This window comes from Xyrauchen texanus, chromosome 13 (genome assembly GCF_025860055.1).
Source record: "Xyrauchen texanus isolate HMW12.3.18 chromosome 13, RBS_HiC_50CHRs, whole genome shotgun sequence".
In the NCBI taxonomy this organism is placed as follows: domain Eukaryota; kingdom Metazoa; phylum Chordata; class Actinopteri; order Cypriniformes; family Catostomidae; genus Xyrauchen; species Xyrauchen texanus.
Genome location: NC_068288.1, coordinates 24,178,008 through 24,466,365, shown reverse-complemented (window position 1 = coordinate 24,466,365; position 288,358 = coordinate 24,178,008). Strand labels below are relative to the sequence as shown.

The following is a 288,358-nucleotide window of genomic DNA, read 5'->3' as shown; positions in this document are numbered from 1 at the left end:
AAACATGGTGGGAAAAATGATGTTACTCAGCACATTAAATCACAACAGCACAATTTGTATGTATTTGTATTTAGCCTGCCTCTGCCAGCCAGAGCGTTTGTAAAATCGCTCGTAGAAAACACTCTTAACCGCTAATATCAATCGTTATTGGGAAACGAGGCCCAGGTTTTTAGACTAATTGAAAATGGATGGGGACTAGAGTGTGTCAAGCTCCAAAAAGGATAAATAAGCACCATCAAACTAGTCCAAAAATTCAGCTTGGACATTTTGCTGGATATCTACTTTTGTGTTATTGTGAGTAGACGATGACACAATTTTCTTTTTTCATGCCTATCCCTTTAATTTGTCCTCATTGAGAGAACATGATCTAACTCATGAATGTTTCCTGGCTCTCTCGGCCACTATGTGGCAGTAGCTGTTCTGTATAAGGAGCTGGCTGGAGGAGAAGACTGGCCTGTGGATGCTGTTTTAGTTTATTAGGTCCCTAACGAGATGGTACACAAACAACCACATATCATTTAAAAGTTTTTATAGCTTAAAAAAACAACAAATCAAACTTGCTCTCCCAAGGTCTCTTTCAAATTTCAGAGAATAGTAAATAAACTATCAACAAAATTATCCCAACATGATCCCAGAATCCCAACATGATCCACATTTTCTTTGGTAGTTTCACCAGGGAATTCAAGGTCAAGCCAGTTACAAGTCAGTACAATTCTCTGAATCGGTCACAACTGAGTAACTCTAAACATCAGTCTGGGCACTCCTCTGTCACATGACTGCCTCCTCCCAGCTGTTTCTGTGTCTCAAAATCAAAGGCCTCAGGATTTTATGGGAGGTCTGTTGGGCTTAGGGCTACTGTCAAGTAGATACCTAGAGGTTACCCTCCTTTCCCTGATTATTTTGATAATCGATTAATCTAACTATTTTTAGAACAATTAGTCGACTATTCTGCAATTATTGCAACGATTAATAATTAGCTCTTAACTGATTATTCAGCTTGTGCCCCGACATAAAAGGTTGTATTAAACGTGCTTACTAACAATAAAGAGGACAAAATCATTTTTTTTAAATACCTCTAAATGACATTCACTGAATTAAAGGAAAAAAAAAAAAATATATATATATATATATATATATATATATATATATATATATATATATATATATATATATTATGTTTATTCAGTAAAAAAAATCACTGTCTTGTTTTCCATTTAAAATGGTCTAAAAATCCTTAAAACAAGATACATTTACTTGAGACTCAACACATAAGATATTTAGACTTGCTTTAAGAGAATAATATAATTAAATATAGTACGTGTATTTTGTATATTAGTGTATTTTTTCTCTTGGTTATACTTCTGTGAGTGCAGTAATGACAAAATATACTTATATACAAGATCTATTCTCTAAAAGCAGGTATAAATATCTTACATGCTGTTTCTCAGGTGAATGCATCTTTATTTGAAGGATTTTTAAATATTTTTAAATATTTAAAACATTCTCTGATAATTCTGCAGTATAGCTGCTAAAGAAAATGTTGTACTAAAGTTTTAGATATGTATATTGGAAAAAAGCCAAAACAAAAACAAATCAAAAACATATTTTGTTGCAGTGTATAATGCAGTGGTTCTCAACCTTTTTGACTACAAGGCCCCTCATTGTCCAAGACAATATTCAATATTCAATTTTGTATTTTTGCATAACAATTCCCTCATACTTTGCAATCTACATAACCTGAGGCTCTTTGGAAAGTTTATAGTGCATCTGAACAGTGAGCTGTGTAATTCTTCCTCTCATCAGTCAGGCGTGATCTGCAGTGCTGCTCTCGCGCACCATGATTAGAGTTTAATGTGATCACGTTACATTAAATGAGATCAAACGACTATTCTACAACAAAAACTTATGTCGTCAATTTTTTATCGTCGCCTTTGTCGATAACGTTGACTAATCATCTCAGCCCTACACCAGACAGGATAGTTTGTAAAAGTGTGAATGTGTTGCATAATCCAAAATGACTCTAAATCCAATTTTAATCACACAGACCATAATCTCAATATCTGTGTAGTTAGATAACAAAACTCAGTGGGGCAACTGTGTTGTTAGTTCATTAGTAATACTCAGTATTTACTTGTGTAAATAAACAGTTACATAAAGACAAAAGAATGATTAACTAATTTAAAATTTTCAAGAACAATTGAAGTGCATATTCCAAGCATATAGATAGGCATGGCCTTGTTCTACAAATAAACCCACTTTCTCTGTTTGTCCAGTACCTAGGACATGCCAAACTAAACAATCTATTCCAGCTGATACCATGACCTCATGGTTTCAAATGAAGGCATCACATGCAAAACACTGGCACCACCCACACACAGGGCCACATCTTAACAAGTTCTATTTCCTCATTAGCCAAAACCCACATTTAGGCCTTACACAGACACAGAATCTCTACCAAATCTCTTTTGTGTGAGGTTATGTAAAGCGATATTATTTGTATAGCGATGTTCACATCACACATAGTTTCAAAGCTTTACAGTAAATCATGCATTTACAGAAAGTCAAACTGTAATATTTATAAAGCCTTAAGAGTCATCATTGTGTAGTTTGATAAAATATGATTGTACATTTTGTATAAAAAGAAATAATTAAATAACAATTGTATTTAGAACCCCAGTGAGCAAGCCGAAGGCGACTGGCAAGGAACACAAAACTCCATAAGATGTTGATTAATGGAGAAAAATAACCTTGGGAGAAACCAGACTCACTGTGGGGGCCAGTTCCCCTCTGGCTAAACAGCATGAATATAACGACAGCATGAATATAACGACAGCATTAGTTATTTATGTGCAGTGCAAGTCATGGTTTAAAATATGTAAACTAATTAAGCGTTAAGGGCCAGTATTTAAACAAAGCTTTTGTATGAACTGTAAGATTAATGACTAATGTCTTTGAAGATTATTCTGGATTAACTGCAGTAGTTATTTTAGATGCATTGGTCACTATGCATTGGTTAAAGGCCACTCATCACTCTTTGCTCTAAAATATTGGCTAAGATCGAGGCAAATAGTATGCGCTGAAGCATACAGCCAGTGTTGTTGCTGTTACACAACCCATCTGCATTTGGCTGAGCAATGGCCACATTGCCATTTTACTCATTTGACAAATATGTGTTGCAATTATAAAGGATTATGACAATGACACCTGCCTCGACAGGTTTTTAAGGCAACATGAGGGTGCGGGTGGAGTGATGTACCAATGTGTTATTTGTAAACTAATATATTTTAATGCAGGTTAAACAGGAGCGTAAAGGAATAGTTCACCCAAAAATCTTACAACGCCTTTGACTGAGGGCTAATATGTGAGGGGGAGTCTTACAACAAATTTGAAAACTTTTTATCTACTGAGGGAGTTTGGTAATGTTATACTGTGCAAAGTGTACTTCCCTCCCAGTGGTAACACACCCAGAGCCGCTACGTGCATATCAGACTGTATTCAAAATCAGCTGCAATGTTCACCTAAAGCTCCGGTTCTTATCTTGGGTGATTTTAACCATTGTAAACAGGAGCCGTTTCTAACAGTCAAGTGTGTGACAAGGAACAACAATATCCTGGACAAATGCTTTAGTAACATTAGGAATGCTTATAATGCTAAACCCAAACCTCCTTTAGTGACCGCGGACCATAACATAGTACATTTGATAACGACATATAGGACTGTGTTAAAAATCAACAAGCCACTGGTGAAGACAGTAACGGTGTGGGATGAAGAATGTATAGATGTTTTGAAATTATGTTTTTGGAGCACAGATTGGACGAGTTAAGAGTTGTCCAAAAAGAACTGAATAAATTGCTACTGGAGGCTAGAAGACGGAAAAGGGATATTCTTGAACACAATTTCCCACTATGAATATTAAAAAAACTATGGTAATCTTTGAAAACTATTTCTAATATTGATTTCAGAAGACAGTGCCTCATTACTACTGATGATTTTAGGAAGGCATATTAACTAAATTAGTTTTAGATATGGTTTGATACTAATGATTTTACTAAGGAACGTGAGGTTGTTTTACAAACTCTTTCATGTGATTTGGAGGCCAGATTAATTGTGCACCCACAGGAAGTTACTTCACTTTTTCGACAAGTTTGTACTAAGAAGTCTACCGGTCCCAGTGGTATTTCAGCTTATCTGTTGTGGATTTGTGCAGAGGAGTTAACAACAGCGTGGTGCCCAATCTTCCAGCAATCATTGGACTCTCACATGTTCCCTTCACAATGGAAACAGACATTACACCTGTCACCAAAAAACCTTGTTCTATTGACAACAATGATTTTAGACCAGTAGCTCTTCTTCTATTGTTATGAAGTGTTTGGAGAAATATGTTGTGTCCAGACTGAAATGCAACATACATTTACTGTTAAATCCATTTCAGTTTGCGTACAGGGAGGGAAGAGGGACTGCTGATGCTGTTAATACTGTTACCCATCTGACTCTTCAACATTTAGAGAATTCTAATGCTATGCAAGTCTACTCTTTGTTGATTTTTGTTCAGCTTTTAATACACTTCAGCCACATTTATTACTTGAAAAACTTAAAAAGATGAATGTAAAATGTTTATTATCAAATGTTTTTATTTTCTTTTTAACTAACCATACACAATATGTGAAAATAAATAACACCCTTTTTAACCCAAAATCTATCAGTACTGGTGCTCCCCAGGGCTGTGTAAGTTCTCCTGTTCTCGTTACTATATATATAAATGATTGTATCTGTAGAAATAAGATTATATCATTAAGTACTCTGATGAAACTGCAATATTACGTTTGTTAAACAGAAACCAGGATACATCTGACTAATTGACTCCTGAAATTGGGAATTTTGTGCAGTGGTGTGATGTAAATGTAAGGAAAACAGAGGAAATGATATCTGACCCGAAAGGAATAGGAAATATAGTACAGTGGGTCCTAATAAGTACTTGGGAGTGGTCATTGACTGTGCATTCACTTGGAAAGCTCATACTGGAAATCCTTGTTCTAAATTTCAGAAATGGTTGTATTTTTTAAGAAGGCTTAGGTTATTTGGCGTGAATAAGAAGATTCTCCCACATCTAAAATAAAGACTAATTGAAAAAAAAGAAATGAGAATAAGAAAAAAGGAATTAGAACCCAGGCCAATGTTCAATTATGACAAAATTATAGGCTAATTGTCAAGTATTATTCTTGATATTGTAAGAATGATTACTCATTTCACTAAATAGAATTTGCATTAAAATTCTCTGCTTTAATCTGAATAGAGCTTTAAATTGATAACTTTACTCAATTTCCATGTGTTCCAAGGTACTGCCAATACTTCAATAATGTTGTGGGTTACAATCCGAGTCAACTTCTATGCCGCACATAGCCGCAGTAATGGCTTTATGAAATGCATAAACAGAGGCAGTTTTTCTCCCTTGACGACATAGTTTGTTTAAGAGTTATGCTGTAATGCGACCAAACACACTTAGTGCTCCCCAGACAAGCCAAGCTAAGACAAAGGGGACAGTGTTTGGCACACAAAGAAGTGGACTGACCAGCCTGTTCCTCTTCAAATGCAATGGGCCAATGTGATGCTCGTTAAACAGAAAAATATTATGCCTTCACATTCAGAATGTATCTGTGTGTATAGATGAGCATGGGTAGTGAAAAAAGAAGGCCTGGTCTCTCTAATTTTGACGTCATGGAAAAAAAAGGATGCAACACTGTGATGCCAGTTTCAGCTTTTCTTGTATATCTTTCTTGTTGAGAGCTCCTTTGGATGTAAGTGTTGCTGTAAACATTTGCATACATTGCTTTCAAGGTGAGAAAGTCTCTCAACTTTGTGTTCGCCTCTCAGTGAAGTTGAAAACAAGACCAAGAAGTCATGTGAAAAGCTGATAACAATCAGCCAACGTGAATCAGGACAAAATCACTTCATTTGCATCACAGAGTCGACACACGCTCTCTACCCGCAGCGTCCACTGGCTGAGCATATAACTTCCAGCCAGCATGCAAATCTACTGTACCAGATAGAAACTTCAGAGGTGGCTGTTGGTGAAAACACAGTGGCTGTTTGCTTTAATGTCAGCCTGTAACTACAGTACATGCAGAATGCCGGAGGGTAGACAAATACACAAATAACACTACGTGGCATGCCTTATGTTCATTGACCTACAGAATCACTTTCCACGGACAGTACTATGTTCTTTAAGATCTCTTGAAATCAAATGTAGTGTCCTGTGGCTTCAGAACTCAAAATCAGACAACGCAAGAAAATTGCATGAAACTTGAAATCATCAGGTTATTCTCTGCTTTTGCCATCAAAACGTGAGCAGTCATGCACACAACACTTGCACTCAATGGGTAAGCCAATAAAAACATTGGTAAAGGTGTTAACATGCAACGCAGAATTGGGATAATGGGCAAAAATCATTCGATTAGCATTTAAACCATTCATGACCTTACCCCCCATGACTTTTACCCCAATAAAGAAAACCATTAAAGGCATTTACATGACCCTACATGTTGTCAGCTTATTAAGCATAATCGGTGTAAGATTGTTCATAAAAATGCAGTCATGATACCATTGGATTCTACTGTATAGATTCTAGAGTAGTAACACCTACTAGCACCTATAACATTTGCGATTTAAATTCTTGTGTAAACACCTCTTTAGTGCCACTTTTACCTTACTGGATTAGTATAAAAATGTTCATGAGAAAATTGCAGATATTTGCATATTTGTATCATACTTGCAAATCCTCTCTTTGCTAATTCCTTCCTACCAGAATTCTCTGCCAAGAAATTGTTTGCCATGAGAATTAATTTAAATATGTATTTAACGTATTTTGTTCCATTCTATAGATGCGTAAATTGGAATGACAAATACAATTGGAAGTTAATCTGTTTCATTTTAGCTTTCAATTCCTCTACCTGGCTATGCTGAGAAGTGCTATAACATCAGGAACCGATCTGGCAGAACTGGACTGTCAAGCATTCAACGGCCCCCACAGCATCAACTGAGCCAGTGATGCAATCAACACCAATCCCCAACGGCTGTAGCCACTCTCCACCCAAAAAACTGAACACATTTAAGCACTGATGTTTCTACACAACAGAGCAATACAATATTGATGGGTACATAAAAATTTATTTCTTTACAAATGAAGCAACGGTTCTTTTTCCAACCCCATTCCTTATTTTGTTACTCTGAGAATGTTGCGCACGGAAATGGGATAGCTTACCAATAAGACACACAGATGTCTAAGGTCCAAAAAGGGTGTGAGTTTGTTTGTGTGTTTGTGGATAAATTACCTTTTTACCACTAGGCTGAGAGTCTTGTGGGAACCCTTCACTAGGCAGATGGCCTCTTGTCGGTAGCCAGTGAGAGAAATGTTGTTGATGTTGAGGAGTTCATCTCCAGCCTGCAGTCTAGCAACCGCAGCCTTACTGCCCTCTTCCACCTGTGGAACAGACACAATACACTCTGGCTCAATCAACATGCCCTCTGTTTCACACAACCATACAGCTACAGACTAGGGATGTGCACATCAAAAAAATTTCAAAATGGACTAGGCGGTGGGTTGCCTGAACTACTCGACTTATTGGTTTTATAAAAATAGTTCACCAAAAAAGTTTTATTCTGTCATAATTTCCTCAACCGTTACAAACCCGTTATACTTTTTTCTTGTGCGGAACACAAAATATATTTCAAAGAATATTGCAGACTGTCTTGTCAATAAATTGACTGCAGATAGTGCCTCACCTTAAAACTTACAAAAGGACCCAAAAGTATCATAAATGTAGTCCATACAGTAAATGTGTCATATTTCAAGTCTTCTGAAGGCATATTATACAATAAGGTTTGGTGAGAATAAATTTCCGCCTGCATGTTTAAATGGAAACTTGCCTGACGGTAAATGGAAAGGTGTATATATATATATATATATATATATATATATATATATATATATATACACACACTCACCTAAAGGATTATTAGGAACACCTGTTCAATTTCTCATTAACGTAATTATCTAATCAACCAATCACATGGCAGTTGCTTCAATGCATTTAGGGGTGTGGTCCTGGTCAAGACAATCTCCTGAACTCCAAACTGAATGTCAGAATGGGAAAGAAAGGTGATTTAAGCAATTTTGAGCGTGGCATGGTTGTTGGTGCCAGACGGGCCGGTCTGAATATTTCACAATCTGCTCAGTTACTGGGATTTTCACGCACAACCATTTCTAGGGTTTACAAAGAATGGTGTGAAAAGGGAAAAACATCCAGTATGCGGCAGTCCTGTGGGCGAAAATGCCTTGTTGATGCTAGAGGTCAGAGGAGAATGGGCCGACTAATTCAAGCTGACAGAAGAGCAACTTTGCCTGAAATAACCACTCGTTACAACCGAGGTATGCAGCAAAGCATTTGTGAAGCCACAACATGCACAACCTTGAGGCGGATGGGCTACAACAGCAGAAGACCCCACCGGGTACCACTCATCTCCACTACAAATAGGAAAAAGAGGCTACAATTTGCAAGAGCTCACCAAAATTGGACAGTTGAAGACTGGAAAAATGTTGCCTGGTCTGATGAGTCTCGATTTCTGTTGAGACATTCAGATGGTAGAGTCAGAATTTGGCGTAAACAGAATGAGAACATGGATCCGTCATGCCCTGTTACCACTGTGCAGGCTGGTGGTGGTGGTGTAATGGTGTGGGGGATGTTTTCTTGACACACTTTAGGCCCCTTAGTGCCAATTGGGCATCGTATAAATGCCACGGCCTACCTGAGCACTGTTTCTGACCATGTCCATCCCTTTATGGCCACCATGTACCCATCCTCTGATGGCTACTTCCAGCAGGATAATGCACCATGTCACAAAGCTCGAATCATTTCAAATTGGTTTCTTGAACATGACAATGAGTTCACTGTACTAAAATGGCCCCCACAGTCACCAGATCTCAACCCAATAGAGCATCTTTGGGATGTGGTGGAACAGGAGCTTCGTGCCCTGGATGTGCATCCCACAAATCTCCATCAACTGCAAGATGCTATCCTATCAATATGGGCCAACATTTCTAAAGAATGCTTTCAGCACCTTGTTGAATCAATGCCACGTAGAATTAAGGCAGTTCTGAAGGCTAAAGGGGTCAAACACAGTATTAGTATGGTGTTCCTAATAATCCTTTAGGTGAGTGTATATATATATATATATATATATATATATATATATATATATATATATATATATATATATATATATATAAATAAATTATTTTATCACTTTATTGTTTATTTGATTTTCGTTTCGTTTGGAGTGCAATTTTAATTTAGAAATGTATTTGATTTAAGTTTTTCGCTTTTTAAATGAATTAATTACATTTTCAATGCAAAATCACTAGAGCAAGAATAATCACCGATCCCTCAGCCCTCAATATCCGATGTAATAGGATATTGAGATATATATATATATATATATATATATATATATATATATATATATATATATATATATATATATATAACTTGAAGGAGGAACAAAACAAATGTATTCACACACATGATGTATTTTCCCAGACAACGAAATACCCTTCCAGTAGAGAATGCACAGATGAAGTAGCTTCTTTGCCAGAGAAATGTTGACAACTGTTGTAAAACCATCTTTCAAATAGTTGAACAACACACATTTTAAATGAACCTTTTTTCCAGTTTCATTTGAACTTTTAGTTAAAATAAAAAATAAAGTTCAAAAGTTTGAAATCAAGGTGTCATGCTTCATTGTGTAGGCTTAACCCTAACCCTGCTTAATAAAAAATTACCCCATAGTACCATCTAGCATCCAACCAGCGGTAATACAAAAATGTTTGTCGTTTTTTTTTTCCTGCGACCAACCGACCAATCAAAACTTGGTCGACCAAGACTCTTCTCATTGACTAACTAGATGTGATGGACAAAAACATCCATCTGAATATAGCTGCTGCGCTTTAAAGGGGATTAATTTAAAGATAAAACAATTTCAATCGTGCAAACTGGTTTTATCGTGCTGGTTTTATCTTGCAAACTGCTAAAGCACAAAATACTGATAGCATGCTAATATATACAAAACAAACAAACAAACAATAAATAGATAAACAAGCCGACAAATAGATCTGGATCTCTAAATCTCTTTTAAAAAAAATTATGTTCTCTCCCCTTTTCTCCCCAATTTGGAATGCCAAATGAGCTCTAAGTCCTCGTGGTGGCGTAGTGGCTAGCCTCAAACCAGGTGGCGGAGGACGAATCTCAGTTTACTCAGCGGATGAGACAGTCAATCCACGCATCTTATCACGTGGCTTGTTGAGCGAGTTACTGTGGAAACATAGCGCGTGTGGAGGCTTCACACTATTCTTCGCGGCATTCACCACGCACCCGTGAAAGCTAACCACATTATTGCGACCACGAGGAGGTTAACCCATGAGACTTTACCCTCCCTAGCAACCAGGCCAATTTGGTTGCTTAGGAGACCTAGCTGAAGTCACTCAGCACGCCCTGCATACAAACTTCTGACTCCATGACCAAATGAGAAAAGCTTGTTCACCTTTCTAAATAAGCACTCAGGGGGGCAAGTCTTAAGCTTCCCACATCAGCACATTCACCTCCAGAGCCAAGCTAGAACCAAGTTAATCATACATATTCGGTCATAAAGAGCACATTTCAGGGAGCCTGTGGCCAAATAGGCGGTTTGGTGTACAGTAAAGTAAATTCCTGACATGAAATGTAATGCTGTCATATCTTCAAGTAAGCCAGTAATCTGCTTTTGAGCCTTTGGCCAGAGGTTGTTCATTATTTACTTTGCAGGTATGCCTGTAACTCATCTTAACATGATCCTCGGACACTATATTTATAGATGAGGCACTATCAGAAACTTAAAGGGATAGTTCAAATTAAAACATTTTAATTTTGTCATCATTCATTAAACCTCATATTGTTCCAAATCCATATGACATTTTCTTCCATGATACACACAAATATGTAAGGCAAAAAGAAATTGCAATGAAAGTAAAACTTTGCTGAGGCTAGTATTCTGCTTAACATCTCCTTTTGTGCTTTTTAGGAGATAAAGTTTAAGCTCAAAGGACAATAGACCTTGAGGGATTACACTAACATTCTTCTTTGCAAGCTTTATCACCACCTGTGGCTAGATCCAAAAGCTGATCGATCAACCCCATAATAAACAATCTCACTGTGCATTCTTGCTCAGTAAAGAATGCACAAATGTGGCTATTTTAGCTATTAACGATGTATGCGGTCTTCCCTGAGTTTATTATTTTTAAAACCAGCAGGACTCTGTGACATCTGGACTCAAGAGCCCCCCTTAGAGTTTATAAAACAAGGAATACTTTCAGAATGCCAGACTAAGAAGTACTTAGAATAATCTCAAATGTTAATGTAAAACAGACACACCACTAGATGCCCCCCTCTGGCATTCCACACCATCATTCCACACCATACTGAGAGAATAAATGACTTAGAACAAAGAAAATGTTCACTGGAGAGGCTTCAGGCCTGCCTACGCATAGCAAACACTGCCAGAGCATCAAGAATGGAGGTGGCAGCGTTATTTAAGGTGAGTTAAAGGTAAAGGTGAGAGAGAAAATGTCAAGAGTGATCTTTTCTTTTAAGCGTCATCAACATTAATGAAAAAATACAAAATAAATCAAAGAGTACTATAATTTTACAAAAATTTTCAGACATGTACCATGGTATTCTTTGAAGTTAATTTGTTTACTATGTAAATAACTGGTATATGGTAATTACTCATGGTATAACTCATGGTACTCTGATATTACCGTACCATGGTTCCATTACAGTGTGCTTTTTGTAAGGGTATTGTTTCCATTATACTTTTTCCATTTATTTTTTCATTTTTGGGTATTTTGCTTTAGTAAAGAGAGACAGGAGAGGGGGGGTCAGAACACGTTGCCAGTGACATTATAGGGGGATGCGAGGGATTACTCATAGATATATGAATGGGGCAAATCGTAATACTAAATATGGACATCTGATTTCTCGCCTTACAGTTATTAGAGCCAATCCCTTTTTAGGATTGGGAATCAAGAACTGTTTCTTATTTGGAACTAGGTAAAAAATAATAACAGAGTAAGTGAATAATGAGAGAATTTGTATTTTTGGGTGAACTATTCCTTTAAGATTGCCATCCCTACTCTTTTTAGATACAGGCGTTGCAATTCTCAATATAGTGGCTGTAGGAATGGAAGTACCACTGTTAAAACACCTGTTTGCTTCTTTAAAACATGCATGCACATTAGAGCTAGACCAGATTTTTTTCTTTGCATGATTTAGACTATTAATGATACCATTACAATCAGACTTTTTACCTGATTTGAAATATGTTATTATAGCAGAATCTTGACCCACAGTTTCACAGATTTCAATCTTTCCCCATTCAGGAACTGGATTGAAGCTGTACGGAAATAGCTGCCCAGAAAAGCTACCAATATGGCTGCAGAGACTTATTTTAAAGTGACTTTGACGTAATAGGGCGAACTCAAATGTGTGCTCACCCATGTGCCACAGCTTATTGAATTTTGCTAGAAATTTTCAAGAGCCTGAAATGAAGTGTACACTACAGGACCTGCATTCGGCACTCTACGACTCACAGTCTTGTTTTCTGTCATGCTGGTGCGCGCAATACAGGACTATAGTGTTTCAACTACACAACCATTCATCACCGACTGAGGCTATGTGTACACTGGTATTAAGATGTGTTTACAAGAAAGGTGCAGCTGAACAGCTGAAAATAATGAAATTATTTTCTAATTATTTTTGTCTTCTGCTTCCTAATACTTTGCCCTTCTCTTGCAATCTCTCTATATTTCATTGGTATTGGCTCATAATGGTCTCTCACTTGTTGGGATAGTGTGCACACCTGATGACAAGACGTTTAGATTTCAAGCGGTTTTGAACACTGTTGTAGCGTCTGGGACTAGTCTCAGCATGATGCAGGAGTGCGCGCACAATAAGACTGTTCGTTGTGAGATCTAAGACTTCTCGTCGCCGACTCAAAACATCAAAGGAGACGAGTTTGAGTCGTGTAGTGTCCACTAGGCATGAGAGACAGTCTTCTACCTCTCCATGACCTTGCAGTTCTGAGAGTCTCAGCATGTGGAAGGGTGGGGGAAGGATGTGAAACAAAGGAATGTGTGAGTTCTGCTAACTGGTGTCCTCTGCTCTACACTGACAGTGCAACAAGCTTTATGGGTATTGCATATCTGCATGGCTACGCACACTGGGGTGCTTGTCATAAATTTACTTGAGCACCCAAAGCACAAGTGTTTTGCTTATCTTCAAATGGGCCATTGTCAAATCTTCACAAAAAGAGTATGTACAATATACACTCACTGTGCTATAACAGGACTAGGCCATGCAGTACAGCACAATATTATGACTAAGGTTTTTTATTTTAAGTTAAACTTGATCGTACTCCAAAGAACGTGAGTCAACTCGAGCCACACAACAGAGTTTGACTGTGTAGATTAAAGAGATAGTTCACCCAAAAATGAAAAGTCTCTTGTTATTTACTCACCTTTATGATATCCCAGGTGTGTATCACTTTTTTTTCTTAACCAGAACACATTTGAAGAAAGTTTTAAAAATATCTCTGCTCAGTAGGTTTTTAAAATGCAAGTGGATGACGATTTCTCTTTTGAAGCTCCAAAAATCACAGACAGTCACCATAAACGTCATCCATGCGATACGATAAATATTTAAGTACTTTTTTCAACTCTAAATCATGCTTCCGGTCAGGAGCAGTATGCGCATGTGACATAATCACAAATAAATTTGAAACATGCAAGAACCGACGCACTTGCATCACAGCCGGAAGAGCGGGGCTGTTTACAAGTGAGAAGGAACGCTGTACACTTAGCTTGGTTGGTTTTGGTTTAGATCTGTATTTAACTGTATCTTTACTCACAATGGTACATTTGTGTGCTTATTCTGAATGTCTCAACTGAGTGGAGAATGTGAGATTACGTCTATATCATGGCAATGGAATACGTCACACAAGAGACCGCATGATCTCCACCCTCTCATGAAGATTACCGGAAGCTAGGGCTGCTCTATTATGGCAAAAATCATTGAACTTGAAAAGTAAACTGCACTGGGTAGGGGAGGAGACTATTGCAATATGATATTTATGTTACAAATGGCAGTCAAATAAAGGAAAGTCTCCATCGCCATCATTTCCACAAGGGCGCTCACACTTCTATGGAATAAGATCTACTATTTCAACATGTTATTGCAGCAACATCTACCATGTACAATAAAGGCTATACATTATCACAATACCAAAATTTCAGTAGTCGTTGAAATTTGACGATTATCATTACCAGCTTCAAAACCACAACAAATAATAACACTAACTAATATGTTAATTATTGAAATAAAATAGTTTCAAGTAATTATTCAAGACTAGTTAACAGTCAGTAATAACATAACAATAAAAAAACAGCAATGAATAGAAATAGATTAAAAAAAAACATTTTAATATAAATATTAGAGCATTTTCGGAACACGCACATGTTCAGCACACATACGCCTCCTGTCAATCACAAAGGACACAGCTGTTACTAGATCACTAGCGAATTATAAAATGACATGCCCTGGATTACTTTTAACAGCAGAATAAGAATATATACTTTATAAAAAGTGGCACAGGCCAAGGCTATCACAAATATAGCTGGTTATTTTTTCATTATTGATGTTTTAATCAGTCTTTTTGTCCGGTCAGGCAAGTAAAATTCTCTTTCACTTGCCCCTTCAAATATCCACTCTGAAAACAATCTCCATTATATATATATATATATATATATATATATATATATATATATATATATAGTAAATGTATGTTGTTTTAAAAAGAGTTTTAGATATTTTGGAAAACAAGCCAAAAAGAAAATATATAAAATAATCAAAAACATATTTTGTTCTAGTGTATAATGGGCTATGGTTTAGGATTCACTTTGTTCTATTTTTAACTCACAAAAAAAAATACGTAATAAACTCTTCTTAATAGAGCTGCGTATCACTAATTTACATTATGATGAGATACACACTGTGAATGTGACATATTATGAATTAGTACGTCGAGATCCATCATGTTATAATCTAGCTGCAGCAAACGTGCATGAGTGATAAGCATCCCCACTACAGAGTGTGCACAGCCCGGAGAAAGTTCAATCTTTTCCCCGGACACTACATGCAACTAATAGACGTGCCGCTGACCAAACAGAGAAATGCCAGTTTCGGAGTATAACCTGCATAACCCGCTTCCTTATTATTTTAACTTTAATAAAGGATGCTTTAAAGATATAAAGCGGGGGATGTTTCATTGTGAAATGGAATTCGGCACAATAATGGTTTTATCTCGATTATCTTGTTTTCATAATCGTTGGAAGCCAAAATCGTAATTGAAAATCAAATTTGCTTAATCGCCGAGCCCTATCAGAAGCGTTGGGTTATAGTTTAAAAGTACATCATATTTATATTTTTTAGCACCAGTGATCGTATCGCTTAAAGAAAATTTATTTTTAGTTTTAGTTTAACTGCTGTAGTCAGTATGGATGGCATTTATGCTGACTGTCTTTGATTTTTGGAGCTTCAAAAGAGAAATCGCCATTGACTTGCATTTTAAGGACCTAATGAGCCAAGATATTTTTCTTCAAATGTGTTCTGGTGAGAAAGAAAGGCATACACACCTTGGATATCATGAGGTTGAGTAAACAATGAGAGAATTTTCCTTTTTGGGTGAACTATCCCTTTAAGTTTTCATGAATGACCATTGTATCTGTGGCTTATCATCAGGAATGCATCTAAATTACTGCTCCTCCAGGCAATAAAATAAAGACTGAAGACAGAATCCAAAAAAAGTTGCTGCTATGGAATGTGCTATATACATGGTTCGTATGTATGAAGAATGGAAGCCGGTGGAGTTTCTGGTGCCCCTCTAGGTTAAAATGGTGCCCTCGTAGGGAGTATGTGCACTATGCAGACTGCATAATATGCACATTAGGAGCAGCGGCACTGGTGAGTAATACTACATTGAAGATGAATAATATCAAGAAATGTTCAAATAGTCCCTTACCACATCCTTCACAGTTCTAGCAATAAATGCTTTTTGAGGTATTAATAATAAAAAGTGTATATCCTTTCTTATATGCAGAGAAATTTCCTGTCCCATGACTTATATATATAATTATTTTATTTCTTCAATTATTTATCTTATTTATGTATACATCTGTGATGGTTTATACGTATTTAAAAAAAAAATAATTATTTCATTTTCATATTTTTTTTCCTTCACCTGTACTTTTTGTCTTTATGATTGTGGCAGAGGGGGCGTGGTCAAGCGCCCGTCTGGGAGAGAAAGCGGTAAGGACGCTTGCACCTGAGCTAAATTATGTTTAACACCTGTCTCTAATTTCAGTGAGCACGGGGAGAGTGGTTTAAAAGCGGCCACAGAGCCTCCAGGAGTGAGAGAGACTGGCGCAAGAGAACTCAGTGTTCCAGAAAAGTGCTGAACATTTTATATGTGGAAGTTTTGTGGAAAGAAACCTAATATTCATTAAAGCCTTACCTATGGGTTTTTTGAAAGCTCCATTTCCTGTGTCCTCCTTCTGAGAAACATTTCACAATGATCAGTAATAGTATTCATATTTGGTTGGATCTATTTAAGTTCGTACATCTTATTGAACATTTATATTGAACCTTCTGTTTTTCAATAAACAAATTCAGCAAAATAAGTGGACTTTTAGATGACCCCTTACACACCTTATGAAAAATGTCCAACTTATATAAATATTAATTTAAAGATCTGGAACGATTCCACAGTGACACCATCTGACCAGCTTACAGGACAAATCACATCCCGTATTGAGTCAATACAGGACACATCATTTCATATTTAAATATGGGACGATGCTGTATTTTACAGGACGGTTGACAACCCTTTCTGGAGGTCTAATACATTCTCATGAGCAAAGTGTGGATGCGGAAAACCATGAGTTTATCGGGAGAAATTGTAAATCGGGAGGAGGGTGGAAAAACGGGAGAAACCCGGTAAAATCGGGAGTGTTGGCAGGTATAATTCTCAGGATTGATAGTGTTATGATAGTGTTAAAGGGAAAGTTATCTAACCCTCATGACGTAGAAAAAAAAAGTGAATAGTGACTGAGGCTTGCATTCCATCTAACATCTCATTTTGTGTTCCATGGAACAAAGAAAAGTAATATTGTTTTTAAACAACAAGGTGATTAAATCAATGACAGAATGTCCATTTTTGGGTGAACTATCCCTTTAATAGATCACTTTTGGGGAACGGACAGATCCTAGTATGTTCAAAGCATCCATAGAAGCATGTAGAATTATTAAAGAGGTAATAGACCATTATTTGTTTGACATTTCATAATATCCTCCAAACCACAAATGGGATGACTCCACAAAGGGCAGCCTACACAAAGCTGACTGTTTCTTTAAACAAACACCATTATGTTCACACCAGCATTTGGCAGTTTGGAGGAGCCTAAACAATAGATGTGTGCAAATGTGTATGTAGATACATCGAGCACACACTCAGAAAAGATGAGCACAAATCTCTTGAAATGCATTAAAAATAAAGTTCAAACATATTAAAGTGATAATTCATTGCCTATCATTTCTTTTTTCTTCTTCCATGCAACACAAAAGGTGATGTTAGGCAAAATGACCAAATGAGTCATCATTCAGTTTCACTGCTTATTTTTCCATAAAATTAAATGCTGACTTGAGACAAACATTTGATCTAACACCTTTCTCATTTGAAACACACACTAATGAATGCTGGTCTGTAGTCTACTTGTTGCCTCCCATACTTGCCACTCCCCAAAAAAAGACTATCATTAACAGACTTTGATACTGATGCCTTTTAGTATGTAGGTGAAGAGCTCCTCACTGTCAGTTTGCTAAAAACGGGTTGGAGCATGACATGCCAACTGATGAATGCGGTTGTCTGCAAATAGGTTTACCAGTGCTCATTAAATGGCTGCCCTTTTAGGCTCTGTGTGCCATGAGAGAACACTCAAATGAAAAACAAACACACAGAGCTTGTGAAAGGCTACACAGAGAATGCACATGGTGTAAAACAGGATTATTTGGGTTTATTGAAACAGAGGATTTAAAATAAATGCTATGAAGACCTTTGGCAAATGAACGGTATGAGAGGAATGAGGGGAATTTTAATAAGTTCAATTTTTCGGTATAAATACTAGATTTAAATAAAGCTGCTTCCTGCACCCCTTTTTCACAGAATACAAGATGTAATTTACAAATTAAAATCAAAAGCAAATAAACTTTTTTATTTCATGGAAACTTTATAAAAGTTTTAATTAATTTATAGCCATTTACCATCAAATACAAGGAACAAACAGAGACAAAGAGAGTATGAACTCAGCATTAGACACGTTCCACCCACACATTTACCACATACTAATAAAATCTACTTTATTTAAATCCCAACACCTTGTTGCCTTAAGCAATGTGTTAAGGACGCACAAATACAACTCTAATAAAATAATGGATTATAAAGAATACATTGTGAAAAGCTCAGTGAAAACTGATTTTCAAGATGGTAGATGAAGTAAGAGAATTGTAGATCCCCCAAAATGTCACTCTTTTGCCACTGGAGTCAAGTATTCTGTACCAGTTTGTGTGAGTGCATGATGGCCATGTAAAGGATCCAAATGGGTCATTTATGAGCGGGCCCATTTTGTGACGACTTTTTTGGAATTCTGAAGAATGGATTTAAACATGGTAAAAAAATACTAAATTGGTTTCCATGTACTATAGTTTTAATGGCTGCTGTGAGAATTATACATTTTAAACCTAAGGTATGCACTTTCTGCACAAGTAGTACCACCAACCGGAATTTCAAAAACAATAATTGTTCCAAATACACCGCCGACTTCTGTTGATCGAACAAACAGATAGCCCCACCCCCAACTCATGCCATTGGTTGAGTCAAATGTTGTCTAGAAGAGTACAGTATTTGCAGTTTTCATGTAAATCAACCTACAAATGGCTTACTTATAGTTTTCACTCAATATCAAAGGAAAAGTTCACCCAAAACATGGAACACAAACTAAGGTATTTTAATGGATATATGATGTCCATACAATGCAAGTGAATAGTGTCTAATCTTTAAGCTAAAAAAAGGACACAAAAAGAGCATAAAGATAATCCATCCAGCGGTTAAATCCATGTCTTCTGAAGCGATCCATGCACAGTGCGCTAAATGGCACTAGGAAAAGGAATCGAGCTTGGAAACATGATCTCCAAAATAGTGCTGATGTCAAAGTGAATAATGGAAAAGGAGTTATATTTTGGTCTGTTCTCCTCCAAAATAGACTTACTGACACCACAAAGGCAAAAACATTTGTATATACTTTTTGTCTGTGATCCGCTTTAGAAGATAGATGCCTTTGTAGGCAGTAGAAAGCAAGGCAGCTCACTAGTTTTTGGAACATAACAATATAAAGATGTAGTTCAATTAATTTTTTTTTAAATTAAATTAAATGGATCTGACAGGCCATATTTCTTCCAAGAAAATTAAGCACAAAAGGTAAATGCAACAGGTTTTAACACTGGAAGTTTGGTCCGAAGTGTTAATATGAAAGCTGTCTTGCAGACTGAGGAGTGGACCGTGGTCTGACCTGAGACTACCTGTAGGAGGTTAAATTAAATTAAACTGTGGCATGGTTTGCATGTGTGAGAAATCAACCTATACTCAGGTCCTTGCTTCTTCATGAAGCCAAAAAACTTGCTCATGCATTTTTGCTGATTTAAGAATGATGATAAATAATCAGTTGCACGCGCACGCACACACACACACACACACACACAGCAGGGGAACATAAGTAAAGCTGCAACTTTCCCCGTGACCAGCTATCTTCTAAAAAAACTGTTTGCAAGTATAAGATAGTCGCCTTGGTCAGAACATGCATATCTGCTGAATTATGGCATCCGATGATGCACAGAGACACAAGTGTCATTCACTGCGGTGCGCATAATGACACCAAATTAATAAAAAACACACAAATATAGCGACCTGCATTGTGTTTTCCATCATGTGCACGTTTGTGATGACGCAAGTTGATGAAGAAAAACATCGGAATTCAACAGAATCTGAAAGAGTCTGAACCCAGACCAATGCTGCGGGGGACGCCGGAAACAAATGCACTCGAATTTGGACCACAGCAATAGTGCCCAGTATAAAAACCACAGTATACAGATAGTTTGTAGCCAAAAGTGTATCAACAACCTCACTTTGTTCCCAGAAATTATTTAAAGAAATATGTGAGACTACAGAATGTTCTCATCCTTCACTTGAGCGAGTCAAAGGCAAAGAATGAAAGTTTAAAACTTGCACAGGTTCATCTAATCCAATCCAAATGTATCCCAGATGCTGAATCACGCAAGTCCAATGGGCTTTAGGCTGTCAAAGATAATTCACTAGATTTGGATAATCAAACAAATCTCCAACGTTCCAGTGCTGTTCCTGGCACTGCCAGTTTGCCTCAGGAATCTCAGAGAATGTAGTGAGATAATCCACTGAAACACTCAGAGAGCAAAAAATAAATACCATACAATGAAATGTTAAACAATTAATTTAATCAACTGCACCCTGCAATCAGTCTATGACTAAATACATGTATTCTAACCTTTCACTTCTGTAGCAGTGGTTAAGTAAAGTTAAGTTTGCTGCATAGTCTAAACCTTCAATTGCACTCCCTTGTGTACATCACACTTTTGTGTAGCATTCTTCAGTTGAATATATTCTTGCTTTTGTCCGTAAATCTATGTAACATTCTAAATGGGCTTAATATAAACTTCAAGTAATGAACAGTTTATAAGCTAGACCTTTTGAAGCTCTTGTTTAACACTTGTCAACATATAATTGTCACATCATTAACAGATCTCTGTCACTTGTTACATGCCTAGAGGTTTGGATGAAATCCAGCCCATGAGCATGAAATGTGTACTTTCACCAAGACCAGTACAACATCTCTGTAAGCAATGGAACAATTGTTGAACAATTTTAACAAATCTCCAAAATCATCCGATCACAGAAGCTATCCGATTCACTAGCGCTGTGACCCAGTTCTCATACTATCCATTCGAAATGCAAGATAACAATTAGCACATCAAGAAATAGTAGAGAAAGCCAAATGTGTCCAGATTACATACTTTTACAAAAGGATTTTTGTGCATCTGTGCATGTTTTTGGGCTAATGCTGAAAACCTCTTGCACAACAGGAGTTCATAACAGTTCACTTTTGATTTATTAAGTAGAAGAAAAGTGTTGTGGAATGTAAGTTAAAGCCATTTTTAAATGTATGAACCTAAAGGTTAAGAATAAAAAAATATTTTAGTATAATTCATTTGTAACACTTCACAATAAGGTTCTATTTGTTAACATTAGCAAATGCATTGTATCATGAACTAACAACTAACATTATATTTTATAGCATTGTGCATCGTTTGCTCATGTTAGTTCATAATGCATTGCATGGTTAGTTCACCCAAAAATCTATATTCTCTCATGATTTCCTTACCTTTAAGCCATCCCAGATAAGTATGATTTTCCTTCTTCAATAGAACCAAAATTAAGAACTTTTTCAGCCCATTTCAACTCTGTTTGTCCATACAATGCAAATAAATGGGTGCCATCAGGCTGCTGGCTGTATGACAGTCCAAAAGGCATATTTAGGCAGTATAAAAGTAATGCACATGACTCCAGTCGATCAATTAATGTCTTCGGAACAGAATCAATACGTTTGCGTAAATAAATAAATAAAATAAAACTTTATTAACTTCCATTTATAAACCGTTTCCTGGCAGCAGTCGATCCATCACGTTACCATTGCCTGACGTAAGCACAATGTCGCGTTCATGCGAGAAGTTGGAAGCATGCTTTGCTTACAAGAAATTGAATGTCATGTAGGTATGCAGTATAATGAGGTCACATATGGCAAGAGCTCTAAATGGGTAATGAAAAAACAACAAATTTGCTTCTTTTCTAATTTGCAGATTTGCTCTTGCAATGCCACAGCAAATTACAGGGATTCAAACTCTTGAGGGGCCAAAAAGGTAAGACAATCACTGGTCCACAAAACAAATTCTGGGGATATATTTTTATAAAGAATTAGCTAAAAGAACCAACTCCAGCTATTTTAATTATTCAAGTATGGCAAATTACAATTGTGCAGAATTAGCTGCAAAAATAAAGGGTATTTTGGCGAGGCTTGCTTCTGTGTCACAAATTTGTTTAAATTTATTAACTGATTAGTTCAGTGACCCCTTCTGGAAATGTCACTAAGTAGTGACAAATGAGCTTCTTATGTGCAACGAGTGAGTCATTGAATCATTTCGAGACATTCACGACCGAAATCTGCCAACAGACTCTATAGTTTTTAAGCATTATAAGAACAAAGCAGGTGTACTGTATGCTTTTCCAACAGTATTTAAACTGCTGAGCATGACTTTTATATGAAAATACAACAATACTAGTCAAGCAATAATTTTGAGTTTCAATCATGTTCTTTCATCATTGTAAAACACATTATGAGTTGAGCCAGTGGCAAGCGCTGCATTGCTCCACATGAAAATCGTTGCAGAAAGTGTCATGGAGGAGAGATTTTACGAGTTTGCCACACAAGAAAGCGGGAGATGTGCACAATATTTCACCAAAACGTGAGGAGTTTACATCCCTGTATATTATTTTATTTATTTTTATTTATGCATTTATTTATTTTGTGGAATTTTATAATTTTTCACAGCACACCTTTTCATGGCACACTAGTCTGACACGGCACAGTGTTTGGGAAACACTGCATTAACTGATCGACTGGAGTCATGTGGATTACATTTATACTGCCTAAATATGTCTTTTGGACCGTCAAACAGCCAGCAGCCTGATGGCACCCATCTACTTGCTTTGTATGGACAAACAAAGCTGAAATAGGCTTATACATTTCTTCATTTTGGTTCTGCTGAAGAAGGAAAATCATACACATCTGGGATGGCTTAAAGGTAACTAAATCATGAGAGAATTTTCATTTTTGGGTGAGCTAACCCTTTAATTTATGATAACATATATATATACAGCTTTTTGTAGCACATAGAGTAGTATGTGTTTAAATTAATATTAACCAAGATTAATAAGTGCTGTAGAAGTATTGTTCATTGTTAGTTCATGTTAACTAATGTCAATAAATACAACTTTATTGTTAAGAGTTACTAATTAATTTAGCTGGAATGGGACAGAAGGTCTGTGGTATCAAGACCATTTTAAATACCTTGCTACTCACTCAAAAGTATGTACTTTCCTATCACCAGTTGTACATACCTTCAGTTCATTGTATGAGTATCCAAAGAGGAACAGAGCCCATGTTTATAACTGGCCTTTATGTGTGGAGTTTTATAAATGCATGCTGACCATGTTTAGAGTAATGAATATCTGGAAAAAGTATTTTACTTCACTTTTAAAGAAAAAGTCTCCCAAGTCACTCAAGAATTAATTAATAGAATGAAAATATATTAAATATTTAGGAAAGAACAGCAGGTGAGTGCTCCAAACTCTATTGACCTGTACTTGGAAAAGATTTAGGTCATACTTGGTAAAGGTCATTAGTTTGTTTTGTGTGTGGCACATCTAATAGACCAGCAAGTTTGGGACAAAAACACCAAAATACCACAGTCACTGTACACGTGATGTGGTAACTGTTTACCAACACAAAACGTGATGCAGGTCAGTGGCAGAGCAAGCCATGTATAAAGTTCTGGGTTCATTTCCCAACATGTTCATATGTGAGGTCTACTTCATCAGCAAAAAATGTAAAAAGTAAATAATGGATATTTGTGATAGGAAGTGCACTACACCTCTAAAAATTTGGAATTATTGTTAAGACTTGTGGTTAAGGCTTGGAATGGTAATGCAGGTTCAAGCCCAAGTAGCCGAGACTTTAGCCAAAACAAAGTTCCTGAGAAAGTCATACCACCAAAGCACCCTTGAACAAGGAAATTTAGCTGAATTTACTCCAGGGTTATTGGCTTCTATAATAAATTTCCCCATGAGGATCAATAAAGTGCATCTATCTGTTTATACAGTCAGTCGAAGATTAAACAGTATGTTACTGAGGCTTTCTGCAAGGGAATGCAGTACAGTACCTATAAAATATCAAACTTATTAACAAATGTACAAGAGGTTCTAGAAAATGAAAAAGATGACTGTACTGTATATGATGGCCAGGGAAATCAGGCTTAAATGGCTCATGGATATTTTATATTAACCTTGAAAATTCTATAGATATTGTACTTAATTTGTACTCTACTCCTTGTGCTGCACCCCCACAAAATGCCACCCTGGGCGACTGCCCATGTCGCCCATGCCTAAATCCGCCATTGAACAACGGAGATAACCATCACAATAAATGCAGAATGGCAGTGACCTCTCTGAAAATGTTTGTGTGCCACTGACACGCTCGCCTTGTAAACTATTTGCAAACAAAGTAGGAACATGACCATTGGAAAAATCAGATGCAAAAACTTTCTACATGGTGAGGTTTGTGTTCTAGAGGGGTTCCTGTTTCAGTGAGATAAAAGAAGTTAACTTTGTTTTACGGTTCAGTGAAGGCCATTATTGTAAGCAAACTTGGCAAAAAGATTCAACACCAGGGACTAAAAATAAATTATTATTAATTTAATTTCGTTCTGAGCAGACATTTTATATTTCGTTGAGGTTTCTGCATTTTGCAGCCTTTTCAAATAGTAACTGGTTAGACTAGGGATGTAAATTAATAATCTAGAAGAGACCATTCGTCTGTAATAGTTTGATATATTAAGCTTATCAATTGTTGATTAATGTGTACAAATACATTTAGTAATCTTCAGCAGATAGAGAAAAGTCTGTCTATTCAGTCATCCGTGGCTAGAGGCACACTTTGTCACGTCTTATCAGCAACACAGAATAAGAAGCATAGCTGGTAAAGATGAAGCAGGGGTCAATTTTATCATTGTGCATTTCTTTATAGATGAAAAGTAAATATTCTGCACAAAGCATACTGAAAACAACTAAAAATATATTCATAGGAAAATAATAATACTCACATTTCTTAAGTGTATTTATTAAAAATGATTAGGCTACATGCACATTCTTCAGAGGCTGTTTCATTTTTTTCACGTTTCCAACTAAAATAAGAATTGTAGTACTGTTTTTCCATTGTTGATGTTTTTATTTAAAAAAAATGTGTATAGTATTTTTCAATCTCAAGCTGTTCACCACTTACAGTTAATTACTGTTAAATATTAATTGAATTTCTTTCATTAATGATAATGATTGTCGATTAGAAGAATTTCTTGCAATTTGCAAAGAAAATTTCTCTTTTAATATCGCTTTTTAGAAGGAAATAAAAGAATGGTTCAATGGTTCTTTTTAAAATGAAAGTACTCTGTGCTTAGAAGAAAGTGCTGTGCAAGAGAAACAAGTGACCAGGGCCTTGTTTCCCAATAACCATTATCTTAGCATTAAAGAGCATCTTCTACATGTGATTTTACAAACATTTGTTATTTTTTTACATGTGTTTCCTAAAACTGCACTTAACATGAATGTATGAGGGTGCACTTTAAGTGCTAATTAAGAGTGTTGCTATCCATATACGTGAATAGTCATTGTACTGTAACTTCATTATATTTGTGTATAGCTTTATAAACATTTGTAATTTACCTTGCTACAAATATTTAAAGATATTTTTGTAAAAGTACAACCTAATTTACGACAATCGTATTTTGTTTTGCAATAATTTTTGCAGAACGTTCTATTTCATTTACATTCATGCATTTGGCAGACGCTTTTATCCAAAGCGACTTACAGTGCACTTACTACAGGGACAATCCCCCCGGAGCAACCTGGAGTTAAGTGCCTTGCTCAAGGGCCCAACAGTGGCATCTTGGTGGTGCTGGGGCTTGAACCCCTGACCTTCTGGTCAGTAACCCTGAGCCTCAACCACTGAGCCACCACTGCCCACCAATTTTACACAATAATATTTTTTCACAAATGGCTCTGTGGGTCGAAATGAGAGTTTCCAGGATCAATGAAGACAGCAGACGCCCAGTGTATGATCTTACAAATAACTAACATTAATTTAATATAACGTTCAATTACTGCAGGGGGCAAAATAAGGAGATATGTAGAAGATGTGCTTTAGGGTTATTCACCAATCAAAGGAAGGTCTAATCTTTACAAAGGAAGGTCTACCCTTTACTCCCAAATGTGATAATGGTAAGAGCAATGCCGCAAAAGATCTACACAACCTGTGGTGTGGGCGAGAGCACCCTTGGGTGTCAGAGAGGAAGAGGAGATGAGGATAATGAATCAATATAAAGAACATTTTTAAAGAAAGTCATTGACTTTTTTCCTTCTCTCTCAAATTTTTATTTATACAGTTCTCTGCAACAACAATGCCACCATTTTGTTATTACGAACTAACGCACAAATAACTTAACCGTTTTCCAATTAATTTCTCTTCATCCAATTTTGACTAACCATTTAATGCATTTATTATTATTATTATTACCCTTATCAGTTAAAATAAAAATGAATAATACACATATATCCTGATATTTAAGTCCCAATATAAAGTAAAGTATTTATTTGTATAAGGTGTAATTTGGCAATTGTCCTGCAGGTGTCTGCATAAGTCTATGTCCTTACAATGATCTTTGCTCTGTAGGATTACTCCAGGGCACACATAAATCTAGGAGCATCTTCAAGTTCTACTTAAAGGGATAGTTCGCTCAAAAATGTAAATTCTCTCATCAATTTACTCACCCTCCTGCCATCTTAGATGTGCATGACTTTTGGTCTTCAGCAGAACACAAATTATGATTTTTAGAAGGCATCATAAAAGTAATCCATACGAAGTGATATTATAGGCGTGGGTGAGAAACAGATCAATATAATTATTTGCTAGAAATTCTTCTCCCTGCCCAGTAGTGGGCGTATGCATAAAGAATGTGAATCAGCAAAGAAGAAGAATGTGAAAATGAAAGTTAATGTGGAGGTTGACTGAGCAAGGAGGAGAATGTATAGTAAAAGTACTTAAATATTATATTATGTTTCCCACTCACACCTATTGTATCGCTACTTCTTCATTGATTTAACCACTGGAGTCATATGGATTACTTTTATTTTGACTTGTGTGATTTTTGGAGCTTCAGACTTTTGGCAGCCGTTCACTTGCATTGTATGGACCAAAACAGCTGAGAAAATCTTCTAAAAAAATTGTAATTTGAATTCAATAGATGAAAGAAAGGGTGAATAAATGATGAGAGAAATTTCTCTCATCATTGGGTGAACTATACCTTTAAGATACAATGGCTTTGGGAAACGAGCCACAAAACTAAGATGAATCGTAAAATGTATTCTACAATCTACTTATAGGCTTACAATGCTTTTGGGAAGCGAGGCCATTGTCTGGAAAAACAAGCTCAAAACAACATCAGCCACATTATGCCCACTAATTGACAAACACCATCTCCATAGCAGACATGTTTGCATCGATTCCTGTGTTTTAAGCCTTCCCCTGTGGCGTGACCGGATGTGTGTCATGTTAGCAGAGTGGGAGACCTGTGTTCGTATACTGCGTTGAAACTAGGTAGTAAATGCGTTTGCATAATAAGTGACAAGCACAATTCCGAGGTTCCATTTTTACCTCTAACATTGCACTTTTACTCTGATGGTTAGGTTTAGGTTGGTGATTTGGATTATGGGGTACAGTTTATAAAACATGCATTCCTCTTCCCTATGTTACTGCCTGTATTAGAGGCATTTCAACCAAATTAACCAGTTATTAACCTGTTACTACTATTAACGTGAACATTCATTCTGTTTTCGATTACATTCTACATAAAAAAACACACTTTGACATTACTTTGGCCAGGCACTAATTAAAGAAACCTTGATGAAAACTAAATCGACTATGCCTAATCTTTTAAATCTGGTGCAAAGGTTAATTTATGGCAAGATTTGCCATTATAAGATCCATCAGGAACAACAAGTGATTTTAAGAGCATCAATGAGGGGGTAAAAGCTTCTGTACATTATTAACCACTCTCACCAGTTCTTGAAGTGTGACAGCATCTGCAGGGCACACCAATATGTTTCCTGATGAATAAACTTCCAAAGACCGGAAAAAACACAGACCCACTCAGCTTTGCCATCTCCAAACAATCCTGCATGCTAACAAGTCAAAGTTTACCACGAAATGAACCAACTTTTAAGCTCTTTAAAGACCACAGCGATGGCAGGAATGTCACATCTGAAATACAGAGTATGTAGGGGTGGTCACCAGAGTTTTAGGCACAGTAAAGTTCTGCCCCATTAATCATGCTGAATAGCTAGACTCTGAGCAAAGTATGGCTAAGAATCATGCAATTCATGGACAAAAATCAGGCAAATTCCACACTGCAAGTAAGAGCAACTCGTTTTCTTTCCAAATTTATCTGCAAGGTCCTTCAGGGTTGATTATTAACAAGAACAACACACAAAAAGTTTCGGTCACCCAATTACTTTCTGAAGAAAAGTACAGTGCAAGAGCCCAAACTGCCATTTCCCCAAAATAAAGAGACCACACTGCCCATAATGGAAGTTTACAACTAAATTTTTTATGTTTATAACTTGTCATAATAGGTCTACATTGGGACTTCATTCTCAATAAATTACATCTGTTCTGAAGGAGATATTGGTGGTATTGTTGAAATCTGTTTTGTTTTTTTCAAAATAGGAATGAGGTAATAAACACAAATCCTCAGTTAATCATCTGCTTATTTTGAAATGTTCCGTGCTTTGGATAAAGGATAATGTGTGCACCAGATTTAAAACTGAGGCCAAATTCTTTGTGTTTGTGTGTGTGTGTGTGTGTGTGTGTACACATCTGGGCGATAACAATGTGATATCTGATGGTATCAGATGGTAATACCATGGCACTTTAAGATACAATATCCATATTTATGTACTATTCTGTATTTACATGGTGCTTTAAAGTATTTCAAAGAATACCATGATACTCTAATGGTAATTTGATATATGATAACCATATATACACAATCAGCCACAATATTGTGTAGGTCCCCCTCGTGCTGCCAAAACAGCATCAAACAGCATCTAAGTAAAGCTCAAACCAACCCATCTGGCACCAACAACCATCCAAGCGATTATCTAATCAGCCAATCATGTGGCAGCAGTGCAGTACATAAAATCATGCAGATATGGGTCAGGAGCTTCAGTTAATGTTCACATCAACCATCAGAATGGGGAACAAGATTTGATATCAGTGATTGGGACCGTGGCATGATTGTTGGTGCCAGATGGGCTGGTTTCAATATTTCCATCACTGCTGGCCAGATTGGTTTGAACAGACAAGTCCACTGTAACTCAGATAACTGCTCTGTACAATTGTGGTGAGAAGAATAGCATTTCAGAATGCTATTCTGAGATGCGGGTTGGCGCTGTTATGGCAGCTCGAGGTGGACCTACACAATACAAGGCAGGTGGTTTTAATGTTGTGGTACAGTACAATTGAATTTAATGGTGCTCCAAGGTAGTTCAAAGAATACCATAGGACTACTATGGTACATTACAAGCCTATATGATTAACTTGTTCATATACCCTTGTCTTAACATGGTGCCCCCAGTTAATGGTACATGTCTAAAAAACATTGTAATGCCATGGTACTTTTTATGTGTTTTCGTGTAGCTACTAAATACAAAAATGTTTCCATATTTCAAAATATTCTGTGAGCATTTTGGCAAGGGAGAGCACACAACAAATGATTCAGCAGCATGTGCGTGAACTTACTGAGTCATTCAGATCGAATCGCAAACCGATTCAGACCAAGTGTGCCGCAAAAGCCCTCAAAAGTGAAGCCAAAACGTCTCGATCGCCCCCGGTGACTGGTCCTAATATAGGTCATAAACCCCGCCTCCCCATGTTATTCAACGGGATGTGAGACCAACTAAATAATTACATTACACTTCACATATCTTTTTTCCAAAGATAGAAACTACAGTAAATGACAGAAACTATCACGTTGATGTAATTTCAAGTGTTTGTCTTCAAAATAAGTTTGTTTTTAGTTAGTTATTTGATGCTATAAAAACGGTGCTGTGACATCATGATTGACAGCTGTGATTGACAGGTTCTCTGAGCGAAGTAATCACTGAAGCACCAACAGACTTTTTTCGGGATCTTCGGAGGACTGAGGAGATTGGAGCTTTAAATTTAATATCTAAATTTCTATAATTTATTATTTCACACCGTCATAAGTCAAAAGTCAAAAGTGCAGAGGCGTGTCCTTGCAATTGATTCAGCGAGAGTGAGGGCGGGGCCTTGATTTTGCGGCTTTACTTCCTGCTCACTACTGTGCAGGTCTGGTCCCGAAATCGCAACTGCGCAGACTCAAGTCCCAAGATGTCAGCGCCATATCGGAACACTGGCGGCTTCAGTTCTCACCAATAGAAAAGAGAAAAGGTACGTCGTCCATCTTTTTTTACAGTCTATGATTCAGACTGCTTTGCTGTCAAGTGTGACCAATTCATTTTAAAGAACCGATTCAGATGAGCAATTCATTTGTGAGTCTTACATTTTTAGTTCCGATACAAAACTGGCATTAGTAAACAGCGGGTACACGTCATGATGTAGCAGTGTAGCTTTTGTCAAAGCTACGCTGCTACCTAATCAAAAATATAGCTAAGCTACAGAAAAGCTACTTGATTAAATAACTAGCATAGCTACAACCTCGCTACTCAGAAATGTAGTTAAGTTAATAGCTTTGCTATTTATAGCGAAGCTACTGCTGATGTAACACCAGTGGTATGTAGATCAACCACATGACTCATTGAACATAAGACAAAAAATATAAATTGCCATTTCTTTATTTTCCCATTAACTTTACATGTTTTATCTAATTACAATTATAATTGCGATTCTAATAATTAGACTCGGATCCATAGCAAACATTCTTGGTGCAAGGTAAAAAAATAAGCTATACTTATGAGCTCATCCTATTCTATTACACTTTGGCTCCACATTACAATCTTAATAAACACATTACAAATCCATACTAGCACAACTAGTCATGAAAGTTTTCTTTGGGGGTACATGGATGGTCTGATTAAATCAGTTGGTCCTTGGTCTGAAAATGTTTTGAACCACTGGATTAAACCACTTCAGAATATATATGCTTTAAATAATAGCAAATCAGAAGAGACCTGCGTAACTCAAGCATTCCCTCCATTTGCATAGTTTCTGTCACAGTGTTCAATGTGCTGCATCATATTTCTAATTTAAAATTTTTACAAAAAAGTGTATATCTTTATTTTAGAGCATTCTTTCTTTTTGGGGGTACAAAACTTAAGGAGCACAGGAGAGCTGATGAGCAGATTTAAATACCCTAAATAACTTTATACTCTAAATAACATATTTTCCTGTTAAGGCCATACTAAACAGCTGAATTGTTAGAAGAAAGGGAGAAAATTCAACATTTTCAAATGGTATTTTATAAACCTAGTTTGAGGCAGTTACCGGTCGCAGCTGCAATCATTAAGAGAAAGTCCATTCTTTATGACACATGAGAAACCAGTAGATGCCTACATTTAATTTGTCCATTACTGATATTCCAACTCACCCCATTAGCCATCTGATAGTTGTTATAAACAATGGACAATAGTGTTTTATTATTGGAATGGGTTTGCAGTTCAATGCTGCCATTTGCATATGCTGACTTGCAGGATTGAAAGATTACATTTGAAAGTCTCAGAAAGCAGACTATGGGCTTCTGAAACGAGTTCCTCCTAAACAGTGTTCAAGCTATCTATATACAAAATGAGAATTAATTAATCTCAGGACAGGAAGTAAGCTCAGACATTTTGAATAAAAAATACATATTTGCGTTGGCCGGGAATCGAACCCGGGTCAACTGCTTGGAAGGCAGCTATGCTCACCACTATACCACCAACGCTCCACGAACACCGAAACATGACATTCAGCTCTAACGGTATCCTACAGCTTTTTAACTTACACCGGTTATGTGCCAACTAAATACATGTATAAGTTCTTTCTATGGCTTTGAATGAATAAAAAATAATTATTATTTACTTGAGCAAATAGTCTACTTTTTTTTTTAAGGATAATTGTTATTATTTATAGAAATTAAATATAGAAACAGGTCAACTCTGGGCATTAGTCGGACTCAAAACTTGAGTTAGTTCAATAGTAAGAGCTTACTTTTCCCACACGTAGAATAAGGCTGATTATTCACCTTGGTTATGACAAGAGGTCCTCCATGCTCCAGTCCACCTCTGAGGGTAAAACCCCATGGTGCTCCCCCGGAGAGGGTCACGTCCACCTGTGTCCATCCCTCACCGCTACCATGATGTTCCTCAAAGCTCACAGATCTGTCTGAACTGTAAATGATCCTGTGATCTCGTTCAGCAAACGCAGAGTCTAAAGGATATTGGTTGACAGTGTCCATTTCAAAAACAGTCAGTTTCAAATAGCAGAATATGTCCGGATTTCTGTTTTATTGTAATAAAAACGGGGGCAGTTTCCTAGTCAAAATCCTACATAGTCCAAAAAGTATGACTTTGTTCATGTTATTCCATGAGATAATTAAATGCAACAAGTAATGGGTTCACAGCTCATCATCTCCTCTGTTTGATGTGTCCAGGACGAGGCTTTGCCCATCATGTGAAAAAAGTATTAAATAAACCTCAAATGAAATTTCCAAAACAAACTTCCAAACTTATATAGTTAGGTTCCCACTGTTGAAAAACACCCCACGATGAATAGAGATGTTAAACTTGCTTCTGTTTACGGTTGTATTATCTAACCCCTTCCATTATGTTAGCATTAGCTAAAGGATTCAGTTCAAAATTCTCTCGCCACCGAAAACAAGTAATTCCTAAAATAATTTAAAAGCATTATTGCGATATCTGAAGAGCTCGCAACCACCCGGATTCAATACGTAAGCGCCATTAATAGAGGATCCATACAGGTTGCGCTGTGTTCATGCTCGTCCAATCCTGATCTAAGTGTATGTATGTGTACCGGTGGAGCTAGTCAGCTAACCGCAAATCAACAAGTGGATCAACACCGCACTTTGTATCTTTTCCCGAGCCACATTAAAAGTTTTCCAACTGCTGTACGAACTGACACTACGAATTTTCCCTCTTAGATTTCATCCTAACGCAGAAAGAACTCTGTGATGAGGCACTAAAGCTGAAATGCTGGATGGCATAAGGCTGATCTGTTGGGTCGTTAGTGGATTACGCACATAGGATGGGGGGAGACTCTTCTACCTGTGCGCTGCTGATAATCGAATCGCATATTAGCAGCAGCAGCGGCCTCTGCTGTTCACTATGTGTAGCCACACTTATTTAAACTGCACAACTATTCATGTGTCGAACTTCAAGGAATATTCCGGGTTCAATTCAAATTAAGCTCAATCGACATCATTTGTGGGATAACATTGATAACCATAAAAAAATATTTCGACTCGTCCCTCCTTTTCCTTAAAACTAAAATACAAAAATCAAGGTAACAGTTAGGATCTTACAGTGGAAGTGAACGGGACCCAATTTTGTAGGGTTTAAAGGCAGAAATGTTAAGCTTATAATTTAATAAAAGCACTTACATTAATTCTCTGTTAAAACTCGTGCATTCTTTAAAATATACATTTTAAATATTTTTTGCTGCAGATGTAAATTAATTTACAGGGATAAAGGTTATGTATGTAAACTTTGTTCCCTGATATGAAAGGAACTAGACATTGCATCACTAAGCTGAAGTTATGGGAAGTGTTCTACCAAACAACCAAGTTGAAACCTTTCTACACTAACGGCAGACTTGACTAAGGTGTTTAAGCCCCGCCCTTTTAGATGTGAAGCTGCCAGTGTGGCAGACATCTGCCTTTCTTAAGGAGGAAGCAGGAGCCGGATGAACAATCCACATTTAAATAAAGACATTTCATGGACACTTTACAGTGTAATAAAAATTTTCTTTTCAGCAACACATTAAAACATGCACTGCTTCTCAGCCAGCTAAAACGTAAAGACACTTAGTTTCTGACTAAGGTACAAAGAGTGTATCGCTCGCACCTCAACTATGGCTATTGACTGCGACTTCATCTCAGGGAACCAAGGTTACATACGCAACCGAGACTTTCCCTCACAATTCAGTACACTTGACATTGTGTCACTATGCTGATGCTATGGGGAACAGATTCCCATCACACCACACTACACAACATAAACTTCCCAGAGAGGAAACATGATGCCGCAGTCCCACAGCACGGTGACTGACATGAGTATGCCGCATGTGAATGACCCTCATGGTGAGCCTGGAGGGAAAACTCAGAATATATACATATATGAACTATGGTAGAATAGTATGAATGAACACCTTCATGATCTCAGTCAGGAAGGAAGTTTCATTTATAATGAAAGTGCTTGTGACTTTGGGAGATACAACAACCTGAATGCAGGTGGTTGTGTAAACTGACATGGAGTCCATACTTGAGAAGGGGACCATAAATGTATGTTTGGCAAACTAAATAGCAAGTGCATTAGACAGAGAGGACTTGCGATGACAGACATGTCACATCCAGCCTGTTAAATCTAGCAAATGTGTTTTGAGAAGACCATCCTGCTGCAAAACATATGTCTTGTAAGTACACACTGTTCGTCCATGCCCATAAAGGGGGCATAACTCTAGTTGAGTGTGCTTTAACACCGATTGGGCAATTTGCACCCTGCGACTCATAAGCCAGGGTGATGGCACAAACTGTCCAGTGAGCAAGTCTTTGCTTGGAGACAGACATTCCTTTCATGCATCCTCCATAGCACACAAAGAGCTGGTCAGACAGTCTGAACTGGCGAGTGTCCTAAACATATGTGTGTAGCGCTCGCACAGGGCATAACAATTGCAAGACGGGGCAAAGCTAGATCCCAATTTGGAACTGTAGCCAGGCGAAGTGGATTCAGCCGCTAAGCCACTAAGTGTGTAGAGGCGTCTTGTAGATGGCGCTGTAGCCTGTGAATTGTAGCCTGTGAGTTGTGTTCATAACTGGCTGAGTCAGTTCTGTTACATTTAGTGCGCCCCGTTCAGGGTCCACACATGCAGGTACCACAACTGGGGCTGGGAATGCCAGATTGTGCCCTGCACTTGAGAGAGGAGATCCCTCCACAGCAGTATTTCCCATGGAAATAAAATGTAATTTCTGGAAACCAGCAGTGGTTGGGCCACTTTGGTGCAACCAATAGATTCGTTTCCTTGTCCTCTTGGACTTTGCATATGACAGAGTGAAGGAGGCACATTGAGGGAAACTCGTATTTGCGTTTCACAGGCTATTTGTGGGCCATTGGTGGGGGGGTCATGTGTCTGTCTGTGGTAAGGAGAGCGGTAAGGCTTGTCACCTGGGTTATGATTACTCTAACACCTGTCTCTCATTATTGTGATGGCAGAGGGAGACATGATAAGGCACACAAGAGTGTCAGTGTGGGAGAGATAGTGACACAAGAGTGTAGTGTGAACTAATGTACCTGAGAAGTCAACATTGTTAAAGACTCTAAAGAGTTTGTTTACATTGGATTGGAGTGTCCTAAGACTAAGAGTGTGCACCAGGACTAAAAATAAACACTGGCCTTGAACCTGTTTCGTTGTCTCCTGACTCCTCCAGTGCCCCAAAGTGTGGAGTTTTGCTCTAAGGTCAAGAACGTATTGAATTAGTTTTTTACTATTCGAAGGTCCTTCCTCCCATGCTTCCCATATGACATCGAGCACGCCACGCGGCCGACACCCATACTTGTGGGAACTCACATACTGAAAACAACAGGGGTTCAAGCCACTTATCCCAATTTTTTGCATCATCGTGTACAAACTTATGAATCATGTTCAAGGTTAGTGTTTATTTTTGGTCCCGTTATAGATTCTTAGGACACTCCACTCAAATGTAAACAAACATAAATTCTCAGACACTCTTTAGATTCTTTAACAATGTCGACTTCTCAGGTACATACACTCACCTAAAGGATTATTAGGAACACCTGTTCAATTTCTCATTAATGCAATTATCTAATCAACCAATCACATGGCAGTTACTTCAATGCATTTAGGGGTGTGGTCCTGGTCAAGACAATCTCCTAAACTCCAAACTGAATGTCAGAATGGGAAAGAAAGGTGATTTAAGCAATTTTGAGCATGGCATGGTTGTTGGTGCCAGACGGGCCGGTCTGAGTATTTCACAATCTGCTCAGTTACTGGGATTTTCACGCACAACCATTTCTAGGGTTTACAAAGAATGGTGTGAAAAGGGAAAAACATCCAGTATGCGGCAGTTCTGTGGGCGAAAATGCCTTGTTGATGCTAGAGGTCAGAGGAGAATGGGCTGACTGATTCAAGCTGATAGAAGAGCAACTTTGCCTGAAATAACCACTCATTACAACCGAGGTATGCAGTAAAGCATTTGTGAAGCCACAACTCGCACAACCTTGAGGCGGATGGGCTACAACAGCAGAAGACCCCACCGGGTACCACTCATCTCCACTACAAATAGGAAAAAGAGGCTACAATTTGCAAGAGCTCACCAAAATTGGACAGTTGAAGACTGGAAAAATGTTGCCTGGTCTGATGAGTCTCGATTTCTGTTGAGACATTCAGATGGTAGAGTCAGAATTTGGCGTAAACAGAATGAGAACATGGATCCATCATGCCTTGTTACCACTGTGCAGGCTGGTGGTGGTGGTGTAATGGTGTTGGGGATGTTTTCTTGGCACACTTTAGGCCCCTTAGTGCCAATTGGGCATCGTTTAAATGCCACGGCCTACCTGAGCATTGTTTCTGACCACGTCCATCCCTTTATGGCCACCATGTACCCATCCTCTGATGGCTACTTCCAGCAGGATAATGCACCATGTCACAAAGCTCGAATCATTTCAAATTGGTTTCTTGAACATGACAATGAGTTCACTGTACTAAAATGGCCCCCACAGTCACCAGATCTCAACCCAATAGAGCATATTTGGGATGTGGTGGAACGGGAGCTTCGTGCCCTGGATGTGCATCCCACAAATCTCCATCAACTGCAAGATGCTATCCTATCAATATGGGCCAACATTTCTAAAGAATGCTTTCAGCACCTTGTTGAATCAATGCCACGTAGAATTAAGGCAGTTCTGAAGGCGAAAGGGGGTCAAACACAGTATTAGTATGGTGTTCCTAATAATCCTTTAGGTGAGTGTAAGTTCACACTACACTACACTCTTATCAGGTCTCCCTCCACCATCACTATAATGAGAGACAGGTGTTAGAATAATCACAACCCATGTGACAAGCCTTACCGCTCTCCCTCTCACGCAGACAGACACATGACCATGCAACCCCCCATGCCACAGAGTACCAGAGGGGACAGTGGGTGTTCTCCAGAAGCAAACAGATCATCTCCACTTTGCCGAATATTTCCCAAATCCTCAGGACAGTCTAATTATGAAGTCTCCATTCGCCCGGCATCACCCCGTAGTATGACAATAGGTCCGACACCATAATTCTGATGGCCTGTAACATTTGTCGCTCGTAGGAAGATGAGATGGCACTCGCTCCACAGGAGGAGGTGATGCGTCACTCTCATCATTGGTAGGGAACAAATTCCACCTTGGCAGTTTATGTACGCCACCACTTTTGTGTTGTCCGAGCGAACATGATAATTCACTATTTTGGACTGAAAAGCCTTCAAGGCTAGGAAAACAGCCAGCATCTCCTGGCAATTGATGTGCCACGCCCTCTGCGCACCTGTTCAGGTTCTGAAAGCCAGGTGTCCATCACACCTTTTTTCAGATCAAGAATATAGTGTTTGTAAAACAACCTCTATCGCGTTATTTTCAAAAAAGTTGTGTATTTCGGCTTGTAACATCAGCGTGTCTTCAGGCGGGACTACGCCAACAGAACACAGTTGAAATGGCACGGCCGATGTGCAAATTAGATCGTATAACCATGTTCTATAATTTGTAGCACCCCGTCGGAAATGCCCGCAAGGGCTTGCCACGCGTCCACGTAATGGGACATAGGGTAATTTGGTTTATTCGATGCGCCGCGCACCGCATAATGTGTGGGCTCTGAAGTGGAAAAGAGCTTTTATTGAAAAAGTGTGAGCGTCTCATGCATGTGCAACGAGCGCTGTACTCTTTTTTGCATTCTTTATTGCATGCGACTAAATATGAAACACATAAACAACATTTTGAACAACATTTTGAACAACAATATTCTTTTCATTACAAACAGCTGTGGGGAAAAGAGGAACAGTATTGTGTGTCTTCAATCGCGCCTTCTTCAGGACGGGTCCAGAAGGAACCGTAAGCTCTGAATTCCACTTCATTGGGCTGTGCCCCTTTGTGCAGCTTTACCGCCGGCTCAGCGGAGGCTTTTGGCAGCGCTGAGGCAGCAGGAGTGGGGCTTTTATCCGGGCACTGGCCCGAGACAGAGCGGGAATGAGCCGGATGTGATGAAGTATTGCTCTGTTTTGGTATAAAATGTCTCATGGCCTGTGAGTTTGTTATCGAGTCGTGACATGGTGCTCAGAAAATCCATCTACAGAGCTGCCAAAAAGGCTGGCTGGAGACACCAGAACATCAAATAGAGCGTCTTTTTCTGCATCATGCATTTCGAGCCAGATGTGATGATCCAAAACTACCAGGTTGCCCCTTAATTTGCCAATGGCCTGTGCAGTGACTTTCATGGTTGCAGCGCTAAGTCCGGAGCTCTTTGTATGTCTCTGGATCATAGACTTGCTTGTCCATTTGCTTGAGGATCTTCGCTTGGAAAACTTGATGCGCCGCCATCGGGTGGAGTGCTGAACCTGCTTGGCCCTCCACTGAGTATGCTTTTCCAGCCAGTGCGGACATCAGTCGACATGGCTTGGAAGGATAAACTGTGTGTGATTTCCGCACCTGCTACTCACCGGAAAGAGAAGAGACTGCATCTTCCACAGGGGGTAGTTGGGCATAACATTTGTCTTCCCCGTGTCCACTTTAGTGAGGAGAGTGGAACCGCTATGCGAGCGAGCTGAATAGGGGACACTCCAGGATTTTGTTAGTTCGTTATGAACTTCCGGGAAGAATGGGGCAGATCTGCGGAAGTCTGTCTCTTGATAGCATCCGGACTACAAGAACCATTCATCAAAGCGAGATGTTTCAGGTTCCTCTGGAGGAGACCATTTGAGACCATGCTCTTCAAATGCCCTTGAAAGGATGCAAAGCATATTCTTGTCAGTAGTGCGTGCATGCTCCTCACCCTCGCCTGAGGAAGGGGTGGCAATGTCCTCCATTGACCACTTGCCAGATACAGTGAGAGACATAACATTATCATCCCCATTATCAGAACTGCCAAATGTGATGAGGTCGTGCACTCTTGCAGGGGGCCGAATCGTCAAGCCCATACTGTATTGTCATGGGCGCAGTATATGGAGACTGAGGGGCTCGCGGAGGATGTTCCAACACAAGGTCCACCTCAAATTAATTTTGCTTGACCTCGCGGCCCCGCCGTGGCTCCTTATGTGATCCCTCCAGAGTCACAGAAGTTGTGGGTGGGAGGGTGTGGGAGGTCGAATCGTTCCTCAGATGGCAATTCGCGAGTGAATCGTCTTGAGACTTATGCCCTCGCAGTGAAAGCAGTCTGCTTCTAAGAGAGCTATCACTGCATGGTTGCGGCACAGACAGCGAATGCAGCTCTCATGCTGATCTGATGGCAGGATGTGTCCCTCGCATAAGGAACACTTATGGAACGACATCTTAAATATATGTGAAATATGTGAACAAGTTAGCAGCTCTTTTAGTTATATCAACACAATATCAACAATAGCTTATATGATCCAAAACTCCTGATGAAGTGCTGCAGGGAATAAGGATGCTGAAGTGTTTCATTCACCAAAGAAATGCCAGAACACTGCAGGGAAGCGGAGAGTCTTCTCATTGCCGTGAATATCCCGCCTGCTGACTCGTGTATGTCAACGACGAACTAGTAGAAGGCTTGTTGACAAGAGATGAATCGCTGTCTTGAAGGACGAAAATTCTGAAGAAAGGTGTTTGCACACCCTCTTTTATACCAGACAGCTTTGTGCCTAAAAGTGCGGGACTTAAACATCATAGCCAATCCTTGCATTATTGTAAAAGGTTTCAACTAGGTTGTGTAGAAGGACACTCCCCATAGCGTCAGCTTAATGACGCAATGTCAAGCGTACTGAATCATAAGTAAACAGGGTTTTTGATGTTACGTTGTCATAGCAGCAAACATATAAAATTGGATAACTTTACACAAAAAAAGTTTTAAGTGATTTTATCACACTAAAATCATGTTAGCACGCATATTGCTTACGTATTATTGCTATACTTTTGAAACAGTAAGGAATTTAATGTTAATGGATTGGCCCTATTCACTTAAAGGGCCACACTGTTATCCAGATTTTTTTCTTTTTAAATAAAAGGATGGATAAGTCAAAATTCATTTTTGTGTTAATCAAAATTATGCCACAAATGCTGTCAATTGATCTTACAGTAAATTTTATACATTTTAGTTTAAAATCTTTAAAATCAAGTGTAAAATATGGTGTGTCTTAGAGATGTAAAAATCAGGACATTGAGGGACAATCCATAAACGATCTCTCTCTCTCTGTCACACCACCATCAGCAGTCGGCCTTTATCCCCCTCATTAGCCATAATGGACCAGGTGTACAGAATCACCACCCGGCCCCGCCCTCTCACACATATCTTCCGTGCCAGTTTTCCTCAAATGAGATTCAGTTTTCCCAAAGCAATACTGTGAACACAGATGCATGGAGATTACAAAATTATTATGTTACAAATTTTGAAATGTTTAAAGGATGTTCTAAAAAGGTTTTAATTAGATTTAACAACAAGAGTTTTTTATTTTGTCTAATTGTATAGTTTTGTACAATTGAGTTTGCAGTTTTGATTTGTGTTTAGCTTGAGAGAGATGCTGTTGGTTTCCTAAATTGCATCTTATCATTTGGGAACAATTTTAAAGTCCACTTGAATAGTTACTGTTTCAGCAATATAAGTATTTTTGCAGTTTGAAAAATAAAATGTGGAACTTCTGACAGTGACTGACAACATGTTGAGATGCTGAAGCAGGGCTGTGTTCAGACATGGGAGAGCTTATGAATGGGCTAACACAAAACATGTTTCTGAGCTTGTGATGTCTGGGCAGCCTTGAGGACTTAGAGTTAGTTCACCCAAAAATGAAAAATCACCATCATTTACTCACCCTCATGCCATCCCAGATGTGTATGACTTCCTTTCTTAAGCAGAATGCAAACAAAGATTTTTAGAAGAATATCTCAGTTCTGTAGGTCCATACAATGCAAGTGGATGGTGACCAGCACTTTAAAGCTCCAAAAAGCACAGACAGTTGAAGTAAAAGTAATCAATATGACTCCTGTTGTGACCCCATTAATATGTTCCAATAAACAGATTTTTAAGTCCTGTTCAATATAATTGTTCATTTCCAGTGTGCATCCATGAGTGGAATCACGTTGCCTCTTGTAAGTCCGTTGGCATGTTCACGCAAGAACTGACGTGATACAACCCTGGACGTGAATTGGAGAGCAACTGGAAGAAAAAAATAATAGTGAAAAGGACATTCATTATTTATTTATTTATCAAATATTTATCTGCCTCTCACCTAAAGCATTCCTATCACGTTAGAAGACATTCAGTTAAGCACTGGAGTTGAATGGATTCCTTTTACTACGATTGTCTGTGTTTTTTGGAGCTTTACATTTCTGATCACCATCCACTTGCATTGTATGGGCCTACAGAGCTGAGATATTCTTCTAGAAATCTTCATTTGTGTTCTGCTGAAGAAATTCTTAGACATCTGGGATGGCATGAGGGTGAGTAAATGATGAGAGAATTTTTAGGTGAACTATCCTTTTAATGAGGCTCAGCACAGACAATTTATTCTTCTGGACAAACAAATGTAACTTTAATGTCTCAGATTTAAACTTTTTTGCTTTCATATGAAGATCTTTTTACCATGCCATCATAGTAAATGCAACTTTATTTAAATATTGCCAAAGAACGTATTCTCACAGACGTTAAGTGGATTTCTCATGATAACAAACCCAGTGGTGGTTCTGGCTTACTTGGTGCCCTAGTCGAAATCGGACAAATTATTGCAAGACCACTACGAAGATCCTGTTTCATGGTGTAGCCTACTGTTTATCATGGTTATCTTGCATGTTTCCTCACCCTGTAGACATACAGGTCTTGGAGGGAGGGCAGGTGGGCACCAATAATCCTCTCAGCAGTCCTGACTGTACGTTGTAGTTTCCTTCTCTCTGAATTGGTGACTGAACCAAACCAGACACTTACAGATGTAAACAGGACAGACTCAATGACGGCTGAGTAGAACTAAGTCAGCAGCTCCAGTATACAATATAATAATGCATAATGAACATCCATAATCCGAATCATTTAGAGCCTTTAAGGCTGAGTAGCCTGTTGGGGCACCTTTCTCCCATCGCAATCTTGCAAGCTCTGTGCAGGGCCGGCTGGGCTGGTAGGCTACCCTATCGTGCCACACCAGAGAGCGTTGCCGCCCAAGGCACCTGTCTATATCTGTCACGAATGACGGAGAAGGGAGAGTCGGGATGAGGATCTAACTGCAGCAGGTTTTATTAACAATAACGGAAACACAAAAGAACACCAACAAAAGAAACATCCATGATGGGAAAAGGTAAATAAACACGGAAGGCAAACAAAGGGTTAACTTAACACGGAAGGTAAACACGGGGATGGCTGGAGTGAAAACGACGAAGGAAGCATGGGAACAGGCATCTACATACAACAAAGACCGACAAGGGAAAGGAGAAACAGACACGGTTAAATACACAAACACAATGAAGACTCAACGAGATACAGGTGAAAACACTGATGAGTGCAGGCAGTGACGGGGGCCGGGAATTGTGGGAAATGTATTTTAGACGCTCGGACAGTGAGACTACGGGCGGACAACAGGGAAAACGTGACATGGAATAGGAGCGGTGACGGGTGAAACGGAAAACACGGAGCAGACCAGGAAACATGACATAAAAGTGATGGGTGAAAACAGAGGACATAGGACAGACAACACCGGAACGTTACAATATCGCCTATGCCAGGATCTGCTACAAAACCACAAGACATTCAGTCAAAAAGTTTCAGCAGCATGTAACATGACATCTCTTCAGAGAGGGCATTCATGAGGAACTTTCCTTTAATTCCTCAGTCATGTTCTTTGTTTCAAGTTCCTTGAGAACAAGGTCCTGGTGGACTTAACAAGCCAGACCATTAGCTTCACCCCAGCTAACAAAAAAACGTCCCCAGAACGTCCCCTGAACGTCCACTGCGAACGTCCCCTGAACGTCCACTGCGAACGTCCCCCTGAACGTCTTCGTGTAGGGTTCTTTAAACGTTCGCAGGACGTCGTGGGGGACGTTCGCGGGACGTTCGCAGGATGTTGCTGTAATGTTTGTTCATCGGCTATTTCATACTTTACATGTAATAACTGGAACGGACGCGGACCGTTAGAACTGTGTGCTTATTTATTCTCCTTCTAGCATTCAACCCCCCGTAGTCTCGCGAGCATCGCGAGACTTGCCACAGGGCTACGGTGTCCCTTTTAGGACATACAGTCAGGATGTTACATCTCCCTTCTTAAGAATAAATGGCATTACCTAATACACACAACATTAATTCTGTGAACATAACAATTGTGCTTAATGCATATATAAGCATTCTGAAAAGTACAGTCTGTGGTCATCATTAGTGTTATTGCCGTAATGTAAACAAGTACGGGCAGCATTTAAATGACATAAGATGTGGATGTAGATAAGTCATTAGCTTTATAATCAGAAACAATGTTTTAATTTTTGTATGATTCAAGCAACTTGAAGGTGAACTAGTTGTGAAAAAAAAAGGAAGACAGAACAGGCAGTCAAACTGATTTCACAGTGTTTCAGAAGTATCAGGTAAGTAACAGGTTTGTAAACACATTTTCTTTTCCACATTTAGTAAACATTTGTAGAGCGTTGTAGAGTTTGTCCATCTTCTGTCTGGATGTGGTAGCTCCTATGTGTGTGTGCATGTTGTGTTACCGTTGCAGGTCTCCGGGAACCATCCTCTTGACGGAAACGAATAGGTGTGCCAGCAGGAAGGAGAGGCAATGGCTTGGTGCCTCTGTTGAAGTATGCTTGTTGGCGGTGTTGGCACGCCTTCCGTCTGTCTTGGATAGCTTTCTGAGGTGTTACCTTTGGCTGCAGATGCCTACTGGTCGCTGGGAGTATGGAACGTAGTCGTCGGCTCATCAGAAGCTGGGCCGGTGACTGGAGGTTGTCCACTGGGGTGTTCCTGTACTCCAGCAGAGCGAGGTAGGGGTCTGTGTTTCCAGCTTTTGCCTTGTCCAGGATGCGCTTTGTTGTCTGGACAGTCTTTTCAGCTAGGCCGTTGCTCTGTGGGTAGCGTGGACTTGTGGTGGTGTGGGTGAAATTCCACGCGTTTGCGAAATAGCGGAACTCCTCAGAGCTGTAGCATGGTCCGTTGTCACTGATGACTATCTCTGCGATGCCGTGACGGGCGAACGCAGACTTAAGTTTGGCGATTACTGCAAGTGAGGTGCAGCTCGTGAGTTGCTCCATTTCAAAAATCTACTGTAGTAGTCTACAATGATGATGAAGTTTTTGGTGTTCCATGTGAAGAGGTCTGTGCCTACCACTTGCCATGGTCTCTCGGGTATGTCATGTGACCATAGGGGTTCTTTTTGGTTAGCATCACGTCGTTCCTGGCATATATAACACTGTTCTACTATGGCTTCTATTTGTTTTCCCATTCCAGGCCAGACAAGGAGGTCTCGTGCTCTATGCTTGCTTTTCTCCACACCCATGTGTCCTGCGTGTATGCGCTGAAGCAGGTCTCCCCTGAGGCTCTGGGGAACTATGATTTTCTCACCTTTGAAGAGTATTCCATCCATTTCAGAAATTTAATCTCGGTGGTTCCAATATTCCTGGATTCGAGCGGGCATTTCCTCCTTTCGTCAGGCCATCCGTTCTGTGTGATTTTTCTGAGTGTAGCGAGCTGTGCATCTTGTGCCGTTGCATCCTTAATCTCCAGTAGCTTGCTGTCACTCACTGGAACAGTACTTATGAATGTATGTACCTGTGCTTCCATGCTTTCCATAAGGCTGCTGTCTTGGTGCTCGATGGATTTCCGGGACAGGGTGTCGGCCACTGGGATGTCCTTTCCGGGCCGGTGGATGATGTGAATGTTATATTTCTGAAGCTGTAGTATCATCCTCTGTAGCCGCGGTGGTGCTGCGGCCAGCGGTTTTCGGAGGATTGCTTCCAGGGGTTTGTGGTCAGATTCTACAATCACGCTCCGGCCATACATGTATTCGTGGAAACGCTTACAGCCGAATAAAACTGCATACAGTTCCTTTTCTATTTGGGCGTAGTTCGCTTTGGTGCTGTTGAGTGACTTGGAAGCATAGGCGATGGGTTTTCCGTCCTGGAGCATGACAGCGCCTAGGCCGCATTTTGAGGCATCTACCTGGAGTCTGAGTTCTTTTCGTGGGTCAAAGTATGCGAGCACAGGGTGATCTGTTATCAGTTTTTTAGTCTGCGTGAATGCTTTGTCGTGGTTTTTGTCCCATAAAAATTCACTGTCCTGCTTTAGCAGTTGCCGTAGTGGTGCGTTTATCTCGGAGAGGCGTGGTGCGAATCTGGCCAAGTAGTTAAACATCCCAAGGATGGTTTCCAGCTCCCCTCTGCTTGTGGGTGGCTGCATTTCTCGTATCGCTTTCACCTTCGCCGGGTCTGGCTTGACGCCTTCTCGCGAGAGCGTGTGACCGAAGTAGCTGACCTCTGATACGCATATTTGGCATTTGTCAGGATTTAGCTTTACCCCTCTTTCTCTTGTGCGCTTCAGCATGGCCCTGAGGTTGTTATCGTGTTCAAGCTTTGTCTTACCGAAAACGAGTATGTCGTCGACGATGGCAGCTACACCTGTGAGGCCTTCATATGTCTCATCAACGCGCCTTTGGAATTCGTCTTGGGCTGAGTTAATTCCGAATGGCAGCCTCAGGAACCTGTATCTGCCAAAAGGGGTATTAAATGTTGTTAACAGGGAGGACGTTGTACACAGCTTTATGGCCCAATAGCCTGATCTGGCGTCGAGGACGCTGAAGTACTAGCGCTCGGCGAGCTTTATGGTGACGTCTTCTAGAGTCGGCAAGGGGTAGTGGGGCCTTTTTATTGCCTTGTTGAGGTCTCTGGGGTCCAGGCAGACTCTCAGCTTGCCAGTCTGGGGTTTTTCGACGACTACGAGGGCGTTAACCCATTCTGTGGGCTCTGTCACTTTGCAAATTACATTGTTCTCTTCCATCTTGTCGAGCTCTTTTTTCAGTCTGTTTTGCAGAGCGATCGGTACTCTTCGTGGTGGGTATACTACTGGTGTGGCGAGTGGGTCGATATGGAGGTTGCACTCCCCTGGAAACTCTCCTATGCCCTGGAAGACGTCTGCGTATTCTTTAAGGAGGCTGTCTGTGTCTGTACATGGTTTCGCTTCTTCCTCAGCCACAGCCAGTATCAGTTTGATTAACTTGAGGTCTAGGCTAGCTCTCATCCCTAGGATGGGAGGTGCTTTGGTGTCTACTATGTAGAATTCGAGCACGATGGAGGTGTTTTTGTACTTGCACGTTAGACGACAGGTGCCCTTCACTTTCAGGAAATCACCACCATAACCGGAGATCTTTTGGGTGGTTGGTTTTATGGCGGTATCCCTAAACAGTCTTTCAAATGTGTGTACGGGAATCGCATTGGTCTGTGCACCAGTGTCAATTTTGAATTTAACTTTCTGGGTCCCGATTTCAATGTCAGCATATGCTTGTTCGTTACGTTTTCCTGTGTTTTCACTTGTAAGTCCGTCAATAAAAAGTTCTACCTGCTCATCTTCGGTGTCTTCATCCATGGTGTGAATCACTTTCCTTGTGTGTGTGCTTGTGTGCAGTTTTGACTTACAGACTTTTGCAAAGTGATTGAATTTTCTGCACTTCATGCATTGCTTTCCTTTTGCTGGACAGGCACCTTCTTTGGTGGTATGCAGGCCGCCGCATCTATCACATTCTCTTTGAGCTGTGGCGGGCACTCTCGGCCTGGCTTTGTAACTCGTGCGCGTTTGTCTGTGTTCCGGTCTTCGGGCTATGGTGTGTACCGCGTCGTTGTTGGGGTATTTATTTCCCACCATCTCTTTGAGTTGGACTTGTGCTAGCTCATGTGATCGTGCGATGTCGATGGCTTGATCTAGCGTTAGCTCCACGCCGTGGCTGAGCAGTTTCTCCCGCACTCGCGGTGAATTTGTAGCGAAAACAATGCGGTCTCGCACCATCTCGTCACTATTGGGGTATCCACAGTCCTTTACTAACAGCTTCAATTCCGTGACAAATTGTTCGAAAGTTTCCCCATCACTTTGCATTTTCTCATGGAAACGATATCTTGCATATATCGGGTTAGACTTTGGTGTGAGATACGCGGTGTACTTATCGTAGTATATTTGTAGTTTCGTCGCGTCTTCGTCTGTTAGCGTCCATGTGTTGAAAATGTCGCGCCCTTTTTCCCCGATCCATAAGAGGAGATTTGGTCCTGCATTTCTCCTGTTCGTGTTTTTCTCGTAGGGGTCCAGAGAATATTAGCTCTGCGTGCTGCCTGAAACGTCGCCACGCTTCTGGTAAGTTAGCTGACTCCCAATCCATCTTGGGTGCTGGGACGCCGAAACTATCCATGTTTCTGTCGGACGTGGGTGCTAGCCTCTACTCTGACACCATGTAATGTTTGTTCATCGGCTATTTCATACTTTACATGTAATAACTGGAACGGACGCAGACCGTTAGAACTGTGTGCTTATTTATTCTCCTTCTAGCATTCAACCCCCGTAGTCTCGCGAGCATCGCGAGACTTGCCACAGGGCTACGGTGTCCCTTTTAGGACATACAGTCAGGATGTTACAGTTGCGGGGGACGTTAGCGGGACGTCCCGCGGGACCTTCACGGGACGTTTAGAAAACTTTCGGGGACCATTACGGAACGTTCACTAGAAGTCCTTTTAACATCTTAACACCCTTTTGTGTAGCATTAGTCTGATAACACAAAATTGAACAACCAAGGAACAAACACACAACAAGGAAAAACACACAAATTCCGAATATCAGGACACAAAAATACTTTTATTTTCATAAACAAAAAAGAGCGTGTGTGTGTGTTTGCGTGTCCAGTTGGCAAGTTTCCATGTTGAAACGCGTTACTCCTCCACATCTGATTCCACCCGTAAGCTTGGAACCTAAAACAAAGTAACAAAATTTAAACCTTTAGGTTTTATCTTAAATACAGCTAGTTTTCTATAATTTAAATATTTTTAAATGGGCTACAGAGGATCATTGTGCCCTAGGCTAGAAGTGATTTTATTCAAGAACACATTGTGCGGTTATACTTTGTTTTACGGTGTCATTGACAGTGTAATTATATATTTAAGTAATATTATACATGTAGGCTACTTACTATAGAGTTAGGGTAGGATTAGGGTTTGGTTGAGGGTTAGTTGCATGTAATTATGCATAATTATGCTATTGTAAGTAGGCTACATGTAACAAGGACACTGGAAAATAAAGTGTTACCGCATCGTACCCACTGTCTGTTTGCATACACACACGACACAAGCACAGCATCATAGAGATGTATGAATTCGGGAAGTCTCCTGGTACTGAGTACAAATTCATGCCTTCATTCTGCGTGCTCTTTATACACATAAATGACCTTTTACTTGCCGATACACACCTTTTTAGTATAAAGCCTATACGCGCTTTTTTAGACTATGATAGGCTACACACTCAAAAATAAGTCATCTTCAAAAATGCTTAAAGATCATACAATGTTAACTTATTTTTTCATATATCATATTAACAATGACAACAGGTCTATATTTGTCAAGTAGCAAGACATGCTTAAATATGCAAACATTATATTTGATTAGACACATGGCAATTCACCGAATCATCTTGCTCAAACACTTTTGGAGCACCCATGCAGGTGAAAAAGACGTAGACATATACTAAATGTATTAAAAATGTACTTGAGTATGTTTTTAGTAAAATACACTTTTTGCCAGGGTTGATATTGTCCCCACCTCCTTTTAAAACATCTCGCGGCACGGATTGTAGGCTACCAATAAAAATAAATAATTGTATGTACTGCAGCCTACTGTACTGTACCATGTACGGGAGTGGGGGGATTTGGTGGTGTAAATATATTTATTCTGAAGCAATATTTTCAGATTTGACACGCTTAAATCTTCATATTTGTGATATTTACCCAAGTGTGTTATTTATTTTTATTAAGACAACTTTACGTTATTAAATGTATGTATCATCTTTCATGTCAAATTGTTACATTTGATCAATAAATTCAGTTATAATAATAAGAGGGCTGTTACCCATTACATTAAATAATTCGCACTGCAAAATTACAACTGCAATAAATAATGTTATGAGATTGATGTTTTAAATAAATGTTTGAATATACAAATAAAAAAATGCAATGCTTGAACATGAAACTAAACCGCCAATAGGTGGCGGCAAGTGACCGTCTTAATTAGTGAGTCATAATTGAGTCATTCATACAAAAGATTCCTTCAAAACGCTGAATCGTTCAGTAACTGCGCTGCTGTTGGAACTATTTTCGTCGGCAAAATAGAACAAAAACAGTTGATATTGTTTGTGTCTAAAATGTAAATAGCTTAATAATACATATTAACTACGCTACTTGATTAATGAACTATAAATTCAATGTAACATTGTCAATCGTGATATTAATATTTAGCAAAAAAGCTCCCTTTGTTGTTTTATTTATAACATATGATTGTTTAACATAACACCACTAACGTTTGATTTTTTACCTCAGTGCATTTCTTCTGTGAGTTTTGTGTGCTGTTTCACTCATTTGTTTTTATTTCTCCACGAATGTATCTCTAAGCCTCAACGCGACATTGTTACCAGAAATACACCCATTATCAACCGCTGTTTAACGTTACATTGAATGTAATAAAATCACAATCATTCTTACGTTTCGGTGCTTCCCTGGTTATTGTTTTTTTTTGTCACTAAAATTAAGTTACTCGTCCGGTAGGGCAAGTACAATAAAAGTACTTCGACCCCCCCTCCCCCCTCCCCATCGCGAGCTGCTGCGCCACCCCATAATCCCGCTGACAAGAGTGGAAGACTGCAGGCTGCACCGTCTCTGCTAATTGGTAAGTGCGTTATTCAAGTATCATTTATGAAGTACATTATAAAAGTAAACTGGTGTTGATGTCATGTTAGTCTGTTACATAATTATATAGGCTGAATCGGTGATATTTGCTTATTATTCACCAAAATATCTGAATTAAATTCACCAAAAAAAACCCTCCCCCCTGCTATTTACCTGACATCTTTGAAAGACAGATGCAATGATTAATGCATCCATGGCCAGGATATAATTATAAAATATGACATGATTTTAAAAGTTATTATTTTAAGCCTATTTGGAGAGAGAGATGTTTATAATGTGACAATATGTCAGTCATTGTGTGATAACGAAAATATAACTAGGCCTACTACTACTTGTTCTAAGCAGGTGTTGTCAGTGAACAGGCTGTAAAACTGTTGTCTAAGTTACAGACACTCATGAAAAACTGATGCTAATTATCTGGGAAACATTGTCTAACATCAGTCAAGTTGTCATTTTTGTGTCAAACAAGTTGTTTTTATAACATTAAAACAGGCGATCATGATTTATCTTGAATCTTACCCAGATACAATAGTGCTATTTTCTGATTGACTATTGTAGGGTAGAGTGAGTACAGTTGAGACACTTTTTTCGTTTTGATTTTTCACACAAAAATAGATACTGAAAAGAAGTGAATTTCCACATGACATGCCACATGACATTTCATTAGCTTGTAGACTAAGATATTATCAATCAATAATACCCATGAGTAGTTTATATTTTCCACAATTAGCTCATAAAAATAAGGTGCTTTTTGTCTCAACTTTGTCTCAACTGTACCCATATGTGGTACAGTTGAGACACCCATTTTTAATGATGTAAAGGTAAACTAATCATTCATTGCAAATATAATAAATAAAGTGAACGTTATGAACCGGACCAAATGCGGACCTAAGTAGACGTTCACAACGTCCGGGGGACGTCCCCTGTTTGCTGGGACTTTTCTTTTTTGCCAGATGGTTCTTGTTCAAATTTGTGTTATGTTTGAAAGCATTGTGCTGAAGAGAGAAGTACACATTGTTATGCCCAACACATTGTAATCCTGGTAGAATTATATGCCTAAAAACAATGCTGAAACTATTCACATACTTGGTTAAATAAACTTTATTTTGCTAAGGGACTAAATTTATATTGAAAGAGAGAAAGAAAATCTGTGGCCGCAATGAATAAAGAGCTGTTATCCTGTTATTTAGAGGACTGAGCTAATTTTCCAAATCCATTAACAGAAATAACATAAAACCAAAACATTATCCAAATAGTATCGCCTGTTTCATATACTGTATGTGTATGAGGGGTGAGCAGAGTTGTGTGATTTCAACAGGAGACACGATTTGAGTTCCATTTCAAGGCGGTCATTTCATGCTGCGTCATAATGACGCTATGGGGGTTATCTCTGTAGGTATAAAATATCTCTGAAATTCATGCCAATCACAAGAATTTTAATTGGCAGATATCGCTTTGTACTCCGCCCCTTTATTCTTCGTCATTGGGCGTATATACGGCAGGGCAGAACTAGGGGTTTGGCAGCAAAGCCATTATCTGTATCTGTATTTGTTCATATGACAAAATTATATGTATCTATTCAGATAGAAATGGGTGTGGGCGGGGCTTAAACTGGAAGTGCATTGAAACTAAATTCAACTTTTTAATTTTTAAATGTTCCTCTTACGTTTATATTTTGTATTAATAAAATATGCCTTCTGTATGCCTTTTCACAATAACAGCCTAATAATAATAATAATAATAATAATACTGATGATGATGATGATGATGATGATGATAATAGAATAATAATCATAATGACAATTGTTATTATTATTATACAATTATTACTGAATGAAATTATAATTCTTTCTTCTTACCAGATGAAGCAAAATTTGTTGGCCACATTAACTGTCGAACATTTAGTTAAATTTAGTTTCTCCTGGTATTTTTGATATTAATATCTGCAATATTAATATCGTTTGTCTGTTCATGTATAACAACATTATTCTAGAGGCAGGAGGTGTCAAGCTAAATGTGAAATGTCAAGCACACATTTTTGCAGTGAATAATAAACACAAATTCAAGCATTCAATTAAATGTAATAAATCAATATAGCCTACAAACAGGTGAAAGTCCCATATGTCTAATAGGATGTTTTTACAATAGGACACCATTATATAGTTAAATAATATTAATAATAATAATAATACAAATAATGCTACATTTTAGTGATGTGCGGATCGATACTAAAGTATCGATATTTACGATCCCAACGTCTCCTGCTCTAGTAAAAGATCGATATTTAAACTCAGTAATTTGGAGTGAGTGTTTATGTTATCATAAGTAACTTGCTGTCAGCAGAAAAGTCTAATTATATCCGGTTAGGGGAAGGAACTACTTCTCCTTCCGCCGGTCGGTCAGTTGTGTGTGCACTGCGGCTCTGTGACGGAGCCGGCCGCTGCAGCTTTAATTTCCCGCTACGAAGACTGTGTGTGCAGACTGCAAACAGAGTGACTATGGCTGACCGCAAAAGGAGTCATGTCTGGCTGTATTTTAGCTGTACAGACAGCAGTGACGCTATGTGTGATGTGTGTGGAAAGACAGTGAAATACAGTGGTAACACTACAAACCTCGCTAAACATTTGAGGTTAAATCATAAGAGTGAATATGATGATATAATGAAGCAGCGGTCTGAGGAGGAGGTCCAGGGTGAGAAGACGCAAGGTGCTAGGGCAAGACAGACTTCAATCAGTGAGTCATTTGGCGCAGCGCAGAAGTTATCCAGGTACAGAGAGATAGCGTGATAGTCACATTATCACTGACTGTGGGAAAGTTATTCACGTCTGTTAAGGCTTTAGTTTTTTAATGTTAAAGAGTTCCCTGAATCCCAGCATTTTTACAACAAGCTAACAGAAAGCAGTTTGTTCAAATAGAAAATACTAGTGAAACATGAAGTAAGCTATCCTAATGAAATAAATGCAACAATGAGTAGCTTTCCGAGATCAGTGCTAAGAGTGTATTGAGAGAGGCTGCATATAGCCCATATTTAAAACTAATAGAATTTTTAGAGGGATCTCTTTCATCCCCCTGGCCAGCATACTGTACAACAACTCATGGCAGGGAGGACAATAGACAAAATAACAATTTCTACCTCCTTCTGTACTCTTTACTTCCATCTACACTCCATTTGCACTGCTTACTGTGACTAAACCTATATTAAAAATCAAATTAACTTATAACATAGTAATGTATGTATGTTTCATATGTTACTGGATACTTAGATAGATCTATCTATCTATCTATCTTTAGCATACAGTGCAGTGCAGTGCAGTGTGGCTCCATCAGTCAGTTTGCCCTGTGTATCTGTGTTGTTTGTAGATGATTCTCCAAGAGCAGCAGCACTCACAAGGAGCCTGGGAGAGATGATTGTGAGGGACCTCCAGCCTATGTCTGTAGTAGAAGATGAGGGATTCCAGGCATTTGTAAAAGCTCTTGACCCAAGATACAAACTCCCTAGCAGAAAGAAAATGACTGAAACATATCTTGTTAATATGTTTGATGAGTGCAAAGACAAAGTAAGAGCAACTTTGCAAAATGCTCCAAGTGTTGTACTTACCACTGATATGTGGACTTCAGTGTCCACAGAGGCGTACTTGACTGTCACATGTCATGTAATTGAGAATTGGCAAACTAAAGATTTTGTTTTGGAAATGGCGATTTTCCATGGACAGCATACTGCTGATAATATCAGCTCAGAACTTAAACGAATAACAGATGAATGGGGCCTAACTGATAAGGTGATGGCAGTTGTGACAGACAACGGGGCAAATATGGTGGCTGCAGTACACAAGGCTGGGTGGAGGCATTATCCTTGTTTTGCCCACACTCTGAATTTAGTTGTAAAGGACAGTCTAAAAGCTGTCCCTGAAGTGGTGCCGATCCTGGGAAAATGCAGCGCAATTGTGTCATTTTTTCACCATAGCACTAAGGCCACAGAGAAGCTTAGGGCTGTTCAACAGCAGATGCAAATAGCAGAACATAAGTTGATCCAGTCTGTACAAACCCGCTGGAATTCAGTTTTCTACATGCTGGACAGGCTGCATGAACAACATGAAGCTGTGACCACAGTCCTCTGTCTTCTAGGCAGGAGTGAATTGTGCATTAATGTGGGAGAATTATCACTCATCACTCAAACTGTTGATGCACTGAGGCCCTTTGAGGAAATGACAAGGGAGGTATCATCAGAAAAATATGTTTCAGTCTCCAAAGTGATTCCACTCGTGTCTCTTCTCCAAAGAGCCTGTAAGCATCAGGGCAGCTCCGTTGCCACACAGCTGGCACAGCAATGCCAGCGTAGATTTGCAGGCATTGAGACCAATCACTCTCTAGCTGCTAGTACATTTCTGGATGCTAGGTTTAAACACCTTGGATTTCAGGACAAAAACAATGCTGAGGGAATGAAAAACGACTTTCCTCTGAGCTGAAGGAAGTCTACCAGACAGTAGAGTCCACTCCCACTCCAACTCCAAGCTCTGCATTGGCACCTACTTCTAGCCCTGCCTCAGTGCCTAGCTCCCAGAGTCCTGAACTTGCCTCAGACTCAGCTGCAACAAAAGTAGGGTTATGGGCAGATTTTGACACGCAAGTTGCGTCTTCCCAACATCACCGGTCAGCTACCACAGACGTAATAATTGAAATGCGTCATTACTCAGAGGAAAAACTGATTCCCAGAGACAAGGAGGATCCACTTGTTTGGTGGCAAGAGCATCATCAAACTTTCCCAGGCTTAAGCAAACTTGCTGTAAAGTACTTGGGAATTGTTGCTACTTCTGTACCTGCAGAGCAGATGTTTTCAAAGGCAGGGGAGGTAGTGAGCAAAAAACGGAACAGACTCAAGGGGAAAACTGTAAACATGCTCTTATTCCTAAACAAAAACCTGTGAATAAGGACAGTTTTCAGAACAGGCTCAGGTTTAACATTTTCAGGGGAGCCTAATTTACTTTTTTGTAAACATTGTTTTGTAAAAAAAAAATTGAGGTAGGCTACTGATTTTCAAGGGTGCCTGATTTACATGTGTTGTAAAGAACAGCATTTATTTTGTGACAAGGTTAAGAGACACATTTTTTTTTAGTTGTGTGTAATTTTCAACCTGTTTCAAGTCTCTGAGATTTTCTTTATAATTAAATAATATGAGAGCAGTTTATTGTCTTGTCATTATGCAGCTATAATTTGGAATTGGTAAGCCTACAGCCTACTTTTTTACTTTACTTAAAACTAGTTGTCACATCACACTACAAATAAAATACGTTAAAAAGTATTGGTATTGGTATCGGTATCGGCAATACCAGCCTTGGTATTACTTGGTATCGGATCGAATAGGAATTAAGTGGTATCGCACATCACTACTACATTTACACAGTGCTTTTTCAAAGTTCAAGAACACTTAACATTCTCAAATTTAGCAAGAACAAGACGAAAAAAGACAGAGCAAGTTTCAGGTTCTTTATTTTACATAAGCAGGAATATTCAGAATAGATGAATAATATATGAATCATTTAAACCTTTATGGAGCATTTAAACTTTTTTTTGAATAAAGTCTTAACCAGATAATTACCTTAATCGCTGATGTGAATATAAATGTGGTCAAATTTATGAGATGGCTAGACAAGCTCCAACATGAAATCATCACTTCAGGTTAGAAATTTAACATTGTGTTCATGTTTATGCTATAAATAAATACATGGAAATCACACGTGAATCGTGTTTTACATTAACATAGAGCTTTCCAGATGTGGAAAGTTTAAATTATGTCATATTTTAGTTAATAATACACTTGACAAGCTCCAGATGGGCACGATATACAGGGACCGCAAGTCAGTCGCGTAGTCGGGGCCATACGCACGTATGCTTACTTTTTTCCCAGGGCTGTTTGCGTATAACGACTTCTAAGGATCAGTACTTGACTTGCTACTTCAGAAGTCCATATTGGGTGCTGTTTTGTGAAACTGGAGATTCTTTGTTTTAATTGGCGCATTATCTCTTGAATTATACCATTCTCCGCCCCTGACAACCACTGTCACCGCTGTCATCGACTGAGGGAATTCATGCCAGTGAATGGAGTGAGAGAGCCACCTCACGCTGAGTATCAGGTAAAAATGAATGAACAAAATATGCCAAACGTCCTGTAATTGTATGAAATCCATATGCGATTCCGTTTGTACCATATTTTAGCGTAACACACCCAAACTGCTGAGAATGTTTCACCAATCGGACCCGAAAAGAGAAATGGGCCTGAAACATGCGCACAACTTTTGAGTGAGTTGTCGGATGTTGCTTTACATGGACACTACACTTGACAGAAACGGCTGGAGGAAAGATCAGTGACAATCAGTGGACAGCTGTTGTGTTTTCTGTCAGAAGTAAGGACATTTTGTCAAAATAATATAGCATTCAAATACATGTTAATTGTTTCCCACCATTGGGATTTTAAAACACCAGTAAACGCACCAATTCATGACATGCTGTTACATTTTATTGCATATGTCAAAGCTTATTCTGGAAGCGAGAGAGAGAGAGAGTTAAGAAAAAAATGCATTACTCTTCCCTTGTGATAAACACTATTTACTGCCAAAACAACGACACTAATCCAATGAGAATTACATTTTCATTCTAAGCCTTTTCTCTCCCTTTCTCTCTTCTTCCTGGTCATATTAAAGCATTTTTCATTTTAAGGGTGCTTTCACACTAGCACTTTTGGTGCTTACCCGGGGTCAAATGACATCAAATTACGGTTCGTTTGGATAATGTGAACACTGTTTTCAAAATCGGGGGCGCAACCACGAACCACATCCGGGTCCACTTGAAAAGGTGGTCTGGGGTACAGTTCATGTGAACTCCAGTACGGTTCGCTGCTAATATGAACGCAATTGTACCAAATCGTGGAAGTGAATTCATATTGATGACGTATAATTTGTGTCTTTGCAGGCTTCTGATCGCAATTATTATGGTTGAATTTATTTCTCATTCCAGCTTGTGTCCAAGTAAATCACTTTCAGAGAGCAGCACACATTCTTCACTCTTGCAACGCATCTGCCAGCTCACGGCAGACAAATGCTAATATTCTTCACATCATAGCACATTCAATGCATCTGTGGCAGACAAACATAATTGTCATTTTGTGCATGTAAAATGTTGATGGTAAATCCAAAGAGATAAATACTTCAATAACACAGCAAAGTTGGGGGCCTGGGTAGCTTAGCGAGTATTTATCCTGACTACCACCCCTGGAGTCGCAAATTCGAATCCAGGGTGTGCTGAGGGACTCCAGCCAGGTCTCCTAAGCAGCCAAATTGGCCCAGTTGCTAGGGAGTGTAGAATCACATGGGGTAACCTCCACGTAGTCGCAATGAGTGGTTCTCGCTCTCAATGGGGCGTGTGGTAAGTTGTGCTTGGATCGCGGAGAATAGCATGAGCCTCCCATGCTGTGAGTCTCCACGGTGTCATGAACAATGAGCCACGTGATAAGATGAGCAGATTTACTGTCTCAGAAGTTGAGGCAACTGAGACTTGACCTCCGCCACCCAGATTGAGGTGCGCCACCATGAGGACCTGCAAAATAGTGGGAATTGGGCATTCCAAATTGGGGGAAAAAGGAGCTAAAATTAAAAAATAACACAGCTAAGCTGATGTCTTCTTTAGTTGTTGCCTTGTTACAGTAGTAAACAGCTGCTGCTTGTACTCACGTTGATGACGTAATCGGACTGTGGTTCGGACCCAAAAAATATGATATGAGCAGAGACCAGCGGGGGTAGGGGGAGGAAACAAAAGTGGGTTCTCTCCAAGCAATCTATGTATGACTTATACAATCTTTAATATGTCCCTGTTATGATGAAACATGAAGAAACTTGTAAAAGTATGTTTTATTTTTAAAAAGTTTCAAGGCTGGAATGTCACAGAATTGTACGAATGAACCATTTACGAAATGTACAGAGTTGCAGTTCCGCAGACCTCTGTACGCAGATTATACAGTCTACAGTAACAGTAAAGTACAGTCTATTGTAACAGGCAACAGACCACAGTCATTTGATCTGAAATCACACAGTGCACATTTTCATTCATAAGGACTTTAAGCACTTTAGAAAAATTGGCTTCACAGATTCATAAATTCATTGTAATTTAGAATATGTTCATTTTTCAATGTCGCTTTATGCTTGTGTTTCTTGGATTATAAATCAAACAAATATTTTTTATATTATTTGGATGAACCCATTATTCCTTTTGAAGTCATTATTCGTGCCTTTCCGAATAGGGTATTCAACTTCAAGCACATCCCTAGGCAGAACACTATCTGATCAGAATTTTCAACTTCAGGCTAGCGATATTTCTGTTCATAATCTGCATGCCAACTGAAGTTTTCTATTGGATTCACTGTCAAGATTTGCACATCCACACACTGGCTGGACTTGTTTTTAGTCTACTCCCTGTGGTGCTCAAGCTTTCACCATTTATCAATGCTTCCCGTTGTGATGACAGTGCGTGCATTTTATTCTCCTCCTGTGTGTTAATGAACGGATAATCCCTCTACCCCATTTCACAGCTTCACCTCAAAGCCATCCCTTTCTGCTCTCGCCATACTCCTTCTGTGGCTTCTAAGGGAGGCGCATGAGGGCGGGGTAAAGAGCATGGAGAGTTTGAGGATGATTTGGTGCTGGCTCGGGCCTTGTATTTCTCCTCTCCTCCATGTAAAACGGCTTTGACTGTCTAGTACAGTCGTCATAAGCTGCATGCGATGCGCATGATACAATCATGTTCGGCATAGATGATAAATAGGCTATTATATCACATACGTTTATTCCTATCAGGCACACAGCGCTCATTGACACTGATTGTCTTCATTCCGAGTGTATGAGACACCGGTCCCCTCTCCTCCCTTTATCTAGTGTGGAGGGCATACCAAGCATGGAGAATTTGAGGGTGGTTGGGAGCCGGAAATGGAGTGCATAATTTACTCCAATGTGACAGTGTGGGGCGTGTCTATTCTCTATGCTCAGAGTGGTTGCTCAGAGCGGGTTTTACAACCACTTCTTTCTTTTCTGATGCCAAGTCATCAGATCTCATTTCTAGGAGTGAATCTTCACTATGCTGGTGTGCCTGACAGAAGAATGCATTCAATCCATTCTCCGATGCTTGAACACTTTCAAACTGGGGAAAGTCTTGTCAACAATATCTGGGCCTCATGGCCTCCTCAGTATTGGTCAACCTGCTGGGACTATTGCAGATGAGAATGCTTCAATACTGGCTCAGATCAAAGGTGCCTCATCATTCATTTTGTTTTGTGGCATCACACTGCTGTCTAGCCATGCTAACCAATTGAAAGATGCCCACGTTTTATCAGATGGGCATGGCACTCAGCCAAGTGACCAGACACAAAGGTGTCATGACAGATGCCTTAAACAAGGGGTGGAAAGCCCTGTGCGACAGATGTCTGGCTTTTGTCCCATTGACAGGAGCAGAACTGATTTGGCCATAAATTGTCTAGAACTATTTGCTGTGTTTCTAGCCTTGATAGCCTTCTGGTCACTCGTCCAGGGTATTCAAGTACTAATATGAACGGACAACATAGCGGTCATGGCATACATAAGTCGCCAAGGGGGAGTTCAATCGCATACAGGGATAGACCTGGCGCATCTGTTCCTGCTCTGTTAACAGAATATTCTCCTGGGCATACATGCAACACATATTCCAGGTCACCTGAACCGCGGTGCAGATATATTGTCGCGACATGGCGTTGTGCAAGGAGAATGGAGACTTTGTCCTCAAATGCTTCAGAAGATATGAGATCTGTTCAGGGAAGCTGAAATAGATCTGTTTTGATCCCCAGAGTCCCCTGTGGTACTCCCTGACTCAAGCTCCGCTGGGCCTAGATACTCTAGCTAACAAATTGCCAGCTGGATTCAAGTATGTGCACCCTCTCGTTCACTTGCGTCACTAAATATAGTGTCAAAAAAATTGATAACGGGGAAACTGTACCACCGGTTGCCGGAATGGCCAAGCTGTCTCTTCATATAACTCGACCTGCGTGGGATTTAGCACTTGTGCTAAAAGCACTCATGGGTAGTCTAATTGAAGACTGCACTGCTTCTTGCTTTGGCTTAAGTAAAATGTGTCGGAGACCTTCAAGCATTGAAGGTTGAAGACTCTTGGTTAGAGATCAGACCGGACTTGTGGAGAGCCATTCTCAAACACAGAAAAGGCTATGTGCCCAAGATTTGACAGCTTCCTTCAACTCTCAGGTTATTAACATCTGTCTAGAGGCAGGTTGGGATTCCCCTAGCATTTTTGCAAGGTTTTATAATCTGGATGTCAACTTTCACCTTCCCAAGGGGTTACTGTGAAGGAGAGTTAGTCTGGGTGTTTTGGTGTTATACTACCAGCTTGTTTATACATGGATTTTATGCCAAGTTTCACCACCCTTCTGGCTAGTGGCTTTATATTCATGTTCACACATAATTAGTATTGAATATCATAAAATGTTCTGCCACAGGGAAAGAACTGAGAGTACCAGTGTTGGACTATGGAGCCCGGCCGCCCCCATTAAGAGGCTTTATGGATGACCTCACCATGATAACTTCATCCCATGTACAGGCAAAATCGGTCCTACAGACACTAAGCGTCTTGGCTGTGTGGGCGAGAATAATATTTAAGACAAAAAAGTCAAGAAGCATGGTGATCAGGAACAGAAAAGTAACCAACAAGATCAGGCTCCAGGTCCAGGGGGAAGTCATCTTATTTATAGAGAAGAATCCCATCAAATGCCTCAGGAAATGGTACAACAACACCATGGGTGACAAAAACAATGTCTCCAGCACTGAGAAGCAGGCAGAGGAGTGGCTGAGGAAGATTGAAAGATCAGGATTACAGGCAAAATTTAAATCATGGCTCTCCAACATGGCAGAGGGGTTACCAGGATATCATGTTTGGGGGGGCGTTTGGCTTGTTTGGGGGGAGCAACATAAACAATTGAAAAAATCGGCGCAAAATTAAGCTATACTACACACAATCTGTTTTAGTGCATATCTTTTTCTAAGCCAGGAACCCAGAGATAGGCACAGGGCCCCTATTAGACTATAGGGCTTAAACTGGATTTTTGTTGTGTCAGACCTCACTCATCTGCTAGCGATGGAAAAATATGCACAAAACAATCCACTTTAAATTGTAATTTATCATCAGATGCAGAGGCGTTTCCAGCATTGAAGGACATCCGGGCTTAGCCCAGACAATTTTATTTTCACACTAGCAACCACTTCCCTGTAGTCCAAAGTTGGTGAGAGGGTATTCTTTGAGTTTTGCTCTGGCTGGGCCTGTTTCTACAGTTCCTAAATCTTCCACTCTAGTACTATCCTCAACATCCTCTCTCCTCCCTGAATCATCTGTGATGCAAAAGAACAGATACAGCACATAACTTATTGCAAATCAGCTTCAAACAACTAATTCATCAAGTGCTACATATGTCAAATTGTAGACCAATACCATTGAAGAAAATGTATTGGGAAGAGCAGATCAGTGGGATTGCCCTAATATCTATCCTGATTCTTGAATTTTCATGTACATTAACATAAAGTCATCACAAAAGAGTTATATTATAGTGAGTAAAGTGAGGTAAAAAAAATATTGAATATAAATAATTTATATTTTTTGACATAAATAGTCAAAATGATGTATAAGATCCTAAGTTAAAGCAATACATGAATGACTTTATTCTAAGTTCATTGACACACTATGGCATCGAACTGTATATAATTCTCATCATCTCTATGAGAATAATTCATCTGTCAAAATCCTTTCATTAGGATCATTGAGATAAACAATGTTTCACTTTTAACTTTCTCTAAAGTAAAGTGACTTATTAATTGTTACCAGTTTCCATGCCTGATTCTGGCACAGCTGCTGCTGCTGCTCCTCAGTCTGTTGCTCATCTTTGCTACACTCTACAAAACCATTTAATCAAATCAAAGTGTATATTTCCTACAAACTAATATCACAAAACAAGTCACACATACATTTTATGTTAATGCTTATTGGTTATCCTTAGCGAAAACAACACCTGATAAACAAGAAAAGTACGCTCCAAACGGGGCTCGAACCGCGGTCTCCGGCGTGATAGGCGACTGCGTTAACTCGGAGCTACCAAGCTGCGTCAATCTAAATAAGGAGGTTAGCGGCTACAACTCTTGTGGTTTAGCCTACTGTGGGTGAAAGCCAGCTAGATGATGATCTTAAGACTTTAAGGACAAAAACAAATGTGAATTCATACCCACTGACTTCTTTCGGAAAAATCCCCAAAGCCTCATTTGCTTAATTTTTGCTGTCTTTCCTGCTAATTGCCGTTAACTCGCCACTAAGTTAGTTGATGTCTGTGCAAGCTCCTCCTCTACCTGCTGCATATTCAACAGAGAGGAAGAAATGGAGTCGCCCATAGGCTACCGACAGCAAAGGAACTTATTCTATAGGCTAGATTATGACTATGTCTATTTTTACAGGCTGTATGCAGTATGTGCAAAGCCAAAGCACAATGAAATAAGGCAACTTATGATTTCGGGGGTTTACATAGGCTTTTGTCCGGTTTCATATTTGTCAGTCAACTATTCAAAATACATTCGGGGCTACACTCAAAACAACAGATGGACAGATTATTTCTCAAATTCTCAGGGGAGGCAGAGCTTATCCTAGGGGAGGCACTGCCTCCCCCAGCCTCCCCCTAGACACGACCCTGCAGCATGGTCTGCTACCGAGACTGATCAGAGTGCCTCCTAGTTTCATATAAGTAGGACTTTACATTAGTTCAGGTCAGCTCTAGCTTCCTTTCTCCTCTGTGGTGGAAGAGTTCAAGCTGGCAAAAGGCAGAGTGTCAATGATGTATCCAGCGATGAACACGTCAGAAAGGCAGGTGTCACGACCAGATCTGGGCGCAAGTGGGCAGCTGACATGCCTGTGGCACAAGCTGAAAGCTCACTGACATTGAAGGACACATTGTAAACCCTTGCACAGGAAGACAAGGCCTTGGAATCATACCCTTCCAGTAATGGAGAAAAGCAGATCCAGAAGAGAAAAGGCTGATGATCCAGGAGGTACGACATCTGGAAGAGGAAAGCCGGAGAGTGAATGCAGTGAAATTGGCATCTCAAGGAGCCTGGATGTTGAACTTTGGAAGCTAGAACCCTTCTGAATTTTATTTCTGCTCCAATCAGTGTATGACACCCTCCCATCAAACACAAATCTGCATTGATGGGGGCTGAGAGAAGACCCACTGTGTAAATTATGTGGAAGGAAAGGCACCATGGACCACATTTTGTCAAGCTGTAACATCGCACTCAGCCAAAGACGATATAGGTGGCAGCATGACACGGTGCTCCAAACACTAGCTTACATCATGAAGCAGCAGCGATGCAGGAAATATAGGACCCATGGGACACAGACACCATCCATCCAGTTTATCAGGGAGGGTGAAAAGTCAACTGCAATCAAAATTACCAAAAGCAACATCCTCCAAAAAGCACAGTGGTGGGGGAAGAGGGTGGACCTAGGGCGGAAATTTCCCCCCAGTGGTTCAAACATCCCTGAGGCCGGACGTGGTCATTTGGTCTGAGGAGACAAAGACGATAATCCTGATTGAACTTAAAGTCCCATGGGAGGAAGGGTACGATGAGGCTCATGAAAGGAAAGTCACTAAGTACCAGGTACTATCTTAAGACTGTAGGGAGAAAGTATGACAGGCCTGGCTATTCCCTGTTGAAGTCGGATACAGAGGTTTACCGGCACAGTCTGTATGGAAAATGCTGACAGCCCTGTGAATAGCAGGAAAAGACAGCTCACAGGCTGGGAGAAGTAGCAGAACAAGCCTCTTGTTGGCTCTGGAATAGGAGAGATGAGGTGAGCTTGAGGCCAGGAGTAGATGGGCACTGACTTGATAACCACTGCTACACCCACCAACTGAAGGGCATTACAGTTAAGGATCGAAACGCCAAAGAAGGTTGGATACCATCTGGTGACATCACCTCCTGGCCAAAGGCAACTGTAACTCATAGAGTGGCTGAAGTTAAGGCATCACAAGATATATGCTAGTATGCTATTTGAATCAGTTAACATCATCATCATGCATATCCATCCATTCATCATTTTGCTCATCCCTCCTGTAAAGTTAGAAGGAGGAGACTCTATCTGTGCTTTTAACTACCCTATTAGCAAGTGTGCATCGTTTACACATTCAAATCAGTTGCACACCGTGATGGTATACATTCCCCATAGTGTCAGTATGATGCAGTGTGAAATGATTGACTTGAAAGGTAATGATAAGGTTGAAAGGAGGGAATGGATGGAACCCTGGTAGGAATGGGTGGATCAATCCTAAAGTATCGATACTTCCCATACAGCGGTTGTATCAAAAATACCAAAACCATTATACCATGGTTTTACTACAGTAATATTGTAGTAGTAACCATAGTTAATTGTGTGGTAGCCATGGTTTAACTAAATTCCATGGTTAAACTATAGTTACCGTAATGAAACTATGGTTAATTTGTGTAGGGGTAAACAAAACTGAAGTCTAATAATTTGATGTTTAGGCTCACAAATGTGAAGAAAAAAAAAATGTAATGACTTGAAATATGACTAAAAATTATATTTTAAATTACCCATTTTATCCCAAGAAATTGGACTTGTTGCCTTGCTGTTTTCATATGCGTGTTGATTATGGAAAATAACTCAAACTCATCTAAATATTTATGTTGCCTGTTATCCAAGCCACCTTGGCAATTCAACAGTTACATACACTACTGGTCAAAACTTTTGAAACACTTGACTGAAATGTTTCACATGATCTTACATTTTTTTTTAACTAAAGGCGTATGGTTAAATGTTTGAAATTATTTTTGTAGACAAAAATATAATTGTGCCACCATATTAATTTATTTAATTATAAAAATAAAATGTAATAAAAAAAAAATGTTTTTGAAATTGATGACTTGGACCAAATAATAAAGAAAAGCAGCCAATAAGTGCCCAACATGGATGGGAAGTCATTCAATACTGTTTAAAAAGTATCCCAGGGTGATACCTCAAGAAGTTGGTCGAGAAAATGTCAAGAGTACATGTCTGCAAATTCTAGGCAAAGGGTGACTACTTTGAAGATGCTAAAATATAACACAGTTTTTATTTAATTTTTTTGGATTTTGTTTAGTCACAACATAATTCCCATAGTTCCATTTATGCTATTCCATAGTTTTGATGACTTTACTATTTTTCTACAATGTGAAAATAATATATATATATATATATATATATATATATATATATATATATATATATATATATATATATATATATATATATATTTTTTTTTTAGATTTAGGTATATATATATATATATATATATATATATATATATATATATATATATATATATATATATATATATAATAAAGAATGAGTAAGTTTTTCAAAACTTTTGACCGGTAGTGTATATATATACTGGATATATTTCAACATAGGAGCTTTAAAGGGGCCATGACATATCCTATTTATTAAATATTTTTAGCACAAATTTTTTGTAATATATGTCTATTTTCCACCCTGTCTCTGGCCCTCTGTCTGAAATGCTCAGTTTTGGCCCAAGCACCTCCTTAAAACGTCAACGTAAATGCCCACTGTTATGACTGGCTAAAATCGTGCCACCCCTAAAATACAGCCATGTTTGAAACTCAATCAGAAGAGAATGAACAAGCTCCTCAACACTATCAATCTATATTTTAGGATTTACACATAATGAACACCCAACACATTTCATCCAAATGTATTAACCTGTTCATCTGTTCATTAAACTGTTCAACTCAAGCACAACTGTTAACATTCAGCACTATAAACCATCAAACATTAATGAAACACATGTTGAAACACTGGCAGATTTGAGAGGACAGAGTGGAGAGTGCTGTCCTTGGTGTACTGCCATGGAAACACCACAACCTGATTTTTGTTGGTGATTTATTCAACCATTTTTGAAACAATGTATTCAAAGTGTCTTAAAAGAAAGTTTTTTGACATTTATCAATGACCCTGAATAAAGTAAATAACATATGTTTGATTAATGTTTACCTCACATCAGTCACATGCATAACTAAGAGGTTTTTTTTAGAGCAACCTGATTTATTAAGAAAACAAATACATTTACATGGCATCTTGGCAAACACATTATTAGAAAAGGAGTCTAAGAACTGTATATGTCATATTACTTGCATTCTTCAAAGTTCAAACTTAATAACATAGGTCATTGCCTACTAAATATAAAATTCAAGATGGTTTAAAGTCAAGGGCAAATTACAGAATTGTTTTTGCTGGAGTTTTCAGATTCATGCCTTCTGTACTGCACTTCTCAGAGATCAGACTGTTGCTAAGCAACTGTAAAATAAAGCAGAATCCTCTTAAGTCAGATAACCTCCTAACAATTGCTGTACAGTACATACTCTTCAAATCAATGTTCTATGTGTATTTCTCACATATGGTGACCTGTTACTGTAAAACCGAAAACGTATATGTAAACGTGGCTGAATCAACAGTAATTCAAACTGCAATACAGAATTCAAACTCTCAACTCTGATAACACAGTTTGTCATCAGAAATGTGGATAAACTCCAACAATGGCGCAACATTTTCTATTTGGTTCTGAGATGTAAAAACTGGCAACTTCAAAATTAGTTCTGTGGTTCATTATTTGGATGTTGTCCTCATTACATAACTCTGGTGTGCAGTGCTATGATTGTGCTATAGCTTTAGTAGGCAACTGTATCATTAAATACAAGTGGAATATATCTGAGGCAAGTGCAATGGATGAATGCTGGGTTGTGACAGCACTTTTATTAAATTCATGATAAAAGAAGAGAACGACACATTGCAAAACATGCACCTATCCCACTACATAAGTTAGGTAACTTTTTGATCACTTAGATCAGGGGTTCTCAACAGGTTCTCTTTGCATTAATCGTTTATCTAGACTTGGAGTATACCAGTTAGAGTTAGGCTTAGGTTTAGGGGTTCTCAATTATACAGGTTGGTACGTATTTGTACCATGGTTTATGTAATTTTGAAGTCTAGTATCTGAAGTATCTGAAGTATCTGGTTTAGCAGCGTCAAATACATGGTCAGAGACACAACCTTGGCTTATGCACCTATGGTAGATGGATTCAGCTCAATGGACCGAGCAGTGCAAACGCAAAGCTCAAAAAGCTTGAGCTCTTAAACTCACAGCTTTGCAAGAATCAGTGAGAAGCAAGGCGTGAGAAGTGGAAATCATTTATATTCGCCACAGAATTCTACATCATCACCCTTGAATTTACTATAGTAATGCTAACTGTACTTTAGGCAGAAATAGATTGATAATAAATATTATCATATCACTACTTCAGCTCTATTAAATTTGTCAGATAGGCTACATTAGGGGAGTGAGGGAATATATTAAATTTTTGATACAACTTATAAATATTTATATTTAGTTTTTATTGTTTTTACATGTGTTTAGAGTAGGTCTACTGTTTATAATTACAAAAATGCCATAGTTTGTTTTATAGAAATCATGTTACATCTAACCTTTGTAGTGATGAAGATCCATACTTCCATGTGTTTACTATGGTCTTGTTACAAACCACTGTTAAAACCATAAAAAAATTAATTCAATAAACGCAAGGTTTGGTCTCAAATTCATGACATGTAAGCCTGCTGAATTTATTAACAAAATGACCACTGACATAGATCTTTGTCAGGCCTAGTTTCTATGTCTTTTTTTATTTATTTTTTTGGACCATGCAACTGCCCTAATTTTTTTGGAAGTGCGCACACAACTTCCATAGGCCCTATCACTTTAATCAAATGCATGCTGTTTATGACATGCAATGTCTATTAAAAAGTTATACATTTTCCTAAGGTATAATAAAGACATTGTAAGAGGCCACTTCATTTAAAAAGAGTTATTTGTGTATCCCATGCACAATCATTTTAATGAATATAAAGCATAATAGCTCAGTCTAATCTGTGACTCATATAATATATAGAACGCTACTCACAGTATAGTCTTTTCATACTGTACATTTTTAATGGAAAACACATACAAAATTACTGTTGTTCAATGAAAGAGATTTAAAGTGAATTTAGCTCAAGCTCACTGATGTATTTTGTGCATGATCTATAGTTGCCATGGCAATGATGGCGAGTACAGTATTATGAATATCATGAGTGCTATGCAGGGTTCTCACACCACAACATTTGAGACACGCAATGGTCTAACCAACCAAAGACAAACATAATATTAAGGGAGAATTTATAGAAATGTCTGACTAAGACAGAACAAATGCTCAGAAGAGATGAATATGTTACTATATATAAACATATTTAATGGTTAGAAAGACTGTCTTGGAAAAAGCAAGCTCTGCATTGAGGACAGGGAAGCTGGCAAAGTAGGCTGCACACAATGTACAAAAGATATATAGTGCAATAGGGATGTAGTTCTTTGTCCTTAAACAGAGAAAGAGGAGGGTTGATTAAGTGTTGAATTCTATCTTAAGACTCTGACCTAAAATCGAGCATTGAATACTACCTTAATTAACCATCTACCACCATCTCCTTCAGCGTGAAGAATGTTTTAAATAGAACATCTAAAAAACATATATAATATGTTCTATATTTGGCCTATAGGTTTATCTCTAGCTTCTGCAGAAATCATCGCGTACGACTCACATCATCACTAAAATCCATGTTGTAAATGTGCGCAAGTCACTTCAAAAGATGTGCTCGCGATTAACTCACGTGGCCTGTAAACACATGCGCGAGCAGGAGGTGCTATGGCATGATATTGTGGCGGAGAGCATAATTTATGATTAAAGACATAATGCAACTTCATAACCAATCCTCGCCGGTGAACTTGTTTGAGTGACGTTGTGTGAGTCCGTCCGCAGACCACCGTATGCACGCGCACAGCCAGTGCACTGAACCGCTCCGGTGATGCAGAGGAGATGGATACGGTCTACGAGGCACGATGGTTAATAACATAGACAGTGGTGTCGCTTTTTACTAAAAACGTGATCCGCTGTTATTTCCACTGGATTTAGGAAGGAAGAAAGGAAGGAAGGAAGACGAAATCCGTTTTTGGAAAAACATCCTTTTCAAACCTCGTTCATTCGGTTCCAACATGAGCAAACTGATCGACGCGGTATGTACGAATTGAGTGCATGTTTTACACGTGTCTTTTGCTTTTTTATGAACGTATTTAAAAGTACCAGCATTTCCATGTCATGTTCATGCATCTGCACCGAGTCACAGCTGGATGAAATAAAAGTACGCCTACTCAAACTCAGTAGGCTATAGCAGAGCTTTGCGCATGTTGCGGGTATCATTGTCTAAAATGTTCAGATCCTTTTCTGACTGAGTATCGACCCTTATGTCCCCATGGAGTTTCGTGCTTAAAGATCTCTTGCTAAGGAGTCAAAATGGTTCTTCGCAATCCCACCTGTAATTTCTAACATTAAATCATGATGGATTCAAGGCATATTGACACTGGTACTCAGAAAGCTTAGTCGAAATAGTTTTTTACTCCTTAAAATATGCATGCTTGGATAATATGTGTAATATATTTGTTTTTGTGCTTTTAAATGTATATTCTGGGTTTATAACTTAATACAAAAATCTGTATTACAGTGAGGCATTACAAAGGAAGTGAATGGGGCCAATATACACATGAAAATACTTACTGTTTTTAAATGTTTGTTAACATGATTTTGTGATTAAATCACATTTCAGTGTAAAACCCCCAAAACAACTTTAAAATGAAGATTTAAACAACTTTACAGCTCAAATAATACATACGTTTCATTTATATTATATTATATTATATTATAGGGTTCACATTTGTGACTTTAAACCCTACCAAAATTGGCTCTATTCATTTCCATCGTACAGTAAGTGCTTCACTGTAATCTTGATTTTTCTTTTTTTTCTTCTCTTGTTTTAAGAAAAGATGTGATAAGGCAAAATTAATTTTGTAGAAATCAATCAACAACATGCCACAAATGCTGTTGAGCTTAACTTGTATCGAACCCAGAATATTCCTTAAAGACAGTGGTTCTCAAACCTTTTGGACACAAGGACTCTTTTTGATGGGTTTTTCTGCTAAAAATATGAACAATTATGTTGTTTGTGACTGAATTTACAGACAGACTGTGTCCAAAAAGTCTGTCAACAGTGGGAACATTTCTGTGATTCCAGACTGAAGTCTCATTCTCCACAATGTGGTATTATCTTATAAATGCTCTGATTTTGTCACTTACTTCAAGCACTGAAGCATATCAGTTCACGCCATTCAGAAAACCAAATATATCTGCTAAATATGCAAGTTTAGCCAGCTATTCCTCATCTGAAAAATGCACTGCCTGCTCAGGCCTGGCCTCGTCACATATACAGCTCTGGAAAAAATCAAGAGACCGCTGCAAAATTATCAGTTTCTCTGGATATACTATTTATAGGCATGTGTTTGAGTAAAATGAACATTTTTGTTTTATTATGTAAAGTACTGTCAACATTTCTCCCAAATTCCAAATAAAAATATTAATTTATCATTAGAGCATTTATTTGCAGAAAATGACAACTGGTCAAAATAACAAAAAAGATGCAGTGTTTCAGACCTCGAGTAATGCAAAGAAAAGAAGCTCATATTCATTTATAAACAACACAATACAAATGTTTTAACTTAGGAAGAGTTCAGAAATCAATATTTGGTGGAATAACCCTGATTTTCAATCACAGCTTTCATGCATCTTGGCATGCTCTCTACCAGTCTTTCACATTGCTGTTGGGTGATTATGCCACTCCTGGCACAAAAATTCAAGCAGCTTGGCTTTGTTTGATGGCTTGTGGACATCCATCTTCCCCTTGATCACATTCCAGAGGTTTTCAATGGGGTTCATGTCTGGAGATTGGGCTGGCAATGACAGGGTCTTGATCCGGTGGTCCTCCATCCACACCTTGATTGACCTGGCTGTGTGGCATGGAGCATTGTCCTGCTGGAAAAAACAATCCTCAGAGCACCCCCAGATCATCACCGATCCTCCACCTGGTCATCTAATGGTTAGACGGAGACCTGGAGAGGCCTTCAAGCCACAGTGTCTCACACCCACTGTGAAATTTGGTGGTCTATTGGTTAGACGGAGACCTGGAGAGGCCTTCAGGCCACAGTGTCTCGCACCCACTGTGAAATTTGGTGGAGGGTCGGTGATGACCTTGTACAGCTATATTATCTGGGTCTCTCATGTTAAAAAGAGCAGAAGAAAAACTATGGACAATAACAGCCTAGGCTAGTTTTTGCCTCACTGTTCTAAAATCATGAAATCTTTATCTTGTTGGAATAAATTGAAAGCCAGGTTGAATCAAAATGGCTCTAATTATTTATTTTGATGCACAGTCTCAGATTCTGGTATAATGGTTTCATCTGAGGAATAATGATACATAAACAGACCAGGTTTGAAGGAAACTACAGAGCAGGAACTGGATTGCCTTGATAAAGCCAATCAGATTAAAGTAGGTCTTCTGTCAACTAGGACACCCCGACCTACATACACTTGTCCCTTAGAAAATACCCAGCTTTTTAAATCACATTAATGTAGCTATAGAGGAGTTTGTTAAATTCACAATGCAAACATATCAAATAATTTAAGTGGTGTGGATTATCAGTTAATCATATCTATGCATCTTTAATCAACATATGGTGTGGGGAAATTGTGGTGGAGCCATTATGATAAATAGGGTTTTAGAAAAGATAATCCATGGCTTTGATTAGTTTTAGATGCTGTTTTACTACTGAAATATAGTCTGGATTTCTTAGTACGATGCCGAGTGCTGAGACATTGTGGTATGTCTAAACTCTGTTTGGTGATAATAAACAAATGCCATTTTTATGTTTGTTCATTACCAAATGATTTGTTGCATCAAATCATTGCATTTGTAACATTAAGTTGTTACTGGAGCTTTGGAGCTTTCACTCCCAGTTCTTAACTATGCTTTTCTGTTTACTTAGCTAACTAACTCTTCTAGCATATTGAAAAAAAAAAAGCCCAAGGTCAAATATTGCAATGCTTTTATCAAGCAACAACTCTTTTGATTCAATCTTTAGTAGTTTCTACTGAAGTTGCATGATTACATCATGCAATGCGTTGCTCTATACCCCTAAAAGAAAACTTTGCAATTTTAAGATTATTTAATGTATACCTAGTTTTTGTAATCAATGACATCTCTGAATGCACCCAAAGGGAAGATTTGTCAGATTTAGCTCACTTCTGGAGACAAATTTGTCTCAAAGTATAGCTAAGTTAACCTACATTCTCATACACACATTCTCTCACTCTCTAGTGGTGTGGAGAATGGAGGCAGCCAGAGCTGGCACTTTAATTCCATGGTGCTTTTTCCTGTTCATATCTGTCAGCGGGTTGCTGCATAATTAGCTGCAGATATCTGCAAAGGTTTCCATGGTGCAGCATCATATCTGTGTGAAAGGCCTGCCTACACACAAACACACTCTCAAACAGACACGTACACAGCAGAAAGCTGGAGGATTAGCACTTTATTATAATTATCACCTATTATTGCAGATCTGGAACACCCTTACTATGTGTCTTCACAACTAGGAGCAAAGCAATTCATCTGCTCTCTTCTCGATGGACATAACAGTTCTTTGCTGAAGTGTTTTTGATGTGTTACTTTCCCATCTGTTGTGTATTGGATCTATGGTGTTCTGTGCTTTGCCAGTCACGAAAAGGCACAGAATACCTAACCACCCACAGCTTTTCACCTCTTGAGTCATTACTCTAGGTAAGGTTGTCTGTACTGCATAATTTTCCAAATAATTGCTTTTGCTCGATGACTGGTACCCTACTTAGATTTGCCTTAAAATTATGATAGGGTTTCTGTATGAATAAGGAATATATAGCCTTTCTTTTTCTATCTCTATCACTGATTCTCTTTTTCATTCGCTCTGTGTCTGTCTCTCCATGATTCTCTGGAAAAAACACAGTTTTGCAACATTTCAGCTTTTCAGCCTACAGACAAGGTTTAATTTCAATGCTGTGTGGGAGTCTTCAGTGTAAGAGCTTACTCTGTGGAGAGAGAGAGAGAGAGAGAGAGAGAGAGAGAGAGAGAGATAGAGTGGGGGCCTCCAGCTGTGCTGTACTGCTATGGCAGGCTGAGAGCGGCCCCTACTGTGTGTGAGGAAGATGAGTGATGGCAGATGGAGATTTCTGAACTGCTGAGTAAAAGTTATTCAGCATGCTTATCCACTCAATCAGTCGCTCACTTTTCCACCTGCAGCAAAGGCATTAGCTGCATAGCTGTGTGGTACTGGACATTATTTTGTGTCAGGGTTGCAGTGTACTCTCTAATGGAGGGAATTAGCAAATATTCCATAAAATATGTACATGTAACTTTATACTTTTGAAAGGGACCCCTATATGCAATATGTTTTCATGTATAAAGACCCATTTATTCAAGTGTGATAAAAACAATATTCATCTTAAATGGATAGTATACCTTTTGCAGGGATAGTTCACCCAAAATGTCATTCCTAGATTATGTAATTTTTTCTTCTGTGGCTGATCACACTGCGAATTCGGCAATAGACATTAGAGAGTTCTGATGCTGTATCAGTCTGTGCTTACTGAAATTTAAACCTTAGCCCTCAGTGGCCAAAGCTGGAAGTATTGTGCAGGTGATTTGTCCACAGGGTTTTGCAGAAAGTGAGTTGCAAATTTTAGTTGTAAATGATGCAATGCAGTCAAAAGCAATGTATATTTGATTAACCCTACTCCCTTTCCCAAACACCAATCCTAAACTGAGACTTATTACAAGACTTATTACAACATTGCTACTTGATTTTAACTGGTGTTGTAACATTCACTTTTGCACATTCTCTGACAATTTGCTGTTTTCATTGGTTGTTTTGCAGTAAATAAACATTTACACATAGTTTACTCAGGTTTTTGACATTAAATTTCAGGCATTGTTAGCAGTGTCCTGCGGTGTGACATACTTTCTTCATCTGTTTTGAACAATACCTTGTATAGTTACAATTATTATACTTTACACTACTATACTATATTAAATATAACTATACTGTACATTTCCATGAACTCATATAAACTGAGATATTAGTTTATTTGCTCTTCTGGAAAAAAGTTGAAAGGGGATTAAATCTTGAAAATTGTCAAAAAATGCAGACTTGTCACTGCACCTTAAATACACACGTTCTCTAATCACGTTAATTTCTCACTCACTTTCATCTGAACCACTGTCAAAAGAGACCCAGTGTTTGCGCAACAGAGACTGAAGGACCTGGCCGTTCAGCAAGCTGCAGCCAGGTGTACTTGTAAATACTTGTCAACATTCTCTTGGCAATAAAGTTTGAAATTAATTGAATCTGATGACTAACCAATTTCTTTCAGTAATTTCCGTAAAAAAAAAACCCACTCATCACTTTTGCACTGGTTCTATAGTTGTTATAAAGTTATGCCAATTTTCACACTGGTGGGGTTGTCATGATTTTGCCTAGGGCCCTGCAAACCCATGGGCCCAAAAGCAAATCATGAGCGTGACTCACAAGATAGCTGCCTTTGATCTCATATAGGGATGGCCCGATACCGATACTGGCATCGGGGATCGGGCCGATACTGTCCTCATGTACTCGTACTCATAAAAATTTGCTGATACCACGCACCGATACCACGTACATTTTGCGACACGAGTGCTTTGTCGAGGTGAACTGAGGCATAGGAAAGTATAATGTCAGCGGTTTGGGCTCATTTCAAGATAAGGGATAATGACAACAGCAAGGCAGACTGTAAGTTATGTTCAGCTAAGGTGTCGAGAGGAGGGAAAGAAAGTACATCGTTTAACACCAGCAATCTAATTAAACATCTGAAGACGCATCATAGCGCTGAATACACACAGTTTACAAAAGCTAAAGCAACTCAGCAGCCAACATTAACACAGGTTTTACAGAAGCGCGAGAAGATGTCCAGAAATAATCCACGGGCACTAAAAATAACAGAGGGAATTGCATACTTTATTGCACTTGATGACCAGCCATTGTCGGCTGTTGAAAATATAGGATTTCGACATCTTCTTGGCATACTGGAGCTGCGATATGAAATTCCCAGTCGCCATTACATTACAGACGCTATGCTACCGAAAGTGTTTCATGAGGTAAAAAAGCACGTCAGTGGCCTGTTGCGTGACGTTTCGGCCTTCAGTTTTACAACTGATATTTGGTCAAGCAGTGTCTGCCCAATGTCTCTGCTCAGTTTAACTGTGCAGTGGATTGATGATGACTTTACTCTTCGCCAAGCCACCTCACAAGCAAAGCCGTTCCGGGGCTCGCACACCAGCCGAGCCATAGCAGGTGCGTTCGATGGGATGCTTCAGACCTGGTGCATTCCGAAAACCTCTGTCCACGTTGTGCTACGAGACAATGCTAAAAATATGATTAAGGGCATGAATGATGCTGGGCTCCCCAGCCTACCTTGTGCCGCTCACACTCTCCAGCTGGTGGTCCACGAGGGCATTTTATCACAGAGAAGTGTTGCTGATGCATTGGCTATCGGACGCAAAATCGTTGGCCATTTCAAACATTCTCCTCTAGCTTACTCCTGCCTCGAAGACATTCAGTTAGAGATCGGTCAGCCTGCAAAACGACTACAGCAGGACATACAGACCCGCTGGAATGGTACATTTTACATGATCCAGTCCCAGATTGAGCAGAAACGGGCTCTCGGAATTTTTGTGTCCAAATATGAACTCCCTGATAATCACACGGCTCACCAGTGGGCACTGCTGGAGAAGATTGTGACTGCTCTGGGTCCGTTTGAGGAGTTAACACGAAAAGTTAGCTCTTCTGATGCTAGTGCAGCAGATGTGATTCTTGCTGTCACTGTACTGCAGAGATTTCTGTCTAGAGAGACCGACGATGACCATGACATCAAAACTATGAAAGGGACCTTAGCTGCAGCTGTCAGGAGGCGATTTTCTGATGTGGAAGAACAACCCCTCTACTCTACTCGACCCCAGGTAGGTCTGTGTGTGTGTGTGTGTGTGTGTGTGTGTGTGTGTGTGTGTGTGTGTGTGTGTTTCTGTGTGTGTGTATCAGTGTGTGAGTGTGAGTGTGTGTGTCTGTGTCTGTCTGTGTGTGTGTGTGTGAGTGTCTGTGTGTGTGTGTGTGTGTGTGTGTGTGCGTGTGTGTGTGTGTGTGTGTGTTTGCGTTAGTTAGCGAGTTGAAAACTAAAAGTTGCCTATGTCTTGCTGAAAAGTACATTTAAATTTTTCATTTAATAAATTATTTGATTAGGCTATGTTATTTTAATAGCCAAAGTGGTATCATATATTCAGGCAAACATACCTATTGTCAGATAGCCTAATTTTTTTCTACCTCTGTTATAGGTATAAAAATCGTTTTTTCTCTAACACCAACACTTCTGCAAATGCCAAGGAGATGCTGATGCGTGAGCTGTTAAGGTCATCTGGAGAAGAGAAGGATCATGACCTGCACAGACCTCCTGCCAGAAAATCATGCAGGGACCAGGCAAGCAGCAGCCTGGACAGTTTATTTGATGAAATAGCAGATGAGCAAGCACCAGTCTTGCTAAACAGAGCTCAAGTAGGTTCTACTGCACAATTAGAGACATACCTAGGGGAGCCCACAATTTCTCGAGAAGACAAACCACTACAATACTGGGCAGTTAACGAAGTGCGGTTCCCTACTCTGGCCAAAATGGCATCCAGATACCTCTCAGCACCATGCAGTAGTGTTGACAGTGAAAGGCTGTTCAGCTCAGTGTCACATATTGTGAATGAAAGCAGAAACAGAATCACAGCTGATCATGCAGAGATGATTTTGTTCATCAAAAAGAACCTGCCTTTCATTCTCCCAAAAAGTACCTAAGCTAGTTCAGATCACATTGCTGACTGAAATGTTTGTTTAATTGAAACATGGGAACTGTCACTGTGCCAAATAGTTTAATTGTTGTTTAATTGAAATATGCAGTAGTTTAATTGAGACTATGCAATAGTTACATTGATCTTTTGTTTAATTGAAATATGTAAATGTTTAATTGAGACTACGCAACAGTTACATTGAAATTTTGTTAAATTGAAAGCTGGAGACAGTGTCAAATAGTTTCATTGATATATTGTTGAGTTGACGGTGTTGACTGTACAATACGTTTTATTGATATTTTGTCAGTTGTGAAGACAGTGCCAGTGTTGAGGCTTTTTGTTTACACAGAAATATATATAATTGATTTTTGATATGAAATAAATTGCCTACATTTATTATTTTACTCATTATTATTTATTTTTAGACTTGTTAAAACAAGCAGAGAAAAAAATAAAAACAGTCTTCTAACCTGTGTTCTAAAATAGTCTTCTGTCTTCTTTTCTGGGAGCCTATAGTTACTTTTGCGGTAGAAATATCAGTATCGGTACTCGGTATCGGCAAGTACACAAATGTAAATACTCGTACTCGTATCGGTTTGAAAAAAATGGTATCGGGCCATCCCTAATCTCATAGGTGGCTGATCTACTACGAGAAGTGAGAACTGTCCGACTTGACAGTGCTTATTTTACTGCTCCCCTGACTGCAGCCACCTACTCTCGTCTACTCTCAAGGTGAGGCTTTGGCATCTCAAACAAGCCTATAACGAGACAGTGATGACAGGATGATGCCCTTATAGTGTGTCAAAAAGTGTGTCTGTAACGTTGACTCAATCTCATTGGTTCTTGTGTGTCTCGTATGAAACCTTGTGATGTCATGTCGTTTAAAAACCCCTTGCATAGATAAATTAGGTATGTAGGTTTCACCTTGATTAAGAGTAATAGGGTAGACTATAGTGTTGAGCTCTCTTTTGAGGGGAAATTCTGTCCTAGGTAGATTTTATACCATTTGGCAGTGATATATTCTCAATTTAAATGCATTTTGTATGCAGCATGATTGAAGAGTACGTTATTCATATTAAAGAAGAACTTCCTCTTAGTGGTGGTCTCTCTAAAATTTATCTTATAGGTGTGGATTTGCATCAAGCTTTTGACCCAGGGGTGGAAAGAGTACTGAAAAATAATACTCAATAGAAGTACTGTTACTTCCCCAAAAATGTAGTGTGAGTAAAGTAAAAGTAGCTGTTCTAAAAAAAAACTACTAAAGTAAGAGTAAAAGAGTAGCTCATTTAAAAGTACTCATGAGTAGTGAGGATTGAGTACAGAGTTGCAAAACCTATGCCCCATTATAATGAACACTGTATGCCAACTTTAAAATACATCACTTATCTATGATAAACATTACATGAATCTGATTCCAAAAAATAAAAGGGAGACATGATAACAGAAGTTAAAAGATTAAAAAGTTATTTTGTGCCTCCAGTGGTTTAATCCATGTCTTCAGAAGCAATATGATAGATGTGTGAGAAACAGATCAATATTTAATTAATTTAATTTAAAATTAATTTAATTAATTTTTACTATCAATTCTCCTCCCTGCTCAGTCAATCTCCACTTTAACTTTCACATTCTTCTTGTGTTGTTGGTGATTCACATTATTCATGCATATCGCTATCTACTGGGAAGTAGATGGCGATATATGACATCACCCACACCTGTCATATGAATTCTGAAGTTATGGATTAAACCACTGGAGTTGTATGTATTACTTTTATGCTGCTTTTATTAGCTTTTTGGAGCATAACATTTTTGACACCCCTTCACTTACATTGAATGGACCTACAGAGCTGAAATATTCTTCTAAAAATCTTAATTTGAGTTCTGAAGAAAGAAAGTCATAGACAGATGGCATGAGGGTGAGTAAATGATAAGAGAATTTTCATTTTTGTGTGAAGTATTTCAGGGGGGGCCACATTGTCCTCCTTTTGAGATACAATGTTCAATATTGATTTAGTTCTTGTATCTTTTAAGACAAGAAATAGTTGTATTCTAATGCATGATGCACAATTTTCTGAAGTTTGTGACATTCTGCTGAAGTATTGCTCTGAAAATGTTGATACTTTTCTATCTCTTTAAAGGCTAAACATTATTATAAATTATTTTATCATCTCTACTTTCCTGGTAATTTATTATACAATTAACACACTCTACATCAGGGGTCAGTATTACAAAAAAAATATTGTTACTAAAAATATCACTGTTTTATTCTATTACATTAATACTTCTAAAGCTACTCAAGTTATTCAGCCAAAAGTAGTGAGTGGTTTTCTCGTTTTCTTGTTATTTTTGTTTGATTAATATCCTTAATATGACATAGCCTGTTGGACAGTGCTCAATTTGGTTACATGTACACATCAAGTCCAACCTTTTGACGCAAATATGCTTTTTGTCCCACTGTTTAAATTCACTTTAGACATAAATTACTGCATTTACATTAATGCCTCACCAAGATGGCATTGGCAGAATTATAAAGTGTTTTTGATAATTTAGTCGTGAACCTATATTAGTGCTCAAACATTAGCCACCTGTCAATCAAACAGTGCACAGCTACAGACATCAGGAAATACAAAGGCAATCTTTTATATTTCATCAAGATCAACCAACCAGTGGTGCTCTTGCTATCATGACTGATGTAATGAACACCCCTGTTCTAGGTGTAGAACATAGGCTAAATATAGAAAACTACTCAAAAGTTTGATCGAGGACATCTCTCTTTTTTCCGATAAACATCCAGATCATTTTATTGCCCAGCCCTATTGATAACATTTAATTAATCTCTCACAGCAGCCCAATAATCTCAGTGATAGAGAGTTAAATTACAGGCTATGTTGTAGACTCACAGAATCTAGTAAGCAGAAATATGAAATTTACCTCGATATGTTTCGTCAAATTAGAGGCAGGATTAATGCTGATATCTGGCTTGAGCAATTTAAACTCACATGACACGATCAAGCAATTGGCCTTTTTCACTGCGAAAAGCCCTTTTTGGTGCTGCCTTGTTGTTCAGGTGTTGAACTGTGCTTGAGGCATTCTCCACAGTTGGCGCCTGATCTACAGCTTCTGTTCAAGTTTTTTACGTGTGATTTGACGGGAGTCACGAGACTCTCCCTAGCCAATCATGTTGATAGATAAAGATAAAATCAGGACAGGGAAGTAGCGAACACAGACGGTGGGAAAATAGCGCAGTAAAAGTGTTATTACAGCACTTAAAATGTACTCAAGTAAAAATCTCAAATTTTTAAACTACTTAAAAATTACAATTCCTGTGGAAAATTAGTTAATTACAGTAATGTGAGTATTTGTATTTCGTTACTTTACACCAGTGAGTAGACCGCACCAGGGCAACCCACCATCTTCTAATTCACAGCTCTTTATTAAACCACCCTGGAGCCAGGCTGACCGTGGGAGGAGAGAAGAGATGTAGGGGGTACATATGACTAGAATACATACAGAAGTGGTTCCTGATATTTCGCTGTAGCTTTGTCTTTTTCATTTGTATTCAGACTTTGAATTCAGACTCACACACAATTGCTGACACAACATGACCTGTGAAGATTCACACATCCGCAAGACAGATAACTTGTTACTCAATATTCATAGATCTTTCAAGAATTCACTAGCTCTTTGCATATCCTCGGAAACTTCTAACAGGCATTGACTGTGCAGTTTAACTACAATATTAAAACAGATATGTTAACAAATAAGTCCTCATTTTGTGTAATGATAGGGACATTTTTTTAGGACTGAACAAAGAGAAAAATGTATGCAATTGAATGCATGTACTGTGTATTAATAGAGTTCTAAACTAAAGATCTTGCTCATGGAGGAGCTTGTTCATCTAATGCTGTTACGCAACACAAGGACATATAAGCAGCTCTTTACCCAGAATAAGCAGGTAGAAGGAAACAGGCTTAGTCGCCTGTTACCATTTCAAAAACCCTTAAGAAAACCCTAATTCGCCATTCACTTACAATTATAACTGCATGGTTTTCTTAAGTGGGTTCTTACAACTAAGACCCCAGATAGCACATGCGCATCTCTGAGATGTCTGTTTTAAATCTTTTCATCTGTAAATCATCATAATCTAATTACTATCTGCTAAACATCTTCAAAAGATAATATTTACATACATTCTAAATCATAAAAGTCTCAAAGACATCTGGAGAATGTTTATTGACATCCAAGACATACTTACAGACATACGTCTTATGTATTGGAAATTAGCAAATTTAATTACAGATTATAATTGATACTCTCCAAATAGTGAGCCAATTTATACTCATGTTATAAAAGCTTAATAAAGGTATTTATTAATACTTATTTTGATCAAAATCATGAAATGTAATAATTCATCATTTATGTCATGACGCAGCAAAAATAGATGATTATAAAGAGAATAAAAAGTGTTGTGTTTGAATTCATTACTCTAATGTCTTGACTCATGTCACTTTGCGTGTTGACAAAAGAATGCCACTGAGTGGTAACCTACGTATCAAAGTTGGAATGTCTCCATTCAGGTCTTCATGCTCATCCACAGGAATAATATACCTGTTACCTAGATTTCTCTCACTTATCAAAAGTATATTTATATTATTTATGTCCATTCATTTGATTGATCATTGATGAAATAAGTAACTATATATGTAGCTTGTAATACAAGTTTTAATGTAATTAAACAATTGTTTCAATTGTTAGATGCTAATAAATTTTTTTTGTTATGATTATTCCAGCCGCACATCCAGAACTCAGTGTTAATCTCATCAACAAAATTACACAAAAAAATGGTTGAGTTGTTATTTGATTCCGTTTACAAAAATGGGATTATGAGGATAATTTTAACAATTTTAATTCAAATATTGTTGACAAAAATATGACGAAAAATAAACAACACTGCAAGATATCACTAATGCACTAACAATGTTTTAGAAGAAGAAAAATCTTGTTGAATAAAACCTTGTTTATTCAAATGATCCAGTATGGTGAGGATTTTTTCGTCTAAGCTGTGTGTCGAGAGATGAAAGCGCAAATCCCCAGTGAAGCACTTTTTTAATAACCTAGTTTCAAATGCATCATATATTTATATATATACACACAGTGCGTTCAGAAAGTATTCAGTTCAGTTTTATTTATGTTGCAGCCTTATGCTAAAATACTTTAAATTTATATTTTTTTCACATCAATCTACACTCCATATCTCATGATGACAAGGCAAAAAAATTATTTTTTATAACTTTGCAAATGTATTAAAAAGAAAAAACTGAAATATCACACTGTAAAGCAGTTCAACCGGCCTGGCGATATAAACAATATTTTAATGATTAACTTAAACAAAAGACAAACACACACACATGTCCGTAAACGATCTCTCTCTCGTCGCACCACCATCCTCAATCGGCCTTTATCCCTCTCTGAGGCTTAATTAGCCTGATAAGGGACCAGGTGTGTATAATCACGACCCGGCCCCACCCTCCGCCCTGTCACACACACTGACATAAGTATTCAGACCCTTAACTCAGTACTTTGTTGAAGCACCTTTGGCAGCATTTACAGCCTCAAATATGTTTGGTATGATGCGACAATCTTTGCACACCTGGATTTGGGGATTTTCTGCCATTCTTCTCTTCAGATCCTCTCAAGTTCTGTCAGGTTGGATGGGGAGCGTTGGTGCACAGCCATTTTACAGGTCTTTCCAGAAATGTTCGATTGGGTTTAAGTCTGGGCTCTGGCTGGGCCACTCAAGGACATTCACAGAGTTGTCCTGTAGCCACTCCTTTGTTATTTTGGCTGTGTGCTTAGGGTCGTTGTCCTGTTGGAAGATGAACCTTCGCCTCAGTCTGAGGTCCAGAGTGCTCTGGAGCAGGTTTTCATCAAGGATGTCTCTGTACATTGCTGCATTCATCTTTGCCTCAATCCTGACTAGTCTCCCAGTTCCTGCCGCTGAAAAACATCCCCACAGCATGATGCTGCCACCACCGTGCTTCACTGTAGGGATGGTATTGGCCAGGTGATGAGTGGTGCCTGGCTTCCTCCAGACATGACACTTGCCATTCAGGTCAAAGAGTTCAATCATTCATCAGACCAGAGAAGTTTGTTTCTCATGGTCTGAGAGTCCTTCTGGTGCCTTTTGGCAAACACCAGGCAGTCTGTCATGTGCCTTTTACTGAGGAGTGGCTTAATTCTGGCCACTCTACCATACAGGCCTGGTTGTTCTTCTGGAAGGTCCACCTGTCTCCACAGAGAAATGCTGGAGCTCTGTCAAAGTGACCATCGGGTTCTTGGTCACCTCCCTGACTGAGGCCCTTCTCCCCCGATCACTCAGTTTGGCCGGGCGGCCAGCTCTAGGAAGAAGTCCTGGTGGTTCCAAACTTCTTTACACTGTGGAAAAGGCCACTGTGCTCTTTCCCCAGATCTGTGCCTCGATACAATCCTGTCTCGGAGGTCTACAGACAATTCCTTGGACTTCATGGCTTGGTTTGTACTCTGACATGCACTGTTAACTGTGGGACCTTATATAGACAGGTGTGTGCCTTTTCAAATCATGTACATGTGATTTTTTTATTTTTTTATTTTTGAATAAATTTGCAAAGATTTCAAACAAACTCCTTTCACGTTGTCATTATGGGGTATTGATTGTAGAATTTTGAGGAAAATAATGAATTTAATCAATTTTGGAATAAGGCCGTAACATAACAAAATGTGGAAAAAGTGAAACGCTGTGAATACTTTCCGGATGCACTGTATACTGTGTATACATATATACACACAAACACAACCGGTCAAAAGTTTTAAAACACTTGTCAATAGTATGAAGCAGTAAGTAATAAACACACAAGATTATTTAGAATAAGCTCATTTTCATTTGCTTGAATCGTATTTTAACATTTTAGGTGCAGCAGAAATTCTTTATTTCAAGAGGAACAATCAAAATCTATAAACATAATTTGAAGATCCTCCTACAATTGCCCTGAATGGTTCAATGTTTGAAATTAGTTTTGTAGACAAAAATATAATTAATATAAATAAAATTACTGGCGACCTGTCCAGGGTGTCCCCCGCCTTTCGCCCAATGTTAGCTGGGATAGGCTCCAGCCCCCTGCGACCCTGTACACAGGATAAGCGGTTGACGATGGATGGATGGATGGATGGATAAATAAAATTATATTAATTTTGTAAATTACAAAACTAAAATTTAATAAAAAAACAAAAAAAATTGTTGTTGATGAATTGGACCAAATAATAAAGAAAAGAAACCAATAAGTGCCCAGTATGGGAACTCCTTCAATACTGTTTAAAAAGCATCCCAGGGGGACTACTTTGAAGATGCTATAATATACAGATTTGATTTATTTTGGAACATAATTCCCATAGTTCCATTTATGTTATTCTAGGGCTGGGCGATAAAACGATATCGATATATATCACGACAAAGAAAATCCATGATAAGATTTTGAGTAATTTTCTATATTTCCTGCGTATCGCTAAAACACAAGCAGTTCGGCTTTCTCAGGCTGCATTTCCACTGGGGCGGACGAAATCCGCTCAAAGGTGCTCACAGCACTAGGAGAGAGCTTGCTCCGCACTGCTGCCTATGATCCACCTTGCGAGCATGACGCTCGGCTTTCATAGGAGTTAATTGAAAACACTCTCAGCTTCGCTCACAACGCGCCAGTGGTAACATAGGGTCAGACTGGATGAACTTGCTAATGCTAGCTGCCTTGCTAACAATTAGGTTATGTCGGACTGATTGATTCCATCCGCACCGCAAGACTTCATGACAACGGTTGCGCCTTCTAATCATCTGTAGTGAAGAGCGCGACTGAACAACAGTGATGTGGACAACAGCTCTGATCTTTCTGCGCTGTAATCTTGAATATTGTTCTCTAGCACCAAACATGCATCATTTTTGCCCTGTCCCACTCTGCACGCATTGCCTCTTTTTCCTGCATGTGTAGACATGAAGCTCCGCATGAGTTAACATGGTTTCAAAGCACCTTTTAGACCATAAAGTTTTTCCCTTCTAAATGTATCTTTATTAATCAGCATGTTACGAGCCTTTAATAATAAACAAATCTATTTCTGTTCTAATATTGTGAAAATTAATTTGATGTCTGGAATGGATAAGGAAAGACTAAAATTACTAGTTGGTAGACTAGTCTCTCTTTAATGAAAATATACAAATGTTTTTTAAATAAAAATAAAAAAACGTCTTCTACATTTTCTCTCGGGACACCCCTGAACCCACATTCAGCATCATTCCACAGTCACAAGGGTGGAATGCCCCATACTTGGGTATCTGAATATAAAGAAATATACAAAATATTTAATTTTAATGTCAATCAAATACTGGACTGATGTCAATATGCTTCAGAACAAACAGATGATCTTTTAACAGTCATTTTCAATTGATAAACGGTAAAAGATGGTAAAACTGGTAAAAGATCCCGCAGACCCCACTGCTGTGGCCCTGGACCCCCGGTGCAGTTTTGTAGAGACTATTTTGACTGTTTAGAAGAAATGTTTTCTTCTTTTCTTCTGTCAACTTTGAAATAAAAAAAGAAAGTGCAATGTGTTAATGTATATCATGATAAATATCGATATCGAACAATATGAAAAAGATTATCGTGATAACAATTTTGGCCATATCGCCCAGCCCTATGTTATTCCATAGTTTTGATGACATTACAATTATTATAAAATGTGAAAAAAATCAAATAAAATTATAATAAAGAATGAGTTAGTGTTTCAAAATTTTTACAGGTAATAAATATATATATACTTTTGATAAGTGAGAGAAATCATAGTAACAGGTGCATTATTGCTATCAATGAGGATAAAGACCTGAAAGGTGTTTGGCTGTGACATTCCAAATTTGATTTAGAATCCTATTTTGATTAAAAGAAGTATTAATAAGTGCATTTATTAAGCATTTAAAACATGTTTTAAAATGGATGTCTATTTGGCACGTATTGCACGAAACACCATTTTTATTCACATTGTTATAACTGCATATAAATGATCTATACTGCTTTTTCAGATGAGTTATTAGTCATAAATTAACCCCTTTATAAACCCTTTAGAAAAGGAACATGTATCTGAGTTGCTTTCTTCATCAAGTGAATGTACGCAACATTTGACGGTCCAAAATGCATATTTAGGGTGCATCAAAATAATACACACAAACCCAAATGATTGACTATTTTTAGAAACAATACTTATATCATTTTTAACTACAAATGTTCGCTTCCGTACATCTCTGTGACATGCACTCATGAGAGGGATGACGTAAGCTCGTTGGTAAGGTCACGTGTCACGTGGTGGAGGCAGGAAGCGCGTCATTGGCTGTGTCTTGTTTGGAAGGCTGCGTCCTCCATAGGTCACATTTCTCGGCCGCATACGTCATCGAGGCTGTCTCGTTTCAGAAAAGCGATTAGGACACTTTGAAGGCAGCCTTCGAATGCAACCTTCTTTCAGTAAAATAAAGTATTAGACTAAATCTACACCTGTAAAATATATTTTCTTTTCTCTTTACATCTTTATAACTCTCCTAAAATGTGCTTCATACATTCCCTCCCAGAGGAACTTTGTTCCCTTCTCACTCAAAGCACTCCCACTTGTTAAAGAGTTGCATGCTGTCATAGCAACCATGTTACGTTACATTTCCATTTGTCCTACGAAGGCCATCTCGTTTAAACAAGACTTGTTTAAAGGAGGACACTTGGTATACTGCAGCCTTCAAAGGATGCGTCCTACCTAGCACGCAGCCTTCCAAAAAAGACACAGCAATTGTTTACAATAGAAACTTGCACAGAGCACAGACCAAGCGCCGTTCACAAACCAAAACAGTCCAAAACTATCTCAAAACAATATAAAATTTTTTTTTTTTTAAAAATTCAAATAATAATAATAAAAAAAAACATTTACAATGTAAACAGTGACGTGACGCGTTACCTTACCAACGAATGTACAGATGTGAACATTAGTAGTAAAAAATTAAATTTGTATTATATATTATATTATATATTGTTTCTAAAAATAATCAATCGTTTGCATTCAGAAGAATTGTATTTGTCGACTGGAGTCGTGAGAATTATTTTGATACAAACTAAATATGCATTTTGGACCGTCAAAAAATGGAGTACACTCACTTGTATTGTTAAAGGAGGAGGCCTGAAATGAAATACTAAAAATCTTAAATTCTGTTTTGATGAAGATGTGGCCTAAGGGTGAGTAAATTATCAGCAAATTTACATTTTTGGGTGAACTATTCATTTAACAATAAATCTACTCTTTTAACTCTTCACTTTCAATGACTCACTTTTTTCAATGAGCACCCGTACAGAATCAAAAAATGACAAATGTGACCCCTATGGTCTTGGGGTCACCAACTCCAGAAAATGAAGACCATAACATTGCAAGTCCACATCAAGGTCATCATTTGATCACTCCTGTCATAGGAAAGTTTGTAATAAATAATAAAATTGCATTTGCTCTACCAATGACGCATATTAAAATTATGCAAAGCCAATGAAATATTTCCAAGATAAAAGCACCTTTTCAAAACTACATGCAGTAGCTAGCACATATAGGAGCTTCTCTTAAGGATGTACAGCTTCATGTGCATTTTGTGTTCTGTTAGATAACTGCAACTACTAACTAAAACTAGATTAGCTTGACTTACAGTGTAAAGCATACAATGCATTGTGAGAATGTTTCATTTTATAGTGTAGTATATTTGAGGGGAAACTGGGAGTCCTTCCATTTTGGACAGCAACAAAATCTGTTTATTTTATTTTATGTTTATATTATCATCACTCTCAAGGATTATACTAAAGGATAGTTCCCCCAAAAATGATATTTCTCTCATTATTTACTCACACTCATGCCATCCCAGATGTGTATGACTTTCTTGCTCCTGCTGAACACAAACAAAGATTTTTAGAAGAATATCTCAGCTCTATAGGTCCATACAATGTAGGTGAATGGTGTCCAGAACTTTGAAGGTCCAAAAATCACATAAAGGCAGCATAAAAGTAATACAATTGACGTCCACTGTTCCATGCTGCTTTTATGCACTTTTTGGAGCTTCAAAGTTCTGGACACAATTCACTTGCACTGAATGGACCTATACAGCTAATATATTCTTTTCAAAATCTTATTTTGTGTTCAGCAGAAGATAAAGTCATACACATGTGGGATGGCATGAGGGTGAATAAATTATGAGAAAATTGTCATTTTTGGATGAAAAATTCCTTTAACATGAACTTGTAAAATAAATATCTATGTATCAGTTCTTAAATTGTAAAGTGAAGATATTTTAGTATGCAAATTGTCAAAAGCTGAGATATTTGAAAATCTTCTGTAAATGTAACTGAAACTATTCAGGCTATGATGTGTTTTACCTGAAAGTTTTAGGTAAATTATAAAAATTGTAAATTATTTTGTAGTGATTCCATGTTTGACTGTCAGTATGTTAGGAATATTGTAATACCAAAATATATATTAGACCGTTTTTGTGACTATTGAAATTAGATTGATCTGACACATTCATCCTGTGTTGTCTCAGATCGCAACGCCCATGAAAAATATTGGCCTCAGTGTCATTTTAGCCTAGTGGTCAGGCAGTGTCAGAAGCTGACAGTGTTCAGGCCTGGCACATGTGGCAAAATATGTAAGCCTTTCCAGTGAACTGTTCAAACACCTTATCTTCACATTTTCAAGACCATCAAATAGCTCTTTTTTTAATTGGTAGAAATAGTTCTTTCTTTGTGTGTTTAGGGAGATACATTTGTGTTTATTTCCCTTCTCATTAAGTCCTTACTACAAAATGTTCGACCAGCAAATACCATCTGGTAATATTAATATTCACAGAGCTTAATGTCTACTGGATTACAGATGATAATGGGCTCACTTAAACGACGAGTACTGGGAATTTGCACAGAGTGAGGACTGAGGCCTGTGAATGAATATTACAGTATCCTGCCCTTGGGTGAGCATGTTCAATAGCATGTCTGTGTACTTCATGTCCTTGTGTTGTTATGAATTTTCTTTTTTCTGTTGTTTTGTCCCTGATTGCCCTGTGAAGGTTGATTGAAGTCTGGAATAGTACAGGCTGCATGAAAGCATCCATGCAGTCAGTGTTGGGAGGGTTATTTTTTAAATGTATTCCACTACAGATTACAGAATATATGCTGTAAAATGTAATTTGTAACATATTCCGTTAGACTACTCAAGATCAGTAACGTATTCTAAATACTTTGGATTACTTCTTCAGCACTGGTAGATTTTTTCACTTTCAGTAAGACAAAATACACATGTTAAAAATACATTCTCTGAAAAAATGAAATATCTTATGCAGTGATGTTTCTAAAACAAGACTAATCAAATTTATCTTGTTTTAAGGATTTTTAGATATTTTTACAGGAAAAAAAATACAACAATTATTATCAAGAATATGATTTTTGCCCTAATATCAAAGGTCTTAATAGAAAAAAAGAAATTATGATCTAACGTGAATTTTCTTGATAAAAAATATAATCGTGCCTGGTAATGTGCATGTAAAATGGCTAGAAATAGCATTTTAGCTTAGCATAAAGCTGCCAATTTACAAGTAAGGTATATTTGTATTTCTTCTGCTCCAAACTTACTTCAAACTTACTTCTCTGTCTGCTCGTATGAATGTAACACTTCATAAGAACATGTATTCTGTTACTCCCCAACCCTGCATGCAGTTGTACACCTTTGATACACATTTTGAGGGTTTGGGATCCAGTTGGTTTGGTAGAATTGCCTCTTGTATGCAAAATGCCTGCACAAATAGTTGGCAAGATAGCAAAAAAAGTATATAATTATATAGAAAGCAAGACATGTAAGAGCTGTTACTGATGGAGTTTATTATTTTCTTGTGATTTTCAGGGCAGTTGTAGGAGGATCTTCAAATTATGTTTATAGCTTTTGATTGTCCCTCATGAAATATAGAATTTCTGCTGCACCTAAAATGTTAAAATATGATTCAAGCAAATGAGAATATGCTTATTCTGAATGTTCTTGTGTGTTTATTACTTATTGCTTCATACTATTGATAATATTGTCCTGTATCAACTCACACAATGAGCAGCAGATACTTTGTATTTAATCATAAATCACCGAATTACATGCCAGGAAAGCTATTTTGCTTTGGGATAAGATTGGTAATAAGATATCCTGTTCCAAAATATAAATGTACCAGAATAATATATAGTAAATGTATATAAATGTATCATTATCCAATGGTACTTTGATATTTACCATGATACTGAATGATATTCATATACAATGGTATTTACATGTTACTTTGTTTTACTTTATTTACCATGGTATTACCATAGAAAGGCCTATATGTCCAAAAACTTAGTATTACTGTGGAACTAAGTCCAAAAAATATTGTAATGCCATGATATATTTTTAATTGAGATTAAGGGAGAAAAAGAAAGAGCAAAAATGTATGATTTTCTAATTTATCCATATATATTTACTCCATTGGCATTGATATTCATTTCGCTAATCATTAATCTCTATACTTTTAATTGGGAGACAGAGGCTGACCTGAATAAATTGAACAAATGAATCCAGTATGCCATTTTGATTAATAAAGATATTTTCAATCTCCATTCTAAATGAAAGCTCTGAGCTTTGAAGGCTGCATTAAATGAGCTTGGTGTACCCACCCAAGAATTTACCACATTACTTGAATCATTAGCCAATGAAACACTAATGTTTTCTTAGTTGCATTGTTCTGCTTGGTCTATTAGATTAGATTCTGACAAACAGAATGAGTGAGAGAGGACTGCAGTCACGAGGTGCCTCCTCACTCAGTCTGTCTCTGTGCAGTAGATGGAGCCATGGTTACATTTCGAAGTGTTTCAATCACTTAGACATATAGACATATGATATTGCTATTTAGAGACACTTTATATAATGTAGCGTAGTGTTTATGAGACTGGGCAGAGAGATGTCCATTTACCAGCATGCTTAGCATTGGTCTGGAGGGGAAAAGTTCATTTAGACATTTAAGTGTTATTAAATGTGTTTTTAAACAATGTGAGTGAGGGGAAATATGTGTATTGTTTATGTGTAAATATGGTGGTATGATGGGTTTTAGAACGGTTCTATTGGGTTTGGTTTCCACTGTGTTAAACAGTGCTGATTCTGCTTGGTTTGGGAATGAGCTAATGGTTGGTAAAATATTTCTGTATGTGGCTTTGCTTAGTAAAAGAGCAATTCCTCAAACTCTTTCAGTCTAACAAGGAATTTTCTCTTTGTGCCAGCCACCAACACCCTACGCTGCAATAATTGAAATTAAAGGACTGAAAATGTCTCACTTAAACAAATACATCCATCTTATAGACTATTAGAGGAGTTTATGAGCAATGAATTAATAAAAGTGTTTTAAATAAATAATTTTAATTTTCTGTTTTGTAGGCCAGTGCTTATTTCATCATTTTTGAGCATAGAAATAGAAAATGATTCATTGTTCAAAGTCAAAAGTAATCCACATTAAAGATGTGCTTACTTTACATATACTGTGCATTGACATTTCAGAGAGTAGCTGTTAAATAAATGCAATATTACAATGCTTAACTAGAAGACTCTAACTAGAAGTCTGTATGTTTGAGCAGCATGAACATATGAGAAGTCGGCATGCTGTTTCAGAAAGTTCCGGTACCCTAGGATAGGCAACCGTAAGCTGACTCACGGACATGCCCTATCTCACATCAGACATATTTAGAATGGCTCAACAACAATTACTTTACGCATTGCGTCAGTTGCATGGGAGACCACAGTTCAATCCCCATTCAAACAAGGAAGTAATCACGTTTGTATAAACAATCACGAGCATAATAAGGAGGTTGTATTTTTATCTCTGACATATGGTTATGGTTAGATTTGGGTTTTGGTTGGGGGGTAGATAAATTAAATGAACATTTCTCTTCACTGTTTTACACCCTGTTCAGCTGAAAACAATTATTTTTACAACTGGCTTCTGGTGAACTCTCCTGGATATAAATGTCACACTTGTTTATATGCTCTGAAACACTTACCGCTTTAGCCTCTGGAGGCAGTGTTTTCAAATTTAGTCAACGTATACCGATTTCGGGTAAAGAAGTATCGGCACACACTTGCCGGATTTTATGTGAGATCAGTCTAGTTCGCTTTAGTGTCTTGTTAACATTTCTACAACGCACACTTTGTAGTCAACAGTAGAATATTACAGAACTTGATTCATATCCTTGCACTTTCTCCTAGTTGCCTGCCGTCTCCATGGAAACTCTGTGTAGAATGAGTGCTTGTCAGCCCACTCAGACAGGCATCTCTGTGTGAAGTCACAAATAAAACATTCTCTCTGTTCATCTCACCATCCCCACTGCAGTACAAACCCAGGCACTTCCTCCTGACTGTACAAGCTCCATCGATTTGCACAGGAATTATACCTGTCCACTCATAGTGAAAGTTGCAAATCAATCTCTGGAAATCTGTGAAAATGTCCACTGTGGTAGGTAAGTGTTACAGCTTTCTATCATGTAGGTTATGTTTACTTTGTATCAAAAATGTCATGAAAGCAGCTGAAGTTTTGGATGACTGCCAAAGTAATGTTTCATGTTATAACAGTTGCTGAGCAAGGAGGAAATGAGTGTACTGTACATTAGTGTTTCTTCATTGGTTTTACATCAGGTGCTAGATTTGATATTTTACCAAGTGGGAAATCAACTTGGGACCAAAATCATGGTGGAGACGTATCTAGAATGGGAGCAGGCCACGCCTGAATATGTCAAATGGGCCCGAGACTGCACCTGGAAGAGGCATGCCGGTATATCCTGCCTTACGTAGGAGAGAGAAGGCTCTGGCAAGGGAGACGCAGGTCTACCGAAAGGCAGACCGTTCCGTGGAAGATACATCGCAGGAGGTTACCGAGGTAACCAAGACCTATGGAGCACTTACCCCAGTACAGGGCACGTTACCACACGTACTGGTCCTGACTACGAATTTCTATGCTGAATTCGGGATAGGGGGAATGACATCCAGGGTTCACTGATCGTGAACATGCATGGGAGAGAAGAGCGCATGGCTTCACATCGTGGAGTGGAAAGGCAATATACCAAGTGGTACACACGTGCAGCTGCCCCGCATAATGAAACTTACCTGTTCATACCTGAAATAACATGGGATGGAAACAGCTCAACCCAGAGATTGTAAAATCTGGTGCCATTGGCCAGTGCCCACGAGGATGCCACACTCCTTGTAGAGTGTGCTCGAACCTGGAAGGGGGCGGGCACGGACTGGGTCTGGTAGGCCAAAGTGATGGCGTCCACGATCCAGTGGGCAAGCCTCTGTTTGGAGACAGCATTCCCTTTCCGCTGTCCACCGAAGCAGTCAAAAAGCTCTTTGTGCGATCCAAGTAGATGCGCAAAGCATGCACTGAACACAGCAACGATAAGCCTGACCTCCTCCTGGGGCGGCGCTTGCAGGCTCATCACCTGATCCCCAAAAGTGGTCATGGAACCTTGGACACATAGTCCAGTAGGGGTCTCAGGATCACGTGAGAGTCTTCCGGACCGAACTCTAGGCACTCTTCACTGAGAGAGAACGCTTGCATGTGAATGCTTGATGGAAGTGAGCGCGGTCAGGAGGGTAGTCTTCAATGAGATGGCCCTTAACTCGACTGACTCTAGGGGCTCGAACGGGGCTCTCCGTAGGCCTAAAAGGACCACAGGAGGGTTCAACCTCCTGGCGCCTCTCAGGAACCTGATGATCAGGTCATGCATACCAAGAGACTTACATTCAACAGCATCATGGTGTGCTGCTACTCCTTGAGAGTGGAGGGGACTGCACACTCTCAGACCTCGAGAGCTATGGGAAGAACACCACTTAGCGAAGATAACCCACTTCAGGGAATACAGCTGCCTTGTAGAAGGAGCTCTGGCCTGAGTGATCGTGTTAACCACTGCAGGTGGTAGACCAGTTAGGTCTTCCATGGCCCATCCAGGGACTAGACATGGAGATTCCAGAGATTTGGGAGTGGGTTCCAGAGGGTGCCCCATCCCTGAGAAAGAAGGTCCTGCCTCAGGGGAATTTGCCAGGGAGGTGCTGTCACGAGAAATGTGAGGTCAGAGAAGCAGGACTGAGTGGGCCAATACGGAGCCATGAGAATGACCTGCTCTTCACCTGGCTCAATGGGTGGAATGCGTATTTACGCAGCCCCTGTGGCCAGCTGTGTGCCAGCGCATCTGTATTGAGGGGAGCTCCATTCAGGGCATACCAGAGCGGGCAGTGGGAGGATTCCCTGGAGGCGAACAGGTCTACCTGTGCCATGCCGAATCGACTCCAAATCAGCTGGAACACCTGGGGGTGGAGTTTCCACTCTCCCCTGAGCATCACCTGCCATGACAGAGCATCTGCTGTGGCATTGAGGTTGCCAGGGATATGAGTGGCCCGCTGCAACCTAAGTCGCTGATGACTCTAGAGGAGGAGGTGACGGACTAGTTGTGACATGCAACGAGAGCATAAACCGCCATGACGGTTTATATAAGCCACTGTCAATGTGTTGTCTGTCCAGACAAACACATGCTTTCCCTGGATAAACTGCAATAGCTTCCGCAGGGTGAGATGTACTGCCAGCAACTCGAGGCAGTTGATGAGCCAACGCAGGTGAGGTGGAGTTTATGTAATACAGCGGGGCACGTAAAGGTGGGGGGGCACCTTTGTGAGGTGTCCCTAATCTTGACCAGGTTCAACCACAGGTGGCACTCCTGGACCACAAGCGTGGACATCGTCTGTTCGGTCGCCAAGCGCAGCTCTTGAAGCACACTGGTATCAGAACTACCCTTGTGCAGCTCTTTCAAAGCCTTGGCCTGATGGACCTGTAAGAGGGCCATGGCATGCAGGCCGAAAGCGGCCTGACCGGCAGCGCTGTACGCTTTGGTCGCCAGAGACAACATCGTCCTACAGGCTCGGGAAGGGAGTGCCGGGCGACTCCACCAGGTGGCAGTGCTCAGCGGGCACAGGCGTGCCGCGATCACCTTATCCACCTTTGGTATCACGGCATAATCCTCGTCCGTCCCACTATTGAGGGTAGTGAGAGCGGATGAGCTGAAGGATCGGGTTCGGGAAGCAAAATGTGCATTCCACGGTCACTTCAGCTCGTCGTGCACCTCTGGGAAGAAGGGGACTGGAGAGGGGACAGAAACCAGCCATCAAGCCATGAGTGCTAAGGGGCGGGTGGAGGTTTCCACTCAAGCCCAACACTCGCTGCGTCCTGTGCAAGCATGGTGGTCAGCTCCGTGTCGGCCTCAGACTGAGTTGCCACACACGAAGGCGGCAGCTCGGTCGAGTCTTCGCATCCGACATCACCAAGGCGCTCTCCGATGCAGCGATCGACATCTCATCTGGCTCGCGAGCTCCGAAAGAGACATTAGGCTGGCACTGATGCGAGCTGCCTGTCTCCTCCCAAAACTCTGTACCGGGGAGTGGGCGGTCCGTAGGGGATTACCCGGTGGAACCGTACCCATTGAAGCCCCTGAATCGCCTTCAATATCAACCAGGGCGGCCTTGTACCCATAGGTAGAAGGACCGGTGGGGAGGACAGCTGAAGTGGCTTTCCCTCGAAAGAAGGAAAGCTGCGACTGCAACGTTTCCATGGTCATGTTCTCGCAATGCGAACATGAACCATCCATGAACACTTCCTCAACATGATTTTTGCCCAGGCACGTGAGTGTTATGAAAGGGAAGTCAGGAGAAGGCAGACGGGAGATGCGGATCCAAATGCGTTTTTTTATTGCAACAATAATCAGACAAACACAGGAACAAATGAAAGGTCCACGAGGGGAAAATGAAACTAAAAAACACGAAAGAACATCCACAAAGGGCAAGGTAATCCACGAACGAACATTCAGGAGAAAACATGAACAGGCATGAACAAACATCCGGAAACACTAGAAAACATTATCAACATACAACAACCGACAAGGGAATGGAGGAACAAACAGGGTTTAAATACACAAGGACACAATAAAGACTAAACGAGACACAGGTGAGAACAATGATGTGTGCAGGCAGTGAGGGAGGCCGGGAATTGTAGTTTTCTAGGAGGACAGTGAGACTCGGGGCGGACAACAAGGAAAACATGACATGGAATGTGATCCGTGAAGGGTGAAATGGAAAACACGGGGCAGACAACAAGGAAATGTGACATGGAACGTGAAAGGTGGCATGTGAAACAGACAACACGGGGCAGACAACACAGGAACGTGACAGTGAGACAGTGATCGTGATTGTCAGAGGTGGAGAGGTAACGACCACATCCAGGAACTGCACAGAGACGGAAGGGCATCTTTAAAAAGACGAGTCCTTAGAAAGATGTTCAATGTCAATGTGCCTGCTCTAATAGAGAAAATATACTCTTTAAAGGAAATATCGCTGTCGAAGTGCCCAGGGTGTAGTCTGCAGTGGAGTACAGAGTGAAGAGAAAACCGCTGGAATGTGCCACATATCCAACAGCACACGCTTCTGAAGAGGTGAATAGAATCGTAGTAGTACTTAGCTTGCTGATATACAACTGCTCGGCTCCGAAGAAAAAATCTGAATGAATTCCAGCTCCCTTTTATATCCGTATGTCAAGGGGACTGGCATGCAAATTCTACTCGCCAATTCTCATTGGCCTTTTCTCAAAGATCTGAAGGTGTCTATGGCTCTCAAGATCGATCTCTAGTGTCACTACATCGACACAATGTCGAGAGAGTGACAGAATGGGAACACATGACAATGAAAACCAATGAATACTTAGAACTCTAAACAAGATAACAAGACTGCTTACAACCTAATGAAACAATGAACCAATTAAGGCAAGACACAAGAACATGGTACACACATGACAAGGTCACATGACACTTCTACAGTTATGCAACATTTATCCCAGTATTGGTTCCATGTGTTTGGTTGGTAAACCACACATCTGTTAGTATTTATGCATTAACTTATAGAAAGCAATTTTCATCATGCAATCATGGTCCTCTTTTCAAATACTTACTTAACAAGGTGAAGTAAAACTGAGAAGGAAAAGTTGACTTTCTTTGCTTACACTGTTGTGACAAGTATTACATTGTCTGGCTCAGTGGGTTTGCTGAATTTTGTGTGAATGACTATATAGTTTCTGAATCACATCCCAACAAGGAGGCTGTAATGTCTTTAGTTATAGTGCTTCATTTTGGCTGGCACTCATTTTTTCCTTCGCACCTGGACCTAAGGGGGAAACGCACATACAAATGTATATGCTGTAAATGATACACAGATGCCAGCTCAGAAAAAAATTGCTTTATGCTTTTCATTATCTGGTTTTATTGTTGTTTCTGCTGGACTGTGTAGTTCAGCTTTACATCATCTTTCCTTTATTGAGAGTACAATTTTCCACCATGCGCTGACAAAATGCAGGGAGACCAGAAATAACAAAGTAGGCCAGTGCAAGGCATTCTGGGATGCCTAGACACCCTTTGGGTTCCACTTAGAAACTTTTGTCTAATGTTACTCTCTTTCATGGCAGTCTGCTTAGCTTTTCAAGGAGTCTTGTGATATTAGATCATGCATCTTGCATGTTTTACTCTTCCTGGTGAAGATCTCAAGGAAGATCTTTCTGACGGACTGTTTCTTTTTTGTTTAGTTGTTTGTGATTATCTGCCTAAACGTGGAGAATACGCTAAAACTGTTTTATGACTATTGTGTACCTATTATGACAACACAATTCCAGCCGTACAGTAGTAAATTGTATTACTCACAGGGTGTTCTTTCACAGCTCAGGAGACTTAAAGCGTTAGTTCACCCAAAAATAATGGAAAATCATTCACTCACCCTTATTCCATATAAGACTTATATGACTTTCATTCTTCTTCGGAACACAATATATTCTAAAAGTCACAATTTTCACTGATTATCCACACACAACTCACCACGTGACCCATGAGTAATGTTACCCATGTGACTCAACCCACCTTAGCAACTGGGCCAATTAGTTGCTAAAGTTGCCTCTGTGTCTGAGACCGTCAATCCATGCATCTTATCACATGGCTTGTTGAGCATGTTACCACAGAGACATAGCATGTGTGGAGGCTTCACGCTATTCACCGCAGCATACACGCACCCAACTGAGAGAAAGAACCACACATTATAGCGACCCCGAGGAGGTTACCCCATGTGACTCTACCCTCTATAGCAACCTGGCCAATTTGGTTGCTTTGGAGACCTGGTTGGAGTCACTCAGCACACCCTGGATTCAAACTCGTGACTCCAGGGGTTGTAGTCAATGTCTTTACTCGCTGAGCTACCCAGGCCCCAATATAAAACATATATTATGGAGATATGATGTGTTTATATCCATACAATGCAAGTCAATGGGGTCCAAAACATTCAAGCTCTAAAAAGGATAATTCGAGCAGTGTTTATCCCCATGTTCTGAAGTGATATCACTGGTTTTGGGTGAGAAATCACCTTTTTCACTTTAAAGCTTGACATCTGCTTCTGCAGTTTGATCATGATTTTTATACCAAAAATTCCTTCTGTCCCCCCTCTAATTTATTACAAAATGTACACAGATGTACACCTTGCATAATTGTGAATTATACTGAATTCGATTTAGGGATTGTCAGTCAGAGCATTTTATTCAGAAGTGATCATCCCTATGCACCATTCCCAACAAAGACTTCATCCTCCATTGTGAGAGTTTCAGATGACTGAAATGTGTGTGGCTCAAAAATAAATCTGAGCTTACTTTTTAAAGTAATTTTGAAATTTTGTTTGTAATGACACTACAGAAGGCTGATATGATTGTTCTCCCTTCAAAGTGCCCTGCAAAGGAATCATTTATGCCTTTGGGAACACAAACAATAACTGAAAGAAAAAGTGTTTGATGATTTAAAATGAAAAATCTCATGAAAATCTCATGTGTATTCAGAGAAAAATGATTTGAGGATGCACACATAATATCACTGGCCCACACATTACACTTTATATAAAATAAATACACTACATTTTATATACGTTATTGAAACGCATAAAATTGCAGTTCTATTTAGAACGCCCTATCTTTAAACACAAAACTGCTATAGGCAGGTGCAGGGGATGAAACTTTTACTCTGTGAGAGGCCATATGGGCTGTGTTAGTGCCTGGAGGTGCTCTCATTCAAGTGACTCAGTGATCTCCTCTCCTCACGTGGCAACCCCACTTATCTTCAACTCTCTGCCGCAGGCTGACAACATGAGAGGCAGGAATGATTGTGTGTGCCCTGCTGTGCTTCATAATAAAATTTCATGATGTCTTTTAGCATATGAACTACCTCAGTTTTGTGTGAAGCAGTGTTGTTGGTACATCCTAGAAATGGAGGACCTTGGGGACAATTGTTCCATTTTCCTCTTTCTTCTGTTTATTTGTTTTATTTGCACCATGCTTGACCTGAGGACAGCTTAGCTATCTTTAAATGAGTGCAAGGTGCTTTGGGTAACATTGACTCTGAAGGACTCATTTGCATAGGATTCTAACCTCTAACAAAGCCTGTCGCTGTCTTCAAAACATGTCAGAAATGTAATAAATATTTTGCATCAGTGTTTTAGTCAGACAATGGCATTATTGAACTTTTCCAGCAGAGAAACATCAACCAAAACAGGAAGTCATTAGTTTATTTCCAAATTAGCCTTAGGAAGGTTTTGACAGACACAAGACAATTCTTCACAAAGTACTTTTTTCTTCTTCTTTACCACCACACTTTTTGACCAATGAATTTCCATAGTCATATGTAATTATTGGCAACATGACTACACAGGAAATTGACATGCTTGTGAATGTTTAAGTACCCTGAAATCAACCCCATACTGCTGAAATACTGACAATTGCTGTCTCCATGAGACATTTTTGCGTTACTAATGTGTTAACCTACTTCTGATGCGTTGCATTGAGTGTGCAATTTCGGTGACATGGGTTCTCATCTCATGGATAACAGAAAGTAATCACGTTCACTCCGAGATATGGGATATGTTTCAATGGATACTAGGAAGTAGTCTCAGTCACATAAACTTAATTCGATTAGGAGGTTGCATTTTTCCTATAAAATTGTATTTTTACACCACTAACTTTGGGTTTGGGAGTAGGGATAATAAAATGTGCATTCCTGTTGACTGCATTATGTCATTTACCAAAAAATTAAACAACTCAATTTTGGCGCCTCCCTGTGGACATTTTACCCCAACAACTTTTCCAGCTTTGGCCACTGGGGGCAGTGGTTTGAATTTTGGTAAGCACAGACAAATTTCAGCAGCAGAAGTTTTGACCTCTTTATTCACAGTGTGAAGAAAAATTTATATTCACTATAGACATTCCCATGACTTTTAATGTCATTCTAGGAATTTATACGTTTCCATGATTTTAAAATTCCTTGTCCTTTCCAGGTTGACCATGACTGTGGTAATTCTGTTTAAATTAATTGACTGTTTCCAGTCCACATATCTATAGATATGTAGAGGAAGAATCTCCTCATGATGAAATGGGGGTTGGATTCCACTTCAAGCTAAACATCATCATTTGAAGACTGGACTCCATCTCCTCTGCCTCACTGAGACAATGACCTTAAACGTTTCGTTGATATTAAATTGGGCATGGCATGTTTAAAGGCTGCTGTTTGCCATACTGTGCCAATTGCAATTCTTTTTCCCACCATTGATCGCTGGCTGTGGTCTCCCCTCAAGAGATGTGATTTAATCACATTCCATCCTCTCTCTTGCATAAGCCCATTTCATCAAAATGTGCCTGCGTGCCATGGGAATCCATAAGCATGAGGTCACTTTCACTTCCTGCCGAGTAGATCTGGACCTCAGGTGTCGAAAGCTAGTTTGCATTTGGCAGACAGCACCTAGTTTACACCTGGAACCATGATTTTGCAGTTATAATGAAATATGTTCAGCATTCTTATTCAGCATATTTTGTTTAATACTTTTATTTATACATTCATTTCACCAGGTTAGTCTCTTGAGATTACAAATCTTTTTTTTTATTCTAACAATAAACATGGAATACACAAATAATTGAAAATTTTGTAAATAAAATACAATTAAAATTAGGATAACTATACATTAAAACATTGACACTCACCAAATTTGCTGTTTAAAAAGTCTCTGACTTGACGCCTAAATACATTTAAAGACACTAGGTTATATAATTAAAAAAAAATTTAAGAACGTAGCAGCAAATGAAAAGGCTTTCTTTCCAAACTCAGTCCTCACCTTAGGGAATAGGACACATAAAATATTATCAGAACGCAGGTAAGATTTTGTATGAATATAAACATGTGTTATGAGACTGGAGCAGCTGCCCCAGAGACCCGACTTTGGATAAGCGGTTGAAGATGGATGGATGGATATGTGGGCAACAAATCTATTTTCTGCTTTAAAAGTTAAGGTGTACCAATGAAAGAGCCTACATGCTAACATACATTCAGCGAAGGCCGTTCAACCTTTGCATACAAGATACAATGATGAGTTAAACCTCCACATCCAGTAATACATTTTAACTCTCCATGGTAAACTGCATAAAGCATTTGCAATATAGAAACAATAGCATTCCTGTATAAAATGTTGCCACCATCAGGAACAGAGAAAAAAGTTGCAGCAAGTTTCTTTCTAGCAACAAATGAAAAACATGATTTATTTCTAAAATAGAAACCCAACCTAACTCTCAGTTTCTTAACCAAATTATCAATGCAGTTTAAATAACAGACTGTCATCAAGTGCAATGCCCAAATATTTAAAAGTATAACACAATCTCAATTTCAGTACCTTGAGCAGCTATTTTTGATTTCAAAATCATAATTTTTGCTTTCTCTGGATTTAAAACTAGTTTTAAAATGTGAAATTGGGTTTGTAATATTCCAAAAGCTACTTGTAAATTTTCAGTTTAGAAACACAACAATAAACTACAGTATCATCAGCATAAAAGTGAAGGTTTACAACTTGAACATTGTATCCCAAATCATTTATGTAAATAATTAAGGTACCCAATACTGACCCTTCTGGATTTATGAACCCTAATGAACTTAGAAATAATTTGAAATTAAACCATCTGATTGCATGCACGTGTCCTCTCTGCAACATAATAAGCAAACCATACTATGGCATGAACAGACAACCCAATTTAAATGAATATTTGTATCATAATATCATATACCCAACCAACAATTTTTTTAATAGTTTAGTTTGTCTTTAAAGTGATAGTTCACCCAAATATTTAAATTCAGTAATCTTTTACTCACCTACTTGTTTTCCCTGAAAAAGTAATCAAACAAAAATAGTATAGGCTACAATACGTGTTTGTATTTTGAGGGCATCTCTATAAATAATTCTATAAATACCATGGCAGGATGTTGCTAGCCTCATTCATATAATCCCCGTTATCTTTGTGCTGAGGTTGGCAACGATTTCCTGCAACTCCATTTAATGCCTATGAGTCATGCACCCTCGTTTTGAATGTGTTTGGATCCATTGACTAGTTTATATTAAGAAACACTCAAGCCTTCCATTCCTGTTGTATCCACAGTTTGATTTTTTACCTGCATGTACCCAAGAACCCAAGGGACATGACTGGAGGATATGCCATTCTAATGTTTGGAATCATGACTTTTGAATTTGACTGTTGTTAAAAATTGCATGAAAATAAAGAGAGCAAATTTCAGATCTGTTTGTTATCTGCCACCCAATGATTCATATCTGTTTAATATGAATGCAGCCTCAAGATAATATGGACAGTAGTTTGATTGGCTGCAACTGTACTGAAGAGATGATACGCACATATTTTGTGTTATATGGTAATTTATTACATATTCAAACACTGTAGATATTATCAACATTTGTGCAGTAATTATAAAACACCAGTATAAACATATATGAATATTTAGAAAAAATGCAACATCCTACAGTGACGAAAATGACAGGAATATTTAAAAGAAACGTGATTATAGAACTTAATATGTAGATTTATTTTTGCATTTAATTTACATTTAATATTTTAGCAGAACCTTTAATCCAATGTGACTTACAAATGAGGATAACACAAGCCATTCATAATTGCCATATTAGCTGTACATTAGCTGTATTATCTTAATAAGCTCTGATATTAAATACGTTTGGTCAATCACATGCTGTATTAAATGTGATTTATTGTTCAGCATCTTTCTTTTCTAAGAGCAGTTTTGCCCTGTAGGTATAAATCTGTTTACTTTAATAGTGAGCGACACTTACAGTACATGCTTCTCTTAAAGCTGTGAAGTTTGCCACCAAAAGTATGTTTGCACTAGTGCTCAATCACTTGGAAATGATGCAAGAGACTGTGATTTATCCTTCAATAAAATCTAAAACAATAAATAAAAAATAAAAATAAGCAGGGATTGATCTTGACCCATATTCTGCCAGATCAATTTCATTTTCTAAAAATAGTTTGCCAATAATTAACTCGGTTATTTAAAAATATGATCTCAACAGAAATCTACCCCATTTTGCTGAATTACTGACAAGCGCCAGTCCACATTAGACATCTGTGCATCAATCTAAATGTGTTCACCTTACCCTTTGGTGCTTCTGATAGCGGGTTGTGCAAGCAATCTCTGAAACATAGGTTTTGTTGTGCAATTTGTAGGTTACATTTTCACTCTAAAATTAAATTTTTACTCCATTGACGATTAGGTGTAAGGTTGGGGTTGGGTTAGGAAGGATGGCTAATAAAATATCCTTTTATTTTTACTGTATTACATAATTACATCTAAAAATACAACTTGCTTTAGATGCCACCCTGTGGACATTTCACTCAGCAACACTTTAAGCTTTAGCCACTGGGGGCAGAGGTTAAATTTCTGGTAAGCACAGACCAATTTCAGCAGCAGAACATTCGTCCTATTTTAACTTTGAGCTTTATCCTTCTACCAGCTCTAAATGTTAAAACTCTTCACCCTACAGTGCAATGAGTTTTAGTGTTCTGCAGTGAGGCCGACTTGTGTAAAATGGATGTGCTAGAAGTGTTTCCTCCTTGCTGCATTAGTTCATGTTGCGATGACTCTGTATATGTTGAGAAAAGGGTGAGAAAGCAAAAAAGGAACTGTTCACAGTCACACACATATTTCCTGCCTGACTCCATTTTTTGAGTGCAAATTTGGAGTGTTGGGCTACAATGGATAACAATGTCTGTCTGTATTTTTTTTTATTTTTATAGGTGCATCGGGAAACAAATGTCAGCCTCTTTTGGTTAGTGCGTCTGGACTAAGGTGAAGCATGGGCAAAATAACAGGATATGTCATCAGAGTCTAGTGGCTGGCAGGATTTGGACAGGAGGCTGAAGATGAGGAAAACATGAGTGTTTGCACACAAATTAAGTGGGTGGCTGTCTTTACCCACCACTGATAATCCACAGAAGTCCTGCTTGCCCTGGAATTCTCTACAGGGAGTGGACAGTAAAGTCTACAGAAGGTTGTCCCATTTCTACTTTGGTAAGTGTAGAACAATGCAGAATAAATCTGGTACTGTCTATTTGTGCTGCTTTATATATGCTAAACATTTCTGGAATCTGTTTGAAAACAGTGATTATGGTGATGTAGTTGTGCAGAAATGATACTATTCAGCTTTAAAAAACAATATGAATAAGGTCAGAAAAATATCTCTTTATATTAAAACAGTATGTTAAAAGGACTATGCTAGTGGTGGCATTTTGGTCTGTGCCTAATACTGTTGCCCTTCCTGTACAAGTTATTACTAGTGTCATGACAATCCAAATGGCTCCATAATTTCCTGTGGTCATAGAGATCTATTGAAAGGTTGAGTGAACTTGTGTAATGGGCTCATTGAGCTTTATTGCAGTCTGGATGTGAGACAAATAATGCCATCATTTAACTTCTGGCCTTTCCCTGCAGTAGAGATTGGTAACAGCTTGGCACAATTGTCCAACAATTTCGATTTGGGGCTATAGACTATTGAGTTTTGTAGATGAACTTCGTTGAATACAACAGATGGATGATGGTAGAAACATCTAAGCTGGAAAATTCTGAAAATTGCTTTTTTTCTTAGGGCTGCTCTTACATGGTGTATTACTGATATTGAAGGAAGCCAATGACATCCAAAATAATCTGTTCCTCTTCGAAACAAGGAGAGTGGTTTTGTAATAGAGTTTAGGGCCACACTTGCCAGTTTCATCATTTTGATAGTTTCTATAGTTATTATAGGGGAGACTGGGGCTGGTTGTCACACTTTTAAATGAATATTTCTCAGGTTGGGTTTATTCAATTCAAAAATTGTATTCAATATAAGCACATTCTTTAAAGTCTTTGTTACATGACAGCTATTGAACATTTCCACAGTAATTGTCCAGGAAAAAAGTTCATTAAAACCATGTTGACCAACGCTATTTGTGTAACGTATGACCTTGTCTTGTTTTACTGTTTCCCCTTTTGTTTTCCATTTGTGTCACTTTTGTTACTCCATAGTCTTCACTTTTGACCCGTCTGTAACTCCACAGTCTTGTTAGCCCTCGTGTTCATTGTTCATTGTTTTCACCTGTCCTCGTTAAGTTTCCCATTGGTTTCTGTTCATCACCTTATCATGTTATTTTGAGTTCTGTTTGTTCATTGGTCCTTTCTTGTATTTATACCCTGCCTGTTTGTTCAGTCACTGTTGATTGTTGTTTGTTATGGAAAGTTTGTTTAAAGCCTGCTCTGTGTTCACTTCCCGAGTTCCTTGTTTATGTTTATTTCCCCATCGTGGGTTTTCCTTTGTGTTTGTTTATTTAATAAAGTTACTGCTTGTGGATCCTCAACCTTTGTCTCCCTTGTTGTCCTACCGCTATTCGTGACAATTTGGGCTCAGTTGTCACAATGAATCTGCCATTAAAACAGCATATTATAGACTTTTCAGTTATATTTTTATCAGTAAAATAAGTATGAAACACAAAACATTGAACCATTGGGTTAAGTATTGTTATTACTTAAATAAATTGCATAAATGTATAGCATTTATGTGACATTTTGCTCCAGTAAAAATTTGACAACTTTTCTGACTATAAACACCTGTCCTAAAAATATACCTTTCATTATATAGTTAACCCTTGAGTGAATTTATTCTAGTGTGGCTTTATTGTGTTCACTTGTTTACCCAACAGTTATAACATAAAAATGATTAATGGAATTTTAATTTGGAGGATAAAATTCACACACAAAAAATCAACCTAATTTAAGACTGTTTTTAACTTTTGTTGAAACCAACATACAACTCCACCGCTTTAGAAAATACATATTTGTGTGTCTGAAATATAGTCTTTTGACAACTTCCCCATGGGAAAACTAGTCCCATTCTCTCATATGTTGTAGGCCTATGTGAGAAAAAAAGAGCAGGGTCAAAACAGAGCAAGTCTACTTTAGTATTTTAGAAACAAATCATTAAAGGTAAAACAGAGTGACTATTAACAAGCTCCTCTAAGTTTAAACATGTTTCCATGTGACACATGCTTTTCTGTTATAATGGATATACTGTATTTTATTCGGTGAGTCTACTCATATGGACCAAATTCTCCAAGTGAGCATTGCTGCAAGATGCCTAATGAATGGATTCAGGAGCATTTCTCCCTCTCAGCTATTCAACCAGGTCTGCTCATTAGCACCATCTCTCAGTTGGCTTTGGTCAGAAGAAGAAATTTGTTAGCGAGGAAATAAGTCTTGCTGAATATCACTACACTTCTAGTTTTGGCACACATTCTCCTAAATACTTGTGAGCCTGTATTCATAATATTTTTGTTGAGTCACAAATATCAAATCCATGGATGCCAGATATGGCTCAGATTAAACTAGCATTCTCTCAATTGATGCAGAGCACACCAACTTCAAGGAAAAAAAGTGCACTTTATATTAAGAAAGTTCATGCTGCCGAGTTCACTCCCTGCGAACATAGGGAAAAAACGGGTCAAAGGATAAATGGATTCTGCTGAGTAGGGCTTTCTGTGTCATCATTGATTACTGTTTGTGTCCATTTAACCAAAGTAAGGTAATTGTTGTTGCTTTCTTTTCCAATTACGGTATATTATTTTGTATTGCTTTATATCTCTATGTAATCTATTATAGCTATATAAAACTGTTTAACCACAAATAGAACACAGCCTAAATAAATGTGAATAAGCGAAATCACTAACTCGTTCACTCATTGTCTTTATAGTGAATGGCTCTTATAATGCGCTATGTACGGAATAGGGAGCGATTTCAGACTGTTTTGTAGGGAACTGACCAGTTATAAGCTACTTGACAAGTGGAGCTGCCTCTGTTCTGCCACCTCTCCCACTGAAAATGTATATGAAGCTTGCAGGTACAACATGCTGCATTATGATATCCTTTATTAATTTCAGATCTGTAATGCATGTAACATTAGTATTTTTCTGTTTATATCTGCAGCCACACATTAGCCAAACCTCCTTGGTCCAGAATGCATCTTTGACTATAGTACTCAAGTCTGAAAAGATTGTTTAATCTGTTTTTGTGTATTTTGAAAATATTCAATAATCATTCTAAAATAATCGTATTGAATTGAATCCTGATCAAATGACAGATTTCACAGTACCGTAATTGTTAGGTATAGAAACCCTATTTCTCTCTTTTCCACTTCCGGATAGGAAGCTTTTGTTTGTGCTAGAACAATGAAATAAAGAGCTAATGATGAATATTAGGTAGGATGAACATTGATGCTTTATTTGAGACTTGTGTCTCTGCAGATCAGAAATGGGAATCTCACAATCAGTGGGTGTTTTTCTACCACTTTAATCAATTTGCCTACTACGTAGAGATTCCCTACTTTCATTGGATAGGTGAAAAACATCCATCATGGTTTAAAAATGCCCACTGATTGGGAAACAGAGATCTGTACTTCCTTTATTTATTGGAAATGTAGTTTTGTTGCTCAGACTTGTTAGCTTGTAAACCAACTACATAGCACATAGCATTTCCAGCGAGCTTATCACTTATCTTCATCACCAGTACAACCAAACTGCACAGACAGATTTCACAATTACTTATTATTACATAACTACTTAAAGAGATAGTTTACCCCAAAATAAGAATTCTGCCATCATTATTCATTATTATTCTTTCTTGTGGTACACAGAAGGAGGTGTTAGGCAGAATGTTAATTACTGGTAATTGCGACATTGTGGTGGATTGAAGGTAGCATAATATCTGGGAGAGTGTCAGACATCTGATATCAATATTTTGTGTCTCAGAAAACAAGAATTGACTCAACACCACATGTCCTTGTAGCCTAAAAACATGTTTATCCAATTGTTTTTTCTGAAAACGGAAGTGTTCCACAATTAATAACCAAAGCCTGTTTTTGTTAAGTATGCAGACGAGGGCAGACGAGGAGTGCTGATCTAATTGCGGGATCTTTATTATTAATCAGAGTGAAGACAAACAAACAGGAACAAATGAAACATCCACGGTGGGAAAACAAAACCAAAACACGAAAAAACATCAAAAGAATAAACAGGCTGGGGAAACATCCACAACGGGCAAAGGTAACATAGAAACATCTGAAACATTCAAAACAGTGAAACATACAACGATCGACAAGGAGTGGAGAAAGAGCAGGGTTTAAATACACAGGAGACATGATGATAACAAACGACAATCAGGTGAGAACAATGACACAGGGCTGGCAGTGATGAGGGCCGGGAATTGTGGGAAGTATAGTTTTTGACAAAGACTATTGAAACACAGGGCAGACAACAAGGGAATCGGGACAGTTTTAATGCATTGACATGCAGTACATTTGTAGCAGATAGTGTGATTTGGGAGAGTTTAGGGTACAACATTTGTAAAAAATAAATAAATAAATAAAATTGCCAAATAAAATAGAATGTGACACCATTATGCCGATACTTTAAAGCGCCTTTTGACAGTCCCTCACCTTTCAAAGTTTAAGGAGTGGGAAGACGACATGAAGTGACAGCCTGAGGTTAGTTACATTAATGTCATTAAATGCTGTTTGAGTAAATGAGTTGTTATGACAGCCAACATCTGCACAAATTGAGGCTGTACTCATTTGTAATCCAACAAACCTTTAAGGCCCTAGCACACTTACAGAGATGTGTGTTTTCGTTCAGGGCTAAAAATAATTTCTAAACACTGCGCAACGACATACTGTTTAAGAACATTCAGACACCCGCCACACTGCTGTGTGAGGCATTCAGAGGTACATTTAAATATGAGGACTCGTATGCAAAACTAGTATGATATTGAAATGGTATGATATATAAATGATTTCATGTCTCATTCTATGAGTAGAATTCACACATGGTCAGTGTTTTAACTACTCGATGATTTAAAAATATATACTATGCAGTAGATGATGTATAAATTGTCTTGTTGTAACGAACTCTGATCCTCAAGTTCACCCCGCCCCCTCTAGCTCTCACGCTCGCTCCCAATCACCAGAGTATTAGTTTCACCCGCACTCGCTCCCATCACTAGATTATTAGTTTCACCTGCACTGTTCGTTTTCCCCTATATATACGCTGCCCTTTCTCTCCACACTTGTTGGTTATTGTTTAGTTTACCCCTTTGCTTTGCCAGCTCTAGTGTTCCCCTAGCTTCCCCTGTCTTTTCAACTCGCTTGTTACGTCCATATATATTCTGATTCCCCGGCTTCGACCTTACGCTCCCCTTGACTACTCTTCTGTGGATTTGCCCCTTTGACATACTCTGATTCCCCGGCTTCGACCTTACGCTCCCCTTGACTACTCTTCTCTGGATTTGCCCTTTTGTACTTTTTCCCTCTCTGCAAATAAACGCAGTTTTACTCGACATTGTGACTGTCTCTTCTTGTGCGGGTTACAGAATAACCAACCCAACTGAAGACAGTCACACCGGATCCCACGGAGGATTTTCGCAGCTCACTAGAGCGGATTTGCACGGCAATTTCTGCCCAAGGATCTACGGTTGGGAAACACGACCAAGCGCTCACGGCCCAGGGACAGCAGATACAGGAGATACTACTCACGGTACGTACTATTTCGGATCAATTTCACCCTGTCCCACCTGTGTCTGTCCCTGTACCCGTTGGTGTTCCCACCGCATTTCCTAGCGCCGCAAGCTTTCAACCCCCCGAGAGGTTTGACGGCTCGTCGGAAGCTTGTCAGGGGTTTTTGATGCAATGTGGTGTGTACATGACGTATCACCCCCTTTTACACTCTGACAGTGAGAGAGTACACTTTTTAATCTCACTGCTCACTGGTAAAGCACGGCAATGGGCCACCGCATTATGGACTGCCGATAGCCCCCTTCTTACTCCGTGGTTTTTGATCACCCGGCAGCTGGTAGGGATATGGGCAGTCGCCTCGTGTTTCTGAAACAGGCGTCACGCACTGCCGCAGCCTACGCACTTGATTTCCGCACCCTTGCCGCGGGTAGCGGGTGGAGCGACCCCGCTTTGTTAACAGTCTACCGCCTTTCGTGACCGCGCTTTTCGCAGCCCCTCAGTCGTCCAAGGGCTTTCAGTGGGCTCCAACTCGTCTAAACCCCTTACTCCCGAATGCTCTTCTAAATCCGAACCCATGCAACTTGGTCGCGCTCCATTAACACCAGCAGAGCGCACTAGACGTTTGACGCAGAGCCTCTGTCTGTACTGTGGCACACCGGGTGACCGTATTGCCTCATGCCCGGCCTGTCCCCAGCCTTCCCTCTCCAAAAGCCAGGTGAGAACGTCCGTCATTCTCAACATTACCCAGAAACAAGTCTGTCTCCCTGTGGTGTTGAGTTTTAACGATGTCTCCTTTTCTACCCCAGCCCTAGTTGATTCCGGGGCAGCGGGGAATTTTTTGGACGATGGCTTGGTCCAAAAACTAGCTATCCCACTCAGTCCAGTCGTGCCACCTCTCAAAGTTAATTCTCTGGATTGGGCACCCCTCGGATCGGGTTTTATTTCCTTTCGAACCATGCCATTGTCCCTCCAAGTGGGCTTATTCCACACAGAACTCATTCAGTTTTTTATTGTTCAGTCACCCAGCGACCCAGTGGTTTTGGGCCACCCCTGGTTAGCACTTCACGACCCCCACATTTCCTGGCGCACAGGGGAGCTGTTGCGCTGGACCGACCACTGTTTGCCTCACTGTATTTCCCTTCCGGTGTTCTCCACCTCCGTAGAGAGCCCCGAAGTGAAATCTCCGGTCTCCATCCCTCCTGAGTACTCTTCCTACGCTGATGTGTTTGAGAAGACCCAGGTTCGTCTCACTCCACATCGTAGTGTGGACTGCGCCATCGACCTCCTTCCGGGGTCCCCACTCCCTAAGAGCAGAGTGTACCCCTTAACGCTGCCTGAAACCAAAGCCATGGAGTACTATATCGACGGCATAATTCGGCCATCCACCTCCCCTGTAGCATCCGGCTTCTTTTTCGTGGGCAAGAAGGACGGCGGGCTTCGCCCCTGCATCGATTACCGTGCCTTAAATAAGGCAACGGTGAAGTTCGCCTATCCCCTGCCTCTCATCCAGCCGGCCCTCGAGCAAGTCAGTAAGGCCCAGATCTTCACGAAGCTTGACCTCAGGAGCGCGTACAACCTCGTATGCATTCGCAAGGGGGACGAGTGGAAGACTGCGTTCAGCACCACCAGGGGGCACTACGAGTACTTGGTGATGCCGTACGGCCTCGCCAACTCCCCCTCAGTGTTCCAGTCATTTATGAACGACATCTTCCGGGACATGCTGTATCTCTTCCTTGTCATCTACATAGACGACCTTTTAATTTACTCCCCCACGCTCTCTGAACACACCAATCACGTCTCGAGAGTGTTACAGAGACTGAGAGAACACAACCTGTTCGTAAAGGCAGAGAAGTGTGCCTTTCACCATCCCTCCGTCTCCTTTCTGGGCTATGTCCTGTCTGCCGGAACGATGGCGATGGAGACCGACAAGGTTGCTGCAGTCCTGTCCTGGCCGGAACCTAAGACGCTCAAGGAGCTCCAACGGTTCCTGGGTTTTGCCAACTACTACAGGCGCTTTATCAGAGACTTTGGTAAAGTCGCCGCACCTCTCACGTCTCTGACACGAGGCAACCCGAAGTTCCTGACATGGAACGCACCCGCCCAGCAGGCCTTCCAGGCCCTTAAGGACGCCTTTACGACCTCCCCAGTTCTCCAACAACCCGATCCCACTCTCCCGTTCGTGGTAGAGGTGGACGCCTCTGAGGTGGGGGTGGGAGCAGTACTCTCCCAACCACACGGGACTCCTGCTAAGCTTTACCCTTGTGCTTTCTACTCCCATAAACTGTCCTCCCCCGAACAAAACTACGACGTCGGGAATAGAGAGCTGCTGGCCATTAAGCTTGCCCTTGAGGAATGGCACCATTGGTTGGAGGGCTCTAGGTTCCCTTTCGTCGTCTTCACCGACCATATGAACCTGGAGTACCTTCGCTCAGCCAAGAGGTTGAACCCCCGACAAGCCAGGTGGGCGATGTTCTTCACTCGTTTTAATTTCTCTGTTACTTTTCGCCCGGGCTCCCAGAACATCAAGGCTGACGCCCTCTCTCGTCTCTTCAGCCATGGCTCTGAACCCCTGGGGCCGGAAACTATTCTCCCCACGTCATGCGTCGTCGCACCCGTTAGGTGGGAATTGACGGAGGCCATCCTGCAGGCTCAAGGCAACGAGCCCGAGCCTCCTCAAACCCCCCCCCAACAAGATGTACGTACCCACCATTATTCGCCCTCAGCTGATGCAGTGGGTCCACACTTCCCTTTGTTCTGGCCACCCGGGGATTACCCGTTCTACCGAGCTACTCGCAAGGAGATTTTGGTGGCCCTCGCTCAAGGACGACGTCCACGACTATGTCCGGTCTGTGCCCAGTCCAAAACGCCTTGTCACCTTTCCGCAGGACTCCTCCAACCGTTACCTATACCCGACTGACCGTGGTCCCACATCGCCATGGACTTCATTACCGACTTGCCCCCCTCTGACGGGCGCACTGAGATCCTGGTTGTGATAGACCGGTTTTCCAAGATGTGCCGCCTGATTCCCCTACCCGGATTACCCAACGCTACCCAACTGGCCGACCACATGATCAACCACGTCTTCAGGAACTTCAGCATTCCCGAGGAGATTACTTCAGTTCGGGGTACCCAATTCACGTCTCGCTTCTGGCGAGCCTTCAGTGACAGACTGGGTATCCAACTCAACTTCTCCTCGGGATACTACCCCCAGACCAATGGCCAGACTGAGCGCCTCAACAAAGAAATTGGCAAATACCTGAGAGCCTACTGTGCCCAGAAACAAGGCAGCTGGCACACCTACCTTCCCTGGGCCGAATACGCCCAGAACAGCCTGGTCAGCTCCTCGACTCGTTTTACCCCTTTCCAATGCGTCCTGGGCTATCAACCACCCATTTTCCCGTGGGAGGCTGACCCCAGTGACGTTCCGGCGGTGGATGCCTGGGCCCAGAGGTGTGCCCAGGTCTGGAGAGCCACCCATGCCCGGATACAATGCTCCACCCAGACCCAGAAGTCTAAGGCTGACCGCCGACGCCGACCTGCCCCCATATTCCATCTGGGCCAGCGGGTATGGCTCTCGACCTGAGACATCCGTCTCCGTCTCCCGTCCAAGAAGCTAAGCCCAAAGTATGTCGGCCCTTTTAAAATTGTTAAGAGAGTTAACCCGGTCACCTATAAATTGCTTTTGCCACCCCGCTACAAAATGTCTCCCGTGTTTCATGTCTCCCTTCTGAAGCCCATGTTTTATAGCCCCATGTTCCCGCCCACGGCATCCCAAACACCCCCTCCACCACTCGATGTCGGAGGTCAACCCGCCTATACAGTCCGGGCCTTGCTAGACTCCCGACGTCGGGGAGGCGAGTTGCAGTATCTGGTAGACTGGGAGGGCTACGGACCTGAGGAACAGTCGTGGGTACGGTCGAGGGATGTCCTGGACCAAGCCCTCAAGCTGGATTACCATCGCCAGCATCCCGATCGTCCCGCACCACTTCCCAGAGGTCGCGCTCCTCGCAACCGAGCGCGGCCGTCCGGAGCCGTCCATAGCAGAGGGGGGAGTACTGTAACGATCTCTGATCCTCAAGTTCACCCCGCCCCCTCTAGCTCTCACGCTCGCTCCCAATCACCAGAGTATTAGTTTCACCCGCACTCGCTCCCATCACTAGATTATTAGTTTCACCTGCACTGTTCGTTTTACCTATATATACGCTGCCCTTTCTCTCCACACTTGTTGGTTATTGTTTAGTTTACCCCTTCGCTTTGCCAGCTCTAGTGTTCCCCTAGCTTCCCCTGTCTTTTCAACTTGCTTGTTACGTCCATATATATATTCTGATTCCCCGGCTTCGACCTTACGCTCCCCTTGACTACTCTTCTGTGGATTTGCCCCTTTGACATACTCTGATTCCCCGGCTTCGACCTTACGCTCCCCTTGACTACTCTTCTCTGGATTTGCCCTTTTGTACTTTTTCCCTCTCTGCAAATAAACGCAGTTTTACTCGACATTGTGACTGTCTCTTCTTGTGCAGGTTACACTTGTTTACATTCCGAATTCTTGGAACTAATGAACTAATGCGCTTTACTTGGCCATGATATGCATCAGTTACTCTCTGTTACTGTAATTTATGATAACACTGATACTAATACAAAGATGGGTGAATAAATCATCAGGATTTGTACGACTTTTCTAAATTTGGCTAATTCGTATGATATCGTGCAATTGCACTCGTTTGAATTCCTATGACTTTCACTACAGACACTGACGTTACTGAACATCTTTTCCATTTTATACGCAACAATTTCATTCCTCTGTCATGCAAAACAGCTTCCTATCATGTTTACACACTCTACTGGTTGGTTAAGTATAGATAAAGGGTTTGGGTAAGGGCATAATATTAATAAATATATCCTTAATGCCTCGTGCACGGAACTCGCACTTACTTCTGCATTAGACATCCGGGAATTTGCACATGATGAAGTTGTACGAGTTTATGCGAACAACATCGTGCAAGACCATACGAAATAGCCAACTCGTAATTTATGTATGATTTTTCATGAGATCAGGTTGGGCATATCTTACATTGGGCTGATGTGTGAATGGCTTTCGGCTGTAGAAGGTACATGAGTGAAGCAGCATACTGTATATAACAAGAGTGAATGGGCACTTAAGAGTATTTGAGTGGGTTTAATTTCTTTTGTAGGGTAGTTTAACAACACGTGAACTGTTCATGTTGACTGATCTTAACTGACTGAATGGAATTAGCTGTTGGCTCAATGTAGGTGGAGCTCCAGGTAACACCTATCGATGATATGAACCAGTGGCAGGAAGGTGTTAACCAGTTGGTAAAGAAGTTTTCCTTACACCTTACCACCGAATCGCTTGATTTTAACACTGATCAAAACTTTTATTCAACTGCAGCTGCATCACGGGACAATTAGATTGGGATCTTGTTCTGAATGTTGGAAAGACAGAAGATCATGCTCATATCTTTACAGCATGAGGGTTTCCTAGATCTTGTCCTCTGCCATTGAACTAATGGGAAACTATGTTCAGTAAATTCCTGAGTCTGGATTAATGGCAGAGTAACCATTTGTGATATATTAGAGGCAACAGCTCTCTGGAGAAGTGAAAATGTAATGCAAGCAGTCAAACATCCACCCTCTCTGAATCTTCATTATGTTGTGTTAGAAAGAGTTTGAAGGTATTTCAGACCAGTTACAACATATGTTTACATGTTGTGAAGACACATGCTGTACAAGAAAGAATAAAAACGTTACCTTGAAAACTCATAAAATGCTGGTACTGAAACCACACTTCCTATTATTAATGCGAATAATAGAAAAACATGATTATCTACAGCATAACAACCAGCAATTCTAAAACTTGAATATGTACTGTATATTCATCACATTAATAGTAAATATACTTTGATGGGAGAGTATAACTAGTTAACTAGCAAGTTAGACAGCCAGATAGACAGTCAGCCACACAGACAGACTGACCGACCGACCGACCAACTGACTGATGTCTGTGTGATTGTTATCAAAACAACTTCTGCATGAATAGCACAGACTGAGGCTAAATGTGGTCTATATTTTTAGATTGCCTATATGTGGGCCCAAATGTTATTGCCTGGAGTATTGCACTGTGCTTTGTAAATAAGTCACATTATGCAATTGTAATGTCTCAGTATTCTCATTTTATATGCTAAATATGAGAATGGCAGCACTGTGCCAACATTTAGCCTATGGCTCATCCTCACTGAAAAATATAGGATTAACCTAAAAAATGTGCTTGCTGTGGCAACATCTAAATTAAATGGTTTGATTCAAGTCCTGACTACATTAGCTTACACCAACAAAACACATTTTTAAGGGTAAGGTCAGGAAGAAATAGCTCCTTTATATAATATTTGCAGGTTTCCCCTTTTTCTTTTAATTAATGGGCAATCACAGGGAGACAAGAATTAAAGGCTAGGGCAAACACTTGTCTTCAGCTAGACAATTGTTATGTTTTGAAGGACCTCAAATAACTAAATCCACATATATGCTCATGGATAAATGCCAATTATGCTGCCACAAATTGAGTTGTTCAGTTTACAAGTTGCAAAATATGAACTACAACTACTACAAGGATTTGCTTTACAAATGGAATAATTGTTGTAGTCCACATGAGGTATCTTAATAACAACTTAGGTTTTTTAAAATCATGGTGGCTTCAAAATTCACAATTGAGGTTGTGAATTGTAGAATAAAAAATTATCCTCAATTAATGTTAACCACAGTCTTTTTTACCCATAAATTTAAAATCCCTATTAAAAAAAAAACATTGGGAATTCCTGAGGGGACTCATGGCGAATTAGCCTTCGGGGTTGGCCTACAAATTTATGCCATGACTGAACAGCTCTATTAATTATCAAGATAATAGTAAATTGATTTAGCTGCCATGTAGAATTAATCTGGAGTCAGGAAGTAAAGTTTGTTGGAAATCTACCACAAAAGCTTCAAAATTAAAGTTCATTCACTTTGATTAAAATATTTGTTGGTGCAGGACATCTGTTAAACTTGAACAGTGTATCAAATTAGGACAGTGAAAATTTCATTTTACATCCGAGAAACAGTAAAAAGTAAAGAGTCATTTGTCACTACGAGGTCAACATAATTAAGGACAGCCATATTTCCAAAATGATTGGCTTCAGGGCTGGCAAAGATGAAGATGCCATTGAGTCATGCTAATAGATCAGACAGGCAGACCTCCCTCCGTGCTCCTATGTAGATCAGTGGGACTAGTTGCCATGGCAACATCGGCAGATGGGGCGTAGCTACACCTCAGCAGTGTGGATAAGAGAGGATGCCTGGAGTCCCTTAAGAGGGAATGTGGTAGGTGGTGTAACGCTAGTTTCTGCAGCACCCCCTCCTCCTCTCTGACACCCACTCTCTGGACTCAGCAGTCTCTGTGTCAGTTTCATCCTTTGACTAAGGTCTCATGATTATCATTATGTTGGCCTTGTCTGTAGAATGATACATTATTAAAGTTCCTGTATTTGTGCCATAACCTTATATTTTAAGTCAGGTAGTTTAGGCAGACTATACATTTTGGCTCAATGAATCAATGCAATTTAACAAGAATTGAGATTCTCTCGAGTAGCTTATATATTCATATATTAGGGATATCCTTATTGAAATTTGTTGCAGACATAAAATTAAGACTTTTCTCCCCAATTTGGAAAATGCCCAATTCCAACTACTTAGTATGTCCTCATGGTGGTGCGGTTACTCACCTCAATCCGGGTGGCGGAGCACAAGTCTCAGTTGCCTCCATTTCTGAGACCGTCAATCCGCACTTCTTATCACGTGGCTTGTTTCGCATGACACCGCGGAGACTCCCAGCATGTGGAGGCTCATCCTACTCTCTTTGATCCACGCACAACTTACTATGTGCCCCAATTAGAGAGAGAGACACTAATTGCGACCACGAGGAGGTTACCCCATGTGACTACCCTCCTTAGCAACAAGGCCAATTTGGTTGCTTAGGAAACCTGGTTGGAGTCACTCAGCACACTCTGGATTTGAACTCACGACTCCAGGGGTGGTAGTCAGTGTCAATACTCGCTGCGCTACCTAGGCCCCCATAAAATTAAGAATTAAGAAAGTATGAAATTACAAGACCATGCAATACAATTAACGTAGTTATATAAAAAAATCTTGGGACTATCTTTTTTCCACAAGTGCGCTCAAGATTTTTAAAGACTGTAAAAAGCAGTAACTTGCAATTCTTACCTTAAGGAGCTACTTAATCTAACCCCTAAAATAAGTTTTGCTGGAGTTAAATAATGGAGTCAGGTTGATTCAGTGATGTTAAACAATTTTGCACTATTTGGATACAATTATTTCACTATACAGTACATTGTGGAAAAACTTTTCAGGTTACCTAAAAAATTGCTTCATGTGGTAACATCTAAATTAACTGGTTTTGTTCCATTTAAAACATTAATTTATTCTGACTGAATTTACCTGACAAATTAGGCTGCACAAACAAAAGTAATTTTTATGGGTTAGATCAAATAGAAATAGATTCTAAAGGTACCAATTGCAGGCTACCACTTTTTTTCAGTGTAAGCTTAGACGTTCAGAAAGAAATGTATTTTAATCAATATTTCAAGACAAGATTTTTATGGTAAAACCTATTCTGCCTTTTTGTGTTTCCATTACATTCCACTTGGACTGTCTCCATGACATCCCACTATGTTTCCATGGCACCACACATACCTAAATCTGCCAGGTGCAGATATGTAACATATTGTAACATAACTTATTTTCTTTTTATATCCAATTTTTTTTTCATGTAGAAAATTTTTTTTAAATTACATTTTTAAAAGGTTTCAAACAGAAATATTTAAATTATACCAAAAGTACAGAGTTAAGGTCATAAATTTGTCCTCAACAAAAGTTCCTTTATGTTTCACTGTATCCTCCTTGCATTGTTTTACTCTGCTGTAAATTGTTTACTCTTACTCTACTCTGCATAATTGAGAGTTTTTTTTCATACCAACACCACTCTTGGCTGAGGTTTCACACTTTTCCATCTCGTGCTGAGGCTGGCAGAATCTCAGGACTGCTGGTGAGGCCTGTGGCATGTTGGAGCTGTCATTCAAAGTTTTGCTATACCAGCATGGTAGCACATTTCCAGTCTGTGCCACCTGGTGGTCAATCGCAATGAGGTTGTCCACTGTCTCTCACTGAGAAGCTTATCTGTGTATGCTGCATAGCCATGTGGACAGCTGAAAACCACACCCATATGTCCTCGGTGTTGTGCTTAAATGCTTTAATTTTATACAATTGGCCTTAATAGGGAGTTGCTCCTCCCTTTGCTACTATAAGGTTTTTTGTCTGGGAAGGCTTTCCACTAGATGTTATAATATGCCTGTAGAGAAATAGTACTTTTTAGACTCAAGAGAGTCAGTGCAGTCAGGCAACAGTGCATTCAGGTGATGGGGCCTAGCTTCCAATTTGGCATTCCAATTCATTTCAAAGGTGTTCATTGGGGATCAGGTCTGGGTGTTGTGCACAGTGTCCAGGCCAGTCAAGTTCTTCCTCACAGAACTCTGTAAATCATTTATTTATGCAATTTGCTTTGTGCACAAGGGAATAGTCATGTTATAACCGAAAAAGTAAGCCTCATTCTTCTTCAGAAGTTTGTCAATGGATATATATATATATATACACTCACCTAAAGGATTATTAGGAACACCTGTTTAATTTCTCATTAATGCAATTATCTAATCAACCAATCACATGGCAGTTGCTTCAATGCATTTAGGGGTGTGGTCCAGGTCAAGACAATCTCCTGAACTCCAAACTGAATGTCAGAATGGGAAAGAAAGGTGATTTAAGCAATTTTGAGCGTGGCATGGTTGTTGGTGCCAGACAGGCCGGTCTGAGTATTTCACAATCTGCTCAGTTACTGGGATTTTCACGCACAACCATTTCTAGGGTTTACAAAGAATGGTGTGAAAAGGAAAAACATCCAGTATGCGGCAGTCCTGTGGGCTGAAAATGCCTTGTTGATGCTAGAGGTCAGAGGAGAATGGGCCGACTGATTCAAGCTGATAGAAGAGCGACTTTGCCTGAAATAAACACTCGTTACAACCGAGGTATGCAGCAAAGCATTTGTGAAGCAACAACACGCACAACCTTGAGGCGGATGGGCTACAACAGCAGAAGACCCCACCGGGTACCACTCATCTCCACTACAAATAGGAAAAAGAGGCTACAATTTGCAAGAGCTCACCAAAATTGGACAGTTGAAGACTGGAAAAATGTTGCCTGGTCTGATGAGTCTCGATTTCTGTTGAGACATTCAGATGGTAGAGTCAGAATTTGGTGTAAACAGAATGAGAACATGGATCCATCATGACTTGTTACCGCTGTGCAGGCTGGTGGTGGTGTAATGGTGTGGGGGATGTTTTCTTGGCACACTTTAGGCCCCTTAGTGAAAATTGGGCATCGTTTAAATGCCACGGCCTACCTGAGCATTGTTTCTGACCATGTCCATCCCTTTATGGCCACCATGTACCCATCCTCTGATGGCTACTTCCAGCAGGATAATGCACCATGTCACAAAGCTCGAATCATTTCAAATTGGTTTCTTGAACATGACAATGAGTTCACTGTACTAAAATGGCCCCCACAGTCACCAGATCTCAACCCAATAGAGCATCTTTGGGATGTGGTGGAACAGAGCTTCGTGCCCTGGATGTGCATCCCACAAATCTCCATCAACTGCAAGATGCTATCCTATCAATATGGGCCAACATTTCTAAAGAATGCTTTCAGCACCTTGTTGAATCAGTGCCACGTAGAATTAAGGCAGTTCTGAAGGCTGAAAGGGGTCAAACACAGTATTAGTATGGTGTTCCTAATAATCCTTTAGGTGAGTGTATATATATATATATATATATATATATATAGCAAATATGTATTGGCTGCCCAATAACAAGCTTACACCAATTGGCTAACAGATAACAAGTCAAAGAACCTATCAGCTTTTTCTTTCTGTGTCATCTTCAGAAATGTCATTACATTCACTGGACACTGTTCAGAAATATTTATAATATATTATATACAATTTTCTGAGACAACTGACATTTCTGTAGTTGTGTTAACAGACTTTACAGAAAAGATGGAAGGAGTGAATGAAATTAAATGTAGGTCTATGAAAATCTTGTTTATTTTTCTTATTCAAACTTATGAATTTGAAATAGATTTTATCAGCCAAGGACTGTCTCTCGGTAGCAGAAAAGATAACACTCTGATGGCTCTCCATGTTCTGTTGAATATGGCTCAAGAGCTGATCCAAAGGAATATCTTAAATTATTTATTGCACCTTGGTGCCACACAGCAATGGTCTTTTGAAAGCTCTAGATACTGTCTTGCAAAGAAATGAATGTTTGCTAATCATCATAACACTTCAGCATACTATTTTATGACACTAATGCAGCCACACAGTGCTGTGTGGTTTGGACAGTGAGTAAAAACATGACACATGATGTTTTAATGCATGCAAAAATACCTTAATGTACAGAAAATACACACTGTGTCTCCTACTTGCTGCTTTCACCAAGCATTGTTCTAAGTCAGACATTGTGTTTGGCTCTTAAATATGGACATTTTGAACAAACTAACAAAAAATCTGCTAAACATAATTCCCCTGCTGACTGTTAAGGATATTTGTGCTGATGTATTCATTCATCTCCACCAGGTATTTGGCAAGAAGTTAGAATGTACATCATGATTTCAAAGATTATGTTGGTTTAAATTTTACAAGAAATTAAACATTCTGTTGGTGTGCCATTAATCTGAGCCAAGATTCACAAAGCAAATGACTATAAAAAACATATTAGATTCAGTGGGGGTTCAGTGAGTGATTAAAGAACTTCAGAGCACCATTAAAGGCTTGAGCTACAGGCAGCTGTAGTGTCATTGCAATCTCTAGAATATAATTTACTTTGAATAAAATATGATCATCAAATATGAATCGTTAATTTATGGGAAATATATTCATGCTAAGTATTATTAATTGCTACAAACCAACATTTGTCCCCAAACTAAATAGTTACTGCTGAGTTATTTTATTTTATTCTATTTTATTTTTATTATTTTATCCTTTTATTTTGTCCTTCTGTTCAGCTGTCACCCAACGACTGAAGAGATTTATTTTATTTTATTTATTTTACTTTATTCTTTTCAGTTCCAATCCAAAAAGAATGGAGAGAATTATTTAGTTTTATTTTATTTTGGCTTGATTTGAAAATGTATTTGCTTGAAACTTAAATAAATCAAAGTTTTAAACTGTATTTAGACATGCCCTAAATTTTGATAATAGGGTTGCAAAGATTGTAGACCTAATAGCAAATGAACAGAAAGAAAGAAAATAAGCCCATATAATATTTAGAATATTTAGTATGACCTGAGGTTGAGAGAGAACATTTGCTGAAGATTAAGCACCTCCTTTCCTTGACCATTTGTTGAAAATGGTAGACAAAATGTTAAGTGTTTCAAGCCCTATTTTCATGGAAAGTGCCATAAATTCCTTTGGATAAAACGCGTTTGCTATATTGCAAATAACAGCCATTATACAGTACAACCATAGTGAATGATCAAGGGAATATGTGGTTAATATACATCAGCTGTTTTGCCGGTTGCTTTACCATTTAGAGTGTAAGGTTTTCTTTAATGTGCATGGTCAACTTTTAGCTTCAGTAATAGCTGTCTTCTCCGACTGATCAGATTGGATAATTAGTTTAATACAGTAGAGAGACCTATCCTGTTTCCTGAATAGGATGAATCCTGCATAATTATTAAACAATAACAAAGAAGAAGGGAGACAGTAACTTGGAGCACCCCAGAGACATTACTTGGAACGCTTAAAGCATGGTTATGCCAAATAAGAATTGCCCTGCCAGGCAGACAAGTGATTAGCCAGTCTGCCTCAGACATTGGAGATAAGCATATGATATGTAGTTACACACAAAACATTTGTTTGCATTCAAATCCATTTGGCTCCATGTGGTTGTCCAGTGTAGTTTCGTCAAGGTGAATTCATTACTGTGTAATTCTTGCTGTGGGCTTCAAGATTTCATGTGATATGCATCTGTTACCCATGCCGATCTGACACAAATATGCATCTGTTCGACTAGTATGTTAATATCTCTGATAGGCTCCACCTTGGGAAATTATTTGAAAGGGTCTATTCATTAGTGGTGTAACCACAAAATAAAATGCACACTTTGAAAAGCTCAACTATGATGATGCATTCTAAATAACCTTTCCACAAACCTTGAAATTCCACGTTGCTCACATATATAAACATACATAACGCTTTATATGAAGCAGTAGTATTGCTGACATTTTACCACAGCATGTCTATATTAATTAAAATATTTTAGTCAGCTACATAAACAATATTACCATGCTTTGTTGATTAGGAAAATAGATCTAGCCACTTGCCATCTGTTTGTTATTATTTTGCCCTCTTCAAGGATCTGGACCTACTTCCTAATCCTGTTGTCCTACACTTCGTCTTCAGGCACTTTATCCATCTCCTCAGCTCTCACCCAGAAAGAATGGAGAGAAGGATGAAGTTGCTATGGCAACAGAGAGCCCACAGGGAAGCTAAGTACAAATAGTGTTGCAGGGTTAAGATTCCTGCTTTAGATGTAGAGCTTCAGAGACTTTATATAGACAATATTAACATTATCTTTCTTTACAATCAATCAATCAGTCAATCAATCAATCAATCAATCAATCAATCAATCAATCAATCAATCAATCAATCAATCATTTATTTATAAAGCACAATACAAACAACACTAGTTGACCACTGTTCTGTACAACAGTAATTAAAAGGACATAACATAAAACAAATACAAATCCATCGATCTACAACCCCAAAGCACAAAAAGGAATAACATCATAGCACATATACCGACTAAGGACAGGCTGTGGGATTAGTTGTAGGCCAGCTCAAAGAGATAGGTTTTTAATCTTTGATTTAAATTCTGATTTGGTTGAAATTATTTTAAGAGATAGGGGTAGACTGTTCTACAATTTTGGGCCTGCTATATTGAAAGCATGATCACCCCATGACTTTAATCAGGATTTAGGGACCATCAAGAGTCTCTGATCCGATGATTTTAGATGTCTGACATGTGTACTAGTATTCAATAGGTCAGAGAGATAGATAGGTGCCAATCCGTTTAAAGTTTTAAAAACAAATAATAGAATTTAAAAATCAATTTTGTAGCGGACTGGCAATGATGCAAAGAAAGTAAAACAGGGGTTCCCCTTCTGTCACTCACTCGACGTTGTGTCGGTGACGTGACACTAGGAGTCTCTCTTGAGAGCATCGTGCATCTGTTTAGTCAGATTTCTTCTTAGGAGCCGAGCGGTTGTGTGTTCAGCAAGCTACTGTTCCACTAAGCACCTCTACAGAGCTTTTTCTGTTGGATCTTATGGCGTTCTCTCTACTCTGCACGCCAGTGCAGTCTACGCCCCTGGGCGCTTCGACAGCGTTCTAAAAGATCAAACACCCTCTAAAAGAGTATTTTCTCTAAAAGAGTAACACATACATAGCTGGCCCCAGGGGCTGCTCAGATACGCATTTCCCCCAGTGAGCCTACTTGCACAGGTGCTGTGCAAGGTCAGGGAGGATGAAGAACAGGTCCTCATAGTGGCCCCCTACTGGCCCACTCGGACTTGATTCTAGGACCTTACGCTCCTCGCGACAGCACCTCCCTGGCACGTTCCTCTGAGGAAGTACCTCCTTTCTCAGGGACAGGGCACCCTCTGGCATCTGCACCCAGACCTCTGGAACCTCCACGTCTGGCTCTTGGATGGATCGCGGAAGATCTAAAAGTGTTCTACCACCTGCTGTCGTAGACACGATCAACCAAGCCAGAGCTCCCTCTAGCAGGCAGCTCCACGCCCTTGTTTGTTTGCAACTGGTGCTCTTCCCGATCAGAAGACCTGCAGAAATGCGCAGTCAGGTCAGTGCTCTCATTTCTGCACACGAGGTTGGAGGGGCAGCTGTCCCACTCCACCTTGAAGGTGTTGTAGCCACTATGCCAGCCCACCGTGATGCAGTGGACGCTAAGCCCTTGGGGGATTACGACCTAGTCAACAGGTTACTTAACAGGTCCCTTATGCCTGTACCCATCACGGCTTCTCTCCGCACTCTCTGTGGGCCCTCGGAGAACCCCCTTCGAGCCACTAGACTCAGAATGGCTGTGTGCCCTCTGAAGATCTGATTCCATCCTGATTCCGCTCGCTTCCATCAAGAGGGTCGGGAACCTGCAAGCGGCCTCTGCCAGCGACACTTGCCTGGATCCCGGTCCGGCAGACGCTCAACCTAAGTCTAGGGATATGTGCCCAAGGTTCCTATGGCCCCCCTTCATGGCCAGACAGTGAACCTGCAAGCGACTGCCCCAGGAGGAGGCAGACCCAGCCTTATCGTTGCCGTGTCCGGTGCGTGTTTTACGCACCTATTTTGGACCGCACACAGAGCTCTAGATGATTCCGAGCAGCTCTTTGTTTGCTGTAGCGGACAGCGGAAAGAGATGCTGTCCCCCAATAGAGGTTTGTCCATGAGATCATCAGCACCCTATTAGACCCAGGCCGGATGCCTTTCCTCCACAGCTCTCAGGCTCATGAATTCGGTGGAGGAATTCCCGACCAGACCCACTATTACCATGTACTAATACAGGTACTAATTACTCTGAGCCAGACGCTCACTAAAATGCTTTTTTTGTGTGAGCATCTCGGTGGGAGTCTGTGCCGAGCCTGGTTCAGAACTTGCAGGTCTAAGATTGGCCGCAACCCACCACCTTTTTTAGGAACGATGAAGTAGGAGCTGTAAAACCCCTTCTTCACCTCGGCTGGAGGGACAGGCTCTATCGCGTCCTTTCGTAGAAGGGCCTCTCACCACAGTGGAGCGGACGCTGTTGAACCTGGGTGGGGGCCTGGCGAACTTAATCGCGTAGCCGTGTCGGACAGTCCTGATAAACCAACACGACGGGTCCAAGCTCCACGCGAGAGGGACCAAGGGAACTTCAGCGTCAGACGTACCAGCGGTCGGGGCCTCGTGACGGGGCGAAGCCCGAGGTGCTGAGTCTAGAGACATCAAAGCACTTACCTGGCTCCTTGTGTCCGCTCCCGGAACAGCCTGGGACAGGGGAGGAAGATTTTCATCCTCGTAGCCCATGGAGACCATCACATCAGGGGCAGATTTTTGCCACGGCCGGGGAAGTGAGGCTGTGAGGCCCAGGAAATGAGAAGACTGCTTTTTTATTAGAATGTGGGTACCGTGGCCCCTGGGGCATGCGGTGAGGTAAGAAAAGGAAATAAGAACCTCCACCCAGCTCTCCACCGGGGGAAGGAGTGGTGCTCTTACCAGCTCCTGTGCAGCGGGTCTCCTACTTCCTGTACTGCCCATCTCTGGGAACGTTTTGAAGCCTTTCTTGGGTTCTTGGTGACCGGCCATGAGACGGGTGGCATCTGCTTTCTGCGGATGGCTCGATGCCGGGGCCAGCCTACTGGGGCGGGCTGTGGCGGAGCCAATGTTGCTGCCGCAGGGGGACGCCTTGGCGACAAACAGATGGGGGTGCGAGACATTGCGTCGCACCGGGGCAGGATGTGTTGAATGGTCCCCGTCTGCCTTTTAACCACTGAGAATTGCTGGGCGAAATCCTCTATGGTGCCGCCGAATAGGCCAAACTGGTTCAACCAAGTGGCGCTTCTGGACCACTAAGGTGGACATCGCCTGCCCGAGAGACCACGCTGTGACCATCATCGCTCGGAGGGCGAGACCAGTCACTGAGCGTAGCTCCTGCATAAATCTCAGGTAAGAACTACCCTTGTGCAGTTCTTTGAGCGCCATGGCTTGGTGCACTCGCAGGAGAGCCTTGGCGTGCAGGGTGGAGGCGGCCTGTACAGCAGCACTGTAGGCTCAGTCATGAGTGACGACGTAAACCCATGGGCCCTGGACGGGAGACTCGAACAGCTCCATCGGGTGCCAGCGCTCTGCGGACACAAGTGCACCGCGATCGCCTTACCAACCTGGGGAGTCGCCGAGCACCACCTGGCAGCCCCACCATCGAGGGTCGTGAGAGAGGACGAGCCCGCGAACTGGGTCCGGGCAGTAAAAGGTGCCTGCCGCTATTGCATGAGCTCATCGTGCACTTCCGGTAAGAAAGGTATGGGGGCGGGGCGCGGCCATAAGCGGATGATCACCGGGCCGCTAGGGTTCAGGCGGGAGTGGAGGATTCCACTCCATCCCGGGCAAGCATGTCCGTCAGCTGTGCATGGCGACAGACTGAACCAACCCACTCTCCGATGCTGTAATCGAAAGCTCATCCACTTCGCGGACACGCTGGGGCAAACGAGCGTGCTGGGGAATGGGAGATCCGTGGGGGGTTTCCCGGCGGAGAAGCTCCCATTGAAATCCCCAAATCGCCCCCAGTGCTAACCGACCCCGCCTCATACCCGTGGGTAGAAGGACCAAGTCGGGTAGCTGCTGGGGTGGCTTTCCCTAATATGAGAGAAAGCCGTGACCGCAACGTTGCCAGAATCATGCCCTCGCAGTGAGAGCATGATCTATCCACAAGCGCTGTCCCTGAGTGGGCAGTGCCCAACACGAGAGGCAGCAATAGTGGCCATGGGAAGCGGAGAGGTAACGATCGCAACCTGGAAATATACACAAACGAAAAAGGCATCTTGAAAAATACGTTTTTCATTTGCGTCACTCTTTTAGAGGAAATTAAACTCTTTTATGTGTTTATATATATATATATATATATATATATATATATATATGTATGTATATATACGTAGGTATAAATATAAATAGATATATATATAAACAAAGTTGTCCTGCTGCTGAAGCGCCCAGGGGTATTTGCTCAGCACAACCGTGGTGTGTGAGGGGGAGGACCGCTGGAATGCGCCGTAGATCCAACAGCGCAGAGAGATGAATGGAGGCGGCAAAGGAATTCAGCTCTGTGAACTTGCTCGCTCGGCTCCGAAGAAGATATCTGATGTGTGTTTTCAGCGTCACTCCTTTTATACCCATATGTCTGGGGTAGTGGCATGCAAATTCCACATGTCAATTTCCATTGGCCTTTTCTCAAGATCAGAGATATCTGGGCTCCGCAGGAGCGACCCCTAGTGTCAACTCATCGACACAACGTCGAGTGAGTGACAGATAGGGAACAAAATTATTTAGCACTCTCTCAAACTCTTCAAGTGAGAAGTGATTTTGACCTTTGCTAAAAGCCATAATTGGAAAAAACTTGATTTGACTACTGCATTTATCTGTTTGTCAAATTTTAGTGCAGAGTCAAATATAGCACCCATATTTTTCACTGCTGGTTTAGCATGGGTTCCAATTCACCCAAAACGTGGTTTATGCTGCCTGAGATGCCTACAGGCCCAAATACATATAGTTTCCATTTACAATAATGCATCTTTATTAAATAAGACATATAGCTGTTCCAAGCTCAGCCATTGATACATGATTCTCTTCATTAGTTAATGCAATGGAGTTTTAAATTGTGAGTTTATTTCGGAACCTCTCTGATTCTGCACTATTGTCAGACTACACCTGCATAAAGGACAAATTGGCATGTCATCACAATGTATTCTTAGGGGTTGAGGAAGGATCTATTTTGGGGTACACAATCATACACATTTCATCATTAGGGTGAAAATGTCCACAGGTCTGTTTCACAAATTTGAAATTCTCTGACATTTTTCTGAAAATAAAATATCGCTTTCAAACAGGAAAACTGTTTGTTTTGATTTTTACTCTTAGTTGTGCCAGCTATCTAGCTAGAATGTTAGTATTGCTTCTAGAAAAATAAAGGAGTCAAAATAACAGTGACACTGAAGCATTATTCCTCAAGCAGAAAAACAACATTGCACTTAGGGCACAAAAACAGAACGCCATTTAAACAAAAGGACACCAGCTAGCGTTGCAGCTAGAGCAAAATTAAAGAACTCTTTTCCTAAAGCAGAAACAAAGCATTGCACCTAGGGCAAAACAGCATGGCCTATATATGCAGATATACAGAACAACGTCTAGAGTAGAAATACAGCACTACTTCTGAATTAGATATACTTTAATAGAAAATATTTTATAGAAGCGATTTGATAATTCTGTGTGTAGGTCCTTGCCTTGGACAAAGAAGAAATTAGTGACCCATTTATTACTATCAATCTCCAGTTTTACATTCTTCTTCTTTTGTTTTTGGCTATTCACATTCTTCATACATATTGCTACCTACTGGGCAGGGAGAAGTTATAGGGAAAAAAGGACTTAAAAATCAGTTTCTCACCCACACCTATCATATTGCTTCTGAAGACATATATTTAACCACTGGAGTCTAATGGATTACTTTTATGCTGCCTTTATATGCTTTTTCGAGCTTCAGATTTTTGGTATTTAATTCAGAATTTTGGTACTCATTTACTTGCACCTACAGAGCTGACATTTTCAACAAAAATCTTTGTTTGTGTTCAGCAGAAGAAAGAAAGTAATACACATATGGGATGGCATGAGGGTGAGTACATTATGAGAGAAGTTTCATTTTTAGGTGAACTATCCCTTTAACATGCTATGGGTAGAAAGTCTAGCCATTATTTAAGGAAAGCACAGAGAATTTCCCAGTAAATGTCTTTCTTGATTTCTGCTGGTTTGAAACTTTGAATATATTTCCAGGAGTAGTTCACTAAATAAAACAATTCTGTCATAATTTACTCACATTTTCTCGATGGAAGCTAAAAGGTGAATGTTTGCAGAATATCCTGGCTGCTCTTTTCCATATAATAAAGTGAATGGGGACTAGGACTGTCAAGTTCCAAAAAAAGAAAACAAAGCACCATAAAAGTATTATAAATGTAGTTTATACAACTAGTCTACTATGTAAGAAAGCCAGCATTCAAATTCAATTTGGTGGCTTTAGACACATTGCACCATACTGACTTCAATGACATCAAACATCATTAGATCTCACATGTCTTGTGACAAAATGTAATTGGCACCATATTTGATTTTTATAGCTAAGGGTTTTTCAGTGAATAACTTATTCCCATCTAATCATCACAAAAAGCTAACACAAGTCTTCCATGAGTCATAGACTACACATCTTTTAAACAATTTTTAAGGGTCAGATCAGGTAGGAATGTATCTTTAAGGTAAAAATGGCAGGTTATCACTTTTTACAGCATACTTTTATGGTCTTTTTAAAAATTGTTTTTTTTTTTTTTTTAGATTGACAGCCCCTGGAAAAAGATTGATCAAGATGAAAAATTCACCTTTTTTGTTCCACAAAATAAAGAAGTTTATACAGGTTTGGTATGACAAGAGGGTGAGCAAATGACAGAGTTTTCATTTTTGGATGCATTGTTCCTTTAAACTGCTCTTCATCACACTTTATATTCTACAGTTCACTGTATTTTTTAGTTTTAAAATAAAAAACTACTCAGTGCTCAGTCCTTTATTCACATAGAATTATGGTTTTCTTTTGAATCAAAGCTGGACCATACAGAGCAATATATCTGTTTACTGCTGCTGGAACTCATGCCCGTGGAGGAACACTGGTCCATTGGACAAACATCAAAGCACAATTAAGGCTACCGGATCAGGGGTGAGCTTTATTCAAGATAGAAAGCTCATGGGAGTACACACTGTAAAAAGTGGTAATAGCTATTTTTACCTTAAGAAGCTATATCCGCCTGATCTAACCCTTAAACTGTGTATGTTGGTAACCTAATGTAAGCTAATTTATCATATTTTTGACTAAAGACTGTATATTGTTTTTATTTAATACTGCCCCAATGAAACTATTTGATATAACCTCCTTAAGGGGTATGTGAACTTGTGAGGACAACTGTAATTCTTCTTTGTTATTGATGGAGCTGAAACTTTTTTGAATAATAAATACTTTTCTTTCACATTGGGTGCAGATTCAATTGCTCTCACTCTCTGTTTCTTCCTGTGTATGATGATGTTATGTGACAGCAAAGAAAGGTTAAATGGTGTCGTTATGGCTGTAATGTCCCCTCACAAGCGATCTATTTGTCTGATATTTTCCAAAGGAAATGGTGGAGAATGAGGATGGTCACATTTGTGCAGCAGTAAAGCACCTCAGGGGGGCCTTTATTTTCTAACAAAAATATTTTCAACCAAGTGAGTGGAAGGGGAAGAAATGTCCAAACACACCAGAAAATGCTGTAAATGATATGCTGGGAGAAAGGAAAGTCACAAAGAAAGAGGTTTTCCAATGTTGCAATTCATCCATATGTGCAGTTAGGGCAGAGCCCCACCAAAATATTAATCCACTTGAAAACATTGATCTAAACTATACTATAAACTGCTAATAATCTAATTTGTTAACTCATAAATATGTTAAAAATGCTCACATACTGGGTTTCTAAATACAATTATAATTAAATTATTTTTATAGACTCTTCATAATTGTATTTAATCAAACTACACAATGATTACTCTTAAGACTTTATAGATATCATGGTTTCATTTTATGTTAATGCACGATTTTCTGTAAAGCTGCTTTGAAACGATGTGTGTTGTGAAAGGCGTTATACAAATAAAAATGACTTGACTTGAAATATGTATTTAAAAAGCAGGTATAGTCTAATTTTTTTTTTAATGTCGTAATGTAGCTGCAACCTTCATTACATTGTGTTTGATAATAGATATACAAGCGTGTGGGGCAGGGAATCAGCCCCCCCGAACTCCACAGAGCCCCTAATTTTTTCAGTCTGTGGTCAGATATAATACTGCAACAAGCCCTCATTAAGACCCATTGGGACAGAAATGAATCTGGCACGAGGCAGCGGAACCCCTCCGGTCAACAACTTTGGGGGCGTTGTCATTTAGAATCACCACCACACACTTTGGTTTGGCTGTAGGTAATCACAGCAGTGCTGATATTCAGTACAACAGCACAATAGCAGATCTAGAATAACTTACATTTTAGATGCTTAAAGACCTTTCTTTGTGTCTATTTTGCTCCACTAACAAAGATAGTTTCAAATGAAACCAAAGCAGAATCAAACACTGCATGATAGCTTTGCAAAGACTGACAGTCTGTTACACCACAAACACAGACAGACAAGCAGAATGACACAAACAACGTCCCAGCACTCTTGGAATGCCATTTGCCCAATCAGATTATAGGACTGGAACTAACATTTGTATAATACTTACTGTAATAAATGTGGTTATTTACTGTAAAAGCAATTTTTCCTGTAATGGAAATAATTAAATCCATAAGACTCAAATAGCTGAGAACAATGTATGTCTCAGTCAATTCCAATTTCTTAATGATCACTAAATGCTTCATTATGAGAAGAACAGTAGGCTGAGCTGGGTTTATACAAAAAGTGGCGAGCACAGCAATAATAGCCGTGCTGGGACTAATTATGTCCAACTCCCTTAGAGTCGATGAATTATTATGGGTCTGAATTCTTTCAATGGAAAATCATTGGAAATTATTGGATATGTTCTTCTTTTTTTACAGAAAGAAAGAAAGAAAGAAAGAAAGAAAGAAAGAAAGACTACAAGTAATAACGCTCAGGTTACAATTGTAACCCTGGTTCCCTTACAGGAGGGAACAAGACACCGCGTCATTAAGATGAAGCTATGGGAGCTCCTCCCAGGAGTGACGATACCTGAAGCCCTTTTTAAAATCCTGAAAATTTATGAATATTTGGTAGTTATGATCAGGAATGATGTTGGTTAAAAATTTAAAAAAAGTCAGTGAAAGTGGAAAATAATATTAATATATAATATTATTATTGCAGTTTTTTGACCCAGACATTTTTGTACTCTAAGGGCCTCTGAGTAACTTTTTTTTTATACACAAGGGTTAATTTATATCAACATATCAAATTATCAAAGCAATATTTATGAAAATGAAAGACACATACCTATTCAGGAATGTAATGTAAAAACGAGTTGTCCACAGCAGGCTTCAGTGACATCATCCAATTGAACATTTAGTCCAACAATGTACACGTTTCCGGATCTTTTGATATATTTGTAAAGAATTATTATTTATGTACATTTTCCACAAAATAATGCGATATGATCCGCTGACATGCTGTTATTCTTTCATAAATTGATTTCCAAACCTCCACGAAGCTAGAAGGTGCGCAAGTTAATTTCTTTGTCCAAATATGGTCAAGATAAAGAGGAAGTTCCCCGTCTGTCACTCAGTCGACGTTGTGTCGCTGAGTTGACACTAGGGGTCACTCTTGCGGAGCACGGCCATCTCTGATTTTGAGAAAAGGCCAATGAAAATTGGCGTGTGGAATTTGCATGCCACTCCCCCGGACATACGGGTATAAAAGGAGTGATGCTGCAAATACACATCAGATATCTTTTTCGGAGCCGAGAGAGCAGTCATAGAGCTGAATTCCTCTGCTGTTCCAATCATCTCTGCAAGCTGTTGGCTTTACGGCGCTTTTCAACGGTCCTCCCCTCGCATACTACGTTGTGCTGAGCATACACCCCTGGGCTTCAGCAGCTGATAAAAGAGTTACGGAGTGAATAACTTTGTTTATATATACATTTATACTCTGTATACATATATATATATATATATATATATATATATATATATATATATATAAAAAAAAAACATTAAAGAGTGGCACAAGCGGTGAAGCATCTTTTTCAAGATGTCTTTCCGTTTGTGTGTGTTCCTGGTTGCGGTCGTTCTCTCTCCCTGTCTGATGGCCACGATCGTTGCCTCTTGTGCCTGGGTGCTACCCACGCAGAGTCAGCGTTCGTGGATGGTTCATGCTCTTACTGCAAGAGCATGCCCATGGCTACGCTGCGGTCGCGCCTCGCACTCGTAAGAGCGCGGGGCACCCCAGCCGCTCCCGACTCGGTCCTTCTACCTACGGGTATGAGGCGGTGTCGGCTGGCTCTGGGGGCGATATGGGGACCTCAGTGGGAGCCTCTCCGCCGGGTACAACCCCACGGACCACCCACTCCCCGCCACGCTCGTATGCTCCAACCGAGCACTGGGGCGCGGTTGCCGGCTCGCTTCGTAGTGGACCCGCGATCACGTTCGGAGCGCCTGACGACGATGAGATTTCGATCGCGGCATCGGAGAGCGGGTTTGTCATGTCTGACGCTGAAGACTCGGCTGAGCTCCCACCCTCGGGTGCGGTGGCTCAGTCGCAGGCTGATGCGGAGATGACAGCCAAGCTTGCCCGGGCAGCCGCGAGTGTCGGGCTGGAGTGGAATCCTCCGAACCCTCACGGCTCGATGATTGGTTCCTGGGGCCAGAGCGTCGCTTACGGCCACGCTCCGCCCCGTTCCTTTCTTCCCGGAGGTGCATGAGGAGCTTACGCGCTCGTGGTGCGCGCCTTTCACACCCCGCACGCGAGCGGTAAGCTCCTCCGCTCTCACTACCCTCGACGGCGGGACGGCAGGGGCTAGCCGGCGATTCCCCAGGTGGACCAGCGGTTGCGTGCACTTATGCCCGCCAAAATGCCTCCACCTGGCGGAACCGCCCGACGCTCCGTCCAGGGCCTGTAGACTGGCGTCGTCTCTGGCGGCTAAAGGCTGTTGGGCTGTTTGGCGACACCGTTGGGGACTTCAGCCCGGCAGTTCATAGCGGTAAGGAGGCAGATGGAGGCTATACAGCACATCCTGCCCAGGCGGAGCTACAGGCCCCGCGACCCCGTCTGCTCGTCGCCCAGCGCGTCCCCTGCGGTACCAACACCAGCCCCGCCACAGCCCGCCCCTGGGGCTGGCCCGGCGCTGAGCTACCCGCAGGGACGGCGACGCCCCGCCTCACGGCCGCCGCCAAGAACCCTAAGAAGGCTTCGAGCGCCCTGAGACGGGCAGCCCTGGGACTCAGGGAACTGCACTTCGGGAGCTGGTAAGCAGACCACTCCCTCCCCCGCCGGAGGGGCGGGTGGAGAATCCTTATATCCTTTTGAAATTTATTTCACCGCACGCCCAATGGGCTGCGGTACCCACATTTTCAAAAAAAAGAGCAGTTCCCTCAGCCCCTGGGCTCCACTTCCGGTCTCCCCAGCTGTCATTATCACGACTGCCGGCCACCGGTTCTCTTTGGCAGGTACAGCGCCCTGGAACCGGGTCTTCCGCTTCCACGCGTCCAGCCGCGGCACAACCCCGCCCCCGAGCCGACGGTCTCCGCGGGCCACGAGGACGAAATTCTTCCTCTCCCGTCGCAGGCTGTTCTGGGAGCGGTCACAAGGAGCCAGGTAAGTGCTTCGATGTCCCGTCGTGAGGCCCCGCCTGCCGGTACGTCCGACGCTATAGTCCCCTTGGTCCCACTCGCTCGGAGTTTGGGGCCGTGGCTCGCGCTCCCCAACACGTCGCGTTGGTTGATCAGGACAGTCCGACTCGGCTATGCGATTCAGTTCGCCAGGCGCCCGCCCAGGTTCAACGGCGCGACAGAAGGGCGCGATAGAGCCTGTCCCTCCAGCCGAGATGAAGAAGGGGTTTTACAGCCCCTACTTCATCGTACCCAAAAAAGGCGGTGGGTTGCCGCCAATCCTCGACCTGCGAGTTCTGAACCGGGCTCTGCACAGACTCCCGTTCAAGATGCTTACACAGAGACGCATTCTAGCGAGCGGCCGGCATCTGGATTGGTTCACGGCGGTAGACCTGAAGGATGCGTACTTTCATGTCTCGATCCTTCCCCGGCACAGACCCTTTCTCCAGTTTGCATTCGAGGGTCAGGCATATCAGTACAAAGTCCTCCCCTTCGGCCTGTCCCTGTCCCCTCGTGCCTTCACAAAGGTCGCAGAGGCAGCCCTTGCCCCACTGAGGGAAGCGGGCGTCCGCGTCCTCAACTATCTCGTCGACTGGCTAATCTTAGCTCACTCGCGAGACATGTTGTGTGCTCACAGGGACTTGGTGCTCAGGCACCTCAGCCGCTTGGGGCTTTGGGTCAACTGGGAAAAGAGCAAGCTCGTCCCGGTTCAGAGCATCTCTTTTCTCGGTATGGAGTTGTACTCGGTCTCAATGTTGGCGCGTCTCACCAGCGAGCGCGCACAGTCAGTGCTGAGCTGTCTGCGTACGTTCAGACAGAACACGTTGGTCCCACTGAAATCCTTTCAGAGGCTCCTGGGGCATATGGCATCATCAGCCACGGTTACACCGCTTGGTTTGATGCATATGAGACCACTCCAGCACTGGCTGCAGAGTCGAGAGACGAGCATGGCGCCAGGGCACACACCGCGTCCTTGTCACGCAGACGTGTTGCCGCTCTCTCAGCCCCTGGTCAGACCTAGCGTTCTTACGGGCAGGAGTTCCCCTAGGCCAGGTCTCCAGGCACGTCGTGGTTACGACAGATGCCTCCCAACGGGGCTGGGGTGCCGTGTGCAGTGGGCACTCAGTCGCTGGCCCTTGGACGGGCCCGCGACTGTCTTGGCACATCAACTGCCACGAGTTGCTGGCAGTATTACTTGCCCTGAGGAGGCTTTTGCCGTTGATCCGGGGAAAGCACGTGTTGCTCCGGACGGACAACACAGCCGCGGCGGCGTATATCAACTGCCAAGGCGGTCTACGCTCTCGCCGCTTGTCACAACTTGCCCACCGTCTCCTCCTTTGGAGTCAGCACCGACTCAAGTCGCTGCGGGCCACTCACATCCCAGGTTACCTCAACAGCACAGCGGACGCGCTGTCGTGGCAGGTTACATCCAGGGGAGAGTGGAGGTTCCACCCCCAGGTGGTTCAGCTGATCTGGAGTCGATTCGGCCAAGCACAGGTAGACCTGTTCGCTTCCCCGGAATCCTCCCATTGCCCACTCTGGTACTCTCTGGCCGAGGCCCCCCTCGGCACAGATGCCTTGGCACACAGCTGGCCCCCGGGGTTTCGCAAGTATGCGTTTCCCCCAGTGAGCCTACTTGCACAGACGTTGTGCAAAGTCAGGGAGGACAGGGAGCAGGTCCTCTTAGTGGCCCCTTATTGGCCCTCCCGGATCTGTTTCTCGGACCTCACGCTCCTTGCAACAGCCCCCCCCTGGCGAATTCCCCTGAGGAATGACCTTCTTTCTCAGGGTCAGGGCACCATCTGGCACCCACGACCAGACCTCTGGAATCTCCATGTCTGGCCCTTGGACGGGATGCGGTAGACTTAGGTGGCCTACCACCCGCGGTGATAGACACGATCACTCAGGCGAGAGCCCCCTCAACGAGGCGTCTTTACGGCCTGAAGTGGCGTCTGTTTTCTCAGTGGTGTTCTTCCCGTGGTGAAGACCCCCAGAGATGCGCAGTTGGATCAGTGCTTTCCTTTCTGCAGGAAAGGTTGGAGGGACAGCTGTCCCCCTCCACCTTGAAGGTGTATGTAGCCGCTATATCGGCACATCACGATGCAGTGGAAGGTAAGTATGAGGGGCGCGAGGAGGTTAAACCCCCCAGGCCGCGCCTCGTTCCCTCGTGGGACCTCTCCTTGGTCCTTCGGGGCCTTCGGGGAGCTCCCTTTGAGCCCCTTAAGTCAGCAGAGCTAAAGGCGCTCTCTCTGAAGACCGCCCTCCTGACGGCACTCACCTCCATCAAGAGGGTAGGGGACCTGCAGGCGTTCTCTGTTAGCGAACTGTGCCTAGAGTTCGGTCCGGCTTACTCTCACGTCATCCTGAGACCCCGACCGGGCTATGTGCCCAAGGTTACCACGACCCCCTTTAGGGATCAAGTGGTGAACCTGCAAGCGCTGCCCCTGGAGGAGGCAGACCCAACTTTTACGTTGCTGTGTCCGGTGCGTGCTCTTCGCATCTACTTGGACCGCACGCAGAGCTTTAGAAGCTCCGAGCAGCTCTTTGTTTGCTTTGGCGGACAGCGGAAGGGAAGCGCTGTCTCCAAACAGAGGATCGCCCACTTGGTCGTCGATGCCATCACGATGGCATACCATGCCCAGCATGTGCCGCCCCCTGCTGGCCTACGAGTCCATTCTACCAGGGGCATTGCGGCTTCATGGGCGTTGTCTCATGGCGCCTCTCTAGCAGACATATGTAGAGCCGCGGGTTGGGCAACACCTAACACCTTTGCGAGGTTCTATAACCTCAGGGTTGAGCCAGTTTCGTCCCGTGTGTTATCAGGTGACACAAACAGGTAAGTTCGGGTCAGCCGGCCGGGTGTATCGCTTGTGCATAGCGCCTTTCCCCTCCCTTGAGGTGAAGACGTACGCTCTTTTCCCCAGTTGCGTTCGCAGGAAGTGTGAACCCTGGACGTTCTTCCTCCCTAGCCTAGCGGCCGTTGAGTCTTCGGAGAGGCTGCCCCGGTACGGGCGTCACCAGGCCCCCGTACTGAGGTAAGTGCTCCACATGTGCTTGTTGCCCCCTTCGGCAACCCCGTGTGACGTATATCCCGCAAAATGGTTTCCCTACCGGCAAACCGCGTCTTCCTTGGACAGAGGGTCCTCGGCCCCGGGTCGCCGTGTTTGTAGTAACCCCTCCCCACCTTTGGGTAGGGTCTACCACGGCGCCGTTCCACACGATGTGCTTCCGCTGCTGGCTGGTAAGACCGTGTGTGTATTCCACCTAAACCCCCCCCCCCCCTCGGGGCCAGGTGTGGTCTCCGCGGTGTCCTCCTCTTTGGAGGGACATCCCCCAGCTTGGACCATTTATAATTGGCCCCCAGCCAAACGATTGCATTCCTTTTACAGGGGAGAGTTCCCCTAGGTGCAGGGGACCGCTTCATGCCTGCCAGTGTGTTGGGGGTAGTTATGCGATGGCTTGCTGCGCTGGCTACGAGGCACACAGAGGTTTGCCCGTCTCGCACCGCTTGTCTGTGTAACTCGGTTCAGCTCTGTGGCGTTTTCCATGGGACCCCTAGTGTCAACTCAGCGACACAACGTCGACTGAGTGACAGACGGGGAACGTCTCGGTTACTGACGTAACCTCCGTTCCCTGATGGAGGGAACGAGACGTTGTGTTCCCGCTAGCCACAATACTGAACCATCCGCTAAAAGCGCCGGGTCTTTGGCTCGGCTCCTCAATGTGATACCTGATGTGTATTTGCAGCGTCACTCCTTTTATACCCGTATGTCCGGGGGAGTGGCATGCAAATTCCACACGCCAATTCTCATTGGCATTTTCTCAAAATCAGAGATGGCCGTGCTCCGCAAGAGCGACCCCTAGTGTCAACTCAGCGACACAACGTCTCGTTCCCTCCATCAGGGAACAGAGGTTATGTCAGTAACCGAGACGTTATGACATCATACATACCTCAGTGCCCACATGACAGGGACTTCCCATCCCATAATAGGATAAATTCCATATCAAGCATAAAACAAATCAGTTGACCACTGATACTTACTGTAAATAAATAGAAGATTACAAAAATATATGTTTTGTCTATTATTTCCATTCAGTCTCTGGTTTTTGTATATGAATATTGACAGTTCTGTAGCTGTAATTGCAGAAGAGATGTACACCTATAATCTTCACCTGACAATAATCTGCTTTCTGCCTAATTATATGATTGGAATACACATGAGATTATTAAAACACATTACTATATCAACACAATTATGATTATGACTGGTACGCATACCCCTCGAAGATGATCCTCAAGAATGGTCTTTGACGGGGGGCTATTTGAACATGAAAGTATGCATCTTTCAGTTTGGAAAGATGCATACATACATTGCGTCCTTGACAAGAAAGGTCTGTATCTCTGAACGCAAAACCCCACACAGCCATGGTGGAGGATAGAACGCAGATGAAGGGAGGTGACCGCCTCGCAAACTGCAGAACATAGCCGTTTTCAACTGTGTTCAACACCCAACTGGAAATGCCCGAAAGATGATGCCACGCATTCACGTAATGGGCCAGAGGACATAAGTGCCCTCTCGTGTCCTCTGGGAAATGTGTGCCACTTGCCCTCAGGGAGCGGCCACTCAGCGTGCTCAGTACAGCAGGTGTAGGAAATGTGCTCTTTTGTGATTCGTATGAACACCTCCAGCAGCTGCAGCGATGAGAAGAAACATTATTGGAACATGACAATTTTCTGGCAGGGAGTCAACAACAAGATAAACAAAAACATTGTTTGAAGCATCTTCTCGATCCTGGCGAGATCAACAACAGGGAGAGTGAGGGAGTTATTGCAGGGGCATGGAGACAATGTCAGGGCTTTCGTAGGAGCCGGAACTAACACCTCCATGGAGTCCAGTCCCTGCTTCACAGCACCAACCATGTGAAGAATGCATGCTCTGCCCACTAGGAGCCTGAAAGTACAACTTTGTGCTGTGGCCAGGGGCGCTGTCTCCAGGTTAGCAGTTTAATTTCCACCGCCAGTGGAGCTTGAGTACTATTTAACCCCTTTACACAGCGTGTGGCTCGTCAGAAGCGGGCCATTCAAGCCGGAATTTCTCGACAGCCCAGAAGAGAACCTGGCTTAACTCAGCGGAACATAACAGGGAAATGGAAAATGATCAGCTTGGTGAAGCTAAGTATCAACAGCAATCAAATGCTCGTCAGTCTTCTGGTGTACGAGAGTCGGTAAGTAATCCACAAGCTGTATGCCGTGCAATATCAGTGGTGAAACGAAGTGTAGCTTGACCGTCATTCACCACAGAAAGCAGAAAGCCACAGAAAGCAGAAATAAATCCACTCGCTGAATAGACGAAGCATAGACAGGCATTCAGAGTACGAGATGAACCGTGACCCTGAAGAAGGAAATTCTGATGTGATGGTGCTGCTTTCCCGGTGATGGCGCAGGAAGGGCGGGACATGGAACTCAATCTGCCAATGAAATTGCCATGATTATAAAAGGCTGTATCATCGCTCCTGTTAGGAGCTCCCCATAGCATCAGCTTACTGATGCAGCGTTAAGTTCCTGACTTGATAGGGAAAAAAGGATTTTTCCTTTTTATGCCCACAGAATCTTCTTGTGTTTGACAAAATATTTTTGCTGTCATTTTTCTTATATGTTCTGATCTGCTGCATTCAAAATACTCTGATTGGTACATTAAGTTGGATCAGGTCCTAGTTAGAGACAGAAAAATCACATCTCTAGGTGTGCAGTGTGTTTCAGTAGCAGACTAGCAGGTACAATTCACTGTCACTTCAGAGTGTTCAGAGACAGCAATATAATCCTGAGAAGGCTCTTCTAGCAGCACGTTTGAAACTCATAAAACATCTCAGTGAGGTGCTGTGCCAAGATCCTGATCTCAGCACTAAATGGCCCCGACAGATAGAGATGGGCTGTGCAGATCTTTAATGAAGTAGTCACTACTTGAGTATACCTGTGGGGATTTTTATGAAACCAAAAAAGCAAATTAGTCCAGTGCTGCTGCAGTGGCTGTCAGCATTATACAACCTAAGCCTGGCTTAGAGGCATATACAGTATTTACAGTACATCTGAGTCTGTGTTGGTTCATGTCATTGCAGTAAGATACCTTTTGTCTATAAATGTGACCTAAAAAGAACAAAATGTAGATTTTGTTTTTCAACTATAAAAAGTGTTTTTTTTTTTTTTTTACTAATTTACAGTCAAGCAAATATGTTATCTTCAAATGGTTCAATCGTTAATATGCCTAACCCTATCTTTTTTTTATTCATATGCCTAAACATTTCCCAGAATATTTTTTTATGTTTTGCTGTCTTTGTTATGTCATGACCTATAGACAAATATTGAGGAATTTGTCCTTGCTTTCAAAATAAGCACACAAATACAGCACTTTGCTCCAAGTACTTGGACCACAGAACATCACATAAATTCCAATACCACTTTCTTAGAAGTAGCTGGCCATGTAAACCATTTATAAGCTTTTTAAAATATAATCATATTTGAACTTTTCATTTATAATAATAGGATTTTTTTTTAAACATGGAGAGAGCAACCCAACAGAATTTTTGAAAAAAAGAAGAAAAAGAAGCCCATCTGTGGCAAGTTACTCTCCATGGAGTGTGTCCAATATACTGTGATCAATTCACTGAGAGGCAACTACAGTTGTATTATTGAGACCTATCTGTATTTATGAGTCAGGATTAAAGAAATTATGCAATTTGTTGATGAGGTGAAATGAGTGGCACCAAAAAGAAAGTTGTAGTTTTAGTTGTAAATGACATAATATACTGTAGTCAACTAGAATGCATATTGTATTAACCATACTCCCTACCCAGGCCTCAATTCTAAACTTAGCCATCAGTGGAGTAAAACATTTATAAAATTGAATAAAAATGTCCAAGAGCATTGAGTTAATTGAGTGAACGCAATTACTTCCGGGTTTCTATGGGACCAGAACCCATGTTACGAGACTGCTTAACAAGAAAAGGAAAACCTGTTTCAATTTATGCAAAATGTGTGATGGGGATGCCGCTTGTCAGTTATTCAGGAGAAGGGGGATAGCACTTGTCAGTAATTTGGCAATATGGCATCAATAAAAGGGTACTGTATATTGAACATTCAGAAGCAGCATGTCGATTTCCTATGTGATGATGTTACAGTGATCTACATTTCTTTCTGATTAATAGTTCAGTAGGAATGGGATTAGTCCTGTAGTGCAGTGGCAACCCTGGTAAATTCCATTTACAGACTTCTTAATGTCAATGGCCAATTGCACGTTAGAGGAAGGTGCCTGATTAGTGCCTAATAGGCTGATCATGACTGAAATTCATGGTGTCCTTGGGGTGCTACTAGGGATGTACATTTTCAGACATTTTCATAATCGATTGTCATGGAAATGAATGATGATTTAATCGATTAATCTTTCACGTTAACGTGGAGGACTCCAAATAATATGTGCATGTAGCCTACTGTTTAAGTAGAAATGGCATTTATAGGCATTTATTTAAATGTAAGTGATGAGTGATGGTGGCGTAGTGTGCTAAAGCACATAGCTGGTAATCAGAAGGTTGCTGGTTCGATCCCCACAGCCACCACCATTGTGTCCTTGAGCAAGGCACTTAACTCCAGGTTGCTCTGGGGGTATTGTCCCTGTAATACGTGCACTGTAAGTCGCTTTGGATAAAAGCGTCTGCCAAATGCATAAATGTAAATGTATGCGTTTTCCTCTTAGTTCAGTGTATATGAATACATTTAGGCTATGTTTAGTATGAATTTGTGAATTGTTTTAACTGCTGTTAATGAATCAATGTTAATAATAACTTGCATAGAAGATACATATTTGAGTTAATTTAAACTTCATATTGTGGATCGTGGGATTTTTCAGACCTTTGGACATATTATTTCATTTGAAATTAAGTCAATGAAGTCAACCATGATTTATATGCGCAACTTTATTGCTCACAGGTACTGTATATTATTGTGGCATCATTAATTTAAGATTTACCCACCTTGCAAACTATGGTTGGCCGCTTTATATGTCAGTCATATGGTTTTCTCCTGATAAAGTGGGCACTGTCCAGAATAAGCTACAGAGTGGACCAGACTTTGTGGTATTTGACAAAAGTTTATTTGTGAGACTAGCTCCCTAACACTGCTTTATTACTGTAAAACCAATGCCACCTTCCACACCTTCTCAAGAGACCAATACAAAGCCATTCAAAAGTAGTACTTGGTGGACTGGACTTTCCTGTCACTTTCCTGTCACAGTAATCTTGCTTCCTGTCAATGGGACAAAACTCTGCAATTGATCAAATTGAATATACATCTGCATGGGTGTGGGTTGGAGAGAGGTGATAGGTCACAAAGTTCACCAACAGAGGACTTCGGATGGCTGACTACATGTCTTTTTTACTTTTTTTTCCAGTTGATATCCTTAGTTTGAAGGATTTAAACAAACTCTCAGATCATGGAAATTACACTGCAAAAACAAATCCAACTAATAATTGTTCTGGATTTAGTTCAATGCAATATACTGCAATGCAAGATACTTTGATTTTCAACAGCTAGTTCAGCCAGCAAGATTACACATTTATTTAGACTAACAAACATTACAATATTATCAAAACAACTGTCATCACTGTTAGTTGTCTTTTGTGTGTTGATATTCAGAATTCATCTTTTATGTAATGATGTGTTTGTTGTCACTGTAACAGGTTCACAAGATGGGCAAAGAGGAGGCGGGAACCAGCTGAGCAGCCAATGCAAACTTTTAGTGACAAAAGTGAACTTAAGCAAAACATTAAGAGTGCTTTGCAGCAATACCCACAAACACGTGCGCACGTGCGCGCACACACACACAGCTAATGAGTCTCTCTCGCTCTATGTTGAATTGGCGTGTCTGGCTCCCCTTTATCCATCTCCTGCTGATTGGCCAACTCAGTGCCAGGCATGCGCCCTTACAGCCTGGCCACACCCTCCTCCTCGTTACAGTCACAATTACTGAGGTTTATGTGTCACGTGTTGAGGGTCTGTGTGTATCTTGTTAAAAAGAATTAACATAAATGATGTCTTTGTTGCAAGAAATGCTCTTCTTTTGAGGCAAATAGTCTTGCACGATTCTCTATTCTTCAGAGGCAAGAACTCATAAACTCATTAAATCAGTGCATGATGAAGTATAAGACTAAATTATGAAAGTTTCTTGTATTTTTAATAAGACTTTGATAAACAAATTATCTGTAGTTGCTGTGACAACTTTTTTTTGCTGAAGGAGACATTTAGTGTTTAATGAACGAACAAAGTTGGATAAAGTATATGGATAATTACGTTTGTTGAGAGAACACAAAAATCACAAATCATCATGTAGCCTTAAATACTTTTCTTAACTTCCAACTGCATTTAGTAGCTAAATATTTTAGTTGTGAGAGGTACTTCCACCAAACGTTGAAGGGGGGCAGGGGTGTAGATTTTATATACTTGCAGAAAAGTTATGCAATTTATGCAAAAGATGATGTGCTCTTTTAATTGAGATGTAGTAATTCACTATCTACTGTAGTTGACTCTCTTGCTTGATTTGAAATGTATATTAAAAGTAGCTTACCTTCAAGTACTGAGCTTAGCTTTTATTGTAAGCTAAACTTAAATTAACTTAAAATAGGCCTAACTGATGCAGTAATTGAATTATGAGTGCAGATGCTCCCAGGTAAAAACTTGATTTATTCTAAAATATGTCTTGTTACTTTTTGGAAGAAAAAAAGCCCTTGTTGCAGTTCATTATCCTGTCATTAAAAAAAAAAGAAAAGAATAAGACCAGCATAAGCGACTTTGTGAGACTAGCTCCCTAACACTGCTATATTACTGTAAAACCAATGCCACCTTCCACACCTTCTCAAGAGACCAATACAAAGCCATTCAAAAGTAGTACTTGGTGGACTGGACTTTCCTGTCACCACTGTTATAATCTTGCTTCCTGTCAATGGGACAAAACTCTGCAATGGATCAAATTGACTATACATCTGCATGGGAGTGGGTTGGAGAGAGGTGGTTCACCAAATTCTCCAACAGAGGACATCGGATGGCTGACTACATATATATATATATATATATATATATATATATATATATATATATATATATATATATATATATATATATATATATATATATATATTCTAAATATGTCTTGTTTCTTTTGGAAGAAAAAAGCTCTTTTACAGTACATTATCCTGATCGTTTAAAAAAGTGGACGTCATGATGCTTTAAAAATCTAAATGAATTGGTAATATTCAAGTAAAAGGTTTAAGTTAACATCCTTGAATCAATTTGAACACATATGGTTGCACAAACAAAACTAATTATAAGGGTTAGAGCCATTGATACAGTGTACAACGTTTTGCCATTAAATTGACCATTGTAACTATATTTGCACAGTTAAACATAATTTCCTAAAGCTGATCCTGTAAAATTGTAATAATAGGGAAATGTACTGTATTTTTTTATGACAGTGGTGGCTGAAAAAAAGAAAAGAAATTTGTATGTAAAGTTTTTGCCATTATTAACTTCCATGGTTACACAGCTTCTGCCAAAATACTATATTTACTAGTTATTGTTTTACTGTAAAATCATAATAAAGTAGGGGTGTCCCTCAAACAATAGAGAGATAATATTTGGAATACAGTTATGGGAAATACATGTTTTATTGTAGTTACTTTGCTATTAACAACTCACTCTCTCTCTCTCTCTCTCTCTCTCTCTCTCTCTCTCTCTCTCTCTCTCTCTCTCTCTCTCTCTCTCTCTCTCTCGTGCACATTGCTCACTTTCTCACTGAGACCACTCCTCTACCTACGATGATCCGGTCTCCGACAGCGCTGCGCTCGTGCGAACCTGAAGAACTGCCTCGCGCTCAAACGCTTTCTCACCGCGCTGGATTTGTACAAGATGAGTAGATGAGTAGATATCCTGTACAAGATGAGTAGAGAGCGAGGGAAAAGGCGCAGGCCGTAGCTATTTCGACTCTATCCTGTCACGACATATTACTTGTCATGACTGAGACGTCTGTGTGTTTCATTGAATATGCGTAACGAGAAAAGCAGATGCGATTTGAATGAATTGAATTTACATTCCTCCACAGAAAATGGGAGGACATGGCTCAATACACAAATTCATGTTCGCATCTTCTCGGTAGGACTTCATTAGAACAGTTTGTCATTGTACAGCGCATTATGTCCGTTCAGTACTGCATTGATGTGAGGGAAACGCTGGAGGACTCGAGTCATAGCGCGCGGAGAACAGACCGCACTGTCGTGTGATGCTTCACTTCAGACTCCTGTCTCAGCACTAAAGCCTCAGTCCTGGGATTACTGCAGGAATACGAAACAATCTGTAGAAATAGTCTGATGGACAATTACTCAACGCTTCAGTGTAAGTAAACTCGTCTAGTTATGGTGTAATGTGGTAATATTGGTGATATTTAAATGCAAACGCTTACCTGTTGTACAGTGAAACGCTATTAAAATGCTTTAGAGATGCACTGCAGATTTACTTAGCAGGCTGAGTTAGTCTCATTAATATGCTTCCCAGTAGCCTCTCATCAGGCCTCCACATGCAGCCTGGGATTTAGTCTAGTGATTTTTAGAGCTTGACATTTATTCTAGTGATTTTTTTTCTCTTCTTTTTTCACATTTTGTCAGATTTCCTCATTCTGCACATACAAAAAACTCATACTTAAATGTTTCAATTGGACAGTCATCCTCTAACATGCTATTTAGAAAGATTTGGACTCCAGGGCCTAGTCGTGGGGTTAAATTTAATGTAAGGAGTTTGATTGCAACTGGATGCAGATTCTTCACTTACAGAATGCCATAATTTACAAAACATACAGTATGTGTCACTTGCATACAGTATTGTACATATCAACAGGGTTGGGGAGTAACGGAATATATGTAACAGGAATACATATTTAAAATACAAAATATAAGTAACTGTATTCCACTACAGGGGAAACACTGGTAATTCGATTGGTAATTACAATACATTTACCTTCAAAAAGTATTTAGATTAAGATATTACTTTTCATTTTATTGTCATTTGTTTAATTTAATATTTAGTGCTTTCAGATGGAAACTTTTATACATATATATGACGCGATCCAAAGTGCATTTGAACAGCAGTGAAACACTTTCTTATGATGTGTTACATTCATACGAGCAGACAGAAAAGTATGTTTTTTTAGCAGAAAAAATATAAATAAACCTTGTGTAAATTGTCAGATTTACGCTAAGATAAAATGCTATTTCTAGCCATTTTACATGCACGTTACCAGCCTCAATCATATTTTTCATCAAGAAAATTCACATTGGATCATCATTTCTTTTTTCTAGTAAGACCTTTGATATTAGGGCAAAAAACATATTCTTGATGATAATTTTTGTATTGTTTTCCAGTGAAAATATCTAAAAATACTTAAAAAAAGATACATTTGATTGATCTTGTTTTAGAAACAACGCTGCATAAGATATTTAGGTTTTTCAGAACCTTTTCAGAGAATATATTTTTAACATGTATTTTGTCTTACTGTACTGGCAGCATTTTTATAGTCAAAACAAGTGAAAAAAATCTACCAGTGCTGAAGAAGCAAAGTATTTAGAATACGTTACTGACCTTGAGAAATCTAATGGAATATGTTACAAATTACATTTTACAGCATGTATTCTGTAATCTGTAGTGGAATACATTTAAAAAGTAACCCTCCCAACACTGCATATCAATAGTGTTATACCAAAGTGGTAAATCCTTTTGGAAAAAATATGTTATGTTATGTTATGTTATGTATATGAATGTGCAGTATTGCAAACTGATCTACTCAATTTATTAAGTGAACTGCTTTGCTCTTTTTCATCTAGTCTTTGCAATAGATTTTCATACTGTAACCTCCGACCTAAGTATACCACCTTTCATCTTATCTAACACTGTAAAGTAGTAATTGTTACCTTATTATTACTTATAGTAATTGTAATTGAGCTGTTAATACTTGATCTAACCCTTAAAATGGGTTTGTTTAACCTAATCTAGTGAGGTTAATTAAGTGAAACAAAATAATAAATCCTATTTTTGACATGAAGTACATGATTTAGTTTATTTTAGTTTTTCCAGAAACCAAAAGTTAATACAGAAAGCCAATCCACTCAAGCGTTCTAAAAAAACATTACTTTTATCCCCCTTACTTTTGTCCTTCACACCACCAATATATTGTATTTTATATGAATATCTCAGAAGGCCTGGGTTAAAAAAAAGTTAACTGAGGAATAGGCTTTCTGTAGGTTTAGTCAAAAGAACAGAATGCCTTTTGAAAAGTCTCATAATAAAGTTTTATTATTAGGTAACACTGACATGTTTGCACAATTCTCTGACATTTTTAACTTAAATATATAGCTAAACAAGAGAGTTATATATCTATTTTATTGTAGATTTACATTAGCAATGATATTTTGACTGGTTTCCTAAAATGCCTGTGACATTCAAGAAGATATACAGGATCTTACCATAGCTGCTGTGGATTTAGTTCCCAGTCTGCTGTGAGAGGCAGCACTGTTAGCCCTTCACATGCTAACCTGCCATATCCTGAGGAGGTGTGTATGCTGCAGATAAGTTGGTGGACAGGGGTAAGCAGATTAGGGTTGGCAGTATTTCATTAAGCCTAAGAAATAAGACCATAGCAGATGTGACGGATGGACAAAAGCTGAGTGGCATGGCCAGTGGAGAGATGTTTGTATGGTGGGCCTTGTGGCTGTCAAGAGATAAATAGCCCTCCTTGAGCAGGGGAGGGAGTTGGAAGTCCTGCTGGATTTGTTCCAGGAGCTTGAAGAGAGCAGGGGAGAGTGGAGGCTGTCACCAAGGGCACTGATACATACTGTCCTGCTGTCAAATGCCAACCACTGTCTGCCTATCAAACAAAGAAAAGAAAACAAGATGATGATGATTTGCAACTTTTTGGAGCAAGGTGCTTGCAGATGTGCAGCTATCTACCAAAGACAAATAGTCCAATCAGCAGAATAGGATCAGCTTAGGCTGCAGCTGGTTTTATATGTATTTTGTTGGCCTGATACCTGCAGATTGTGGTCCATATAATGTAAATATAGCTCATCAGTTGATACTTATGACAGAAATATTAAAAAAAAAAAACACAATTGCACACATTTAGCATGAAAGTCAATGAAATGTAAAAATCACAAGTTACCAGTTACTTATGAGACAGTATCAAAATGATCACGCAAAACAAAAATAATAATATTTCAGTTTCATATTTGGGAAAGGAGATCAACAAAATATAGGAAAGTTGTAGCTCACAATACTGTATCAATATGCTCATGTGACAAGCACACTCAAAAACTCGAGCTGAGAATATATTTATGCAAAGGACTGAAGTTCAATGCAGATGAAAGAAAAGAAAGTGAGTTAATAGAGAATGTGTGATGTCTCAATGATTTTGACATAATATAGGACTCTAAAGGTTATGTAATTTTGCTATCCTAATGGTTTTATGTATGCTATTTATATGCTAGTACAACACAAAAGGCATAATGCTTTGTACGTGTGGCTCAGAGTTCTTCCTGGTGTGCAATCTCTCTTAAGGTACATTGGCTTACAGATGTGTCCTGTTCGGGTTTTGAAAGATACCTTACAATGAAGACTGTTTTCAGTGCCTTAGGGTACATTTACTCCAGAATTGGCTTTATAAGATGCATCCAGTCCTTACGGGTTCATTTTTTAAAAAGCAGTTTCCAAATACTCAGGCTTCTGATGTCTTTAGAAAACCCAAACCATACATTTCCTTTCATTCTATTTCTCAAAATTGACACCTTTCACTGCTTTATGATTTCTGTAATAGTACATATTTATGGTAATGGATAATTTGCTAAATGAGCTTTATATTTGCATACATAGTCAGTTCTTTGTATCTCTCATCTTTTGTTTGAGGTTTTATACAACACACTGTAAGTCAGATGCCATTTATAGACTTGTAGGCAAGGCACTGACAAGAAAGTAACAGTTCACTCCATTATTAGAACATCTTATGTGAGGGCATGACACAACACTTTTTTCTCACATTTAAAATATACTAATCTATTGAGGTGTGGATCAAAGCTTTGCAGTGAAGAACATAGACTATATTTGGTGCATATCCGAATATGATACAATTCTCTATCTATCTATCTATCTATCTATCTATCTATCTATCTATCTATCTATCTATCTATCTATCTATCTATCTATCTATCTATCTATCTATCTATCTATCTATATATTTACACACATACAGTTGTGGGCAAAAATATTGGCACCCTTAGTAAATATGAGCAAAGAAGGTTGTGGAAAACAAAAAAATCTGCATTATTTGTCCTTTTGATCCTTTATTCAAAATAATCACAAATATCGAACCTTTAATTTAAATAAAACAATTGAAACATTGGAAATTTCTCATTATTAATATTATTATCCAAAACTCATTGGCCATAATTATTGGAACCCTTTTATTCGATACTTTTTGGAAACTCGCTTTGCCAAGATAACAGCTCTAAGTCTTATCTTATAATGCCTAACAAGGCTGGAGAACAACTGGCAAGGTGAGACCATTCCTCCATACATCTCTACAGATCCTTCAAATTCAGAGGTCTGGGTTGGTGGACTCTTTTCAGTTCACCCCACAAATTTTCTAATGGCTTTGGCCACTTGAATCTTCCAAACTCACTTTGTGTGGATACAATATAGACACACATCCTTTTCCAGACTGATTTTTAACATCTCCAGTTGACAGGAACATGTTAATTATTGCCCAGATGGTGAAAATGGGCATTTTCAGTGCTTTGGCTATTTTCTTATAGCCACTTCCAATTTTGTGAAGCTCAACAACATTTTGCCACACATCAGAACTATATTCTTGAGTCTAACCCACTGTGTGTTACGTCATATTTATACCCCTGTGAAACAGGAAGTCATGGTCATAGTCACCCATGTGAACTAAAAAATGTAAAATATGAATGGAAATATATTTCAGATATATTTTACTCATAAGAATTTCTAGGGGTGCCAATAATTGCGGTCAACGTGTTTTGGAGAAAAATATTTATTTAATAATGAGATATTTCCCCTCTTTCAATTGTTGTACTTCAATTAAAGATGAGATTTTTGTGAATATATAATTGAAAATATATTTATTTAAAATGCTTTAAAAGTATTTATACAGGACATTTTGAGAGTATTTTGCAAGTATTAATAGTGTAATACCTAAATGTTTTTCAAGTTTTTTTTAAGCTTCTTTGCAAAGCTTTTCTGTAAAATAATGTGTTGCAATTGCCCTCTATTTTCTTTATTTCCTTTGTTATGTATAATGCCAATTACTAATATCAACATAATAAAATATTTAACTCTGGACATGAATTGGATGTGGCCCATTTAAGAACCAGAGTTTTGTGACACCAGCTTTCCAGCACTCCCTTGTTTTGCGCATGTGTGCTGGTTAGAAACGTGAGAACATGTATTACGCAAGAGAGCTCTCAGTTTTGTTCATCGGTTGACAATTCTTTGGTAAATATCAAATTTGACACATTTTAAAATACTTATAAATTGCATGAAATATGTGTTCATAGTCGTATGTTAAAATTGAGTGTTGTTATGAATCATTTTTGAAGGATACATATGGATTGCATGTGTGGACTTTGACCACGTTTTGTACACATTCGAGGACTGGGTATGTAAATTTAGAATGAATCATACCTTATTTAATGATTTATAGCCCTGAGTGTTTTCCAATTAAGTGAATATGTGTAATGAGAATTGTATTGATTTAAACTTTTATACATGTCCTTAAAGCCTGGTTAAAAATGCATAAAATGCTGTGAATGATATAAGCATGTATTAAGGTGATATATGCTGAAGCGTATGGGTAGGCTAATGCCCTGTTTGTATTTTCATTTAACATTAGCCTCTACCATATTTCATTACCTCTTTTCATTGTACCGTATTTCATTTCCATTTTTCATGTTTGTATTTTATTGTACCAGATTTCAGTTTTTGTTGTTTCTTACTTTCTTTTTTTAATTACAACACGGCCCCATCAACTGCTGTTTTTTTCTTTTTCAGAATAAAACCCCAAAATATTTTTTGTATCATGTGTTGTTTCTTTACAACCCACCGGCTACATATTGAACATGATCATTTTATTACATAGGAATACAAACTTGAGAGATCACAACATAAGTTATTGATAGCGTGAGTGCAAGATGTGATGATTTGTGTCACAATAGAATCAAGCAGAGATGATTAAGAGGAACGGTAAAGCATTTCACTTGGAAGAGCACAGATGCGGTACAATGAGAGATTAAGTTCTACCCAGCACTTCTGCTCTCCAGTTTCTGCATTAGTTTGTTTAGAACAAATTCGCAAGACTGTCAGAAGCTTTCTCACTCTGCAAAGCCTATATAAACATGTATAAGTATAACGAATAGTTTGTCATCATTTATTTAACTCTTTTTTACTCTTTTTTATTTTTTTGCTACTGAAGTTGTTTTTATTCCTAGCAGCAGTATAAGTAGCCCATAGTATCATATTAGGGTGAATTCAGCTAAATTGGTCCACTTTTGGCAGTCATCTCAATGTCAAAAAGTGACTCCGTTTGAATTCACCCTTTATATTAAACAATATGGTATGTGTGAAAGTTCATTTAACCCAAGTTTAAACTGCCTTGTATGGATTTAATTTTTCTCTGTATAAGGTAGTTATAATTCATGCAGTTAAGGGTGGTCGTTGCCAGATGGAGAAAGCTGATTTTGCAGTTCAATAATACATTTTTTTTTACAATTCTCTCGTGCAGGAATAAAATCACATAGAGCCTCATTAGAATCATAATGTCATGTAAGGCACTTGCTAAAGAATTATCAGATAGACATTAGGAACCCTATAGATCAGAGTGATTATGGAAGTCCATAAAAGCTTTGTAAATGTATTACCTTTGCCCAAAACCTTTTGGACTGGCAAGATGTTGTCACTTTAAAGCAATAATCAAGTTTGACTTCTATAAAGAACATTGATTCTCTTTACTTTGATCAGTGCATTAGCTCCCAGCAGATTGAAATAGGGCTACACAATTGATCTTATAAAAGAAGCATTCAAAGATTGTATTCAGTTAGTATTTAAATATGGAAAGATGGTGTTGAGCAATCTCTACTAAAGTTAGGCTGTGCCCTGAGGGCTTTTTTTGTCTTTCTGATAGAACGTGAGGATTCTGTTGAGAACACAAATTTTCAATGCATTTGCATGACAGGACCTGTATTGCCTAGTTCATGTCATTGTGAGATTTGTAGATCCCTTTGAAAAACAAAAGGTGGATTTATTTTCTTGTTGCTCTGAAAAAATGTGTAATTGTTACTTTAAGAAGCTATGTCTATCTTTTCCTTAAAATTAAATTAATTGGTCAAACCAAAAGTAGTCAACTTGATTCAGTCATATGAGAAATAGTATTTTGAACTTGGATAATAACAGTTCATTTAAATAAATGTTTACAACGATGTTTCCTCATGTTGCACATTTTCAGGTTAACTGACAAAACTTTTTTTTCCCGACAATCGCAAACATCAGTCTAAAATACTTTTGCATTGAGTGAATTCATACTGTATGTTAGCCAGCATAATTTCAAAAACCAAGTTTCTTATTTTTTCCTTAAAATGAAAAATGAATTGATCAATTATATACAGAGTTTTGTACATTTTATATTTCTTTACATAAATTATGTGTATTTGTTACAATGGAATGTGTTCCTTTATATATGCTAATCCTCTCAAGATCATCTTTCTTGATCTTGCTGTGCAAATTTCCCTGCTTACTATTTTCATCTTCATTTTATAGTGTCAGACATTTCAGATGTCAGTAATATGAAATATTGAAGTATGCCTGTACTTCAATAACACAATATTATCTCACATCACAGCAGCTTGTTTGAAGTGAGCCTCCATTTGAAGTAGCCTTGTACTTTTTTCTCCTCTCTTCGTAATACTGAAGCACTCAGAAATAAGTAGGTCAGAGTTAAATGCGGCTAAGAAATAATAAATGATGTGATAAATCCAGGCATGCTGCATTCGGATTTAAATGACATAAGGGGGGGACAGAATTTAAACACCTTTTTCATCAACCATTAAGTTCCAGTACTGATGGGTGAAAAGAGTACTGAAAAATCATACTCAAGTAAAAGTACTGTTACTTCTGAAAAAATTAAGTGCCAGTATAGTAAACACTATATTACTTGTTCTAAAATCTACTCAAGTAGCTAATTTAAAAGTACTAATGAGTACTTAATATTGAGTTTCAAATGCTATGGGCCCTTTTAATAAACACTGTACCCTGCAATTTAAAAATGTAGCATACATACTGTAATTTACATTCCCTAATGGCTGTTTGTCAGAAAATATAAAAATCTCACATTATACACTGATATAGACAGTAGATATAGAGATAGTGAGCTATTGCTAATTGCATTGTAGTTCCATAATATACAATACTAACTAGGGCTGGGTGATATGGACAAAATTATTATCACAATTATTATTTTTTCAAATCCTTCGATATTAATATTTATCATGATATATATGTCATGTTTAGATGTGTTTTTGTTCATGTTTTGATTTCATGTCTTTTGTTTGATAAGTCTAGTTCCCTTTTAATGTCATGTGATTTCCTCGTCATGTGATTTCATGTTTCCCTCCATGTTCATCTGTCTTGTTTTCATTGGTTTATTGTTTCATTAGGTTGTTAGTGTTCTGTTTGATCTAGGGTTGTGCCGATAGATGATGATATCAGGGATCGACGATAGTCAGAGATATCGCCAATAGCTGATGCCTTTGACGATATCAAGACGATATTTGGCTAGTTTTTCCATTAATGTATTATTATTATTATTATTATTAGGCTATTATTATTATCATAAAATTAATATTACAATTAATTTGCCCTGCCATATTTTCACATCGACATCACCGCATATAACCGACACTTGCGACACTGACACACACGTCTGAGGATTATAAAAATGAAACATTGAAAATGTTTTAAAAACAGACTACAAAACTACACCCCACATCATAATTAAATTGCAAGGTGATAGACCTATATTCACAAATTATGTCAAGTGTGCTTGTTATAAAAGTGACACATCATTCTTATACAGTTTTTGCTTGAGCCATGGCAAAAACGGCATCATCATTCATCTGCATTTTGTTTTCATTGCATAGCACATTAACATAAAATTCAAATAACAAAAACACTGCAATAACAAGTTGCTGTTATTATTATACGATTAAAAATTATATAACCATCCATACCTCTGCAGTGTGGTTCTCCGGGATGAATGTCATTTCGAGACATTTTGCCTCCAGTTTCCAATCCTCAGAAATATAATGGACTGTCACAGACATGTAGGGGGTCATGTTTATGTTTGACAACATCTGTGGTCAAAGCGAACACATAGTCAGCCGCATTCAAATCTTTAGTTCCCTTGTTGTATTGTACAGATCGGGGATAGCGGTGTTGGTGAAGTACTATTTGTCAAAGGTTTGAAGTAGATCTCTAAAACTCAACTGTATGATAGGAGACCATCTCCTTTGGAATATAATTGGAGACAGCTGCTGTGCACTGGGCCCACATTTCACTGTTTCGTTTGTACTTAGTGCTTTTTGCAAAAGCTCTGATGATAGATGGCTGACTTCGATCTTTGCTGACCAAAGCTTTTCTTGGTGCTAGCTTAGCAGCATCAGCATGGTGGTGGGCACGCAAATGTATATATAGGGTTGAGACTCCTTCACCGGCACAACTCTCGTGCAAAGTTTGCAAATTGATTGTGTGATATCCACGAGCTCGCATTTTGTGTCTGGTTTAAAACCGAAATATTGCCAAATAGGTGACGGGACATTTTCTTTATCTTTGTTCGCAAAATGATGGATGAAACGATAAATGAGCAAATAAGTAAATTATTGAATCATCTCCTCCTTGATGCCTGGTGGTCGCAGTCCCCTCAATCTGGCCCAATGTATCGACATCGCCCTGCAGTTCATTGGTTCCACATTCACTGTGGGGCAGGCGGAGCTAGAGTTCCACGACATGGCTGCCGAGCCAGAGTTCCACGACACAGCCGCCAAGCCAGAGTTCCATGACATGGCCGTGCGCAAAGCCAGAGTTCCTCGACATGGCTGCCGCCGAGCCAGAGTTCCTTGACATGGAACTTAACGCAAAAATGTGCGTTAAGTTTGAAATAAAATTTGCATTTGGAAATATTTTGGTTCAAGTTTTTTGGGGTTTTTAATAAATGAATAAAATTTGTAAAGCAAAATCGACTCAGGGTAAACTACCTTTTAATTTGAAGTTCAAGAAGAATACTCAGTTAAGGATTTAATCCTACATAAGGTGTGTGACCTCTTTTTGACACAATTTCATTTTCTTCAGTGGACATTGGACATATTAATGACACTCTTTTATACGGATGGAAAATGTGGTTCTCATCAGGACTTGAATGTAGGCTTCATTTAATTATTGAGAATGTAATTATTATTAATCAAATTGATCTACTGACACATACATCATGGCTAGTATTAACATTGATTGTATCGGCCTTCCAGGTTAAGATGTGGATTGAGGGATCATGTTTTCTCTCTCTCTCTCTCTCTCTCTCTCTCTCTCTCTCTCTCTCTCTCTCTCTCTCTCTCTCTCTCTCCCTCTTTCACTTCACTTCTACCAGTCGATTTTGCTTTAAAAATGTTATTCATTTATTGACTCCCAAAAAAAAAAAAATCCACATTCAACTTTAATTTCAAACTAAATTAAAATATAATTAAAGTAATGAAGTGGTTAAAACATATATAACCACCTCCCCAAATCCAGACATTTCACCTGCTCCAACTTCTTCCACCGCCCCCATTTGCAGTGACAAAATACATTTAAAATATTTACAATAGTAAATATAAACACAAACATTATTGAAAAATAAACCTTAACCTAGAAAGATTAACAAAAACCTAATAAATTATTATTATTTTTTTCATAAAACGGTTCAACCGTGATTGTCAGGGGCTTCATTTGGTGTTCCACTATATTTTCAGAGGTTGGACATGAACGTTTTACCACCTGCTGGTGGAATCTCCAAACAGCAAATGTAGGAACTGAATTTAGACTTTGTGCTGAGAGTAGAGGTTCTGCTGAAATGTCTGAGAAAAATACCTATTTCTCTGGAAAATTAACATACTGCGCTGCACCTGCCGTGGTCAAAAAAATAGAGTTCTTTGTATAGGAAAGAATGTCTTATGTGTGGTCTGTATTTCACAGTGATGCTTTAACTTAACTTAAAATGGGATGTTCTCCCTTGACGTTGCCCACTTGTATTAGCCTCGGCACAATAAGAAACAAGATATTTCCATTTTCCCATGCTTAACAAATGTGACCACGTGACTCTGCACTGTCCAAGTCAGTTTACTGCAGAGAGTCAGAAGGGATTACTTTTTCTTGTATAAGACCCTACAAATGGAGATTTTACATGCAGTGCATCATTCTTTAATCCGTGACTTGGGTCGGAGCCTTACGGCTCACTGCGTTAGATGTGGAATCTAATTAGACTGCGTTTGATTACTGGCCAGATCTCTGCTTGCATTGCGGTTTGATGCACAGTTCTGATTGGATTAGATTTTGTTTATACTTAATGAGTTATGGTGAAATGGAAGGGAAAATAAGCCATTTATAACTAACATATATTTATGTTTTCTTAATTTTCTTTTTATAATAAAAATATGTGCATTTGGAAGTTAATGGTTCTTCTAAGCTCCATTGATCACCCTATGTGGTCTGATTATGTTTGGATAAGAAGCATAAAATCAGACATGGCTACAAGCATAAACTTTTTATTATTATTTTATAGGATTGTATAACATTAGTTAAGATTCAATATTGAATAAAAAATGTTTTAACAAATTAATTTGAGTTTAAGTGAAAATGAGAACATTAATGGATCTAGTTAAATACCTTTTAGTTGTTGTTCCATGCACTGCTACTGCTACTATGGTCATCCACTAGATAAAAGAGACAAAGTACTGTACAACAGCACAGTAGCTATTACAACTGATTGTAAGGCAGACCATTGGTTGCAATATCTCATGGATTATAAAAGTGAAATGCACAACTTAAAGTTTTTTATTTACAAATGAGAGTGACATGAGGTCAGTGACATAATATTGTAAACTAATGAGGAAAGATTGAATGAATTGTGACTAACAAATATCTAGCAATGTACACAAGAGATTTTGGAAATGACCGATAGAGTCTATGTGAGAAAAAGTAAAAATGTGCTAACATGTGTTAACATAAAACAATAGTTCATCAAAAAATGAAAATTCTGTTATTATTTACTTACTAATGTCACTCCAACCCCTATGACTGACTTTCTTCCATGGAACACAAAATGTGTGTGTGTGTGTGAGCGTGTATTTATCACTTTGTGGGGACCAAATGTCCCCATAAGGATAGTAAAACCCCAAATTTTTGACCTTGTGGGGACATTTTGTCGGTCCCCATGAGGAAAACAGCTTATAAATCATACTAAATTATGTGTTTTGAAAATGTAAAAATGCAGAAAGTTTTCTGTGAGAGTTAGGTTTAGGGGTAGGGTTAGGTTTAGGGGATAGAATATAAAGTTTGTACAGTATAAAAACCATTATGTCTATAGAAAGTCCCCATAAAACATTGAAACACAACATGTGTGTGTGTTTGTGTGTGTGTGTGTGTGTGTGTGTGTGTGTGTGTTTGTGTGTGTATGTGTGTGTGTGTTTCACATGTCTTTTTGCCATAAAATTATTTAGTGAATATTAACTACAGGCTGTCAAGCTCCATAAAGAAACGAAACGAAAAGAAAAAACACCATAAACCACTGTAGTCCAAAAGTAGTTAATATAATATGATTTGTCAAATCATCGACACTCCATGTGTAGTATACAGCACTCAAATCAAATATTGTGACATGTCAATAATACTCCCAGAGTCACTATTCACATTCATTATATGAAAACAAATGTGAGAAGATTTAAAAACAAAATAATTTTGTCTTCCTCAGAAAACATAAAATCATTGAGTTTGCAGCAACATAAGCTAAATTAGGAGTAAATTATGACAGAATTAAACATTTTAGGTGAACTATTCCTTTAAGAAGTTATTTATCCCTGATCTGACCCTTAAACATTACTTTCATAGGTGTAAAATAATGTATTTAGGTTGATTCAGACATAAAATAGTACTTTCAACTTGAATAAAACCAGTAAATTTAGATGTTACCACAATTTTTGTGTAATTTGACAAAAGTTGGGATTTTAAAACTGTACTATTTTCCATTATCTCCAGCCTGATTCATGCTTGCAGTGAGTGTTCATGGATTCTCTGAATGCACTGCCTGTGCACACGGTCCATTAACTAGGCACACAAAAATCATTGCAATCGGCTTACTATTTAATTAGTTTCTTACCGAGGTATTTAGGATGTTTTTGTTTTGAATTTCATGAATACCATATAAAGAGGCAAATTATTAGTTGTCTTCCTCCATCAGCTTGCGAATGTCTTCCATATCACTGATCACCCTAGTGACAGCGTTGTATTATGCTGGTAAGATTACTTTACTTGTAAACAGATTTACAGTGCTGAGTTGATGACATGGTTGTAAGCCACCAGCGCGGATGTTGTTTGCTTATCAGGCCTGAGACTCTGGCAGTCAGATTCTTCCCGTATCAAGACCATTATAGTTTATCATGGATGTGATTTCTACTAGCTGAATGAGATTATATGCTACCTCTGCCCTCCATTGCCAATTCTGTTTTTGCTTTCACACAATGAAATGTCACACTATATTTCCTGCTTATTGTATTAGAAGCTGCTGTTTCTAAATACATTTTCTTTTAAAAGTGACAAGATTCTGACTTGATTATGTACTTTTATGTTTGCATTTATTCATTTGGATTTATTTACGATTATAGTTTAAATAGATAATATAGGGGTTATCAGCGCAAACACACATACTTTCTATGTAAATTAGGCTTATTATTGATTGTGATTCATTCACTAAAAATGTCCGGTGCAATTTATATTCTGTTATTACCAACAAATGGAAGCAGATTTTTTTTTTAAAAGATATGTTTGTGTAAAAAATGATTTTTATCATATCAGCAGTAATTCATCAAATAATGATAAAATGATGGAGAAAATCATTAAAACGTGGCAAAAATCCAGATGTGCAGTGTAGTCAAGCGCACTTTCGGCATGTTAAAGAGATTATTTAGGTGTCAGGATACAGAAATCATTGATGCTGTTCAGTCCCACCAGAGTGAGGATCATGGTGGTCTTTTGCATCCTTCGCTATATTGGGATTAGGATCGGCCAGCAAGATTTTTGCATTTTTGCATTTGAAACGTTGCCTAATCTGCATAATTTCTTTAGCAAATCAGGCAATAAACCAGCGCAGACAGCGCATGCATATAACAGGCACTTTTACTGGCTGCAGTTCATTCTTAGTGAATTCCCCATAGTGTTTATGTTGACAGTTGTTAGGTGTTAAAGAAATAGTTTACCCCAAAATGAAAATGATTATTATTTACTCACCCTAATGTCGCTCCAAACTACTATGACTTTCTTTCTTCCATGGAACACAAAGTTAAAAATGTTCAATAGACTTCACATTGCTTTAATATAATAAAAGGGACTCTGGGCTGACAAGCTCTAAATTGGTCTAAAACAGCATAAAACCACATTAAAAGTAATCAATACAACGTGTGTGGCTTGGAATAGTGCACTGCTTGTATTTTTGTCCTGTATGGAGCTTCACAGCCCAGAGTTACTGTTCACTTTCATTATATGGCAAAAAGCTCTATAATGGCTTTTTAAATGTTTAAATTGTTTCATAGAAGAAAGATAGTCACATGGGTTTGTAGAGACATTTGGATGAGTAAATTATGTCTCAGTTACTGTTGTAACCTCCGTTCCCTAATGGAGGGAACAAGAGGTTGTGTCGATGTAGTGACACTAGGGGTCGCTCTTGGGAGCCCGATTCACCTTCAGATCTTTGAGAAAAGGCCAATGAGAAATTGGCGAGTTGAATTTGCATGCAACTCCCCCGTTATACAGGTATAGAAGGAAGACCGGTATGCGGATTCATTCAGGATTAGTCCCGGACATTACAGTGGTGCAGTTCAGCCCGTGGCAAGAGGGACACAATGTTTCGTTTCCTCCATCAGGGAACGGAGGTTACGACAATTACCTGAGACATTCCCCTTCTGTCACTCACTTGACATTGTGTCGATGTAGTGACACTAGGGGTCCCAATATGAAATGCCACAAAAGTTGAACTGGTCACGTGAACTGCCGATGCAGGTGTAGGCAAGCTACTACGTGCATAAGAACAGATGCATTCGGGCTGCACAGAGCCTCTCCAGATGCCCTAAAATGTTTGGTGCTTCCCCATAGCCCTGAGGTGGGGGAAGGAGACGTGTCCAGTATGGGAGCAGGCCACACAGACTCTCTAAGTCTAAGTTTCTCTCCCCGAATCACCTTCAGTGTCAGCCAAAGTGGTCTCGTACCGAAGTGGCTTTCCCTCGGAAGAAGGAAAGCCGCGACCGCAACATTGCCATGGTCATGTTCTCGCAGTGAGAACATGAACCATCCACGAACGCTTCCTCAATGTGCCTATGGCCCAGGCACGTGAGGCAGTGATCGTGACCGTCAGAGGCGGAGAGGTAACGACCGCATGCAGTAACGGCACAGAGACGGAAAGGCATATTTAAAAAGATGCGTCTTTAAAAAGATGTTCAACGTCACTCTGCCGGCTCTAATAGAGGAAACACACTCTTTTACAGGAAAAGCTCTTAAAAGCTCTGTTGAAGTGCCCAGGGGTGTAATCAGCATTGGAGTGCAGAGTGGAGAGAGAACCGCTGGAATGCGCCGTATATCCAACAGCAATGCTTGTAGAGTTTGGCGAATGGAACAGCAGTGGTATTCAGCTTGCTGTCAATACAACCGCTCAGCTCAGAAGAAAAAGTCTGAATGAATCCACATACATTACTCCCTTTTATCCCCATATGTCAGGGGGAGTGCCATGCAAATTCAACTCGACAATTTCTCATTGGCATTTTCTCAAAGATCTGAAAGTGAATCGGGCTCCCAAGAGCGATCCCTAGTGTCACTACATCGACACAACGTCAAGTGAGTGACAGAAGGGGAATGACAATTTCATTTTGAGGCAAGCTGTTCCTTTAACATGAATCAGACAACATTCTCAGACTCTGAGGGCAAGTGAAAAGCTGCAGGATTCCAAGGGTGAGCTACCTGTTCTATTTCCTTTCTGTCTTGTCTAAAAAAAGCTCTCTCTTTCTGCTTTCTGTGTCCTGGATCTGTCTCCATTAGCACAACTGTCCCCGGGCCCCAAGATCCACATAGGCAGCTAGGACTCCCTTGCATCAAGGTGACCTAAAATACCCATATCTACAATGCTTAACCTTTACTTTGAAAACAGCAGTTTTGTGCATATCCTCTTGGTGTTTGGCAGCAAGATTGGCTCCTGCATCCCTGTCATTGTGTCTACACAACCCTTAGATTAGTCATATATTAACTTAATGGGACAAAGCCATGCTGTTTTTGTATCCAGAACAGCACTTTATGGTCCAATTCGGACCATAAAATTACTTGTTAGAATGAGACTCCTTACATATCAGTTTGCCTTGCTATATTTTATTTCTGTTTCTTCCCAGTTACTCTTAAAAGAATAGTTCACCAAAAAATTTAAGTTCTGTAATTATTTACCCTCATGTTGTTCCAAACTCGTAGTAAGCAGCTCACTGGAGCAGAAGTTTAATTACTTATAGTGATAGATCACTCCAAAAAAAAAATTATGTGAATGCCTTTCTTTCTTCTACAGAACACAAATCACATAAACACATAGCTCTGAAAATCGCATATGGTCAGCATAAAAATAATCCATAAGACTCCATTGGTTAAATCCATTTTTAAATTTTATTTCTTGCAAATCACCACCTGGTGAGAAACAGATCAATAAGTCCTTTTTCATTATAAATCACCACCTGTTGGCCGGGGCTGGTCAAAGGTGGAGATTTATAATGAAAAAGGACTTATTGATCTGTTTCTCACTCACACCTATCATATCGCTTCTGAAGATTAAAACAGGATTAAAACAGGACCATTCAATGTTCTGGTCACCTGAGATATTCTTTTAAAATCTCAATTTGTGTTCTGCAGAAAAAAGAAAGTCATACATATCTGAAAAGATTACATTTTGCATTTTTGGGTGAACTATTCCTTTAATGATTGCAAATTACTGAAATGGGAACTGGGCCATTGCTCATCAATGGAGTCTTCAAAATGAGACATTCAGTGAAAGCTCTCTAAATGAGCATACATACTGTATACTGGCAAATACAAACACTTTGCTAACAGATCATTCATGCTACAACCCCCAGTGGCACTTATTTACATTTACACGGTTTAAAATGTAGCTCTGAAAGAGTACATTTAAATTAAAAGAGTTTGCTTTACTATTATTGATTTTACCTTGTAGGGAAAATAAAAATCGTAGAAAATGATGACTTGCCAGCAAATCATTAATTGATGCTGAATTTAAAGCCACGGCTCTCTATTTGCACTGCTCTGGGAAGGGTAGCTTTGAGAATCCCTGGGGCATATTTGTTATCCTGCATGTCTTCTTCCTCTGATTATTGGAGAAAGCTGTGGTGTCTGCCAAAAAGCCGTACCTCATGCTGAGGCAGCAATGAGGCTGCTCTTGAGCAGTCATGGTCATTGAGAAGGAGAAGGAGAAACGGGAGGGAAAACAAATGGAGGGAAAACAGGTTGCCTGGCAATCATAGCACTGATGTCAAACACAGTCATCTCCTTTTCTGAAGTATTTCAACAATTGTGAGGTCAGCCTAGCAGAATGTCTCTGACTGACATAGAGCATTCATACGTTTTCTTTAGTTAGACTAATGCCTTCCATTCAATTGTGATCAAAGCTGTGCTCCTTTAAGTGTTGTTACATAGAAGGATCATGTGAATCATCAACTGATTAATGCATGATTGCTTTTGACAGAGGTCTGTACAGGATACTGTTTTTAAATGCAATATTTCTAGAGCTCTTTTGCTTTTTCCTGCTATTTTGTTATGGGAATGCAAGTTTAAATGTAATGCACAGTACTGTTAGTTTGTAATAACTTAAAGGAATAGTTCACCCAAAAATGAAAATTCTCTCATCATTTACTCACCCTCATGCCATCCCAGATTTATATGACTTTTTCTACTGCCGAAAACCAAAGATTTTTAGAAGAATATTTCATCTTTGTAGGCCATACAATGCAAGTGAATGGGTACCAAAATGTTAAAGCTCCAAAAGCACATAAATGTAGCAATAAATAAATAAATATTAATCCATAATAATAGACTCCAGTGGTTAAATCCATATCTTTAGAAGCAATATGATAGGTTTGGTTGAGAAATAGATCAATATTTAAGATCAATCTACATTTTTTACTTGAAGACATGGATTTAGGCTAATCACTGCTTTTATGTGCATTTTGGAACTTCAAATTTAGTACCCATTCACTTGCACTGTGAGGACCTATGAGGGTGAGTAAATGATGAGAGAATTTTCATTTTTGGGTGATCTGTCACTTTAAATTCATAAATGACTTATTACTCTCTTGCTGTTCCAAAACTGTATGACTTTCTTTGTGAGGAACACAAAAAGAGATATTTTAATGAATATCACATTTTGTCTTTTCAGTTTAATTGCAGTGGAATTTAAATCTTAAAATTGGACCCAAAAGTATCATATATGTAGTTCATGTAACTTATGCATCTTCTTAAGACATACAGGTACGATTTGTTTTAGGTTGAAAACAACCTAAATGGGAAAATCTTGACATCCGTTTCACATTTTTGAGCACTACAAGAAAAGCTCATATAATGAGAGATATGATGAAGATATTTAAAAAACAAACAAAGAAAACTCTGTTTTAAGAAAGTTGAATATTTATGTAAAACTGTATGTAAACTTTGGTTATAGGGTCATAATTTGTTTGCAAATCAAAATCATACATCATTATAAATATTATAAAACAATCTATATATATATATATATATATATATATATATATATATATATATATATATATATATACTCTTTTTCAAAAGTTACATATGTGTTTTGTGTTGCATGGTTTTGGGCTGGATTTGGCAGCAATATTACAAACCATTTTTTTTTTTATAAATCTTGCTACATTAACAAACAATATAGTATGTACAATACTACTTCAATGAACTGCCTTGTGTTTTTTCCCTTCAGTTCAGTTCAGTGACTGTTTTGTTTTCCCCTTGTTCATGGACTACATTTCCCAGTATGCACCTTTTTTATTACACTCACCTGCCTTCCATCTTCCACAGCTGTTCCCTGTTCCCTCATTATTCATCTGTGTATATATACCCTCTTGTTTCCTTCACTTATTGTCAGTTCTTGTTCTTATGTTAAGCTGTAGCATTGATGTATATATTTAGTTCTTTTGTATTCTTCCATGTTTATTGAATTACCTTCTTCCTTGTTATATTAAAAGAAGATGCGATTAGATCTTAAGCCTCTTTTCTAAAAGATCACCACCACGTTACAGAAAAACTGACCTACAAATGGATCTAGTGGCTGTCCAAATACTCCTCACTCAAGAGCACCGTCTATTAGAGGATCATATCCGTGAGATCATCGGGCTTGCAAATGTGGCGCAGAATGATGACCGCGCTCTGTCATTTATCAGAGCCGGTCTAAATGAATCATTAAGGGCGCGGATGCCCAAGGCTGATCCTCACTGGAATTTATGTGAGTACATGGATTTTGCTCTCAAATTACGTGGCTCACTTTTCAATATAGGGGAAGAGGACATTAATTCTCCCCCTACAGTGAATACCCCCTGGGTGGCCATCGCTCCCATGGCTCCTTGCTCCTGGCCTTTCACGGCCAACGAGCCAACGTCCACGCGTACCACGGTCAACAAGAAATTTCTTGAAGCCTCATCCATCCCAGAGCCATCGTTGCAAGCCTCATCCATCCCAGAGGCAGTGCTCACTGAGCTGTTAGATCTAGAGCAGGTTCCCGCCCTTGTGCCCACCCTGAGTACCCTTCCTTCTCCAGTGGTTCCGTCCAGCCCTTCAGCTCTGTTGGATCCGTCCAGCATCAGGGACTCCCTGATTCCATCCAGCCCTCTGCTCCGCTGGTTCCATCCAGCATTAGGGACTCCCTGGTTCCGTCCGGTACATTAGCCCCTCCTCCTCCGCTGGTTCCATCCAGCACGATGTCCCTTCCTCCTCCACTGGTTCCGTCCAGCACGATGGCCCTTCCTCCTCCGCTGGTTCCGTCCAGCACGATGGCCCTTCCTCCTCTGCTGGTCCTGCCCAGGAAATTAGCAGATCCTCCTCCTCCTCCTCCTCCTGATCAGCCAGTTCTCCCCAAGTCACCTTGACTCTATGATCCCTCGGCTCCACCGTGGTCCTCCAGCCTATCGCCTCCACAGGGGTTCCTTGTCCCTCCAGATCCGCCTTGGTCTGTTGATCCTCCGGCTCAGCTCGCCGACCCTCCTATGTCTCCACCTCCTAAATCCTCCAAGCCTTCCATGGCCATCTCCAAACCTGATCCTCCACCTGACCCTCCTCCAACTTTGTTCGGACCCCCTGATCCTCCTCCTTTGTCTAGTAACTCTGGATTCTCGTCACCCTTCCTTATCCCTCCGTGGCCTCCCAATGGCACATTTCCTCCTCTACCCTAGTCTTGTCTGGGTGTCAGGATGCCCTTTTGAGGGTGGGGGGTTCTGTCATGGATGTTTAGTGACTGTTTTGTTTTCCCCTTGTTCATGGACTACATTTCCCAGTATGTACCTTTTTGATTACACTCACCTGCCCTCCATATTCCACAGCTGTTCCCTCATTCATCTGTGTGTATATATGCCCTCTTGTTTCCTTCTCATTGTCAGTTCTTGTTAAGTTAAGATGTAGCATTAATGTATATTTAGTTCTATCGGGAAGACACGCAGGCTTGAGTGAAGTTTGAGATGCCATTTATTTGATAGATGTAAAACAGGAGGTAATGACTCTCTCTTTGGCGTAGGCCCCGTCCGGCAGTCCGAGGGAGTTGTACCCGGAACCGTCATGTCCTGCCAGAGATAGGAGGCAGGGGCGAGGAGCCTACCCCCCTGCGGGACAGGGCTCAACTGGTGGTGGTGGGGAGGTGGAGTGTTAGCACACCGAAACAACAATGTGATAGATTGTGAGTGGACTTATAAAGCAATGGCTTACGTGCGATTGGCTAGGAGTTACCCAGCTAATGATGTGATTATGTACACCTGCTGGTCTTCCCGCTAGAACTACGCTCCACTTCCATTTCTTTTGTATTCCAGGTTTATTGCATTACCTTCCTTGTCTTCATTAAATTAAGCTGCGGTTAGATCCTAAGCCTCTTCTCTAAAAGATCTCCACTACCACCTTACAGCCACTGTATGTACTATGAAGTATGTCAAATATAATTTTTCACATTATAGAGCTTTTTCTGTTACATTTATGACATACCACGTACAGTTATATAGCATCGGTGGTTTTCTCCTGTCCGCAGAAAACAGAGGTCTGTCCACAGGTTGAAAGTCAGACAGTAGGAGGGGCTGATTATCACACGGTATGTGCCACGGTGCCATGCCCATCTTGGGACTCGAGTCTGAAGCCAGTGCTGAAGCTGTCTCATATGCATCAACCCGAGCGGCGTGTCCGCGGCTGAGGATGCCATATGCCCCAGTAGCCTCTGGAATTGTTTTAGAGGATTAGCTGTGCCAGGCTCGATGAGAAGCACCTGAGCACTGTCTGCATGCGGTCGCTCGTGAGACATGCTGTCATTGAGACTGAGTCTAACTTCATGCCTGGAAAAGAGATGCTCTGAACTGGGGTGAGCTTGCTCTTTTCCCAGTTGACCTGAAGCCCAAGGCGGCTGAAGTGCCTGAGAACCTGGTCCCTGTGAGCGCATAGTAACCCTCGAGAGTGAGCCAGAATGAGCCAGTCGTAGAGGTAATTGGGTACGTGGATGCCCACTTCCCATAGCGGGGCAAGGGTTGCTTCTGCGATCTTGGTGAAGATGCGAGGGGACAGGGTGAGGCCAAAGGGGAGGACCTTGTACTGATACGCCTGGCAGTCAAACACTAACCGTAGGAAGGGTTGGTGTCGAGGCAAGGAGAAGTGGAAGTACGTGTCCTTCAGGTCTACCGCCGCGAACCAATCTAGCTGTTGAACGCAGGTTAGAATCTGTCTCTGCGTGAGCATTTTGAACGGGAGTCTGTGTAAGGCCCAGTTGAGAACTCGCAAGTCTAAGATTGGTCGCAACCCACCACCTTTCTTGGGTATGATGAAGGGCTGTAGAAACCCTTCTTAATCTCGGCTGGAGGGATGGGCTCTATTGCATCCTTGAGGAGCAGAGTCACAATCTCGGCCTGTAAAGTGCTGGCTTTTTTGCCGCAGACGGAGGTGGAGGGAATATCACTGAAACGAAGCGAGAGCCAGGCGAATTGAATCGCGTAGCTGAGTTGGATGGTCCTGGCCAACCATCGTGAAGCCACACATCCAGACTCTGCGTGAGGGGCACTAGAGGGATGATTATATTTTACGTATCGGGTGGGGCTTCGCGGTGGGTTGGACCAGGTAATAGCGCATCGGGAGGCAGAAGAGCGCCCCGAGGCTTGGATGCTGAGAAAACACTAGAAGCTCTTGCCTTGCTCCATGCACCCGGCAGGGACAGGTTAGAGACTGAGGAAGAGGTCCTGGAAAGGTGTCTTTGGAACTTGTCAGTGCTGTCCTGCCGGGGCTGAGCAGTCGCTGGTCCGGAGACGAGGTGACTTTGTCCGGGGAACCAGTACTGTAGGCTTTTGTAGATGACCCAGGGAGTGAGGAAATCTCTCTTTTATTGAGAATGTGGGTACCGCAGCCCGAAGGGGGGGCAAAGGAAAATAAGGATTCTCCTCCCGGCCCTCCACCAGGGCACAGAGTGGTCTTGGTACCAGCTCCAGAGCGAACATCTGTCTGCCCGGGTCGTCCGGCCAGTTTAGCTCAAAGTTTACCTCCTCAACGAAATAACGTTAGACGGATCCAGGAATTCTCCAGTGCATATATCTGCGAGTTTGTGTGAGCGTGTGAGTTTACTGCAGCGGGTGAGGAGCTGACTGGTGCGTGAGAGAGAACGCAAAACACAAACTTTTTGTGGCAGGGCGGAGGGTGGGGCCGGGTCGTGATTATACACACCTGATCCCTTATCAGGCTAATTAAGCCTCTGAGAGGGATAAAGGCCGATGGCAGACGGTGGTGCGACGAGAGAGAGATGTCCGTCATGTGTGTGTTTGTCTTTTGGTTTAAGTTATTCATTAAAATATTATTTATATTGCCAAGCCGGTTCTCGCCTCCTCCTTCCCAATGAACACATTTACACTTTTATTTTGTGTTATTATGAGATTGAGAAGAGCAAAAATATTTTAGATGAGATGTGTAAAAATAATTTTGGTTCATTATGAGACTGGCGGGCCGCCAGAGTCTAGTCAATTAATGGGAAACACTGAAGTACATATGTTGTTCATTGGAAATTTCAATGGGTACCTCAAAAATTGGGATACCTGATTTATCATTAAACAGTAAGACAATTTATTTTGGTGTACTAAAATAAAATATTTGATGCCATGAGTGTACCTTCATTTACTATTACTATTATTTTGAATGGTCATGCAAAATGAAGCAATGTGATAACACTTACACTCACCTAAAGGATTATTAGGAACACCATACTAATACTGTGTTTGACCCCCTTTCGCCTTCAGAACTGCCTTAATTCTACATGGCATTGATTCAACAAGGTGCTGAAAGCATTCTTTAGAAATGTTGGCCCATATTGATAGGATAGCATCTTGCAGTTGATGGAGATTTGTGGGATGCACATCCAGGGCACGAAGCTCCCGTTCCACCACATCCCAAAGATGCTCTATTGGGTTGAGATCTGGTGACTGTGGGGGCCATTTTAGTACAGTGAACTCATTGTCATGTTCAAGAAACCAATTTGAAATGATTCGAGCTTTGTGACATGGTGCATTATCCTGCTGGAAGTAGCCATCAGAGGATGGGTACATGGTGGCCATAAAGGGATGGACGTGGTCAGAAACAATGCTCAGGTAGGCCGTGGCATTTAAACGATGCCCAATTGGCACTAAGGGGCCTAAAGTGTGCCAAGAAAACATCCCCCACACCATTACACCACCACCACCAGCCTGCACAGTGGTAACAAGGCATGATGGATCCATGTTCTCATTCTGTTTACGCCAAATTCTGACTCTACCATCTGAATGTCTCAACAGAAATCGAGACTCATCAGACCAGGCAACATTTTTCCAGTCTTCAACTGTCCAATTTTGGTGAGCTCTTATTTGTAGTGGAGATGAGTGGTACCCGGTGGGATCTTCTGCTGTTGTAGCCCATCTGCCTCAAGGTTGTGCGTGTTGTGGCTTCACAAATGCTTTGCTGCATACCTCGGTTGTAACGAGTGGTTATTTCAGGCAAAGTCGCTCTTCTATCAGCTTGAATCAGTCGGCCCATTCTCCTCTGACCTCTAGCATCAACAAGGCATTTTCGCCCACAGGACTGCCGCATACTGGATGTTTTTCCCTTTTCACACCATTTTTGTAAACCCTAGAAATGGTTGTGCGTGAAAATCCCAGTAACTGAGCAGATTGTGAAATACTCAGACCGGCCCGTCTGGCACCAACAACCATGCCACGCTCAAAATTGCTTAAATCACATTTCTTTCCCATTCTGACATTCAGTTTGGAGTTCAGGAGATTGTCTTGACCAGGACCACACCCCTAAATGCATTGAAGCAACTGCCATGTGATTGGTTGATTAGATAATTGCATTAATGAGAAATTTAACAGGTGTTCCTAATAATCCTTTAGGTGAGTGTATACCTGGTCACAAAAAGTAGCCTGTTATTTTACCTGATGAACTTTCACCTTTTGCTGACACTTTATGCATCGTGAAGCTAATGTGTGCTTCTAAATCAATTGCACCTTTATTAGCAACAGACACATAAGTGCCAGCTTTACACGTCATACATTCTGCTTCCCACAGATCTCGACCTGGACGAAAGCATGGGGATTATTTGTACAAATCTTCGGTAAATTTGCACTTTCGTTTGGGCATTGTTTCCACTCAGCTGTCATTTGTTGCTACTGTCAAGCAACTGTTTAATACCGAACACAACAGCGCATCGCGGAGAGATTGACAGGCAAGAATTTGGCCAATAGTTGCTGCAAGCCTCTTATAATCGAACAAGGCGGGACTTACAAAGAGGGGTTAAAGCAATGCAAATATGCACGCACACACACACAAAATGAAGTATTAGACCAGATGCACATCATAATGCAACTAAAGCCGAATCCCGGACATTTTCGCAAATTTAGAAATCCTGGCCGGATGCTTTTTTTAAGGTTCGAAAAAGAGGACATGTCTGAGAAAATGTCACCCTACATTTGGATGTCCTTGAACAGCCCACAAGTTTAAAAACATTAAGCTAAACATGTAGGTAACATTAGTAAATCCTCACCATTACTCTTCTTTTCAATAAAGTCCAAAAGGCTGCTTTGCTTTTTTCTTGATGTTTCATTTTTCCTCCAGAGTGACACAAGCTGCCTCTCTCTAGTAGCGGAGGGAGAGGGTGTCAGGCCACGTGAACTTCAAACAAAATGTTGCAATATTATTGCGAGTAGCCTACATTCTTCTAAGACCTGCGTGACAGGCTGCGTCATGAAGATTATTGCATATTCATACAGAAATATTTTTGTTGTTGTTGCTGAGCTGCACCTAAACTAGTGTTGCCTACATTTAAAATTACATTCGGGGCTACAGTCAAAACATTTGGGGCTGAAGCTGAAAAATTACCTGGCAACGTGGATGACCTTGATATCGGGCCCTATTATGAGTTACTGACAAGTGTATTGTATTGTGATATTTTTTACAGACCGAATTTGGCTCATGAATAGTCAACCTACCATTTCCAAATTCACTGTGAGACAGTCTGAGTTGAGTTTTGACTGCTAATGTTAAACATGTTTGACAAATGCAAAATTTCAAATATATTGACTGAAAAATGTCTGAATAAATGAGAGAGGAAAAGTATAATCCCTGTTCTCCCCTGCATTGTTAAAAGCTGTTTTGTTAAAGCATTTAATGATCTTCAGTTATTAAATAATAATAATAATAAATACCCCGCATAGTAGAAAGTCTCTATAAGAAAATGCATTTGGGAAATTCTGCTGAAAACTGCCTCTTCATCTTATCATTTTTGTAAAAGTGCATGTAATGGTTCACCACTGATTCACTCTGTACACTCTACAATTCCACAGCCCATGTGTGCCAATCTTCCAACCATTTTGCCTGGTTGAAAATCTTGTATAGTAAATGGTGGAAATCGCGGGGGGGGGGGGGGTCAGGACCCCCCCTATCTGAGGGTTGTCCCTCCCCTAAAATATCATTAAAATATGTGTATTGTAAATAATATAATGATATATTCTTAAAATAATTGTTTAAGAAATAAAATAATACAAATGCAAACGGGGCAACAACAAAAAAAAACCTTGGTGTCCCCTTCAAAAATTGCTCTTGAGAATTGTTATGTTTATTGTCCCCCCCAACATTTTGATGAAATTTTCGCCCCTGTGTATAGTAAATGAAAATTCACTGCAGACCTACAGGTTCTCTTCAGTAGCATCACAGTCTGATATGTAACCTTAGATGGCTTGATTGTAATTAAGCAAGCATGCAATTACAAAAGAAATAAAACACAATTTCCCCAACATTTAGTTTTGCCTTAATTAATTAATGTATTAACATTAAAAGACTCCTCTTATAGATCTGAATTTAAAAGTTCAAAAAGCTTGATCTTGACAAATCTTTAGGCTTTGTTTGAATAAGCATTTATTCTGTCCCTCATAATGTCAGTTTAACCCACAAAATTCATTACCTTTAATTACATTACCTGTTTTTCAATCTAAGATGAAAAGGTGGCTTGTGTGATTGACTTCACTTTCAAATCTGTCCTCCTTTGTAGAATATTTCCGTAGAATATTCCTTCACTATTAACATTTTTATGCCAAAACATACTAACTTTCAGTCCACTTATTTGTATTTCTTATGTATGTATGTATTAGGGATTTTGCAGTTATAAACATGCAGATTAAATTGTTGCAATTATGGCAAACAGTTGGCTTTAGAATGTCTTTTTATAGGCACAATTTTTATTTTGGTTACACTGCAATAAGTCTGTATTGGTTAACAATAGTTAACTACATTAGTTAACATGAACTACATATAAAAAATACTTTTACAGCACTTAATAATCTTGGTTAATAACAATTTTAACATATACTAATATCATTTTTAAAGTGGGAAAATGTGTTTACATAAAAATGTGTAAATGCATTATGAACTAACAATGAACAATTGTATTTTAATAAATTAACATTGACCAAGATTAAGAAATTCTGTACCCAAATTATTGACTACTGTAAACATATAAAACATATAAACATATGAACATATAAACATATATTTACACTATACAACATATAGTGTAAAGTGTTACTTTATTTTAAGGTACAAACAATCACACATAATTTCAAAGATAAAAGCCTCAAGGTTTACAACATTGTAGACATCTTGGGTAATAAGTGCAGATGGCATGATTCATGAGAAATTGTCATCTGTCCTGAAGTACACATGTGCTCATGTAATTCTCTTTCCCCTTAAGTTTAACTCTCCTGAGGCAAGGCTCCCAGGAGATCAATCCCAAAATCACCCACAATAACTGAACCTACTGCTACACACATGCAGAACTGGGTTAGATGAGAAGCCAGATAAATACAAGTATGTTACATAATTGGAAATAATGACAAACAATTGTATTAAGAAGTGATACATATTACAAGAGGGATTAAAACAAACAAAAACAAAAAGTTTTGCACATCTTTTGAAGACTAATTGGAAATAAAATTGTTGTTGCGAGGTCATCGCTTTAAATGGCCGAGTTTAATTCTATAACAGGACTGTCATTTATCAAATAGAAACTTTGTCAGAGAAAGACCTGCTTCATGGCAAATGTATTTATAAATAAAACATGGGACTAATTACAGTCAAATTAGGTTAATGCGTTAATGTTTTAAATACATGTGATCACATTAACCATTAAAATGTAAAAAATAATAAATAAAAAACAACAAATCAATTTAAATATTATATGAATTATAATTATATCAAAGGATTTGTAAACATTTTTATATATCTCAATTTGTGCATACAAAAAATGTTGTATGTTTTAGAAGTTGAGCATTCATTGACATTGATCAGTGTTTATACAAGCCAAAATCAGTGTTCATACAAACATCCAAAAAATATTTTTTTTATCAAGAAAATTCACGTTAAATCACAATTAATTTTTTCTAGTAAGACCTTTGATATTAGGCCATACATCATATTCTTGATGCACATTTTTTTTATTATTTTCCTGTAAAAATATCTAAAAATCCTTAAAAAAAAAGATCAATTTGATTTTTCTTGTTTTAGAAGCAACACTGCATAAGATATTTAGGTTTTTCAGAGAATGTATTTTTAACATGTGTATTTTGTCTTACTGTACTGGCAGAGTTTTTATAGTCAAACAAGTGAAAAAATCTACCAGTGCTGAAGAAGTAATTTAAAGTGTTTAGAATATGTTACTGACCTTGAGTAATGAAATACATTACAAATTACATTTTACAGCATGCACTTTGTAATATGTGGTGGAATACATTTAAAAAGTAATCCTCCCAACCCTGTGTGTTTCACACTGACTGTCTATGGAATGTGAGGAATATCTGTAACAAAATTCATTTTAGCTTCTATAGAGGGTTTCCTAGGAAACAGTTCAGCTATTACAAACAATATGTGTCAGGCTGGCTGCATGTGGCCCCAAGGAAGCAGTTGTTAGATGTACATGTATTTTTAATGACCATATTCAATGTTCTGTTTTTATTTCCTTTGGGAGCACTCTATACTCCTTGCTTGAGTCAAATTAATAACCTTTATAAACAGTGGAAACATTGAAGTCTTCTGGTAGGATAAATTTAACCTCATTCAGGATCTACACTGATAGAATTTCATCTTGTGGCATCTCCACTTTCTGTAGATCTCGTATAATGCAGCCTGGCTGACCAAAGTCATTAAAGTTATCCTCAACGGGAGCAAATTATTGGAGATGTCTCTATGTGAGCCGACTGCAAGACAGAAATTAAGCCATTTTGCTGGAACGGAACTGGGAACTTGTGAATGTGTCCTCTCGCCTTTACTGAAGCAGCTCTTGCGTCATACAGTTTCCATAGCACCCATGGGCAGATCTGGCTACTCTTTGTAATCACTCAAGACTTGTACTTGTGTACTCTACTGCTGGTTTCCCTATTGGATATAAATGATTGTGTTGTGTTGGATTTAAAGATTTACAGATCTTGTGTGAACATTAAAGACTCAGATCTACCAAAAATAATTTTGCCTCTTTTTGCTCAACTAATGAAAATGGTTCCAAATGAAGCCAAAGAAAGATCAACTGTTGCACATCACAAAGCAACGCAAAGTACTAACAGGTTGTCTGGAGCACCTTGAACACAAAAAAAAGTGTAGTGATATAAACAGTAACGCATCCCAGTGCTGTTGTGCCAAATACACTGGAAGCACTCTTGGAATGTCAATCAGATTAGAGGCCTGGAACTAAAAGTTTTTTATTGGAGAAAATGTATCTTACTTGTTAAGTAAATGGAGCACATTTTTCTGTTTTCTTTTAGAGCATGGCAAACAGTTCCTTCACTCAATGGCTCCCCTCAACTAGAATGCAATGTGCACTCATTACCCGACTTGTGGCATGTGTGTACCCAAAGCAACACAGCAAACACATGAAACAGTGGATGATTACAGTAATTAATTTGTCTAATGCTGCAATCAACCAAACAATTCTTCCTGATGAATAATAATCCCAAAGAGAGGTATGAAGGTAAATCAGTAGCAAAACTTGTTCAATAAATATTTGTACTCGTAAGTTGAAATTTACACTTACAGCACCGATGTGAAAACTTGTAAAATAAAAATGTGAAGTTGAATGTTGCAATCTGCACTCGCAGACAATAATTGAAAGCATGTGTTCTGAATTCACAATTGCTGACAAGTAGTCACAAATGTGTAAAATGACATTCACATAAATACAACAGACACAAACTTGTATTACGCATTAACTTTTGTACTTTAATACATTTTTCGCAGTACAACCACAAAGCGGCACTTACAACCTCTCAAATCTTGCACTGCAACTTTACATCTTCTTGCCTTATCTTTTGAAAAAACATACTTGTTTTTTCACTTGTAAATACTGATGCGAGAGAGTAAGGGTGTGTGATATGACCAAAATCCTATATCAAGATATTAGTCATTTTATATTACGATAACGATATATAATCACAATATAGTTAAAGTTTTCTGAAAAATCTATAAAATTGTATTATATATTAAGCCATGTCGCATGTCGTGTGTGTGTAAATTTGAGTAATCCAGTCAGTGAATGAAATACTTTATACTGTAAATGAAAACTTCTTCATCTTCTATATTCTCATTATTTTGAACTTGGCAACCTTAGTCAAAGTAAAAAAAATTAATAAAAATACCACATTTCAGTCGGATGATGTGCACCAATTTTCTTCTTATTATTATTTTATTATTATTGTTGTTATTGTTATTATTATGATTATTGTTATAACTTTCCTCAAGAAACATCTTAACATCTTCTCAAAGCAATGCAAAAAATAACATATAAATAAAAAATTATCCATTAATAAAACACTTAATTAGGCTCTTTGTGTTTTTAGTAATCTCTATAAAGAAAATATAAAATATCTGAAGGAAAATATGGCTGGTTTGTTTCCTGATTTCAAACATCATTTGAACAGAATTTTAGAAAGGGGTTTGATGTGTATTTTAAAAACCAACTTGACATTGAGAGAAACCAGAATGAGTAACGGGTGTGATCTGCACTTTTTCTGTAACAAGTGCACAAATGAAGGGACTGGGATGACTCGCACACACTTGCATATTTCAGACTGTGTGAACAACTCTCGCATAATACACACCTGTGCATGTTTGGAGCATGGGATGAATCTCACTGAATTTGCTCTGACGGTGGATCAAGCGAAATTTCATGTCGCTTAAGCTGATTCAGTGTAATTTTTTCTCGCATTCTAGACAAGCTTTTCATATAATGAAACGTGCAGCTGTCTGTGAAAAACTGCTTTGCACTATTACTATCAGTCTCACGTGAAGCCCTAACCACTAATATTTATGCGCACATGGATATATCGGCAAGTCTGCATTGATACTCTTATTTGCTACTTTTATTACACTTTTTCCATTGTAATCTTTTTTTTCCTTCAATAAAAATAAATGTATTGATAAGTTCAGGAGTTTTAAAAACATTTTTTTAATACTATTTATTTAATTAATAAAAAATGTACGCTTGGATTGTTAGATCCGGTTCTGCTTTGCCTTAACAAAAAGGCATGGGATGGCATTTGGTGTTACATCATCATGTCCTTTTCATTGGCGAGGCATCAACCAATAAAACAACTTAATTACCCCCTCCCCTTCCAAACACTTGTCTTGCTCTCTCGCATCAGTATTTACAAGTGCAAAAGTGAGCTTTGCTATGTTTTTTAACAAAAGTAGTTGCAAAAGACAAGGCATGAAGGTTTAAAGTTGCAGTGCAAGATTTGAGAGGTTGTAAGTGCTGATTTGTGGTACAAAGTTAATGTGTAATCCAAGTTTGTGTCTGTTGTATTTATGTGAATGTCATACCAGTAGGTGGCAATATGCAATTGTAAAAAAAAAAAAGAAAAAACAGAAGAAGAATGCAAATGTGAAAGTGAAGATTTATGGTAAAAAGAAATGTGCTTAAATATTGATTTCTGAATACTGTTTCACACCCACACCTACAATATTGCTACTGAAAGTATGGATTTAACCACAGGAGTCTTATGGATGACTTTTACACTAATGTTTGAAGATTCAAAATTCTGGTGACCATTCACTTGCATTGTATGGACCTACAGAGCTGAAATGTTCTTCTAAAAATATTTGTTTGTGTTCTGCAGAACAATGAAAGTCATACACATTTGAAGGCATAAGGGTGAGTGAGCGATGAGAGAATTTTTTTTTTTGGGACAACTATCATTTTAACCATGGTTTTACTTTAGTAGTATTGTAGTAACGTCATGGTTACTGTTGTAACCTCCGTTCACCGAGGGAAGGAACGAGACGTTGTGTCGAATGAAGTGACACAAGGGGTCTTCCTGGGATGCCAAACATACCTCTGAACCTCAGAAAAGGCCAATGTCAAGTTGGCAGACAGAATTTGCATGCCCCGCCCCGGACATACGGGTATAAAGGGAAGCAGGGCAGCGAGTGCCAGTCAGGATTTTGCACTGAGGAGACGAAAATAACGTACGGCCGTTTACAGTGGTAGGTCTAGTGCTGTGGCAGGAGGGACACAACGTCTCGTTCCTTCCCTCGAGGAACGGAGGTTACAACAGTAAACATGACGTTCCCCTTCTGTCACTCACTAAACGTTGTGTCGAATTAAGTGACACAAGGGGTCCCATATAAAAACGCCACGCACTGACTGTGTTACGTTAACTGACGAGACAGTTGCAAGCAGGCTACTGAGTGCTAGAGGCAACTGTGTCGGCTGCACGTAGCCCTCCCCAACGCCCCCAAAGAGGGGTCACATACAGACCTTAGGTTCCACGCACCCCTGAGGGGGGGAACAGGTGCTACATGACTAGCATGTGAGCAAGCCCGGCAGCCGCGCCTTTTCTCTCACTATGTCTCTCTCATCTCAACGTTATGAAATGCGTCGGGGAAGGCGGACTTTCCCGGTCCTATTCTTTCAGGGGGACAAGACCCTGCGGAGGCCACATCCTGCCCAATCTAGGGGGAGGTAACATGTGGCAAATATGCCACAAGGGTTGTGAAGCCGTATGTGGGAAATGGAGTAGTGGTAGGTCCAGCCTAATGAGGGGGGACTCTACAAGCACGGCGACCAGGGCAGCGGGGCTGCCCAAGGGAAACGCGAGTCCGCCGACAGTTGCCTCTTCAGGTCGTCTACAAGTAATTTAGCACCAGGTTCTCCACAAACTTGCAGTGCTTGATGGGTGAGGGGCAGCACTCATTCGACCGCGCCCTAAGCCCGTCTCAAATGGCTCTCCTTGCTGGGCCCTCGCAGGCTGGCTATCCCGGGCCAATCAAGTCATGCTTACCTAGGGACTTGCCATCTACTGCGTCGTGGTGGGCTGCGATAGCAGCTACATACACCTTCAAGGTGGAGGGGGACAGCCTCCCCTCCAGCCTCTCCTGCAGGAATGAAAGCACTGACCGAGCTGCACACCTCCACGGGTCTTCGGTTCGAGAAGAACACCAATTCGCGAACAAGCACCACTTTAGGGTGTAAAGTTGCCTGGTGGAGGGAGCTCTGGCTCGTGTCTACGACTGCAGGTGGTAGATCCACTAGATCTTCCGCATCCCATCCAGGGGCGAGACATGGAGGTTCAAGAGGTCTGGGTGTGGGTGCCAGAGGGTGCCCCGAAAGAAAGAAGGTCCTTCCTCAGGGGAATTTTCCAGGGAGGTGCTGTTGCGAGGAGCGTAAGATCCGAGAACCAGGCCCGGGTGGGCCAGTAAGGGGCCACCAGGTTGCCCTGTTCCTCGTCCTCCCTGATCTTGCACAGCACCAGTGCAAGAAGGCTCACTGGGGAAATGCGTACTTGTGCATCCCCCGGGGCCAGCTGTGTGCCAGCGCGTCTGTCCCAAGAAGAGCTCCTGTCAGGGAGTACCAGAGCGGGCAGTGGGAGTTGACTTGGGAGGCAAAGAGATCTAGCTGTGCTTTGCCGAATTGGTCTCATATCAGCTGGACCATCTGGGGGTGGATCCTCCACTCTCCGCTGGGTAAAACCTAACGCGGCAGTGCATCCGCCGTTGTGTTGCGGTTGCCAGGGATATGAGTGGCGTGCAGTGACCTGAGTCGCGGCTGACTTCAAAGGAGGAGATGGCGGGCGAGTTGTGACATATGACGAGAGAAGCCGGCATGGCGATTTATGTACGCAACCATCGCGGTGCTGTCTGAATGGATCAAGACGTGCTTGCACCGGATTAGTGGGAGAAACCTCCGTAGGACAAGAGATACAGCCAACAGCTCTAGGCAGTTGATGTGCCAACGCTGCCGGGGTCCTGTCCATAGGCCAGCAGCAACGTGCCCGTTGCACACGCGCCCCAACCCTGTCAAGGGGTGTCTGTGGTCACCACGACATGTCTGGACACCTGCTGCAAGGGGACTCAGGTCTGTCCAAGGGTTGAAAGTCTGACGGCAAGAAGGGGTGATTGTCACACGGTATGTGCCGTGGCGCCATGCCCATCTCGGGACTCGAGTCTGTAGCCAGTGCTGAAGCGGTCTCATATGCATCAACCCGAGCTGCTCGGCCGTGGCTGCAAATAACCATGGTGTCACTACAGTTATGGTGTTAATATACTATAGTGGTTTTAATAAAGTTACTATGAATTAACTACACTGTAGTAAATCTGTAGTAAAACCAGAGTTATTTTTTGTAAGGGAAATTCAGGGTTAGTTTTAGGGGTGGGGTTGTTGTAGGGTGTCTATGGGACTACAAATAAAACATCTAGTGGTGTAGTGATGCCCCTATACTGTATGTTATTATTTAATTAGGGGTGCAAATAGTATCTGCCACTATTTACACTTAGTGCAATGAAGATGCTTGCTATTTACACTTTCCTCAAATAAACACATGATACAATACCACTTTATTTATTTATTTATTTATTATTTTACTTTACAAGACCTTTTTTTACAAAGTCAAAAAGTATCAATTTTCAAAAAATATAGTGCATTAGTTGAAAATTCTGAAAAGTCAACTTTTATTTGATTTTTTAACTAAACATCAAAATACTCATATAGAGTGACTGACCAAAGTATTGGTAAGTATTGAACAGTCAGTTATAAAAATGAGCAAACTATAATCAAGATGAATAAATATCATCTCTGGAGTGAATTCAGTGAAAACCTTTTCACAAAGAAAATTGTGACATTAAGTTCTCATGTCACTATGTTGACCTTGTCTGCACAAAGTTTTCATGTGTAAAACTTGATAATTTTAATATGCATGTTTTAATTTTGTTATATGGTGATACATTTTGTATTCAATTCATGTTTTAGTTTTTAAACTCTTTTTCATTCTGCTGTATTGCCAGTTTGCCCTGGTGCCTTGGCATTATTTTGCCTCAGGATCCAAAAAGTAGACACTGAAGAAAGACCTATCGGAGCCATATAAAGGGTTAGATTTCACTTACAAGTGAGTCAGATGAGAAAAATCTGCTATCTTATCTGGAAAGTTTTTATTTTCTGGTGAGTGAACATGTTCTCTTATCAGATCTTATCAGAAGCGATCTTTCTCTCCCCTAGCACATCTTCTAAAAGAACAACTCTTATCTACAACCATTGCTTTGCTATCTCACAATACCCATGGAGACATGTTTTATTTTTGTTTGTTTCTTTTGAATGGTTGCTGACGTGCACGTGGCAGCCTTTCAGAAGAAAGGATGTTACATTTTGAGCCTGAATGGAGGACCAGAGAAAGCAGGTTGAATTGATATGATATATTTTTGGAGAGGTATTGTCAAATAAGTATGTCTCCTCCAAACACATAAGGGGCGAATTCACTAAACAATCACTTTGGTGTGTGGTATTTCAGTGCAAAAACCTGCATGTTATTCACTATTCACCAGCAACTGAGTTTAACCCTGTGCTGAATGTGCTAAAGTAACACTGCAATATTTAGTGTTAATGAGCGCATTTTCAAGAAGTCGATACGGGTCCTACAGTTGTAAAGTGATGCTTTACAATACATTCCCTGCAAATTATGCTAGACTGTGGCAGTCTGTTTTATTCCTAGCACTCAAAACCAACCCACAAGATCAGGAACTGTGACATGCAAGTTGTGTTCAGCACAGATTTAAAAGGTGCATTTGCGCCGTAACCTCATTTGCGAAATCCCTTTGTTGAATTGAGCACTGAAACAGCACATACGGCATGTACTAACAAACAGCGCTATTAGCGGGGCAGTTTCTTCTCAATGAATACCCCTTTTGAATGATTTAAACTGTATATTCATTGACTCAGGAAGTACTTTATCATCTGTAACATCCCTAAACGTTTTGCTTCATAACTTTGAATCATTCTTTTTGTGTCTTGCAACATATCTCAAGAGGATAACATCAGTGAAGAAGTGACATGTTTGCACATTCATGTAGAAGAAAGTCTGTTTCTCATATCAGGAGCTTGCAAGAACTATGCATAATGCTAATTTGGTTGCTGGGTCAATCAAAGAAAAAACAGCCTAAAATGATCTCTGTCTTGTGCCAACTCTTCCTGAAATTTTAATCTCCAAAATCCTCTGTGTACTTGTGCATTCAGAGCTGCTGCTTTTCTTTGTTGAGTGGAAGATGTTTTAATTATCAGTGATACATTTGCATTTGCAAGAGGCAAAAGAACTCTGTATTAGCAAAGCTTGTCTTTCATTTCAGATATTATTCCCTAATGCCCTCACAAACATTGATTACAAAAAAATTACAATGCCCGCCACGTCTCAGAACAGAGGCAGTAGAGACATATCTCATCACAGTTGATTGATATAAGCAATTTTTGTTGCTTTTTCTCTGACTGATATTTGTGATTGGCTCCTGGAAGGATTTCTCTCATGGGTGTTAAATGAGCTTTCATGATGAAGCAAATCAGATAAACTGCTTTGATTTACGACACGGTTTATTGCTCACTAACACCATTAAAGGAAAGCATTAACTCTTCATGTTATATCGTCTTTGTGTTATAGATCACAGGTTATGCCTTTACTCGGGTTATGATGCTCATCTTGCAGTTCAAATTAAGGCAAGGTGGTAAATTTAGTATTGTGAAGTTTTTATGAGGGATCTGGTGTGGTCTGCCATTTTCTCTGCCCCTTGTGTAATTACATCAGATATTCTAACAGGATGAGCAATACGAGATATGTTTGTGATTTTAATTATACAGAACCTAACAAGAAGTTATGGAAGTCTTGCTATTTTATTTGTAGTTTTATTGGGGGAAATCATTGATTCAGGAAAAATGGTGACTGTGGTCTTTATATTACGTTTCTCGCAAGAAATGATGGGGATGCAGGTTTGGACTGTAGGTCTTTCCCTCACAGCCTCATTTTAATTCTCATCAAAAATCAATTATGTTGCTAATCTGAATAAGGTCCATACTGTGTAAAGTTATTATATCACACTATTAGATAATCGAATCCACTTTATTCAACTCATCAGGTCATTAATAGAGTACTGCAAGACCTGAAGTGGGAGGGTCAGATAAGGGCGACATCCTAAATGTGAATTGTTGTGGGTCCTCCTGGAACTGGGTTTGAGAACACTGAGCTAGAGGCTTAAGGCTCGGGTATACTTTGTTTTTTCAAGATCCGGTTGAGTGCTCAGCCAATTACAGTTTTTCTCAAATGCTAAAACACAAAAGCCAATCCTCTAAACCAAATGACCAGTTGTCTAAACACATTTACTAAATCTAGCCATCATTTTCCAATATCATAAACACATTTTACATGAAAACACAATTCACAAAACACAATCCTCCGTTCTCATAAATCTTAACACATTTTTCCTTGCTAAAACACAAGTTGCAAAAGAACTCTGCTCATATTCTCAAATGAAAGCTCATGTGATGCAAAATGCTTGCCACAGTCAGCAATATTTGAACGCAATGAACACACCTGGCGTCATTCATTACACACAACGACTCAAAATTGAAGATACTTGTTGCTAATGCTGTGACCACATGTATAAAAGCAAGTTCAGAGTGCACAGTTTGCTGAAGATTCCAAACAAACACAATGGATGAAGGCAGAGTCAGGGGAAGAGGAATTCGAGTCAGAGGAGGGAGAAGAGCTGGCCATGGAAGAAGAGGAGCAGGCCAACGAGGGAGAGGAGGAGGCCAACAAGGGAGAGGAGGAGGCCAACAAGGGAGAGGAGAATGTGGAGATGGTGCGAGCACGACAACCTCACACCATGATTACGGACGAGATGCGAGCAACAGTCACTGACCATGTCATTGTCCATGGCATGACAATGGCTGAAGCAGGACTAAGAGTCCGTCCAAACCTGAGTAGGTTCACCGTGGCCACCATTATCAGGGCATTCAGACAACACAACAGGTATTGTACTCTATTGCTTTCTTTGTCACAATACAATTTTACAAGCCTGTGAAAGTAGGCTATTGGTTTCAAATCAGTTGTTACTGTATTGTAAAACATGTCAATTGACAACACATGTTTCTTTCTTTAGAGTTGAAAGAATGCCATATAGAGGTGGGAGGGTTGCCATATTTACAGCGGCACAAGAAACCCTCATTGTGGATATGGTTCGTGAGAACAACCTCATCAGACTCCGGGAGATCAGAGACAAAGTCATTGCCGATAGTGTCAACTTTGAGAGCATTGATGATGTCAGCTTGGCCACAATAGACCAGTTCTCCGGTGCCAAAAGATGCGGATGAAACAGGTCTATAGGGTTCCCTTTGAGCGCAACTCTGCGCGACACAAAGACCTACGTTACGAGTATGTGCAAGTAAGTATACATCCATGTTCACAGTACAGTTAGTGGACATACTGTGTTGTTCAGTGGCCTACATTACTTCTGGACAATACTGTGCTACCTGATTGACTGTTGTTCTGAACACCTGTGCACTTTCACATTTTCACAGAGGATATTACAGTTGGACACGATGGCCAGACCTCATGAGTACCTCTTCCTGGATGAGGCTGGCTTCAACCTGCAGAAACGAAGGCAAAGAGGCCGTAACATCATTGGCCAAAGAGCCATCACTGAGATTCCTGGTCAACGGGGGGGTAATATTACTCTTTGTACGGCCATAGGTTTGGAGGGGCTTGTCCACCGGCATGCTGTCCTTGGGTCTTACAACACCCAACGTCTCCTCACCTTCCTAGAGGAGCTAAAAGACATCCTCCTGGACCGCCAACAATGCCGTCCTGGGCCCGCACATCACATTTATGTGATCATTTGGGACAATGTATGCTTCCACAGAACAAACCAAATCAGAGAGTGGTTCACAACCAACAGTAACCACTTTTTAAATGTCTGTCTGCCACCCTACTCCCCTTTCCTGAACCCTATAGAGGAGTTCTTCTCATCGTAGAGTTGGAAGATTTATGAAAGACAACCATACACTAGAGAGAACCTCCTAAGGGCAATGGAGCTGGCCTGTGTTGACATCCCAGTGGAGGCCTTCCAAGGATGGATTCGCCATTCCAGGGCCTTTTTCCCGCGGTGCCTGGCAAGAGACAATATAGCCTGCGACTTGGATGAGGTGATGTGACCCGATGCAGCACAGTGATTGTGGTGTGTGTGTGTAGTGTGAATAAAGTAAATAAAAAAACTTCACACCCTGATCATGTTTTCAAGAGTACTGTTGTGTGCAATAGATTCTGTTTTTGCATTGAGTTGTGTTACAGTAGTGTACATGCAGAATTTACAATAGATTTATACTCTTCATATGAAACTCACAAATCTAAATGCCTAATCCTCTGCAGAAATCTAAGAAGATCCATTACTGTAAAGTTTCTAAAAATATGCATTGGCAGTTATGAAACAAAGAACCTTCTCACAAATTGAGCATTGTGTTTTCAATTGTTTTTCTGTAGTGTAATGATGTGTATAGTGTTTCCATTTTTGAAAGCTTCGAACTGCTCTTTTGGTGTGAAAGTTTGAGTTTTGAAGTGAGAAGGTGTGGTTGTGTTTATGTAGCTTTAGAAAAGGGTGTTGTGTTTACACATTGGGGAACATGGAGGAAACGTTTGTGAAATGTGTTTTAGCATTTGAGAAAAACTGTAAAGTATAGTTTTTGACAGTGAGCGAATGTAAACGTGTTTGACACATGCACACTATGATGGCTTTGTGATACTCTTTCAAGTCAATGACAGGCACATGCATCGAAAATGCACACATGCTTGAACTGTCCGTGTGTTGAGAAAATCTGGGCTGCAAACTGACAGTCCACGTAGACTGTGATGATAATGAAATTTGCGACATGCATACTGTGTTTGGAGGGATAAAAATGTGGATATTCACTAGAATGTCTGTATATTAAGCCCTGTTCAAATGTATCTGTCATAAACCAACATGTACTTTTACTTTCTCCTTCTAAAGTGCAGTGTCTGGAGATGACTACCAAGAGGAAGATCATCGGCCGCCTGGTGCCCTGTCGATGCTTCCGGGGGGAGGAGGAGGTCATCTCAGTGCTGGATTACTCCCACTGTAGCCTGCAGCAGGTTCCTAAGGAGATCTTCAGCTTCGAGCGCACACTAGAAGAGCTCTACCTGGATGCCAACCAGATTGAGGAACTGCCTAAGGTAAATTGTCAAGTGTCAAATTACACATGGATGAAATCTATCCAACAGTACCTACAGCACATCACATCTTCTACAGCAGGACCTTTAGACAAATGTTGCACGAAATTGATGATTCATTCTTTAAGTGCAATGAGTGATTAAATGTGCTATATACACAAAGTTTATTAATACTATGACTATTTCCATTTTAGGATTTGGATAGAGTTTGTCTTAGGGATGTCCTGATACTAGTATCGGAATCGGGTCTGATACCGCGCTCATGTACTTGAACTCGTGCTCGTAAAAATGCTCTGATACCAAAAACCAATATCATCTGACATACAGTTGTCATTCCCTAAACATTCAGTGCAGAAATTAAAATCATGTTATGTCCTAGTGTGATTATTAAACCGCAAAGAATGTGATTTAATGAGATTCATATATTGTTTGCATGTGCTGCATGCTTCAAATGTGAGCACTTATGAATGAGTGGAGCCGGTGTTGTGCTGAAACTGGCTGCTCATACCATTTAGAGCTCCTTTGCTCATACATGGAAAACACCGTCATGAGCATGGCGCGCTCTGTTTGTAGCTGATGACAGCGAGCAGTGCGTTAATTCTCTTTCTATCACGAGGCACATGAAGACTACATATTCATTTAACTAAATAGCAGCCTTTTGTGGTTTAAAAATCACATTGGGTCATGTAGTTACCTGCTTTTCCGGAGGTAAGGAGCTACCGCCAAGAACACACAGAATTGGAAAGGGTTTCAAAATAAAACCTCTTCCAAAATAAAAGCCCAAATTAATTGGAAAAACAGTATGACAGAATTATATATCACTACTGTATAGTTATGTAATATTTACTGTAAGACTACTTCTACTACTATTACTACTTCTACAGTACTACTAATAATAAATCTATAGTAATTGTATTATATTTAAGAAATATCTCACATCTGTGATTCTCTTTTATACAGTACTTTATTTGACAAAAATAACTCAATGTTGTATTTTGGATTGTGCTGTGAGGTTCTGTATAAAAGCACTTAATTTTCCAAAAATAATACAATATTATGTTGAAAATTGTTCTATTAACACTTTGCATTGCATTTTTAATTAATTTATGTATTTAGACATCATTTTGATGAAAAAAGTTCGGCGAGTATGAAAAGGAAGTATCGATACTTTTTTCATTCTCAAAAAAGATGGTATTGGGAAATCTCTAGTTTGTCTAATAGATTTTCATCAGCAAGACCATAACAGGACTGTAGACAACTCCACCTGCATGTGCAAAGCTATGTAATGACAGATGTTGCTAAATGCAGCAGTGTTATATTATGGTTAGTGTGGACATCAGATTCATGTACATAGTGATTTTGCTTTTATATCTGGCTAGATTCAGTTTAAATAGTATATCATATATTGTATGTTAGACTTTTGTAATCCATGAATACATGACAGAAGGCTGTTTGTTTGAATTCTTACTTAAGCATTTATTCTGATTATTCTAGTTCCTGGGTATCAAGGCAACTCCACTTTCATATCACACCATATCATACAATGTACATTGGTGACATTCTCTTTTCCTTGTCAAAGTGGCACTGTAATGTATTCTTGTCAAAGCAAGCTTTTTAAAAAAAGTGTTATTCTAAACCCTGTGTAATTCTGGGTTTTCTTGTTTCATGTTTTCATATAGTTCATACTTTAACCCAGGGGTGGAAAGAGTGCTGAAAAGTCATACTCAAGTAAAAAAACCAAACAATACAGAGCATCCTCCTTTAAACAAACCTCATTTAAATGAGAAGGCCTTCGTAGGACAAACGAACACAGAACTTATAATGGTTGCTATGACAGAACGCCACTCTTTACCAAGTGAGAGTGCTTTGAGTGAAAGGGAAAAAAGTACCTCTGGAAGGGAATATATGAGGTATATTTTAGGGTTTTAGATATCACATAATACTTAAATTGAATTGTGTATTACTATAATTATACATATATATTCTGCACCTGTCTACTGAGGTACTTCTACTTGGGATTTAACATTTCTTGAGTTTGGACATCATATTTTTCACCAAATTTTATTAATTTCCATTGAAGCAAAGAATTGTGGGTTGTGAGTGCCCATGGAGGATACACCTCATGCGTCCTCCAAAGTCCCATGAAAGAAGGCTTCATTCAGAGTGTCCTACTCACTTTTCTAAAATGAGACAGCCTCGATGACGTATATGGTCCACAAATATGACCTCTGGATGAAGCCTTCAAATGAGACACAGCTAATGTTTGAATGAACTCGCTTTGACCAGGAACATTTGATTTGCCATTACCCGATCATTAAATTAAAGTGAAACCTGAACGCTTTGTGCTCACTATCAACGTTTACCTTTGTCCGTTTATATTTTTCGGGAGTTTGGCGTGAGCCTCTGCTGACAGTGCACGCACCAGAGAAATGCATTGATAAGCATTTCACACGCTCTTCCGGATAGCAGCTGCTCTGGGTTGATGTCCATGCTCCGGCTCAGTGGCGATCAGAGTTCAACTGAATGACACACAAACACGCTGTTCATGGCATTTATATATTCATTTAAAATACCCTTATTTGGCCATTAAAATGTGATTGGGATTTGAAGTGCACAAGAATCACGGTCATCTCAAATAACCGCAGTTAGATTAAAGAACTGCAATCAGATGATTATTCAAATAATCGTGACATGCCAGCTCAAGAATCAATGATTATTATTCTTATTTTCAGATTTATGAGGTTAATAACATTGAATTAACAATTACAGTACATGAAAAGCACTCAATCTGTTTTATTAACTGCTTGTCAATTTTTGGAAACGTATTTATGTGTATCCACTCTGCTTGTCAAAAGCAGTACTAACCCATTTCTGGAGCATAGCCTCATAAAGAAGGGTTGAAAGCTTTGCTAACCCACTTTATTAAGTTTATTTGAATTTTCTGCAGAAATCACTAAATGTTCAGTTATGTTCTCGTGAAATACAGTCAGAGCCTCCACAAACAATTTAAATACCCTCCGGACAAATTTCAGTCTGATGCACCCTCCATCCATATCTCTCTCTTTTTTTCTCAGCAACTCTTCAACTGTCAAGCACTCAAGAAGCTGAGTATGCCTGACAATGACCTCTCCAACCTGCCAACCACCATCGCCAGCCTTGTGAACCTGAAAGAGTTAGATATTAGTAAAAATGGTATTCCATATATCTTTAATGATAATGCTTTCTTCTGTATTTGGGTAAAGGAATAGTTCACTCAAAAATGAAAATTATCTCAACATTTACTCACCCTTATGCTATCCCTGATGTGTATGACTTTCATCTGCTGAACTCAAATTAAGATATTTAGAAGAATATCTCAGCTCTTTTGGTCCATACAATGCAAGTGAATGGGTGCAAACATTTTGAATCTCCAAAAATTACATAAGTCAGCATAAAAGTAATCCATATATCACCAGTGGTTAAATCAATGTTTTCAGAAGCGAAGTGGGTGAGAAACAGTTCAATATTTATGTCCTTTTTTTTTTCTGTAATTCTCCTCCCTGCTCCAGGCTGCACTTTAACTTTCACTATCAGATTCTTCTTCTTGTGTTTTTGGTAATTCACATTCTTCATGTTTTGAGCAGAGAGAAGAATTTCTAGGATAAAAGGACTTAAATATTGATCTGTTTTTCACTCACACCTATTGTATCACTTCTGAAGATATGGATTAAAACACTGGAGTCGTATGGATTACATTTATGATGCCAGTAAATAATGTGCATTTTGAGCCTCAACATTTTGGCACCCATTCACTTGCATTGTATGGACCTACAGAGCTGAAACATTCTTCTAAAAATCATAATTTGTGTTGAGCAGAATAAAGAAAGTCATACATATCTGGGATGGCATGAGGGTGAGTAAATGATGAGAGAATTTTCCTTTTTGGTTAAACTAACCCTTTAAGTGTTACATTCCGTTTTAGTTTTTTGAGTTGGGCAAATTGATATTGATAGTAAATGATTGTACATTCCTCGTCTGTTGCTCACTTCAACGTTGTGTCGAAGAAGCGACACTAGGTGTCTCTCTTGAGCGCCTTTTTGCATCTCTGATCTATGAGAAAAGGCCTATGAGAAATTGGCAGACAGAATTTGCATGTCCCGCCCCTGGACATACGGGTATAAAGGAGGGGAAATGCATCTGTTTCCCAGTCTCTCTCTCTTCGGAGCCGATGGTTGTGTATGCAGTGAGCTGCGAGTAACACACTGTTCCTCTCATCTCCGAGCGATTGCTGTTGGATCTACGGCGCATATCAGCGGCTTTCTCCCATCTCTGCACTGCAGTGCAGTTTGCCCCTGGGCGCTTCGACAGCGCAACTAAAAGAGTTGATTTTCTCTAAAACAGTTATTTAGCTAAAAGAGCAATAACACAGCTGGCACTGAATGTCCCTTTCAGGACATTTACATTTATTCATTTGGCAGACGCTTTTATCCAAAGCGACTTACAAAAGAGGACGCATCTTTATAAAGATGCCTTTCCACCCCTGTGTAGTTCCTGGATGCGGTAGAGTGCTCTCCGCTTCTGACGGCCACAGGCGCTGTCTCGTGTGTCTGGGCTGCAATCACATCGAGGCAGCATTTGTGGATGGCTCATGTTCTCACTGCGAGAACATGACCATGGCAACGTTGCGGTCGTGGCTTTCCTTCAACAGAAGGAACGCCACTCCAGCCGCCCCTGCTTCGTTCCTTCTTCCCACAGGATTGAGGATGACCCAGCTGGCGATGGAGGCGATCTAGGGATGGCAGCGGGCTCGGTTCCGCCGGGTACGCCCCTGCGAACCATCCGCCCCCCGGCATGCTCGTTGACTTCCGTCCGGGCTCGAGGCAACAGCGGCTCGCCTCATGGCCAGCCTGCCTGTCCTCTTGAGCCCCCCGAGCTGGATGAGCTTGCCGCTGCATCGGAGAATGGTCCGGCATCTGATGCCCAGATGTCCGACATGCTTGTCCGTGCCGCCATCAGCGTGGGGCTGGACTGGAACCCTCCGTCCTCCACACAGCCTCCGCGGCTTGACGATTGGTTTCTCGCGCCCCCCTGGTTCCTTTCTTTATGGAAGTGCATGATGAGCTGACGAGTTCGTGGAGGACCCTTCTCCACCCGTCACAAAGCCACTCTCTCATCCGCTCTCACTAAAGCGACGGTGGAGCGGCCCACTGGTACAAGGCAGTGCTCTAGGTGGACCGAGCGGTTGCGATCCACCTGTGCCCCGAGAACGCCGCCACCTGGCGGGGTCGCCCTATGCTCCCCTCCAAGGCCTGTAGGATGACGTCTTCACTGACCTCTAGAGCCTACAGTGCCACTGGACAGGCCGCTTCCGCCCTGCATTCCATGGCCCTCCTGCAAGTCCACCAGGCCAAGGCACTTAAAGATCTGCACTTGGGTAGTCCTGATCCCGATGTGCTGCAGGAACTGCGCTCAGTGACTGACCTCGCCCTCAGGGCCACGAAGATCACAGCACGGTCACTCGGGCAGGCGATGGCCACTCTTGTGGTTCAGGAACGACATCTGTGGCTGAACCTGGTCGAGATGCGCAAAGTGGAAAAGACACGCTTCCTCGACGCGCCGGTCTCCCAGTTCGACCTTTTCGGCGACACCCTCGACTTCGCCCAGCAGTTCTCCGCGGTGAAAAAGCAGACGGAGGCCATCTCACACATCCTGCCCCGCCGCAGACCTGCCGCCACGGGTCCTCCTGTGGCTAAGAAACATACAGCTCCGCCTCAACCCGGGCCCAGCTCTCAGCCCCTGCGTCGACGACTTCAAGGACCCAGAAGGCTCCCAAGCGGTCCTGAAACGCCTGACCCAGAGACCAAGATGTTCGTTCCGGAGCTGGTCCCGTCCAGAGACCACACCGTCCCCCGGTGGAGGGCCGGGAGGAGAATCCTTTGTTGAATTTATTTCATTTGCCGCACCCCCTTCGGGCTGCAGTACCCACATTCTCAATAAAAGAGCTATTTCTTTTGTCTCTACGGCACTCTGCCGCCACACCTCAACAGTCCCGGCATGCTGGATGCGGACCTTTCGCCTTCAGCCCCATGACTGTTCCCTGGCCGGCTGGTTCTGATGAGTCCAGAGGACGCCTCTACGGGACCTCCTCCTCAGTCACTAACCCTGCCGGGTGTGCAGAGCAAGGTAAGTGCTTCGAGTCTTCTCTCAGCACCAGAGCCTCGGAACGGCTTATAGGTAGGTACACGGCTCAGTGCATTGCGTGATATAAATTGGACCCCTAGTGTTGCTTCTTCGACACAACGTCGAAGTGAGCGACAGACGGGGAACGTCTAGGTTACGGATGTAACCTCCGTTCCCTGATGGAGGGAAACGAGACGTTGTGTCCTCCCGGCCACATCGCTGAACCGAGCCACTGTTGCGGCCAAACCATTTTCGGCTCCTCAGAAAAATCCTGAATGAAACGGATGCATTTCCCCTCCTTTATACCCATATGTCCGGGGGCGGGACATGCAAATTCTGTCTGCCAATTTCTCATTGGCCTTTTCTCATAGATCAGAGATGCAAAAGACGCTCAAGAGAGACCCCTAGTGTCGCTTCTTCGACACAACGTCTCGTTCCCTCCATCAGGGAACGGATGTCACATCCTTAACCTAGATGTTTTATACACAAAATGTATCAAAATGGTATAATTGGCTTTTATTTTTATCAGGTATTCAAGAGTTTCCAGACAGCATCAAATGCTGTAAATGTCTATCAGTTGTGGAGGCCAGTGTAAATCCTATAGCCAAGTAAGTAAAGCTGCCCCTGTTTTTGGAATCAGAAATATTGAGAATGTATGTGTTTGTTAATAATTGTAAAATGTTGTTTAGTCCATTTTTTTAGGAAATGCCATTTCTTATTTTTCATGCATGGATGTGCTGTTTTATTCTCTTTGCACTCTGTTCCACAAATGGAATTTGTTTTCTTTTTGTGAAGCAATTATTTGTCATCTGGTTTTCTCAAAATAAGAGTATTGAAGATACTCTGATAAATAAGAAGTAAATGCTGATATTCTAAAAGCAAATGGCAGATATTTTCACATTCCTTCTCTTTTTTTTTCTTTAAAGGTCCATCATTAATCATAGTTTTGAATTATGAATATGAGATTTGTGCATTAATACTGCATATTGAGCACACATAATGCCTTAAAAATTAATCAAGCTCCTCTCAAGGGGAGATGACAGATGCATTTATATTTTTTAGTTAATTATTTACACTTTGCAGTTCTCCAAAGCTCTGATTAAATTAAATAGAAAATATTTGATAATAATAATACATAGAGTAATTAACAAATATTTTAAAAGTACATTAAGATATAATACATATAAGAAAATAAAAAAATATATAAGTAAAAATACAAATACCAAAAATATAAGTAAAAATACAAAGACTTCATCACATTTTGCAAGGTTGACATTACTTCAAATATCAGACGATACTTCAGGTAAATATTTTAGGTCATAAAGGTTCAGTTGACCAAAAAATTGTGCGAATTTGAGTGATAGAGGTTCAGAAGTTCAGCAACCAGTGTACAGTCTCTGTTGAGAGTCTTTCCTTTATATTATGATTAAATCAGCCCTCAGGTGACTCCATTCATAGAGGCAGAAGAAGGGGAAGTGTAGAGGGATTACAAATGGCTCTCACCACTCCTGAAGTACTTAACCCTTATCAAATCTAAAGGGCACTGGCCTTTAAGAGGGCCTGATCATCTCTCTGTTCCCTCAGACTCCCAGAAGGCTTCACCCAGCTTCTCAACTTGACCCAGCTCTTCTTAAATGATGCCTTCCTTGAATACCTACCTGCCAATTTTGGGAGGTAAGAGCTTTACTTCAGTCCTCTCTGTTGCTCTGAAATGGCTCTTTAGTTCCCATCTTTGGTCATCATGTTTTTTGTTTAATTACCATTACAATTAATTTCAGATCTTATTTTGTATCCATAGCAAATATTTACAGAGGATAGGACTGATTTGACTAAAGCTTTCATGAACAAATAGGGTTCATGCAAATGGTAAATGGTCTGCACTTATATGCTTATACTGTTGTCCAATGTCTATGTTTCTTTGCTCACTCTAACCTTTTCTTTTTGATATTCTGTTTCAAAAGTGGAGTTTTCTTTGCAATTCTTCCCATAAGGACTGCACCCCTGAGTCATCTCTTTACTGTTGTACATGAAACTGGTGTTGAACTGCTAGAATTCAATGAAGTTGTTAGCTAGAGACTCTGATGTACTTATCATCTTGTTTAGTTGTACATCTGGCCTTCCACATCTGGAGTGGCTGTGGCTCAGGTGGTAGAGCGGGTTGTCCACTAATTGCAGGGTTGGTGGTTCGATACTTGGCCCACATGACTCCAAATGCCGATGTGACCTTGGGCAAGACACTGAACCCCAAGTTGCTCCCAATGGCAGGCTAGCACCTCGCATGGCAGCTCTGCCGTCATTGGTGTGTGAATGTGTGAATGAGATTCCGTGTAAGTGCTTTGAATACATTTAAATTTTACATTTACATTTACATTTTATGCATTTTGCAGACGTTTTATCCAAAGCGACTTACAGTGCACATATTACAGGGACAATCCCCCTGGAGCAACTTGGAGATAAGTGCCTTGCTCAAGGACACAATGGTGGTGGCTGTGGGGATTGAACCAGCGACCTTCTGATTTCCAGTTGTGTGCTTTAGCCCACTACGCCACCACCACTCCGAATACCACTAACATTAAAAAGGCGCTATATAAGTGTAGACCATTTACCATCTTGCACCTAATGTTGCATTTTCATGGGGAAAAGGGGATTCATTATAGTAGCTGTTAGATTAGTCAAGGGCTGTTGCATTTAATTTAGTTGCATTTAGTTTAGTTTAAACACCAAAAAATCTGTGCTTGCTTGAAAAAAATCTTTTCAAAATGATTTACAAATTGTGTTTCAGATTGTCCAAATTACGGATCCTGGAGCTTCGTGAAAATCACCTAAAAACTATGCCAAAGTTAGTCACATCATTCTCTAAATTGTATGAAAAGGGTTGGTTTTTTTAATTTTTTTTGTATTGTTTTATAGGTGTCCATTTGGTTCATTTATTAGTCCTTACCTTATTAGTCTTTTTCCCACAAAGAGATTTAATTATTCTGATTGAATTATATTTAAGTCTTAAGGTGGTTGCACACCAGACGAAAAGCTGTCAGAGTTCAGCCACTTATATTGATTGTGTTTTGTTGTCTTTGTGGCTGAGCTCTGACATCCTTGTTTAGTGTTTTTGCCTAAAAACAGCGTTTCTGGCCAAGGAGGCCGCTCCCCAGTCACTGCTAGCGCTCCCGGCCACGGAGGCCGTTCCCCAGTCGATGCCAGCGTTTCCAGCCGTGTAGGCCACTCCCCAGTCACTGCCAAAATTCCTGGCCACAGAGACCTTTACCCAGTCACTGCCAGCACTCCCAGACACGGAGGCCTTTCCCCAGTAGCTGCCAGAGTTCCTGGCCACGGAGGCCATTCTCCAGTCGCTGCCAGCATTTTTTGCAGCCATGGAGGACACTCCCAAGTCACTGCCTGTGTTCCCGGCCACAGAGGCCTTTCCCCTCTGCCAGTGCTCATGGCCATGCTCATGCCTTCGTGTTGCGCTTTCCTTGCGCCTTCCCTTCGTTATTCATTGTCATGTTGTGCTGGGGTTCAGCCGCTTTGGTCATTCTGTTCATATGTAGCCGGACATTCGCACAAATGTGTGCATGTTGCCGTTGTCTCAGGCAATATGCGCTTGTGTCATTAGGGTCTCCGAGAGCGTGTGGCTTTGTTTAGTTTCTGTATTGCCACATGTCTCTCAGTCTTTCATCACACCCCACCTCCATGTCTCCTCATTATTGGTTAATTGTTTTCACCTGTCCCTGTTTAACCGATTTCTGCCCTTTATTAGCTCCTCTTGTATGTTGTCCTGTGCTGGATTGTTTCACGGTTTTCATTGGTGGGTTTTCGTCCCTGTCGGTTCTGTTCCTCCTATATTTATTTCTGTTGGTTTTATTTGTGTTATTTTCTCTCCATCAAGAGAGAGTTTGTGTTGTTTGTTTTTTTATTTTTTAATAAAAGCTCATCTGTGCTTGGGTCCTTCCTTCAAACACCCCTTTCTGTGACAGAAGCGCTACACTGTGTTGCGGCTAGTACATGACACAGGTACCAAACACATGGCACATCGATGTGGTTCAGGTGGCAGACAGTGCACACAAAAGTTACCAAGGTTTTTCCCTTCTTAGGAAATTATAGGAAATTAACTATGTTCTTTGATATTGATTTGGGTCCAATTTAATTGAAAATATGCAAGTTGAGCTCCTTGGCGCGGCAGAAATATGAGCTGTCTCTGGAGTCATAGCTGGGTGCCACTGATAGATGCCAAACAGCTGTGGTGATGTGCGTACCTTCGATTTGAATTTAAGAATGCACGATGTCATTCGCCAGACGTGTCTGGTGTGCGACCCCCTTTACATTGCTATATAATGCAAAGAGAAAAAGAGAGCTTCCCTCAACACCTACCATAGCAGTTGAGCAAATCAGCCAGTGTTGCTGTTTAAATCCAATGCAAATTGAAAACTGTATTTCATTGAAAAAAAACAGATATTGTCATACAGTATATTAGAATGTTGATATTAGAAATTTGTTACTGCTGTATACCCCTAAAAAAGATAACAGACTGGCTTAAAAACAAAAGCAAACCTTCCATAAAATTATTGATTTTATGAAGAGTATGTCTAAAGACCAGGGCTGCATTTCCCAAAGCATCGTAAGCCTAAATAGATCGTAAAAACCATTGGCACCAATTGTCTCTACGATCAACTTAAGCTTGCGATACTTTTGGGAAATGCAGCCAAGATTGATTGTCTTTCTAATACTACTATATATTGACTGTCTTTCTATATATATATATATATATATATATATATATATATATATAGTAGTATTAGAAAGACAATCAATCTGGGCTGCATTTCCTAAAAGTATTGCAAGCTTAAGTTGATCGTAGAGACGATAATATATATATATAGTAGTGCTATATATACACACTATATAGATATACAGCTCAAGAGAGAGTCCATCTATAATGTCATTTGTCACAGTGGAGAAGGCCTCAGAACCCTCTAGAGAGGGACGCATATTGCACACAGTAGCTTATGCTTGCTGACTTGTTTAGATGTCGTAGTTCAAGACTATTTTTATCTACTGGCAATAATACCACTGGATCTGATCTTTAAAATGCTGAAAATAAAAATTCTATATGCAAAATTGGTGCCACTGTTTAGTGATTTTGTCCCTGTGTCTTTGCAAAGTAGACATATTTTTTTAAACGGCAATCTATCAAATTTACATCATAAATTTTAACAATCCCAAAATATTCAATCTTCCAATCCATAATATTCCAAGTGCATATTCATTGAGTTTTATCGATGATGTCTTTATCATTCATGCCATTATTCTACCTAAAGGCAGAGTTTTTGTTCATCAGAGAATGTTTTTCTATTTTTGTGTTCTGATACAGCTAATAATCACATGGCTGTATGCACATGGTGCATTTGTCACTGATATTTAAGGATTTATTTACTTTTTTTGTCACGTTGCAGGTCAATTCACAGGCTGTCACAACTGGAACGGTTAGACTTGGGAAGCAATGAATTTTCAGAACTGGTAAGAAAGACATTGTTTCGTCACTGGGACAGCTGTTACCTCACTCAGTCTTTTTCGAGAATGGATTTTGGCTTTAGTGAGGATTGAGGGGTAGGGTAAGCTATTGCCTATTGCCAAAGTCTCTTGTCAGATCTCCTGTGCTGCACTGCATTGGTTGCATCATGCACTGTTCCATTATTCATGAGCTTGTTTAAACATGCAGCTCCTACCATGACAGAAAGTTCACTGCTGAACTGCATTTAAGTGGCTCACCCAAGCTGGAGTATACAATGGCAGGGAATTTATTATATATATCCAATCAACTCACACCCAGTCTATAGCAGTTCTTCTCACTGCTTGATCTTGCAAGTTACTGTTAAAAAACATACTGATATTTAGTGTTTGGCAAGCTTCTTGAAAACATTGCAAACGGCCCCCCAGCCTGACCTGGATGCGTCTGTTGTGACAACGGCAGACCTGGACACTTGTCCCTGCCCATAGAAATGCAAGGTCTGTCCAAGGGCTGAACATGTGGCGACAGATCGGTGTGATAGCCACACAATGAGTCCCGCTGTGCCATGTCGACGATTGGCTGCAACCAACCACCCTTCTTGGGGGGGTATGATGAAGTAGGGGCTCTAAAACCCCTTCTTCATCTCAGCTGTAGGGACAGGCTCTCCCGCGTCCTTCTCTAGAAGGACTGCAGAACAGTGCCTGCAAGTGATGCAAAACGGACGACACTGAACCCGGCGAACTGTCGAGTCGGACTGTCCTGATCCCAGCGCGACGGGTTGGAGAGGGCTAGCCATGCCTCCAGACACCATGCAAGGGGAACCAAGGGGACAATCGCCTTTGATATAACTGCGGATGCGGCCTTGCGGCAGGGCGGAGCAGGAGCTGCCACATCGAGAGGCCTTGCGTCCCGAACTCGTGTCTGTGCTAAAAAATAAATGTTAGAGCATTTACCTCGCTCCGCATACCCACCATTGGACCGGTGTGCGACGGGAGAGGAGGCTTGGCGTCCGTAGCGCATCACATACACCTGATTTTGGGTATGTGTGTGTTGCCGCTGGGTGTGAAAAGGTGGAGGACTCACGTCCACAGCACCTCTGCGAAGGGAGGGGGGATGTCAACTTCCTGCAGGAGGCTCTACGTGTGTTGCTGCCACAGGTGGATGCCCTCAAGCTTGCTGGGGAATGGGAGGTCCGTGGGGATTCGCCAGCCGGAAATACTCCTATTAAAGCCCCCAAATCGCCCCCATTGCTAACCGCCGTGGCCTTGTGCATGTAAGCAGAAGGACCAGGACGGGGAGCAGCTGGAGTAGCTTTCTCTGTATGAAAGAGAGAAAGCCACGATCGCGATCACCATGGTCATGCTCTCGCAGTGAGAACGAATCCACCCACGGATGCTGTCTCAGCGTGACTCCGGCCACATAAGACAGTGATCGTGGCCATCAGAGGATGAAAGACACTGTCTGCATCCAGGAACATCACGTAGATTGAAAGGCACCTTTAAAAATAAACTGTTCACCAAAAGTACAACAGAAAACTTTAAGGTGCATGCTGTCAAAGACGAAGCATATCTAAAAGACTTATTCATATGATACAGCACTAGTTAAAGTTTATTAAATAAATTATAGATAAAACTAAGCTAAACTTTATAATATAGGTACAGGAGAGAGTAATACGTTTTTGGATGGGTATATTTAGAAGTCGCATCAATTGGGGCAGTTTAAAAAAAACTTCTAATAATGAGTAAAACAATAAATGATGTTACACCTAAAACTAATGTTGATATTAGTGCCCAATGTGTTGTAAAATGAAAAGCATGAAAGGGTTGCATAATTATATGTGCCTTTCCCATTATCAATACTGCTACATTTATCTTTATAGGAAATAGTATTTTCTGGAACCTTACTCTGAACCTCAATATCAAGCACATTTTTCAGGCCAAACATGACTCAGACATGTTCAGGGTCCCAGTATCAGACTGGGAAGCACTGTGGAGCTTGTGGAGTTGTTGAAATTGCTTTTACATTTTGTAGCAGTGTCACGCACACACGTTTGAAATATCCAGGGCACTTTGTCCTTGGGTGATGAAAAAATACATACGCCCATCGATGCTTCCAAAGGGAACAGATGGTTTGGCATTGCTGTAAGTGTGCTTTACTGCTCAAAGCACCCAAGTAATAAGAGAACACCCATAAACACTTTCTGGTTCCGCTGTCTGGACTTTCAATCTGTGTGTCCTACTTAAGGATGGCTTTTCAAATAACTTTTGACCTGTCTGGTTGGCAGCCCAGACTGCTCTTTTACTTTGAGCTCAGCTTCCGATCAGGGGAAATCTTTAGTACCACTCTTGATTATTGGCATACATGAGCCATTTAAATAGACATTTTTTAAACTGCTGCTTTTGCTGAAAGCCCTTCTTCAACATTTAAATACTCCATGTTTTTCCACTAATCATGAAATCCACCATGAGTTTTGAGGCTTTTAGTCCATGAATGTAAGTTTTGAAGCCATCTACATGCTAGTGTATTCCTAAAAAAGGACAGTAATAACATTTAGCAGATGTGGACATTTAACATTTACAGTCTTTCTCTTCTGGGAAAACAGATCTAAAATATTGATGACTCATCCTGCACTACAAAGATGTTTGTCCAATAAAATGCTCTCTAGTATGGGAATGTCCCTCCTCATTACACCCAGCTGTAGACGACTAGAGAGTAGGTTCATAGCTGTGGTGTAACTATTGCTGCTTTCAAGTGGAACTGTGAAGCTCATACCTCCGAGTTTACTTTCATTACTAAAAATTGCATTTGTTATTATGATATGTAATGCATTCAAGTGGGACACAAAATACTGAAGAAGCCAAACTTAAACAAATACACAATGTATGATGGCAAAAGCTGTTTTTCTGTTGGACCGATGAACAAACATAAGATAATAAACCTACATCTACTTATAGACATCATATATTACTTATTAAAGCATGGTATCTAACGTATTATTAATTAATTTTATTAAAACACCTGCGAAGGGTGTCAAACTGTCATCTATAACAAATTAAAATGATTGAAATAAAGTACTGTACAGAAATTGAAATTATTTAGCAAAATCATTTGTTTCCATTGATTGACACTCACATTCCAACAACCCATGCTGGGAACTCGGGTATTATCTAGAATTCCGACTTTCCAAATCCACTTGAAGAGCACATAAAGGCTGTTGTTATTCTAACTTTCCAAATCCACTTGAAGGGCACATAAAGGCTGTTGCTATTTTAAAAGTATATACATAAAAAAAGATGTAAAATTGTGCTTGTAAAGCAATTTCTTGGGGTCTGAACTATCCTGAATGTAAGGAAAATATAAATCTTTAATTAGAAAAACAACAGCACATTAGCAAACTTTAACCAAACTGTTACTCAGTTGTATCCTCAAGCTCCATTGGAGGAAATACTTCCTTTGGCTGTATTTTGGATGCATTGCTTCATGTTAGGAAATCATGGCTTAGCAGTTGCACGGCCTAAAAAAATAATTAGTTACATTTATTACTGCTCTGTTGGTGTCATATTCTTTTAGGTTTATATTTTTCTCTAACAGCACAAATTCTCACACAATGGGTATTGAGAGATGGGCACTGATAGCATGAGGCATTTGTCAGGGTATGTGAACTTTACTGTGATGTTGGCAGATGTTGGCTGCTGATGTGGTGCCCTGAGCTGCTGATAGATTCTTAACTTAAGTACTTGCTGTGGGGATCATGAAGGCACAGATGCTGGGGCTCAAAGGGAGAGAGAAGCAGAGAGCAGCTATTAACAACTGATATAAAAGTCATAAAAGTTTTTGGGCCTTATTGAACTCTTTTAAACAATAACTAATTTTACCAAAGCCACAGGAATGTGTATATTTGGAATGCTTTGCTTTTAGAAGAATGGACATTGTTTTCATTGCTTTATATTGTTTTTACTGAATTTAAACGGCTCAAAGTTTGTGCAATAAAATGATTGGATGTAACTTATTATGAGATATACTGTATTTGAGACTGGAATGAAAAGAAAGATACAATATTTTCTTTTTTATATTATTATCTTTTTGATTTGATTTTGCTTTTTAAATCTTGGGGAATGTAGACAAACTAATCAGGCAAGAATTTAACGGATGCTTTTTGATACATTCATAACAACATACTGTATATTTGTTTGTCCAACTTGTTTATGGCCCCAGAGGCCTCATTTTTTTAATTCCGTTCAGCCTAAAAATAATTAAAAAATATTGAATATACTGACAAATAGTGGATGGAAAGTACCTAGGACAAGAGAATTAGCTTTATTCCACCAGTCATTTGAGATTTAATTTTTGGAGGCTGTTTGATTATTGACATTGTCAATTCACAGAGCAAACTATTTTATTTCCAAGGGAACTCAGACAAATTGCATGACGCATCAAGAAAGGAAAAACATTGTTTATAATTGCATAGCTACAATGATTGTTAAATTAACATTTATATATTGGTTTTCTATTTTGATTTAAAACTGTATTTACTTATTTATTATTTATGCCAATTTTTAATGTTACAGCCAGAAGTGCTGGAGCAGATTCATAGTTTAAAAGAGCTGTGGCTGGACAACAATTCATTACAAATCATACCGGGGGTAAGTACAGGATAAATCCACTCTCAAATTTCAAAAGTGTCTATTATATGTACTACTGGGCAAGTTGTTATACTTATCTGCATGCTTAGAGGTCATGTATATTCCCTAGGTCTTAATCATATATAATAAGAGCTCCACTCTTGCATAGACAATTTATAGCTAAATTATCTTACTTGCTTCCGAACTCTGCTCTGTCCAAAATGGGGCCAAAATGCTGGTCTTAAAGCTAAATGCAAACCTTAACTGTTGGTGAAATGCAAAAAATGACTCTAGATCAGTGGTTGCGGATAACATCTTCTGACATTATTTGTGGATTCATGTATCACACTATAAATGATTGTACAAAAAAAATTTTTTTTTGGTAACGTTAAACATGATGCTATTTTATTATTTTTTTTAATTACAGTAGAGTACAATGGGGCTAAATGCACCCCTTAAGGAATTTATTCTTTTTTCTGGTCACAGGGGGTATAAAATTATATTGTGTAGATACTAGGCCAATAGTTATAGGGCACATTTTGTCAACTTAGTAATAATAATTTTGAGACCACAAGATCCTTTTTTGAGTGACAAATTAAGATGATGCTTACACAAAATAAGTACTTCAGAAAAAGCCATCCATTTACTGTTAATTTCAAACAAATTTGACATTTTATTATGTCTCAATATACTGTAAACAAACTAATCTCTATTATGATCAGGTGAGTAAATGTGAGCGCTGCCATCCGAACCTTGGTGCGCACCAAACAAGTGGACCGAGACCGCCTGAATAGTGGGTCTCGTTCCACTTCCAAACGAACTCTGTAGCTATGTTGCCCATTACAGTTTGGTACAGGCATCGTAACCGCCGTAATCTGTCCTTGCAGCATATCTTCCTTTGTGTGTGCAACAGAGGAATTCCTGCTGCTGATTTGACTCCTTAACACTTTTAATTAGCTCTTCTTTTGTTTACAGCTGGTAAAAATACCACCATATATACATCCGATGAGAGCATTTAGCCCAGCAGCCAGCATTGTTCCGTCACAAAATATACGTTATAAAAGCTTTCCAATCAGGTTGTGACCTTATCCTGAAGCCTTTTATTTTGTATCTTTAGGTTCGGTGTTAAAAATGCCAGTGAGAACGCTAAGCGATCCAGGACTATATGTATCATTTTCTTTTTTGATCCAGACCAAGAGAACCAAGAAAGCCGAACTACAAGTGTGAACACACCCTAAAAAAAACAATGTGTTTAATAGGGTCCTTTAGCCCCTGCAACAGGGGGGATTTTTACCCCATATACCATCCTTTCACTTATGGGATAGTTATTGAATTTTTTTTAATTTAATGACCTTAAACAAAACTGAAAATCCAAAACAGGTGTTTAGGAAAGTGCTGTGGACGTTTTTGTTGCTATCTAGTGGGAGAAAATCAAATCAATGGAGCCTTTTAAACAGCAGAGCCTTTAGCCCCATTGTACCCTACATTACATCTCCACTTTATACAGAGCACCCACACTATTTTCAGAGGCACCCTCATTTGTTTGGAGATGATACTTAGTTGTTTTGTCATGTTTTGTTTTTAATGCTTGTGACTTAGATGTAAAAAATGTGCCAATATATTTTGGTTCCACTCTATAGGCCATAATATAGGATTTGTTTAAATCAAATCAATCTGTTCTTTTCTACTTTAGTCTATTGGTAAATTGAGGCAGTTGCGATATCTGGACTTAGCCAAGAACAGGATAGAGAGTCTGGATGCAGATATCTCTGGCTGTGAATCTTTAGAGGACCTGCTCCTCTCCTCCAACATGCTACAACAGTTGCCTGATTCAATAGGTGAAGTTTGTCTGATTGTTTTGCCTTATATTCAGGTTATATTTGGGATTTAATCATTTTCATATTTAGGATAACCTGAGTATGGTGCATATTTACAATGTTAAACCTTCTTAAACAGGGAAGTTGAAAAAGTTGACAACGCTGAAAGTTGATGACAACCAGCTCACCTCAATGCCTAACACCATTGGAAGGTTAGTAGCTCACTTACAGCTCATCCAGTTTTATAAAGCAAAAATGACAAAGGCAGAAAATATACCTTACACACCTCTTGGATCACAATCCTTGGACATCCCTTTAACACACTGTTTTTGCCACATTTACGGAATTTGGTGTGATTTAAAGCCATATAATAAACCTCTGATGCTCAGGGTAGTCTGTTCAGTCTTTGATGAAGTGACCCTTCGTAATTATTTTACAAAGTTTTATGTTGACATTCTATGACATTGAACTGTAGCTTGTAGTCTCTGTATTGGATTTCTTGCTGAACTGCCATCTGGGGCTCAACAATAAAAATTCTGCAGCTCTGCTGCTGTCATTCTGGCAGTGTTTTGTAACCTGGTGTGAGAAAATGCTGATTGTCAACTTCACTGTGACTTTCAGCAGTGTTAACAATGTCTTTGTGTCTGTGTTAGCTGTAATTAAGGGAAATCATTTGTGCAATACTGAGAGGAAAATAGGAGGATCTTGGATTCAAATTCACAAATAATTTGGAAGCCTAATACAGACACAAACCATGTAATTTATTGCTTGTTAGAAATTAAAATGTATTTATGTGTTGATATTTATTAAATTTATTCTAATAAATTGAGAATATTTTACAGTAAGCTTTTCTAGACAGACTTAAGTATATAAAACAAATAACTTTATCTCTGTTTAAATTTGAAATAAAATGTTTAAAACCAAATCAGATCGGTAATTAAGGGATTAGGTGTAAATACACCATCCTCCACAGAATGTGTTATTTCAGAGATCACACTCACTTCAGACTGCCTTTTTCATTTGCCATAGCTGTCACCACTACCTCATTCCTGTGATACTATTCTCCATGCATCTCTCTTCTTGGTTTGTCATTGCTCGGTTCTGTGTGTTGTGTTAATCAAACATGCATCTTACATGGGCACCTCAGTGCACGTGGCAAAAGCGGGTAAGTAGACCAGCGAGTGTTTGTATTCCCCACACGTCTGCCACAGCATGTTTATTTAGGCAAGGGAAGACCTTTGCATTCAAATCTTGTTTAAAGTGACACATACATATGGAGGCCAGCTGGACCGCTGTGCTAGTACAAATGTTGTACTAATGACCTTACTTAGCTTATCAAATATACATTGACCCCATCAAAATGAAGCCAAATTTAAAATAGAGTAGAAAAAGAGAAAAAATATTTTTAATTAATTAATGGTGTGAGGTCCAAAGTATCGAAATTCATTTGACTCAATAAACACTGTGGCAAATAACAGATCATTGTAAATGTTTTAAAACTAACTTAAGATTTGCTTGAAAAGGACAGTATTTCGTAGGCTAAGCATATTTTTTAGAACCACCAAATGTATTGTATTGCAGTGTAGTGTATTTAGTCAATTCATCATTAATCCCTTTAATAGTTCACCCAAAAATCTAAATTCTCATATCATTTACTCACCCTCATCCCAGATGTGTATGACTTTCTTTCTTCTGCTGAAAACAAACAAAGATTTTTAGAAGAATATCTTAGCTCTGTAGGTCCATACGACTCCAGTGGTTAAATTAATGTCTTCTAAAGTGATACGATCGCTTTGGGTGAGAAACAGATAAATATTGAATTCCTTTTCACTATAATTGTTTACTTCTGGTCACTCTCCAATTCACATTCATGAGGGGACCCAGTTCATGCAGCCTCTCACATGATATAAGTGTGTTGACATGTTCACACAAGTAGTGTTGGGGAGTAGCTAACTACATTTAGCGATGCTACTAACTTAATTACATTTTTCAGTAGCTTGACAGTAGCTCAGCTGCTTTTAAAACAGAGTAGCTTTTCCAGTAGCAAACTACTTTTTCAAGCAAGTAGCGGTTTAATGTGACCAAACGCTACATCATGTTGCTCAGATTATAACTAATAGACTTCCTTATTTTGTAGAAGCCAAACTTTTACCGGCAAAACGTCAGACGATCCGGCAACATATTTCTGTCTGCTGATCAGAATCAGGCAGCGTCTTCTTTTTTAATGGCGGATCACAAACAAAAATAGTGAATTACCATCATCTACTGAGAGCTAGTTCATTTGGATAAGAAGTGATTGTCTGATGGTTATGTAAAGCGAGCAGCCATAGTTTCTTTACCTTTACAAGACGTATTGAGCAGGGCTGGACTTGGAAGAGAAATCAGCCCGGGATTCATGGCAACTGGCCCAACTGTTGAGCGGGGGGGGGGAGCCAAATGTTGTTGAGCATGGGGGGGATGGGGTGTTCGCTGTCCTTTTCTGCATATCCCGGCACCGTTTTGTGGTATAACACGGCAGCTCATTGTTGCGTATTGCGGCCCATTCAGCACGTTTTGCGGCCAAACCACCGACCAGCACGGTTCTCCCGATGGACATTCAGCCACTGATCGGCCCAAAAGTGCATCGGCCCACCGGGAAAATGTCCGGTATGCCAGATTACCAGTCCAGCCCTGGATTAGGGCCAGGTAAATCTGAAAATGATAAAAGAACACCATTTTATTCTTCTATGTAACAAAGAATGTTTCAGACACTTTGTTCTTAATAGATCACACAACAGCATATTTACCGTTACTATTTTAAATAAAATTATTCAAAAATATATTATTGCCTTTTGAGGGATTGTTTTCTGTTCTGTTTATTTCACTTCTCATCATCTGTGCGTTATTGGGAGCAGCGAGTGAACTATTATTATAATATTTATAAATATACAGTATATATTATAATAATTACTATCCTGCAGAACTATTTGATTTCTCAATTTCTTAGCATTTAATTATTAATTGTTTTCATGTAAATTAAATTAAATGATTGGTAAAAGAAATCATTTATGGCATGTATTATTATGCAACATTCTAGGATGACCATTGGTCCACTTTTTTTGGACCTGAACAAAGCAATCAAGTATTTGTAGTAACCTCTGCATGTGACCTGTAAAGCTGGCACTTGCATGTCAATGGCAAAAAAGTCAGAAAATACAATGAGTATGAACCCAGGTGAAGGAAGAAACAAGCCCTTAGTCTTTATTCACATATTATCCACACTAAATATTATGTGTCAAGAACAAAAAATGCCAGCCCAAGGAGAGTTTGTCATAAACATTTTATCTTTAGGGAAGTAGGCTACACCTGGACACAGCAAGACTGAAATGTGTGAAGCTATTTTGTTTTTAATTTATACTGTTGTATTTTATTTTATGACCATTATAACTGTATTAATGTTACTATTCATTACATTTATTAAATACATTTCATGTATTTAAACAAATTAAATGTATTTAATTAATACATTAATTAATAAATGTCATTAGTGTAAATTTTGTTATTAATATTATTGGTTTGATAGTAACACTAAAACAAATATTGACTCATTAAGTAGCTTCAATGTAGCTAGCTAAATTTTGATAGTAACTCGAAGTGTAGCTAACTACTTTATCAAAAGAGTAGCTTAACTGTAGCTTAACTACTTAAAATGATGAGTAGCTTGTAGCTTGTCAAACCACAGTTTCAAAGTAGCTTCCACAACACTGTATGCGAGAACTGATGTGAAACAATCGGAAGTGCAGTTCGGTATATTTACAACAGAATGCTGTTTACAAGCTTCATTGGTTTTGCTTTAATTTGAACATGCCAGTGCACTTATGTCACACAAGAGGCAGAGTAACTGATCACATGATCTATTGCTTTAATTAATTTAACCACTGGAGTCATATGGATTACTTTTACTATGATGGTCTGTGCTTTTTGGAGCTTTAAAGTGCTGATTACCATCCACTTGCATTGAAAGGACCTACAGAGCTGAGAAATTCTTCAAAAAAATCTTTGTTTGTGTTCTACTGAAGATAGAAATTCATACTGGGGATGGCATGTGGGTGAGTAAATGATGAGGGAATTTTCATTTTTGGGTGAACTATCCCTTTAACATGTCTACTGTTAATTCATACAATTGTCAAGTGGACATATTGGTTCCACGTAACTGACATTTCATATTATCCATTAAGAAAACTAATTTATTCCCTGTGTTAAAAGAATTTGAGCCCCAGACGCTGATACTTGTCATGTTCATTGTTGTCCTTGTTCTTTTGTGTACTTTTATTTTGAAAATTCCTGTTCAGTTCCTAGTTTTGTCACATCCTGTTTTCCCTCCATGTTTTGTATCTGGGTTTTATTGGTTCATTGGTTGATGACCTTGATTCAGTTCTTGTTTGTCATTGGTTTTAGTTAATTATCTTGTTATCCTGTTTCAGAGTTCTGTTTGTTGATTGGCCTTGTTACCCTTGTCCTTGTGTATTTAAACCCTGTTTGTTCCTTCATTCCCTTGTTGGTCGCTGAATGTTGTTGTACGTGAATGTTATGGTTGTTTCTCCTGCCTGTGGATGTTGTTCATGTTCATGTTCATGTTCATGTTCATGTTCATGTTCATGTTCATGTTCATGTTCATGTTCATGTTCATGTTCATGTTCATGTTCATGTTGTTTTCCCCTCGTGGATATTTTTTTGTTCCTGTTTGTTTGCCCTCACTTTGATTTATAATAAAGAACCTGCTTTTGGATCCGCACCTCCTCGTCTGCCTTCACTCCTGCATTCGTTACAGAACGACCGACCACACTGTGGATCCAGCGGTTCAGCACGCGAACTACCAGCTGCTTTGCCTAAAGCAAGAGGACCGACCGATGGAGGACCACATCCGTGACTTCCTTGAGCTGGCAAACATCTCCGACTTCCCGGACTCGGCCTTGGTGGTTTTCTTCTGGGGTAACCTGAACCCCTCACTGAAGGAGCGGTTGCCACCGGCGACACGCGGCTGGATGCTCTGTGATTTTGTGGCGGAGACGCTGCTGGTATGGCGGCTCGCCACTTACTGTGGATGTTGTGGATGAGGATCCTGCCTCCCCTCCCACGGCGGTGACTCTCCAGTCGTCCCTAGCTCTCCCTGTCACGCCAGCCCCTACGGTCAGTGTGCAAACCCCCACGCCTGTTGCTGTCATCGAGCCAGCACGGTCCAGTTCGTCTGCCCGGAGGAGGGTGAGAAGACTGGCTTCTGCCTCCCGGTTCGCGCCTGCCCCGGTCTGCGAGCCAGAGCCCACGCGTGTCACGGTGAGCGAGCCAGAGCCCACGCGTGTCACGGTGAGCGAGCCAGAGCCCACGCGTGTCACGGTGAGCGAGCCAAAGCCCACGCGAGTCTTCCAGGACTCCTCCTCCTGAGCTTTCCAGAGCTCCGCCTTCCGAGTTTCCCGAGCTTTCCAGAGCTCCGCCTTCCGAGTTTCCCAAGCTTTCCAGAGCTCCGCCTCCGGAGCTTTCCAGAGCCCCGCCTACCGAGCATCCTGAGCTTTCCAGAGCTCCGCCTCCCGAGCTTCCCAGAGCTCCGCCTCTCAAGCCTCTCGAGCCATCCAGGGCTCCTCCCCCCGAGCCTTCCAGGGCTCCGCCTCCAAGCCTTCCAGGGCTCCTCCTCCCGAGCCTCCTAGGGCTCCGCCTCTCGAGTCTTCCAGGGCTCCGTCTCTCAAGTCTCCCGAGCTTTCCAGAGCTCCTCCTCTTGAGCCTTCCGGGGCTCCGCCTCTCAAGCCTCGAGCCTTCCAGGGCTCTGCCTCCCAAGTCTCGAGTCTTCTAGGACTCTGCCCCTCAAGCTTCTCGAGCCTACCAGGGCACCGCCCCTCAAGCCTCCCACGGCTCTGCCTCCCGAGCCTCCCACGGCTCTGCCTCCCGAGCCTCCCACGGCTCTGCCTCCCGAGCCTCCCACGGCTCTGCCTCCCGAGCCTCCTACGGCTCCCCTCCTGCGGCTCCGCCTCCCGAGCCTCCTACGGCTCCGCCTCCCACGGCTCTGCCTCTCCAGTCTCCTACGGCTCAACCTTCCTCGGCCCCACCTCCGAAGCCTTCCAGCTCACTGCCTGAAGAACCTCCTACGGCGCCACCTCCCTCGGCTCCGCCTCATAAGCCCCCCACGGTCCTGCCTACGCCTCCTTCGACGCAGCCTCCCAAGTCTTCTACGGCTCCGCCTCCGAAGTCCTCCTTGGCTCTGCCTCACACGGCTCCACCGGTCCCTATCTGGCGGCCACCACCCAGGTCCCCCAAACCTACCCACATCCCGTGGTCAACCCCCAGGCCTCCTGAATCTGTCCTTGCCCTGTGGCCCGCTCCCATGCCCCCTGAGCCCGTCCTTGCTCTGAGGCCAGCTCCCAGACCTCCTGAACCGGTCCTTGCCCCATGGCCATCTCCTAGGCCACCTAGATCGGCCTCTATCCTGTGGCCTCCTCCTAGGCCCCCTGAGCCGGCCCTTGCCTTATGGCCAGCCCCTGGGCCATCTAAACCTGTCCCTGTCCTGTGGCCGCCTCCCGGGCCCCCTGATCCAGTCCCTGTCCTGTGGCCTCCTCCCAGGCCTCTTGACCCGGCCCCTATCCTGTGGCCTCCTCCCAGGCCCCCTGACCCTGTTCCTGTCCTGTGGCCTCCTCCCCGGTCCCCCAGACCTATCCTTGCCCGGTCGATACCTCCCTGGCCCCCTAACCCTGTCCCTTTGTGCCCCCCGGGGCTGCCTAATGGGCCCCGTGGACTGTCTCATCTCCATTTGTGCCCCCGTGGACTGTCTCATTTCTCCCTTGGACTTCCTGCCTGCCCTCTGTGCCCCCTTGGACTTCCTGTCTGCCCCTTGCACCTCCGTGACCTGCCTGTCTTGCCCTCTGCACCCCCCTGGACTTCTAGCCTGCCCATTGTGCCCCCCTGGTCTGTCTGTCTGCCCATGTGCCCACTTGGACTGTCTGTTTGCCCCTGGTGCCCTTATGTTGTTTTTGTGGGTTTTTGTCTTTTGTTTTTTGTTTCAGGATCGTCTGGAATCCGATCCTTTTGAGGGGGGATTCTGTCATGTTCATTGTTGTCCTTGTTCTTCTGTGTACTTTTATTTTGAAAATTCCTGTCAGTTCCTAGTTTTGTCACATCCTGTTTTCCCTCCATGTTTTGTATCTGGGTTTTATTGGTTCATTGGTTGATGACCTTGATTCAGTTCTTGTTTGTCATTGGTTTTAGTTAATTATCTCGTTATCCTGTTTCAGAGTTCTGTTTGTTGATTGGCCTTGTTACCCTTGTCCTTGTGTATTTAAACCCTGTTTGTTCCTTCATTCCCTTGTCGGTTGCTGAATGTTGTTGTACGTGAATGTTATGGTTGTTTCTCCTGCCTGTGGATGTTTTTCATGTTCATGTTGTTTTCCCCTCGTGGATATTTCTTTGTTCCTGTTTGTTTGCCCTCACTTTGATTTATAATAAAGAACCTGCTTTTGGATCCGCACCTCCTCGTCTGCCTTCACTCCTGCATTCGTTACAATACTGCAGTCAGTCTTAGATATTCATACATACTGTAAACATTTTAATAGGATGTTTGAATGTGATCGTAATATCAAAGGAATAGTTAAACAAAATTATTGTAAAAATCTGTCATCTGCTCACTCTCACATTGTTCCAAACCTGAATGGCTTGCTTTCTTTTGAGCACAAAAGGAGATGCGCTTTCATAGAATAGAAAAGATGCAATTAAAGTGAACATTCTGCCAAACATCTCTTTGTGGTCCGCAGAAGATAGAAAGTCATATAGGTTTGAGTAAATGATAACAGAATTTTCATTTTTGGGAGAACTATGCCTTTAAGACTTTGGTCAAAGCACAAATATACCATAGTATTGTACTAATCTGAACTGTAGATTTCACACTCATGCGGCATAAACAAGTTTTGAAATCTTATATACTGTATGTATTAGGGATGCACCAATGTATCGGTTGCTGATATTTATTGACCAAATTAAAACCATCTGCATATTGGTTATAAGCATGAAAATGGCGATATGAAAATCCGTGATTTATTTATCATTATTTAGTAACATACTTTGTAAAAACGCTTTGAATTCAAAATACCCAATCCAGAAATAATATTAGCCACAATATGTAGAAGGGTTGGCATGCCTAAGAACATGTAAAATTTAATTTGTATTCTTTGTCATTCTCACATTAATGTGGAAAAACCGTAAATTAACGGACGTGACAGTTGTGAAAGTGGCACTTAGTTAAAGGCTACATGATGTAGAAAACCATCCAAAACAAGTATGATAAGTGTAATATCCATTAATGTTGCATGATGGATTGAATTAAGATTGAAATCACAATATGGCCTTGCGAGATTACAAAACCTTAAAAGCCTGTGTTTTAAAATATAGTCCACATTGAGCGATCAGTCAGCGCTGTGTGAGCAAGCAGCGCCCTCTAGGGGTCTGGACACATTATCCATTATACCAATAATACACAATTTAGAAAAGGAAGCACAGAATTTTTTTTATATACATTTTTTATCATTGTTGGCTGTCTTTAAAATATTGGCCTGTCATGTGTTCAACAGATCCAATCCATGCTCAATAGAAATTACAGTATTTATTAGAACAGTAAAAAAAATATTTTTAAAGCATAAGTCCTAAGTAAAACAGTGATCTGATGAGAAAAATAAGGTGTGTGGCAAATATCTATACCGGCCTAAATTTATTTGTCAAAATCGGTGTTGGTATCGTCCAATATTTTTCATGTGGAAGCATCCCTAATGTGTGTAATAGAATTACACAATTAAGCTTATTCATTATAATAGATTAAACTTAGTCTTTTTTCACTCACATAAGGTATACATAAATATAATCACCACATTAATTGTTTTTAACATTTCAATAGGAATCTTGTTTAATTGCACACTCCTCACCTGCTTTCTCTCACATATGCCAGTTTATCACTTTTAGAGGAGTTTGACTGTAGCTGTAATGAATTGGAATTGCTGCCTCCCACCATTGGCTACCTGCACTGTCTTCGGACATTTGCTGCCGATGAGAACTTCTTGGCTGAGCTGCCCAGGGAGGTGAGTATTAGTGGCCTACTCTCTTGGTTGCATTTATAGGAACTAGTAATTACAATTAAAGTGACATCCTCTATATGTTTGGCTACTCTATGAAGGTTTTGGCTTGTCACTCAACCTGGCTACACTGGCCAAGCTGATATACTTGCTACAATTACAGGCTTGTGCCAGTAATAGACCAACATTGCCCATCTTTTGCCAAAATAGGTGTAATATTACTTTTTCAGCAAGGATTATAAATTGAATCTCAGCCAACAACCCATTATTATTGATACATACAGAGAATTGATATACTGAAGCAGACTTGAGTGGATACAGTATGTGGATGTCTGTATTGTGTTTGTAAATATTACTGAAGTTCTTCTCTGGCTGTCTATACTCAATAACTTTACCCTGTAGGGCCCTGTTAGCTTCTCAGTCTAAGCCTACACAGAGGTGTCCATCACTCCTCTGCAGGCTTCAAGGCTGATTACTTTGGTTTCATCACTCTCTTCACAAAAATTGGGATGCTAGTGCTTTGCATTAAGATAGATTGGTGGGTCTCAAACTTTGCAGGCAGAGTACCGCTGAACAAATCAGACCATTTAAGTCTGATCATCCGTTTACTTGCGGATCTCAATAAACCCCCCGTAATTGAAAATGTTACATTGCGGAATTAATTAATCATGGCTGCCGTATTTTTACAATGGCAACGGTATCTAAGAACTTCTGTTTTTGCATGATGCTTCATCTACTCCAGTAGGTGTCAGAGCAATATATAATCAAATTACAGTGTGTACCTTCAGTATTTTCAGTATCGTAAACTTAGAGTCATGTTGCATACCAGCTGGGAGCACTCCATGTACCACAGTTTAAGAATACAGCAAAGTCAGAGTCTGTACCACCAAATGCTTGGTAATGTCCTGCTGACCTTCACTCACCCCACTCGCTGCACTGACTGATTACAAGAGTCATTTTGCCTGACATAGAGAATGCTGATATCCAACAAAAAATCTGACAAAATTGCACCTTACTAGATCTATCATATCCTGTCCTGTGCTGCAGATTGGAAACTGCAGGAATGTCACGGTCATGTCCTTGCGCTCCAATAAACTGGAGTTTCTGCCTGATGAAATTGGACAGATGACAAAGCTACGTGTTCTCAATCTGAGCGACAATAGGTAACACCTGATGTTCCTGTTGTTCTTTCATTTTACACCCTCTGCACACATGTAGCAACAGGCATTCATTGCACTAATACATGATTTCTTCAATATTGTTTAATGAATAAAATATGAGACATGAATATTCTGCTCAAAGCTGTAGAAAGTACCTTTTATACAGTTGATGAACAGTCCTGGTCAGTTTATGTAAAGCAGTGTTTATTATTTTCCCTAATGACAGAGTAATGGGGCATGGCATTAGAAATTGCCCAGCCTGCCTATATGCTAATTAAGAAGCCCTTTATGAGCTATGTAGATGCTCTGACTACTATTACCTGGAAAATGAGTTTTTCTCAAACAAGACTAAACGCAGTAGCCATTAATGGGCTATCTTAAGTGGACAGAAACACCTCATGTCTGCACAACATTTTAACTGCAGCAAATTAACTATACCCAACAGTCTCATTTGGTTTTTACTCATGTTTTGATGTTTTGAATTATGGACTAATTGTTTATTTTCTTCTTTAGGTTAAAAAATCTTCCCTTCACTTTCACTAAATTGAAAGATCTTGCTGCACTCTGGTTATCTGACAATCAGGTTGTTACCAGGAACTCTTCTTTAAATACAGTCTTGCCCATTCACTCTATTTACCTGTTTGTCAAATTTGGTGATGAAGTGGTCATAATATTTCAGTATCCTTAAAACAAGATAAGTTTACTTGAACAAAACTTTGTAAGAGAAAAATACTTGTTTTCATTTCATTTATTTATCTTACCCCATTGACAAATATTGTTTTGCTCATTTAAACCTTGCTAAACTTTTGCCTCTTTATTTCAACATGTATTCTCTCAAAACAAACCATAGTATCATGTGAAATTTTGGTCATTCCAAAAATTATAATTAGGAAATAATTTTTCATTGTCCGCTTTTTTGGTACTTTGGTGGTTGCATTTTTTTACAACAGTCTGTTTTTCTGTTTCAGTCCAAGGCCCTTATCCCCCTCCAAACTGAGGCTCATCCTGAGACCAAACAGAGAGTTCTTACCAACTACATGTTTCCTCAGCAGCCCCGACATGATGAGGGTAAGAAAAAAACCCAACCATTTCTCTTTTCTTCTCTGATTGCTTTTTTATGTTATACTGGATTAAAAGTTTGGACGGATGTGTGCTTTCCACGCTGCAGATTACCAGTCTGACAGTGACAGCTTTAATCCCACCCTCTGGGAGGAACAGAGACAGCAGAGGATGACTGTGGCATTTGAGTTTGAGGATAAGAAGGAGGAGGAAGACAACTCAGGAAAAGTGAAGGTCCTCAGGGCATGCCACACTCACACACATAATCTCATATACACCTACACTCATATGTATCCCCATTTGAGCTTCATTTGCTTAATTACGAATCTTAAATATCAACAGCACTCAAAAGTGCAAAAGAGTAATCTTCAAATAGTGTACATATTATAAATTCAAATAAATGTGAATTATTTAAAATGAATGATTTCAAAGGTTTTAAACAGGGATGCACCGAAATTTTGGCCGCCGAAAATTTTCGGCCGAAAATGACACTTTCGGTTTTTGGCCGAAAGAGAAAAAAGGCCAAAAATATATACCTCCTCGCCCCGCCCCTCAGTGCTCAGATTTCACTCTGGATCACAGCACTACCAAACAAAGGCCGATCATGTCAGCGGTGTGGAAATTCTTCAAAGTTTCTGATAAGGACATCAAATTTGCGATCTGCAGTGAGTGTTCAGCAGAAATTTCAAGAGATATATATATATATATATATACAGAGTACAGCAAGAGATTCTACAGGAAAGCGCCCCGATCCACAGCAGTGCCACAACTAGCGCAGCTACACCACAACTTGAGACGTATCTAGCTGAACTACCCATTGCCAGAAGCGACAATCCCCTTGACTACGGTCACATAAACAAAGACCGCTTTCCTTAGCTTATACGGATTGCGCACAGGTATTTATCTGCCCCAAGCACCAGCACAGAGAGTGAGAGACTGTTCAGTGCAGCATCTCATGTTCTTGATGAGCTTTCTGACAGGAGAGACTGTCAGAAAGTTTAGCAACTTTTGTTCTTGAAGAGAAACCGGTCACTTGTACTTAAATAGAAAGCGGTCCAATATGATGTGTATAGCAATTACGTTACACTTGTTCTTCACTTGAGGATACATCTGTCTTTTACAGTTGAGGTTGGATTTAGTTCAATTACTGCTGTTTTGCACTGTTGTTTTGCACAATAATTTTCAATTAAAGTGTACATACATTTACATAAACAGAATAGAGCACTGATCTATATATATAATTATATATTATAGTTATATATAGATCAGTGGAATAGAGGCCCTCTGCCATTCTGTGTTCTACCTTTTGTTTTAATTAAAATTACGGTTGCATATTTAAACTTTTTGAAAGATGTTAGCTAAGTTCATTACTTGACTGTTGTTTTTCATATAATAGTTTTCTAAAACTTTACATTATTTGGATAATTGTTAAGAAAATCTGTAAAATTTGATTTTTACAGAACTGAATTAAGAATAATATTTAATATAGTTTTAATATATTTTTTGTCCAATTTTGTTGTGTTACTTTCAATAAAAGTGTGATTGTGTGTTTATTGGTTTGTAGTTTTTCAATTCAGATTCATTTAATTCATGAAATTAATGAAAAAGTATCATATTAATACAATTATACACAAAAATGTATATTTAAATAAAATAAAAAAAATATATATATAAAAAAAAAAAAAAAAGTATGTTTCGGTTTTCGGCCAAGTGCATCCTGGATTTTCGGTTTCGGATCAGAATTTTAATTTCGGTGCATCCCTAGTTTTAAACAATACAGTTTGGTTTGGCATTATTTGAACTGATTTTATACTTAAGCATATTTTAATAAATCTATTTACCACTATTAACCAAATCTACAATTTGTGAAAAACTTGCTTTTGCCAGGAATATTTTTTTGTCAGCTTCAGTGTTGCATCTGGTTATCTGGGAGAAATGAAAATCTACATTTAGCAGTGTCAAAAATGAACCCTTTTTATTAAGGGTCAATATTTGACTCCTGGAGTTGGGTATTTCTTTACTGTTATAATGCCATGTTTTTTATTAACCATATAAAAACACAGTGGGTTGAATTCACTAAACAATTGTGCCACTTCTGCGTGTGGTATTTCAACACAAAACCTCCATGTTATTCACTAACCACCCGCAATCAAGTTTAAGCAGGCAAAATTAATGCTGAAAAGGCGCTTTGTCTTAAGTATTTAAATTATGTCATTGTCATTAATTTCTGCCCAAACATGCCTCCTTTCTGTGTAAATTAGGCTAATAATAGATTGCAATTAATTCTCAAAACTCTGTGATTGTCTGACCCAATATACATCGCACTATTACCACCTGAGGAAAACAGGCAGTAAACTGAATTGGATTGGAAAGAGATGTTTATGTAGATTTTCTATTGATTATGGCTGTAGTAATTTATTAAATAATGACCAACTAATGGATAAAAGCATTCTAACCCTAACACATTCGGCATGTTAAATTAAGAGATAGTGAAGCAGTAGTGGAGTGAAGCTTTACAGTCCAGGTAAAGTGTGCCAGATTGCAGAGGTCAGAGGCTGCATCCTTCACTATATATTGCTCAGAACTGCCACAGTTAAAATGTATGTATATTTAATCAATATTTATAATGTACAAATACAATCATATTTAATCAATCAACATAATCAGAATAGATAGGCCATTACTTAAAATGTTTATTTATTTATAAAAAATTTTTTTGATAACTACACCTAGAATTAAGATCTTTATAAATATATTAGATGTTGCAAATTAAAAAACCAAACATGTGGGTATTTTCTGGAGGTATTTTTGTCACTTTCAGTGGCATTTTTGTCTTAAGCCTCCATTAATTTCGAACCCTTAACTTTAGGCACCAGAGCAGATTTTATTGCTGTCTAAGAGTGTCTACATCCTAGAGTTTACGCTGCGTTAAATATTGTCATGAATCTAGTGATTTCAATGGGGGTGAGAGTAAATGCAATTTTTGTGAAAGTTACACTCCTTCATTCGACCAAGAACATTGTAACTTTTGCTGACGTAAGCATCTGTTGTCCAAAGATAATTTTAGAGAGGTTGAACAGCTGTGCTTTTTCCTGTCCATCAGTGGCTGTCAGATCTTTCTCTAGTGTGTAGGCACCCTAATGGTCTAAAGCCTCTTCTCTTTCTCTGCAGGTTGAGATTAATCTCAAGCGGTATCCCACCCCTTACCCAGAGGACCTGAAGAACATGGTGAAGTCAGTGCAGAACCTGGTGGGTAAAACCACTCACCCCCTCAACACTGAAAAATGTTCCTCTGGGACCAATATGGAGCTTCACAGCCAAGACAAGTATGAACCCAAGTGGCCCATGGCTCCAAAGGAGGTAATGCTTCATCTTTTTTCATCAAAGAGTAATTTGGGTGCAGAGTGAAATACAATTATATTATATCACCATGTAATCACAGTTTATTTTTCATTGAACCACAAGATACTTTTAGCTTAGTCTATGCTCTTTTCAGGTGACAGAGCGAGAGGTCAAAGACTTCTCTAAACCACCAATGTCTGAACAAGGTGCCATCCTCAACTCAGCCATTGACATCCCAAAACGCAAAGACAAAGAGGATCTGACTGAGAGCTCAGAAGTATGACAAGTTTTCTCTTTTAATTTAGTCTCTTTTACATCAAGAATGCCTTACACTAGAAAATAGCATAGCTTTGTCCTTTTACAGTAATGTGTTGAGGTTGCATCTTATTATATGCTCCCCTTAACCTTTCATACCAGTTATAATGCCACAATAAGATTTTGTAGATGAAACACAAATTTGTGAATTCTAAAGTGAGTAATTTTAAAAGATCAATTATTTTTGAATCCTTGTTTTCTGGGTTGTATATTTCCATTTCTTGAATGAATGGAGAGTGCTATGTAGTGGTGGGAGCATTTGTTAAAGGTTAGTTGGACCTGGGGAGATCAGTGAAATGTTTCATCTCTCACAGCCAGCAATTCCCCTCCACAACAGCCAGAGCTGCAGTGTGTTTGTTTAGGACACAGGATAACGATGAATTCGTTAGCTTTGCAAATTAATATTAGTGCAGAGCTGGTGCAATCAGTAATTAATGTCACAGTAACCTTGCAGTATGTTTACCTATATGGTAACTCACTAATAAAATGTCCAAGAATTATTTACTCAATGTTAAAATAAGTGTTGTCTGGTAGAATAGTTGGGTTTACGGAGATATATTTTTGATATTATAAGTCACAAATGTAAATTCTGTCATTATTTACTCGTGTCATTACAAACACATATGACTTTCTTTCGTTGAAAAGAAAAGGTGACATTTTGAGCACCATAGGCCTAGTAAGCACTCTTTTCCATGCATTTATAGTGAGCTCAAAAAGCTTGAAAGCTCCACTACTCAGTCATTGTAATTACATGTAAAAGAGCGACCAGTACATTATTCATGTACAAACATGGCATGTTTGAAATCACATTAGGGTGAATAATTATGAGAATTGTTTGTATTTTATTATTATTATTTTTTTTTTTCAATTATAAAAATTCCTTTAAGTAAAGGAACTAGGCCAACAGCATTTTTTAAATTGTCATGCATCTGTAGACTTTCCCACTCAAGCTAATTTCAGGCTTATATCCTGAATACAGCAATCTTTCAGTAAACAGAAGGAAAGGTCAGTCTGAAATGTCAAGAAAACTCTGAGGATCCATTAAAGGTTCCTAATATATTCATTCAATTTGAGAATGGTAAGACTGAGTTATTTAATTAGTTTCAGTAAATGACAATAAATCTCAAGAGCTAATACAAACACAGCGACATTCATGCCAATTCATTGATGCCAGGCTTTTCTCTGCTTGCAGTAGCTCTTTGTGTTGAATAGGACACAAGTGCATGGTGTATTGTGTCCATCGCAGCTTGGCCTCACACTGTCTCCCCCATGGTCAAACTGTGGAGCAACATTATAGAGTTATCAGGACCTTGGGAGTACCAGTGGCATAAACCTCATGTTTCTTACACATTCTTTTCTTTCTAGACCATGAGAGTCCATTTTTGTTTGTTTGTTTGTATATATGTATGTATGTTTGTTTTGCTTAGATTTCTTTACATCGCATCGTTCCCAAGCCGCAACAGCCAGAGAATACAAGCCTGGCCGTAACTTCCTCTTCCTGTTTCTGCCTCATAGTAAGTGGCTTAGAGATCAGACAGCAAAAAATAAGCAAAACATATGGGTGGCTCATTTCAATGGATTTTCTCAGACACCCCCATTGTGGTTGAACAGGGGCGTTGGAACAACTTGAAAAATGTGAGGGGGCACAATATAGAACATTGCACTAAAGCATAAATTGTTTTGGCTTCACTCATTAATATTAATTACATCACATGATGTTTGCCCATTAGTTACTGATTTGCTGAAAGCCAGACATAACTAGGATTACCGCTTACACATTTGTCAAGTCCACTGGTGAATGGTGACACTACCAATTTGCATAGGCTTCTGCTTGGTGTTGAAGTCTATATTTTAAGTGGCTTTCCATAATTAGAAAATTCAAAGTGGGGGTTAGTGTTGTCAAAAGTACCAGTACTTCGGTACCAAGTTAGTTCTAAAATAAAAAAGATGTAATGATTTTAAAGATGTAATCCAGTGTTTCTGCTGTACCCTCACACTTTCTGACTAACACACAACTGCTTTCAAATGCTCACGCACTTGTTTGAGCATGTGCTCTGTTACTCCTTTTATACTGAAATGCACAATTACTCAATCGTGATATGTCCTAGTGTGAATATTAAACCACAAAAGGTTGCTGTGTTAGTCTGCATTTGAGCTGCGTGCTTTAAATTAATGTGTGAAACTCATATACTGGAAACTTCACAGACATTGAGAATAATTTGCACTGTATGAGATGACTAAACAGAGCACTATACCACTGTCAAGCGCCACGCACATGTAGACTATATATTTACAGAATTAAATCACAGCATTTGCGCTGAAACAATAACAATGGGCCATGTACCAAACTGTTTCTTAAGAAAATAACTTTTTTTGTGATGATTTTAGGCAATGAATAGAATCACATGTAGTGTAATATACATTGCTCTTGGCATCAGCCAAGAAGTCTATCATTGACAACAGACTAAAATTATCAAAAGTTATTAGCATTTTTAAAAACATCATTATGATTTGATTACAAAATAAGTCTTGATGCATCATGATACATCGTATAGCATTTCAATTATTTTATCAAAATACACACTCACACGGATGTAAACTCCTTTTTTACATTTCATAATAAAATGGAAAAAACATTAAAATACAATAAATTAAAATTTAAATAAATTCCTTACAAAATGTTTTCTTCTTTAATTGTCATATAAACAATCACAAAGTATACTGAAGTGCTAGTTTATAGTGGTGGGAAGTTCGGATCATTTTACTGACTCGGATCTTTGAGTCTCGTTCAGCAAAATGAACGAATCTTTTTTCGAGTCATTTCGTTCATTTCAGCAGAATATAATTAAATGTCATGTTAAATAGCCCAAAACATCAAGTAGTCTACTTACGAAAATGTTGATTCAATTTGAAATAAATAAATAAAAATAAACTATAGGGTAATGCAGCCAAAGCCAATTTATAAGAAACCGAAATGTTAATTTATTAATTGGGTCTTAAGTTTAAGCTATTGCAGTTAGTTCACCTCACCTCCTTTTTCTCCGCCTCTTGTGTCATCGGGTTCGAACTTCAAAACGTTAAAAATACTTAGTTGTCGATGTCGACTCGTCAGTGTCTGTGTGTGGGCCGTGTGGTGTGACACAGCAGCCAATGCACTCACTGACTGCATGCACATGCAGCATACCGGTCCGGATCCGGAAAGATAAATGATTAGTTCAAGTCTCGACTCTCGAGTCTTCGGGTTTGGGTTCGGCCGGGTCCGAGTCTTTCGTTCTTCCTGTCAGTCCCATAGAGACTATGCTGTCAGTACCGGAAAGAGAAATGATTAGTTCGTCTCTTCGGTTCGAGTCGTTCGTTCTTCAAGTCAGACTCACAAACCCATAGCACAGCACTATGCAGAGACAGAAATGATTAGTTCATCTTTCGAGTCTGAGTCCTTCGTTCTTTTGTCACGTGACAGCCCTATTAAATACTTAACCTAGTTCATAATTCACATCATTCTTACAAACATGTTGTAGTTAGTTTTTTTATTTGATTTTTACTTTTACAGTTAGGCCTACATGTTACGTTTCTGGTCTCAAATTGTATCTTTTTTCATATGTATTTGTGAATTTCTGTCATGAAGATTCTTTTCTATAACATTGAATGTAGTAATGTAGAATGTAGTATTCATGCATTTTTTTTAGTCCATAAAAAATCACCTAAAAAGTCTACGAGTTGTTTTGTGAAAAGTCACAGTATATAACTTAAATATGCAGTTATTTAATAAACCTATGAAACCTACACCTTTGTAACATAGCTTATTACAACACTGTACACACTATATTGACTGGATGTTTATTGTTTGTTTATTTTTTGCCAACAATGCTTTAAAAAAATTGGATAACTATCCAAAAGGAATTAAATAAAAATAAATAAAAAATAAATAAGAATGAAAAGGACACTATAAAGCCACAGAGTAACCATATAACTTAAATCACAATATGCAAAATGCATAGTGCTATGGGTTTGTGAGTCTGACTTGAAGAACGAACAACTCGAAACCGAAGAGATGAACTAATCATTTCTCTTTCCGGTACTGACAGCATAGTCTCTATGGGACTGACAGGAAGAACGAAAGACTCGGACCCGGCCGAACCCGAAGACTCGCGAAAGATGAACTAAACATTTATGACTTCATGTACCTTATGCGATGTTGCGCGCATGCGCGGTCAACACAAAATGAACGAATCACTCTCTGAGACAACTCGGTAATCCCGAGTCATATTAAAGATTCGTTCAAAATGAACGAATCGTTCATGAACGACACATCACTAGTTTAGCCCATTAACTGGCATCATCCAATATATGCTTTTTTAGCATTTGTTTTATGTTTATTGCACTATATTACCTTCATATCTGACTTTAATCTTGACAAACCTTATATTATTTGAAAGCTACAAGTCTCTAGTTTCTAAATATGCCCACTGTATTGTGATCTGAATGATGTTATTTCTGTAATGCATTAAAATACTGAAAGAGTGGATTTTAAAACATGCAACATGTGAACGATATTACTTAACTTTTATATCTTCTGGTTTTGATCCGATCGGATGATGGCAGGAAATTCAAGCATACAATCCATGGTAAATGTCCATGATTGAAAGTAGACTTGACTGTTCTATCCAAACCAGTGAAAATTGAAGAAAAAAATTACTGATCATTTGCTTGCATCACCATGTAAATTCAAATGTCTATTATCAGTAATATATTGATTTTATCAGTCAGCATCGAGGTTTTCAGGTCTTCACTATTCTGGTGAGAGTTCCAGATTGTTTGAGCCCACCCACGTGTCTCTCTGTGATTCACAGGCAACCTTTCAATCAAACCAGATCAAAGGCTCCCCTGCCTGACCAAATGCGAATTGGCTGTTTCAGTGAATAGATCCAGCCAATGGATCGCTAGACAAGATTTGATTGACAGGTCATGAGCAACTTGGGCTAAAAATGCTTTTGATTTACACAGATTCAGTTGAACGATTTATCAGACTGAAGATATAGACTAGATATAGACTAACAATTGATTTGGAGTGTTCATCATCAAATATCTTTGAGGTATTTGAGAGCGGTTTGGTCTTTCAAAACTCTTTCAGCAACTTTTTGTTGGCATGGTCTAAAGATGATATGAGCTACATTTGGTGAAAATCAGACAAACCTTTTAGGAGGAGTTTGAAAAGTAGGTTTTCAATTAAATTAATTATGACAACTCCATGGCAAGCGCAGACAACTCCAAAGAGTTATTCTAAAAGAGTAATTTCGCTCTAAAGAGCAAAACACAGCGGCGTTGAACGTCCTTCTCAGGACGTGTCTTTTTAAAGACGATATTTCCGCCCCTGTGTAGTTTCTGGATGTGGTTGATTTCTTCCCACCTCTGACGGTCATAAAAACTGCCTTGCATTCCTGGGTTGCGATCACACGCAGGGGACAATGACTGGCTCCGTTTCGCCGGGTGAACCCCCTCGAAACCCCCCGCCTCCCCGGCACGCTTGCTTGTTTCCGTCCGAGCTCGGGATGAGCATTCTCTCCAATGGGTTATGTTTTCAGTGTGAGAACATAACCGCGGCAGCGTTCGATCTCTGCTTACTCTTGTAGTGAGAGAGAGCCATTTCAGCCGCCCCCCCGCACCTCGCCTCCTTCATACGGGATGAAGGCAGGCGCCGTGGGCGATGAAAGACTATCTGGGGAGAATAACGGGACGCTTTCGGCGGGTAAATCCCCTCGAAACCTCCCGCCTCCCCGGCACGATTGCATGCTTCCCCCGAGCTCGGGATTAGTGCGGTCCGCTTAACGGCCTACCGTCCGGTCCCTCGTGCTCCCCGGCATTGGATGATGACATCACCGCTGCATCGGAGAGCGTATCAGCGGCGTCGGATGCGGATAACTCCCCTGGGCCGCCACCTTCGGGTCTGCGCCCAGTCTGAGCCTGACGCACGGAGGTCCGCTATGCTTCCCCGGGCTTAATTGGCGAACTGGTGTTCTTCCCGAGCTGAAGACACGCAGAAGTGCGCGGTTAGGTCAGTGCTCGTGTTTCTTCAGGAGAGGCTGGAGAGGAGGCTGTCCCCCTCCACCCTCAAGGTGTATGTCGCCGCCGTCGCGATAGACAGCAAGTCCCTTGGTAAGCACGACTTAATTGTCAGGTTCCCCAAAGGTGCCCGGAGGCTAACTCCCTCCCGGCCTAACCTATTCCCCTCCTGGGATCTCTCAATCGTCCTCACGGGCCTCCAGAGACCCCCCTTCGAGCCGCTAGATTCAGCTGGACTCAGGGCCCTCTCTCTCAAGACCGCCCTGCTGATCGCGCTCGCCTCCATCAAGAGGGTCGGGGACCTGCAAGCGTTCTCTGTTAGCGACACTTGCCTGGATTTCGGTCCGGCAGACACATACGTGATCCTAAGACCACGACCGGGCTATGTGCCCAAGGTTCCTACCACACCCTTCAGAGATCAGGTAGTGAACCTGCAAGTGCTGCCTCGGGAGGAGGCAGACCCAACCCTTGCGTTGCTGTGTCCAGTACGTGCTTTGCGTATCTATCTGGACCGCACGCAGAGCACTAGACGCTCTGAGCAGCTCTTTGTCTGCTTCGGGGGACAGCGGAAAGGGAATGCCGTCTCCAAACAGAGGCTTGCCCACTGGGTTGTCGAAGCCATTTCATTGGCTTATCACACCCAGGCCGTGCCCCCCCCCCCTTGTGGGTCCGAGCTCACTCCATCAGGGGTGTTGAGTCCTCATGGGCACTGGCCAGGGGCACCTCCCTAGCAGACATCTGCAGAGCAGCAGGGTGGGCAACACCTAACACTTTCTCGAGGTTTTACAACCTCCGTGTTGAGTCAGTATCCTCCCGTGTTTTCTCAGGTCCGAGCCCGTAGAACTCGGTAACACGCTGACGTTCAGACCGGGTGAATCACTTGTGCCTAGCGCCCTTTCCCTCAGCCGAGGTAAAATAGTGCCCTCCGTTCCCAGGAGACCCCACCTTCGGGTCGCTGGTTGACTCCTCCCTAGCCCTGTTGGGTCCGCAGTTCAGCGGAGGAACTCGCCGACCCAAGCCACTATGGGTCCCCGAAGGCTACCCTGTACTGGAATAGGTGCTCCACAGGTAAGTCCTCCTGCTCGGACTCCCCCTGTGTGTAATTCCACGGTACTGTCCCCTCACGAGTGGACCCCCATGTCTCCCTTAGGCAGTTACAGCTGCCTCTGTCGCCGTGCTGTATGCTTCCCCCCTCTACGAGGCTGGATCTACCACCACACCAACTTTTCCACATGGGTCCTAACAGGCCATGTGATGCATTTGCCACTCTTTGCCTCCCCTGCCGGGTAGGTGTGGCCTCCGCAGGGTCTTCTCCCCCTGAAAGAAGGGCTAAGACCCCCTTCCTTCAATGCGTGTAAGGGCCCCGGCCGTAGTTGCTCTATGCGAGAAACATAGAGAGAAAAGAGGCCCAGCCAGGCTGGTCCGTTCCCAGGTTGGCGACCATCACCTTGTTCCCCCTTCCAGGGTAACGAAAAGGATTCTGATGGCTTGAATGGGGCATTGGGGAAGGTTACGTGCAGCCTGATACAGTTGGTCGTCCTGCACATAAGAATACCTGCTCGCTCCTGTATCAGCAGTTCACGTACACTGCTCAGCGCATGGCACTTTTATAAGTGGACCCCTAGTGTCGCTTCTCTGACACAACGTGGAGAGAGCGACAGAAGGGGAACGTCTAGGTTACGTATGTAACCTCCGTTCCCCGATGGAGGGAACGAGACGTTGTGTCTTCCGCGCCACGTCGCTGAGCCGAGCCACTGTTGTGGCCGGACCATTTCCGGCTCCTCAGAAAAATCCTGAATGAACTCCTGTATTTGCGCCGCCTAAATACCCGTATGTCCGAATACCGTATGCAAATACGGTATTCGGACATATGTGTAAAATACCCGTATGCAAATACCGGCTGCCAACTTCTCATTGGCCTTTTTTCATAGATCAGAGGTGAATATCGGCGCTCTCTGACACAACGTCTCGTTCCCTCCATCGGGGAACGGAGGTTACATCCTTAACCGAGACGTTTTACATGAAATCGCAAATTGTGAAAAATATTTTCATGACGGAAATAAAATCGGAGATAGCCATTTTGTTTTTCTTGAGCCACAGAATGATGTAAGGCACTTGAATCCGTGACATAAGTTATGGGCATTTTGGCAAATTTGTTTGCTTTGATCACTGTAGCACCACCTTTGGGCTTGAACCACTAATAAAAAGAACACTAACAGAAACAATAGGTGCCTACGCACCTTCGGTGCTTGGCCCCTAATGATGAATAATAATAATGATGATAAAACAAATTAAGCAATATGTCACTTGCAAGAGTGTATTTGTACTGAATAAAAGTTTGTTAAAATGCAATGGTATGTTGAAAAGAAATTTTACTTGTTAAAAGTTTTAAAAGATGCAAGAATTAATTTGATTAGACACCATTTTGATTATAACATAAAATTAAACTTTAAAACATGGAATTCTGGAAAAATTATTTAAAAAGGAATTTAAGTAGGGCCTTGCTTAAAAATACTTAAGCAATGCATGCTTAATTGAGAAACACTTAAAGGAAACATACATATATTTTAATGTATTATTTAGGTAAAGGTTAATTATATTTACAATTTACTTTCTCTTTAGATTAAAAATTAAATAGCACAAAGGAGTGTGTTCAATAGCACATTACCAATTTAGCATATTTTTGCTGTGGTATAGAAATTTGTACCGAGAACTGTGAAATTTCACTGCCACCAGTGAAATTTTGGTATCGCGACAAAAGTAGTGGGGGGAGTATTTCGTAAAGTTATCATGGTTGCTATGCTCCTGGGCGAAACATTTGTTAAATACATTTATGGGTTTGTTACCCATAATAAAGTAAAATATGAAAGATTTGCAAACTCTCAGTCCTTCAGTTTTCAGAGTAACAGCACATACATCAGCTTTTGCATCAGTTTCCCACATCAATTTAAACAGCCACAGGAACGCAGTAAGATGTTTTAAAGACCTGTTGTGAGTGAGCAATGAAGAAAAAAATACAGGATGAGAGAAAAGATGAAGGCAGAGAAGAGGAAAGGAACTACAGTATGTCTGATGTGCGAGTCCTCTCTTGCTCTGCTGCCGGTTGTGTGAGCTAGCCTGCTATTGTATAGTTAGGTCTGAGAGGTGTACGTTTTGCCATAGGCAGCTGCGAGGGAGGTGGAAGCTGCTGTTTTGCTTCTGTGGTTTTGACCAGACAAGCCAGGACAAGGCATGTGAATCATAACAGTCTATATATTACTAATGATGACTCTCAACTTGATGTTGAGGTGTGAGATCATACACTGTTCTAATATATTTCTCAGCTTTAGTTTTGTTGAACCAGGTTTGCGTTTCATAATCATAACTGTCACCGTAATGTAATAAGGGATGGAAAAGGTATGGAAAAATATGCTGATGAGTGATTCATCCCTGTAAGTCTTAAACCTTACAAAACCTATATATTAGTCACATTTTCAGGTTGAACCTTTCTAAATGTAATTTCTTTTCTGTACATTCTGGCTATTCTGATTCTTTCTAAACATGTTTAATTATGTTATGTTTGTCAATAAAGTTTGATCTAATATGCAATAATGCAAACAGATTTTCTCAAATTCTACATTGATGTTTGTACAGTATTTGTATTATCAACATTTATTGATTTAATTGTCAATTTTGTCGGTTTTTATTTAAATGTATTTGATTTGTGACCTTAAATCTGATTACAAATTATGGTCACTTAGTACATTTTTACTCTGAGAAACTGGGTTTTTAAATTAGATTTTTTAAATTTGATTGCAGGAAACACCCCCCAGTGTTCCTGGGTTTTCAGTCATGTTGTGTAGTTTTTTAATTCACTGAGAATTTGATCCTTGTTTTTTACAGGACTCCATGGGAGGCTCCCCCAATGATATCCGCATTTCTGACATGAGGCCAACTTTGGTAGAGCCCCCTATGTACAAGCCAAAGGTTGTACTGCTGGGCAAGGAAAAGAAAGGTTGGTGAGACAGTATAAGCTAAAAAAGGTAGTTGAAACTAAACTCAAGAGTTCATCTTTCTAGGTTTATTTTCATATTGTCTTTTGCTTGTTTTTATGTTTATCAGCTCTATTAGCTCAGAATTGTAACTGGCATTAGAGAACATCTAACTCTTATTTTAGTTGCCTCAAGGATTTTTTTTATATTTTTCAATAAATCCCCTTTTTCTCTCTTGCTGTTTCTAACTAAAGATAAAATCTGTTGTTCCGTTGTATTGTTCATTTGAACTGGGGAACACTGCAGAATAATTAATTGCTGTGTGAAACACAATAATTGGGGTATATTCTGTGACAAAAATAGACCTATTAATCTTGCAATTAAATTATTTTACCTTATTTTACACAGTGAATCCACACCAACCTTGTTTTTTAAATGCATTTAGAGTCCACAGATGAATCTGAGCCAGAGAAAATTCATTGTTTGAACAACAGTGGATCGTCTGCCACTTATTCCGACTACTCACCTTCCCAGGGATCATCTGGTTCCTCAAACCCACCAGGAAATGTTGGTAATCTGCAAACCTCTGGGAAAGAGGGCCCATCACAGACTCACTGGACCAACAGGTTGGCAACAATTTAATCACTGCCACTATTTATTTATATCAACTAATAGGCCATCTATCCACTCATACAGTATGTCATGACTGTTGATCCAAAAAGTAGCCCAAATTCATTTTTAAAACAAATTTGCTTTTTATTTGATTAGGGATTAAAAATTCCTAAATCCTCATCCCAAAACTTTGATTAATTTCAGGTTTAAATGAAAGAAAGTAATCCATATTTTCAAATTTTGGACCCCACTAAACAGTATACTATGCTGCTTCAAATGGGGCTTCCATTGCAGTGTAAAGACTGCTCTAGATAGGCAAATCTAATCAGAGTTTATTTGGTTCATAACCCCTTAAACGGGAACGCAGAGGTGTCTCGTACACCGTTGAAGGTGTTGTTATTACCTTTTTTATTATACTGGAGGTGCTTTTTACTTTTCTTTTAATATTAGAATAAAGAGAATTCTGTGTTTCCAAGTGGCCTTTTTGATAGCAATCAAAGATCAACACTTGGATTCTTATTTCTGCTAAAATGTATCTCAGTTGAGTTCACATCTTTATGGTTCTCTCAATAACAGTCATCAATAGCAGTATGACTCTTGCTATCATCTTCAATAAAGTGCAACTTTAAAACTGCACTAGAGTTAAAATCCTTCTGCAGTGCAAATGTTGCTCTCAGGAAAAGTTTTATTAAATTAGTACTGCTCAAGAACTTCAAATAATCCTGTTCAGAAGAACTCTTTGAGAGATATCTGTTTTGAGAACCTTGCAGAAGTATTAAATTGGCAAAATGTTATAAATATTGAAAATGAGTTTGATGAGCATGGCAGTTCTTCAGTCTACCACTGTGATATTACAGGACTTCTCAGCACTTTATTTCTTTAAGTTGGTGAACTTTGGTTTCATGTAGTGCCTGGATAAAATCTCAGATGTATTTTATCTGGATATCTTAACAGGCTAGCTCAGTCTTTCCCAAAGCCCATTGAAACCAAGCCCCTTCTGAGCCAGAGGGCAACACCACCTTCAAGCATGCTGCAGCAGCGAGGTGAGAGGCGACCACTCAGTGACACTTTTGACAGCTGGAACGATGCCCCCCACTACGATAACACAGGTTTTGTCGCAGAGGAGATGCCTCTTGATACCCCAAGCAGCAGTGCTGGCAACCCCATGCTAGGCTCCAAGCCCAGGAGTGCCTCAACAGCACAAGGACGAAGGCCTCTCATGAGACAAGAGCGCATCGTGGGAGTTCCCTTAGAGCTCGACCAATCACAACACACTTTCCACACAGTTCGTAACACCCCTGAAACTGAAGTGCCTCCTCCCTCTAACCCCTGGCAGAACTGGACGAGGACTCCCAGTCCCTTCGAAGACAGGACAGCTTTCCCTTCCAAGCTGGAAATTACTCCAGGTAACAGCCCCAACCCTGACCGCAAGGACTTCGAACAGGAGATACTACCCGGCACTTTCCCATCAACAAGAGCCTGGGGGTTTCTTGACTCCACAGACACAGGGATGGGACGAGGTCATCCCAACCTTTTTTCACATGTTCAGGGTGGAAAAGAACCAAACAAAGGAAGCACTTTGGTTGTTAGCAAGAGTTCTGAGAGACTTTCGCCAATGATGAAGGAGGTCAAAGCAAAATTTAAGAAATCACAGAGTATAGATGAAATTGATACTGGGTCCTATAAGGTTTACAGCATCCCCTTGGACAGCTACAGTTCTAGCATAGAAAATCAGGGAAGTGTTGATAGAGCAGACCTCCCTTTCCCTTTCGAACAGAGCATGTCCCGAAGCCAATCAGCTCCCATGCTGGACGATGATCTGGATGGCTACGGTTCTAATAAAAGCTCTCAGCAGCAGAAGCCTGCCATCCCAAAGAAAGTTTACCATTTTGACCAAAGCTTCAACCCGCAAGGAGCCATGAATCATATGAAAGGAGAGAGGAGAGTTCCTCCGCCATTCCCCAACACACCTGAATATGTCAACCAACCAGGCAAGATGTTGCCAAAGGAGCTTGTAAGCCCAAGGGGCTACCGGGGCTATTCACCAATGGAACAGATGTTTTCATTTTCTCAATCAACTGTCACTGATGATGCTGTTAATTCCCAGCTCTCTGGCCAGCCCCAGTGCTCCAGACCAGGATTCCTGCGGCGAGCTGATTCTCTGGTAAGTTCAACAGAGATGGCATTATTCCGCAGAGTAGCTGAGAACCAGGAGCTCCAGCTAGCTGAGCACTATAACAGGCCGCAACAGATCAAGAGCATGCTCGAACAACAGAATAGCCTGTCTACCATTTCTGACACACAGTTCCACAAAAGAAATGGTAGGTATGAAGAAGATTATTCATCTTATCAAGAGCCCAAAAAGCCCATCATGGGTTACCCCACCAAGAGTCTGACGCAACGCCGCCCCCTGTCTGCAAGGAGCTACAGCACAGAGACATATGGAGCATCTCAGGCAAGGCCAGTGTCTGCCCGACCCACCATGGCTGCACTGCTGGAAAAAATGCCTTCAGATTACAATCATATTACATGCACTGAGAAGAGCCCTGAAGCTGATATGAAGTTGAGACCTGTTCATCAAAAACAAGAGGACATAAGCTCCAAAATGCCAGTAGATTGGAGACAGCAACTACTAAGACACATAGAAGCAAAGAGGCTAGACCGGGTGAGTAAGCAAGCTTGATCATACATTGCTATATTTCTATTTACAATTTTATGACTCATGATTATAAGAATATATAGTACTTTGCCTGATTTACAGCTTCTACAAAAGTATTTGTTAGCTTGGATATATAAAATGATAAAAAACCCAAAGTTTTTCAAATAAATAAATTATATCACCCTCATGTTGACTGGTAATAATTGAGATCTCAGTAATGAGTTGATACCTCAGTGCAATATTGGAATATATGCTTAAAATGATTTCATAATAAAAAGGCCTATATTACTCTATTATTTCAATATCTACAACTTGTTTTGTTTTAAATATTAGGGAAATACTAAATTACACTAATTATTGTATAGCAAATTAAACAGTATTGTGAATCTCAATTAAACTGTCAGGAAATGTCCAGGTCATATTTCACCCCATAATAAAAATCTATATAAAAAAAAGTATATTGCATTAAGAAAATGAAATATTTTATATACATTTAGCATTTTCTTGAAAATCAAGCACACACCTCTCAAATATCAGTCCTTATTTCTGTAATATATATATATATATAAATATATTTAAATGGAATGTATGGAAATGCCTTGTTGATGAGAAAGGTCAATGGAGAATGGCCAGACTGGTTCAAGCTGACAGAAAGGCTACAGTAACTCAGAGAACTCTGTCCAATTGTAGTGAACAGAATAGCATCTCAGAATGCACAACATGTAAAACCTTGAGGCGAATGGGCTACAACAGCAGAAGACCACATCGGGTTCCACCTCTGTCAGCCAAGAACAGAAAGCTGAGGCTGCAGTGGCACAAGCTCGCCAAATCTGGACAGTTGAAGACTGTAAACATTTTGTCTGGTCTGATGAATCTTGATTTATGCTGAGGCACACAGATGGTAGGGTCTATTTACAGCACTGAATTAAATTTATGTTATGTAAATCATTGTGTCCGAACAGGATCATTTTCATTACTCTACTAAAGGAATAAGAATGAGATTTTTATTTGTATTACAGTGATACGATTTTTTATAATTTTTAATTATTATTATTATTGCATTTCGGTAATACGATTTGGGGGAAAGTGTGTTTAATTGTCATGAAAATAATTGTCACAATGCAAGAAATCTTAATGGTACTAAAAATTGATTTCGTACTGCAGGTTTTATGATGCAAAATGTATTCTTTGGATTTGAGGGTGAAATATGACCAGGATATTTCTTCATGAGATTCAGACCGTTAAGTACATGCAAATTTTTGTGACGTGTAGTTAGGTGGTGAGCCTTTGTTTCTGTGTTTGTGGAACACAATACTACAGCATTCTTCATTGTCCACTAAATTTAGTCACGTTTGCACTGGTATTAAGACTACGATGCAAAAGCAATCACTGTATATCTCTAATGTGTCATGTTAGCAGTAATGTCGTTCTGTTTGTCAAGCTTACTCACTCTGTTACAGCGGTGTGTGTGGTGCGGTCCAGTGACCCCCCAGCCTTTGACCTTTATGTGTGGCACACCCATTCACTCATGTCATGTGGTTGTTTCCCTCCAATCAGAGTGCTGTCCTTAAGCACAACACAGTAAACTTCAGCATGCTGTGCTCTGGAGGCTATGCTGCACCGCATGCCAGCAGAAGCATGACAATAAACATTTACAATAACACAAAGCATGAAAACCAAACAACTCAGTGGCTACCTCTACCAAATGTGAGTATGAAGCAACTTAAGCCCCAGTTTCAGCATGAAGAAGTAACATTTATACGAGCATTAATGTGTGTATATATATATATATATATACAGTGGGTACGGAAAGTATTCAGACCCCCTTACATTTTTCACTCTTTGTTATATTGCAGCCATTTGCTAAAATCATTTAAGTTCATTTTTTTTCCTCATTATTGTACACACAGCACCCCATATTGACAGAAAAACACAGAATTGTTGACATTTTTGCACATTTATTAAAAAAGAAAAACTGAAATATCACATGGTCCTAAGCATTCAGACCCTTTGTTCAGTATTTAGTAGAAGCACCTTTTGATCTAATACAGCCATGAGTCTTTTTTGGGAAAGATGCAACAAGTTTTTCACATCTGGATTCCTCCTTGCAGATCCTCTCCAGTTCTGTCAGGTTGGATGGTAAACATTGGTGGACAGCCATTTTCAGGTCTCTCCAGAGATGCTCAATTGGGTTTAAGTCATTGCTCTGGCTGGGCCATTCAAGAACAGTCACGGAGTTGTTGTGAAGCCACTCCTTCGTTATTTTAGCGGTGTGCTTAGTGTCATTGTCTTGTTGGAAGGTGAACCTTCGGCCCAGTCTGAGGTCCAGAGCACTCTGGAGAAGGTTTTCGTCCAGGATATCCCTGTACTTGGCCGCATTCATCTTTCCCTCGATTGCAACCAGTCGTCCTGTCCCTGCAGCTGAAAAACACCCCGACAGCATGATGCTGCCACCACCATGTTTCACTGTTGAGACTGTATTGGACAGGTGATGAGCAGTGCCTGGTTTTCTCCACACATACTGCTTAGAATTAAGGCCAAAACGTTCTATCTTGGTCTCATCAGACCAGAGAATCTTATTTATCACCATCTTGGAGTCCTTCAGGTGTTTTTTTTAGCAAACTCCATGCGGGCTTTCATGTGTCTTGCACTGAGGAGAGGCTTCCCCGACTGGTGGATGGCTGCAGTGATGGTTGACTTACTACAACTTTCTCCCATCTCCCAACTGCATCTCTGGAGCTCAGCCACAGTGATCTTTGGGTTCTTCTTTACCTCTCTCACCAAGGCTCTTCTCCCCCAATAGCTCAGTTTGGCCAGACGGCCAGCTCTAGGAAGGGTTCTAGTCATCCCAAACGTCTTCCATTTAAGGATTATGGAGGCCACTGTGCTCTTATGAACCTTAAGGGCAGCAGAAATTTTTTTGTAACCTTGGCCAGATCTGTGCCTTGCCACAATTCTGTCTCTGAGCTCTTCAGGCAGTTCCTTTGACCTCATGATTCTCATTTGCTCTGACATGCACTGTGAGCTGTAAGGTCTTATATAGACAGGTGTGTGGCTTTCCTAATCAAGTCCAATCAGTATAATCAAACACAGCTGGACTCAATTGAAGGTGTAGAACCATCTCAAGGATGATCAGAAGAAATGGACAGCACCTGAGTTAAATATATGAGTGTCACAGCAAAGGGTCTGAATACTTAGGACCATGTGATATTTCAGTTTTTCTTTTTTAATAAATTTTCTGTCAATATGGGGTGCTGTGTGTACAATAATGAGGAAAAAAAATGAACTTAAATGATTTTAGCAAATGGCTGCAATATAACAGAGTGAAAAATTTAAGGGGTCTGAATACTTTCCGTACCCACTGTATATATATATATATATATATATATATATATATATATATATATATACTCTTCTTGAAGACCCTCTTTTAGATTTCTCCTTTGAAAAGCCTCTGCTTTAACTTCTAAAACAATGGTAATATAAATAATTTTGCCAGCTAATTTACAGTAGAATAGTCTCTCTAAAAGCAATTAAAGATCCCATGAAATACATGATGAGCACAGTTTACTTTTCTGTGTTGACATATTTCTTATTGAAACAGGAAGTTTCTGATTTCATGGGATCTTTAGGCAGGCCATCTAACACATTTCACAGTTTACCACAAATGTAACCATTCACCTGCTCTTGAGTTCCAGGCTAGACACTGTCTCTCACTGTAATGTAAAACATATTTAGGTGTTTTCTGTTGTATGTGCTCAGTCTTTGTGTTTAATCTGTGCTAGAGTTGTCTTCTGTACTCAACTCACAGAACAAGCCATTTTTTGATAGACAACAAAGATGCTGATAAATTATGAAAATACCATCCTGATCTCATGCAAATTACGTGACTATGGCTAACTTTTGCCAAATAACATTACGTGGTTCATTACATAAATCATGGCAGTTCTAAGTTGAAATGTGCACTGTCACACTAAAAGCAAGTTAAATGTGATGCTTTAAGGTTAATACTCTGTCGAGTTTTAAACAACAAAACCTACCTACCTCCCTACCCTAAACCTAAAACCTAATGATACTTTTGTCTCACTTGATGACTCTTGTGCTCTTCTGGACTTGTATCCTGGTCTTCATGTTATAAGTGCAACATTCTACCAGATGAACTATTGTTCAACTTGATCGCACTTGAATAAACACATAAATGTAGTTGGTTATGTAATGCAAACGTTACAATATATCGCCTTACAAGCCATGTGCTATAGTAAAAGTGTCATAAGATAGCATTCTGAGGAACAGAGCGAAAAATAAGGGTTTATGAACTGATAATGTGCCGTTTTACTTGTGATTTGTGTGAAGGTGAAGAAAAGTCTTTGTTGTAGTGTCTCTAGTGTTTATTTCACATAGAAACTACTGTAATTTGTACAAGAGTCATGTAAAAATAATTGTACAAAAATGTAGGCATAGTAAAGTAGTTATATGAGACCAGGTTAGAAATGAATTATTGTTGCATCTTTCACTCCCTCTTATATCACTTAACTCGCAATCAAACATTTAAATTATGCTTTGACTCTTTTGAATCTTTTCATTGAATCAATTGATCCAGTTCACAATCTGACAGATTCATTTAAAAATCAGACTGATCCAATTCTCGTGTTCAACACGTTTAATGATCCTGTCGCAGCAGTTCTTGATTTAACAGCTCAATGAAAGGAAAGATGATCAGTGAATATGTCTAACATTACGATCTGTTCCTCACATATCACTTGAGAGGACTTGAAATTTAGCGTATGATTTGTATGAACCACTGCAGCCCTCATTTACTCTCATTATATGGAAAAAAAAAATGGCTAGGACTCTCTTGAAAAGTTCAGCTGATAATTACAATTTTAAGGGAGTGTCTTAAAAAAAGAAACAAGCACATAGCAGTATCATTTCAGACCACTGTTCTGAAAACTGCTTGTATCATAAGTTGCTGACAGCACTATATCATTACAGACACCTTCACAACAGAGCAATATTTTAGATAATGGACAAGAGGTGGTTTCCCCAACTAGCCAGTGGGCCCCATATTCACTGGGTCGAAGAGATGTGCCACCAGAGAACATGAACATCATGAAAAAGGTATAGTGTTGATTTTTTTATAACAGCGATTATATAAATAATAGCGTTTTTTTAATTGTATTTTTCCAATGACACTGATTGGTCATAGCACACATAAAAATAACTACATATTTAGATAAATCCAAATATATAAGTAATTGGAAAGTATAGAGAGACTCAATTACATCTTTAGCTACAATATGTTGAATGGGAGTGGGTCATCACTGTGATCTATTTAAGTCTGATTTCTGTGTTCAAGTGCAATTGAACAACCAAAAATTGTGATTGGTGGATCTCTCCTCAGGGTTATGGGTTGTGTAGTTCTTCAGTTAAATAATTTTTTTATGAAGCTTAAAAATAACACTGACTTGTAGCTTTTACAGAAGCATATACAGTATCTTCATTGCTTAACAATCTTGAAGCTCATGGGAGAAGTCTATGGAGAATGAAATGTTTATTTTCCGGAATTCTATAGTTGCGCTCTAATTAGTGCTTTATTTTTAGCTGTGCAAGAACAAGAAATGTTACATTTTCATGCCATCCAGGAAACTGAATGAACAATACAATATAAAAAGTCTTAACTGGTCATAGATAAATAAGGTAAATTGTCAACAATTATGGTAAAACTTTCTCACTGCTAAAATGTTCCTGTTTCTTTTATAAGATATGCTGATCTGAAGTGATTCATTGCATTTGTCTGGATCTCATTATACTTTTATTGTTTTCACAATAATTTTTTTAGAAAGACACCCACATGTCTAGAAGTATTAAACCCTTTCATGCTCAACTCTTTAGCTACCTTTGGCTTAACCTATTCTCTGTGAGATGGACATATCTGTTATATCATGATTGCCATGTTAATTTTTTTCAAATTCCAAGGTTAATTACTACCTGCTCTCATGATTCATTTTCACAATGCTGTGTTCCTGCTTGGTCTCCTTAGCAACCTCAGTCTGTCAGTGAATGTCTTAAGGTTGTTGCTCAATACTGTGGAAAATTTTGCTTTTGATCAAAGTATGAGCATGACACACTTTGTGCTGTAAAAAATATAAGTGAAAATTAAATTAATACATCTAATAGTGAAAACAAAACGTCATTAGCAGTCCTGTATAGTTGATACATCTGGTTTTGTTTTTCTAGTTCTGATATAGAAGAACTTTCTTGAATGAAAATTATATGAACTTGACTTTACACTATCATATAATTGACTGGCGTTTGCCCACAGCCTGGGGTTCACAATTCCCATCAACAACAGACTATGGTGATGGCCTCAGCCAACACAGCCCACCGGACTGCCCGTGACCAGCAGTATGAGGGGGCCATCAACAAGGTATCTATTCAGCAGTACCAGTCACCTCTGCCTATGCCCATTACCACCACCAGCGCTCGGCCACAGAGTGCCCGCTGCTTCATCCAGACTAAAGGCCAGAAGAGTATGGATGGCTTTCCAGAGCAGGTACTATTGATCTCACAGAGTTTAATTCAACCCCGTTGGATCCCATAACATTTTTAGAAATTATACAATAGTATGTACATGCCAAAAAAAGCTAGCTTTTTTTAATACCTCAATGCATTTGGTCTGAATGCCCCTTAAAGTTTTAAATGAGCTTAGGTTTTATACTTTGATTCTGTATAAACGTAATGCTGCATCAGAGGCTCTTCACCATTTCCATGAGACTTGTGACATTAAGCATGGGTCTTTTAGTCACTGTGTAGCGTAAAGGTGGCTATAAATGGTGAAATATATGGAAGAAAATTTTAATCGCAAATCAGTATGCATATATTGCAATGATGCCATTGTTGTTACATTTTTGTTGAATGCTGTACATTCTATCAATGTATATCAATGGAATACTTTTTACTTTTTTTCTATATGTCTTAAACTCAATGCTGAACTTTCTACACCTCATAGTTGGAAGGGAGTCTAGCTGTTTGAGTTGAATTATGCAGAAATTTAATATTTAGGGTTTAAAATAGTCACATGGGCAATCCATATGTTGTTTCCAAATTGTCATGTACCCTGAAATCGACCCAAATTCCCCAAAACAACGGTGAGGTCAATTTGGAGGTTACGTTTTCAATCTAAAATTAAATTTGTAATCTGCTGACAGCGAGGTTAAGGGTTGGGGTTTGGGTATGGGTTAATGTCAATAAAATAGAAGCACTCTTGTGACTGTACTAAAACATTTACAACTAAAAATACAACTAGATTGCCACTCTGGGGGCATTTGGAGGAACTCTTAAGTAGTCAATTAAAATGACTTCCAGCTTCAGCCACCAGGCGCAGTGGTTTGAATTTTGGTAAGCATAAAACGACTTGAAGAATATCAACACAGTGCTGCCTTGTAAGCACGTTTATAATTTGTTTTGCCTTGATTCGTGTTAACCTTGTTAAGAAAAACTGAAGCACTCATTCTTTCAAATGTTTAGGGTGCTATGATTACTGAATCTTATGTTTTCTGGTAGCTCTGTGTAAGAATTGAGAAGAACCCTGGCCTTGGTTTCAGCATCTCAGGGGGAATCAGTGGACAGGGGAACCCTTTCAAGCCATCGGATATGGTAAGACCATTTCTGTTTAATTTACAATGTGTTTTGAAGGATCAAGAACAATGTGATGTGTTTATACCAGTATTTAATTCTTTAAATAGAACAAATTCAAAGATATCTCTATTCAGTTAGCAGTATTTGATAGAAGTGTGTCTCTCTGTAGTGTTTCCATGGAAACATGCGCTACTGCAATGCACAAACTTGCATACCAGCTGACTGCATTACCTTTTAACCTGTTCATGTCTTCGCAACATTTGGTAATAGGTAAAACAAAATGTAGCCTAATTTCAGTGTTTTGTGTCTAAAATGGTGCTGAGATTTATCCAGTATATGCACAAAAGACATTCTTTATCTGTTTCTTGTGTCATTAGGTTTAAGTCATGAATGTATTAATTCCGTATTGTATTTAGATTAGAAAATGTGTGTAGTTCTTTTTCCATAAGGTTTTCAAATAGTGTAAATATTGCTTGTGTTGTGTATTGAATCCCTGTGAGCCCTGAAGAAATTATGTAAAGTTTGTTTGACTCTCAATATGTGGCACCAATAATCAGACTTCATATGTGTGCTATATGGCGCACACTGATGGGTCCCACATGTAATTTATCTCTATATGCTTTATAATCTCTGCCTTGATAAAAGCACAAAAACACTGCCATCTCTAATGGATCCTTTAGCTAAAAATAAACCCAAAAAATTTTACATTTGTTGTGTTTGGGAATTGTTATTTACACTTATTTGCATTTACTGTATTTTTGAAAGTCCTACCTTGATACCATCATCACCCTTGATGTTAGAATAATTGTAGCACGTACTCACAAGTAACCTTGTCTTTGTGCTATATTTTTAAGCAATATAGAATGCACAATATCTTCTTCATATATTACTTTTGAACTTTTGGAAAAGACAGAAAGAAAGAAAAATCCAGAGGTAAAGGCAAAGATTCTAAACCATAGTTACCATGTGGTTCCTAATCTCATATCACTTTTGACTTATAGGGTATCTTTGTTACTAGGGTACAGCCTGATGGACCTGCCTCCAATGTTCTTCGACCAGGGGACAAAATTCTGAAGGTAACACTGTTCTCCATCATGCTGTCCCACGAGTTGCGACAATGCATCCTCCGCCACATTGCCAGTGGAGGGCTTTGCATGTGGCATTTAGTATCCAGTGTGTGTGTTTGTGTCCCATAATGTGAGCATGGACTTTTTATGTTTGCCCAACTTTGACATGCATAATTGCCCTCTCTGATTTCAAAGTACAGATTGTTGTACCATTTAAGCTGCCACATGTCTTTTTGAAGTGGTCTTATAACTATCTGTCAAAGTAATGAAATTTGTGCAATGATATGTAAGGATTTAACATTGAATTATGAATTATATTACTGATATACTATAGAATGAACTATATAACTCTATCTAAACTTGCCATAATTTTAACTTTGTGAGGTGGATTGAATCTGGTCTTTCTCACCTCCCAAATGGTTGACCAGCTCATATAGTTTGTCTTAGGATAGTAAGTACATTTACATAAAGAAATAGAAGAATTCCCTGTTGGCACATATGGTGGTGCCTAGCGCTATCATTGGCCAACTTGTTATTAAGACAGTGACTATGTCTCTTGAGCCAATGCAAAATGCCTTGCATTGCCGCCTAACTATATAGGAGCTATTCAAGCTCTGTGAGACTAAATAACTCTATGGGAAGTGGAAGCCCCCAATAGTTATTGAGCTGTCTTTGGTTTTATATGTTGCTCTCAGTGGATACCACTTGAATCATCTCTGCAGAAAGCATGCCCTTCTCTTTTCACAGATCCAGAGTTAACTGAGGAACAGTCTCTCTAAAGACCAGCTTCTTTTCACATTCTCTCTTTTACAGCATGACCTCCTTCTCCTCTACCCATGTGCATCTCTCTTTTCTCTCCCTCACGTACTGTATATCTCTTTATCCTCGTTGAGCTAGGCCTGTTCCCAGCCCTCCTGTGCTGCCGTGCCTGCTCCCTGCCTCTTCCTTCCTTCTCCCAGGTCACTTTGTTTACCATGTGCTTCATTCTTGCATTGCAGGCCAATGGACATAGTTTCTTACACATGGAGCATGAAACTGCTGTGTCTCTTCTGAAGAATTTCCCGAAAACTGTGGACTTGGTAATCTTAAGGGAGAGCACAATATAAATATTTTTATAGCTTAAAGACTTCTCACCCAGATGGAATACAGGAACTTGTACATCATCTATTTATCTAGGAAAAATTTTGCCAATTGCTGGACCAATGGCAAATTCCAGTGCCAAATGTATAAAGGACATATCATGTAATGGTACATATGGCTTATACATTATACACAAACATACATTTGTTAAAAGCCTTCGTTGATGTTGTTGATATTCTTCTTTATCTCAGCCTGTGGCTGTAAGTGGGTGCATTTTTTCCCCTGCTTATTTATATGGCGCATTATTTTGTACCTACTTTTTCCAAGCAGCTTTTAGTTTAATCTTGGAGCATGAAAGTACATCTGCTTTTAAAGATATTTACCCACCATAACACTGCCTCAACTTTGTAAATGCCTTGTGTAAATATATATACATTTACAACTACAATGTGATAGGAGCATACAATGTGAAAGAAAGAGACATTGATGATTTTTCTAATGTTCTCCGAGTTTTTATAACATTTAGAAGGGGGGGGGTCTGCCCTTTTAAACTTGATAAATGGTAAGATTCTATATTCTGTATTTGCACAAATCAAATCAGAAAAAAACTCCTCCAGCAGTATTGATTCCTTTTTTGTGGGCTTTCTTGCAGCACCCTCTATTGGTTAATGCAGATATAAAGTATTCATGAGTTTTTCCTAGCTCAGATCCAGGTGGGTCTTACTCATTTGCTAGGTAATGTGAATGTACATTAACATGTTATATGAATTCCCACATACATTAAATTACTGCCAGAAAATGCATTCTGACATGTGGCAGTTTATTGGCAACCCAGAGAACTGTACGAAAAAATGCGCTTTCATATCTCTCATAAGTTTTTTAGTGGAAAGGGAAGGCAAAAAACAATTCCAGTTGCCTATAGCTTTGTTGTTGTTACGCTGCTTTAAGGTTATTTAATCATTTTTGTATGGAATAACAAAGGAAATTCCTGTAAAAATGAAGCTAGATAAAAGATACACATGTAAGGCTTTACTGATTATAGCATGCTTTCACATTTAAACCTGTTTAATTAGGAAGCTTTTGAGGGGTCTTTGTGTTTTGGAAAAACAGTTTTGACATAATCATTGCTTTACATCTTTTAACACATTTTCATTATTATTTTCTTTAATTAGTCATCAACATGATGATCAGTGCCATAATATCCCTGAACAAATCCTGGGCATGTGTAAAATGTTGCTAAAAATGTAGCATTTAGATGGAGTTTGGGCTGATATGCTCTCTCAAAGACCCCAACACAACAGCCACTACATTAGCTTCAGAGAAAGATTGTTGATCATTAAAGATTATTATGGATGATGCAATTAATCGTTCAAATTCTATTGTGAAAGAACATTTGATAATGATTATTTTTACTAAATGTTTTCTGATACTGGTTTCTAATATATTGATATAATTAGCTATGCTCAAATTGTTCAATTTTATAAAGTAGACAAAAACAATATTTGGACAGAGTATTCGGTTGTGAGGGAGAGAAATACTGGAAAAAAATATGTAAAATTCTTTCTAAAGTTATTGTGAATTTGTGTCATAAACATAAATGTATATGAATATACAAATGGTCATTTTTGTATGTGTTTAAAGACCTATCGAATATAAAAGGTTATATATGGTACTATTCAGTCTAATTGCAGTATTGATGTAAATAATTATGAATGGAGACATTTAAATAATTTATTCCAATAGATTGTGAATGTACTTAAAGCTTTCTGCAGTACAAGACTTACTGAACTTGAATGCTGTTTCATTTTTTGTGCAAAAAGTAATTATATCTAGAATAAATAATTCAATTTAGTTAAAAAGGATTAGTGACAATTTATTTGCACATGCAAGTTTACTCCTTACATATTTTTCTGAATTACCGCAAATATGTAATTGATGACATATATCCTGTGTCTAGATTGCATTTTGCAGATATGTACATATTTACAATCAATTTTAGTTTAACTAAAACATGTATAAAAAGAGAAAGTCCAATGCTGTTCAGCAAATATTGGAGCCATTTTCGGCTTTTGAATACAGAATTTTTCAGTATTCAAGAAGTGTTTTGAATAATGTATCAAAGTATTTATTGTACAAATAATAAAAAAATGTCACTATTGTTACAACTGGTCATTCTGTGGTCCTTTTGAAGATGAAAAAAAAAAAAACTAATGTGTGTCCAGGAATCTTAATTGTTCATAATTTATTGGTAGTGCCTTCATACTGGATAATATAAAACATTTACACAGACAAGTGTTTAAAAAAACAACAACAGGAAATGATGTGGATGCGGATTAAAAGCTTGAGGGACACTCATAGTCTTTGTTCATTTGGTTGCCTTTAATCCTTAATTTCAAAACAAATCATCTATAAAAGATGCCATTTCAAAATTCTGTACCGATTTTATAATGTTATAAAGATTTGAAGTGCAAATTATAATTAGAGTGCAGTTCTGAGACTTGCCATGTTTCTTTATAAGTATTTCATTTGGTACAAAGTGTAATGGCACAAGAATTGATCGTTGTGTGATTGTAATGAATGAAATAACATGAAATGGTTGAAATTATAGAAAAAAAAAGAACTATGTTGGAATATGACTCCGGAGATACTCAAGGACAGCAACTTTTCCTTTATGATCTAAGCCTTAAAACAACAAATGTAAAAAAAGATTCAGACTACAACAACCACCAAAATTCCCAATGTAGTATTAAGTCAGAGAACTGTCATTTGATTATCAAATACTACAACCATAGACTTCTTGTTATGCTGCTTTGTCTTTGAATGGTTTATCTGTTAAAGTCATCCTAAACATGTGGTGAGGGGGCGAAGATAAAAACATACCTATTAAAAGACAAAGTAATACTTCAGAGTTTGGCTAGGGTTTCCAACTCCATTGGCAGTGCCATCAACAGATCGTTTCTAAAGAAAGTATATTATTTGAATGCACACCACTGTAGTTACTTATGTTGTCACGCTTAAGTGACATCAGAGCTGTAAGATTTCTTTCAGTCAAGCCATGACCATGAAGTAACCATTTTCTTTATAGCCACAGATTTCTCAGAACACAAAAAACCCAAACTCAGAGATCAGTTAATACACATTTGAAAATATAGAATTGATTTTTGTAATCAACTTGCATCCTTGATACTATTCATTAACCACAAGATAATCACTGTAATTTTGTTCCTTTGTATCATCTTAAAAACCCAGCACTCTTTCTAAAGCAGTGCCAGTTGGGTGCCAGTTTGAGGGTCTTTTTTTTCTTTGGAAGTTCTGTACAAATTAGCAGGATGGAAAAAAAGACTCGTAAAACATCTTTAGGAGTACCTGAGATCTATATGTATGAGCAGCTGCAGTTTAGAAAAGTCCACTGGAAGAGTCATCTTATTAAACCCAAGATTAATGTCTGCAAGAGTGTCCTTCAACTCAACAATTCTTAAGGAAATGAGAGAATCATTTAACCAACCATTACAAATGTTGCCTGAAACACTAATTTGGTGTGGAACAGCTATTGGGGTACCTGGGTAGAAGGTTTTTGCTTATGTTCACGTTGGCCACAGGACTAACATCAACTGCATCAAACATGACATCAGGAATAGATACCTCTTGTTTCTCGCTAAGGAAAATTTTAAATGTATACTTGCATATCTTTACAGTTACATCCTAAACAAAATTCAGCTCTTAAAAGTTTTTAATAAGGATTTTTTTTTAAATACATGTACCTGTAGTCCAGTGTTTTCTGAGTTTTGATGGCATGTACATTAATCTTAGCCTGGCTTGGGAGAGTCATTGCTGTCTTAGGCTCTTCTTTCAAGTACCCATCAGGTTGCTCTATATTTCAAATACGACAAAACCGAGAATTATCTGTTACAAAAGAGAACAACCTTTGCCCTTTCTACAATGAATTAATGAATAAACGAGACAGGCTGTATAACAACTATTTTTTTACAAATCTTTACTTGGTGGTCATTTTAGACATACCTTGTATTCGACTTCTGAGATATTTTAGGAGATCACCAGTGCCTTTCTGCGAAGACCAGACTTTCCAATGCAATTCAACACCTTTCCATTTTCATGTTTTATCTGAGTTTACCAAGACCAAAAGAAGGCTGAAAAGCCCCTTTACAGCTGTGAATTGTTGAGCACTCACATTAAGGAGGTCCCTGCAGATTGCCCTCAGTGGATTTTCCTCCAAAGCCAAACACTTAAGCTTGGGTAATGTGCCAAGTCCACATAGGAGGCTGTTTCACACAAAAAGACAGGCACATTAATTTATACTTTCTTATTTCCAGATGTGCTCATGAGTTTACATACCACTTGCAGAATCAGTAAGTGAGATCATAAAAATTGTGCTTTACATATATTTACATTTACAGTACTACTTGTGAAAAATGTTGCATAGTGAATATGTCTTCAAAAATAATGACATCAATAGTTTTCATATATCAATTAATATCATACAAAGTCTAGTAAACATAAAAAAAAAAAAAAGCTAAATCAATATTTGGTGTGACCACCTTTGCCTTTAAAACAGCCCCAAATCTCCTAGGTACACCTGGATACAGTTTTTCTTGTTTGTTGGCATAAAGGATGTTCCAAACTTCTTGGAGAATTCGCCACAGTTCTTCAATCTATTTGATTTCAATTGCTTCTGTCTCTTTATGTAATCTCAAACTGACCCGATGTTCAGTGAGGGGCTCTGTGGGCTCCATGGTCTTCTATTCTAATCATTTCTATTTAAAAAAGTAAAGTTTCAGAGACTTACATTTATATTTCCTAATGACACACTAAAGCTGAAGATATAAATAACCATCTTCAGACAAATGCTTTTGTGAAACATCTTAAGACTTTTGCACAGCACTGTACTTCAAGACAAAAAGAAAAAAAAAACACTTAAATGACAAACAAAACTTTTACATACCCTTGGTTTTTATTATCTTAAGGTGCCTCCTTAAGCATCAGAGACTGTTTGAATTCTTTTGAGATGGTTATGTATGAGCACCTGGATCTGTAAATAACCTATGTCCTATAAAATGTTCATCAGGGCAGTGTTAAAAATGTAATGATCCCTCTAATTAAACTAAACATCTTCAGATTCTGGAAGTAGTATGTACTGCTAAATTATGATCAGAACTGTACAATTATGAATATTGTTGATTTATATGACAGTTCCAACTTATTGTCACTAAAGTATTCAGTTTTGAAGATGAACGCTTGTTAAATGAGTGGATGTTTTAATAACGTATAAACAGAGCATTAATACTGTAAAACAAAAAATAGATTCTTGAGGCTTGTTGCACAAGAGTTTCAGTGCAAGTTTTAGATGAACAAAACCTGTGTCCTATACAATGAAGCTCATAGAACAAACTAATGGTTCCGGCATTGGTTTCAAGTTGACAAAACCAAACCAAACCAATGCTATCAGGTTTAATTGGTAATATGATGCTGCTCTCATTAACTTTCTCCGTCAACTCAGTCTTTGATTCCGAGTTTAAGATTAGTTCACGCACATTTGCACATGAATAAGTGAAGATTGCGGCAAGCAGCCAATTGCACGGAGAGAAAGAGCAATTCATATTCACTTCTTGCAAGAGTCAGCAGGATTTATCTCTCCACTGAAGGGTGATCACTATGAAAATATAAAGAATTTATATACAAACAGATTTTATTTAAGAAAACGGAGAACCAGATCTTAACCGGTTTGGCTTTATCTGGGGCCTGTACTATCTGAAGGTGATAAAAACTAAACTGCTAATATATCAATATGTAAGTGAATTCATATAGGTCCACAAGAATACAGGCTAATTAATTTTAAAAGCTTAAATACAAGACTCCATCTGCCAAAAATTTATTTTTAGACTCTAAAATAACTAATTTATCATGAAGAATTGCTGTTGTGGATTTCTAAGGTTTTTTCTGTAAAGTGTGCTTTAAGTGACACAACTTAATTGCAACTGAGATGTCACTTTACTCACAGCTGATTGGTTCTGTATCTGTTAGCGATCAGTCTAGCCGTGTAGCACAAGATACTATGCCGATGAACACCGGTAAAGGCTGACCCACCTTTATGGTAAAGCCCAGGACTAACACAAACTAAACTAAAACTTACCTGACTTGCCACCAAAACCGACATCATAGTACAGGCCCATGATAGAGCAAAACCAGTAACGATCGGGTTCTCCGATCTCTCCAATAAACCATCTTATATTATCTTAATATATAGGCCTAATATATTAAAGCTAGCTCGACATCTCCCAGCAAAAAGGTGCTTACACAGAATCCTCAAGATCCGATATTACAATCATATCAACAGTGAAGAGATGCTCAGAAGGAGTGACGCATGCAAGCTCCACATCAACGTCATCTGCAGGAGACTCAGACTGGCAGGCCACCTTCTTCAAATGGAGATCCCCAAGAGAGCAATGGCACCACCATCTCACAATGAGATGGGCACCACCTGGTGTGAAACGTCATTGAGAATGACCCTGAAACATGTGGAGAAGAATGTTTATCCAAGACCTGAAAACACTAAACAACACATGGGATGACGCTGAGACCATGGCCAGAGACTGGAAAAGCTGGAGAGAACTTACCATATGCAACTTAGCATGAGAGGATCTAAGTCAAAATAATATTAAAGCTTATTATACGGCTCTCTGGAATACTCTATTCTGATTGGTCATTGGTGCCATCCAACTCTGTAACAACTGCACAACCGGGGTTTTAAGGTTGATTCCAGCTGCTCAGTGATTTCTTTCTTCTTAAATTACATAATTTCAATGCAAATCAATATTATAAGTCCATGTATTTATTTATTTATTTGGTTATTAGCTGTGTAATAAGCCAAATAAACCCATTCAGGGTGATACAAGTCCTGATCACCCTGTCGGGGTTTATTGTGTGATAACAACCAGCTGACTACATTATCCCTTACTTAACATATACATCTATATTAATTATACATTTCCTTGTGAAGCGTGCTTTAATTTGGAGCAAGAGATACAGGGGGAGTGATTTTAGTGCAGAGATATTACTTTATACACAGCTGATTGGGTCCAGTAGGTGTTTGCTATCTGTTACCCAGAATAAAACCTGCTCCGGATCAGGTTAGCCATGATAGAGCAAGTTGCCATGGTGATGAACAATGGTAAAAAATGAACAACCAGAGTTTGCTCAAACTAAACTCAAACTTACCTAGTTAGCTACTGAAACCAGCTTTGTGCAACAGGCCTCAGGAGCTGAGCAATGAGCTATTTATACAACAACATAATTATGTCCAGCACCTGCTTATGTCATTGTTCGTATGATCCAGTCACTCCAGGCCTGGCCATAGATTTGTTTCTTCAGGAAGGTTCTTCACCTTGTTATCTCTGAGTTCCAAAACACTCAGAGCACTCAAGGGCTTTAAATGGTCTGCCTCCAATACCTCAATCTGGTTGTTCCCTCAATGAAGCTCCTTAAATGATATTGATAGCCTTGAGTTAGCATTTCTCTTTTGAGAGAATCACAATTCATTGCATACCAGTGATCTTAGTTTACCTTGAGTGTTTTACAGCCAGGCAGTTCTGGCAGAATGCGTAACTTGTGTCTCAGGTAAAGCTGCTCAAGTGACTCCATCCGTGCCAGAATGGAAGGAATGTTTCCATCTGATTTCGAGTGCAGGAGGGAGACTCTTGAGCTTGTTGCAAGAGAAATTCAATTTCACAAGATTGGTCAGGTTTGACAGGCTTTCTGGAATATCAGTTAATTGATTGTTGGAGATTATTGTCCTTTTGGGGGAAAGAAGAGGAAAGAACTAAACTAAATAATGGGAATATAAAATACACATTCTACATTACATCATTAAAAGAAGCATTTGAATAAAATATAAATTTTTAAGTTTTTGATAAAGAACAATAAATCCCAATCACTTACAAGGTCATCCAAATGAACCAGTTTCCCCAAGTCCTGTGGAAGCTGTTTGATTTGGTTCTGTTGCAGATGGAGACATTGTATATTCGTAAGACTCCATCGATATCTCTACCTGCAATTACTCTGGTCACAAATACAATATTAAACTAGGATTGCTATGATAGTACTATGCAACATAATAAAGAAATGTATTAAAAAAGGGCTGCCATGCAGGGTGTAGTTTTATTCAATAATTTTTCAAACCTACATCCAGGACAAGCAGGGTAGAAAGCAGTTTGATGTCTTCAGAGAGGCTTTGGAGTTTGTCAGAGGACAGGAGAAATTTGGTCAAATCTGTCTGTTCCCTCCAACGATCTGCAGCTCCAAATGACAAGTTCTGCTGGGCTTCCTGATGTGTGTCTATATTTAGTGTCCATACACTCTGAGGAACCGAACCCAAACTCATAATTCAACTTTTAAACTGTTAAAGAATAGTTCACCCAAAAATGAAAATTCTCTCATTATTTACTCACCCTCATGTCATTCCGGATTAGGGATGTGCGCGACTAGTCAACTAAACGGTTCTGATGCTGCTAGTCAACACTGGAATTACTAGTCAGTTCATATTTTTCCCCATTAAACTGACTAAACATTTTTAAACATTTAAGTTTGGCTTTATATTTTTACAGAGGCATTAATGTTACACATTTTAAATATAATGAATAATACAAATATTATAAAAAAAAAAAGAATAAAAAGAGGATGTCTGGAGCAGATACAAAGTATAATTTCACTCAATGCACATCCTTCTTCCCTCTCTCACTCGCGCACAGAAATCTGTCTTCTCGCTAGAAAAGAAAACTCAGCAAAGTAACTATAAAATCACTTCGGTGGTGGTGCGGGAAACAGATTCCCGAAATGTTGGCTTGATAGTCCCTATGATTGTTTTCACATTTGAGTCTTCGTCACTTCTCACCAGAGTTTACGCTACGCCTACATCATATGCCGGAACTCGACTCTCTTGTGAACATGTGGACGGCCATTACTGGAAGCCAGTGATTATAGTTTCTAAAGTTAGAAATATGAATATTTTTCTTACAAAAACGCATCGTTTTTTTTTTTCAGAAGGCCTTTATTAACCCCCTGGAGCCGTATGGATGATGGATTTGGTGGATGGATGCACTTTTTTGGGCTTGAAAATCTAAGGTATCATTCACTCCCATTATAAATCTTGGAAGAGCCAAGATATCTTTTAATATAACTCAGATTGTGTTTGGCTGAAAGTCATATCCACCTAGGATGGCTTGAGGGTGAGTAAATTATGTGATCATTTTCATTTTTGGGTGAACTAACCCTTTAACTTGTTTTGAAACCCGAACTTTCCTTTAAGAATATTTCAGCTCTGCTGGTCCTCACAATGCAAGTGCATGGTGACCAAAACTTTGAAGATCCAAAAGCATATAAAGCCAGCATAAATACAACTTATGTACAACTTATAACAAGTGGTTAAATACATATCTTCAGAAGCTACATAATTAGTGTGGGTGAGAATCAGATCAATATTTAAGTCCTTTTTTTACTCTCAATCTCCACTTTCCCATTATTATTCTTTTCTTTTATTACTGGGCAGGGAGAATAATTTATGGGAAAAAAGGATTTAAATAATGATCTGTTTTTCTGTCGCATCTGCAGATATAGATTTAACCATAGGAGTCATATGGATAACTTTAATGTGGTATTTTTGAGCTTAAAAAATGTGGTACCCACTTACACTGTAAGGACATACAGAGTTCTACATATCTCTATTTGTGTTCCACAGAAGAAAGTCATACACATCTGGAACAGGATTGCTGCAGAGTTTTAAAATGTAAGACCTTTTTCAAGACCTGAACAAATAAAATTGATACTGTATCCCCATCCCAAAACAATCTCGCACAATCTCAAAATAAATAATGTATCACAGACTCTAACTTAAACAGGTAGGGGCACACATTCAGCATGGCCTTAACATTACTTATCAGTAAAACAGGGTAGGCTATATGCAAGTTAAAAATACTCAAAAACATGTTTTCCACATATTTATCACATAACAATTGGTTTGTGTACCATTTTATATATCTATATATATATATATATCTATATATATAGATATATATATATATACTCACCTAAAGGATTATTAGGAACACCATACTTATACTGTGTTTGACCCCTTTCAGCCTTCAGAACTGCCTTAATTCTACGTGGCATTGATTCAACAAGGTGCTGAAAGCATTCTTTAGAAATGTTGGCCCATATTGATAGGATAGCATCTTGCAGTTGATGGAGATTTGTGGGATGCACATCCAGGGCACGAAGCTCCCGTTCCACCACATCCCAAAGATGCTCTATTGGGTTGAGATCTGGTGACTGTGGGGGCCATTTTAGTACAGTGAACACATTGTCATGTTCAAGAAACCAATTTGAAATGATTCGAGCTTTGTGACATGGTGCATTGTCCTGCTGGAAGTAGCCATCAGAGGATGGGTACATGGTGGCCATAAAGGGATGGACATGGTCAGAAACAATGCTCAGGTAGGCCGTGGCATTTAAACGATGCCCAATTGGCACTAAGGGGCCTAAAGTGTGCCAAGAAAACATCCCCCACACCATTACACCACCACCACCAGCCTGCACAGTGGTAACAAGGCATGATGGATCCATGTTCTCATTCTGTTTACGCCAAATTCTGACTCTACCATCTGAATGTTTCAACAGAAATCGAGACTCATCCAGACCAGGCAACATTTTTCCAGTCTTCAACTGTCCAATTTTGGTGAGCTCTTGCAAATTGTAGCCTCTTTTTCCTATTTGTAGTGGAGATGAGTGGTACCCGGTGGGGTCTTCTGCTGTTGTAGCCCACCCGCCTCAAGGTTGTGCGTGTTGTGGCTTCACAAATGCTTTGCTGCATACCTCGGTTGTAACGAGTGGTTATTTCAGGCAAAGTTGATCTTCTATCCGCTTGAATCAGTCGGCCCATTCTCCTCTGACCTCTAGCATCAACAAGGCATTTTCGCCCACAGGACTGCCGCATACTGGATGTTTTTCCCTTTTCACACCATTCTTTGTAAACCCTAGAAATGGTTGTGCGTGAAAATCCCAGTAACTGAGCAGATTGTGAAATACTCAGACTGGCCCGTCTGGCACCAACAACCATGCCACGCTCAAAATTGCTTAAATCACCTTTCTTTCCCATTCTGACATTCAGTTTGGAGTTCAGGAGATTGTCTTGACCAGGACCACACCTCTAAATGCATTGAAGCAACTGCCATGTGATTGGTTGATTAGATAATTGCATTAATGAGAAATTGAACAGGTGTTCCTAATAATCCTTTAGGTGAGTGTATATATATATATATATATATATATATATATATATATATATATATATATATATATATATATATATATTAGGGCTGTTGATTTAACGGGTTAATTCGGTGCGATTCATTTTATAAAAATAACGTGTTAAAAAAAATATCGCAATTAATCGCAATGCCCCCGGACCATAATAAGGAAGATTCCTGAGAAACGCAAGCTTGTAGTACCACCTGTTTACTCCAGAGGGCAGTAAGTGAAATTTCAGCTTCATGAGCAACTCACAGTTTATACAGTTAAGGAAGCACTTCAGTAGGCAGAACAACACAAACATGCGTTACGTTCTTACATTCAAAACACTTGAAAGAGCACAAATGCGAACTAAGGGATCTCAATATGTGTTTAAAGATAGAGTATTAAACTATATTTAACTTGACACAGTGACCTAAACATTTTATGTTTATGATGCAACACACCCGAGACGCTACACAAGCATGTCTGACGCAGGTGTAAATGTACGGGTCCTTAAACAAGCCCTCATAATAAATCTCGAACTGATTGACAAATTCACTTGTGAAATGGATTGCTGTGAGCTGTATGCCAATGATTGACTTATGATCAATAAAATGGTAGTAAACAATACATTGTATTCTAAAGCCACTTTTGTATTGTCTTATCAATGATTAACTCTTCTGCTACAAGAATGTAATACATTTTAATTATCTGAATATTTTTTTATATATATATATATATATATATATATATATATATATATATATATATATACACACTCACCTAAAGGATTATTAGGAACACCTGTTCAATTTCTCATTAATGCAATTATCTAATCAACCAATCACATGGCAGTTGCTTCAATGCATTTAGGGGTGTGGTCCTGGTCAAGACAATCTCCTGAACTCCAAACTGAATGTCAGAATGGGAAAGAAAGGTGATTTAAGCAACTTTGAGCGTGGCATGGTTGTTGGTGCCAGACGGGCCGGTCTGAGTATTTCACAATCTGCTCAGTTACTGGGATTTTCACACACAACCATTTCTAGGGTTTACAAAGAATGGTGTGAAAAGGGAAAAACATCCAGTATGAGGCAGTCCTGTGGGTGAAAATGCCTTGTTGATGCTAGAGGTCAGAGGAGAATGGGCCGACTGATTCAAGCTGATAGAAGAGCAACTTTGCCTGAAATAACCACTCGTTACAACCGAGGTATGCAGCAAAGCATTTGTGAAGCCACAACACGCACAACCTTGAGGCGGATGGGCTACAACAGCAGAAGACCCCACCGGGTACCACTCATCTCCACTACAAATAGGAAAAAGAGGCTACAGTTTGCAAGAGCTCACCAAAATTGGACAGTTGAAGACTGGAAAAATGTTGCCTGGTCTGATGAGTCTCGATTTCTGTTGAGACATTCAGATGGTAGAGTCAGAATTTGGTGTAAACAGAATGAGAACATGGATCCATCATGCCTTGTTACCACTGTGCAGGCTGGTGGTGGTGGTGTAATGGTGTGGGGGATGTTTTCTTGGCACACTTTAGGCCCCTTAGTGCCAATTGGGCATCGCTTAAATGCCACGGCCTACCTGAGCATTGTTTCTGACCATGTCCATCCCTTTATGGCCACCATGTACCCATCCTCTGATGGCTACTTCCAGCAGGATAATGCACCATGTCACAAAGCTCGAATGATTTCAAATTGGTTTCTTGAACATGACAATGAGTTCACTGTACTAAAATGCCCCCACAGTCACCAGATCTCAACCCAATAGAGCATCTTTGGGATGTGGTGGAACGAGAGCTTCGTGCCCTGGATGTGCATCCCACAAATCTCCATCAACTGCAAGATGCTATCCTATCAATATGGGCCAACATTTCTAAAGAATGCTTTCAGCACCTTGTTGAATCAATGCCACGTAGAATTAAGGCAGTTCTGAAGGCTGAAAGGGGTCAAACACAGTATTAGTATGGTGTTCCTAATAATCCTTTAGGTGAGTGTATTATATATATATATATATATATATATATATATATATATATATATATATAATTTTTATATATATATATATATATATATCAATTTATTTATATATATATATATATATATATATCATATATATATATATATATATATATATATATATATATATATAAAAATAATCTACAACGTATTACAATATAAACAATTAAAAGAAGACAATCATATTTCATCAACACTATATCATCATCATCAACATTTGATCATTAGTGCTCGCATATCATAAATTAAAATCTGATATAGCCTGATGATTGCAAACTGCTCTGCAACATCTGAAAACACTCATAAGCCCCTGCGTGCTTGGAGAAAATACAACAGCGCCGTGTTTCCCTTACAATTCAGTACACTTGACATTGCGTCAGGAAGCTGATGCTATGGGGAGTATCCTTCTACATAACCTAACTGAAACCTTTCTACAACAACTGTAGGATTAGCTTTGGTGTTTAAGCCCTGGCCTTTGAGGCGTGAAGCTGTCTGGTATAAAAGCGGGCATTGCTCTGAATTCTCTTCCTTCACTATAGAAAAAAAGCCATGAGGGCAAGAGCGTGGAGGAACTGGAAGAAGCAAGAGAAGCAAGAGAGTGTCAGAAGAGAGGAGACCAAGAGAGAAGAGCAGACCGAGAGAGAGTTCTTGATAGGAAACTTTTGAGCTGAAATTGGCCGCACCCCAAAGGTGTCCAGAGCCAATCAGAAGTGGCTTTTCAGAGTCACGTGGTCGACTGGTCTGTCCTTTTCAAAGTTGATTTATAATCCTTTGTATGGAGGATTCTTACAAACTTCCCGCTCATGATAGTGCATGTTTAATCATGAACTTTTTTTTTATCTCGGATAAAACTAAATATATAAAGAATGTATTAACATAAACATTCCTGAAATGCAGAAAGGATTTAAAAGATAGTAAACATGAGGTGTTTTATCCTTAACACCTAAGTTTGTGTAACTATTTGGAGACCATAAAAAAAGTCTCATTAAAAGGCAGACATTCTGGGGGAAACTGTTGACATAACTAATTTGGAATAACAAGTATATTATCATGTAAACTGTCTTAAGTCTTCTATGCCAGTATTTATATTAAAAAAAAAATAATAAAACATTTTTTGGGTGGCAACTAACAATCGCAAATGCTGAATCTGAGCTCATATTTACCTTTATCTTATATTTCAAACAGTTCTGGTTTGTGATGTGTGTAGCTTCTACTTTCAATGAGTCCAGAAAGGGAATATATTTTAGATGGAGATATACTTGAATCTGGTGAGAATTATGCACTGAATAAATGTTACATCTTTATGCAAAATAACTAATATACGGAAGAGGATTAGGGCCAAGCAATAATAAAAAAAAAATAAAGCCATCTCGAGATTAAAGTCATTATAATGCGAGATTAAACTCGTTAAATTTCGAGAAAAAAGTCGAAATACAATCTTGAGAATAAACTCATTAAATATCAAGAATAAAGTCATTGTGTTTTGAGAAAAAACTCGTTAAGTTTAATCTCGCATTATTATGACTTTATTCTCGAGATGGTTTTATTTTTTATTATTGCTTGGCCCTAATCCTCTTCCGTACTAATATAACAGGCACAGCACTCAACTCATGTCAAAAACTTTGAAAAGGGTTAAACAGAAATTTCTGCACTCTTGATACTGTTGTTGATTCTTCAGGAACATATTAATGAACTTAAATGACACCACCTCCCCTTTATGATAATTTTGTTCCCTATCTGTCACTCACTCGACGTTGTGTCGATGAGTTGACACTAGGGGTCACTCTTGGGATCCCAGATATCTCTGATCTTTGAGAAAAGGCCAGTGAGAATTGGCATGTGGGATTTGCATGTCACTCCCCCTCCCACACAACGGTTGTGCTGAGTAAACACCCCTGGGCGCTTTGACAGCTGAGCAGAGCTTCTTATATATATATATATATATATATATATACATACATATACATACACACACACACATATATACATACACACACACATCCACAAATAAAAAGAGTAGATTTTCCTCTAAAAGAGTGGCGCAAACGAAAGTGTCTTTTTCAAGATGCCTATTCATTTGTGTGCGTTTTCCTGGTTGCGATCGTTACCTCTCCACTTCCCACGACCACTATCGCTACCTCTGATGTTGGGCAATCCCCAAGCGGGGACAGCGATTGTGGACGGGTCATGCTATCAGTGCGAGGGAATGATTTTGCCAACGTTGAGGTCACGGCGTTCTCTCGTATGAGGGAAAGCCACTTCAGCGGCTCCCCGACTCGGTCCTCCTACCAGCGAATATGAGGTGGGGTCAGTTAGCACTGGGGGCGATTTGGGGACTTCAATGGGAGCTTCTCCACCGGGAAATACCTCATGGTCCTCCCATTCCCCAGCACGCTCATTTGCCCCAGTGAGTTCCGCGATGTGACCGCCGGCCTGTCTCAGTTCGTGGTTGCGTTCGCAGCTCGCAAAGTGGATAAGCTTTCATTTACAGCATTTCAGAGTGGGTTGATTCAGTCTGACGCCATGTGCAGCTGATGGCCATGCTTGCCCAGGCGGCTGCGAACGTCGGGATGAAGTGGAATCCTCCCCCCTAAACCCTTGCAGCCCGTTGATTGGTCCCGGGGTTCCGAGCGCCGCTTACAGCCGTGCCCCCGTACCTTTCTTCCCGGAAATGCGATCCGGGATCACGGCGGGCACCTTTTACTGCCCGGACCCGGTTCGCAGGCTCATCCTCTCTCACTACCCGACGGTGGGGCTGCCAGGGGGTGCTCGGCGACTCCCCAGGTTGGTAAGGCGATCGCGGTGCACCTGTGCCCACTGAGCACCGCCACCTGGCGGAGCCATCCAAGTCTCCAGTCCAGGGCCTGTGGGTTTATGTTGTCACTCATGACTGCAAGCCACAGCTCTCCTGCAAGTGCTGCAAGAGGCGCTCAAAGAACTGCACGAGGGTAGTTCTGACTCAAGATTGATGCAGGAACTGCGCTCGGTGACTGTTCTCGCCCTCCGAGCGATGATGGTCACAGCGTGAGCTCTCGGGCAGGCAATGTCCACCTTAGTGGCCCAGCAAACCTCAGTGGATAAAAGGCAGACGGGGACCATACTTTGGAAGCTCCAAGCAGCTCTTGTCTAACTAGGGCAACACCTAACATATTTATGAGGTTCTATAACCTCAGGTTTGAGCCAGTATCATCCCTTGTGTTATCAGGTGATACAAACAGGTAAGTTCGGGTCAGCTGGCCATGTGTACCGCTTGCGAATAGCGCATTTCCCCTCCATTGAGGTGAAGACGTGCGCTCTTTTCCAGGTTGCGTTCGCAAAAAAGTGTGAACCCTGGACGTTCTTCCTCCTTAGCCCAGTGGCTGACGAGTCTTCGGAGAGGCTCGCCGCCGCCCCAGTACATGCATCACTTAGGCCCCCGTACTGAGGTAAGTGCTCCACATGTGCTAGTTGTCTCCTTAGGTAACACTGTGTGATGTATATTCCGCAAAATGGTTTCCTCGCTAGTAAACCGCGTCTTCCTTGGGCAGAAGGCCCTCTGTCCTTGGTCACCGTTTGTAGTAACTCCGCCTCTCCTTGGGTAGGACCTACCCCACTGCCGCTCCGCACGACGTGCTTCCGCTCTGACCCGGTAAAATTGTGTTGTATTCCACTTAGAAGTACCCCCTCTCGGGGCCGGCTGCGGCCACAACACTGAACCAACTGCTGAAATGGCCAGGTCTTTGGCTCGGCTCCTCAGTGCGCATTTGCAAGCAACACTTTTATTATACCCGTATGTCCGGGGGAATGGCATGCAAATCTCACACGCCAATTCTCATTTGCCTTTTCTCAAAGATCAGAGACCCAGATTGATTATTTCAAGCCCACTGAAATACAATAAAATAATAATAATAAAATGCAAGTTTTTGTCGTTGTGAAATGTTCAGTAACTGGAGAATGATGGTTTTGGTCTACAAAAAAAATGTTGGACATCTCTGCATTACAATTGTTAAGTGAAGCAGGCCAATGTAAACAGAATCCTCCTCACTCGATAGTAAATAGAAAACATTTGTGATAGTGCTCAAAGATCTGACCAAATAGTAAGATGAAAAGCAACCCATATTTAATGATCCTTGTTTATTTTAAAGAATAGAAGCCTATGTAGGCAGTATGTGGTAATACTTGAGCAGACGCACTGGCCTGGCAACTAAATATTAGTTACATTTCAATCATTTCATTGAAGAAATTGCAACAAATGGACAAAGACAAGCATTAATGAAGTACAATTTGTCAGCACATATACACTGATATGGTATCTGAATAGAACTCTCTCATATAAACACATACAATTATAAGTGATACTGTAATAAAACAATCAACAAAAATGCACACTGCAGTGAAAACAAAGCAAGCTGAAGGAAATATCAATAATCTATATAATCTATAGCAGTAGTCCAGTGAGAAGTGATTTATTATGCACCTGTAATTCATCTGCTAGAACTCCATTGTGCCGCTGTGATTACTGGGTTTTGGACAAAAGGCACTTGTTAAGTTCCCGGTTTGACCCGGTTTTTAGTAAATTGGATTTAACATTTGCATTGGAACAATACCAACTGAATCCAGAAACAAAGGGTTTGTGACAATGTTGCAACAGAATAGAGTGTGCAGGCAAAGAAGTACTACCCCTCAGGTATGACAACAATGCTTTGCTGAGTGTATCACAATCAAAGGTCTTGTTCCATCTCAGTGACCATTTAGCAGATTGATGAAAACTGTTATTTTTTTACAATATGTGGTTGATTTGTGAATACAAAGCAAAGAAAATACCAATAATAAAGAAAGAAATTAAAGGTAAACAACTTATAAACTTTGAAATGATATTTCCTTCTGCTTTCAGTCTGGGAAGAATAAGAGAGGAAAACAATCAATTAAGTCCAATCCACTCAGTAGTAAGACTTAAGTGTATACTGTATGCAGTTACATAATAAATGTCAAAAAGAAAAGTGCTAGACACAGCATATTCACTGATATGGCCTGTGCCTTCAAGTAGCTCATAAAATAATAAAATGTAGCCTTTATCAGTGGGAATAAACATTGTGCAATAAATATGTAACAGGCAAAGCATATGCACTGATATGGCTATTGCCCACAGCATTCAGAAATAACAGAGATGGTCTTGAAAATAACAAGTTGTTATGATTCTAGTTAAAAAAGAATTTAGCCCACGTATTGCTTAGTGCATTTCAATCATTTAAACTTGAAAAAAGCTTTAGATTCTGCTTAAGTCAGTGAAATGGTAAATATATTAGAATTGGTGGGATGGTCAGATTCAGGAAAAGATGACACCACCGAAGGCCCATGTCATGGCTGGCAGACCTGCTACAAAGCCAACAGATACACCAGGGAGCTTGCAATGCTCATCAGTAAAAGTGAAGATGAGGAAAATACTGTAAGAGAACCGAAAACAATGCACACAAAGGAAAGAAAGTTACTAAAAGAATCAAAACATTATTTAAAACATACTGTATAATTAACACTTCTGTGGTCATTATTGAAGATCCAATATACCTTTTAGTGGGTCACATTGACCCTACATGGCAAATCACTGCTTATCAAGAGTCAAGAGTTAAACAATTTGCCAAGACTCAGATATTAAGATTCAACAGATTAAGATTAAATTTGACTGTCATTGTGCAGTGTACAGGTACAGAGCCAATGAAATGCAGTGTGGACATACCAAACATTAGGACTGAGAGGGATCGATCTATCTATCTGTCTGTCTGTCTGTCTATCTGTCTGTCTGTCTGTCTGTATCTATATATACATAAATGCAAAATAATTTTACAATTGCATGATATTGAGTGCATTCTTAGCAGGGCCGGATTAATGTCTAAACAGGCCCATAGGCTTGGAGGTTTACAGAAGCTCCGTTCCCTCCATTGACATGGTTCAAGTATTTTACATTGTCATGTTTGGATTACATTTGTGGAGGATATAAAAACTAAAAATAAGTTTCAGGCTGAAATGTTGACAATGAGTTACAGAAAATCTGTTAGTCTATGCCAGGGTTGTGAATTAACTATCAATTCATGAGTTGAAATTAGAATTGAATTGGCCACCCCTACAGGAAGTTGAATTTGAATGATAGGAAGTGGAATTTACTGAATTGCAATTAAAAAAAATTCAACAGTCACAATACACATTTTCTTTAGTCCAAGACACATAGAAGACACAATACATATTATATATTCTTATTACATATTTAAAAATAACAATATTTAAATAAAGTTACTACTTAAGCTCTGTCAACTCTATTCAATGACAATTGCTTTCCTTATTTAAATGGTTTTAAAGGGTAACTAAACCCTAAACCAACTTTTTTTAGTTAATGATCTGTAAGAATGGGGCTTTATTAGTACTGGTCATTGATTCAAGTAATTTTTTTGACATTTGTGTATAAAGTGTTTTAATTCTACAATATATGGTGTAAAAATGTCTGAGTGTTGCCCTCTTCAGGTTGAACGGTGGCTCCTGCAGTTCAATTTTCCTACTGGCTGTTTGTGGTACTTTGTGACGTAAGCGGTGACAGCTGACGTAAGCAGGTTCCAGCTCACCACGCCCTTGGTACGAGCTACCACGCCCATGGCAGTATAAAAACCATCTCGTTTCGTCAAAACCACTGTAGCGAGTCAGGAGTTGGAATTGCGAGTATTGAAAACGATCAGGATAGAGTATTTTAGCATCTATTTAGCATAGCATTTATATAGTTATTTAGATTATTTTGTGTAGCCTAGGTAGTTAATTACCATATTTGTTAGTGTAGTATTGTTAGAAGCATAGTTAGTTAGTAGCATAGTATTGCGTCAGTTAGGATAGCTTCAAATTAGCGTAGATTATCTGTATTTAGTACAGTGGTCAGGATGGTACGTAGGTGTAGTGTTTCTGGTTGCAACAGCACTGCTGGACTGTATAGCTTTCCAGCAGACTTGGAAATTAGGCTCAGGGGTTGCACGCCCTTGTTCTGGAAGACCGCGAGTTCCCACCTAGAGCTGGAGGAGTGTGCAAACTGCATTTTACGCTGGATTGCTTCTCCAACGCAATGGAGGTGGAAATGGGCTTCTCCAAACAGCTCAGCTGAAAAGCTGACGCAGTGCCAAACGCTACTCCTCCTGCATGGACTCCACCACCTCAGCGGCGTCTTGAGGTGAGTGATCATATATATTTGAATCACAATTTATGGTTAGGCTAAAGTTAATCCTCTGGGGTAGACAAACGTGCGTTCGCGATGCGGGAGTGTTAAACGTATTGCACCCTTATACATTGTATTACGGTATTGACTACCTGTATAGTTTTATTTGGAGGTATACGGTTTTGTACATGATGACGTTACGCTTTACGTCACATTCTTCTAAGTTGAGAGAACAGCTAACTGATGTTATGTTCAAGTGAAGCTTGCTAAATAAAAATCCTGCTAAAACGATAAACAGCACTGAACAGCGTTTCGTTTGATTTTCCTGCACGCGAGTGAAGGTGAATGCGCACTCGGATGCTCAACAGCGAGTTAAAACCGCAGTTTGAGCCAGCGGCTCGAATTGATATGGCTCCGGCCCTGTGTCCACAGACAATTCACCCTCCTCCACTTCAGGTGAAGGTGGGGGAGAAAGGTCCTCGACTTCAAAAGACCGCTCCGTGGCAAAGCTACTTGCGTCACTCCAGTCACTCTCCATTTTAGAGTCTGACAGCAGCTGTCAATTAATCTGTCACTACGCCCCCCCCCCCGGTTCGTCCCCTCTATCCCCGCTGGGGTCTGCCCACTTTTCGAGCATTTTTCAAATATTGCTAGTGGGTGGAGTCAGACTCTGAGCAGGGGTTTAGTTACCCTTTAAACTGTTCAATATCCTGTGCATCTCATGCACAGTTCTATAAACATATATTTCAAATTGTTTCTCATCACATGAAACTGCAAAATATTTGACCTACAATGACAAACAAAAAAAAAAAAGACCAAAAGATCAAATGACCAAACAATGCAACCATATTATTCATACCCTAGTGCATGCTGGGAAGAGGGTAAATGGGACTGAACTGCATAAAAAAAGTTGCATAGGCCAATTTGAAATAAATGCTTTAATCCAACTCACCGCTGTGATTGTTGGTTCAACTAAGTATGTTGTAATAGAAGCACATTGAGATGCATTCCTTAAAGTTGCTTAAAGTTTAAATTGCAATTCTACATAATTTTTGCTACCTCAATAATAATAAATAAAAAAATCCAGAATTTAATTTGAATTTAAATGGCATTCTTCATACAGTTCTGAATGGTGCACAACCCTGGTCTTAACCAAGTCAAAATGATCTGCAACAGCATGGAAGTGTTAAGTAGTAGAACACAAGAGGGAGTGCTGCAGATCATCAAAGCCTTCATGTAAGTTTTGATAACACACAGCCTTGAGTGTTCTTTTGACTCTTTGGCAAACAGCCAAAGAAACCCTGAAACATCTTTTCAAAAGTTTCAGAATCTACAATCCCTTCTGCCAAAAATGAAGTTCTCCAACATTGCTGTTTAATATATACAGTATTTTAAATGGCTTGACAATATATATTACATTAACTGACACTACCTGTTGAGGACGCTGAGCACTCCATGGCCATCACCGCATCCAGATAACTTTGGCCAAGCCACTCCTCGTAAGTCTTCTTCTCATCCACGCCAATCAAAGAGATTGTTGAGTCCTTGAAAATCAGGTCTGATCCCTCATATGCTTTGGAGTCAAACATCTTAAATCCTGAGACAGTATTAACTCCAAAGAATTCCTGAAAGATACAAAAATTGTAAAGGTTATTCAAAAACAAATAAAAAAACTGAAAAAAAGCCTTTATATTGCACTGAATAATTAGGGAAGTCAAATGGGGTTTTTATATGCTACCTGAGCTTTGTCCAGAAGACCAAAGACAAGGTGGTGGTTTATATCGGGTCGTACCATAACAGCATGGGAGGGGACACGGGCCAGGTTGCACTTACTATACTGAGTGACTTCAGCACGAGACTCCTGTGAGCAAAGCAGCTGAAACTCCCTGGAGTCCAAGTTTACTGCCCAAGGCTCTGTATTATTTCCTGGAAAAAACAATTCTGATATAAATTGGAGACCTCAACACACATAAAGTCAGCTTGTAATATATAATATTCATAATAAACAAGTTAAACTTTTTTATGTACTGTAAATGACAGCTGAGGAGAGAACAAATGAGTGTTACCATCTGTGTTCTGGAAAACAGTGGAATGTTTGACAAAGGCCACATCACCATGATCTTCAACGAGGCACCTAGGAACATAACATTTTCAGGTACTTCCCACTGGATAACTTAATTCTTCTGATGTTATTCCTCCAACAGCTGCTCTGTGTAATCCCATCATAATACCCAAAACAACTATAAGCCAATTGTAGATTGATTTACCCAAACAGTGTAAACACTGTGCAAACTGTTTGTTTGAACATTTCGACAAAGCAGCATTGTCTCAACCAATGCAATGAGTTTGAGGAGCAACTACTTGTTTGTCCTAACATTGGCAAATGGGAAACCAGATTTGAAAACAGTCATTAGTTTTATTTCAAATAACACACTGCAGCTTTATGTTATTATCAATACATTCCATCAATTATATTCATTCTCTTTAGAATTGAGCTCTTCACACGGAACACCATTACACAAGCTGTATGAGTACTATATTATACAGTATATTCATATTATGTACAGTATGTTGTATTTTCTGTGTATGTTAAATGTTTACTTAAATTATATATTTTATATTGTAATATAATGTATGTAATGCAATTTCATGAATAACTGACTGATAAGGCATGCTACAGTAACTGTGGCAAATTTGCACCACATGATTCAGAGGAATTTGTACATCTTGAAATTTGGAATTTGTACATTGTATTACCTGAAGGCTCCATTGTAACCATCATACAGATCCTTGCCCTTGACACACTTGTTTTGACCACTGGAGTCTCCGATGCACTGCTCACAAAGGTTACTGGGGATACCATCCTGATTGGCTCCAGGAACACAGGCAGAATTAAAGAACTCCCCAGCAGCTATGGAAAAAATGTGGGGCAGATTCACAAAATTATCCCACTTTCAATATGGTAATTGCATGTGCCATTCATCTCAGTATATGATGACTTCATAAAAAACATTTTTAGTAACCGCATCAAGAAACATCATTACAGGAGTCACGTGACAAGAGCTCTGCGCACTTTGCTAGTTTTTAATTATTTTTGTGTCATTAACCGCTAAGATTCGACACATCCTGCTACATAACTGTTCTATGAAGTCAACATGGCAAAGAAGTCAAATTCCTCAGGCTCTTAAGATATTAAAAGACATTTATGTGCTCAAGCTGAAACCTCTGATGGGCCTGTAGACCATTCTCCTCCCTGGAGAATTTATAGTAAAAAAAAGGACTTAAATATTGAACTGTTTCTTACCCACACCTATCAGATCGCTTCAGAATATATGGATTTAAACATCAGAGTTGTCTGGAGTACTTTTATTTTGCTTTTATGTGGATTTTGGAGCTTAACATTTTTGGCAACCATTCACTTGCATAGGACCTACAGAGTTGAGAAATTCCTCTAAAAATCTTTGATTTTGTTCAGCAGCAGACATAAGGTCATACACATCTGAAATGGCAATTTAGCCAATTTTTGGGTAAACTAACCCTTTATCAGATCACTAGTAATATATAATAAAATAGAAATGCAATGAAACTCATTCATATATGTTCATATTCATAATTGAATGAACATGGACTGTAGATCTGGCATTTGTACTTGATATACAAATGAAAGGTACAAATGAACGAAATCCTTTTTTATGTCGCACTGGCCAATATGACAGTGGTTTTGCATATTGACATGGATTCAGCATCATGCCACTGTAAAAATACCCTTATTTCGGTTAGCTATGACACAAAGTGTTCAATAACAAGTGGGTAGATAAAGTGATAAAGTCAGTTTTAGAGACATAAGAGGAGTGATAAGGGATATAAGCGGAGGAGGCAGACTACTCATATCACTAAATATGAGAACTGTAGCCCTGCCATACAATTAACAGAGCCAGTCCCCATCTGACAGAGGCATTGCAATGCCTGAGCATCCATATGGTGGCTGTTAGAATGGAAGTCCCACCTTACAGTTAAAAGAGCCAATGATCAGTGTTCACTCAAGAATGTGTATGCACATATCAGGACCAGCCTGAAAAATACCTTTTTCCTTGTGTGATTTGAGCTAAAGAAGCACAATTTACAATAACACTGTTGTCATTGTCATAATTTGAAATTTTTTATTTGAATGTTAATCTAAAGAGTTTTTGCAATTTTGGTCTTGCCCCATTAAAGCAGATAGGAACCGCACTTGCATTGACTGGAAATAGCTGCCCGGAGGCATTAACAATATGGCTGCTGAGTGAACTGAATTGCCTTAAAGCTGAAGTGTGTAATATCTGCACCACTGAAAGGAAATGCAAAAACAAACGTTGTTTTCAAACATCTTTCCGAATAAACTCCGAAAAAGTTTTAGAACTTTACTCAAACTTTGGCTTACTCAAAGTTGTCTCTGAATATTAAGCTGGGTTATGAGAAAGTATTTTAAATCCAGCTTTAAAGGGAATTTTGTTTGTATTTGGCAGGCCATATAATCTAAACATGGTGGCCCCTATTCTGCGACCTGTTTATGTAGAATAAAAAAGTTTTTTTGAGGCCACTAATATGACTGAAGACTTGAGAGTACAACATTGAAAATTATAAGAAATAAAAAAAGTACTAGTCATTTCTTTATGTGTGAAACGTTTTAATGAAGAAAAAAAATGACTGAGTGTACCTTTAACCTACCTCCATATCTATTATAACAGAACAAAGTGTTTGCACATGTTTGATCATGATATATAGTCAACTACTATATTTACAGTATCCTACCTTTGGCCAGTTGGCATTTCTGTGGTCTGATAATGCCTTTTTCTATGAGCACACCCAAGGGAATGTTCCAGCCTGCAGTCCTGCCATAACCTGTGTGACAAGAGCGCTTATTCTTGAGGTCACTGAGTTTCTGGATGTCTCCGTTTCTCTTCCACAGCACAGCTACGGCATAATAAATGCTGCCATCAGTGTCTCCTGAGACAGAGAGAGAATCACAGTAGCTTGTGAAAAGTCATCATACTGAACATTAAGTTGATTAAACAGATTACATTCATGGGGTTCTGCTGAAAGTCTGCCCCAGACACAGGTAGTTACCCAATGAACACATGTTTGAGTGTTTGCACTATATATATCAGTGTTTCACATACTTTTTGTTTTGTTGTATGTACCCCCACAGCCCCATTAATATGACTTAAGTACACCCTTCATTGACACCAAACCAGAAATGTGCTCCTTTATATTAAATATTAATAAGTCACTTTTAAAAGAAAACACTATTAAACAAACAAAACCAAGTATCTTGATATTCTGCTATGAGTTTCATCTAGAGGAAATGTATAAAACATGCACACATTATTCTCAAGATTTTGCTTTCTTCCATTATAGGGATAGTGCACCCAAAAATGTCAATCTAATTTTGTTCCAAAGCTGTATGACTTTCTTCTATGGAACGCTAATGGAGGTGTTAGGATCAGAATTACATTCTCAGTCATATTTCACTTTCATAATTCAAATTATGTAAAAAAGAAAAAAAAGAAAATAATGACTAAGACTAACGTACCTCCTAAAGTTTTCTTTTATGTCTCATGGAATAAAAAGTTGTACAGGTTTGGAACAAAATAAGAGTAAATTATGACAGAATTTAAATTTCTGAGTGAACTATCTCTTTTAAAAAAGGAACTGAAAATAATCATGAGATTAATCGGGATTAGTTTTTGTTCTTGTCTGTTTGTAGTTTTGTCTTTGACAGCCCTATATATTATAAAATTGTCATTTTTGTTTTATCAAGTGCTGCCGGTATCCAGGGCTGTAACCACAACATACATCGAGGGGGGCCCCTCCAATAATCAGTTATGGCCAGATTATTAATTGATATCCTTGTTGCTGTCTAATTGTCATTAAGTTGTTGCAGGAATAAAATAATGGTTAAAAAAAACGTAGAGTTTTCGCGTGAGCAGTAGTTAACACTGCTTGTCAATGTCATTTGATATAGCCAATCAAATCAATGAAGGCAGGACTCAAGTTTAAGAATTTGATCGGGAACCTTGTGGATTATTCCAGCGCCACGCAGCATTCATCAGTGTCAGCAGTTCAGGTTAAGAGTGTTAGTGTTAGATATCAGTATACAGTTTAACAAAACATGCAATATTTCCCCACTATTTTATGATTGAAACAGTCATTTCCAATGGCGCAAACTATTCTCCATTTGGCGAAATTCACAGTTTTTAATTGAAAATATGTCATGTACAGTACGTGATTTGTATGTCATTCCTAATTGTGAACATGAAAACATTAACAGAATAGTTTTCAGCATATCAGGCTTAAGACAAAGAGTGAATGTGTGTATATTGTAAAGAAATTGAATGAATGTGGTAATCTGGTGGGCTTTTGAAGTAGCTTTTTAGACAATTCACTTGACATTGATAAAAAAAGAACTATAAAAACACAAATTAGAGATAAATCACCCTCAGATTGGAACTAGAAAATGGTTAAACTTGTGACTTGTGGCTTCCATTGAGTTTTTAGGTTGTGGCAAGGACAGTGTCATATATTTCTAATGCAAATATTATTGGGTAATAATTTAAAATCAATTTAAGATTGTCTAAATAATTTCTTTATGTTTTTAATTAATTCAGAATTTTGTACAGACACAGTGGTAGTCGTGTACTGTGTGAACATGTATCTTTTAAAACCAAAAATTCGACATCACCACTATACACAAACAATATTATATTAAAAAGTAGTCAGAAGCACATTAAGTCAAAGGAGTATACATTGATAGTGCAAGACTCTAACCTGTGTAGCTCTCCCCAGCAGCAGGTATCAGCCCAAAACTCTTTCCTGCTGTGTAGATGTAGCCTCCATCAAGAGTGATGGCATCAGCTTCCTTGTTCTGGAGGAAACACAACATTGAATACCTCAGTCAAATTCTTTTTATGTACATTATTCCTGATTTTAGGAAGAAAAACCTGCAAGTAAGATGGTTTGGCACATAAAGGTGAAGTGTGTCATTTTCTTAAATGAAATACCAAAAGTATGGACTTTTTTTCAAACAGGTTTCCTGAACACTCCCCTTATCTGCCATTGGTCGAAAAACAGAGACAGTAATCCAGCACAAACTCACTCAAATGTTGCTCTGTTGGGCTGATCTGGATGCTCAAACAAAGGGAGCTACTGTATTTATTTTTAGAGCCAGTTTTTCCAGGGAAATCAAGCAATGAATAGCTAACTTATACTCTAGTTAGACTCTGCTTATTAAATGGGGATAGGACAGGGTATATTAATATAAAAAAATGACACTCTTCACCTTTCATATATTTAGATTCTTGATTGGCATACTTTAATTTTCTGCATACAATCCTCCACAGATTTGCCGTTGAGACACTTAATATCAGGAATAATGTTTTTGCTTTTGAAAGCCACGGCCATGTCTGCGCATTTCTGCTGCTCTCCATGAGAAAGGACACACCAGGTGAGATGAGAGGGAACATCTACAGACACACACAAACACACAAACACACAAATATATAAATATATATATATATATATATACACACACACACGTATATATAAGAGCCAAAACATTTTGTGATGGTTTGGAGAAAAGGCAAAATTCATACCAGACTCTGAGCAGTCTATAGCTCTTAATATGGCATAGTATCTTCGGCCCATCCACTCAATATAGTTTTCATGTCCAGCTGAGATAAAAGTTGTTGAAGCGTCACTGAACAACAGGTCGTTCCCAGAGAAGGATGCCGAGGAGAACATGGAGAACCCAGACTTTTGCTAAGGGGAAACATGCAAACAGGCATGCACAAAGTGTTTAAATTAAGTTAAAATGTCCAGTTTGTATTGAGATGTACCAAATCATAATTAAAAAAAATAAAATTAATTGGTTAATCCCAAAACGACTGTTTAAAATGGCGATACTGCTCAAATAAAACACTTTGAGGATTAATGGAGGAATTCTACATTTATAGGAGGGATGAGTCTAATAATACCACAACTGCTTCCCATAGGATGTAGCTTAACTTCAACTGAACCTGGAATATTTCTTACTGTTTAACAAGTATAATACGCACTAAATTTATAATATTATTAATTAAAGATTGAAATAATATTATTATATAAATATTATAAGCACATTGTTCTTGTTTAAAGTTTGTTTTACTGTGGAAAACAAGACAAAAATACATACATTTAATCTTTAGATTTTTCTGCATACAAAAAAATAAAATACTGATAAATGATTTTAAACAGTGAATATTGTGAATGGATCATACCAGTCCCTCACGCAACATGTTGTAAACCACCGAACTGCTGATGTCATTATGTACAACTATGCCTCTTGATGGCACCCGAGCCAGATGGCATCTCTCATAATCATTGACTGGACTGCGGGTGCCGTCCCGACAAAGGAGCTGATAGTCATCTGAGTGCAAGCCTTGAGTCCATGAGTCCCCCTTACCTGAGTTCCAAGGTTTCTGATTATTTTCTAATCTGTACAACTTCATGTACACATCGTAATCTCTCTCTTATGCTGCTTATAAAAAGATCCACAATTCCAGAAAACAGCATCATCACTGTGTATTCTTATTGAGTGTTAATTTACCATCAGTGTTCTCGCCTACAGTGGTGTGCTTCACAAAGGCAACATCCCCTGCATCCTCAACCAAGCACCTGTGGAGACCAAAACAATAGCTGACATGCTGAAAATATTTCTTACTATCAGTGCAGTCAAGATACAGCATCACTTAATGGAACCAAACATTTTAAATATGTCTTTCAAAACCCTTAAGACTTCTTCTGTAAAACATAAAAGGTGAATTTTTTTTAAATAATATCATTGCCACTCTTTTCCATCTAATAAAAGGGAAATCAGGACTAGGTCTGTCAAGCTCAAAATTTACAAAAAAAAAGCACTAAAAAGTATAATAAAAGTGGTTCATACAACTCATGCAATATTCCAAGTCTTCTGAAGCCACACAATAGCTTCAGTGAGGAACAGTCCAAAATTGTAATCGTAATTCACTGATAATCTTCCTCTCCAGTGAGCCGTTAACTTCTGTGACTGGATCAATCAGTGAGATAAACTTGAGTATGATTATTCAGATTGGTTTTGTGAACTGGATGGATTCATCTAATTTGTTCACAAATCAAACTTTGCTGCTTCTCATAAACGTCCCAACTATATGACTTGTTCACTCTGGGAATAAGGTGACAGTAGGAAACTGGAAGTGTTGCTGAACATATGGGTGTGTGTGAGCTTCTACGTGAAACGTCCAGGGAGTGATGCCAAAAGCAATTTTTTGTTGTAATTGATGTATTACTGTCAACAGGAATACATTTTTGATTAATTCTACCCTCTAAACCAACCCCAACCCTAAACCTAACCATCAGTGGAGTAAAAATGTTCTTATGATTGTGTACAGAATCAGTGAACTGAAGTACTTGCATTACACATCAGTAACTGTAGAGGGAAAGGTGATCATGGTTGAAATGATGAAAAAAATGTCTAATGGAGGATTGCACTTATCAGTAATTCTGCAGTATAGGGGTTGGTTTCAGTGTACATGATCTTTTGGAAACTAAATGTCGATTTCCCATGTGATCGTGTTGAGGAGATGCAACAACCAAAATTCCAATCATTTCCTCAGAAAGCAATCAAATGGCTTGAGAAGACTTGGAATACAACACATGAGTTAAAGAGAATGAGCATTTTTTTTTTATTAAAAGCTCCAGTCCCTGTAATTGCATTGAAAAAAGTGATCATATTCTTCAGAATATCTCCTTTTTTGTTCCACGGAAGAAAGAAATTCACACAGGTTTTAAAGTAAATGAATGTGAGTAAATGAAAGCAGAATTGTAATTTTTGGGTGAACTAAGTAATGTTTAGCATAGTGTGAAGAGTTTCATAAATCTAGTACCTAAATGCCCCATCATATGAATAGTATTTCTCATTGGTGTTTTCATCACACTTAAAGTTTCCTGACCCGTCTCCTGCACACAGCTGACACAGGGATGCAGGGTCATCCTTAGCCCCTGGGACACAGCTGGCGTTAAAGAAGTCAGCAACCCCTATAAAGCCAGCACAAGTATCAAGACACTTTTCTTTCTGATAGTCAACAAGCAGGCTGACATTTCTAGATGTGCAGCAAGAGCGATGGAGTACCTTGAGCAATGTCACACCCCATAGCAGACATCCTTCCACTGTCAATCAAATACCCAACAGGGACATTCCAGCCAACTGTGCGGTGCTTGCCAGTGTGACAAGACTTCTTCCCCTTTAGATTGTTGATGCTGATGGCTGAATTTTTCCTTTTAACCACAGCAACAGCATAGTACGTTATTCCCTTCCCTGTGGCCATTAAGATAAGGAAAATTAAATGACTTTGATTATGTTAGCTGATCTAAAAGATGATGTACTCTGAATCTTGTCAGATAAAAAAAGGAAAAGTCCACATCAGTTATTTCATACGTAGGCTACTATTTAACAGTATAAATTAAACAAAATCAAATACAGGTACAGGCATTTACTGTCAATAATAAACATTTAATTATGCCCTTAATCACCATCTTTCCAGTCCCACATAGTTCGGAGGTACATCTTGCATAATCTGGTGTCCACATTAACAATGACAGATCGATAAAGACTATGAAAAGAAGAGCATACCATCTCCTGCAGACTCTCCAGCTGCGATTTTGAAGCTAGCTTGCTTAGCAATGTCATATATGTCTTTAACACTGGCTGAAAAAGCATCAACTTCATTTTTCTGAAAAAGGGAATATTTATAACAAAATACAACAATTGAATTGTAGTAATTTTATTTGTAATTAAATCATAAGTGTAATGATTCAACAAGCCTGTACTTTTTTAATAAAGATGATGACTCATGAGCCTTGCAATTTATTTATTTATTTGCAAACACACCATCATTAAACTTAAATTAAACATCTAAACCAAAAATTATCTGAAGAAGAACACTTGTTATACGATAATAAGATAAGATCCAATAAATTAGGCCATAACAAAATATAATTGTAATTTCTAATAAGGTTTTAATCGTTAACATTGTTTAAGTACTAAATTAACATGAACTAACAATGAACACTACCTATACAGCGCTTGGGTAATGTAAATTTCAACATGTGCTTGTAAATGTGTATATATATATATATATATATATATATATATATATATATATATATATATATATATATATATATATATATAAACTGCAGGCTATTCATTATAATTAAAAGGCAGTATATATACTAATGTGAAAAATCAATAAACTACAGTATTTTCATAAATGAGCATACTAATAAATGCTGTCAAAATAGACCTATTGTGCATTGTTTATGATGCTTAATGTATTAAAGGTGCACTCAATTTCTGAATAAATCATCTTGGACACACACTGACACCTAAAGGCATGGATGAGGCATCATTCAAACACAATAGTTTAACATTACTGGTGCCATACAAGATTAATTTAATCTTTAAGTGAAAATATCCAATAACAGGGTGGTTACAAAAATTGAGAAAGTTGTTTTCTGCTGGTCATGTGATTCTAGCATGTCATCAGTGACCCTCTCCATGTAGAAATAACCTCAGCTTTTATAGTTACTGATATGACTGCAGTCATTATCTCAAGTAAGTGATCATGATATTGTACAACTCTTTCAAAAATACAATTCGTTTCTTTAGAAGTAAAACTTTTTAAATGAGGAAAACATTACTGAACACACCTGTTAATAAACTACCAAATAATTAAATAGCATATTTTAAGAAAATAGATTAACCAATGCATGGTCTAACATCCAAAAAAAATAAAAATAAATAAATAAAAATAAATTGTAACACCTAAAGACCTATTCTCTGATTTTTCTTTGTTAAATAGTCAGAAAGATGTCATGATAAACTTGACTGTAAGACTTACGGTGAGTTTTTCAGCGCATTCGGATTTAGATGAGGCCAGAACACAGCGCAGTGTTGGCCGAATTGCGGCGTTTGTGAAGGCCTGAGCCATGGCTTTACACTTGGACTCCTCCGCGGGGGAAATAGCGCACCACCTTATGGCACTCTGTCCAGACACTGCACGAAGTGATTTACAACATTTATAACAAAATCATTTTTATTTTTCACATCCAATGAATCGAGTTCAAACGAGTCTCTATTTCTTAAATGCTCAGGAATGTTGCTTTTAAGCTATATTAAAATCGTAGTTCACTTATATAATACGGAAAAATATTAAGAGAAACTTGTTTTATTGTTCACATTAACTTGAAACGTTTCTTACCATAATGCGCAAAGGCAAGCAGAATGGTTAAAAAAGCCCACGTGTCCATCTCTGACTGATGAGTGTGTGCAGGTGTGAGGTAGTCCAAGACTTCTAGGTTTATATTTGAGAGTCTGTTTCAAAGTCCAAAATACAAGTCAGCTCTTCGACATAACTGGACCGGAGATGGCTCTATAGCACCTTATCATAAAACGACCTCGATGATCAGACAATTTCGGGATTTATGGACTCAAATGTGACCAGGCGTGAGGTTTTTGCCTACACTTAATCTGACACGTCCAAGAGACTGGCGGAGGTCCAAGGTGCACACAGATGGGTCTTTCATTCTTGCAATTGCTTAACCAAGAATTTTTTTTTTTTTAAACCATACCCCTACACAAAGAGAGACTACCAACATAGTAAGGCAGACATACATATTTATAACAAATACAAATTAAAATAAAAATAAAACAAGTTTATACTTTAATGGAATAGCTATTTATTTTTATTTATTCACGAAGTTACAGTACCCCTGAAATATTTTAGACTCAGTGCTGTGTTCAAGGCAAATAGGAATAATATTGAGAGACAACATACAGCACCACTCCATATAGTGTATCCGTCTTCAATGAAGTAAATTAAAGGGATAGTTCACCAAAACAAATTTAAATACTCATTTGCTATCTCAGATGTGTATGACTGACTTTCTTCTGCAGAACACAAATCGCAAAGCTCTGTAGGTCCATTCAATGCAAGTGAATAGTGACCAGAACTTTGAATCTACAAAAATCACATAAAGTCAGCATAAAAGGAATCCACAGGATATGATAGGTGTGGGTGACACAGATCAATAGTCATTTTCTTATTTATTTTTTTACTTTAAAACTCCACTCCACTTACACATTCTTCTATTATATTTTGGTTATTTGCATTTTTCATGCATATCGCCACCTACTGGTCAGAGCTGGTCAAAAGTGGAGATTTATAGTAAAGATGATTTAAATAATCTGTTTCTCACCCACTTATCCTAAATGATGAAATAATGAAAAATTTTGGATGAACTATTCTTTCACGTAAAATTAAAACAGTAATATCTACTGTAAAAGCTGCCATGAACAAGGGGAGTTACTTGAAATTAAACTAGTTTCCAGGCATAAAATATACTTATGAGATACAGGGCCATCACTTCAATTTACAGGCCAGGAAATTTGTATTTTATTTTTTTATAGGAGACAAAGACTTACCAGAGACATGATTCTCAGTACCAATTACTGGTTTTACAACAGGACAGATGTTTAAGACCATCCATTCAAAATGAGCTACAATAAAGCACAATCTGTCAGTGCTCACAGTTAAAAATCTGTTCTACATTATTGCATAAGAGGAAATGAAATAATAGAATACTGTATATAGTATACCTGCTCAAAAGGTAAAAGTGTTTTGATTCATCTGTTCCTGATATATCGTCTTGCCTTTTTGTCAATAAAAATATTTTTTCCAGACAAAATATTAAAAGTGATTTATCTTGTCTTCATAACAATTCTGTATATTAAAAAGGATACATTCATAAACACTGTGTATGAGAAAAAAGTATTTTAATTAGCTGTTCTCCTCTTTGACAAATGGAATGAATCAAATTGGAAGATTATTTAAATAATCCAGACAAAAATGAGTTAGAAAGCTATGGTGACATGTTAGAGAAGCAATCTTTTAGAAAACAATCATCTCCGATAATTTAAAAATGAAATGGGGATGCTGTCAGTGCGCCCCCTGGTGGAGAGTTAAAGGCGTGTGATAGAGAGTGGCAAAGCAAATCTCTCTTCAGATGTGGGCAATCAACAAGTTCACATACATGGAGGCAAGAGTCTATGAGCCTCTAACATTTACATTTCATGCTAACTCTGACATTTTCACAATCCCAGGTGAGAACAGAAAGAGAATCCCTCTCACTCATTTTTAACGTGATAAAGACTATTGCTTTTACAAATCATGCACGTCACATGAGAAAGTAAATAAAAGTAAAAGTAAATAGGAGAGAGGGTTAAACAATTCAAACTGTAAATTTCATATAGTTTGACCAGATGCAATGGAACGCAAACATTCATCCCAGAAGTCCTGTGTATTGGTGTGCTTTAAAAAAACAAACAAACAAAAAACAACAACAACAACAAAAGTCATGGTGGTAAAGGAAAATATATATCTATTTACACATTTTTTATATACATACACACATTTTCATATGCATGTATGTTTGACATTATAAAGAAAATAGTTCCCATATGTGCAGTTTACTTAAAGCTCAATATAGACTTTTATTATAACAAAATAAGCAGTATACTGAGGGTTGAATATACATTACAATTTTCACTCTCTTATTTGCATTGGTTTCTTGAAGTAAGAATATGTCATCACCTGGATTTTAAACATAATTGTCAATGATAATCGCAAGCCGTTCTTTTTTCACCTCAACTAAAAACTACTCTGAAATGCACCTTGATTAAAATGTACACAGGTCTTTAAGACAAATAGAGATTTAATACAGTATAAAAAAGAATACACTTTGTGCCAAACGCTTTTGTCCTCTTTGTGCACTTGTGACAAAACAGATCAGCTGTGTAAAGTGAATGGGCTGCTTGATCTTACAAGATAAGAGAGAAAGCAAAAGTTATTTGGTGGCTATAATTTACATAGCTCAAATCTGTGACAAAAACTTGAGAACATATGTTAAATGGGGGAAAAAAAAAATAGTAAAAAAACATGCTCATAATGCTAAAACGTGCAAATTGTTGCTTCATGTCTTTTCCGAGTGTACAGACACATGAAAGCGTTAACTTCAGTTCATATGGGGGGAAACAAACCAAAGCAACCAAATTGTATATAATGCATTAACTCATTGTTTTCCTTCGAGAAAGTTACCTCCCTTAAACATTAAGGAATCTGTACCGTAAAATCTGTCTAGCAAGTCGCTGGTCAGGCATATCTCCTCCCGTTGGAGGTTGAAATGCGGAGACTGGGATGTGAGTTCTAGACAGCAGTCTCAAAGAGAGGCATGAGAGTGAGGCGGCCGTAAGACCACCGTGACCCCAAGCCCATCCAAAGAGAATATGTATTTCCTATGCTTGGGGGTCATAAAAGCAAATGCAAGCAGCAGGCCAGGTTGGTGTAAAAAAAAAAAAGTATACAGAAAGAAAAAACAATAATACAAAAATGTCTAACGAAGAGAAAGGTTTATATGTCTCGAGACGTCTCACAATTTCTCTTTGGCTGGTACCCAAATGTACGGCCCTGACTGCTCCTCGATGACTTGTTTGACCTGGTTGTAGATCTCTTCCAATGTGTCCCCTTGTACAATGGCTAAAGGAAAGAGAGGGAAAATTATTTTCTAAGATGAGATCATATTCTGTACCTCCTCACTCAAACATCTGATAAACAGATGTTTACTGAAATGGGTAATTATAAATCTGTGGTGCGAATGCTAACACTCACTTTAGTGAAGCTAGAAGTCTTAGTAATGTTTGAGAAAATCACATCTAAATATATTTGCTAAAGGTAACTTGGATTACTTTGAATCACTGTATTATAATCGTTTGGTGTTGTTTTATAGGCAACGGTTGTCAAAACAAATATTGATTGGGGGTGGGGGGGTAATAGGATTCAAAACAGTGTTACTATGAATGCAAACTTTAATACAGTGAAAAATACACTATTAGCATAACAGAAATGTATATAAATAAATACAAATTTCAAACATTCTTTTGAATGTCCATGTACTAAAATAAAATATTTGATGCCATGAGTGTACCTTCATTTACTATTACTATTATTTGAATGGCCATGCAAAATGAAGCAATGTGATAACAATATTACCTGGTCGCAAAAAGTAGTCTGTTATTTTACCATATGAACTTTCACCTTTTGATGACCCTTAATGCTTCGCAGAGCTAATGTGTGCTTCTAAATCAATTGCACCTTTATTAGCAACTGACACATAAGTGCCAGCTTTACATGTCATACATTCTGCTTCCTACGGATCTCGACCTGGAAGAAAGCATGTGAACTTTTTGTGCAAATCTTCTGTAATTTTGCACTTTTGTTTAGGCATTGTTTCCACTCAGCTGTCATTTGCTGCTACTGTCAAGGAACTGTTTAATGCCGAATACAACAGCGCATCGCGGAGAGATTGACAGGCAGGAATTTGGCCAATAGTTGCTCTTATAATTGACCAGTTGTTGTGCAAGAAGGCGGGACTTACAATGAGGGTTTAAAGCAATGCAAATATGCGCGCACACACAGTTATTAGACCAGATGCACATCATAATGCAACTAAAGCCGAATTCCGGACATTTTCACAAATTTAGAAATGCCGGCCGAATGTTTTTTAAGGTCAGAAAAAGAGGACATGTCTGGGGAAAAAGAGGACGTATGGTCACCCTAGTTTAAGGAGATGTGTCTTGGCCTCTCAACAATGTTGTTACACATAGTTACAAAAAACTATAAGTGCGTTTTGATAATCTTGGCTTTTGCTTTTGTTTAAATGGAATCAATAAGGTTTCATTTGTTAACCTAATTAAATGCAGAAGTTCATTGACTAACAATGAACAATATATTTTAACAGCCTTTATTAATCTTGGTTAATGTTAATTTATAAAAATAACATGTTTAGTTTCATTTTTAGTTTTTGTTCATTTGTTCATGATGCATTAACTTATGTTAACACACAATTTTTAATAAAAAAAATGTATTAATATATGTTAAATATAACAATACCCAAGATGTATAAATGCTGTAAATGTATTGTTCATTGTTTGTTAATGTTAAGTAATGTAGTTTGCCAATGTTGACAAATGGAACCTTATTATAAACTGTTCGCCTGAACCTCCGGTTTTGGAATATTAAAGCATTTTTCTTTACAATATTGAATTAAAATGATTTTTTTATGTAAAATCGTGAATCCTGATATTGATTTTGAATTGTACTGTAGATAACTGTGCCCATATCACAGAAATAAAAAATCTTTGCTGAGGGACAACAGAGGGAATTCAACATGTTAGGACAACATAAATACTCTTCTGGAAACCTACAAAACTAAAACACTCCTATGTATTAATGTTCAGATAGCAGAACACACAGTGCTAATGCTTATATTTATTGTCTCATATCATTAAAAACCTCAACCCTATAACCTTCTGAAGGGACCATTTTAAACATCAGTAGTGTAATGCAAATAATGTCAGCTTTTTAACACAATTTTCATCAGTAAGCTTGGTTGAGGAGTTATTCTGAGAAATTTTAATTTGAACTTTATCGTAAATTAGAGGATGACACAAAAGAAATACATTATGAGGGGCTGTTCACGCAGACGTTTTCTCGCATTCCATCCGCGGCACTTTTTTATTCTTGGTCTACGTACATACAGGTATGTGTCAGGCAAACATCTTTGGCCATTGTGTCACATCTCGCTGTATTTTCCAGCATCTCGCTCCATGAGCATTTTTAAGAGACTGTGTAAGTTAAAAGTAAACATGCATCTCAAGACCACTGCATTCTAATCTAGTCCAGCTGTTTTGGAACACAACAATGCTTCCTGTCTGAACATCTCTTTAACCTGTTCATGTATTAAATGCAACACATATATGGTGTGTCTGCCGAATTACTGGATGAGTTTACTCTAGTGTTCTCACCAGTGAAGTGCTCAAGGAACTCCTGCTCCAATTTCAAGGCTCTGTCATAGGTCTTTCTGCCTTGCTCCTCCAACAACCTCTTGTTCATCTCTCTGAAAAGGATACAGGGGAAATGTTACTTTTGGCTTCACTTTAAAGCTTATCAGCTTTAGCCTATGTTGTATGTCTTAGGAGCTTCTTATATAACAGTAGAGGGTTTTCCATATGGAGGTTCAACTGGAAACTTCATGTGGTTAATGTGATTCTGACAGGAATGCAAATGTTGAATTAAATTATAACAAAATAATTACAAAAATAAACAATTTTAGAAAAAATAGTACTTGTGAAAAAGGTTCATTCAGATGTAATACGCATAAGAGAAATAACAGAAATATTTGATAAGTGACTATGTTGTAAAAGTGAAGATGTTCATTGATTATTCATTATATTGTGAAGGGTTTAAATTATGTAAAGTATAGGTGCAAATAATAAGTAAATAATTTTGGTCAAAGGGGTTGGCGAAAAAAGTTTGGTAACCGTTGCTATAGTACATACTGTACATTTGTAGTAATATACCAAAAAATAACATACAAAATATTCTCCACTGATTTTGGTTTCACAAACACAGCAATGGGGTAGAGCTGTGCTAACTGGAGTCGTTTGATGGCATTGCCCGAGACATCCAGGATGCAGTGTTTTCCCTGAAAAAAAGAAGAGATTTAAAATAGTCCATGATACAAATTTATGATAAAATGTTATTATACTTTTTTATTACTGCTATAAACTCTTATTACTTCCTAACAAAGTTTAACTCGTTTACCTTCTCTGCAACCTCTCGTACTGACTGCACGCTTGTCCCATAAAGGTGGTTGTTATACTGGCCGGCCTCAATGAACTTGTGGTCCTGAATATCTTTTTCCATTTGCTCCCGTGATGTAACAAAATGGTAGTCTCTTCCATCGACTTCATAGTCTCGCTTTGGTCTAGTCGTGTCTGGTAAAAGAAGAGCAATAAACTCAGAAGATGTGAATAAAGAGGACATTACTTGAAATGTTGCTTCATCATTATTGTATGATGAACTGAAACTGCGTATTAAGTACTCACGGGGAACGCATGATCCAAACTTGTCAGGAAATTCTGAGATCAGATCATCATTGATCCGGTCTTTCATAGGTCCAAGAATAATCACTGGACGAGTGTAACTAACTGTAAACCATAATAATAACTTTACAATGAGTTATACATTCAATCAATCATGCATACTCATTTAAAAACATCAAATCAGAGTAATGTTAATCTACCACAATATTGGCAAGCTACGCACCTTCCTGTTGCGTTATGGTCTCATAAGACAGAACATATTCTTCCTGCCCACCTAGTACACACAGATACAATAAAAGGAGTTAACAAAAAACCTTATGTACTAAATAGGCTTAGGAGAGGTTAGTTTAACCAGCATGTGAAGCCTCATCTGAAGTTAATCCAAAAAGCTCTTTTGTGTGACAAATTGTTAAACATCAGCCTTGAATGTCGTTTACAATCCCTTTTCGATATTGCACTTCTCGATACTGAACACCTAGTAGAATTCACAAGCAACATGGCCTCTATAATGTAGTTGTTTAAATGGATGTTTTCCTATTGTATTCATTACAACTCAACATTTCAATAAATTTCCCATGTATACATTACTTAGCCACCATAAGAAAGCAGCCAACTGCATTAAATTTTGTAGTCTGTAATTTTATATTCACTTAGTGTTCAGATGAACTAGATTTGAGAGGAATACAGGATTAGATAAAAGTTCAAGAGGTTTTTCAGACCACTTAATGTGGATAACAGGCCATGTTTTTATGAATAAAACTGCTGAGTTGTTTTAATGTATAATGTTATTTGAGGGTAATATTCCAGGCCATAAAGTATTATGTCCATGTCCTGATGACCAAGCAAGGTGCACAGATTACAGAGTCAACACCTGTTTTATCACGTGAAACTCCCATGCAACGCAAACAATGAAGAGTAGATGTAAAAAGGCGAGCTGTTTTAGAAGTTATTCCAATCTTGGCCTCTCACTAATGCTAATTCACATGGTTGCATAAGAAGATTATTGTTTTTAGTTTTTTTTAATTATCACTTGCTTCCTCCTTTAATGTGCTGTTTTGGAAGACTAAAACATTCATTTTTTTTAAATACTGAATGAAACCTTATGTATAATAAAATCCTATACCTGATATTAGACTTGAAATTTGAATCTGTGTGCATATCACACAAAACACAAGGATTTTTTAAGAAAACACAGAGGGGATTAAACATAAAAATGTATGAAGTTTAAAGTGATGCATGAAACAAAAAGAGAAAGGGATGATGAAAAGGGGAAAAAGGGAAGACACTTACGGTAACTACTTTCACTATCGCTGGCATTAGAAGTGACATGCTCTGAAACCATAAAAAGGGGAAAATAAACACCACAGTGCAAAAAACACAAGCCTATAGACCTTTGCCAGTGTAGGATGAAAAAAAGGCTGCGGGATTGTAGTACAGTCTTTATAAGTTGTGCTGTCTTAAGGTCCTATGTCACAATTTCACAACCCAATTTTTTTATTTTTTTTTATTTTGTCATCAGGAAATTTAGACATGTGCATTTTCAATGTTGAAATTATTCAGCTGAACGAGCTACACCAAGGTATACAAAAGTAAAACACGTTGAACACATGGTTTTACTTCTATCCAAACTTCTATCCCTCACAGCCTCGTTTTCAATGGTTAAAAATTAAATACAGTATGCCATCTACTTCCCTTACTGAGGTACATTATAGTAATAAGCAACACAAGACAGTCACCAGCAGATGGCAATGTTAAGAGACTGTGCAGAACACATGAGGCTTTGATAAACATTTTGAATCTGTAATAAATTATTTAACTTTCAACAAAGGGAGTTTGGAGATCTCGGCAGCATAAAATGTTTCAAACTGTCTAATAGCCTCTGAGAAAATGTTACAAAGTCTTCCACACTGGCCTTATCACTGTCACGGTGCTTTAACCATTTAGGGACAGAGGGACTCTACTCCACCACCTAAAAGTGTTTGTTGTAGCAGTTCGAGGAATTACACAAAATCCAAACCAGGAAGTGGAAGTTTCTAAATAACTTTGTCTCACGTGCATGGTGTGCTGACCTTAACATATCTTCTGTATTTTGTTTTTGTGGGGGACTTATTAAATTTGATAATTCTCAAAATTACTCTACATATAAATTGTCAACAAATGCAGCAACCATTACAAGAAGTGCTTGCCGGTGCAAAAGTGTTTCTAAGGCAATGCTATACGGTTGTTACAGTGTTCTGAATGTTTTTTGATGTGTTGGTACGTGACCAGGGAGGTTGCAAGGATGTTCTGGGTGGTTGCTTACTGGCCCAAGTCAGAAGAACCCCCCCGGCAATTCTCTATGATATCCAAGTCCCTAGATATAGATATAGCTCAGGTCGCTCCTTCAATGCAAGTCAATTGGATTGAAGGAGCTCACTTAGACAGGAAGAGCCATCTAACTGACATGTAAAGCAATCAATCAGTCTGTTTTGTCATTACATGTCATTTAGGGGTGGGAAATCTGAGATATATTATACCATATTAAAAGATCGGCATAGGAAAGAAATAATCTAAATAATAGCGTGGCAGTCTCCAAGAGCGCTTGCACAGAAAACACACAGACAAATTGCAGAAACTGTGTAGAATGACTACCTAGAGCACACAATATCTTAGCACAGACTATTTCACAGACATAAGTAAACAAAGCAAATCAAGTTCTGCTTTTGGACTAAACTGGCAAACATTAGCAAATCCAGTCATAAATTCAACATATTAGCCAATAATCTTCTGATCGTGACCCTAACTTGAGCCTTGAGTTTTCCAGTTTTGAGTGCGATATGCATCAGTTAGTGCACAGACTGTGGTCATGCCATCTGAGGCTGAGGCGCGTGCCTTTGCATTGCCAAATTAATTTAAATAGCAATTTTTGGAAATTGTGTTTAGGGGATACTGGACAGCAAAGGCAACAGTGCTGATCTGCTCCCTTTGTTCTATAGTCACGATTTTATAGACGATTTTCCCAGTGATTTTCAGGTGTGAGCTTTATTTCCATAATCACCGGCGCATTAGCGTCTGCCAGCGGGATGTCGTTAATCACTTGATCATCGGGACTCCCTGCTGAATTAATGGTAACAGCAATGGGTTAAAAGGATCCAACATGACAGAAAAAAATTACTTAGGCACAGGAGCAGGCCCTAGAGTTCCCTTGAGTGACCAATGAGCTTCTTTTACCGAGTAACTGACAAGACGTCAAGCTGGGGCCGGTTGCATAAAACTGTTTTAGACTAGTTTTACTTGTTAGTCATCTAAAATTTTGGTATTAACTTTTTCAGTCAGTTGCATAAAAATTTAAATCGGTCTAATTTAAGACCAAATTGTAAGACAGCATACAGTAGGCTAACTTTTGCTTACATTCCATGTTGCATTGGAAAATAACTGTCAGCTTAGCCAGTGGGGGCTTCAGTTGAGAGCAAAAAGGGGCTTCAGTTAAGACTTTTTAGAAGAATTTGACTTCTATGATGGTAACAATATATTGTGTGTTTTTATTATTTGGGTTAAAATCACAATTTTTTTCATTAGAATCAATTTTGAAGCATTGTATACCTCTAATAATATTTTCAGCGAATGAAAACTGTAGCTGTGCCCAAAACTACACACTATACATTATGCACTTACAAAATATACAATGCACTATGCACAGTGCAATTCCAAGTAGTGTATGCATTTTCAAAGTGTAGTATCGTCCCAAATGGAACATTTAACGGTTCGTTACTACACGGATGCATTCGCCATTTAACAGCTGATGGAAGTGACATTTCAAACACATGCAATGTGTTGCCGCTAGCAGTAGTGCGTTAGCCAAACTCAATTCAACACATGTATCTTAAACATCGTACACATTCACACAGTTTTGGGTGATGGTAAAGCATTCAAATCACATTTGTAAGGTGTTGTATCCACTAAAGTTTTGCCAGCTGCTACATTCTTCATGATTTGCAACTGTTTTGTCAGACCAGCAGCGCACCCAGGTAACTGTACGGCAAGCCGTGTGCGCTGAGTGCATGAAGTGTCCAACATTCCACACTCCATTTTGGCAGTTGAAAAAGTTAATCATCAGGGTACTTAAAGTACACTTCTTTTTGCTGCATTTTCAGTGGTAACATACTACTTGCACTACAAAATAGTGTAGAATAGTGCAGAATTGTACAATTTGGGACACACCTTGTATTCAGTTTCCATAGTCGGCCATTTTTTTTTTTTAAAGCTGTTCAGTGTCTTACTTTTCCCACAATGCAATGCAAATTAGACTGTCTTACTAAAGACAGCTATGAGCTTGTTTTATGCAACAGGTTTCTATGGCCTCATTAGCTAGTCAGACTAATTGTTAGATGCAGTCTTATGTTAATGGCTATGTTTATGCAACCGGCCCCTGATCTGGTTGTGTTTTCATAGCACTCATAACATCACAAACGCTGATTGTAAGCCATAGTAATTCTGTCACAAAGCATTTTTCCACACTAAAATGACTAATGAAATCAGAAAGCGGAGCCACAACAGTCTGTTTTTATTGAAAGTCATTACTTTACTCACTAAAAGCTGCATGTGGACTACACATTCTACAGCAAGTTTCAAAGGGGATAAATACACTCTCACACACTTTCATAAGGTAAAGTTACTACATAAATCACATCATAAATCACTATTTTACAATTGTTTATGCTCGTGGTACTCCTGTTGTTATTTTAGTGAGCTCCACGTGACCAGGAATCAGAGATGAGTTTTTGGTTGCGATGAGTTGGTGAACCATTGGTAATCGACAAGTGTGTAATACCTCTGACTTAAGAGAGCGAGATCTCTGCAAAACAGTCAGAAAGTGTGACACTCTCTGTCAAAATAGTTGAGTCTGCTAGATTGAAGCCAGCTTAACACAGGTTTCAGAAATAAAATAGAAATAACTGAAAATTCTAATTGAACATCAACACTAAATGTGCGAGAGGATGTAAAAAAAAGTTTTATGGG

General features: G+C 39.5%; 5 protein-coding genes, 1 non-coding gene and 1 pseudogene across 28 annotated transcripts in view; 2 read left to right on the top strand and 5 right to left on the bottom strand.

The window, feature by feature from the left end:
• Window positions 1-33,349, bottom strand: part of LOC127654410 (protein Shroom2-like) — a 68,457-nt gene extending 35,108 nt beyond the window's left edge. Inside the window, exons 1-2 of one of the 3 annotated variants that reach the window (XM_052141571.1) lie at window positions 32,427-33,349; window positions 7,329-7,477 (exon numbers count right to left, since the gene is read on the bottom strand). In XM_052141571.1, coding sequence (XP_051997531.1) covers window positions 7,329-7,477; window positions 32,427-32,639 — 362 coding nt within the window. In that variant the 5' untranslated portion in view covers window positions 32,640-33,349. Of the gene's footprint in view, window positions 1-7,328; window positions 7,478-28,225; window positions 28,561-32,426 lie in introns of those variants that run through there. The other 2 variants (XM_052141572.1, XM_052141573.1) reach the window with 2 other exon arrangements.
• On the bottom strand, window positions 32,055-32,126 carry trnag-ucc (transfer RNA glycine (anticodon UCC)). The gene has a single exon. It is a non-coding gene; the product is annotated as a tRNA-Gly (tRNA).
• Window positions 33,350-53,020: 19,671 nt separating the features above from the next.
• Window positions 53,021-54,988, top strand: LOC127653745 (E3 SUMO-protein ligase ZBED1-like). The gene is made up of 2 exons (XM_052140528.1): window positions 53,021-53,213; window positions 53,883-54,988. Exons 1-2 carry the CDS (start codon window positions 53,021-53,023, stop codon window positions 54,986-54,988), a joined length of 1,299 nt encoding a protein of 432 aa, XP_051996488.1.
• Window positions 54,989-69,545: 14,557 nt separating this feature from the next.
• Window positions 69,546-244,352, top strand: LOC127654411 (leucine-rich repeat-containing protein 7-like). Of its 11 annotated transcripts, none has more exons than XM_052141578.1 (28): window positions 69,546-69,753; window positions 104,833-105,106; window positions 187,482-187,684; window positions 190,756-190,873; window positions 194,370-194,448; window positions 195,425-195,514; window positions 196,623-196,679; window positions 199,288-199,351; window positions 203,912-203,986; window positions 205,659-205,803; window positions 205,922-205,994; window positions 206,930-206,947; window positions 214,739-214,868; window positions 215,910-216,025; window positions 216,536-216,605; window positions 216,991-217,090; window positions 217,191-217,315; window positions 220,253-220,441; window positions 220,578-220,700; window positions 222,166-222,252; window positions 230,681-230,792; window positions 231,215-231,395; window positions 232,336-234,046; window positions 235,598-235,747; window positions 239,033-239,158; window positions 240,363-240,593; window positions 241,604-241,696; window positions 242,680-244,352. In XM_052141578.1, exons 3-28 carry the CDS (start codon window positions 187,496-187,498, stop codon window positions 242,872-242,874), a joined length of 4,647 nt encoding a protein of 1,548 aa, XP_051997538.1. In that variant the 5' UTR covers window positions 69,546-69,753; window positions 104,833-105,106; window positions 187,482-187,495; the 3' UTR covers window positions 242,875-244,352. The 11 variants fall into 11 exon arrangements, with proteins under 11 accessions (XP_051997538.1, XP_051997542.1, XP_051997536.1 ...); XM_052141582.1 differs by lacking the exons at window positions 69,546-69,753; window positions 104,833-105,106 and adding an exon at window positions 146,934-147,386 and having other exon boundaries at window positions 242,697-242,754; window positions 243,744-244,352; XM_052141576.1 differs by lacking the exons at window positions 69,546-69,753; window positions 104,833-105,106 and adding an exon at window positions 146,934-147,386 and having other exon boundaries at window positions 242,680-242,754; window positions 243,744-244,352.
• A 2,142-nt stretch (window positions 244,353-246,494) lies between these two features.
• On the bottom strand, window positions 246,495-252,220 carry LOC127653744 (leucine-rich repeat-containing protein 40-like; annotated as a pseudogene).
• Window positions 252,221-261,239: 9,019 nt separating this feature from the next.
• On the bottom strand, window positions 261,240-276,859 carry LOC127654413 (melanotransferrin-like). Its single transcript, XM_052141598.1, has 16 exons — window positions 276,621-276,859; window positions 276,261-276,415; window positions 274,991-275,090; window positions 274,490-274,675; window positions 274,245-274,395; window positions 272,930-272,997; window positions 272,601-272,785; window positions 271,938-272,103; window positions 271,657-271,808; window positions 271,114-271,210; window positions 269,098-269,292; window positions 267,064-267,217; window positions 266,373-266,440; window positions 266,045-266,232; window positions 265,739-265,931; window positions 261,240-262,564 (listed from the first exon to the last, which is right to left on the bottom strand). The coding sequence occupies exons 1-16, from the start codon at window positions 276,667-276,669 to the stop codon at window positions 262,497-262,499; spliced, it is 2,175 nt and encodes a 724-aa protein (XP_051997558.1). The 5' UTR covers window positions 276,670-276,859; the 3' UTR covers window positions 261,240-262,496.
• A 1,297-nt stretch (window positions 276,860-278,156) lies between these two features.
• LOC127654412 (disks large homolog 1) overlaps window positions 278,157-288,358 on the bottom strand; it is a 217,157-nt gene continuing 206,955 nt past the window's right edge. For 2 of the 11 annotated variants that reach the window (XM_052141586.1, XM_052141587.1), the window contains exons 20-26: window positions 284,651-284,692; window positions 283,584-283,634; window positions 283,364-283,465; window positions 283,080-283,252; window positions 282,851-282,960; window positions 282,281-282,372; window positions 278,157-279,953 (exon numbers count right to left, since the gene is read on the bottom strand). In XM_052141586.1, coding sequence (XP_051997546.1) covers window positions 279,847-279,953; window positions 282,281-282,372; window positions 282,851-282,960; window positions 283,080-283,252; window positions 283,364-283,465; window positions 283,584-283,634; window positions 284,651-284,692 — 677 coding nt within the window. In that variant the 3' untranslated portion in view covers window positions 278,157-279,846. The remainder of the gene's footprint in view (window positions 279,954-282,280; window positions 282,373-282,850; window positions 282,961-283,079; window positions 283,253-283,363; window positions 283,466-283,583; window positions 283,635-284,650; window positions 284,693-288,358) is intronic. The other 9 variants (XM_052141591.1, XM_052141592.1, XM_052141590.1 and 6 more) reach the window with 8 other exon arrangements.

Bases quoted from the DNA above. Each gene is read 5' to 3' on its own strand.
- LOC127653745 (XM_052140528.1), top strand. From the start codon at position 53,021: ATGGCTGACCGCAAAAGGAGTCATGTCTGGCTGTATTTTAGCTGTACA. The intron at 53,214-53,882 runs GTGAGAAGACGC...TGTTGTTTGTAG, and splicing joins GTCTGAGGAGGAGGTCCAGG to ATGATTCTCCAAGAGCAGCA.
- LOC127654411 (XM_052141575.1), top strand. From the start codon at position 147,362: ATGGACAATTACTCAACGCTTCAGT. The intron at 196,680-199,287 runs GTTAGTCACATC...GTCACGTTGCAG, and splicing joins CACCTAAAAACTATGCCAAA to GTCAATTCACAGGCTGTCAC. The intron at 220,701-222,165 runs GTATGACAAGTT...TGTTTTGCTTAG, and splicing joins ATCTGACTGAGAGCTCAGAA to ATTTCTTTACATCGCATCGT.
- LOC127654413 (XM_052141598.1), bottom strand. From the start codon at position 276,669: ATGGACACGTGGGCTTTTTTAACCATTCTGCTTGCCTTTGCGCATTAT. The intron at 276,416-276,620 runs GTAAGAAACGTT...CACTTCGTGCAG, and splicing joins GCTTGCCTTTGCGCATTATG to TGTCTGGACAGAGTGCCATA. The intron at 275,091-276,260 runs GTAAGTCTTACA...TCCCTTTTTCAG, and splicing joins AATGCGCTGAAAAACTCACC to AAAAATGAAGTTGATGCTTT.